Source organism: Acomys minous, assembly GCF_964271855.1.
Source record: "Acomys minous genome assembly, chromosome: 2".
In the NCBI taxonomy this organism is placed as follows: Eukaryota; Metazoa; Chordata; class Mammalia; order Rodentia; family Muridae; genus Acomys; species Acomys minous.
The window spans coordinates 18,743,460-18,986,093 of record NC_140484.1 but is presented as its reverse complement, the minus strand read 5'-3'; the positions used below and the strand labels follow the sequence as shown (position 1 = coordinate 18,986,093).

The window sequence follows — 242,634 nt, the reverse complement described above, 5'->3', positions numbered from 1 at the left end:
AGCACTTGCCACTATGACCCCTGGGCCGGTCCTCGTCAAGTCCCCACCGTCCTCCTCCAACCTTCAAAAAAACCTCGGCCCTCACGTCAAACTTTCCTTCTCTCCCAGCACTCGGGAGGCAGAGTTGGGCGGATCGCTGTGAGTTCGAGGCCAGCCTGGTCTACAAAGTGAGTCCAGAACAGCCAAGGCTACAAAGAGACCCTGACTCGGAAAAACCAAAAAAAAAAAAAAAACTTTCCTTCTCCTCTCCAGGAAGTCCCGCCTCCCACTTTCTGTCCTTCTGCCCAGCTGATTGGCTAAACAGCGCGTTATTGACGGTTGATACATTGACTTAGCGTTCCTCCACAGGGGAGTCGGGGAGGGGTGGGGGTGGGGGGAGGTTGTAGGGGGTTAGGGGTGGGGAGAGGTGGGGGTTGGGGAGTTAGGGGAGTCGGGGAGAGGGTCAGTGTCGGTCCACAGCTTACAGCACATCATGGCACCTGGGGCTTACCTTGTGGTGGCCAGGAAACTGAGGAACAGTGAAGAAAGGGGCTGAGGACAGGCTATCTCTCTCCAGGGCACACTCCTCCAACTACACGCCACCTTCCTTAGCAGTTCTATTTGTCAACTGCCCTACTTTCCCCCTTTCTTTTTAGTTCTTTTATCTTTCTTTCCTATGGATTAGTGCCCTGAGAGATGTGAATGTCATCCACCTGATTTATTCTCAGACCTGGGAATATTTCTCCACTTCCAGCCTGGTTTGTTTGTTTGTTTGTTTGTTTGTTGTTTTTCAAGACAGGGTCTCTGTGGGCTAGACTTGGCTGTCCTCGACTCACTTTGTAGACCAGGCTGGCCTTGAACTCACACTGATCTGCCTGCTTCTGCCTCTGGAGTGCTAGGATTAAAGGCGTGTACTACCATGCCCAGCCAGCCTGCATTTTAGAAGCAAAAGAGTAAGCCATGACACATTTTTGTGTCTTGTGTTCATTAGAGATAAGGAAAAAAAAAAAAGCACTGAGAGAAGATACATGGATTTATTTTTACTTTTCTCTAAGGTTTAAAAAGTCTTCCCAGCACTCAGGAGGCAGAGAGGGTGGATCTTTGAGTTCGAGGCCAGCCTGATCTACAGAGTGAGTTCCAGGACAGCCAAGGCTACACAGAGAGACCCTGTTTCAAAACACCAAATCAAACCAACCAAACAAACAAAAAACAGAAAAAAAAAAAATCTTCCTGATTTGGGGCCAGGACTAAGAGCACTTGCTGTGCCTGTAGAAGACTCCGGTTTACTTCCCAGCACCCACATGGCACCTTATAACCTTCTATAAACCCAGTTCCAGGATATTGAATATCCTTTTCTGGACTCTGGGGGGTACCAGACATGCGTACAGTGTATGCACATACACACAGGCAAAGCATTCATATGTATAAAAAAATAAAAGTAAATAAATCTTTAAAAAAAGAGGCCTCCCTGATGTGATGGGTGTGAGATGCTGTGCTACACACTGAATGGTGGCCATCTCTGCCTAGGAATGCTGCATTCTGGCTGCACAGCCTTTAAAGGACCTTATCATGGGGGCAAAAAAAGTTCCCAGTCCCCTCATTCTGCAGATCTCTCTGGGCACCCAACTGTCACCTGAAACAGCAAGTCCCAAACACAGGTACCTCTCCATGTCACCTCTGACTTCTTACTAATGAAAAGAAGATGTTAAGCCAGGCGTGGTGGCGCACGCCTTTAATCCCAGCACTCGGGAGGCAGAGGCAGGCGGATCGCTGTGAGTTCAAGGCCAGCCTGGTCTACAAAGTGAGTCCAGGATGGCCAAGGCTACACAGAGAGACCCTGTCTCGAAAAACCAAAAAAAAAAAAAAAAAAAAAAAAAAAAAAAAAAAAAGAAAAGAAGAAGAAAGCATTTCTCTGGGGGCTTGCTTACGGTTTCAGAGAGCTAGTCCTGGCTATCATCGTGGCGGGGAGCAGACACACATGGGCTTGAGCAGCTTTACATCCTAATCCACAGGCAGGAGAGAGAGACAGAGACAGAGACAGAGACAGAGACACACAGAGAGACAGAGAGAGACAAAGACACAGAGAGAGACAGAGAAAGAAAAAGAGGGAGACTGGGCCTGGTATGGGCTTTTGAAACGTCAAAGCCCAGCTGGGCGGTAGTGGCGCACAGCAAGCCTTTAATCCCAGTACTTGTGAAGCAGAGGCAGGTGGATCACTGTGAGTTCAAGGCCAGCCTGGTCTACAAAGTGAGTCCAGGAAGGCCAAGGCTACACAGAGAAACCCTGTCTCGAAAAACCAAAAAAAAGAAAGAAACTTCAAAGCCCAATATCAGTGACACACTTCTCTGACAAGGCCACACCTACAGCAACAGGGCCACACCTCCTAATTCTTCTAATTCTTTTCAAAAAGTGTAGGCTTGGTCTTTGATGACTAAGCACTCAAATATATAAACCTGTGAGGGTCATTTTTACTTAAATCACTAATCTGGATTTAGTGGTACATACCTTTAGTCCTAGCACTTGGGAAGCCGAAGCAGGCAGCTCTCTAAGTTCAAGGCCAGGGTAGTGTACATAGCAAGTTCCAGGACAGCCAGGGCTATATGGAGAAACCCCTTTTCAAAACAAAACAAACGTAAAACCCAAAAAAGATGACAAGAAATAAGCAAAAAACAAAACCCCAAACCAAACCCTCTGCCAATCCCAGATACATACAATGCGATGCTGAAACTGAAGGTACTGGGGTTCACCAGAATCACAGGAGGAGGGAGGCTCCACCCAGAGGCTGGCTAGGCAGGCTTCCCCAGCATTGGTGGCACAGACGCCTTTGGCCTACTGCCCAGAGAATTCTAGCTGCCTGAGCCAGAGGAGCCCATGTGTACGGAATCCTGTAATACCAGCTCTCAGGAAGCTCAAGCAGAAGGCTGGGAGTTTAAATCCAGCACAGGCTACACAGCAGGACCATGTCTCCAAAACACACACGGACACTCAGCCACACCCAGACACACACACCCAGACACACACACACACAGACACTCAGCCTCACACCCAGACACACACACACACACACACACACACACACACACACACACACACAGACACTCAGCCACACACAGACACACATGAGAGAACAGACACACATGAGAGAGAGAGAGAGAGAGAGAGAGACAGAGAGAGAGAGAGAGACAGAGAGAGAGACAGAGAGGAGAGAGCTGTTGCTTAGCTTCCATCTCCCTAAAGGGGCTTATCTTCTTCCTAGCATCCTGCTAGAAGGAGGCTCTCAAGTGTTCTCATTAATGTTTTTGTTTTCGTTTTTGTTTTTTCCTGGCCACACTGTTAATAATATTTACCATTTATCTCACTTAGGACCGAATGCTGTAGTCAACACCGAGTCCATCATATGCGTCACCAGGTCATCTCATTTATTTCTCCCCGCAGTGCTATATGCAAGTGACATGTGATTATTCTCTAGTTCCTAGATGAGGAAACCGAAGATGCGAAGGACAGTGACACGTTGTAAGTCCCAGGGTTAACCAAATCAGAGACATATTTGAAAAGAGGCTTCCAAGGGCAGCTTCTCATGCTTCTGTCTTGCTGGGGAACGGAAGATCCTAATTAGGTAAGAGCAGAGAAATCTAGAAATTTTTGAGGCAGGAGGAGAAATTGGTAGGAGCCAAAAAAGGGGACATAGATTAGGGCCAAGACAAAGGAACTAAAGGTCAAGTGTAAAAAGCAACATTTAGAGGAGGCCTGGCATTGGGGGAGGAAGGCTGTGGGCCGGAGCCTCCAGTAATAGGGTGCTGAGTGGTGAGGTGTAGAGGCGGGAGGGCAGGGGATGAGAAATAACAAGACCAATAGCTGGGGCAGCGAGGTCTTGCATAACCTCATGACTTATGCCAAGCTAGTTTACTAAGAAGTATAGCATCAGGCCACGCGTGGTGGTGCCCGCCTTTAATTCCAGCACTCGGGAGGCAGAGGCAGGCAGATCTCTGTGAGTTCCAGGCCAGCTTGGTCTACAGAGAGAGTCCAGGACAGCCAGGGCTACACAGAGAAACCCTGTCTCGACAAAAAAAAAAAACAAAACAAAAAAAACCACAGCATCATATATACTGTCTGGAGGGGAGAAATGGGCCAAGGTCAGCAGAAAGCTAAAACAAGCAATGTTGCCAGGGGGCATAGGATCCCTTAGACACAGCTACCTTAACTGATAACCATAGCCCTTCAGGGGAGAAAGGAGGGTTCCCAGGAACCAAAATCATAACTCCTGGGAGGCCTTGCCAAGTCTGCTCCTGGACATGGACACAGAGCTAATGTTCCCTTTGACTTTTCACTGGGACCTCTGAGAAAGCCTTGGACTGGTCTGGCAACAAGGAACACAGAAGGAAAACTTGCTGAAAGACTTTTGGCTTCCTGCGGAGGCTATGTGCACACTCCCCTTGGGCAATCCTAGCTGTGTAGCTCTGTGAACTCCTGTCTGCAGGTTTGCTCCAAAACTGAATTCCATCTTCTCCCAGTGACAGGCAGGAGGTGGTGGCTACTAGTTAAAGCGCAGGGGAGGCTCCTGAACAGTTTGTGTTTCTGTTCTGGTTTCTCATCTATAGGTTTTGATTTTTTATTTTTTTGTGGGGGTGGGGTGGGGGGAAGACAGGGTATCTTGTAGCCGAAACTGCCCCTGAACTCCTGATCTTCTTGCCTATGCCAGTGGGAGGAGTGCATGCAGGCCTATTATGCTTATCTTGAAGGATAAGGCGGGGAGATTCTGCAGTTCAGCTGAGGACTACAGTAAAAAGTGGAACAGTGGCTCACACCTTTAATCCCAGCACTTGGAAGGCAGGGCCAGGAGGATCTCTATGGATTCAAGGCTGGTCTGGTCTACGTAGTGATTCAAAGGCAAGTTGTGAATCAGATTTTTAACCCCACATTAAGGTCAACAGATGCCTAAGATGCAACATGACTGTGGAAGGCACAGAAAGCATAGGAGCATGGCCTTCAGGCTAGCTGGGTGAGGTTTGGACTCCTGGTCTCTGTAACCTTCGTGGTCTATCCTGTGCTCTCATCTGTGCTGTAAGAGGGGGCAAAGATACCGGCTTCACAGGCTATTTTGAAAATAGAAAAGTTGAGCCTGGTGGCATACATCTTTTTTGTTTGTTTGTTTTGTTTTGTTTTTCGAGACAGGGTTTTTCTGTGTAGCCTTTGCAGTCCTGGACTCACTTTGTAGACCAGGCTGGCCTCGAACTCACAGCGATCCGCCTGCCTCTGCCTCCCAAGTGCTGGGATTAAGGGCATGTGCCACCACCGCCCGGCAGTAGCATACATCTTTAATACCAGTACTTGGGAGGCAGAGGCAGGCAGATCTCTGAGTTTGAGCCTAGCCTGATCTATAGAGTGAGTTCCAGGCCTACACAGAGAAGCTCTGTCTCAAAAAACCAAAAAAAAAAAAAGTGTGTGTGTGTGTGTGTGTGTGTGTGTGTGTGTAAGGACAAAGGGAAAAAAGAATAAAGCAAACAATAAAAGAGTTATTATTTATAAAGCACTAACAAGGCTCCATAGTTTGACGTAGGTACTCAATCACTTCATGTTAAAACTTTTCTTGGCTCTATGACAAAAATACAGAACATGGCTCAGTTGTGTTGTCAGCTGTTTCAATGTGGGTTTTGCTCTCCGACAGGAATTCAGGAGACCAGCTCGATTCTTAGTGATAGGCCACCGCCTGGCTAATGTTTAATGCTCATGAAGAGTTTAAATGGAAATAAACTAAGAGACCACAGCCTGGCCAGGTGTGGTGGCGCATGCCCTTTAACCCCAACACCCGGGAGGCAGAGGCAGGCGGATCACTGTGAGTTCGAGGCCAGCCTGGTCCAGGACAGCCAAGGTAACAGAAAGACCTTGTCTCAAAAAACCAAAAAACCGAACCAACCAACCAACCAAACAAAAAACTACAGCCTAGGAGAATTGGTCCTGTCAAGTGGATACTACTAATCGAGGTGAGGAGGGACAGAAACTAGGATTCATCCCTTTCTGAAATGTTATAAGGGCCTAACCTTTGCTTTTCCTTAGGACAAGCTTCAGGCTTGCACCTGGAGACCTAGAAGGCAGCTTCAACACTGTCGAGGCTGCAGAACCAGCAAGAAAGTTCTTTACGCGAAAAAAGGAATATAGAGAACATTATTCTGACTAGAGTGATGGCGAATGCCTTTAATCCTAGCACTTCGGAGGCAGAGGCAGCCGATCTCTGAGTTCTAGGCCAAATTGGTCTAGTTCCTGGACAGAGAAACTTTGTCTCGAAAACATCAAATAAAGACAGGGAACAGTGTTACACTGAAGGGAAACAGCAGCCACGCATGTTTACGTTCATAGAGCACTTTCTGGCAGACAGGTACCACTTTTACAAGTGATGCTGAGAGGTTCCGTGATCTGCCCGAAGAAGTTAAAATTAAGAGGGAAAGAGTGTACATTCGAATGCGCAGGGATGGGACTGTGGCCTGGCCAAAACAAAGAGCTGTTCAAAGGGTAAGCGACCGTGCCTAAGGAGGAAGCACCGAGCGGCAGGCGTCCTGGGCCTCAAGCTTGCTACCGGGATCCTCCGCCCTCCCTGCTTACGTGCGCTCCGTGACTGCTGCGGCGCACGCGGGTACCGCTACTTACAACGCATGCGCACTGTCGCCCCGGGAGCACTACACCTCCCGCTTCGCGGGCCGCGGAACTTGCTTGAGGCGCATGCGCACACCTGGTGGGCGGAGGTCTGTAGAGCGAGTGGAAAGATTTCGGGAAGAAAGTGCGCGGGAGCTGGGCGGAGGAGCACGAGTGCGCAGGCGCGGCCGGGGGGCGGGCTGCGAGCGGAATCTCAGCGATCCTCAGTTGCTACCGCATCGCCTGCCTGTCGCCATGGCTGCCTACAAGCTGGTGCTGATCCGGCATGGCGAGAGCGCCTGGAACCTGGAGAACCGCTTCAGCGGCTGGTACGACGCCGACCTGAGCCCGGCGGGCCACGAGGAGGCGAAGCGTGGAGGGCAGGCGTTGCGAGGTACGAGTGGGGAAAAGCGCGGTGTCGCGAGCAGGGCCCGCACTCTCCAGGAGGCCGCCTGAGCCCCCGGGCCCTCTCCACAATCGGCCACCTCGGGCGGCCTCTCCAGTTGAGTTTGCAGCTGGGGAGATGAGCGCAGGATGAGGCGCCCGCTTGTCAAGGTCACCCCGGTTGTAGTGTGAGGGGCTGGCCGAAAAGAGGGCGCCGACGCTGCTAGGCGAAATTCTACCTTTCTAGTCTGAGCAGCTCCCACCTGTGGCGTTTAGGACCCTTTAGGGTACCACGAGGACCTAGGGCGGCTGGCGGAGGATGCCCCGTGACATTAGGGGCTGCACCCAAGTTTATCCACGAGGCTCCTGCGGATTATGGCGAAGCGGCAGGCCATGAGCTCGTCCTGTGCAGTGGGGGTGGGGATGAGGATGGGGGTGGTGCTAGGTGGGGATGTCTGGCCTTCGGGATACCTGGAAACCCGGGTGCTACTGAGAGCTTTGTAGCTCAGTAGTATACCACAGTACTGTGTCCAAAACAAATCCAGAGATGTGAGTGGGTGATTTGAGTTGATGCTCTCTACAGCCCTATAAAACAGGCAGGTTTTATTTTCTTCTTTTTCTGTTTTGTTTTGTTTTTCGAGGCAGGGTTTCTCTGTGTACCCTTGGCTGTCCTGGACTCACTTTGTAGACCAGGCTGGCCTCGAACTCACAGTGATCCACCTGCCTCAGCTTCCCGAGTGCTGGGATTAAAGGCGTGCGCCACCACGACCGGCCCTATTTCCTTCCTTTTTCAACTCTATCCCCTTTTTAGAGTTTAGGAAAGTGACTGGAAAGACTTGTCCAAGGTCATACCTACTTAGTTCTAAGCCAGTGTCCTTGCCCCATTTCTGGGTGGAGTAACAAGTGTGAGGAACTGGCAGGCTACTGGCCAAGGACAGAAGCTGGGCAAAGGGTGGACGCTTCCAGGAGATAAGGCTTGCCTTTGCGAATGCGTGCTTAGTGATTTTGGAATGCTAATATGCAAATCCTGCAGCCAGGAGAATCCCTGGGGAGAGGAGGTGCTCCTGGCCATTAGGGCAGATCCTGTCCTGCATCTTTCTAACTTGCTCATAGAAGCAGCCTGGGAAGAGGGTTGCTGATGCCTCCTGGCAGTGATCTTGTGTGTTTTGGTTGCCCCCTTTTCAAATGAAGGGAGATGTGAACAGGAAGTTCTGATGCAAGGAAATGAGGATGCTTTGAGGTGGGTAGCCTATGTGGGAGAGACTACAGAGAGGAAAGTGCTGGTAAAGGAAGCCATTTTCTTTAGCTCTGTGGCGTGAGGTACTATAGAGGCCTGTGGTAGTTTGCTGCTGTCTAGCTCAGGACTGCCTCTTTTCTCGGATGATTGTATGTTGAACTTGTCATCACTGGAAAATAATAAGACCCATTTCAGCCTTAAATATTGTAGCACTAGGTTTTAGAAAATCACACGGGAGACCATACATGGTGCTGCAATACCTGTAATCTTTTCAGCACCCAGGGAGCCGAGAGTGTCTCCCAAAGGTATCACAGATAATTAAAAGATGAAGGAAGGTGCTGGGCGTGGTGGCGCACGTCTTTAATCTCAGCACTCGGGAGGCAGAGGCAGGCAGATCGAAGTGAGTTCGAGGCCAGCCTGGTCTACATATTGAGTCCAGGACAGCCAAGGCTACACAGAGAAAGCCTGTCTCAAAAAACCAAAAAGAAGGGGTGTTCAATTCCCAGCACCCGCATGGCAGCTCACAACTGTCTTTGACTCTAAGATCTGACACCCTCACACCAGCACACATAAATGAAATAAAATATATATTAAAAAAGAAAACCAAAAAAAGCTGAATGAAGACAAGGACCGTGGACGATACAGTAACATGACGGCCTAAGTGTATAGTTTCACCAGTGTTCCTTTTCTTAAGTCTGATTTCAGAAGGAAGCTAGTGAGACTTTCTCCTGGCAGCCTTAGGCCGAGGAAGGAGGGGACCCCCGCAGGGAGAATCCACACGGCATGTCCACGTCTCCTGTACCCCTAGCTATGCTTTGGATTAATGGAAATGTCTTTATGCATCTGATCCTGTGGCATTCTTGCCAGGGTCCTAAGTGGGGACCACTTCAGCCTTAGGGGCTGCTTTTGTGTCTAAAGTGAGACAGGGAGAGGCCGTGTTGCAAGAGGAAGTAATTGCAGTGCAGCAGCCGGTAGCATCATCCTGGGAGCTGAGGCTTCTTCTGTGGGTATTCTCAGTGACTCAGCCTTTTGTTGGGGTGCAATTCTTCATCTTCTGGTTAAGGAGGTGGTAAAGGATGTGATGGGAGTCAGTAGTCCAGAGGCTGGGATGAGACCCGACTTCTCTTGTGGCTGGTGGTGGTTTTCCTGGTACTAATCTTCCCCCCCTCCCCCCAGTAGTTGGTCTCAGTGGCCTCATTGTCAGTTGAATGACTAGCAGGAAACTTGCCTTCACATTTTATTACTGTTGCTGGTCTCAACATGAAGCAATGCCCAGAAAACTTTGTGGTTAATTTTGAAGAGGGCCTTGTGGGCTGGAGAAAACAGCAGTGTGTCTTGGCATAAGAAAAGGGATAGCTCCTTAATTAAAAAAATTTTTTAAAAAATAATTTATTTACATGTGCATTAGTGTTTAGCCAGCATGTATGTCTGTATGAGCGTGTCAGCTGTTGGAGTTACAGTTGTGAGTTGTCAGGTGGGTCCTGGTGGGTCTTGAACCCAAGTCCCCTGGAAGAGCAGTTAGTGCTCTTAACTGCTGAGCCATCTTTCCAGCCCCGTAACTCAAAAATTTAAAGACAAGCATTGAACTGAGACCCCCTTGGCTCTGTCTACTGAGCTGGGAAGCTGTCTCGAAAAACTGAAAACTCGAAAAAGTGTGCCCAGCTGCTGGCTTTATTTTCCTAATCTGGTAAAGATGGGCTGAGAGGATTGTAACTTCATAGGAGTCTAGTGAAGACTGAATCAGTTTGGTGTGGGACCAGGGATGAGCCATCTAGAAAGGTTAGCTATGACTTTACAGCTCCCAAGTTTTTGTGATCTTTTTCAAAAATTTTAAACCAGCTGGGTGGTGCTGGTATACACCTTTAATCCCAGCACTCAGGAGGCAGAGGCAGGCGGATCTCTGAGTTTGAGGCCAGACTGGTCTACAAAGTGAGTCTAGTACAGCCAAGGCTACACCGAGAAACCCTGTCTTGAAAAACCAAAAGTAAAACCAGAAAAAAGATTGAGCTCATTCATTTATTGTGTGTGTGCAAGCACAGGCTTGTACACATGTGCACGCCAAGAGGTGCATGTGTGGAGGTCAGGAGAACTTGTGCTCAGCGCTCTCCTTCCACCATGTGGGTTCTAGGTATTGAACCAATCAAAATGCATTTAGGTGTAACATTCTAGGGGTTAGACTAAGCTGTACAGGCCTTGGGTTAGTTGGTTACAATACAGTTAGGAATTTTTGGAGGTGTACTGTTATCTGTAATAAGTTAACAAAATTTGCCCTCAGGATGCAAGGATAATAAATACTTTGTCAGGTGGGTCCTCTCCGACCCCCCAGACAGGGTCTCACCATCCATGACTGGTCTGGAACTAAGTAGCCTGGGCTGGCCTCCACCTCACAGATCAGCTGCCTTTGCCTTCTTCATACTGGGATTAAAGGTATGTGCCACTACACCTCGCCTGGTTAGTTTCCCCCTGTATAAAACAGTTGTAGCTCAGGTTAGGCCTTGTTAACTTCTCACTTGGCATTTGTTTTTCCTCTTTGAGACAAGGACTCTGTAGCTGGGGCTGTCCTAGAACTCGCTATGTACCTGGCTCACTTGGCACTTCTTAATTTATAGATGCTGGCTATGAATTTGACATCTGCTTCACCTCCGTCCAGAAGAGAGCAATCAGGACCCTCTGGACAGTCCTGGATGCCATTGACCAGATGTGGCTGCCAGTGGTCAGGACCTGGCGCCTCAATGAGCGACACTACGGGGGTCTGACTGGTCTGAACAAAGCAGAAACTGCCGCCAAGCACGGCGAGGCACAGGTGAAGATCTGGAGGCGATCTTACGACGTCCCTCCGCCCCCGATGGAGCCGGATCACCCCTTCTACAGCAACATCAGCAAGGTAGGGTGAAATCGCTTTCCAAATTCATGTGTATAGGTGTTTTCCTGCATATATTTCTGTGTGCCCCACCTGTGCCTGGTGCCTTTGAAAATCAGAACACGGCAGAGCCTCTGGAGCTGGAGCTAGAGGTGGTTGTGAGCCTCCATATGAGTGCTGACAACCAAATCCAGTTCCTCCAGAAGAGCAGCAGGTGCTCTTAACTGCTGAGCCATCTGCAGGCCTCTTACATGTGTCTGCCCACTGTCATAAGCCTTCACTTGTTTTTTTTTTTTTTTAAAGATTTATTTATTTATTATGTATACAGTGTTCTGCCTGCATGTATACCTTCAGGCCAGAAGAGGGCGTCACATCTCATTACATTATAGATGGCTGTGAGCCACCATGTGGTCACTGGGGATCGAACTCAGGACCTTTGGAAGAGCAGGCGGTGCTCTTACTCACTGAGCCATCTCTCCAGCCCAATAGCCTTCACTTGTTACAGCATTTAGCTGGAAGTCAATGTTAGGTATCTGAGAGGCACGCCTTCTTCACATCTTTACTGCCATATTTTCAAAACCATCTCCAGCCTCCTAAACCAACTGCAAACTAAAGTGAATTGGGAAACCTTTGTTAAGCTCCTTCCCCCACTTTCTAAGGTCCTTGTGTTTTGGATTGAGGAATAGGGAATAGGGTTGCAGGATGATGACCACTGAGATGTGTATGTATGTATGTATGTATGTATGTATGTATGTATGTATGCATATGTATATATTTTTTTCCCTTAAGTTCTCAGCTGTATTCTGGACCCTTGAGAGACCTTCATGAATCCCTTAATCCCCAAAGAGCTGAACTAGGCAGAATTGATACACACAGTTCTTTATAGAATCAACTGGGAATAACTGGCAACTTTGAAACAAGTCTTTGTTGCTTAGGATCGTAGGTATGCAGACCTGACTGAGGACCAGCTACCTTCCTGTGAGAGCCTGAAGGACACTATTGCCAGAGCACTGCCTTTCTGGAATGAAGAAATTGTCCCCCAGATCAAGGAGGGGAAAAGGGTCTTGATTGCTGCCCACGGCAACAGCCTTCGGGGCATCGTCAAGCATCTGGAGGGTATGTGCATCTTTTTTTTTTTAAAGAGTTATTTAATATTATGTATATAGTGCTCTGCCTGCATGTACATCTGCAGGCCAGAAGAGGGCATCAGATCACATTATAGATGGTTGTGAGCCACCATGTGGTCGCCGGGAATTGAAGGCGGGACCTCCGGAAGAGCAGTCAGTGGGCTTAACCTTTGAGCCATCTCTCCAGCCCCATGTACATTTTCTTATAGGAGTCCTTAAGGGTGATAAAGCAGTACTGTCACCAATCAGACTGACTTTGCAGCAAGGAGGACTCTGGGAAAAAAATCTGACAAGGCAGATGGACTTAAAGAAAAATGTGTTTCTTCTTCAGAATATGGTCTGCTAGCCTGATGTGCTGGCTTACGTCTCTGACCAGCACCAGGGAGCAAGAGAATCACTTTGAGTTCCAGGCCAGCCAGGGCTATATAGTAAGTGATTCAGAGGTAGCAGGAAGTGGTACAGAACTGTGACAGTGAGCCTCTGACACTGCAGGGCCATACTCAGTTTAGAGCGGTCACGTGCAAGTGATTGGATATACATTAAAGTTGTACATGCCTACCTGCTCTAGGAGGAGCAGCTGAAACTGTGGTCACGGCGTGACTCATCTAAACCTTAGCTGTCACCCATGAAGCCCCAGGTGGCGGGACTTTGGGGTGTCTGAGGAGCACAAGCTGTAGTGTAACTTTTATGGTTTTTTGGTGGCCCACTTAGTCTTGTGTACTTTCTCATGCTCTTCTCCCCACTCCCCCCCTGCCCACCCCCAGACAGGGTTTCTTTATAGCCTTGGCTGTCCCATAGACCAGACTGGCCTTGAACTTATAGTGATCCACCTGCCTCTTGCCTCCCTTGAGTGCTGGGATTAAAGGTGTGCGCCACCATACCTGGCTCTCTTATGCTCTTTTTAAAAACATTTATTTTATGTATTATGAATGCTTTATCTGCATATACGCCTACATGCCAGAAGAGGGCATGAAATCCTTGTATAGATGGTTGTGAGCCACATGTCATTGGTGAGAACTGAACTCAGAACCTCTGGAAGAGCAAACAGGGCTCTTACCCACTGAGTCTTCTCTCCAGCCCCTTTCTTATGCTCTTTAGGGGCTTGAGGAAATGTAATTGGGAGCTGCAACTTGGGAACGGATTCACTTTTACACTGGGTCAGAAAGGACGGTCGTCAGTTCTCACTGACGTGCTTTGCCTGAGGGCGGCATGTGGGCTCTTGTCTTGTGGCTGAACGTGGTGGCTCTTTTAGGTCTCTCGGAAGAGGCCATCATGGAGCTGAACCTGCCGACCGGCATCCCCATCGTCTATGAGCTGGACAAGAACCTGAAGCCCGTCAAGCCCATGCAGTTCCTGGGAGACGAGGAGACCGTGCGCAAAGCCATGGAAGCTGTGGCCGCTCAGGGCAAGGTCAAGAAGTGAGGACGAGCAGGCAGACTCCTCCCCCACGAACACCCTCCCTGCCTGCTCCTGCCTCCTGCACCTTCCCCAACACCTGTTGTACTGACTACATCTTTAGGATCTTAAGTTTAACTTGTAATTGCAGATGGGACCCGTGGCTCCCATTTTCATTTTAGTATTTTATCCCTCGCACCCACTCCCTTCATAGAATCCAGTCAGAGTAGCCCCTCTGGGGTGCAGGTTCTCGGTCCACACCCAGGGACAGCTCCTCTTACCAGGAGAGCTGAGAGGTAGTGGTTCCAGTTTGTCTTAGTCCTCTGTTTACGAAGGGTCTGCTTAGGGAGCGGTCAGAGAGGGACCGTATCGTGATACGACCAACGGTGAGAAGCTGCAGTGATGTCCCCAGAGCCCAGCCTGCGCTTTTCCACAGTTAGGTAACTGGGGGCTCTAGTCATTCCAGTGGAGGGTGAGAGTAACTTCCATGGTGATGTAAAAGATTGCACCTCCTCTCTGACCCTAAAGAAGCTGCCGTCCCCAGAAGGTGGGATCAATCTTGTCAAGTCTATGTGTTACATTTACTTTTACAAAAAAAGGGTACAATATATATATGTACATACATATATATATCAGCACATAAAAGCCCCTCTGAGGTTTCTAGTGTCAGTTGAAACAGTCCTATGTGGTCACTAGAAAATAAGCCATTCCTCATATCAAATGGGATAAACTTGTCCTCAAGGGGCAGGATGCCTCTTGCCGTGTTAGGATCCCGCTGCCTTGTGTAGAGGTGAAGGGCCCCTTGCTCATGTCCGAGTTTTTGTCTTTCACTGTCTGAATCATGTTCCAGCTGCTTGACCCTGCCATGTGGGTTCAGAACTAAATCTTTCCAGATCAGTATAATAAAGGAGTGATGTGCAATATAACTGTCTTGTGTGTTATGCCTGTGATCTGAGGACACCTTAGCATGCATTTGAAGTGCTCACGAAGTTCTTGTTTGAATATTAATAGGTGCTGGAGAGATGGCCCAGCAGACCTGGCTGCCTCCATCTCCCAGGATCTGCCTGCCTTTGCCTCCTGAGTGCTGAGATTGAAGCCTTCCTTATTAACTACTGAGCCTCCAACCCAATTAGCAAGTGTCACCAATGTGGGAAACTAGGTCCAAGGCACAAGAGACCTTTACTTCTAATGCTGGGCTTGACTCCTAGGACTTTGCCAATGTGTTGGGTCAAGCCCAGCTGCAGAGCATGTGCTTACCCTAACTTGACCCTCAGCACAACAAACAACAAACTGCAAGTCCTGGCTAGTTTTATGTCAACTCAACACAAACCAGTTAACCTAAAAGGAGGGAACCACAGTTGAGAAAATGCCTTACCATGATTCAGCTGCAAAGCATTGTTAGTGATCAAAGTGGGAAGGCCCTGTGGGTGGCTGCAACCCTGGGCTGTGGTCCTGGTTTCTGTAAGAGAGCAAGCTGAGCAAGCCAGGAAGCAGCACCTTTCTGTGGCCTCTGCATCACTTAACCCCAGGTTTCTCTGTTTAAGCGCCTGTCCTCATTTTATTCAATGGTGAACAGTGTGTGGAAGTGTAAGCCAAAGAGACCGTTACCTCCCTAACTTGCTTTTGGTCATGGTGTTTTGTCAGCAATAGAAACCCCCCACCACCACCAGCCCCCAAGGCTGACCCTATAGTTAAGGCACTAAAAATATTTTTAAGGATTTTGCTGTTGTAGCCTGGATTGGCCATAACCTATGTTTCTCCTGCCTTAGTCTCCTGAATGTTAGAATTGCAAGTGCCACATTGGGCATAATAGAAATTTCAATGAGGGAAACAAAAGTGGGCTGGTGTCAGCAGGTGAAAATGCCAAATCTGACAACCCAAGTTTTATCCCTGGGGCCCAAAGGAAGGAAGAAACCCACTGACAAGTTGACCTCTGACTTCCACATGCATGTAAACAAAAAAGATCAATATTAGCTTTTTATTTTTTTGGACTCAAGATGGCATGGTGTGTGAAGGCCCTTGCCACGGAAGCATGACTTGAGTTTGGTCCCTGGAGCCCATGTAAAAAGCTGGATGCAGTAGCATCTGTCTGCAATGCCAGCACTCCTACAGTGGGGACTGCCTGGCAGCTCATGGGCTAGCTAGCCTAAGCCCACAATGGAGCAGAAACAGCAAAAAGACTGTACCTCAAACAAGGTGGGGGCCAGTGGGGTGGCTCAGCAGATGGAGGTGTTTGCTGTGGTCTGAGTTTGAATTCTGGAAGCCAGAGAAAGCAGACTCCACAAGATAGTCCTTTGACCTCTATATATACACATGCTGTGTCATGTGCTATATGGCACAAACTTGTGCACATACAAATTTTAAAAAAAATTGGCCATTGTAAAACAAAGCAGGGTTTCTTTGGGTAGCCTTTTGATGTCCTGGACTCACTTTGTGGAGACTGGCCTTGAACTCAGTGATCTGCCTGCCTCTGCCTGGGTGGGATTACAGGCGTGTACCACCTTGCCCAGCTAAATAATATTTTAAAAAAAATTTAACTTACATGTTCTTGCATGCCCCTGTGCAGCAGTCCCTGTGTTAGTTCACAGCGATCCGTCCCTCCTCCCCAAACACACGCATGTGCTAGGGTGTCCTCTGCTTGGAGGGCCTTCACTTCAAACTTACCTACTATCTTTACAATTGCTTTTGGTCTTGTCACCAAGTCCTTCCTTGCCCATCTCAGATGGTAGCCTTCTGTGTCTTCAGCCAATTCAGAGTTAGCAGTTCCTGGGATACCTACTCTGACACAGTAACACTGTTTACCAAACCACTCAGGTGCTATTTGAATCACCCATAGGCCCGAGAGTTTTCACTAAACAACATAATATTAGGGGTTTATATGAAGTGCTTGATCCAGTGGACGAAGCACTTGGGACTTGAAGAGACTGGAGGCAGAGCACGGTGGTGCATGTCTTTAATCCCAGCACTTGGGAAGCAGAGGCAGGTAGATGCCTGGGGAGACTGAGGCCAGCCTCGTCTACAGTGTAGTCAGACATTGTCTCAAAAAACCAAAACAGAGAAGTGGGTGAGATCAGTGGCTGGAGAGATGGCTCAGTGACAAAGAACATGGAGCTCACAACCACTTGGAAATCCAGTTAGGGATTCAGTGCCTTCTTTGGCCTCCAGAGGCAACACACATGCACGTATGCACTCACGCACACACAATGAAATTGGTGATCAGGGCTGGTTGAGTTAATGAATGCCACTAGGCGAGCAAACCCCTGATCCAAAAGCCACGACACTGCTTAGATTCTTCTCACTGCTACAGACAACAGAAGACAATTAAATCCCAGTACTGAGAAAGAAAGGTGGCTGCAAGTCTACCTTCTAAACAGTGAGCTCAGGAGCTGAGGAGAGGGCTGAACAGGTAAGGGTAACTGCTACCCAACCATGGGCACCCGAGTTCAAATTCCAAGCATCCACGAAAAAGCTAGGCCCAGTCTCATGAAAACACACACACACACAGAAATAAGAAAACCATACCATTACCAAAAAAATTTCCAGTCATTGCAAAATACATATATACATATTCATAAAGGCACACGGTATTTCCAATATTACATGATTTTGTTTGCTAAATGCCTTTAAATGAGATTGATTCATGAGCCCAGGGGATAAAAATCCATCTTTTCCTAAGAATTTTGTTTCAGTTAGTGTACATTTTCTTCCTGTCTCAGATGCAGGAGCCTTGGGTGTTCACTACGAGATGAATGTATTTCTGGCACATTTTCCAAGAGGTGGTTGCTAGCACCTCAGTAAAGACATGGATCTTGATGTTCTCTTCCTATGTGCGCTTTTGGAAGTAGTTCCGCCCTTCGGGACAGCGTGCTTAGGTCTGTAAGAACTCAGGCTGCACTCTGGCCACTTTTCGGAATTCTTTCGTGTGGGTCTTAGGGCACTGCATCTCACACCAGCTGATGGGGACCATCTGCACACCTGGAAGGATGAAGACAAAGGGTAATGTGGGAGGCCTGAACTCCAGACACCCTGCTGAGGTCCTTTTCAGCTAGACAGGCCGTGGCTTGCTTAGCATGTGAAAGAGCACAGTGTCACCCCAGCACTAAAGGAGAAGGAAACCTTATTTACTCCATGACATATGGGACATTAACCCATTCCATACTGAGTACGTGCTCTGAGAGATGACTTCTGACACTGGACAAAACCAGCGTGTTCTCACAGATGGCACGACACACAACCACGTCACCAGATGATATTATCTTTTTTCTTTTTTTTAATGGGGAAGATGCTGGGGACTAGACCTAGAGCCTCGTGGACGCTAAGGAAGTGCTCTACCATTGAGCTACATCCTTAGGACCAGGTGTTACAATTGTAGGGGATCCACCACAGAATGTGGCACACACAGTTGATCAAAATATTATTTCCTGGGCTGGAGAGATGGCTCAGCGGTTAAGAGCATTGTCTGTTTTTCCAGGGGTCCTGAGTTCAATTCCCAGCAACCACATGGTGGCTCACAACCATCTATAATGAGATCTGATGCCCTCTTCTGATGTATAGGTGTATAAGGAGGCAGAACACTGTATGTAATAAATAAATAAATATTAAAAAAATATTATTTCCTATACTACATGTAAGTACATGTATCCCTATTGCTTCTCAGGGAAACAGACTCGGGAGCAAGAACAACTTACCGGATTCACTGTGGGCCACCACTACTCCTAACTCGTTTTCAGCAGTGGTCAGCAGGTAATTGGACTGCGCATCACCTAGGGAGATCTAGTCACACCGTCCAGTGAAGGGAAACGAGAGACTTAAAGTGACGTTGCTTCTGCCACTTCACCCCCTTTTTATACATCTTGTTTTTCTGACACGAGGCTTTATGTATCCCAGGCCAGTCTCGAACTCCTGATCCTCCTGCCTTCAGCTCCCAAGTGCTGGGATAACATGATGTGTCATTATGCTTGGTTCCATTTCTTCTTTTGTCAGAGAACCAGAAATCTGGCCAAAGAATACAACTTTGGCCAGACAGTGGTGACACATGCATTTAATTCCAGCACTCAGGAGACAGAGGCAGGTGGATCTCTGAGTTTGAGGCCAGCCTGGTCTACAGAGTGAGTTCCAGAACAACCATGTATACACAGAGAATCTCTCAAAAACCCAACCCAACCCAAACCAAGAAGGATACAACTTTGGCCAATACTATGTCACCTGGACGGAAACTCTTGTAAATTTCAACCTGCAAAAACCAAACGGGTAAAGGTATAGATTCGATCTACTTGACATCATTAAGCCACCCAGAAGACCCAGGCTACTTTCTAATCCCAGGGGGTGGGGGTCATTATTATATCAATTCAAATGTTTATTGTTCCTGTATTATGTCAATAAAAGAATTTGAATTTAGGAACTTGATCAGAGATCTGACAAAAGGAAGTGTAACTGGGCTGAGAAGACTCCAGAGTGTGAGGAGTAATGAATAAATGAGCTTCCAAAGGCCAAGAGCATGTGGTCACGTGCCTGTGAACAGCACAGGGGAGGCAGAGGAGGGAAAGTCAAGTCTGAGGCTAGCCTGGGCAAATCAGCAAGATCCCACCTCAAAGCAATAAACTTTGTGGGGGTGGAGCACATATACTCACGCATGAGGATGCGTATTTGTGTTGAGGTCAGACTGACATCTGGTGTGGTGAGAATTTTGGTTTCTTTTTTGTTTGTTTGTTTTTTGAGACAGGGTTTCTCTGTGTAGCCTTGGCTGTCCTGGACTCCCTTTGTAGACCAAGTTGGCCTCAAACTCACAGCAATCCGCCTGCCTCTGCCTCCTGAGTGCTGGGATTAAAGGCATGCGTCACCACACCTGGCCTAAATCAAGATTTCTAAAGTCATAGAAACACCCTACAAAACCACCACTAATCATCAACCTTGTCTTTTTCAGTTGCTCGGATATCTTCCTTGCTATAAAAAGAAAAAAGAAAAAGTAAAATTAGTTATCCGTGAGAAGGAAAGAATAGTAAACAAATAAAACAGGCCATATTGGGTTCCTAGCTGCTACAAGGATGGAGGGCCATCTTCAGCATGGATGATAAACATTTAGCCTTTATAGACAATATAGAACAATAGTATTTATAACTCTTGACAATGGAAAAGCTTATCAGAAATTCAAGGCTATTCTTGGCTACATATGGAATTTAAGGACAGACTGACTATAGGACTTTTGTCCAAACAAAACAAATCAAGAAAAGCCCACCAACCATCTAGCCTACAATAATTGCACAATCATTTCTCTTCAAAGAAGCCACAAAACAATCTATTTCTCCCACAAATTTTTGCTATTACTTTTTTAAAAAAAGATTTATTTTACTTTATGCGTATGAGTGTTTTTGCCTGTGTCCGTGTATGTGTTTGGTCCCCTGGAACTGAAGTTACTATGTGGGTGCTGGGAATTGAACCCAGGTCCTCTACAAGAGCAACAGGTGCTCTTAACTGCTTAGCTATCTCTCCAGCCCCTCCACAAAATTCTTCTTACAACCTTTGGGTTCAATCAATATAAAGAGTAAGATGTACGTCCGAGTGCACATGGGAGGTAGAGGCAGGCAAATGACTAAGTTCAAGGCCAGCCAGGACTCAATAGCAGGATGCTGTCTTAAACAAACAAAAACATAAAACAAAGAATACAAAGGTAGGCTGGGAGGATGGCTCAGGGGCTAGAGATGCATGTTGGTGACCTCTCTGGAACCAACGTCAAGGTGGAGAGAGAGCTGACTCTGGAAGGTTGTCCTGGCCTTCACATGAGTGCTGAGGTACATACACATACACAGCAGTAATAAAAATATGGGAAGAAGTGAAGAACATAAAAGGCCTTCCGATGAGCCTCTGCTTGTTTGGCTCATCCCGACACTGCTGGTTTACAGCTTCCCTCAGTCCTTACTGATACAGGGTCTCAAGTAGCCCAGGCTGGCCTTGAACTTCTCATGCACCTGCCTCCATCTCTAAGTGCTGTGGCTGCAAGCATTGGAGGGTCAAATCTAGAGCTTCTCCATCAACTGAGATATAGACCACCAGCTGGCCCCCACCCCCTGACAGCCCCACCCCCACCTTTATTTAAAAAGCCTCTTTTATCATTAACATTTTCCTTTCCTCATAGCTCTGGGGCAAGAAGTAAAGCACTAAGGAGAGTGGAAAGCAGGCAGGAGAAGGGACTGTAATTGCTTGACAGATTTCAGTCTTCCCACTACTCCTGTCTCACTCCTGGTGCTGAGGCAAGCGTGAACTCAAGAATACCTCTTACCGGATAGTTCCTCGAAAAGCGTTTTTAAGTGGTGTGGATCCCACATACAGGATGTGGACTTTGGCAAAACGTGAATTGATGCTAGAGACCTAGGAACAGAGAGGAAGGATAAGGTTCAGAGCACCAGCCACTGCTCGCTCTGCAGCAAACCAGGGTAACTCTACTACACAGACTTAAGGGGTTTTGTTCGGTTGTGTTTAGATTTATTCGATCTTGTGTGATAAGTGCTTTGCCTGCATGTATGTATGTATACCACACATGTGCCTGGTGTCCACAAAGGTCAGAAGAGGGGCTTGGATCTCCCGGAACTGGAGTTACACAGACGGTTGATGGTTGTGAACTACCATGTAGGTGCTAGAATCTGAACCCAGGCCCTCTCCAAGAGCAGCAAATGCTCTTAGCTACTAAGCCATCTCTCCAGCCCTTTAGTTCATGTCAAAATTTACATGCGTATGTGTGTCTGTGCACCTGAGTGCAGGTGCCCATGGAGGCTAGAGGTGTTGTATCCATGCCAGGAAACGGGGTCATAGGCAGCTGAGCTGCTCAGAGTGGATGCTGGGAACGGAAAGCAGGCTCTCTGGAGAGGCAGCAAATGCTCTAAACCTGGATCCATCTATCCAGCCATGTCTAAGCCGTGTCTGTGGGCTGGAAGCCACAGTGGCTACCTGATAGTGCTGTTCCGGAAATCCAAGGAGAATATAGAGTATTGACTTTTAAAACTACTCAAACCTAAATAACATTAGGTGTGGTGGTGAATGTCTATAAGACAATTCTAACCACAACAGAGGCTGAAACAGGAAGGTCTCAAGATCGAAACCAACTTGGTCTACACAGCAAGTCTGGGGCAAGCTTCAACAACTCAGCGAGATGATGCTGTCTCAATTTTTTCCCCTCCGAGACAAGGTTTTTTCTGTGTAGCCCCTGAACCTGGAGATCCCCCTGACTCTGCCTCCCAAGTGCTGGGATCTAAGGGCATGGACCACCACTGCCTGGCTCAATATTAACAACAAAAAAGCTCACTAAGCCTTACATAAAAATACAGTGTACGGTAACAAATCTAGGCACTTAACAGTTCTTGTTAAGAAATTAGTCTAGGTGGAATTCAATCGACATTTCAGCTAATTCCTGAAGTTGAGGTCATTGTGATAGTTTCAGGTTTTGTTGTTATTTTTTTGTTTTTTCTGAGACAGGGTCTCTCTGTGTAGCCTTGGCCATCCCAGACTCACTTTGTAGACTAGGCTAGCCTCGAACTCACAATGATCCGCCTGCCTCTTCCCAGCTCATTGTGACAGTTTCAAAACACACTCTTTCCCCCTGTAATAGTTTATAAAGAGAGAGGAATGAAGCTGTGTGAGGTGTGGGGACAGGAATGTGTGAGGCGGACACAAGAGGCTCAGTACATAATAATCATCCTCGGTTACACTGTAGGTCTGAGGCCACCTGGGCTCCATAGGACCCAGGCAGGGGGTATGATCAATGGATAGAAATAGAACTTGTTGAGGATGGGGATGAGTACGGAATAACACCCCGGACATTATAGGCACACAGCACATCTAACGTTAGTTTGCACCTTCTCTCCAATCCTCTGGGGCTGAGGGTGGAACTCAGGTGGCAGAACACTGGACTAGTCTATCGGCAGATTCTTAGCCCAGCATTTCATAACACCAGGCACGGTGCTACGTACCTGTCATCCTAGCATTTTGGAGGTAGAGGACTGATTGCCTCGCCAAGTCTGAGGCCAGCCCAGGGCTACACAGTGAGCTCCATGGCACCCGGGACTACAGAATAAAACTTCCTCAAGGGAAAAGAGGACACCCTTTCCCAGACATAAGCAGAACAGCTCAGAGAGAAGAATAATGAATCTTTTGAGATGATAGAGCCTAGGCTGGCTTCAAACTCAGTACATAGGAGAGGATGGGGCTGAACTTTTGATCCCCTTGCCTCTGCCTCCTGAGCACTGCAATTATAGGTGTACAACAGCACGTCAATTTATGTAGTGCCTACACGTCGAGAGCCCTGTGGCTCATGCATGGTAAGTAAACAATCTACCAAGTTAGGTACAAGCCGGGCAAAAACTAGATGTCTGAATTATCTATATTGAGCCTGGAAAATTTTAGACCAACATAATACAGTGCAACTTTCTTTAAACAAAACCAATAGGGCAAGCCTTTCTTTCTCACTTTTTAGGAACTCTCTATCATCATCATCATCATCATCATCACCATCACCAACATCATCCTAAGTGTGTGCTGGGGGCAGTGAGCGCAGGTTCGCACCCCACAGCATGTGTGGAGGTCTGCTCCAGTTACTGTGTAAATACTTGGTGTAAATACACCAAGACCAAAAGCAATTTGGGGAGGAACTGGCTTACAGAACAGTCCTCTACTAGGAAAAGTCAAGGTAGAAGAAACTTCAGGCAGGAAGCTGGAGTCAGGAACTGAAGGAGAGGCCATGGAGGGGTGCTGCGTACTGGCTTAATGGCTTGCCCAGCCTGCTTTCTTATACAACCCAAGACCACCTTCCTAGTTGTGCCACCACCCACAATGGTCTGGGCCCTGCCACATCGATCATCAATCAAGAAAATGCGCCACAGACAGGCTGAGCTGATGGCTGTGGTTCCTCAGCTGAGGTTCCTTCTTTGCAGGTGACTCTAGTATGTAGTAAGTGGATCAAAACTAACCAGGCAACTCTGTGGAGCTGGTTTTCTCCTGGATCCACACGCTCATGGGTCAGCAGGCTCCCTTGGAAAGGCATCTGAGAGGCTATGACCGACGCACATCTCTCCTCCCCCTTCTCTTCTTCTTTTTTTTTGGAGACAGGATTTCTGTGTAATAGTCCTGGCTGTCCTGGAATTCACAGAGATCCTCCTGCCTCTGCCTCCCGAGTACTGGGATTAAAGGCATGCACCACAAAGCCAGGCTCTTCATTTGTTTTAAGACATGGTGTTACTATGTAGCCCTGCCTGTATTGCCACTTAATTTGTAAGCCAGGCTGGCCTTGAACTCACAGAGATCTTCTTTCTCTCGAGTGCTAGTAGCAAAGGCACAAGCCAAAGTGTCTGTTTCCCTCTACCTCTTCTTTGGGTCAGAGTGTCACCATGAAGCCCAGCTTCGCTTTGAGATCCTCTGCCTCTCAAGCAACATCAGAGGTGTGTGTGTGCTGCTACACCCTGGCAGGAAAACATTCCGGGTTGACAGAAATGTCATTTTTATGAGGCTGGCTCAGCAGTTAAGAGCACTGGCTGCTCCTTCCACAGGACTTGGTTTCAAGAGCCAGCATCCACATGGCAGTTTATAATAATCTGTACTCAAGCCCCAAGGGGTGCAACAGTCCTTCCTAGCCTCGGCGGCACCGGGGACGCACAGAATACAGACAAAGCACCAACACGCATAAGATGACATGAAAGACCAAACCAAACCAAAACTCATTTCCTCCAGCTGAGGATGTAGTTCAGGGGTTCCATCACATCCTCACACAACCCCAAACAAAAGCCATGTGCCAGCCAACATGGCAGTCACTAACCACAATTTGCTACTGAGTACTTAAGCTGTGGATAGTGTTGGGGTTGTGGGGGTCAGGGTCTCACTCTGTAGCCCACACTGGTCTTGAACTGTTCAATTTCCCAAATACTGAGATTATAGATATGCATCATATCTATATTTCAGCCTGGCTGAAGAGAAGTTTTCTTTCTTCTTCTTCTTCTTCTTCTTTTTTTTTTTTTTGAGTCAGGGTTTCTCTATGCAGTCCTGGCTGTCCTGGAACTCACTCTGTAGACCAGGTTGGCCTTGCATATCCTCCTGCCTCTGCCTCCTGAGTGCTGGGGTTAAAGGCATAAGCCACCATACCTATCCCTGAAAATGACCTTTTAACACTTAATAAACTTAAACAGCCCCATACAGCTAGTGACTACTGTATCAAGTAGCAGAACGCAGCAGTTGTAGACTCTTAAGCACAAGATTAGGGCCAGCTCACCTTACAGGTGACCACAGCTCCCACATCTGGAAGAAGCTGGGACTCTGTCTCTCTCATCACAGACACCACGGGAAGCTGTGGAGAGAACATAAAGTCAGTGAAGTGGCTAAGGAAGCCTTGGGCCAAGACAGCTGAGGTTTGAGAAGAATACAGGATTGTCTTCAAACCGTTAGGGGTCACAAGCGCATACTGTAGGTTCATTTATTGCTTATAGCAGAGGACACTAGTGATTTTATGAAATTGGAAAAAAAAATTTCAGCAAATAAAGTGAACAAGAGGCCATTAGAATTAGGCTGCCAGATTTAATATGAACATTTCTTTTCTTTCTTCTTCTTCTTTTTTTTTGGTTTTCTTTGAGACAGGGTTTCTCTGTATAGCCTTGGCTGTCCTAGACTCACTTTGTAGACCAGGCTGGCCTCGAACTCAGTGATCCACCTCCTCTGCCTCCTGAGTGCTGGGATTAGGGTGTGCACCACCACGCCCAGCTTAATATGAATATTTCTGATTAGTTCTAAGTTTTTAAAGGTTCTCTTGGAGTTTCTTGGCATACAATCATATTGCTTATAATTATGAAGATCTTGACTCCTTCGAAGATATACTGCTTTAAAAAAAAATACTGCATAAGGTAGAATTTACAATTAAATGCTATAGAATAGCAATTCTTGTTTTACCCCAGTGGCAATTGGTATATCATCTTCGAGCAAGAAGGCAGGACCTCTCTTGCTTTGTTGTCCCAACTTCCTAGATTGTTCCTGTTTCAAACTGTCTGCTTAACCCATTCTTAACGTCAGAGCCGAATTCTTTCCACTCCTCCACCTCCACTGCTATCTAGAATAACAGACATAAAGCCCGCCACATGTTCTCATTGTACTGCACAATTCTTCTGAACACACACACACCTGTGCATATGTCATGGTTTGTGCCTGCCTCCTCCATAGCAAAAGTTACTTGGCTCATGACTCTATCCCCAGCAGTCAATCAGGGCTGCACTGCGCAGGGCACATGAAAGTGCTCAAGAGAGATCTATAATAGTGATGAAACAGACAAGCTGAGTTTATTTCCAAAACCAATTGACTGCGACCTATTTTTTTTTTTCTCTTTTTACAAATAAGCTGAACCCAAAGCAGAAAGTTTAGGGTTAGCCAGGTCTTACAAGTTTTGACTCTTTTTAATTTTTTCAAGCAGTGCTGGAAATTGAACCTGTGGTCCCAAGCTTGGCATTCTAAGAAAGCACTGTACTGCCAGTCACAAGCCCAGACTAGGCTAAGGTTTTAATTATTACTTTTAAAAAAAGATTTATTTATTATTATGAATACAGTGCTCTGTCTGCATGTATATCTGCAGGACAGAAGAGGGCATCGGATCACATTCTGGATGGTTGTGAGCCACCATATGGTTGCTGGGAATTGACCTCAGGACCTCTGGAGGAGCAGTCAGTGCCCTTGACCTCTGAGCCATCCCTCCAACGCCCCTTAATTCTTAATCTTTAATTGTCTAACGCAGGTCAATCACTGCTTTATCTATGACTTTTAGTACCTGGGAAGGCAGTTGTGTACCACCACCATGCATGGCTACACCTAAACGTCTAGTTGGGCAAGAATCTAGTGGGGTAAATGTAATCAAGAGGTAACAAATTTACATGAGTGCTTGGGAGGAAGATTCTTGGGCATGACAATCCCACTCCCACCAAAACCTCGCTTTCTCAATCAGCGGGTCCAGAAGGTCTTCTCTGGTTAAAAAAAAAAAAAAAAAGCCGATTAACGAAAGGGGCTGGGCAGGAGTGTGTTCCAGATAGAGGCACGTGCATAGGCCGGAGGGCTTAGAGCACTAGGACACTGAAAATCGCCAGTATTACTACACTGGTGTCAATGAGGTGGGACAGTAGAGCCACATGAAGGTAGAGAGGCAGTAGAGACGCACGACGGGAGGAAGCTCTCTGCTGGCTGGGATACTCTGAATTTGCATGCATTCCCCCCACTTCCTTCTATGAGAACATGCACACATCCAATCCAGATTAACCTCACTGGTGTGCAGCGGGTGTGCTTTAGCACAGCGCAGGGGTCAGAGCTGGGAAACCAAGAGACCAAAGCGTCTACTGCTCAGGAACCAAAGACGCGTCCGCAGTGCCTGTGCCCAAGGAAGGACCAGCACTCAACGGCAGCCTGGAAGAGAACGCGCGCTAGGTAGCCGCTTGCTTTACCGCGCCATTATCGCTGGTCTTCGTCAGGCAGCCTGCCAGCGACGAAAAGATGTAGCCGTGCCGGGTGTAGGTGCCGCTGCCGGGGCTGCCTTCTTCCAAGTTACACAGACGTTCGCCTGCAGAAGAAAGGTCGCTTCAGCCATGGGCTCCCAGAAGCTGGTTGCCATGCAGCCTGGGACTGCGTGCCGAGACCGCTCACTTACCGGGAATACAGTATCTCACAGGTGGTGCCATGCTTGCCACTGTCCAAAACCCGGATGAGGACGAAGTCGAGTTGTCATTGGTCAGCTAAAGGTGTAGCCTCGCAGTAACATGTGCATCAATTGGCGCCTTTAACCGCGCAGGGTAATAGTGAGGCCCGACTACATTTCCCAGGCTTCCCCGGCCCAGAGCTCTGGGCGTGTCTTTGCAGGCTCCGGAACTCGCGCCTGCGCAGCTGGGTAATGATGGGCAGGCGGCGGGTCCCGGGCCACTGGCTGTGGGCCATGGTGGGTCGTGCTGATTTCTACCCGGCCCGGGTCCAGAGCTGGAGCCGGAGGCAGTAAGCGGCGGACCTGGCGACTGGGCTGAATCTAGCTGATTGAAAAACTATCATGAAGCAGGTAAGGGCGAAGGTGCGGTGCTTGCTTCCCACCAGAGTCCCGGGTGTCCAGGCCTTTAAGTTCAAGTTCCTGGTCTCTCCACGCCCTGTCCTGCGTGGCTGCGCCCTTCTGAGTCCGAGCGCACCCTTAGCCTCAACCTGCAACCCCAACTTATCCATTTCACGGGTTTAAAGACTCAGACCCAGAGACAAGGTTTGGCTTGTCCAGTCTCAAGATAATTCGAGACATCCCAAACCTAATCCTATTTTTTGACCCGAGCCCATCATAGTTGGACCCGCTGCTCTTGGAGACACAACATTTTTTTCTGGTTTTGTAAACTGACAGTTTCTTCTCTTGCAGGCAGATACTCGAGAGTGTAAGCTCCTTACATGTGAATGAGCAACTCGATTTTAATATTACCACTCCTTTTTTTTTCTTCCTTTGATTTTAGCACGTTAGCCGGGAAAGAAGCCTTCATAAATTGAATATTATGCTTTCTCTTTTTTTTTTTCGAGACAGGGTTTCTCTGTGTAGTCCAGGCTGTCCTGGACTCACTTTGTAGTCCAGGCTGGCCTCACATTCACAGAGATCCACCTGCCACTGCCGCCCGAGTGCTGGGATCACCGGCGTTTGCCACCACGCCAGGCTGAATATTGTGCTTACTGATGTCTGACATCAGCTTGAGGTGGCAAAGGTCACAGGAGCAGCATTTTTGTCCAGATGAAATTTCCCATGACTTTGATCTCGTTTTCATCCGTTGGCTTTGGAATTTATTCCTATCTCCTCCTCCGCCCCTGCCTGTCAGGCTTCTCTGAGGTACAGATGGTGATGTACGGAAGTGCTGGTGCTTTAATCTTTAATCTGCTGGCAGATGGCCACATGGCCTGTGGGCACTACTGAGGGATGGCGTTCCTCAGGGTTTGGAGGAACCGTGTTTGCTTAGTACTCCTCTGTTCACTCACATCATCCTCTTGCCGCACTTAGATTTAAAATAGTTGCTTTTTCTTTATTTCCCCGAGGTAAAACCTCTGTTTCACTCTTGGCCCATGGACAATACATCGTGTCCTAGCCTCGTCATTATCCTCTTATCCTAGCAGGTAAAGTGAGGAGATGGGCCTGGTCTGCTGCTTGGTTCATTCAAATTTCATCAGCACCTACAAGCTTTCAGTTTTACATGTTTGATTTCTAGTTTGCTTTGCCCTCTGAATTATCGTATTTTAATAATGGTCTATTTCTTTGTTCATTAGAAAGAATGAGAGCAGCAAATCCTTTGGTGTTATCACATCAGCGAGCGTGTCCTTGCTGGCTTCTGTAGAGCTGCCAGCCTTTCCAGTCCTGTGTCTCTCCAGGTCATTCATTCAACAAGTTTTTATTGAATACTTCTATGAGCCAGGTATTATGCTGGGTATAAAAAGCCTTTGATTAAAAAAAAAAAAATAAGTGGCCAGGTGGTGGTGGCACATGCCTTTAATTCCAGCACTTGGGAGGCAGAGGCAGGGAGATTGCTGTGAGTTCGAGGCCAGCCTGGTCTACAAAGCAAGACCAGGACAGTCAAGGCTACACATAGAAACCCTATCTTGAAAACAAACAAAACAACAACAACAACAAAAAAGCATTTGATTTAAACCTGGGCCATATGCCTGTGTGTGTATGTGTATATATGCGATATGTTTGCATGTACACATAGACATTAGTATGTATAAAAAATTTAAGATTTAGAGAAAGTTATAAGACTGTTTAGGTAAAGACTTGAACCCTAAATCGGGTATAAATAGATGAGAATTGGTGAGTTCAAGGCCAGCCTGGTCTGGTCTACAAATCGAGTCCAGGACAGCCAAAGCAACAAAGAGAAACCCTGGGGGTGGGGGCCGCAGGTGGGCATGGTGCATGCTTTTAATGAGGTAAAAAAAAGGTGGGTTTCTGTCAGTTTGAGGCTGGTCTACAGAGTGAGTTCCAGGATAGTCAGCTACATAGTATGAGACCCTGTCTAAAATAATAATTAAAAATCCTAAAAACTGAGCATGATGGTGTGTACACCTGGAGGCGAGAGAATCAGAAGGTCAAATCATCCTTGGCCACACAGCTGTGCAGGGGCGTAGTGCTGTGGGGGAGTGTGCAGTGGCACAGTGCTGTGGGGGAGTGTGCAGTGGCACAGTGCTGTGGGGGAGTGTGCAGTGCACAGTGCTGTGGGGGGAGTGTGCAGTGGCACAGTGCTGTGGGGGAGTGTGCAGTGGCACAGTGCTGTGGGGGAGTGTGCAGTGGCACAGTGCTGTGGGGGAGTGTGCAGTGGCACAGTGCTGTGGGGGAGTGTGCAGTGCACAGTGCTGTGGGGGAGTGTGCAGTGGCACAGTGCTGTGGGGGAGTGTGCAGTGGCACAGTGCTGTGGGGGAGTGTGCAGTGCACAGTGCTGTGGGGGAGTGTGCAGTGCACAGTGCTGTGGGGGAGTGTGCAGTGCACAGTGCTGTGGGGGAGTGTGCAGTGAGGCAGTGCTGTGGGGGAGTGTGCAGTGAGGCAGTGCTGTGGGGGAGTGTGCAGTGAGGCAGTGCTGTGGGGGAGTGTGCAGTGAGGCAGTGCTGTGGGGGAGTGTGCAGTGAGGCAGTGCTGTGGGGGAGTGTGCTGTGGCACAGTGCTGTGGGGGAGTGTGCAGTGAGGCGGTGCTGTGGGGGAGTGTGCAGTGAGGCAGTGCTGTGGGGGAGTGTGCAGTGAGGCAGTGCTGTGGGGGAGTGTGCAGTGAGGCAGTGCTCTGGGGGAGTGTGCAGTGAATCATGAATCTGAGTAATAGCAGTCCACTTAAGTGATGGTTAAGCACGATGTTTCTGGTTCTTTTCTTTTGAGACTGGGTTTCTCTGTGTAGCTCTGAGTACACTAGGACTCTCTGTAGGTCAGACTGGCTTCTGCCTCCTCCATGCTGAGATTAAAGGCATGTGCCACCACCGCCCAGCTTCAGGCTTTCTTTTCTACATTTTCTGTGAATTCTTTCAGCTTTATAGGAAGTGATGGGAAAGGCTAGTTTCTCCCCTGGTGCTTTGGCCTCTTCCCTGTTAAGCTTCAATTTTCTTGTAGGCATTTGTTTGTTTGTTTGTTTGTTTTTTCACTTGTGTTTCTAAGCTTGTGGAAGGAGATAATTAACGATTTTCTTTGAAAAGCCTTTTGTGGTGATGAGCCAGGGTGCAAGGAGAGTGCATTACTCCAGTTACTGAGCTGAAACCCATCTCCACAGCAGAGTAACCGCCTCCAGTTTCTGCTGGGTTATGAGCTGCCTGTTAAATAAGTCAGTGGGGTTGCTGAGGACAAAGCAGTATTCCCTGTCCATTGTTAAAGTAGATTATCTTTATGCAGCTACTGAGACTATCATGGAAAGTCTGTTGGCGTCTATTTCATACCTGTGTTCACTGCCTGGGCAGTGAGAATGCAGAGCCGGGGGCACATTAAGAGCAGCTGCGGAGAGTGCAGAGAGCCAGGAGGGTGCCTGCGAAGCTTGAGGTGTCAGTCACGGAGCTGGCACTCAAACCCAGAAGACCTGGAACTGGTCCCTCCCACTGCTGGTCTCATCCTCTGAATGCCTGAAGTTACCTTGGCTGTTATATCCCTGGCTCAGGGCTGGAAATGGAACTGGAGACAAAGTATCTTCTGTCATCCAAGTGGTGGCTGACTGTCCTGACAGGGAACAAAGAGACATGTCATCTGGCTGGCCTGTAACCTCAGCCCACTAGAGTGGGAACACCTGGATAGGACCAGGAGAGTTCTGGTTACAGGATCCTGCGTGCTACATCCTGGCAACCCCCTGCCTCAGTGACACAGTCAGACATAGCAGCAGCCTTATTTATGTTGGTTAAGCTTCGCTCTGGTCTTTGTAGACAGATACCTCCAAAAAACCCTTCAGGGAGCTGAGGAGATGCCTCAGCTGGGAAAGTCCATGCCACAGGCATGATGACCTAAGTTGGATCACACAGAACTCATGTAAAAAGAGAAGCATGTCTGTAATCCTAGTGCTGGTGAGGCAGAGACAGGTGGATTCCTGGAGCTTGTTTAGCTGAACTAGTGAGTTTCAGTTTAGGGTGTGGTGGGGAGCTGAGAGAAGCAGTTAGGAATACTTGCTGTTCTTTAATATTATTAGTTATTACTTTGGTTTTTTGAGATAGTGTTTCACTGTGTAGTCCTGGACCTGTAGACCAGGTTAGTCTTGAACTTGAGACCTGCCTGCCTCTGCCTCCCAAGTGCTGGGGAAGACTCAGCCATCTGTAACTAAAGCTCCATGCAATCAGACAGCCTCCTCATGCCTCTGGACACTAGGTACACACATTCGGGAAAGCATCCATAAAATAAAAATAAATTTAAAAGAAGTATGTGGAGGCCAGGTGGTGCTTGCCTTTAATCCCAGCACTCAGGAGGCAGAGGTGGATCACTGTGAGTTTGAGGCCAGCCTGGTCTACAGAGTGAGTCCAGGACAGCCCAGACTGCTATACAGAGAAACCCTGTCTCAAAAAAACCAGAAAAAAAAAATGTAGTGTGTGGAGAGTGACTGGGGAGGAGATAGCTGGAGTCTTCCTCTGTCCTCCATGTGTGCTACACAGAGAACGCCTCCGACCTTGAGCTGTTTCTCCCTCCACTATAGCCCTTCAGGTGTAGGTTACCTAGGATCTGCTGCATAATCATGCAGTATAATGTAAATACTTTTATAGGCTCAGAACCGTCGGTCCCTACCTCAGTAATATAGTTGGAACAGTGACCCTGGCAAGTGTATAGAAAAGTAAAAAAAATTTTTTTTTTCACAGCCAATAACTGGCTTAATTGAGAAGTCCTCTAAACTGATGCTTTGACCTTTCTCACTGATAGGGTAGGACAGGCCCAGACTGGATGCTTATATTAGTATTCTCTCTTAAGAGCCATGCGGGGCCAGCGGAGTCTGCTGTTGGGCCCAGCCCGCCTCTGCCTACGTCTCCTTCTGCTCCTGGGCTACAGGCGTCGCTGCCCACCTCTGCTCCGTGGCCTGGTACAGCGCTGGCGTTATGGCAAGGTTTGCCTGCGCTCCCTGCTCTACAACTCCTTTGGGGGCAGTGACACTGCTGTGGATGCGGCCTTTGAGCCTATCTACTGGCTGGTAGACAACGTGATCCGCTGGTTCGGAGTGGTAAGTGATGATGCCCAGGGAGCCCAAGAAAAGGGGATGCTTTGGGGGAAGAGGGTGTTTCTGATGGACTCACACTAAGCTTTGGAGCCAACCTACCATGGCCAGGAAGTTCCTGAGTCTTGATGGGTATAGCTCTCTCATGGTTCTTCTTGACCTCACTGGTGTTGGCAGGTGTTTGTGGTGCTGGTGATCGTGCTGACTGGGTCCATTGTGGCCATTGCTTATCTGTGTGTCCTGCCTCTCATCCTCCGAACCTACTCAGTACCACGGCTCTGCTGGCATTTCTTCTATAGTCACTGGAATCTGATCCTCATCGTCTTCCATTACTACCAGGCCATCACCACTCCTCCTGGATACCCACCCCAGGTGGGACCCACAGGGGAATGGGAGGAGCAGAGTTGCACACTATGGTAGCCAGCCTATGAATGGGAGGGGGAGTGGCTTGGAATCTTTAGAAGCATAAGTCTTGTGCCCCTACAATGGTCAAATGTTCTCAATTTGCACAGGGCAGGAATGACATTGCTACCGTCTCCATCTGTAAGAAGTGCATTTACCCTAAGCCAGCACGAACACATCACTGCAGCATCTGTAATAGGTAGGTCCTGGCTTTGCTGTGAACCTCATTCAAGGCCCTTTTGCTGTAACCCTAGGGCAAAACCTGGCCCTGGAGTTAGTTAATTGGGTATCAAAGTACCTATTAAGATCAGGCATGGCTGGGAATAGTGGCACACACCTTTAATCCCAGCACTCAGGAGGCAAAGGCAGGTGGAACTTTTTGAGTTTGAGGGCAGCCTGGTCCACAAAGGGCAAGCCAGGACAGCCAAGGCTACATAGAGAAACTGTCTCCAAACCCCAAAACAAACTAGGTTCTGTGCTTCCCGTTTGCTCACACCTAGTCTTCAATAGGATCCTATGAGTGAGGCATTTTTGTTACCTGTACAAACTGAGGTGACAAGATGTTTCCTTGTCACCTAGCCAATAAACAACAGAACTGGGTTTGAAGGAAGGCCTGGCTGTCTTTGAAGTCTGTGCCCTTTCCACCTCAGCAGGAGCCTGGTCCTAGTAGGAAAGGATTGTCACTGACATCTCAAGCTCCTTGGCCACCATAACAGCCTGTGTCCCTCCCTCACAGGTGTGTGCTGAAGATGGACCATCACTGCCGTATCCTTTTCTGTCTTTACCCTGAGACCCTCAGCTTTACCCTCAGAGCACTGCAAGGGTTCACATCACACGTTCCAGGCTGTCTAACTAGCGTTATTCTCCAGTGAATTCTGGTTCCTGAGAAGTTAGTAGAAGAGGTCCTATGGGGGGCTTGGCATCTTTTGGGGGGAGAGAAACAGAATGTTTACAGACTTTCTAAAATGGATCTTGTAGGAGAAGGGAATTTTCTGGCAGGCCTTTTGTGGAGAAGCCAAGTGTTTGGGCTTCTGTAGCTGGAGGCGCCAGATGAACTGTGGGTCCTGTTTTGTCTTTGCATACAGATGGGTGGTGAACCTAAGTTAGGTTGAATATTTGCAGGTGGTTAAGATTTTCTGCTGGCAGCTGTGCATGGAGGGCAGGGGGGCCGCACGCCTGTAATCCCAACACTCAGGGAGATGGAGGCAGGTAGATCTCTGAGTTGGAGGCCAGCCTGGTCTACAGAGTGAGTCCGGGACAGCCAAGGCTGCACAGAGAAACCCTGTCTCAAAAACCAGCCAAACAAGAAAGATTTCCTGGTGGCATCTGAAAGCTCTGAAAAGCTTAGATACTTTTTACCTTAACCTTGGGAAACTGCCCTGTTTCCTCGCCTTTGTGCTTGGGTGGTGTTGAACTAAGGCTGTGCTGTAGGTGCTTAGCCGCCCCTAAGTACATTTGATCTTGTCCTTAATCATCCCTCCACCAGCCTGGTTAAACAACTGTGTGGGCCACTATAACCACCGCTACTTCTTCTCTTTCTGCTTTTTCATGACTCTGGGCTGTGTCTACTGTAGCTATGGAAGTTGGGACCTTTTCCGGGAGGCTTATGCTGCCATCGAGGTGAGCCCGTGAATAGGAGCAGAGTAACAACAGAGTGGAAACCTTTCCCCAAGGAATGGGTTGGTAGCGCCCTGTCTTAGAAGCCTGAGTATAACCAGCACTATTTTCATCCTCTTAGAAAATGAAACAGCTTGACAAGAACAAACTGCAGGCAATTGCCAACCAGGTGGGCAGTCTCCACCCCACTGCCTCCTGCTGCTCAGGCCTGGGGGTTAAGAGTTACTTAGGTCACTGGGTCTGCTGCTTTAGTTAGACAGGCTGCCTGCCAGACCAGGCCAGCACTTCCCGAGGGTGTGAGGGCTTGCTGGAAGTCTCTGGCATGGAAGCTTTTAGTAGCTTCTTTGGGCTAAGCCTGGACTCTGCCCTCATGATGGCCTGAGCAGCAAGGGGTCTATGTTAGTCTGTGTAATGGGGTTCCAGGGGACAGATACCATGCTGGTCTGGCAGCTTCCGATCATTTCCCCTCCCTGTTCCTATTCCTTTTAGTAACCCCTTATTTTGTGCACATCTTGGACTTGTATACTGTACTCCTGTAGCCTTTTCACAGTCCTCCCCCATTAGTCAGTGCCAGGTATAGCGCTCTCTTGTGGATGTAGCCACACAGTGAAGATGTGGCTGGCTAGAGACTGGTGTGGCTTCCCTGGAGTCCCATTACTGCTGTCAACCTACAAGCTCAGAGTCAGTTCCTTTTGTGCTTTGCTATCCACCCATTGTCTGTCCACGTGATGGTACCACTGGGTTTGGTCCCCCCCATCTGGCTGCTGGTCTGATTTCCTCTGTGGCTTTAATCCCCATTTTTATCTGCCTGGTTTTATATTCCTGCCTTTAGGTGCTTGGGGCTCTGGGGGCAGTTGCTGGAGACTGACAGAGCACGGGAGCCAGGCTTTGCTGTTTTCTTTTTGTAGACTTACCACCAGACTCCACCACCTGCCTTCTCCTTCCGAGAAAGGATAACTCACAAGAGTCTTGTCTACCTCTGGTTCCTGTGCAGGTATTTTATTTAACTCTGTTTTGACGGGTTTTAAAAAATTTTTTTTTGTATATGAGTGGTCTGTATTCACATACACCAGAAGAGGGGATTGGATCCCATTAAAGATGGTTGTGAGCCACCATGTAGTTGCTGGGAATGAACTCAGGGCTCTAGAAGAACAGCCAGTACTTTTAACTGCTGAGCCATCTCTCCAGCCCCAGTTTTGATCGTTTTAAAGGAGGGTAGCATTAAGAAAATTGTTGCTGGGCGTGGTGGCGCATGCCTTTAATCCCAGCACTTGGGAGGCAGAGGCAGGCGGACTGCTGTGAGTTCGAGGCCAGCCTGGTCTACAAAGTGAGTCTTTGACACCCAAGACTACACAGAGAAACCCTGTCTTGAAAAACAAAACAAAAAAAAAATTGTTGTAGGCCTTTTTTCCTCTTTGGCTGTCTGAAGGCAAGATGGGTCCCCAGCAGCTCTACTGGAGTCACGCACGGAAGCTCGGCCAGGGTTCTTGCTCCTGCCACGCTTGCTCTAACCGCCACGGTCTGATCCGGAAATACGGGCTCAACATGTGCGTTCAGTGTTTCTGTCAGTACTCGAAGGACATAGGCTTCATTAAGTTGGACTAAGTGACCTTGAGTGGATTATTCAAGACTGTCTGCCCAGTGAAACGGATCATGCTAGCCTTTGTACATAAAGAATAAAAAAGTGAAGACCTTCAAAAAAAAAAATTGTTGTAGGTGCCCACCCTCAGGGAGGACTCAGATATTCTGAGTCATTGCCATTGTCCTTCTCTAACTGAGGCTGCAAACGGGGCTTCTCTTCACTATGTTGGGGCAGAGAACAGCAAGGATATGGCATTGCTGGTTATTAAGCACCAATAATATGATCATGTCAGTTATGTGCTAAGCTAAGCTAAGCTTTTGCTTTATTACTTCTTAACCAAAAGGTAGGTGACTCCCCATTTACTGAGAAGGGAAATTGGAAACTTAGAGGAAGTAAAGGGGTTTGTTCTGCAATGTACAGCTAGTTGTTGCAGAGTTGGAATATGAATTCTGCCAGCCCAGTCCTGCCCGTCATGCTTGTATGATCCTTCACTACCTTCCAAGCGTGGGCATTGTAGGAAAAGTGACACTTTCCTCAGTAGTAGACTTATTTCCCCATCTTCCCTTCAACATCTATTTATTTATTTATTTTGGTTTTTCGAGACAGGGTTTCTCTGTGTAGCCTTGGCTGTCCTAGACTCACCTTGTAGACCAGGGTGGCCTTGAACTCACAAAGATCTGTCTGCCTCTGCCTCCTGAGTGCTGAGATTAAAGGCGTGCGCCGCCACACCTGGCTTTTTGTTTGTTTTTTGTTTTGATTCCCCACTGTCTATCAGCTTCTAATTTCTATCCATTTCGGCCTCTTTTCCTAGTTCTGTGGCATTGGCCCTGGGTGCCCTCACCATATGGCATGCCGTTCTCATCAGTCGTGGTGAGACTAGCATTGAAAGGCATATCAACAAGAAGGAGAGACGCCGGTTACAGGCCAAGGGCAGAGTGAGTGGGAAAGAGGGGACTTGGGTGAGCAGGTGGGTAACTTATCCTACATCTAATAAACAGGCCATGGTCAGGGCAGACTGGACAAGGGTCCAGTTTTATTTGTTATGTAGTCCTTCTGCATGAGTGTTGGGGGCAAAGGCATGCATTACCACAACCAGCCGGCAGGTGTCTTAAGAAGCTTACAGGAGCTGTATCCTCATGTCTAAGATGAGGAGATGAATGGAAGAGATTTGTAGAAATGTATTTTTCTTATCTCTAGGTATTTAGGAATCCTTATAACTACGGCTGCTTGGACAACTGGAAGGTGTTCCTAGGTGTGGACACAGGAAGGTAAAGTAAGAGAGAGCAGTGCTGTGCAGCAGACCCAAACTCCCATGACAGAGAAAATGACCTACCCACAGGAGCAGGGAATGTGGTAGAGAAGTTTAGAGTTAAGTTTCCTCCTTAGGAGCAGCCACATGTGACCAGCTTTTTGTTATAGACTTTAGACCACCACCACTGTTTTATTTGACCCATTGGGGCCTGAGGTTAAAACTTTTGTTTTCAATTTAAGAAGATATTTGTGGGCTGGGTGTGGTGACCCACACCTTTAATCCTAGCACCTAGGGAGGCAGAGGTAGGCAGATCTCTGGCCAGCCTGGTCTACAAAGAGAGTCCATGGATAGCCAGGGCTACACAGAGAAACCCTGTTTTTTTTATGGGGGGGGGAAGGTATTTGTGAGTATTTTGCACACATACATTTGTATACATCATGTGTATGCCTGGTGCCTGAGGAGGTCAGGAGGGGGCACTGGGTGGATCCCTTGGAACTGGAATTGTAGATGGTTATAAGCTGTCATGTGGGTCCCTGTCTTCTGCAGGACCAGCAAGTACTTTCTGTTCACTTCTTTTTGTTTTGGTTTTTTTTTTGTTGTTGTTTTTTATTTTTTTTTTAAGATTTATTTATTTTATATATATGATTGATCTTATCTGCAGGTACACCTGCAGGCCAGAAGGAGGCATCAGATTCCAGTACAGATGGTTGTGAGCCACCATGTGGCTGCTGGGAATTGAACTCAGGACCTTTGGAAGAGCAGACAGTGCTCTAAACCACTGAGCCATCTCTCCAGCCCTTGTTTTGTTTTTTGAGACAGGGTTTCTCTGTGTCCTGGACCCGCTTTGAAGACCAGGCTGGCCTCCAACTCTCTCAGAGATCCGCCTCCCTCTAACTCCCCAATACTGGGATTAAAGGCTTGTGCCACTATGCTCAGCTGCACCAACCACTCCTAACTGCTAAGCCATCTCTCCAGTCGTTAACACTGTGGTGTAAGAGATGTGGTTCAGCAAGACTACAGAAGAGTACTGAGAAAGCAGTTCTTAAGACAGGCCATGTAGGTAGGATGGATTAGTCACCAACCCTCTTTAAGCTGTATGGAAGCTGAGTTCAAGCAAACAATGTGAGAGACAGAGGTAATATACACATGACAGAAGTCCTACAGCAGTTATGTGAGGCTAGCTCTAGTCATTCTAAGAGGTAAGAGCAAACTGCTTTTCAAATGGCAAATGAGTAGGCTAGGCCCCATTGTGCACATCTGTAATTCCAGCACCTGGAAGTCACAGGCAGAAGATCAAGAGTTTATGGCTTTGCCTCCCCTCAACCCATGCCACCCCTGACAGTTACTGAAAGGGCAACAAGCAGATGAATCTAAGCACTTTTTGCTTTGCCGTGTCCTCATTGCATTCCCACCTACCACTGTGTTTCTAGTGCCACAGCTGTAATTCCAGTACTCAGAAGACCAGGGCAGTAGGGTCAGTAATTCAAGGCCAACCTGGGTTATACAGGACACTCTAACTTGAAACAAAAATAAGTGACTTGAATTGAGAAGCCTACAGGAGTATATGCAAACTGTTGAGCCCCCCACCCACATGCTTTTGTTGTATGCGTAAATGTAATTAAAACTTTCTTATATATAAAAAGAGAGCGCTCAAGATGCCTTCAGAGCCCCAGAGGGTACAGTTCTCAGACAGTGTCAGATAGAGATTAGAATCACATAGTCTTTGAAAGACTATTGTATGCTTGCTGCAGGAAGGACAACCAAGAACTCAGAACTAAACAGAATTTTTTGTCATTCCTCACAGGCATTGGCTGACTCGGGTGCTGTTACCTTCTAGTCACCTACCCCATGGGAATGGTATGAGCTGGGATCCTCCTCCCTGGGTGACTGCTCACTCAGCCTCTGTGATGGCTGTGTGAGCCATGATGCGAACACTGTTGGATGCTTATTGTGTCTCTCGAGAGCTTCCAAGGGCAGCTTTTCTTGGAATCCATGACCATAATGAGCCATTAGGTCCGCACAGGGACAATGAAGAAGAATCTTCTGGCCAACTCAAAACAAGACACGTGGAGAACCCCCAGGACTGATGTCTCTTTACTCAGGCAAATCAGTTTTAGCCCCAGACTAGGGGTCAGGCAACTAGCTACCTTGTCCAGTGCTGACCCTGACATCCTTTAGGTCACAGCGCTGGGGCTGGACACCATCTCTTTCACTTTTGGAAAAGATTCATCAGGTATGTTGAAATTCCGGCTTCTAATGGGACAAAGACTCTGAGCCTATTGCCAAGGTCACTGCCATTTCTCACATGCTATGGAAGGAGCAAAAATAAAGGCATTTGATTTGTAAAGATAACTCTGCCTTGGTGATGGGGGAAGTCAGGATCAAGAAGGCCTACTGAATAGCTCTTATTTTCAAGGGCTGAGAGTTTTCTGAAACATTCTGGCATATGTAGGATAAAGGGAATACATGTCAATCTGCCCATTATTTAAAAAAAAAAAAAAAGACAAATTTTATTTTCTGGCAGGTGCACACACACACACACACACACAACGATCCCTAGCCCTCAAGGTTGCACTCAACTGCATTCACCTTTCAGCAGCACAGCTTCCTTTTCCTGACACAGAACAGCCACAAGGTCTTTTCCTCAAATACAAGTCTCACTCAGTTTCTTCACTAAGTTTGTACAGCCATGCAGAAGCCCAGTATTTGTACTGCATCCATTGATAGACAGGCTGTGGTCTCCTTGTCTGTTGGGATGGCTGATAGTTGCAGGTTAGATTGTCAGAAGGGTCTAGGCCAGGACCAAGGGCTCAGCTCCCTGGACTCCCCAGCAGAAACCTGTAGACACAAAGGATGTTGCAACACTGCTGTGAGGTTCTTGGTGCCATCACTCCCCTCAGCCTACAGCTTACCATTCTCCCCTGGCTGATACTGCTTCCTTGCGTACAAGTCTCTTCTTGTCATCCAGAGGCTTCGCTAAGGCCCGGATCACCTGAGCTTTGTATGGCAGCAGCTGTGAAGTTAGAGGACATCATTTACTCTTGCTGGACTGAGCAGTAGGAAATGGTGCTTCTGACACTAGATAGCTCATACTCTGGAGGAAGTGAGATGTGCCCCACATCTAAGAGTTACCTATTTTATGTGCATGCCTGGTACCTCGAGGCCAGAAAAGGGCATCAGCTTCCCTAGGACTGGCTTTATAGATGGCTGTGAGCTGTCATGTGGTACTGGGAATCAAACCTGGGTCCTCTGGAAGGGCAGGCAGTTCTCTTAAGCAGTGAGCTGTCTCTCCAGCCTCATGTTTCTAATTTAAGGTTTGAACACAGGACCTCATACGTTACACATTTGCAGTGAGACTCAAATGATGGGAAGAGGCAGGATGACCAGTGTCATCAGGTGGTCAGAATTTACTGGAACCATTCTGAGCGCCCAGGGAGTGTGTGTGGTGGGGAGTCTGTGCTTTGCTATGTGTACCATGTATGTAGTTGCTATCTTACCATACTCAGTTGGGTGGCTAATCTCACTTGAGAGAGAAAAAAAAACAACAACAACAGAAAACAACAGCAACAAAAAAACCCAACCAGGTGTGTCAGTTCACACGAGTCAGGCCAGTTTGGACAACAGAGACCACTCTGTCTCAAAGACTTACCACAGGAGTGGGTAGGCGAGTGAGAGCATGCATGCACTGCAGAGCAGCAATCCGGACAGCCTGGAACACAAACGAGGTCAGAGGAGACAAAGGAGAAAGGCACTAAAGGGATATGCTGGGCTCAACGCACCATCGAATGACTGGAGCTGAGGTTCAGGAATTTGGCGACCAGGGTATCAACATGAAGACTCATGACTTGGGGTGCTTCTAGTAGAAGGGGTTGGAGACAGCTGAGAGTGGAAAGCTGGACCACGGAGTCAGGGCAGGACAGTGCCTCCAGCAGCAAGGAAAGGAGCTGAGAGGCAATGGAAAATGGGGTGCACATTATGGTTTGGCTCTCCTCTACCAGCCCTCGCCATGGAGCAGCCCTCTCCCTTGCTGAGGGGTGACTGCACGACTTACTGAGGGCAGCTCTGGTAAAAGCACTGGCTTGGGCAGCCTGTTGAGGACATGAGACAGGCCTTTCAGATAGTTCGGCTTCACATCTGGGAGGAAAAGAGATGCACAGGAGGCAAGATGGGCTAGACAATGAGTTTGAGATTTCAACTCCAATCTCTAACCCATACATCAGACAATTAAAAGGGGTGTGGGGGGTGGGGTGGTCATCCAAAGCCAGCCTGCACTACAGTGTGAGACCTGTGGAAAGATATAGCTCAGGTGGGAAAGTGTTTTCTGTGCAACACGAGTCCCACTGAACCACGTAAATAGCTAAGTGCCGTAGTGCACACCTGCAATCCCAGCCTTGGGGAAGTGGAGATGGAGTGCTTGGGGCTTGGTGACTAGCCAATCCTCACAAAGCAGCAAGCTCTAGGTTCACTGAGAGATCCTGTCTCAAAAACTCAGTAGAAGGGATGGCAAGACAGCTGCTAAGGTAAAGGATCTTGCCTGTATAGCCTAAGCCCCATCCCTAGAATCCACTTGGTACAACTAACTTTTGCAGGCTGTTCTTTGACCTCCAGATGCATGCATCCATACGCATGCACACAAACAATGTGGAGAGCAGTGGAAGACCAGTCAGGCCAGGGAAGTGATCAGCAGGTCAGTGGGTAATGGAACCTGCTGTTAGGCCTGACAGTTTGAGTTCAATCCTTGGGACCTATATGGTGGAAGGAGAGACCTCAACAGGTATATTGTGGCATGCAATTAATTAAAAACATGTAATAAAAATAATGTCTGCATGTACACACACAAACACACACACAGTTTTAACAATAAGCCTCTTGAGCTCTTAATAGCTCAGATGTACCCGTCAAAGGAAAAAGTGGGATGAAGTACAGGTTTGTAGGTGCAGACCACAGTATAGCATCTGGGTTCTAAATTACTGTAGGGACTGTGGCCAAGAGGAGAGCTCCATGCATTTGGAGACCAGCTTTCAGACACCTTGGGGAGCAGCATGGAAGCCTTGGACCAAAGCAGGCACATTGTCTGTGAAGAACCGCTGGCGGAACATAATCCGAACATCAGCATGGCCAGCACGGGTCAGCACATCAGAGCCGTCAGACATGAGCAGAGAGAAGCCATCAGCTGCTGCAGGGCCAAGTACTGGATCACTGAGGAGGCCCATGAGCTGGTGAAAGGAAAAAGAGCCTTTCAAGTGTGCTAGAAGGACAAATTTCTAATACCAATGAGGATGAAAGCCTTGTAAGAATAAGAGACCAGAACCAGGTGTGGCGGCATGCACCTTTAATCCTAGTACTCCGGAGGCAGAGGCAGGTGAATCGCTGTGAGTGTGAGGCTAGCCTGGTCTACAAAGTGGATCCCGGACAGCCAAGGCTACACAGAGAAACCCTGTCTCAAAAAAACAAACAAACAAACAAACAACAAAAAACCAACAACAACAAAAAACAAACAAACAAAAAAGTAAGAGTCCAGGGACTGGAGAGGTTATCTGGTCGTGAGCACATGTCATTCAGAGAACTTGGGTTCAGTTCCCAGCATCCACATGGTGGTTCACAACCGTCTGTAACTCCACTTCCAGGAGATTTGGCAATGTCCTCTGCCTTCCTCGGGCAGCAGACATGCATGTGGCACACATACAAAACACACACATAAATACTTTTTTCCCTTTAGGACAAGGGTCTCTCTCTATAGCTCTGGCTGGCCTGGAACTCTTAAGGTGGACCAGGCTGACATCAAACTCAGAGATCTGCCTATTTTTGCCTGAGTGCTGGGATTAAAAAGCACGCACCACCATACCCAACACAAATAGATCCATCTTCAGAAAAGAACAGTAAGAGGTAATGGGATCTAAGGAAAGTTCCTCTTTAGATCCCAGGTATGTGTCAGGAAGGACTTACCCGGGTGGTAAGACAGGTGCTGAGAGGATGGTACCTGAGGACCAAAGCCTTGGTTACCTGTAACAGGGAAAAGGGTAGTCAGGGTCTGACATTCAAACTCCAGAACCCCAAGATACACCTGCTACATGTGGCTCAGGAGCTTTGGTGACTTGAATGAGATGTCTGTGCCCCAAAAAGCTCAGGCATTTGAGTACTTGGTCCCCAGGTGGTGGCTGTTCAGGGAATACTAGGAGGCATGGCCTTGCTGGAGGAAATGTGTCCTGGGCCTGGGTTCTGTGTTTTAAAAGACTCAAGCCATTCCCAGTGTCTCTCTGTGTCTTCCTATTTTGGCTCAAGAATTGAGTTCTCTGCTGTTTCTGCTGTCACGCCTTCGCTCTACCACTGTGGACTCTGACCTCCTGAGACTGGCCGTATACCCAATTAAATGCTTTCTTTTCTAAGCCATCTTGGTCACAGTGTTTTAACAGGGCAGTAGAAAAGTAACTATTATGGGCAAACAGGTATTTTATTTAGCGACATGATTATCTGTGTCTAGCCAGCATCTATGCTCCCGTCTCACCCAGAGTAGCAGTGTGAAAGCCTGATTACGGGAAGATTCAGAGGCCAGGCCAGCCTCCACTGTGTCCATAGCGAGCTGGAGCAACTCGTCCAACTGCTGCCCTAAAAAGGAAGGAGGACATAATTGTGCAATGGCAATGTGGTCTTTTCCTTTAATGACAAAGAATGCAAGTCATCTAGTGCAGAGCACCTGGGAAGCTGTTAGAAAAGGACAATCAAAATGACAGAATGCCAGCAGGACAGTCTGTACGGCAGAGGCGCAGCACTCTCAGCACAATGCTGGAGACAGAACTGTCTACTCCAATACAGACCTACTCCATGGAGGCTGGGGAGATGGCTCAGCAGTTGAGAGCACTAGCTGCTCTTAAAGAAGACCGGGTTTGGCTCCCACAACCCACGTGTCAGTTCACAAGCACATATAACTCCAGTTCTAGGGGTCTTCCAGCGTCCAAGGACACCAGGCACCCATGTGATGCACACACGTACAGGTAAGCTCTCATATACAAAAGATAAGCATCCTTTAAAAATACTTCTATTATCTTTAAGTATGTCCAGGCATGTGTCTGTGCAGCCATGTACATTTGAGTGCCAATGCTCCAGGAGTCCGGAAGGGCATGACGGCTGGAAATTGCTGTTTAAGCGCAGTACACACTCCTAACCACTGAGCCATCTCTCCAGACCACAAACACATAAATATGTATTTAAAAATTATTCTTCATAGCACCATGATGGAGTAAGCCTGCAAGAGTGAGTTGAACCTGCTCCTTCTACTCTCATCTTGGACCCTGAGATGCTCTGCCAAACGCTATAGTCTCTGATAAGACCATCTGAAGACAGTAGGTAAAGAGTAATCACTATGAGCTTCTTTTTCTTTTTTGTTTTGTTTTTCAAGACAAGGTTTCTCTGTGTAGCCTTGGCTGTCCTGGACTCACTTTGTAGATTAGGGTGTCCTCAAACTCAGATATCTGCCTGCCTCTGCCTCCCAAGTGCTGAGATTACTGGTGTGCACCACTGTACCCAGCTATTATAAGCTTCTTTAAGGAGAACAAGGACTAAAATTGTAGATTTCATCACTAGGTGGCTGAGGGCGGCTCCGGACCCAGGCCCAGCCCAGTACCTTGAGGTTGCTTGTTGAGGAGCCCGGCAAAGCACTTGGCGGCGGCAGTGGACGAGAAGGGGCAGCTGTGGCCGCAACTCTGCTCCAAAAGCTCCCGCATGAGTCGGTTCAGCTGGGGGATTTCCACCTATAGAAAACCTGGCCATGTAATGGACCCAGAAGACACTTGAACTCCAAGAAGCAGTCAGTAGAAAGTGACATCAGAGTTCAGTATGGAAGAGAACGTATTTAAGAGGGGAAGCAAAAGGTAGTTTAGGCTGTGGCCAGCTCAGGCCAGAGGACCTCTGCATCCCAGGGTCTCAATGTGCTGACTTACATTTCGTGGCAGGGAGCAGACGAAAGCTGTAAGCAGTGCAACCAGCCGCCTCTGCCCAGAGGAGCCATCCTGTGATGAAAGAAGAGCTCCTTTGAGCCTGTCCTACTAGCAGTAGACATGTGTGTCCCTCAGCCCATCCCAGAATAGTCCTAAAATTAAGTCTGAAGGATGTGGACTTGAGGCTTACACCATCAGAGGCATCAGACTATTACCTGGAATGGCTGGAACTGGTCTGGAAAGCTGTTTTCAGGTAGAAAAGAGGTGTTGCCATCTAAGAAGAGGGGCACGATGCAGGTGACACTCCGGGCAGCTAGTCTGGAGACAGGGTACCAGGTGTTATCAGGGTGTGTGTCGGTGCCATGGTTAGTCACATATTCAACAAGTTAATTTGGCACAAAAATAGTTTCTGTTTTAGACCTTGATAGTACAGAAATGAACCAATACCAATCAATGTCTATCCTCTTACCATACCGTCTTGTAATTTCAATGCATTGTGTTTTGTTGTTGCTGTGGTTTTTTTAATGTTCATTAATGGAAGGGTGTAAGATCCCCTGCAACTGAAGTTACAGACAGTTGTGAGCTGCCATGTGGGAATTGAACCTGGATCCTTTGGAAGAGCAGCCAGTTAACTACTGAGCCATCTCTCTAGCCCCTCAACGCATAGTTTAAAAACAGTCCACTGGTGATCCCAGGACTGGAAAGATGGCTCAGTGGTTAAGAGCACTTGTTTTTGCAGAGAACCTGACTTTGGTTCCCAGAACCCACATATGCAGGCTAACAATAGTTTTAACTTAGTTCCAGCTGATACCTTCTTCTGTCTGCATAAGGCACTGCATCATGCATTCACATGGTGCACACATGTACATGCAGGCAAAACACCAATACACATGAAAGAATAAACCTACAAATCTCCCAAGAGCCAGGCTCGGTGGTGCACGCTTGTAATCCTAGTACTTGGGAGGAAGAGGCAGGCAGATGTCTGTGAGTTCATGGCCCATCTGATTTACAGAGCAAGTCCAGGACAGCCAAGGCTACACAGAGAAACCCTGCCTCGAAAAACTAAAAAAGCAAAACAACAACAACAACAATAAACCCTAAAAATATAAACCACCACACCACTACCACCACCAACAACAAAAACCCTATTAAGTCCAAGGCTTACCCAATAGTCTATGGTGTTTTTAAAAGTTCTTTCTTTTGTTTCATCAAACTTATAAAACAACTGCCTCCACACTTACATACAGGCGCAAAGGACAACTGGGAAAGCATTATCAGTGGCTTTTGCCTAAGAATGTTCTCTCCTTCCCTGGGGTGCAGGTCACTCAAGTTCATACTCACTCAGGGCTCAGGTGGGTGGTGGCAGTGCCGATGACAGAGGCCAAGGCAGCTAAGACCTCATCCTCCAACAGGACTTTTCTCAGATCTGATGATTCCTTTGCTGAAAAAACAAACAAACAAAACACCCACCTATACATGTACATCCACGCAACCACAAGGCCACTACTGTGGTTCAGAAACCCACATGTGGCTGGCAGTGGTGGTGCACACCTTTAGTCTCAGCACTTGGAAGGCAGAGGTAGGTGGATCTGAGTTCAAGGTCAGCTTGGTTTACAGAGCAAGTTCCTGGATAGTCGGGACTACACAGAGAAACCCTGTCTCCACGAAAAAAAATAAAAAATTAAAAAAAGCACCGCAAATTTGGGTCAAGGCTGCCTACAGTAACAGCCTTGTAAGGAGAACTGTGGACTTGAGGTCAAACCTGGGTTAAATAGTGAGACTAGTAAGTGAAAAGGAGAAAGGAATTCAAAGTAGTTTTTGTCCTTATAACAGGCTAACTCTGAAGCATTTGTACATGTTTTTATTATTTTTAAAATTATGTGTATATGTGTATTGTGTGTGCGTAAGTGGGGCAGTTACTGCACATGAGCGCGGGTGTCCTCAGAGTCCAGAAGAGAGTATGGGATCCCCTGGGGCTAGAGTGGAAGGTGAATGTGGGCCAGCACTGGGAATTGAGTACAGGTTCCCTGGAAAAGCGGCCAGCACCTCTAACTACTGAGCTACCCCTCCAGCCCCTAGCATTTCAGCCTCCCCCACACCCTGCTTTGGAGACAGGGTAACATCGTGTAGTACTAGCTAGCCTAGAACTTGCATTATAGACCAGGCTGGCCTCATACTCACAGAGACCCACTTACCTTTGCCTCTTGAGTGCTGGGATTAAAGGCGTGCACTGCCATCATGGTTTATTTATTTTTAGTTTTTAAACATAGGGTCTCACATAGCCCAGGCTACCCTTGAACTCCTGATCCTCCTAACTCCACTTTCCACTGGGATTATAGCAGTACTCCACCACACTTGGTGAAAGCCAGCAAGTCTACTGTATCCTGCAGAAATGCTGCATCTTAAACCTTAAAGGGAGGCAGAAGCTGCCCAGCTCTGACCCAGGGGCACAGGAGGAGGAACATTGTGCACTGTGCTTACGACAGGCAGCAGTGGCAAATGAGGCTGTCTAATGTGGACAGTCTTGATTGACACTGAAAGTAGAAAGTTGGTCTAATGAAAACATTTAAAGATGTGCTTATCTTCATAGCAACTATCATACAATGAGAACTGTTGTCTCACAGCACCGTTAGTCCTTACACAATGTATGTGATCTTATACACACACACACACACACACACATATCACACAAGATGCTTTATTCTGCACGTTATAGGTGAGGAAGGAACATTCAGACAAGGCATTTTATAAAGTTAGCAAGTGGAAGATGAGACCATACCTGACCTACTGGACTCCAAAGCTCAATCCTAATAAATTAACTGTATAGCAATTAAAATGTGCACTCCTTTGCCTGATGCTATTACCACTGGATTCTGGTCATTACTGTGAAATCCATACTTAACAGGATAACACGCAGTACATGAAATACCCAGGAGGTGGTGCTGTCCAGAGCTATTAGAAAGCCAACTTCGTAGAGGATGGAAACAAAAAATTACCTGGCATGGAAGCCTGCACAGCCAATGCAAACAGGCAGGGTACAGCTGTCTCATGGAAATACCAGTAGCTCTCAGGGTCCTGCTGGCATTTTTCTGCCACCTGCTGGAGACTCTGACAGACAGCAATAACTTCACTGGACTCTGTAATCACATTCCCTGTGTGGAGACAAATTCAGTATGCTCTGTAGGGTTTTCTCTAAAGCATTTTCAGGTATATTTTTTAAATTAAAAAATTGTATGTATGTATGTATGTATGTATGTATGTATGTATGTATTATGTACATACATATGTATGTATATGTAAGTCTGGGTGTTTTGCCTGTATACGTATGTCTGTGTACCACATGCATACTTAATGCATCAAGGCCCCTGTGACAGAGTGACAGGCATTTGAGAGGTGCCAGTAGGTACAGGGAATGCTACATACAACCCTCCCAGAGAACCCTGGTTCATGTATTGTAAGATGACTGTATATTTCTGATATTACTGCTTCCACCTCTGAGTGTTGGTTTACAGGCAGGTAAGATCACGTCCATTTGATGCAGTCCAGGGTTTGAGTCATACTAGTCAAGTGCTCTATGTACTCAGCTACCCGCAGCTCACAGTGCAACTGTCATACAACAGGACCTCTAGCCATAGAGCTGCAAAGACTGCACATGTGCAACCCTGGGAGAGCAGCGCATTCATTCTGAAGACAGAGAGACTTGCGGGGTGGTACTGAGATCCACAGCAGCCTTTCCTTTCTTTCATCCCCCTTTAAAAAAAAGTTTATTTATTTATTATACAGTGTTATGCCTGCATGTAATACCTGCATGCCAGAAATGGGCACCAGATCTCATTATAGATGGTCATGAGTAACCATGTGGTTGCTGGGAATTGACTCAGCACTTTTGGAAGAACAGTCAGTGCTCTTAACCTGTAAGCCATCTCTCCAGGAACCCCCTCCATTTTTTTTTTTTTTACACATTTTTACACATTTTTTACACATCATGTCCACAAGAAAGGAAAATATTTCATGTTTCAAATATTAGTTACCAGAGCCTGGAAAGGAAATGAAAGGGAGAACAGACACTGGGCACCACACTGGATTGGAAGAATAACTTCTGTGGGTGTGCACATGAAGGCTAAGAGTTGATGGCCATAGGTGTCCTTTTTTTTTTTTTTTTTTTTTTTTTTGGAGACAGGGTTTCTCTGTGTAATAGCCTTGGTTGTCCTGAACTCACTTTGCAAACCAGGCTGGCCTCGAACTCACAAAGATCTGGCTGCTTCTGCCTCCTGAGTGCTGGGATCATAGGCGTGCGCTACCACGCCCAGCAGTCATAGGTGTCTTTAATCATGCTCCACCCTATTTTTGAGACCTGGTCTCTCACTGAACCTTGAGCTTGCAGAAATAGCTAGAAGAGCTGACCAGGCAGCTCTGAGGATATAACTATGGATGACAAAGATCCTGAATATTACGAAATACCTAGTAGACATGATTCTGAAAACTCCCAAGATACAAGAAAGGAAGAAATGTGAGTTGATAGATACATTACTTTCTTTCTTCTGATGTATTTGTATTGAAAGGTACTGTACATCAACATACAAATATCTCTTTTTTAAAAGATTTTATTTATTGTATATGAGTACTCTATTCGCATGTACACCTGTATGCCAGAAGAGGGCATTGTATCACATTGTAGGTGGTTGTAAGCCACTATGTGGTTGCCGGGAATTGAACTCAGGACCTCTGGAAGAGCAGACAGCCCCCAAATATCTTTATAAATATATATCCACTTACTACATTAACATTACTATACATACTTTACTAGGTATTGGGGGTTTTTGTTTTTAGGTATTGTTTTTTAAAGAATTACCATGTCACTGCTATGTACAACTACAATTACAGGCCTAGCTCAGGGCTCCATTTAGCCCAGCCCCTTGATGAGTATTACTGGTAGTTACCTTTGTTTGCCTGACAGAGATGCTGCAGCAGCAGAGGCAGTGTCTCCTTGACAATGCTGGGGTGTGTTGAAACAGCCGACAAAGCTTGCAGACAGCGGAAATGCCGGGAATATTTGGTGGGACCAACCTCTCTAGCCACATCTGACTCCCCTGAAAGCAATCAGTGAGGTAAGTTTTCATTGTGTGATCATGTGAAGGAGACCCTTCTCAGAAAGCCTTGCTGGCAAGAACTAGGCCACAGATTAGCACATACCTTTATGCAGCTCCTCAGCAAGCTTGGGTAGCAAGTGGCTGCTGAAGGCCCCAGGATACAGAGTGGTCAGGGTTCCTGATGCCTCCAGTGCTGCCACCCTACTGGGGACACGGAAGAGCATCAGCTGATGCATCAGCTCGGCCCATCACTCTTCCCACTGCCCGAAAGCAGGAGGGTCCAGGATGTGCTAAAGAGCAAGACCCAATCCTACAACACTCAGTTGAACAGGTCTTTTTAAATTTTTGTTTGTTTGTATAGCTTGTGTAGCCCTAGCTGTTCTAGAACTCACTTATGTACACCAGGCTGAGCTCAAACTCACAGAGATCTGCCTGCCTCTGCCTCCTATGTGCTGGTTTTAAAGGGATGCACTATCACTGCCCGACTGGATAGGTTTTCCTAGTACCTAAAAGAGAGAGCAGCTCCACATCTGTCCAACCACTAACCACACAGCAAAAAACTTGGCCCTTGCTCCATCTGCTGCTGCTGATACAAAGGTAGGGAACAATTAACCAGGATACCTCAACTGCTTTAGATGCTTACCAACTCTGGGAATCTTCCTCCAGGAAGCTCAGTCGGTACAGGTGACCTACAGCCAACTCCAAGTCCCCAGAAGATAGTAGATCTGTGGTTAGAAAGAACACAAACTACATCTTTCCCTCCTTGCAGCCACCACCCTTCCAAGAAATCCTATCAGAAATTCACATCACCCAGTGCTGCAGTGATAACAGGGAAATCACTGTCTTCACTTATGACAGGTAAGGGAAGGAGGGATCAATACCAGTTCTCAGCTTTTCTCCTTTGAGATGTACCTGGCTGGGCACCCAAGACTGTGAGTGTCCGGATGCCAACAAGCTGAAGCTGGGTGCTGGGGTCTGTCAGAGCCATGAATACCAATGAGCACAGCTGGTCCTTGAAGCTACTCAGTGGCCTTTCATCTAAAAGAGACAGAGGCCATATCATAAGGGCTTACGCTGATTGTAGTGCTGCAGACAACGTTGGGCAGATTTTAAGAGCTGAAACCCACAGTGTTTCCAGAATGTGCACTGGAAAATGGCAATCCATTAAGTACGGTCTTGTGCTGCAACCTCTGAACAGGCCCACTCTCCTGGACTGCTCTGCCCTGCTACACTACCAGGCTATAGGGCCCAGGAGACCTCAACTGCAAAGTGATCTCACCTTTGTCTTCATAGCTCCATTTCTGCTGTAGCTTTAAGAAACCCAGGATCATTTCAAGGATTGTCCGCCGCTGGTTGCTCTGTAATATTTTAAAAGATTTCGGTTCTGATATAAGAGAAAACCCTGGCTCTATCTGGGCCCAATCACTCCAAGAAAGGACCCAGCACCCAGGTCCCGCCTGCCCCTTACCTGACTGTGCTGATGGAACTGTTCCAGCAGCAAGGGAAGCACACTGTTGGTGATGTGCTCACAGGCCCGGGCAGATGCACCTGCAGCAGCCTGCAACAGCTTGGCGCTAGGCCATACGAGTTTCATGTCTGGTTCACATAGATGGTGCCTGCAGTCTAGAGAGGCAGCCATCACAGACCTGGGGAGTAGGCTGAGTATCGCCTGACTCCCCTTAATCATAGAGGTTGGAGACGACACCTGGAATTGTTTGCTAGCAGTTACCATCTAATTGTCTCCTATACAAGTAGGGCTGCAGTCTCCAAACTACTGGGCACGTGGGAGCCACCCACAGAGGGCCACTAGTCCCAAAGGAATGCTAGCTCTAAGGTGCTCACTCCCCTGCTGGCTGCATGGTCCCATTACCCTGTAGAATGTTGCTGAGGAAGGAGTCCAGGAGGTCCTCAGCATCAGCCCTCAGCACCGAGCAAGACAGACACGCAGTCAGGGAGTGGAGGGCAGCCAGGCCCTCAGCCTCTACTCGCTCACTTGCCGTCTGGAACACCTGTCAGGGAGGGATCCCATGGCTACTGAGGTGAGCTTGAACCACCCACCCACTGTCTTTTTTCTTGGGGTGTGGAAGGATATGTCTTTGAGAATGTTTGGGGGCACAGCAATGAAAATTAAAACGCCAACTTAGTAGTACCTCCTTCATTAGTTAAATGTTCAACAAGTCTTTTGCCCACTAGAAGTGACACATTGTAAGAAACAGGTTACCAATGCTAAACAGAGGTTAGTGACCTTTAAGTCTCTTTCTCTCCCTTTGCATGCAGATGGTCCCAGAGCACCATGACCTATGCTCCTTGCCATGAGAGGACAAGAAGCAGGCGCTGTACAAAGGGGGTCATGACTATCATAAAGCAGTTCCCTCATAAGGAAACTGTCTCCTTTGCCATTCAACTGGAAGTCTATATCTATCCCTTTGCTTGTTCACTGAAAAGACCAACACAGCATCTTGACCCTGGGGGATAGGAAAAAGGACAGGGAGGGAACATGACTCCTCCTCGTGCCTGACACCTAAGAGCAGTGAATTTACCCAACTAACACTCACCTCTCTGCGGATAGAGGCCCAAAGGCTGGGGAGGAAGTCCTTAAGTTCCTTCTGTCCATACACAGCACAGCAGGCGTTCTGCCAGGAGAAGCGCAGGCATCAGCCAGCTCACACTCAAGGTGCTTGAGAATACGTGGGGCTAATGAGGTAAGCTCTCAGTGGAACCCTCTGAGGTGTCCTATCAGTCCGACCCAGGGCAGAGTAAAGCGCTCACCCCGACTCTTATGAAAGCACAGGCTGACAGGTAGCCCAGGGGAAGAGTGCTTACTGAGGATATATGAAGCTTTGGGTTCAGTTCCCAGCATTCAATCTCCCCTAAAACAAAGACTGGGATGGCAACGCACAGGTAATCTCATCACTTGGGAGGTGGAGGTAAAAAGATCAAGAAATCAAGGCCAGCTTGAGCTAATGGACCCTTTCTCAAAACCCAAAAAGGAACATCATGAGCATTGACAAGTTCTTGGTTACATAGAATAAGACAATGCAAATGTGACATGGTGCCCAGATCTATAAAATAAGCCCAGATCCTGGCCCATGGGGTTCATGAACTGACCTCCACTGGCCAAGCAACTGTACTTTAGTACTACTAACCTGTGTAAAGATAGCCAGATCCTACAAGGAGAAACACTCACCAGAGTTTGCAGAGAATCCAGCTTGGCACTTAAAATCTCAGAATCCACTTTCTCAATTAGCAGTGGCAGTAAGAACTGTGGAAAAGAAGGAAAAATTTAGGCTTGAGATAGTGTGTTAGCCATCAGAACTAATACCTAACAGACAGTGTTACATCAAGGAGTGAGACTCTGAGTTACATCTGTAAGCCAATTATCCAGTCACATTGTGGTGCCTGAGAAACAGGCACATTGTCAGAAAAGCTGGTGGATCTCAAGTATACAGAAGAGATTAGTTTTTTAGGGGATGAGATGGTGAAGTTTTCTATACTGAAAGTCTAAAAATATTTGGCAAATAAGACACTTGCAGGATACCAAACCCTAAAATGTGTAAGAGCATTCCTTCTTCTATTGCTTTTACATTAAAAAAAAAAAAATTTCATTTTAGCCAGGCATGGTGGTGCACTCAGGGAGGCAGAAGCAGGTGGATCTCTGTGAGTGTATTTTTGTGCATTGATGCTTTGTCTGCATCTATGTCTATGTGAGAGTGTCAAATCTTGGAGTTACCCATAGTTGTGAGCTGCCAAGTGGGTGCTAAGATTTGAACCTAGGTTCTCTGGAAGAGCAGTCAGTGCCCTTACCGCTGAGCCATCTCTTCAGCCACCATATTGCTCTTTCTTTAGAGCTTTCTCTGGGCAGAAACTATTACCTTAACTTAGACCAGACCCACCTCAGCAAAGCGTGGTGTAGAAGCCAGCACAGCACGAAGACTCAGGATGAGATCATCTCTCTGGATGCCATAGGGATCATTAGGTGGCTGAAAATGGAAAGGAATCATGGCTTTGTGTAATTTTAGGCCACCTTTGGACATAAATCTGAACCTGGCAAGCCTGCAGAGTAGGTGATACTTTGACCCAATCTAGTACAATCATACACCATGAGGCCCCAGCAAGAAGACATGCTCACTCTTAACATATTTTTGTCTTTTAGGTATGTATTTATTTTTCTGTTTGAGACAGGGTCTAAGTAGCCCCAGCTAATCTGTGCTTGAATGCTGGCATTAAAGGTGTACACTGGGTGGTGATACCCAGAAAGGCATTTATTTTTTGCAGTGCTAGAATTAAACTGAGGATTTTGTATACTTCAGGCAAACACTCTACCACTAAGCTACCTTCCTAGCCCCAGGTATATTACATTCCCCCTCCAACTTTATTTTGGTGTCTTTTTGTTTTTTTAAGATGTATTTATCTATTAAGTATACAATGTTTTGCCTGTATGTATGCCTGCAGGCCAGAAGAGGTCACCAGATCTCATTATAGATGGTTGTGAGCCATCATGTGGTTGCTGGGAACTCAGGACCTCTGGAAGAGTAGACAGTGTTCTTAACCTCTGAGCCATCTCTCAAGCTCTATTTTTGTGTTTTGAGATATAATTGCTATGTAGCCTCTCAAATGCTAGTATTAGTAATATGAGCTAAAACACTGAACCCAATCACACATTTTCTTTCTGATCTACTATTTTAACACTTAGAAATAAGCCCCATCATCTGTCAGTTGTACTGCTTCTCTGTATATACATTAAGATTAGTGTGTGTTTGTATGGCTTGTGATCCATTTTTTCAATATCTACATTAAGGGCACCTTTTTAATAAGATAAGATCTCGTGTAGCTCAGGCTACTTGGAGCAATTTAATGTAACCAGTGTGTCTACCTCTCAAGTGTTGGTGTTACAGGTATGCACCACCAAACCTGTTTAGTGCTAGAATCAAACCCAAGATTTTGGGCAAGCACTCTACCACTGAGTTACACTGCCAATTACGTTAAGAACATTTCCTGCCAAGGTTGGTGGCGCATACCTTTAATCCCAGCACTTGGGAGGTAGAGGCAGGAGGATCTCTGAGTTCAAAGCTAGCTTTGTCTAAAGAATGAGTCCAGGACAGCCAAGGTAAAACAGAGAAACCCTGTCTCAAGTAAACAGAATGAAAATAAAAATAAAACATTTTCAAATGGTATTACTTTTCTACAGCATCAGTTTTACTGTGTGACTAAGCCAGTTCATTTAAATAATTTCTCTTTGATGGACATTTCTATTTCTTTTCACTTGTATAAAAAGCAGCAACTATGACAGCATAAAAAGCATTGATAGTTGTTGTGTCAAACTAGCCGACTCAAAATATCAATCAGATTTTTCCTTTTCTCCTTTAGAAACTGCACCAAAATTACAGTAAAGGTTTTTTTTTCTTTTTAATTTTTAAAAAGCCATAAAGCTCAATGTTGAAGAGAACCAGGTAAGAGGTATTTGAAACAAAATTCTGTAACCTGGAAGGTAGATGGTAAGAAGAAAATGACTCAACACATCTAAGATGAAAGAACCCAGGTAGACCTGGGGGATAGCTCAGTGACCACCACTGCACAGCCCCTGGAAGGCTTTGGAAGAGGCAATTCTCAGGGAAGCTGGAATTGCATATGGGGCAGAGAAGCCATCTGAGAACCTCTCTTGTTTTCCTTAGTCAAAGCAGAGTCTTGAAGTTTAATTTTCAAGACTGGGTAACAAGGGTCTTTAGTTTTAGGGGCACAGTAGAGGGGCTCAGTGCTGCACCAGGAGGCCAAAGGGATATGAAACCAGTATTGATGGTCTTAGCCTTCTTCTGCTTGACACATCTCAGGTCTTTTTCTGGAAGAATAGCAAAATAGAAGCTCACACATAACTCCTTCACATGTGCTCAGGGCTTCCTGTCAAAAAACTATGAGGGGATAAAGAACATGAATATATATGTAGATACACATACACACAGAGAGTGGTGGTAGGATTAACGGGGCCAGTGCTGGCTCAGCAGGTAAGGGTCCTTGCTGCGAAAGTCTAGAGATCTGAGTTCAATCCTGAGAACCCATGTAAAAGTGGAAAAGATAACTGACTCCATAAAGTTGTCTTCTGATATCTACCTGTATCCCATGGCACATACGTCATGTGCTTCTCACTACACACACACTCTCAGAAGTAAGACCAGGGCCGGGCGTGGTGGCGTGGTGGTGCATGGCTTTTATCCCAGCACTGGGGAGGCCGAGGAAGTTGGATCACTGAGCGTTTGAGGCCAGCCTGTTCTGCAAAGTGAGTCTAGAATAGCCAAAGCTACAGAGAAACCGTGTTTTGAAAAACAAACAAACAAATGACCCCCCCCAAACAAAACAAAACAAAACAAAAAAGAAAGAAAGAAAAAAGTAAGACCAAAGAGAAGGTTCAGTTGGTAAAGGGCTGCCCCCAAGGCTGACAACCTGAGTTCAATCCCTGGGATCCACATGGCAGAAGGTGAGCCCCAACTCCTGCAAGTTGTTCTCTGACTCTACATGCACCATGCATTGTGTAGCGGTTTCCTCAGACGTTAAAGTCACTCATTTTGGAGAAACTTAAGACATAGGCTATAAATGGGGGAATATTTTAAGATAGGATGTTTACATGGAGATGAAACACTCCATCCTTTAGACAAGCTAATTAAGACAAGAAACAAGGCCGGGCCAGGTGGTGCACGTCTGTAATCCCATCTGTGAGTTTGAGGCAAGCCTGGTCTACAAAGCAAGTCCAGAACAAACACTCAAAATAGCTTGAAATTAGCTGGGTGTGGTGGTGCATGCCTTTAATCCTAGCACATAGGAGGCAGAGGCAGGTGAATTGCTGTGAGTTCAAGGCCATCCTGATCTACAAAGAGAGTTCCAGGGCAGCCAGGGCTACCCTGTCTCGTGAAGGGGGAAAAAAAAAACCAGAAAGAAAGAAAAAGAAGAAAAAAAAAAGGCTTGAAATTGATCAGGTTCAGGTTCACTAGATCTCTCCCTCCACAAGTATACACAGGCAGTAAAAAGTGTTGAGATAATCTCAGAGAAGCCAAGCAGTCTGGAAGAAACAGACCAGCTGAGCCGCCTGAAAGAGGCTCAGAGCAGCCGATACCTGGAAAGGACTCTGCAGCCTGATGGCCTGCACCAGGCCGTGAAGTGTGCACCAGGTTTTTTTGTGAATTGTCTTTGGTGATGCAGCAATCTTTGAGTAATTTCTGTTTCTGTAAGTAACCTTTCACTCATATTCCTATTAGAACCTCAATATAATTAACTGCGTCACCAATTCAGACTTCGGTAGTGTCCACACTTTGTTCTGTTGACAGTTCCCTATCTGGGCTAAGTAGACATTTGTTTACATTTCCAAGGAACAGTGCTTCAGTGTCTGAGTATTCACACAAATGAATGTAACGAATACAAAGATTTAAGGGCTAGAGAGAGATAGATCACCGGGCAAGACCACATAGTGATCTTACAAAACCACACCTGAGTTCAGTTTCTAGCTCCTGTGTCAGCTGTTCACAAGGACTTATAATTGCAGTCCCAAGGAACCTGATACACTCTTTTCGCATATGCAGGCACCTGCACACATGAGACATGGACTCACTTGGACACACACCATAAATATAAAAATCCTTTCAAAAATTTTTAAGGTAACATTATTTTTAAAAAACATATGTAGCCATAAATAAAAACAGAATGCTATAAAGCAAAGAGAAATCAATGATGATAAATAACAACAAGGAAAACTCTCCTAGGAGTGACATAAAGAGTATGTCAAAAGATGTACAAACAGCCAGTAATCACAACACTTAGAGACTAAGCCTTGCCACAAATCCAGGGTCACACCTTTCTCCCTCCGCTGCCAACCCCCGCCCGTCCCACGCACGCGCGCGCACACACACACACACACACACACACACACACACACACACACACACACGCCAGTCTGTCTGTCGAGCTAGTCTTCCAACATTTCAAAGGTGTTTCTTCTGAGTTGTAATGAAGGTTATTGATTATGAAGCAATTTTAGAAAAGAGGTGGTCTAACCGGATGACAATAGAAATAAACTAGTAGGTGATGTCTAGCAAAGGTTAGAAAGAGTCCATATACTCAAGCGTCATTTGGCAGGTGGCAATAGAGTGTTCATTTCTTTCACGCCACTAATACTTTCTGTACACATACCCACACATCCCACACAGCACACTAAATAAGTGTACAGTGTCTCCGTACACCATGTACTCTGAGTACTGATAAAGAATGAAGGTGCTACTTACAGGGGTAAAATCAATTGGGAAGTAACAAGATGTCACTTCAAACAACTCTTCCACAAAAGGTCCTGTGGCAACAGAGAAAGAATGAAGTTGACTTAGGTTCATTATATCTGACCATCTTCAACCAGCCACTTCCCTGCTATGCAAACATACCCAGACTGAAGTCCTTGGAGATGAGGTCATGGACAATGTGGAAAGCCAACAAAAGATTACGAGGATCCTTTTCTCCATCCATCACCTGGATGAAGCCAAATGTGAAGTCAGCTCCTAGGCCCTTCAGCTCTGAGAAGGAAAGAACAAGTCACTGCTGTCCCATGGGACAGAAAGCCTGGTGTCCTCCTGCTGTCACTTGTTCTCCTTTCCTGCCTAGCTCCAAGAACTCACTGCAGATATGTTCAAGTCTGTGTATGCATGCATGTGCATTTACACAAGTCAGGAATTAAAAACCTTCCTACACTGGGAGAAGCCTGGACCCCACAGAGTCCTGCCTGTCTACACATCCCCTAGAGAACAATGTAACGCTCTCAAGGGGAGAGACAGCAACCGCTTGTTTTTCAGACTCCTCAGACAGCCCTGCCTCTTACCTTCTTCTCGAGATCGCATGAAGTTAGTGATGATACTGAATACTGTATGGCGATCCACCTGGAGCAGGGACTTGAGGGTGTAGAAGAAAGGAAGTAAGTGGAAAAAGAGGACAAAAGAATACTTCAAACACAGCAACCATTTCCGGCTTCACAATCTCTATGTGGACAGTCCTTTCCAAAGCATCCTAAGATCACTGTAGAGCAAGGGCTACTGGTCTACCAGCACAACAGTGATGCTAGTAACCAAGACCTGCATCCTGTATGGCTTAGGTTCTCCAGCTCTGAAGACAGGTCAGGCTTAATGTCATTACTTCTCCATTACCCAGTAGAAAGGGAGACCGTATACACAAGGTTACCCGGCCTCAAAGTGTTCAGAGCGTGGAAGACAAAGTGTCTGTCACCGAATTCTAGTTATGTCAAGTACAGGACTAACACCAGCAACAAAGGAAAGCAGCAGTTACTATCACTCACCTGTACATGTACCCCTTGGAAGATGGCTTTAAGCACAGAGACAGCCAGCCCCGGGGGCAGGGCCACAGACAGGCTCTGGGGGAGAAGGAAGATATGAGACCGTTGTCTCTAAAGCATAGCTCTACAGTGTGTCTCATTGGGTAAATGGACACCCCAACATCCCCACGTCAGGAGGAAGCACTCAGTGAGAAACTTCCTCTAGCCAAGAATTTCTCCATAGCTCCTTCCAAAGCAGCCCAATTTCAATTGCCCAACGGTGGGTTTATTTCTTCTACATAACACTATCGTAAAGTGGACCATCTAAAGGGTGCCACTGCCATACAAGGTGACCTGCAGAGCTGGCTGACCATAACTTACTCCTATATTTGGGCCTTTGCCCTTCAGCATGTGAAGGTTCATCCCTAAAAGGCCAGCAGAGAACTGTACAAGGGCTCCCGCAAACACAGTTGTAGTGGAAAGGACTCACAAGCGCCCTCAGGCCCTGCAGGACAGATGGGATCACGAGATGATGGTCCTTCAGCCGGTTCTCATAGAACAGGATCAGGTGCACCACTGTATAAACCAGATGCAGCCGTTAGCCTAGCAACTGCGATGAAGACCCACTCGCTATGTTTCCCGCTTCCTAAGGCCATTTCATTTTGGCTTTCACTGCAAATGTTCTCTGGCATCAGGAAGTGAGTGGCTAGAGAAACAGGCAAGTCTCTTACAATCTCATATAATCTCCTAGAGAGACCCAGCTCCGCCCTCAGAATCGCTTCCTTTATAACTTCCTTAGTCTATGTGGCTGTGGTGGTCTGAGTAAGAATGGCCCGCGCAGGTTCCATATTTGAAGGCTTGGGGGTGGCACTACTTGAGAGGGATCAGGAGCTGAGGCCTTGTTGGAGGAAGTGTGTGTCACTGCAAGTGTTTCAAAAGCCCAAGCCAGGCCCAGTGTCTCTCTTTCCTTGTTCCCTGTGGTTCTAGATGTACAATTCTCAGCTCCTTCTCCATCACCTCTTCTGCTTGTATGCCGCCATGCTCCCTGTCACGATGACAGTGGATTAAACCTCTGAAACTGTAAGCCAGCCCTAACTAATATCTTTCTTTTATCAGAGCTGCCATGGTCATGGTGTCTCTTTGCGGCAATAGAACACCAACACAGTGCAGTTATGCGGCAAGTGGAAAACTTCCAGAAGCCAGTTCTCTCCTCCTACCTTCATGTGAGATAAAACTTAGGTCTCCAGGGTTTTACCTAAAGCGCCCAACACTGATGTATAGAACTTTTCCTCTTTTCCTTTGGTGATGGAGACTGAAAGCTGTTTCATGAGCCCCACCACCACTCAGCTTTCTTTCTGATGTGTTTTGAAGAGGTCTATTTAGGAATAACTTTCAGGAACTTTTCTCTCCTTTTACTGTGGTTTAGGGATCAAGCTCTGGCTGTCAGGCTTGCATAGGAAGCACTTGTACCCACCGAGCTATGACAACAGCTCACCACCTTTCCTTAAAGGGCCAGACAGTAGGTATTATATATGTTTGCAGGATGTAGATACACTGAAAAAAAAAAATCAAAGACTTGAAGTTCAAGTGCTTGCATCTTGCAATTTAATTTTTTTTTTTTTTTTTGGTTTTTCAAGACAGGGTTTCTTTGTGTAACGTTGGCTTTCCTGGACTCACTTTGTAGAGCAGGCTGGCCTCGAACTCACAGCAATCTGCCTGCCTCTGCCTCCTGAGTACTGGGATTAAAGGCATGCGCCACCACGCTCAGTGTGATTTAATTTTAATAACCTTTGCTATATATACCAGTAAGGAATGAAGTGCACTGAGTTAGTTGTTCATAGACACTCCAAAACCCTTGATTTGGGAAGACTTCCTCCTAGTGGTGAAAGTACCTTCCTTCTCCAAGAGCAAGGAGTGACACTGGAGTAGCACCTGTGACAAAAGCTGGATTCCTCGTGCCCGAGTCCTGGGTTCTGGATTCTCCAAAGAGGACCTAGGAAACAGAAAGATAGAGAGCATCTGCCATTCCAGTTCAAATTATAAAGTAACACTAGTTACTGGTCACTAGTCACACTTACTCCCCGGGTAATAAGAGAGCAACAGTATCCTAAAAGAACTTTAAACAAAACAAAAGAGCCCATGAATAGGTCCAGTAAACACTGAAGCCCCAGCCAGGTGGTAGCACACACCGTTAATCCCAGCACTCAGGAGGCGGAGGCAGGCAGATCTCTGAGTTCAAGGTCAGCCTGGTCTACAGATAAGTTTCAGGACAGTTAAGGCTTCACAGAGAAACTCTGTCTTGAAGGGGGTTAAAAAAAAAAAAAAAGACTGAAGTCCAAACCTATTTGTAAAGTCTTGCTAAGGGGACATAAATACGGGGCAGCCAAGGTCCTAGGTGGTGTGCTTGCACACACCTACACCCTTTAATAAACCTAAGGAGGGAATAGCTTCTTCCTTTTTTGGAGACAGTTTCATACAGCCCAGGTTGGCCTCACACCCTCCATAACTGAGCCCTGACCTTATGCTTCAGCTATCACACCCTGAGTAGTGGGCTCCAGGTGTATACTACCTCTAATTTTATGTTGTTCTGGGGACTGAACCAACGGCTTTGCGCATGCTTGACAAGGTTTCTACCAACTGAGCCACACTGCAGCAGTTTTGTTTTGTTTTGCTTTGCTTTCAAGACAGTGCTTCTTTGTGTAGCTCTACCTGAACTAGCTCTGTAGACCAGGCTGGCCTTGAACTCAGAGATCCAGCTGCCTCTGCCTCCCAAGTGCTAGGATTAAAGGCCTGCACCATTACACCCCTCAAACTGCAGCACGAAGGATTACTGATAAGGGAGCAGCTGAACTGAAGGAAAAGAGTATTTATATTCAAAATAGCTCTCCTGAGATCACACTTAAAACTTAACCTGGGCAGGACATAGGTTTTCTGGAAAGCTGATCCCAAGAATTTTAAATTAAACCTTAAAGATAAAGGAACATGCAATGGTGCAGAAATAAAACCACCCTTGACTGCATTCTGAGGACAGGAAGTCATAGAAATGTTTCTGCTTAGCAGGTAGAATATTGTGCATTTGCAGCATTTAAAAGAAGGACCAATGCACACAAATGCTCATAACAGCATTTTTCATAAAGGACAAAAGTGGAAACAATCCAGATGTCCATCACAACTCATGAATAGTTAAATAAAATGCTGGCCATTGGTACAATGAAAGCCTGTTTAATGAGCAAAGAAATGTAGAACTGACATACTCAACACAAACACACCTTGTAAACATGGTGCTATGTTAACACTGGTTATTATCCTGCTGATCTAGATGACCCAAGAGACAAACCTCTACGCCTACTGTGAGGGATGACCTATAGTAAATATTCCTTTTAAGGACTTTCTTATTGAAATTGAGTTGGGAAATATCATTCTCTGGTCTACGATCCTGGATGTAGTGAGAACTCTGCTTCCTGCTTTGAGTAAAATGTGACCGCATTTACGCCTCAAACTCCTACAACTAGCATTTCCACAACACAGTGTTTCACCCTTGAACTGTGAGCCAAAATAAGCCCTTTCTCCCTTAAGTTGCTCTTGTCAGTATTTTATCACAGCAGTAGAAAAAGTAAAATACATGCTCAATGAGAGAAACCAGACACAGAGGGCACACAGCCTGTGGCTCTACATATCAGAAATTTCTACACCAGGTAAATTCATAGATTGTCAGGGGACAGGAGAAAGAGGGACAATGGAATGATGCTGAGGAGCAGGAGTTTCATTTTGGAGTACTAAAGATGTTCAAATGGTGACTGTGGGAAAGAATGCACAGAATCACACACTTTAAAACAGTGAGCCTTGTGATATGTCATATATACATGTGTGTGTGTGTCAGTACAAATATAAACATACATATATGTTTATATATATTCATATACAAATAATCAAAACCAAAAAAACCCCTAAGGTAACAGAAAAGATTTGCTTATTTTTATGTTTATAGATGCTTTGTCTATGTACCATGTGCCTGGTTCCCATGGAAGCCGGAAGAGGGTGCCAGACCCCCCAAGACTGGAGTTCCAGTTGTTAGCTGCCATATGGGTATTGGGAACTGAACTTGGGTCCTCTGGAAGAACAGCCAGTTCTTTTAACTGCTAAGCCAGCTTTCCAGCCCTATGTCAGTTATATTTTCAATAAAATTATTATTAAAAAAAAATCCTGGGGCTAGAAAGATGGCTCAGAGGTTAAGAGCACTGTCTGCTCTTCCAAAGGTCCTGAGTTCAATTCCCAACAACATGGTGGCTCACAACCATCTTTAATATGATATGATGCCCTCTGCTGGCCTGCAGATATACACGCAGGCAGAGCACTGTATACATAATAAATAAATAAATCTTTAAAAAAAAAAATCTTGCACACCTTTAATCCCAGCACTCAGAAAGCAGAAACAGGTGGATTTTTGAGTTCGAGGCCATCCTGGTCTATAGGGCAAGTTCCAGGACAGCCAGGGCTACCTAGAGAAACCCTGCCTCCAAAACAAACAAAGCCAAAAACAAAAAACAAAACAAAAAACCCTAAGATTCCAAGGGAAACAAAAAGCTAAATGATCTGTTCTGTGTAAGATGTGGCAGTTTTTAATCTTCCTTCAATTTTCTAGTTTTTTTCTATATCATAAGACATGATGATATCTTCTGAATAATAACTTATTAATAAGACTTGTTAGGGCTGGAGAGATGGCTCAGAGGTTAAGAGCACTGGCTGTTCTTCCAAAGGTCCTGAGTTCAATTCCCAGCAACCACATGGTGGCTCACAACCATCTGTAATGAGAACTGGTGCCCTCTTCTGGTGTATAGGTGTATAAGGAGGCAGAACACTGTATGTAATAAATAAATAAATCTTAAAAAAAAAAAAGACTTGACAACTTAAGTCGTCGACCAGGTGTATGATCTGGGGAAAGCAAGCCCTAGACTATAGGCATGTATTTAACATGATTTGTAGAAGCCCAGGTTATAATACTGCTCTGGCACAGTCAGTCTCCTAAGCATTCTACAGACAGGGAGACAGGCCTACACTATGTCTGAGCCATGTGGAGCAACTAGACTCCTGAGGGATTAGGTGGCTCTAAGGCAGCACAAAAGGAATTCCAGTTCCAATGAGACACAGCGGAAGGCCTTACTGCCCACTCACCCCATCCCCACAGGCTGAGTCAAAACCTGGTGTACAGGCTTACATTCTGTATCTGTTTAGGGAGAACCACCCAAGACCAGCTTAGACTGAGGTACTGATGTGGACCAGGGGGAAAATCAGGTTCCAGGGAAGCAGTAATGCATGAAAGTATCTAGGCAAGACTGGAGGAATATTCTAGAACAGAGGCACTTACCCAAGGGCTTCTACTACTTGTAACACTGTATAGACACCAGACTTCACATCTAGAAGAAACAAAAGAAATATGGAAAAGTTAAACAGGCTTCAATGGTTAAGTATTTCCTGTTTGCACTAGGCTCTGTGCTAGGAGACCACACTCTGCTGGACAAGATCCCCTCCTAGATAAGAAAGAAGCTTTCACATTTCAAATATGCAGTGTCGAGGATTTAAAAAACAAAAATAATCATTATCATTTGTAACTGCAATTTTGTATATGTAGAAAATCCAAATTAAAAAATAAGCTATGTACAGATTAGTATTACCACATAAAAAATCCTGTGTATACACACACACAATATTCTATAAGACAGCATAAAAAATGAATAGAGACAAATGGTACAAAGGCAAAGAAAAGCCAAAAAACAAAAACAAAAACAAAAACAAAAAAAAACCAGAACCCCTGCACTGAAGGTGCAGCTCGCTTGACTGAGTACTTTCCCAGCATCCACTGAGCACTGAGCTCATCCCTAACACTGAATAAGCAGTGGGCAGCACATCCACTTGTAGAGGAGGGCAGATCAGAAGACCAAGAGAGAAAATACCTAGATACAAATTTAGCACAAATGTACATTTAAAGCCACTGGGTGTTCTGGCTTCCTAGTTGCCAGGATGGTACTTAGAAAACAGACAAGCGACAAGGGCTGGGAAGGACAGAGAGAAGAGGGCATCTGTGTATAAACATCATTGGTGAGAATGTGAACTGGTGTAACTGCTGTGGAAAACAGTATGGAGGTGCCTCATGAAGTAAAAAAGCAATAGTCTACAACCCAGCTGTCACTCCTGGTTTTATATACTAAAGGAAATGGATTAATATCTGAAAAGGTGGTCATACGCCCATGTTCCCTGTAACATTATTCATAATAGCACAGATGTGAAACAAGACCAAAGCAGCTGAGCTGGGGGCTGGGGCATATGCCTGTAATCCCAGCACTATCTCTGTGAGGCTGATCTCTGTGAGTTTGAGGCCAGCTTAGTCTACAAAGTAAATCCAGAAGCACACAACTTTAATCCCAGCATTCGGGAGGCAGAGGCAAGCGGATTGCTGTGAGTTCAAGGCCAGCCTGGGATACAAAGGGAGTACAGGACAGGAAGGTCTGTCTCAAAAAAAAAAAAAAACCTAAAAAAAAAGTAAGTCCAGAACAGCCAAGGCTATACAGAGAAACCCTGTCTCAAAAAACAAAACAACAAAAAAGACTGAAGCAGTTATATATACACTGAAAATTGGACAAGTTCTCAATGTAGAATTTAAACATTAAAAAAAAATTTTTTTAATTAAACATTAAAAAAATAATAACACAACAATATTATGTTATATATAATAATTATAATAATTATTGTTGTTATTATTGTTATTATTCTACTACAAATGTTTTAACTATATAGCCCAGGCTGGTGGATTTCAGAGATTCATTAGCTTCTGCTTCCTGGGTGCTAGGCTTAAAGTCATATACCACCACACCTGGCCTTGGGATAATTTTAGATTAATAGAAAGGTTGCAAAAACAATGCAGTGTTTTCCCTACTTTATAATTTTACATAGTAAATTTATCAAAATATATACAGCTGTTAAAACTAAGAGATTAACATTAACACTTGACTACCTACACTCTAGATGTTATTCAGGTTTCACTATCTTCCCACTAATGCCATGGTTCTGTTACAAGAGCCATTAGTGTCAAGACCTCAATCTCCTCGGTAACTTTCTCAGTTTTCCTTGCTTTTCATGACCTTGATAAAGTTACTTGATAGAATGCCCTTCAAGGTGGGTTTGCCGCTCTCATGTTTAGACTGTGGCTACTAGTTTTAAGAGTATCACAGGTGGTGTCTCCTCACTCTGCAGCAGGGGTTCACGTCATCCACAGCACCTCTCGAGCTCACTGGAGCCTCTGGGATCAGGTGCATCCAGTCTCTGCACTACGTCCGGCTACTTTTGCCTTTTAGGTACCCATGGTCAGCCCCTATTTAAGGAGAACAAAATTAAGTTCTACTTTCTAGAGGAAGGAATATCTATCTAAGTTATTTTAATTTATTTATAAAAAGTTTAGCTATTACTGTGTTAGTATTGACTAGTATATATTTATATACCGTGAGTTACAATCCTAAAAATATATTCCATTTAGTAATACCCAGGAAATAGGTCTATTTTATTGCACCCGTTGCTCCATATTTGGTCACTGAGCTCTGTGTACGTATGACTGAAGGTGTACTTGTACCATAGCATCCAAGTGGAGGCCACAGAATAACCGGTGTCAGCTCTCTCCTCCACGTGGGCTCGGGGGATGGGCTTCAGGTCTGTGGGCTCGGCAGCCTGCTAAATCATCTTACTGGCCCCCACTGAGTTTTGTTTTGTTTTCTAACTTTATTTTTAGCGTTATTTTTAACTTTTTGAGACAGTATCTCACTATGTAACTTTGGCTGTTCTGGTACTGAGTACAGAAACCAGTTTGATCTCAAACTCTCATAGATCTATCTGCTCTCTGCCTGGGTGCCGGGAGTTAAAAGGGAAGTGCCACTATACCCAACCCCCACTTAGCTTTTCTCTGGGAATTGGAGGCTAGCTAGCCTACGTAGAGAGCTCCAGGACAGTCAGAGATACATAGTGAGACCCTATCTCAAAACAAACAAACAAATAAAAGAAACCATGATCTGGGGCATGGGTGTGCTATTAGAATAATACTGCTTCTAGATTCTCTCAGTTGAATGAGCTGGGAAATACGTATGTGTACTAATCCATGTTACACTATTCCTGTATCTACATATGTCAAACTAAACATGAAATCATATTAAAGTCTCTCAGTAAGTCTCAGGGGCTCAAAAGACGGCTCAGTAGTTAAGAGCACTGGCTGCTCTTCCGGAGGACCTGGGTTCTATTCCCAGCACCTACATGTTGGCTTGAGGCTCCAACTCCAGTTCCATGGGATCTGATATCCTCTTTTGACCTGTGAGCACCAGACATGAAAATGGTTCACATCTATACATAGATTAAAAAAAGAAAGTCTGGCAGGGCATGGAGGCACAGGCCTTTAATCCCAGCACTTGGAAGGCAGAGATCTCTGAGTTCAAGCCAGCCTATTCTACAGAGTACGTTCCAGGACAGCCAGTACTACACAAAAAAACCATGTCTGGAAAAACCAGAGGGTGTGTGTGTGTGTGTTACATGGCACAAAAAGCCAAAGAGTTTGTAAATCTAATCCAGTGTTCACTGTAGCCTTTGATTTGTAACTTCTCTGACAATAGGGAACTAGTTCTTTTATTTACAATTACTCATTGGTCATAAGTTGTTTTTTATACATGCACGCTCATATTTGTGTGTGGGTATACGTGTGAGGATGTGAGAATGCATGTGGGGGTCAGAGGACAATCTCAGCTATGGTTCAAGACAGGGCCTTTCAGGGACCCGAATCTACCAGTCTCTACCTGTGATCCTACCATAACCAAGAGTACATGCCTGTGCCGCCATGCCCAGCCTTTTATGAGGATTCTGGGGATCCAAACTCACGCCTTCATGCTTGCAAGCCAAGTGTATTAACAACTGTGCTATCTCTCCAGTCCAATAAAGTATGCTCAGAATCATCAGCCTCCTTGAGAAACAAGCTTATGAGCACAATACAGCATTTTTATAGTTTTATCTTTGGCTGCCTAGTTTCTAGACAGACTTGTTCTCTGAGATCACTTATGCCAGATCTTTCCCCGACCACTTCAGCTGAGACTGTCACACAGTAACAGCAAAGATCATGTCAGAGTTTGCAGTCCACTTGTGGGATGAAGAGGACCTCTCACTGGGCATCCTTTCACACCTCCAGTGTCATATCTGGTAACAACACACGAGTGACAGATCTAACAGAAGCTGCTTCTACACTTTCAAGGGAGAAACAGAGTGACAGGTTACCTCGGAAGGACCAGACATCTCTATGTGCAGAACCTTAACCTCTGCCAACAGCAACAAAGCAGGAAAGGCCTCAGAACACTGTCCTAAACCTCCAGTTCCCCTAGTCGGCTGGACTCACAGCAACAATTTTGAGCTGAGCTGGGCAGAGGCTCTGTCTGATAGTAGAGTAAGGGTCCAGCCAGCCAGAGGAAAGGGGAGCTCTGGTCAGGATTCATAGCTCGTGACTGGCACCATTTAGCCATCAGGCACTCTTGGCTCTACTTGTGTCAGGATGTGGAGGGCCCAGCTGCTGCCTGAGTGCCTGAGACAGAGCCCAGGGGGAAAAAATGATCAAGCTGTATGGTGGGGGCAGGGCAACACGGCAGGCTCACAGGACACACAAAACAAGGAACTCCTACTAGCCAAGTCCCACCAAGAGGTGTCCTTGGATTAGATTTTATAACTGAAAACTACTTCTTCAGCATTCAGAATCCATCAACATGAAGCCGGCTGATCACTACAGCATAGCATCCATGTGCGAGTGCCTCCACAATGCAGGATGCTGGTAGACACCCCTCGCGGAGCCTTGAGTTTGTACAGTTTTCACAGGGACCAGATATTGAATGAAAGCAGCTGAAAAATAGAGATGCATTAAAGCTATCACTACACACTGAATGCAAGTGAGGAAAATGGCTACTAAGGAGGCAAATGCTTGAGTCAATACTCTGAGACTGCTTTCACGTGGCGAGTAAGGTTAGTTAGCATCATATTCCAGCTCTGCTCAGTCTACCTCGGACACGTCTCCATCACGATGCTCCTCCTTCCATACCTTCTAATGACTACTTTTTTTGCTCTCTACTTTTTGGTGTGATAAAAACTGTTGGGAGCTGAGGATGCTCTGTGCGAATGCAAATTACTGGCAAAGACCAGCGCCTTAGACCCATGGGAACTGGCAAAGCCTTCCTTCAGTCTGTGTGTGAATGTTGACACAGTACAAAAAGCAGGAATGTAGCCTGTTTACAGGCTGAGATTGCTCCCCTACAGAGACCTCCCACAGACACTAGCTATCCCCTCTTTCACCAGCTTTAAATAATAAAGGGGTATTTGGTACTTCAGAGCAAGTCAGTACGCCTGTACTTTCTTCTTTCTCTCATTGCTCTCAGTCAGGTTTTCGGGACTAAGTGGTGCTTGGGTGCAGTGGAAAGTATTCCTGAAATTCTTAAAAATGTTTATTACATTTTTGCCTCTTTTGTGTTGGGGGCAGACGTTGTAGGGTGCACATGTACAGCTTAAAGGCAATTTGCAGGAGTTGTGCTTGCATTCCCTGCCTATTCCTGGGATTGAACTCAAAGCCAGGCATGGTGGCGCACGCCTTTAATCCCAGCACTCAGTGAGGCAGAGGCAGGTGCATCACTGTGAGTTCAAAGCCAGCCTGGTCTACAAAGTGAGTCCAGGACAACCAAGGCTGCACAGAGAAACTCTGTCTAAAAAACCAAACAACAACAAAACCCCCAAAACAAAACAAAACAAAAACAGTCTCTAGGCTGTGGGTGGTGACGCACGACTTTAATCTTAGCACTGGAAGGCAGAGGCTGGTGAATCTCTCTGAGTTCAAGGCCAGCATGATTTACAAAGTGAGTCCAGCACAGCCAGGGCTGTTACACAGAGAAATCCTGTCTCAAAAATCCAAAAACAAAAACAAACCAACAGACCAGTTTCCCAGTCTGGTTTGGCAACACATATGCTAAAATTGTTAAGATACAGATTCACATGGCCATCTATGCAAGGATGACATACAAATTCACAAAGCACTCCATACTTCAAAGGCTTTCATTCTGCTAGTCTGAATTATCTTCCTGAAAAACAATTATTTGTTTGCCATCCTCATTTTTCCCTTAAAATTTTTTTTTTTTTTTACGTTTTTCGAGGCAGGGTTTCTCTGTGTAGCTCTGGCTGTCATAGACTCCATTTGTACACCAGGCTGGCCTTGAACTCAGAGATCCACTTGCCTCTGCCTCCCAGGATTAAGGGCGCGTACCACCACCTGGCTCATTTTCTCCTTATTGCCTTGAAATTCTTTCAATTTAGCGCCCCAGCCCTCTAGTCACGCCCTTTGCCAGGATTCCTTTCCTTCAGTCACATGAAATGGGAAGTCCTTGTCCTTCAGTTAGTTTCCAGTCCTTGTCCAAGGAACGTACACACTCAGGTGTCAACACTTAAACACCCCAAACAGAATCATTCTCTTCCTCTTTGGTGTTCCTCACATACTTCTTAAAAGTTGTTTGGCTGGGCATGATGGTACACTTCTTTAATCCCAGCACTTGGGAAGCAAAGGCAAGTGGATCTCTGTGAGTTTCAGGACATCCAGGGGTACACAGAGAAATCCTGTCTTGAAAACCAAAAAAGAAAACCCCTCCCCCCCAAAAAAGTTGTTTTGCTTCAATGTTGTTGTCTGTTTAAGAAATACAAAGAGGGTCTCACTGCATAGCCCTGGCTGGCTTGGAATTCCCTAAGTAGGCAAGGCTGGCCCTGAACCCCAGACATCTGCCTGCCTGCCTCTCCCTCCAAGTACTGAAAGAAGGGTGCCTTCACATCCAGCTAGATGGGGCTTCCCCCCTCCCCTTTTTCCTTTTAGGTTTTTGAGACAGGGTTTCTCTGTGTAACAGCCCTGGCTGTCCTGGACTCTCTTTTTTAGACCAGGCTGGCCTCGAACTCACAGCAATCACCACACCCGGCTTAGCCAGAGATTTCTTTTTTCTTTTTTCTTTTTTGTGGTGGTGGTGGTGGTGGGGTTTCGAGACAGGGTTTCTCTGTGTGGCCTTGGCTGTCCTAGACTCACTTTGTAGACTAGGCTGGTCTCGATCCGCCTGCCTCTGCCTCCCGAATGCTGGGATTAAAGGTGTGCGCCACCAACACCTGGCTCGCCTATTTGGGGCAGAAAGACCACCACTTGGCATCCCCACAATAATATAAACAAGGGTAGCAGAAGGAACACATGTACAGGCTGAGCTATTTATCTCAGACTGGCCTCTATAACTCATGGCATTCTTCCTGGTAAAGGCTCCTAAGAGACGGCACTACACCTTGTGGGCCTGGGCTACAAATTTTAAGTCACTGCAAGTTTCCCAAATGAAAATAGTCAAAATACACAGAAATACTAAATTATGTCTTTGTACTCCTGGGGTAAGAGAACTTATAATAAAGACTTACAATAAAGAGTTATTTTTCCAGGCCGGACAGTGGTGGTGGCCAGAAAAAAAAAAAAGTTCTTTTTCCTATGGGTAGCTTTACTGGTACAAAGGAACAGTATAAGTTCTGTTCCCTTTATATAGGACGCCTAAGTTTTTCCAGTGTATCCAGGATTTTCTGTCTAGTGATGGATTTGCCAGTACTTCCTAACTTCTCGTGCTTTCCTCAGCCAGGTGAGCTCCTGTGGAACATGGAGACGTATCACGTAGTCACTGACCCAGAAGGCACAATCAGATCTGTCTGACGGAGCTGCAGCCCAGGGCTGTGGAGTGGTGTGGGGGAAGCGTAGCAGCAGAATGGAAGGAAGGCCCTCGGGAAGAGGCTCCAGCCAGGCTCGCAGCAAGGCCCCTTCTGGGGCCCGGTCAGGCAAGAGCTCACCTGGTGAAAGAGGCCCTGAGGTCACGTCCAGCACTATATGGCTCGCGCCTATCACCCCAGCACCCGGGTCAGAAGCACAAGCTCACCCTTGGTTACTCAAGCAGCGTGAGGCCAGCCTGCTGACGCCACGAGGCCCTGTCTCACAATCCAAGCACAGCCTTTCTGGTGACACCACACTCATTTCTCCACAACTACTCTTTACTTTTTAACAGTAATTCCACTCGAGGAATAGTGGTTGCTTCTGGCAATCAAAAATGTAGCAAAATACAACAGAAAACCCTAGTGATAGGAGGAAAAGTACCTATATCCATTATCTAAAAATGCAGCATGTCCAAAAATTGCTCCGTCCAAGATCAGCTCCCTTCCCAGCCTGCTTTTGGATAAAGTTACTTCTTTTTCCTGGCCTCAGGCTCAAAACACTGGGTTCATCTAGGACACTCTTCATTTCCCTCAGGTTTTAGAGGTAACTGGGCCTCAAATTCAACAGATTCTTCTCATCTTTTTTTTTTAATTATTTATTTTTACTTTATATGTATCGTTGTTTGCTTGCATGCATATCTGTGTGTGGGGTGTCAGCTTCCTTGGAACTGTAGTTACAGACAGTTGTGAGCTGCCATGTGGGTGCTGGGAGTTGAACCAGGGTCCTCTGGAGGAGCAGCCAAGTGAGTGCTCTTAACCGTTGAGCCATCTCTCCAGCCCCATCTTCCTGCATCTTTAATTCCAGTCACATCCTGTGTATGTGGAGGTCAGAAGACAACTTTCGAGAATCTGTTCTCTCCTTCCACCATGTGTGTGTGTCCAGAGGACTGAACTCGGGATATCAAGCACCGTTTACTCACTCGGCCACCTTACTGGCTCCTAAGTAAGTTTATGATGTATCTACTTCGATAGTTTCAGGGGACTCTGCTGGTAGAAACAGTAGGGTTAGATGCGGGTATGTCCACACACTGGTGAAACAAATCTGCTAGTGAGTGCACGAATGGGTGGGAGGTCCATTACAGAGTGGGAAGTGAGACGCAGTCTAGCCAAGGTCATAAAGGAAATCCTGGAGGAACAGCACTGATTTGGATTAGACGGAGCTAACGGAAGGAAGTGGAAGGAATGCACTCAGGAAGTGGAGAATGAAGGCTGGTGCCGGGAACTAGAGGTCCAAGAGGTCAGCGGTGAGAATGGAGGCTGAGACCACGCACTGGCTGTCTCTGAATGTCTGCTTGAGAGGCCTTCATACACCTGGGCCGGTGTATGCCCCGGCCCTTCATTTCCCTTATAGTACTTGCAAGTTCTTGGGAGCTGACAACTATTTCTACCAGAACCCTCGCCCACCCGGGTGCTAAGCAGAGTTGGCAGTTCCTTTCTGATCACAGGCCCTTCCTCCTGACGTGCTCAGTATGAACACAGATTGACTCAGGATAGAGAAAGGGCATCACATGCTGCAGGTAGCTCAACACCATCCAGTTACCACAGCCTAACGACGAATATGATCCGTAAGACTGAGAATAAATCACAACAGGGTTCACTTACATAGGTGCTGCAGAGTTTATTTTAAACCATACGAAAGCTTAGGCTCCTTTCTTTCTTTTTCTTTTTTAGACAAAGCAAAATGTATTTTACAAAAATATAAGAATGTAGGCAGTTAATTTAAGTCATCTTTTCCAGATGTGTTATGCATCCCCAAAGTCCAAAATTATTGTTCCAAGAATGCACAAATGTGGAAGAACAGTATTGTGTGTGTTTGTGTGTGTATAAATACACATATATACAAAATATATGCCTCTGTACAAAACAAGTTCCTGATATAATTCATTGAATGTAAGTTTTACCTCTAAATAAACCATAAACACTAGTCAATGATGAGTACTCTAAAGTAATTACAGATAAATGTATTGATATCTGCAGTTTAAATGGGTAAGTATGTGATAATTCAAATTACAGAAAAAATGTTAGTGATAGGCTCTAAGTGGTGGGTGTGTGCGCCTTTAAAAATTCTTAAGTTAGGCAGGGGTGGTGCACTCCTTTAATCCCAGCACTAGGGAGGCAGAGGCATTGGGATCTCTAATTCAAAGCCAGTGTGGTCTACAAAGAGAGTATTAGGACAGTCTGGGCTATACAGAGAAAGCTTGTCTCAAAACAAACAAAAACAAAAACAAAAAACCCTGCAAAACAATAAATAAATAAAATTCTTTAGGTTTTGTTAAATGCTAGGAAATTCCCATAGTAAAATACTGGGGAAAATAAATTGATAATACTTCATAACAGACCATACTTGGTAAAGTTGAAAATGTTAGCTTGATACAGAGGCTCACACAGTAGCTGAGGCTGGCCTAGGACTCACTAGCAAACTTGCCAAATCCTGGAACTTAAGGCATGCACTACCAAACTCAGCCAATAGCAGGCACTTTTGCCCCTTGATGCTTCCAAATCATATACTTCCCTCTTACAACACAGTTGCCTCTCTCACTACATTATAATCTTTTGGTGGCCATAGATAGTATTCGATTTGTATTTTTGTTCCAAATTCTTTTCATTCTGGGAGGAAAAAAATATGTGCTCAGTAACAACAGAATGGCAGAATGAAAGTGAAAGACTGCTAAAGACTAGCATGTGTTTCTAGAAGTTCATTTCTCATATATTCCAAAAGTTCAGCTTGCAAACAACACCTTCTCCTCCCAAGCACATAACATTTCCAAAAGTAAATAAAAAAATAATATCTTGTATCTATATCTATTTTGTGTTCCATTTCTTAAATCTGATTCAACATTCGGAATGAATTCCAAGTAGGCTTCCTGGAATTTTATTTGTTCAAATCCTGGATAAACGTGGAACTAAAAGATTCCTGAAACTGGAACTCTGGGGAAGAAGGTTAACAAATGAGATATTAAAGTCATGAGGATAATTTACAAAAAACCCTACTAAGGTGAGTGAAGCCTTAAAAGACACGCCCACTGACCCAGACCCAGACTGGCTCCTCCCCTCCTCCATCCAATTACAACCACTCAGACAGCCGTGGCTCACGCTACTTCGAGGAAGGTAAGAGACAGGAGTGTAACTCTTGGAACCTGCCTTCTCACGTTAACACTCCACGAATAACGCGATCCGGCGGTGCAAGCACCTGGTTTGGACCTGAACACCCGAGTCCAAGTCCCAGCTCCACTTCCGGCCGGTCTATGCCCTAACAAGTCTTACTACTCTCGCGTGGCCTCGGGGGTCCTCATCGGAGAAATGTAATGATTCTCTATGGACTACAGCGAGATGCGGGATGCAAAGGAAGCTTTAGGGAGGGTGCAAGCGACTCTCTTAACTTGTTAGAGCTGTAGCCAGAGGACCAATCACAATCATCTCTCCTTTCACACCCTTCCCGCCGTGCGCTGGTGCTGAGGCCGCTCCCTGAGGTCCGGCCCCTGCAGAAGCCTCGCAGCGCTGCTTGCCATACCTGCAGCCACCTGGTCAGCGGGCCCCTCCTGCTGACCCATGACGAAGTCTTGCACGAGGCCACACAGGGCGCTCATAGGCGCCGCTGCCTCCTCTAGAGCGGTGGCGGCAGCCATGACGCGAGCCAGAGACCGTGGGAGGGGAAGTAGGTGTTGCCACAAGACGCGCCTCTCCGCGCACGCGCCTCCACAGCCAATAGGTGGGCGCAGGCCTCGGGGGCGGGGCACTTCTAGGTCACGTGCCTGCCGGCTCTGGGCCAGGCGGTTCCATGAGGGACCTAACGGCCCCGCCCCAGAGGGCGGGGCCTGGACCGGGGCGCGGCTCGGGGAGGGGAAGCGACTGCTGGGCACGCAGCCGGGGCGGTTGAGGGCGCCTAATTCCCGGCCGCTCTCCCGGGGAGACGGACGGCGGGGCGGGCACCTGGCTGGGTGGGGCCGAGGGGCGGTGCGCACCCTAGGGGAAGCCAATGAGAAAACCAGGCCCGGCCCGAGGGGCGGTGCCGTCGGTCACATGCGCACCTGGGGCGGCTGGAGGCGGTGGCGCGGGCAACCGGAGCGGGAGGAAGGGAGCGGGGCCGGGCCGGGGCGGGGTTAGGCAGGTGAGTGACAGGCTCCGGGGGGCCGGCCCCAGCTGGGAGCCCGGAGTGATCCAGGAGTAGCTGCGGCGGTGTCCGCCCCCTCCCTCCACCCCTCCACCCCTCCACCCGGGCTGCTCTCTGGCCGGTCACTGTCGCGGGCCCCCCTGGCCTGGCCACTTCCCTCTCCCCTGGCCCGCAAAGTTTGTGGTGAAGCCGGCGTCGGACAGAGCGCGCCCCAGGGGAGATCCAGGCGCTCCCGATGTCGGGCTGCGGGAGCCGTTGACCCTGGGACGCCGCCGTTCGGGGCAGCAGCGTGGAGGAGCAGCCGGCCGCCCGCCGTCTCCGGTGCATGGGGACCGGCTGAGAAGCCAGCATGGGCAACTGCGTGGGGAGACAGCGCCGGGAGAGGCCGGCTGCTCCGGGACACCCCCGCAAGCGAGCAGGTAACGCCAGGAAAGGCAACGGGGTCCCGAAGCGCCGCCAGTTGGCCCCTGCCTTGCCCGAACCTTGGGGTTCCTTAGCGACCTCGCTCGGCGCCCGGTGCCTGGGTTCCCCCATGGCTTCTCGGAGCCAGACGGGGCCCTCCCCGGCGCGGGCTGGCTGGAAAGCGAGTTGGGGTAACTGCGAGCGCTGACCCGGCTGAGCGGCCAACTCGCTCACACCGGGAAGCTGGGGGTGGGGGCGGGGGCAGGAAATGTTTCCAGACCTCGGCGAGGCCAGCGGAGGGGGCCAGGCGAGTGCGCCTCTGGTCTGGCAGCCTCAGCCGGGGTCGGGGCGCGGCGTGGGCAGCCGGCGTCCCCAGAAGTCGGAACGAGCGAGGCGAACATAGTCGCTCCTTCACTGTGTCATTATCGGGTTGCGGATCGTGTCTTCGGGAATCCGACTTGCGAAAGCAGTATAGAAACATGGAGTGGAAATCTTTATTTCCACCCAGCCCTCCGCAGGGCTTTTTCGAGTCTCCCGGCCGTCTGGGAGTCTAGGAAAGGTGGGGTGCGGGGTGAGCGTTGCCTTCCGTGTTTGTTAGGAACCTTCTCATCCCTTGGAATGGGATCCCTCTCAGCCATGAGAGTGGGTTCTGCTCTCTGGCAGTCTGCGAAGCTCCAACAGCGCGTCACTCTCTTACTTTCTTGGTACACCCCTCCTGTCCTGGCGCTGCGGCTGAGGGTCATTTCCCTGGGTCTTGTACTCCTTTCTCTGAGGGTGTTGCAAGGAACTTATGCAAATAATAAACTGTGGAGCACAAAGGGCCCTTCAAGACTGGTCCGAATTTCCAGAGCTGCCTCCCTTCTATGTAAAAAACGCAGATCCAGAGAGGTTGGGCAGCTTCTCCTAAGTCACACAGCTAGTTAGAAGTGCAACTGGGTCTGGAATCCCTTCTCTTCCTCCTTGTTACCACATACCTCTTTTATGTAAGAGGAGCCACAGGCGCAGTTGTTAATGAAGTGGAAACTCTAGTTGGAGTTTCCTGTCTGCTTTGACACTGAAGGTGTGTTGTTTTGCTTGGGGAAACTGGGAAGGAGGAGGGGGAGAGCCATGGGGGCAGCATGTCTGTGTGGTGGGCAGGATGACTCGTGCAAGCAAAAACAATTTCATAGGAGGATGGGGTAAAACCTACCAAAAATCCTCTTGAAAGCAACCCTGGCCATTCTTCTGACCAAAGCCTTTTGTTTGTTCATTCATTCATTCATTCATTCATTCAACAGATACTTCATATATGTATGTGTGTGTGTGTGTATATGCACTGTCCTTGATTTTGCAGCATGTTTTCATGGTTGACTACCCTTTCCTACCTCAAACCTCCTCCACACTGCTTCCTTTCTCTGCTGTCTTTATCCTGGCTTCCTTCCTTTCTCATTTTTTCTTGTAGTGTTGAGAGTCAGGAGTTTGCTGAAGCATTCCACCACTGAGTTGGTAGGCTATCACTCTAGCCTCCAGTTGTCCTTTCTGATTATTCTTGCCCACCCTCAGCCTGTTAGATACCTGTGGATCAATTTGACATTCTGGGTTTTCGCATTACACTCCCTCCAAGAGATAGTTTACTTTGTTGCACAACTCTTTGTCCCTGAAAAAGACCCCTGTCTCCTAGTGACCGGCTTGATTCCCAGACCCCCATGTCTAGGTAGACATAGGTGCTGTGGTTATCCTCAGGCCCAGCCCCTCTACAGCAAGCGCTGCACTTCTTTACTTGCCTCTCCTTTACTCCGCTGACTTGTCCGCATCTTTCTGACAGCGAGTCACAGGGCTGCTAGGTTCTCCATCAGCAGATCTTACAAACATGCTCCTTCTCACTTGCTTCCTTCGCTCGCAGCCATCTCAAACCCATCTACTCCCCCAGGCTGCAGCGAGCGCTCTCCATCAGTTACTTGCTCTTCTAATACTGCACACAGTCAGTGTTCCTCTAGAAGCCACCGTGTGTCTAGACTGAAAATTTTATGTTCAAAAGTTTTTCTGTACCTTCTATCTCTGTACAAGTCTGGCCTGGTCCTTTCAGAACTGATTCCTTCCTCTTCCCTGACATTAAGGCCAGCAATGTTAGCATAAACCATTTCCCTTTTATGAGAGCCTTTCTTCAGAGTATACCTCAAAATCCCAAATTCATCCATCCATCTATCTCCTTTGTTTTCATTTCTTTTTTTCTGAGATGTAGCCTCACAATATAGTGCAAGCAGACTGGCCTGAAATTCCCTATGTACCTAGTGTGGCCATGTAGCCTAGGCTGGTTTTGAATTCTCCAGTTTCCAGAGTGTTGCAATTACAGGAGTCTACTACCATATCCCACCTTTAATTTTTTTAAATTAGCATACAAAACAATAGGTTAAAATTTTGACATTTTCATACGTGAGTATCACATCCTCTGCTCATATCCACATCCCCTGAAGCACCTGGCCTGGAAGCCCCCCATCCCCTCAGAATGATTGCTTCTGAGAACTACAGATACTTACCTGTGCCACTTTCTCAACAATTACCTGCTCTATGTTATTAGTCATGCCTTTGAAGTTCACAGTCCTCCATCAGCAGCCACCACTTTAAGCCTGGAGACCTGGGGTCTATCTTTTGCTGTGTGCCGGTCTGTTTCTGTCACTCACTCACACAACCATGTGTACACAGAGTCAGCACTTAGCACAGTGGCTCCTACAGAGGAAGCACTCAGTGTCTATTACTGTAGAAAGCTAACCTCACTTCATCCTGCCACTTTAATCTTTTATGCAAACATTTTGCTGAAGTATATCTCTACTTTTTTTTTTTTTTACCTGCTAGTGAATGGTTCTTTTAATTCTGTGGACCCTGCTATGAATAGCTTTATTCATAGTCCAAAGCCGAGGGCTACCCTGGAGGATGACAGATTTGATACAAGGGAAGGAATCCCTCTTAATGTCACAGTGTGTACTTGGCATCCTGTAACATCTGTGGCTTACCTTTTAACAGGGACATAGGTTCATGTTGTAAGACTAATGCCTAGAACTGCAGGGTGGCTCAGACTTAGAACCCTGGCTTATAATGTGAAGGACCCTCCACTGAATCCCCAGCAGAGGGTGCAGGGTGTGCCTGACCCTTCCCTGTAACTGAACCATAACTTTCACTTTCCTTTGTTCTGAATAGAGAGAGAGACAGGGAACCAAAGGCAGTAAGATGGCTCAGCAGGTAAAGGCATTTGGTACCAAGCCTGACCACCCAATTTTAATCCTTGAGATCTACATGATAGAAGAAGATAACTTTCTTTCTTTTATTTTTTTAATATGTGTTTGTTTATTATGTATATAGTGCACATCAGATCACATTATAGATGGTTGTGAGCCACCATGTGATTGCTGGGAATTGAACTCAGGACCTCTGGAAGAGCAGTTGGTGCTCTTAGCTGCTGAGCCATCTCTCTAGCCCCCAGGAAGACAACTTTCTGAACCTTTTTCTCTGATTTCCACACTCATGTCCAGAACAATGTATACATGTGTATATGTGCGTGCACACTCACAAATACATGCAAAACATTTGTTAAGAACTTTACTTTTTTTTTTTTGAGACAGGGTTTCTCTGTGTAATAGCCCTGGCTGTCCTAGACTTGCTTTGTAGACCAGGCTTGCCTCCAACTCACAGAGATCTGCCTTCCTCTGCCTCCCAAATGCTGTGATTACAGGTGTACACCATCACACCCAGCTAAAGCATTTTTTAAAGGAGAAAGGGAGGAGTCACTGTGCAGTAGCACATGTCTGTAATCCCAGCACTGGGGGAGGCAGAGGAAGGTGGATCTTTGTGAGTTTGAGGCCAGCCTGGTCTACAAAGTGAGTCCAGGACAGCCAAGACTACACAGAGAAACCCTGTCTGGAAAAATCAAAAACCAAACCAAAAAACCAAAGAGAGAGAGAGGGAGGCGGGGGATCAGACATGACGGCACACCTGTTGAGTCCCAGCACTCTGCATGCTTAGGCAGGAGAATCTGAGTTTGAGGCCAGACTTGTCTACATCCTAAGTTTTGGGCCAACCAGGGCTACTGGTGAGACCCTGTCTCAAAACACAAAACAACCTCAACAAATCAAGAGGAAGAACCTGAAGTGTGGCCCTGGGCCTCTGACCTGGGCATGTCAGCAAGCACCTCTGAGCCACATATCTAATTTGTCAGAGGGGACAAAGTTATTCAAGGACATTTGTGCTGTTTTATCATATTCCTAAAGGTGATCGTTCCAAACGGGAGTTATTAAAGTGAAGTGCACCTTATAGTGCTACCCTTGGTCCTTAATTCTGTCTTCTCCGTCATTTGACAAGTGAAACAGGCTCAATGCCCCTGGTCAAGGAGTCTTGGTCAGAGGACATTTGCTGGAGTCAGTTCTCTCTGGGTACCATATAGTCTGTGGCAGTCAAACACTGGTGCTTGGTAGTGATGGCAAGATCCTTCACTTCCTGAGCCATCTTGCTGGCCTGATTGTTACTGTTTTGTTTTTAAATAGAAATAAATTATTGTTTATGTGTATTGTGCTTGTGACTATAGGTCCTCACAGAAGCAAGAAGAGTGTTGGCTCTCCTAGAGCTAGAGTTACCAACGGTTGTGAACCATCCAGTGTGGGTGCTAGGCACTGAACTCAGGTTCTCTGGGACAGCAGCAAGTGCTCTGGACTGCTGAGCGAGCGATGTCTCTGGCCCCAAAATAAGTGTTGTTTACTAGCCACATTTGTTTCAGTTTCTACGTGGAATTCATTCGAATACTAGTGATTGGGAAAAGGAATAGCATGCGTTTATTGTACTCTTGACTGTTTAGTGACATCTGACAACTATAGATGTCAAAGAAACGAATGTATTTTTAAATACATTCATTGAGACATAGTCCTTAATTTTTCTTACTATGTAGCCCCTTTAAAGATATATTTTTATTGTTGCTCTGAATACATCCCTAGTAGGCTCATGTTCCCTTTTTCTAGATACTGACTTGCCTAGATGCTTCCAAGACTACTTGAGGATTTACTCCTGGGGAGGGTACTTCCCACACAGTACCTCAGGTACACCCAAGTCAGCAACTGGGTCCCCAGTCATGGCAAGAGAAATCGAGGTGGTGGAACAGGCCAGTCTATTGCATGGCCCCACCCTTTGAGAATGTGGCAGGGCTGAAACCCAAATGACTGACCCTGTGATGTGCCAGGTGGATCCACTTACATTCTGGACGCCCAAGCTCAGGGGGCAGAGCCCCGGGCCCTGATTCAGCCTGGCTGGGCTTAGCTCTGTGGTTGCAGGGAGTCTGCTTCTTGTGGGGGCTGTGGCTAGTCTCAAAGGACTAATTGAGCAGCTTCTCCATTTGCTCAGTAAATATTTACTGAGCGGCAGGCACCTTGCTGGCTGTGGACAGGCACGGTCCTTAGCCACACAGAGCTTACAGTCTTGGAGGTACAGACAATAAACACAAGAAAGTTGCATATTGTTACCATGTGATGATGCTTATAGCTATTACATATTATATATGCCAGTGACGTCCACGTTTATAATTGACCCATCCTCTCCAACTCTAGCCTTGAAGATTTGTTCTATACCTCTACATCCCAATGGTTTCCCACATTTACTCATCCAAGTCAGGCCAAATCCCCACTTCTGTTACCCTGCCCCCCAGGGTTATTTTTGTCTCAGTTATTGGTGACTTCATTTTTCAGTTTCTCAGGCCCCCAAAACTCTCAAGTTTCCCTTGTTGTCTCATGTTCCATATCCATTTAATCAATAAATCCTGTTGGCTTTGCCCTCCATGTATTCTGAACCTGACTCTCTCCCTTCCGTACTGACTTCACCCTGGCTAAATGAGCCATCATGGGCCTCTCAACTGACCTCCTGCTTCCTCCTTTGTCTCTTAACAGACAGATTCTCCCTCAGCAGCCAGAGTGATGCTGTGAACTGTAAGTCAGAGTTTACTACTCTCTTGCTCAGCCCTTCCCGTGACTCCTCAGCTTATCCCGTGTCTGTGTCGGGGCCTACAAGGCACCCATTTACTTTTTGTTAGGCATCTCTTCTCTTCATTTCCCCCTTCCAGCCCCTTGAAATCTGAAATGGTCCATCCTCTCCTTTGCCCTCCCAGGCCATCCTTTTGGAAAATCGTTCCTCCTCCCTTTGCTCCTGGCATTATCTGTTTCCCTTCCCTGTTCTGTTTTCCTTCATAATCTATATCATCACTCCATATTGACTGCATCCTCTTCCTCTGTGTAGTCAGAGATTTGGTCTTGAGTGCCAAGAGCAATGCTTAACATGGTAGGTGCCTAGTATTTCTTGGATGAGTTAGCGTGTAGCAGAGTTAGTGGAATCTGCAGAGGATCTAAATGAGCCTGCCTGTGTTAGAGCAGGTATTCTGAGGAAGGGACCTTGGCTACAACCTCAGAGGGCCTAGGACCAGCATGCCCCTTACCCAGGAATGGATATGCCTTCTAGTGCCTGGGGTGTGATTCTCAGTTGGAGCGTCCTGCTGGGAGACGTAGAGCACCTTTTAGAGCGCCGCCACTGTGAAGGTCCTAACTAGCCAGGAGCACTGTTGTTTGATGTGTGCAGGCTCCCTCGGTGTTCATAGTCCATAACTCACAGGGTAGGGAAGAGGTGGCCCCATAGGATGTGAGGCAGGAAGTCAAGCAATGTGGATTCCAGGTCTTGTCACCATTGATTTGTTAGAGCATTTTTAGAATCATAGGATTTTAGAGCTGAAAAGAAACCTAGAGATTTCTTAAACCTCTTTTTTTTTTCTTATCCAGCTATTAAAAAGGAGAACAAAGATGTATCTGCTCCCTACCTAGTTCACAGAGATACGTGGCATCTTGTATCAAAACTGTGTGGGCTCTGTCAAGTATTGATCCTGTTTGAGGTCAAGAAGTGCAGGAGTAGTCAAGGTCAAATGTGTTCAGAAAGGGGGAGCAGGTAGTCTGCTACACTCATCATTGGGTTTGTAGGGCAGGTCATTTGCTTTATGCTTTATTTATCCTCTCTGTGTAGATGTATATATAAGCTGTACACACACATGTATGTACATATATGACCATTACACAGATGTATATACATATATGACCATATTTGTAATTTACTGCAACAAGAAATTATGAGGATACGGTTAGCTAAATAATTTTAAATTCTTTCCATGGTCTCAATCCAGGTTTTCATCTGACATTGGTAGGAAAAGCTTTGGATCTATTCGCCATGCTAGTTTGTGTGGCTTTGAATGAGCCTCAGTTTCCCTGTTAGTATAATGGAGAGACTGTCTCTCTGTTGACCTCGCAGACTCTGGATGAAAAGGAGCCTTTGTGAACTTAGACGGTTTCTGTTCAGAGCTACAGGATTTTACAAAGACATATCCACTGACTCTTTCTAAGGTGCACAACTATAAAAGGTCCAGTTTAAAACCTGTTATGGACGGGAATCACTGAAGTGATTGCTACTCTCCTGAGTAAGATAGAAGCAGCATAAAGATCCTTTTGTAACTTTGCCTTGTAAAGCACCTGCTTGGTGGGAGTGGGAACTGCAACAGGTCTGCTCAAAAGCTTTGTATCAACAAGAAGAGAGTTCTGGGTGGTGAGAAAGTGATGGGGCAGAGCCGGGTGGCACATGCCTGTAATCCTAGCACCCTGGGAGGCAGAGCCAGGAGGATTTCTGTGAATTTGAGGCCTGCCTAGTCTACAAAGGGAGTCCAGAACAGCCAAGACTACAAAGAGAAACCCTGTCCTGAAAAACCAACGAATCAAAACTGACAGGGCAGAACTGAGCTGTCCTTCCTGTAACTGTGTCTAACAGTGTGAGTACCTCTGAGGCCCAGGGCTGAGGATTCCCACCCGAGTGCTCCCACTGCTGGGCTGTTAGGGTGATTCTACCTATGAACCTTGCTTATTAGTCTTCTTCCTGAAAGTTAGTGGCCACTTTCCCCTCCTTAATAAACAACCTAGTTAATATGCACGCCTCAGGAAGTGGAGGCACAGGAATCAGGAGTTCGAGGTCAGTTTAGGGTACATAGCAAGTCTGAGGCCAGCATGGGCTGCGCTGAAACCCCGTGTCAACTAACCATACCCATAAGATGTACTTTAGTTCTTAATAGGACCAAGGATGGCATCTAGGACTGTACACATGCTCGCCAAGTGCCGTACCACTTAGCTGTGACCCATTTGGTTTTTAGAGGTGGTCTCACTCTATAGCTCAGAGTGGCCTAAAACTTGTAGTCCTATAGCTCAGACTGGCCTAAAACTTGTAGTCCAGGCTGGCTGTGAACTCGTATTTGTTAAGTACCTTGCCTCTGCCTTCTGAGTGCTGGGATTACAGGAGTGTGGCACCATGCCGATCTAGCATATTTTTAGTATTTATCCATATTGTAGCATGTGTCAAAGTGTCCTTTCAAAAAGAGAAATGATACCTTATTGTTCTGCTATTCTGTTTCTGTATCTTTATCCACACTAATGGTTTCTTCTTAAGTGGTGGACATTTCTGTTGGGCTCATAAAGTTTTCTGCAGTTTCCCAGGGAAACAGAGTTTCTTAGGTCTAGAGAAAGGGTAGTAGATCCAAACTTGAAGCCTGAGAAGTATTCCAGAGGGTAAAATACACAAGCTTGGGTGTCGGCCAGAATCTCCTTTGGTCAGAAATCTGCCTTGCTTCTGGGTTTCTAACTCCATGGCTGGTGGTTGGGAAAGATACATTACTGTGTTCTAATAATTCGTCTGGCTTCTAAATGTCACTTTACATCAGGCCTAGAGAGCCACTTGTCTTCTGCTCCTTTTGCAAACAAGAAGGGTAGACCTATAGTTCCCACGGGGGAAGGTAGGGTGAGTCCCAAGGCCATGTGTGCACTCTTCTTTTTTTTCCCTCCCTCTCAGCCTGCAAAGATAGTGTCTCCCTTGCTTTCAAAGTGTTCAAAAGGGAGACTGAGCTGTGTGTGCACCATATTTGCTCCAACCTCAACCCTGTTTTATTGCCCTCAAGACAGTCTATCAGGAAAGGGCCGGAGCCTCTGTGGTACTGTGCCATGGAATGGCTCCTCACTTGTCCCTGTTTGTTCTGAGAGGCTGGTTCTAGGAGTCTAGAGTGAAGAGTGTATTATTTCCAGAGCCCAAGCCTAGGTGCCTGAGGGTCAGCAAGCAGCCTGTGACTGACAGGTGAGCCAGCCCACAGGCTTTGGGTTATTTTTGAGGACTCAGAGATGCAACTAGCATCAGGTGCAGGATCCAGGTGAGTCCTAATAGCCAAAGGCTGCTGTCATCATCTTTTAAATAGGGAAAGAAACAGTGCCAGAGAGAGAGCTTCTCCATCCAGGGCCACACAGCTTGTCGTACCACTACACTGAAACCCTGATGAGCTCAGAGCTCAGAGCCCTCACTTGTGTCCTCCTGCTCCTCCCTTCTTCCCTCCCTCTTTCACCCTATTCCCCTCCCCTAGGTCTTTGACAGAAGGGGACATCCTCCCCCACCATATGGTCACAGCCTATCAAGTCTCATCCTGGTAGCCTGCTTATCCTTTCAGTTGGTCCTGACGCTTAATTCCATGCCACAGCATGTGTGTTGCTGTAGTCCCGCCCTGTCCATGGGAAGTACCCAGGATGACAGCTGTGAGGTCTACAACTCTTTGTTGGAGAGCTTTCCTCTTCCCTCTACCTTGTCTAGTTTTCCTCCCCAGACCACACCTTCAGAGGCAGCAAAAGCCCAGCCTGCATCCACTTGGCACATAGTAGGTACTTGATAGACGTGCCTGGGTTGCTGTTTGAGGGCTTAATGCTGGAGGCAATGGAATCCCAGCCAAGATCTTGATCCTAAAGAGAGAGAGGAAAAACAAAAACAAAACAACAACAAAAAACCCATGCCAGTAGAATGTAAATGCTGTTATTTCCTCTGCCTTCTCCCAGAGTGAACCCCCGTTTCCCAACTCCCATGTGCCAGGGATTTGAAGAAAGGAGTTGCCCACGCTTTGTAGCCTTTGAATTATTCTTAAACTCCCAAGGGAAGGAAGCAAGGGAGTCACGTTAGTCAAGTGCTTGCAGAATCAGGCGTCACTCTTTGTGATTAGTAAGATGAATGATCCCTTGCTTTGCTCAGCATTTTGTAGTTCTCAAAGTGCTTTCTCAACCACTGTGTACTGCTTGGTCCCCACAGCCTCCTGGCAGAAGGCTGAGCGGGAATCACTTTTCTCTTCCAGGCACCGAGACTTGATAAGGGTCCTGAGCTGCCCTAGGTTATTTACTAGCAAACAGCAGAAGCCTGTGCATGTGCGGTGTGTATGTGCTCGCACACTTTTTGCCTGCATTTGTGTTTGTGAACTGGTGTTCAGGGAGGCCAGAAGAGGGTATAGGATCCCCTGGAGCTGGAGTAACAGACTGTTTGTGAGCTGTTATGTGGGTGCTGGGAATTGAACCTGGAGCCTCTGGAAGAGCAGCCAGTGCTCTTCTGCTGCACTGTCTCTCCAGCCCCTCCATTGCTTCATTGCTGTGTGTGAAATCCTCAGGGCAGAGCTTCTGCTTCTGCATCAGTGGAGATCGGAGTGACTATTTAGAGTACTCGGTTAAGTATGATAGTGAGTGGGAGTGATGGGCTGAGTGCCCACACCCGTGTTAGACAATGGTGCTAGGTTTTTACTGCCGATAATCCAAGGCAGAGCGTCTGGTGCTTTGAAGGCTGTCTATCTTTCCCAGGGTTGAGAGGAACAGAGGTAGCTCCTTCTCTTAACTTGGGAGGTCTGCTGTGCTTACCCTCTGACTCCCTGCATTGAGAGCATAGTAGGACTGACCATGGGTTTTCTTTAACCCACAAATGTAGAGTTCTTTTAGAGGAAGATATGACAGTGGAAGACTTGGTGACAGTATGGTAATTACAGTAAAAATGTTATTCCTTTGGTGTCTATTACCCCAGATCTTCTACCTTATTAACTATGTAATTTAAAAGATTTTATTTATTATTTATACAGTACCCTGCCCGCATGTGTGCCTGCATGCCAGAAGAGGGCACCAGATCTCATTACAGATGGTTGTGAGCCACCATGTGGTTGCTGGGAATTGAACTCAGGACCTTTGGAAGAACAGCCAGTGCTCTTAACCTCTGAGCCATCTCTCCAGCCCAGTTATTTTGTTATTATTTACTATTACTTGTGTATTTGGTGGCTGTCCTCCATCTGCCCCTTACCCAGTTAAGATAACCAACTGATGTTCAAATGCAAGACCGGAATCCTCAGTTATTCCCTAAGTTAACTACCTCCCTCGCCGACACCCCCAGACAGGGTTTCTCTGTGTAGCCCTGGCTGTCCTAGAACTCACCCTGTTCACCAGGCTGGCCTCGAACTTACAGAGATCACCTGCCTCTGCCTCCTGAGTGCTGGAGTTAAAGGCGAGCTCCACCACCGCTTGGCTAGCTACCATTCTTTCTAGTTCCATTTATTCAGGAAGGCAAGTTGTAAGCAAGTTGCCAGACAGTGATGTTATTATGGAGATAGCCTTGAAATCAGCCTCATTTTTGAAAATGTGAATCATTCACAAAAACTTGAGAACTTCAGCTCTCATTAGTAGCAAATCATTGGCAGTGCTCCCAGCTGGCCACCCTTGCTGGTGATTTCAGCAGCAGCCAGTGGCTGCTCTAGGCTGTCTCCAAACAGACTTCGACATTTCTTGTTCAGTAGGTCAAAGCTGGGGAGTGCAGTCAGTTTACTGGGACCTACCTCCAGCTTGACTCAACTCCTTTCTGAGACTCTTTGGGGCTTCCTTCTTGGAGCTTTGCTCATTTGTCTGATGTGGGTCAGCTGCAGTCACACATTGTCACCAGAACCTCTCCATACCTGATAAGCAGCACGTGGACTGAGGCTCCCCTCCTGTTGGTGTACGTGTAGTAAGTACTTACACCTGTCTGTCAGCCTGTGGCAGTGCCCCTCCCCCTCGGCTGAGTTTTCCTCACTTTGTGTTAGTAACTACTATGTGAGACATGGGGGGGGTTCACACAGTACGGATGGAATGGAAGAATTTGGGCTCTAGACCATTTTTTCCTGATCCTTTCAGCCTTGGGTTCCTTCTCTGCCCTACCTGCCTACCTTCATTTCAGCTAAGGGCTCACTGGTCTCTGAACAGGTATAGCTGGTTTACTGACGTCATTGCCACTCGTGACTAACAGTACCCTACTTCTGCCAGTTCTTGTGCTGTGTCTCCTGAATGTTCCAGAGAGTGCATTTGTAACAATGTTCATGAGTCCATGTTCCCACCACCAGGGCCCCAGCATCTGGGGAAGGCCAAGCGTAGCTCTGTAATAAGGAGTGTTACATACAATGTTGTTTTGTTTTGTTTTTCCTAGCAAAAGCACCCTTTCTCTGGTGACAGACTCACACACTTTAATTTCCCAAGCTCTGTCCCATGCTGCAGGAATCGTCTCTGAAGTCAGTACAATTGATTACTTTTCTACCACATTTATGATAAGCCCCTTTTCTTTTTCTTTTTTTTTTTTTTTCTTTTTTTTTTGGTTTTTGAGACAGGATTTCTCTCTGTAGCCTTGGCTGTTCTGGACTCACTTTGTAGACCAGGCTGGCCTCGAACTCACAGTGATCTGCCTGCCTCTGCCTCCCGAGTGCTGGGATCACGCTTGGCCTGATAAGCCCCTTTTCAAGTGTTTAACATTCACAGTCTTTAGTTTTCACGTTGGTCTTGTAGTATAGGCCCTGTCACTTCCACTTAACAGGGGCCTAACAGATGAGGAAACCAAGACTTTGGAGGATTGGGACCGAGCCAGGCTTTGTGCTTGTTGGGCAGACACTCGCTAGTGAGTTATATCCCAGCCAGTGGGAGAGCTGCTGTGCAACAACAGTGCCTAACTGCTTTGCTAAACCGCTCCTCTATAAACTCTGCCGGAAGTGAGGGGCGCACAGTACACAGGGTTAGCTCCAGTTCCTTAAGGAGGCTGAATAATGCTGAGCTCCTGTGACTTGTTTTTTTAAATCAATTTTCTCCTACCCACATCTACCCCTCCAGGCCAGTGCCAGGTCTCCAGAGGGACCTAGGAGGCAGTACCCGAGGGAGCCCATGGTGCTCTGCACAGCCAGTTTATGCCCCAGGCCTGCTTCTGTTTATGTTCTGTCCTCTGAACTCTCATGCCTCGTCCACAGAACCCAGAGTTCACCTGGGTCCTGCTCTCTGTGATATTCCTGGCATGACCTGGTTCAGGTCTGGTTGCTGAGGAGATAGGAGACATTCTTTGCCTAGAAACTTACTACTATTGTAAATTTTTTCATGGTCTACCAGACTTCTTTAAAAATTTCCTCTTATTCACCCTGTTTTTTGGGGGTCTTTCCCTAGGGGTCAGGCTGGGCTAGCCTTGGATGCAAAAGGCCACATTCTCTGGGGAAATGCCTGTAACCTGGAGCCAACCCTTTCTGTTAAGCTGAGCCCAGCTTTGTCCTACTGTTGAAGGTGCCCAGTTGAAAGACGCAGGGCCTGCCCAGCAGGTTCTTGACCATCAGGCACTTCTCCTGAAGGCCTGGGCTAAGAACTCAGCCTGCTGCAGTTGATGGCACCTTTCCTTTGGCATGAGGGCCATGGCCTTAGGCCATAGTCTTTTGTTGTGGTTGTTTTTCAAGACAGGGTTCTCTCCTCCCCACCTCACCCCCAGGGCTGTCCTGGACTCACTTTGTAGACCAGTCTGACCTCGAATTTACAGAGATTGGCCTGCCTCTGCCTCCGGGGTTCTGGGATTAAAGGCGTGCGCCACCACGCCCAGCTTTGGGCCACATTCATGTGTCTGCCCACCATACTATGCTATCTGGGTATAATAGATAGTCTCAGTTTTAGAGATGAAGTGGTAGTTTTCCAAAACCTGTGAGGTCGACAGGCTTGTCCAGATGCATCCACTGAGGGGAAAGGGACTGGCATTGTCGGGGAATCAGTGAGAATAACTTACGGGCCTAGAGGGTCAAGACACTGATCAGTACAGATGTGTGAATTGGATGCATCTGGCACCTGATAGGAAACATGACCTGCTTCCTGTGTTCTTTGTGATGGTTCATCCTGCTTCACAAACATGTGTACATGGCATACTTGTCATGTCATCATCTGTAATGGCTTACGGACTACCTAGAGGAGGAAACAAAGGCAAAGACAGGGTAGCATTTCAAACAACAGCTGTGTGAGCAGTGTTGACTGACACAGTATAGACAAGTTGAAACAAAGGCAATGTGTAGACATTGAAGAAGAAGTTGAGGTCAGGGAGGTCCCTGTAGACTCAAGGTATTATGGGAAGGCCTCCAAAGGAAGCAACTAATTTGCTCCTTACAAGGCAGGAGTTGAGGCAGGATTAGAATAAGAGCAGAGAGTGGGCATAAATGGGGATAGTTTATAGAAAGGTTGGTGACTTGGAAAGAGGGTGCGGGTGGCAAAGGAAACAAACAATAAAATTTGCTTTATTGTAAAAGCAGGGTGCACTCATAAAAATGCAAATTACAATGCTAGAAGACCAAAGAAGAAATCTTTGTATTGCCATCACTTGCAGAGTCTCCACTCTTGATGTTCACCTCGCTTCTTACCACCACCCCTTTCTCTGCTCTTCTACACCAAGATTATAGATGCTCTTGCATAGTGGTCAGGGTATTTGGATAAATGGGAGCCCCAGTGCTTGTGCAAGGGAAGCAGACACATGAAGTGACTTGGGAAGAGTCACCTGGCATTGTGAGTGAGCAGGATTGGAACCTGTCGTACACGGTGGTTTTACCATTTAAGATTTGGGACTTGGGACGGCTCAGTGGTGAAGAGCACTTACTGTTCTTGCAGAGGACCTGGAGTCTTGCAGATTCCCAGTACCCACACAGCAGCTCAAAGCCATCCATAACTCCAGTTTTAATGTCCTCTTTTGACCTTCGAGGGCGTTAGGCACGCTTGTGGTGCACAGACATACAGATGAGCAAAACACTCACACACATAAAATAAGTAAATCTTTAAAAAGTTTTAAAAAGGATATAGGGCTCATTTAAACACTCATCAACCTCATAAGTGTCAGGTTGATACCTCCCATACCCCTGGTTCAAGGACAAGACTTTGACCAGAGTTGTCTGAAACAGTGCCAGCTCCTGCACCTTCTCTTCCCAAGGACTCTTCCTCTTCCCATTTGCCACGTACTTTTCTCCCACAATCCTCCTCTGGGCTCATAGACACAGCCAGTTTTGCCACACCACAGACCTTTCTACTGTGTGAGGTCATTTCGGGGGAGAAACTATATATAGCAGAGGACCAGCATCAGGACAGGCCTGCATTGTCAGGCTCTTCAGCATCACCCTTCTGCTGATACTGGCAGGGTCACCTCAGAGTGAGCTGTTCAGTGGGGTGGGGTATGATAGGAGCATCCTAGGGCCAGTCCCCTGTGTCCTCCACATAAGGCATTGAGTCTGACTCTCCTCTGAGTGATGGAGTTGGTCTGGACCAGGATTCTTAAAACATTTTTAACTACTGAAACTCTTGCAGATGTAATTCACTAGAGGCTCAATAAATACAACCAAATGGACACTGCACTGAGAGAAGCCAGGGAGAATGGCCTCCAAAGCTTACACTTAGGCCTTTGGGTTCTACAAAGGGCACATTTTGAAAACTGCTAGACAAAATGCTCCTGAGGTGTCTTCCAGCTTTAGAATTCTTAGGTCCAGCCTTGTATGTGGTCTCTGGGATTAATGACACATTAACATTGTTCTTAGCTTTGTGACCTGGTAGAGGCTGATGGTCGTCCTGGGCCGGTTAGGGGTGTGGCAGAAGGCAGAGATCTCAGGGCAGGACAGTCAGAGGATGGCACAATTTGCAGCTTCAGTCTGCCCTGTGCTTTGAAGGCCTGTTATTTCTGGCCTGCTCCTGCCTGCCTTTCCTTTTAGTGATGATTTGCCCCAAAGAAGAGATGAAAATGAGGATGGGATGCATTTTAGGCAAGGAAAGTGCATTAATTTGAGCAGCCTGGGGCTGAGTTCCTCACTTTATGGAGTGTCTTTGTGGAGTACGACGGTGCCCTTGGCAGAAATAGGAAAGCCCAAATCTAGGACCAGCTTCCCTTCATTCAGCAAGCATTGTGGAGCACCTGCTTTGAATTCTTGGGAAAGCTTGAAAGGGAGACCCCAGCTGGATTAGGACCCCCAAGATAGTAAGTCATGCAAACCACCTGAATTTAGCTTAGTTTGGCAGGAAGGGCCATAGGCAGGATTGGTGCGCTGGGAAGTCCCCCTCTGCTGCTCAGCTCTTGGTTGGCTTCTCTCTGTGCGCGCTGGCTGCTCTGGCCAAGGCTCACAGGTCCTGTGTGTTGCTGCTCAGATGGACTGAGGTCTTTCCACGCCCAAGTCTGCATTCCTAGAGCGTTAGTCTTCCTAACTCTAGTCAGGATGCAGTCACATAAGACAAGTCTGGCGGAGGCCAGTCCAAACATTGTGCATATTGGGGACAGTCCCAGTAAAGGTGAACTGGGAGCTGCCCAGCTCTAAAGCTCTATGCTCCTGCAGGCCTTCTGGAGAATTCTGGTTCCAGGAAGGAAACCAAGTGTGTGTGGAACATGTCATAGCCACACACAGGGGGCAGTGAAACAGTTCCCTTGGCAGTGCTTGCTTATTGCCTAGTAGAAGGCTTGCCCAGGGAGGGAGGACCCTGAGGCTACTGGCCCCTAGAACAGGCCTGAAGATGTTCAGGAATGGAGGTAGTTCTGTCTTTGGGACCTGTAACATTTCTTTTTTTCTAAACATCTGCTCTTGACTTCCCCTTGGTAGTCCCAGCCTCCTTTTCCTCCTCTTTTATTTATTTATTTGTTTGTTTGCTTGCTTGTTTGTTTATTTTTGGTTTTTTGAGGCAGGGTTTCCCTGTGTAGCCTTCGTTGTCCTGGACTCGTTTTTGTAGACCAGGCTGGCTTCGAACTCACAGCGATCCACTGGCCTCTGCCTCCCTAGTGCTGAGATTACATGCATGTGCCACCATGCCCAGCCAGTCCCTACCTTCTTACTCATCAACCTGCTTCATGACCTAGCTAGCATACCAGTACCAACATCCTCAGGATCCCAGCGGGCCCAGGCAGTGAACTCATGTGCGGCCTTGGGCAGGACAGGCAGGAGGGAAGTCAGGTCCTCACATCTCCAGTCAGAATGCTGTGTGCCTGCTAGAGAATGGAACCTTTTGTGGAGGAACTGAGAGAAGGGCTAGGAAGGAAGAGCACACTGAGCAGGGGTAGAGGGAGGAGCTGGCAGGTGTGTGTTTTGACGAGGGACACTGACAGATAAGGCCTGAAGGGCACTTTGACTGTTGAACTTAGGGGCGGAGTGCGGACACTATGGCCAGCCAGATGTCAGGGCACTTCTGGGAAGAAATGAAAAGGAAGGGATAGAGAAAGATGGAGGTCACTTAGAAGAACAGAGCGTGCCAGGCAGAGGGGGGTGGGTTGGGAGCAAAAGTGCAAAAGGTGTAGAAGCCCATTGAAAAAGTCTGTGGTACCCAATGGCAGGTTAGCTGCAGCAGTGTGAGGGGGAGAGTTGTGGGAGAAGATGGTAGGAGACTTGGGGAGGGTTAGTCTCAAATGGTATGAGTGAGTGTGTGTGTGTGTGTGTGTGTGTGTGTGTGTGTGTGTGTGTGTGTGTGTTGGCGCGCGTGCATGTAGCACTGGAGCTGGAACCTGTGCACTAAGCAGGTGTTCTGCCCTGAGCTACATCCCAAGCCCTGATTGTCCCTCTGAGGAGCAGGAGCCCTGCCTGAAAGTTTGGAGTTTCTGGCTTACAGTCCAGAGACATTATTGTCTTCAAAGCAGAAAAGGAAGTTCTGGGGTAAAGGGGGAGATTGCTGGGGAGCAGATCTTGCCATCCACTAGCTCTACTTCTTAGGAAGTGTGACCTCGGCCAAGTGGCCCCAGCTTCCTCTTAAAAATGGGAACAATATCTGCCCAGTCCCACACAGAGTTGGGGAGAGTCAAAGGTTCTGTAAGTGACAAAGCTTTGTTCATGGCAAGCCCTATAGGTATAGGCATCTTGTTAGCATGGCCTTTGATGTGACACTGCTACACAGTGACCCCCTGCAGTGACCTAAGATGTGACTTGATACTGGATCCACCCACGCTCCCCCATGCTCCCATTCAGATGACATAGTGCTGTGTGTTGCATGGGTGTGGTGTGGAGGCCTGGCTGAGTGACCTTTTAGGTCTTCATTCCAGGCGACTTCTATTGGTCTCCCATGACTGCTCTCGGTGAGTGTAGTCAGGGTGGCACTGGGTCAGGGGGGAAAGGCAGTGCAGAAGAACCTGTGGGTAGGCAAGCTTCCCCTTAACGTCCTGCTGTGGAGCTGAGGGGCCACTCCTCTGCCCAGCTACGCTGGCCTTCATGGCCTGCTCCCCATTACGAAAACCATGGTGCTCATGTCCCCAAGATGCCAGGAAAGGGTAATGATAAAATGCCGTTGCATCTGGTTATGCCACCAGCCTAGGAAGAGGGCCCAGATGGAGACGGTGAGTGGGGGTAGTGACGGGATACTGGCCTGTTGGTCTGGGGCCCGTTGAGGTAGAAAAGGCTGAAAGGAAAGACCCAGAGTCAGGGAAAGGGGAGGCTGTGGTCTCCTTCCCGCCCTGCCCTCTCTGTGCATGCAGAATTGTTCTTCCCAGCTCCCTCTTCTCTCAATCTCCTGCTCTTCCTCTTTGCCAGGAAAGCCTGGCTTTCAGTGCCCCACACTTCCTTCAGTGTGTGTTTTCCTCACCCTGTAGCTTCTTTGGCTATTTCTGTTTGTTTTCCCCTCCCAGAGCCTCTTTGGGAGCTGCTTGTTCCCACCCCTGACCACCCCCCTAGGCCAGAGTTTGAATTCCTGTGCCAGCCCGTTCCCAAACTAGGCCCCTTGGCGTGTTACTTTTCCTAAAACGCAGCTGCTGTGTGTTCCCCTGACCTGCCCAGCTGTTCGTGTCCTCAACCAGAGTCCGTCACTTGTGACAATAAATAGGAAATGAAAGGCAGAGGGCTGCCAGGTGCCTGTTGACTGCCCTTCCAGCTGCCCAAATTCCTCCTGGGAAACGACCGTAGTATTAGACATAATAAAGCTAACACTCATACTTCCTAGGTTACTTAGAATCTTTCAGGCATGGTACAAAACATTTTACATGTATTGTTTTATCTCCTTGTAAGCCACTGAGCTAAGGGCATATATCCATCCTCTAATAGGTGAGGGAGACTAAAGTTCAGAGATGTTTAATTTCACCAGCACCATTAATAAGTTAAATCAGACTAGAAACCTTTATTGGTCTGACTTCCATGGCTGTTGTCTTAGCCTTGGCCGTGTCCTTGCCTCGCATTGGAGGATGAGAGGTGAAGGAGGGCGAGGCAGGTTTCTCCAAAGCCCATTTCAACCTTGGTCTCCTGTTCCCCATTTGGCTGTCACAAATTGTTGCTAGCACAGCTAAGGAAACCCCACAGTGTCGTTCTCAGAGTTGAACACTGTGTTCTCCATACCCTAAGCAACACAGAGAACAGTTGGGTGGGAGTGGTAGGAGTATTTTCTTCCCTGTGGATTCCCCTACTCCAGCGGCCCTTTCACAGGAAACTGCCTTCCTGGGGCCCTAGCCCAGTGCTCCTCACCTTCCTGCTGCACCGCCCTTTGATATGGTTCATAAAGTTGTGCTGACCCCCAGCCATAAAATTATGTTGTTGTAATTTCACTACTGTTGTGATTTGTAAATATCAGATATGCAGGATATCTGATATGCAAACCCCAAGGGGTCACTACCCATAGGTTGAGAACCACAGCCCTGGGCTGTTATTTGGTGCTGTCCTGACAAAGGGGCTTCCAAAAGAGAAACAGCTGTTGAATGCCTTAACTTCCCTCCGCAGCAGTCTTCCCACTTAAATTCTGGTGCCATCTTCTCTGCACACTCTGTACTGACTTGGGCTGTTTCTGCTCTGAGAAGAAGGCCCTGTATTATCTGTGAGTGGTGACTGTCAGTGGAGAGAAAGAATAAATTGTGATCTCTGGGGACTGTGGCAAATGTGACATTTGAAAAACATATTCAATATCATAATTACATTTTAGGTTTTGAGAATATATTGTTTTAGAAATAGAACTATCGAAAGTAGAGTTTGCTAAAAATCTTGCCTAATATAGCATTACTTCTCAAATGAAACATGGCTAGGTATCAGGGTGTGTGTGTGTCTGTCTGTCTGTCTGTCTGTCTGTCTGTGTGCGGGCGTGCACACACGTGTGTGTCTACATACTATCAGAAAGAAATATGTACTCTGAAACTTTGTCTTTCATCTCATGCAGCCCTGAAGGGATGCACTGAAGGTCTTTGGGGATGGTGCCCATCTTGGGAGCTTAAGAGAAGAACTTAAACAGGTGCAGTGAACACTGGCTTGCCAGCCATGATCAGGCTACAAAGGGAAACCTTGCAGCTTAGTGGCTAGGAACACAGATGTAGGTCAAACTAAGCACAATTTAAATCCAAAGTATAGTACTTGTATTGCTTAACTTCTGTGTCATTGTTCTAGACAGGGTCTTAGAATGTGCAGCCCAGGCTAAAAACTGCATAACCCAGGTTGACCTTGAATCCTCTTGCCTTAGCCTCTCAGGTTCTGGGACTGTACTAAGATTGTAGTTGTAGAATATTTGTGCCCAACTTGTATTCCTTAACTCTACCCCCCTTCCAATGAGACAGGATTTCTTTGTGTAACCCTGGGTGTCCTGGAACTTCCTCTGCCGACCAGCCTGGCCTCAAACTCAAAGACATTCACCTGCCTCTACTTCCTAAGTGCTGAAATTAGACACGTGTGCTACCACTGCCTGTGACATATTCCTTAACTCTTAATGCCTCAGGTTTTTTTAAAATATTTTAAATGATGGTGACTGGCACCGAGCTCATAGCATAGCTGTGAGGGATAAGTGGAGTAATCCCACTGCTGGGCACGTAACTTTACTCAGTCACTTGCCCACAGTAGACACAGTTCTTCTGTACCCTGCCTGTCTTGTCTCCATTGGATCAAATGCCCTATGCCCTTGGTGGCCAGCCAGTGGTTTGCGGCTCTTTGCCATGTGTGGATGAAGGCAGCATCTGCTCCTGTCTGAAGCATATACAGGTGTTCCTAACTCACACTGAGGCTGTGTCCTGATAAACACCCCCCATACTGAAAATATTATTAGGTCAAACACTCTCAACTAAGCCCAGCTTGGTGGTAGTTCTGTAGTCTCAGCTTCTCAAAAAGCCTCTTAATTCTGGAGGCTTGCTTGAGCCCAAAAGTTCTAGACCATCTGGGAAGCATAGTGAGAGCCCCCATCTCAAATGTATAAGTTAATTACATATTAATCTAGTAACATTTGTTATATATCTGTTATGGTTTTCTACCATAAATATACTCAGAACTCTTACATTAATCTATAGTTTAGCCAAATAACCTAAAAAAGCCTATTTTCTAATGAATGAATAATTGTATCATCTGTTGACTGTTGAATTGAAAGTGGAAAAAAAAGTTGTGTGGCTGTGCCTTTGTACTCCTGGCAAATGGAAGCTTCCTCAGCCAGGGACCCAGATGTTCATTGCATTGTACATGTTGGACCAAGTACTTGACCCTGGGCTTGCCGTGAAAGAAGATAAATAGGGTTCTACCCTCAGAGGACCCACAAAATAGTGGGGAAACATGATATTCAAATAATTAAAATTAACAAATGCCACCATGTGAAAGTAGGGGACATCTGGACAGAGTATAAGATCAGAGAAATTAGAGTGAATGGTTCGAAAGCCTTCCCTGAAGAGACACACAGCTAAGCGGACTCGTGAAGATTGACACTGATAGAGCCTTGTTATCCTTGTGGCCCCATCCCTGTTGAGGATTATCTGTGAGTGAATTAAAAAAAAAAAATCCTCCTCAGGGCTGGAGCATCTCTGCCAGAGCCAGAGCTGCAGTCGAGCATGTGTTGTATCTCTGCTTCTGCTGGACAGTCCAGTTCTTGGTGATGACATAAGCACGCGAAGGTGGGATCTGAGCAGGGAACTACAAGAGGAAGGCTCTTGGATAGTAGCAATCTTGGCATCTAGTAGGGAAGAAGTGAGTGGCTGTGTCAGCTTTTACTCTTTTTTTTTTTTAAATCAACCTATTTATTATGTATACAGGATTCTGCTTCCATGTACCCCTGCAGGCCAGAAGACGGCATCAGATCTCATTATAGATGGTTGTGAGCCACCGTGTGGTTGCTGGGAATTAAACTCAGGACCTTTGGAAGAACAGCCAGTGCTCTTAACCTCTGAGCCATCTCTCCAGCCCCCAGCTTTTACCCTCTTAGTGAGAATGTTTCTTCAGAGAACTGGAGGGAAGCTGTGTTCAGAGTACTTCCCAGTGCCACTGGGCTGGCCAGCAAGCACCTGGAGGCTGGCTTCTTTGGGTCTGTAGTTGGTGACTGTCTCCCCTGTTTTCCCCATGGCAGATGTCTCTTCCATAGTGTCCTACAGAAAAAGGCCATTACGCAGAAGCAGAAGGACTTTTATACTTCAGGAGACTGACCAGATTCAGAGGTCCAGAGCCTGCACCAGTCTTCCCTGAGGACAGGTGTCTCCCTTGAGTTTTGTGTTAAGTCTTGTTATTTGATCTGGAATATCTTGACCTGTCTTAGAGTTTCTGTTTCTGTGATTTAAAAAAACAAACAAACAAACAAACAAACAAAAAAAAACACCATGACCAAAAACCAAGTTGGGGAGGAAAGAGGTTTTTTTGGCTTACATTTACACATTATAGTCCATCACTGAAGGAATCGAGGAATTAAAATGGGGCAGGAACTTGGAGGCAGGAGCGGATGCAGAAGTCATGGAAAGATGCAGCTTACTGGCTTGCTTATGCTACTTTTAAATCTAGGACCACTAGCCCAGGATGGCACCACCCACAAAAGGCCGGATCTTCCTCCATTAATCTCTAATTAAGAAAATGCCTACAGCCTGATCTTGTGGAGGCATTTTCTTAATTGAGGTTTCCTCTGCTCAGATGACTAGCTTGTGTCAAGGTGACATAAAATTGTGCAGCACATGGCCCATCTTACTTTTTCTCTTGTCTTCTCACCTGAAGCATACACTCCATAGGAAGAGACTGTGGACTCAAAGGCAAGTGATGGTTTCGGGTCAGTCTGTGGGTGCCTGAACCCCAGAGCCTCCATGGGGAGTTCACCATAGCACAGGTTTATGGAGGAGCTAGGACTCTAAACCATTGGAGGGAAGGGACCCGGTGGGTTTCGGTGTGGTACCTGGCTTATCGGAGGTGCTTAGTGCTACTGAGAGCAAAGAGATCCCCTCTGGCACCTTACCAGATAGATGTGGACAAAGTCTAGCACAGGTTTTTGGCTCCTTTCCCAAGACCTGGTATTTATACACTAGCTACCTCGTGATAGCAATGAAGGGATGTTTAAGGAACTTGAAATTATGCCATTAAGAACTGGGGGACTGCTTAGCAAGAAAACACAAAGGCATAGGGCGATTGAAAAGCTCTCTTAACTCCCCCCTGAACCGTCATCATGGCTGTCTTACCACATAGTGCATGTAGCACCATGTCCATGCTGTGTACACCCTCCCATGGAACTCCCATGTTAACCCATGAGATGGATTATCATCTCGCTTCAGTCAAGGGAGGAAATCAGGGCTTGGGCAAAGTGTTCTACCCTTTGTGTCAAGCAGGTCTGTCTGACTCCGGGGCCCACAGTTACTGAGTGATCTGAACCTACATAGGGCTTCCTGCCTGGGGATTGGTTGTCTGATTTTTGTAGATAAAGTCCCATGGATGGAACATCCTGGAGGTTTAAGTTTTCTGTTTCCCATAAGAGAGATCTTTAAAAAGTCTAAAGTAGGAACCAAGTGCTTCTGGGAGCCCTGTTCCCCCTGGAGAGCTCAGGTCTACTTGAGGACATGCTTGCATCAGCTGGGCCATCTAGGACCTCTCCAGATAAGCCCTGGTGCATGGCCTGGCAGAGGCTCTTTCTGAATGGTAAAAGGAGGGTCATCCCCAGCCAGGCATGAGCAATAGGCCCCAGACTTCCTTGCAGAGGCTCATTCGGGATTTCTGGTTCTCTCTCTTCTTTGAGGATTGGTCCAGGTCCCCTCCAACAGGAGCTAGGCATCATTGTGTACCCACACCCGTTGGGAATGAGTTGTACAACCACCTGGCCAGGTGTCTAGGCTTGGCGTAGAAACTGGCCCTGGGATGGGTCTAGGAGCAGGCCACATACCTGCTGTTGCTAATCAGCTAGTCCTGGGACTTGTGGGGCTTCAGACTTTGCATAACTGAGCTGGTTACCCTTTGACCTTTGCTCAGCCTCGTTGACTTTCTGTGGGTACATCATCGGTTTGGGGTGCAGAAGGGTATGGTGTGATTCCAGAGAGCCTCTCAAAGCACCGCATGGGTAGGAGTGCTCTGTAAACCTCAGACGCCGCAGGAGGAGTATATCTGGCAGTGATGGGTATTGACCCTGCTTGATGCAGATGAGTCTGCCTCTTCAGTGCCAGGATACCAGGGTGAGAAAAACCCTGTAGGTCATTCTGCCCAGCTGTCTACCCAGTGTGCACTTGCTCTACTTAGTGGCCTGGCTGGGTCAGCCAGACTTTCCTCGAGCGAGGCTAGATCTTGAATGTGCTAGCGAATAACCAAGCCTTTGTTTAGGTTAGCTTGTGCCTCTACAGGAATGGTTCTCAGCCAATGGGTCTGTGTTGAGACCCTTTTGGGGGTGTCAGATGACCCTTTTACAGGGGTCTCATCAGATTTCCTACATATCAGATATTGTGATATTATGATTCATAACAGCAAAATTACAGTTATGAAGTAACAGTGTAAGTAATTTTATGGTTGGGTGTCACTATGACGAATTTCATTAAAGGGTTGCAGCATGGGAAGGCTGAGAACCACTGTTCTACACAGTTTTGATGCTACTGTATTGCTCAGGGCTGTGTCCTTGTGAGGACAGTCCGTGTTATTCAGTGGATTTTTCATGAGCCTGAGTGTGCCTGCCTTGTGTGTTCCATGTGCTGGATCTGTATGATGGGTCAGTTCTGTTTGTTGGTCCTAAGATTGTAGGTTTGGTATGGGTAGACACTAGTAGTCTTTCTTAGAGTGTGGTAGCAATCAAAGAGATGCCGAATGATTTGCTTAAGTCACCCCAGAACACTTGATCTTGTCTCTTTGCTGCCCAGGCACATTCTGCCTTCTTTTCTGACCCACAGTATTTTTATTGCAGGAGTTGAAGAGTCTTTCTGCAAGGTGAAGCTAGAGCTTTTAGTTAATCTTCTTTAGAATGTACTTGGCCTCCCCTCCCCTCCCCTTCCCTCCTCTTCCCTCCCCTCCCCTTCCCTCCTCTTCCCTCCCCTCCCCTCCCTTTTCTTCCCTTCCTTCCCCTCCCCTCCCCTTCATGGTAGTGATTGAACCTAGGGCCCTGTGTGTGCCAGGCAAGGGCTCTTCCACTGAGTCACAGTTCTGTTTCCCCAGCTCTCCTGTGGAGGTCTTTTACCCTCCTGTCCTGTTTCTTGGCTGCCTCCCTCCAGTTCCTTCTGATGAGGCATCCCTTCTAGCTACTGTAGCATGTCTTGTCTGCCCACCTGGCTATCTAGAAATCTTGAGATTTAGCCTCCTTGACACATTATACTTCTATGAACTGTTTCCCTCCTGGGTCTGCTGCCACCTACCCTTTCAGAGCGCCCTGTTCATGCCTGGGAACTGTAACCTCAGACCCTCAGCCACACATTCACTCACCTGCTGTCCTGCCAGACACGACTGTCTTGTGTAAGACACCGTCTTAACCCTCAGGGACAAGTTTGATGGTGGGAATTTCATGGATGGTGGCAAGATGACGAGAGGATGACACTTGGGAGCAGTAAAAGGAAGTGAACATTTATGGAGTACCATGTAGGCACAGGCACATTGTTTTATCTAACACTGAGAGGTGCCATCACTATCTCTGTCTCACAGACCAAGTACTAAAGCTTGCTTAGGACCACAGAGCCAGTGAAAGGGTGGGATCCAGATGCGGATTTTGTTCTGCTTGGCTCCCCTTGGTCTGTGGCACGTTTCAGCCACATAGTTCAAGGAGCACTCTTGAGCTATTAGTGAGCCAGATGGTTAGGCATATGGGGCTGAGGAGGGGAGTGTCCAGAAGTGGGGTGAAAACAATGGTACCAGGTGTAGTGGACCCAGAATTGTCTCTTGGAGGACAGTAAGCACATACTATTTTCTGAGTCATCAGTGACAGGAGGTTGTGTCCCCTCCTGAGCCAGACCCTTCCCTAAGACAGCCATGGGTGTGAGGAAGACCAAAAGCAGGATTAGCATAAGTCTTTGTGTGTATTGGCTTTTTCCTTAGCCCTTTGTGATAGCTAGTTTGCTATTATTATAACAAAATACACAAGATAATTACCTTAAAATGAAAAAACAGTTTGATTTGGCTCACAGTTTCAGAGGTTTCAGCTCATGTTCTTTTGGCTCTGTCACTTTCGGCCTATCAAAGCGTAGTGCCTTGTGGTAGAAGCCCACGGCAGAGGAGGCCTTTTCATGGCAGCCAGGAAACAGGAACAAGAAGAGCGGGATTTGAGTACTTATTTCCTCCAGTCAGGTTCTACCTCTTAAAGGTTCTAGCAAACCCCAGGAGTGCCACAGGCTGGTGACCACACCTGTAACACAGGAATCATTGGGATTTACTTCAGATCTAAAGTAGCACATTTTTCTCACCACCGTGAGTCAGCCTTGAACCCCTCACAGCCTCTGATGCTGCCCTTCCCACCTCTGCCCTGGCCTCTTTGAGTTCATCTGGGGCCTTTGCCATGGCTTGGCCTGCCTCTTCTCCTGACCCTTCTAAATCTTAGTGAAATGCCTGGAAATCAAGACTCATTGTTCCCCCAAGTTAGGCACTAAGAAAAGGTTTTATTTGTTTATTTTTGGATTTTTGAAACAGGGTTTCTCTGTGTAGCCTTGGCTGTCCTAGACTCAGTTTCTAGAACAGGCTGGCCTCGAACTTAGAGATCTGTCTGCCTCTGCCTCTCTGAATGATGGGATTACAGGTTTGTGTCACCTTGCCTGGCTTTTTTTTTTTAGTAAAGGTTTTGGTGGTGGTGGTGGTGGTGGTGTGTGTGTGTGTGTGTGTGTGTGTGTGTGTGTGTGTGTATGTGTGTGTGCATGTGAGTACCCTTGGAGGTCAGAAAAGGGCATTGGATCCTGAAGAGTTGGGGTCATAGGTGGTTGTGAGCCAGTTGTGTGGTTGGTGCTGGGAACCAAACTTGACCTTTTGTAAGGTAGCAAGTGTTCTTTATCATTGAGCCATCTCTCTGGTGCACTAAGAGAGGCTTATGAGGGCAGTGGTGACTTCAGGTCTTCAGCCCATTCTGTGAAGGCAGATGTGTCCATTAGTGTACAGCCCCAATTGCCCTGTCACAGAGGCCCAAGGACATGGTGGCTTAGTGGAAGGGAAACCTGTTTTTTGTCTCCTGTAATGTCCTGACATGAACACACCAGAAGGGGACCTCAGCTGCTGGTGGTCATCTCAGGACCCAGTAATGTACCTACTTCTCTTCAACAAACTTGCACATACCCTTGGTGAACATCTGTGTGCCAGACTGTGCCACATAGACTGTGCCACAAAACTTTGTGAACCAGAGACTGACTAAAGTACTTCTGCCCTGTGTGGAAGCAGTCTATTGTGGAGACTCCTCTCTCGTGTGTTAATCAGTGCGGGCACAATGTATAGACGGTATGTGCGTAGGTCTGTAGACTACAAGAGGATGTGAAGTGCTGGGAACAGATTTGTTAAAAGATGGGGGCTGGGCGTGGTGGCACATGCCTTTAATCCCAGCACTTGGGAGGCAGAGGCAGGCGGATCGCTGAGTTTGAGGCCAGCCTGGTCTACAAAGAGAGTTTCAGTTACACAGAGAAGCCCTGTCTTGAAAAACCAAAAAAGAAAAAAGAAGGAGCAGCCAGGGATGGTGGTGGTGCAGGCCTTTTATCCCAGCGCTGTGGAGGCAGAAGTAGGAGGATCTCTGTGAATTAAAGGCTAGCCTGGTCTACAGGGCAAATTCCAAGACAGCCACAAAGAGCAACCCTGTCTCAAGGAAAAAAAAGTGAATGAACTGTATTGAAGTACATATTTTTGGGATATGAGCTCCATAATAGGGAGTTCAGCTTTCTTTCTTTCTTTCTTTCTTTCTTCCTTTTTTTAGGATTTAAAAAAAATTAGTCTGTCTGTAATTGTACACCATGGTGTGTGTGTGTGTGTGTGTGTGTGTGTGTGTGTGTGTGTGTGTGTGTACACGTACCTGTGGAAGGCACTGGATCCCATAGAGCTGGAGTTACAGATGCCTGTGACCTGCCTGAAGTGGATGCTGGGATCCTAGCTTGGGTCTTCAGGAAGAGGGCAGTTGTACTCTTTAACCACTGAGCTGTCTCTCCAGCCTCTGGCTTGTGCCTTAAGGGCATCAGAGCCCTGGAATGCAATGTGTCTGAGCAAGTGAGTGACATATCACTTAATAAGGAAGATGGGTTAGAGAAAGGAGAGTGCTGCTTCTCTGGCCCAGCCTAGTTGCGGAGCCTCTAGCTCGTTAGCCCCCAGGACTACTGGTACTCTTTCCTGGAAACCATCGTCCATTCAGAATCATGAAGGTGCTTCCTGAGTGTTTTGTCCTAACAGTGGAGGAACAGGAGCTGGGCCTCTTGTCGATTGTTGGCCTGAGCATTTTTGGGCACTACTGGCAGAAATTGGAATTCAGAGTCTTTCTGGAAAGCGGTCTGGCAAAAAGACCAAGAACCCTAAAAATATCCCTGCTCTTTGACCTAGAAATTCCCCAGTGAGGATTTTATCATAGGGAACCAAGTCGAAATGCGCCCAGAGCTCTGTGTGTGAGGACTTTCATCTCAGTGGAAGACATTAGAAACATGCCAAGGTAAAGCTTAGTGACCTGGTATGTGCCGCCCTTGGTTATCTCCCCTGCCCTGGTTTTAGAAATTGAGTTACTTAATATGTATTTCAAGCATCCCCCAGATCCAGTCACTCCATCCCCATCTTCACACAAATAGCCTGTGGCAGAGACCTTAGTACACTCCCAGGCCAGACAAGGCTCCTTGTCCATCCCAGCAGCTCAGAACCCCTGTACCGTACCCTCCACATGGGGCCCAGGCTGAGCCACCGGAACGTGTGTGTCCTCTGCTTCACCTTCTCAGAGGTCTTCCATCTCTTGGGGATAGCGTCTAAGCGGTGTTGCTGGCCCAGCAGTCCTCCCTGCCCTGGAGATGTGCACCACTACTCTCTGCACTTGGAACTTGATCTCTCATTGTCCTTTCACATGCCAGTTTCCCTGACTAGCTCTGACCTTGAATTCTTTCACTCGGACCCTACTCCCCAGCCTGGGGCCTAATGTATAGTCAGTGCAGTTGGTGAGTGAAGGAAGGAAGGACGGAAGGACGGATATTGTAAGGCTTTGAGGAACTGCATTCAGTGCAGTGCCCAGCACATAGCATGTTGTACATAACTGCTTACTGGATGAGTCGGTGTGAAATAAAAACAGCAGGCTATTTTATTTTATTTATAATAGATCTCATTTGCTTCCTGAGTCCAGGCAGAACCAACCAGGTACCTGAGTTTGTATTGAGCTGCCATAGGTGAATCTGACTAGCAGCAAGGGGTTGCAACTCACTCTGAGCCAGAAGCTGGCATCAGAGTGGGGCTATTATAATGCTACAAGTTTCAGTTGTGCACACCATATGATCCCAGCAGTATGCATGTGAATTGAGAAGAGAAAGAAAATACCTCAGTGTGGTTTTGCTAGTTATTTTTAGGTGATAGGATATGGGTGACTTACACTTTTTTCTTTTTATGTTTCTATTATGTAATTTCTCAGTGTGTGGCATATGTCATCTTTTAAATGTTAAAAAAAAGTTAGGGATGTGCTTGGGTGAGAGGTTCCCGGTTGTCCTTGGCACTGCCGGTTGAGGATGTGTCTCCATTCTGTAGCTTCTGCCAGCTCCAGGCTGCTCCCGGGCACATATAACTCATCTGGAAGGTAAAGAGATGTTCCTAGTCCCAGAGCACATTGTCTGTGGCTTGAGGGTCCAAAACGAAGGATGGGGCGTGGGGAATGTGGCAGACCCCGGTGTGATGGGCTTTTGTTTTAAAATTTGCTGGCTCCCTGATTAAGAGCACTCCTGCTGTTGTGCAGGGTCCGAGTTTGATTGTCAGCACCATATGGTGGCTCACAACCACCTGCAGCTCTAGTTCGATGTCCACAGGCAGCAGGCACACCCATGTGCATAGACATACACATAGGCAAAACAGACAAAGAAAAACCATAAAGAATTCACCAGTGAAAAAGCCTTCAGTAAGCCGGGCGTGGTGGCGCACGCCTTTAATCCCAGCACTTGGGAGGCAGAGGCAGGTGGATCTCTGTGAGGTTGAGGACAGCCCGGTCTACAAAGAGAGTTCCAGGATGGCCAGGGCTGTTACACAGAGAAACCCTATCTAGATGGGGGCCTAAGCAGCAGAGATTTGTGATGCTGGGGTCTAGATAGTGGGCTGGCGTAGCAGGCAGTTGGAGGCAGGTCAGCCACATGGGACACCGTTATTAGAAAGGTGAGATAGTTGAAGGACAGATCGCTTGGAGAAAGCAACCAGCTAGGGGGAGCCTCCAAACCAAGGTGTTCTCATCTCTGCTTTGGAGCAGAGCAAGCAGGTGAAAGCTGCCTGCCTGTGGGGTGTGTTGTTTTTTATCTAATGCCACCCTCTTCTGTATTTTCCCCTGACATACTCTCTCTCTTAAAGTCCTGTGTGTCTTTCTTTCTGCCTCCTCCAGCTTTCTGTGCCCTTGCTTCTGGAGGGGCAAGATGGAGCCATGTACATCTTTGAGCCCTGCATAGGACCGTGTGGCTCCCACCCCTAGTTCATCCATTGACAAGGAGTGCTTTGCATGTATCCACTTCCCCAGCTGGAAATGTCAAGGCCCAGTGTGGCACAGAGGACTCTGCTCTGGCTTTGTGACTGGCTCCTGCCTTGTGCTTCCCTGGGTCACCAAGGCGACAGTATGCTCACTTGCAAGCAAATAGCATCCCCCTCGTCAGGGCTGCCAGCTTTAGCAGTCCTTGACCTCCAGCTGAGCTAACCTAGAGGGCGCCTTTCCCTCTAGTCCCGAGCTGCACCCACAGGGCTCTCTCTGCCTGTTTGGTGGCTGTACTGAAAGCAGATAGCTCCTGCTGCCTAGTGCTGTCAGCACCACCTCCTCCTCCTTTCCGCCTCACTCTAGAACCTGTCTGGCATCTATGGCAGTGAGGAGGTTTGAGACAGGTGGTCTAGTGCAGATACCAGCTGCAGCCTGTCTGCAGAGGCACCTACTTACTTCTAGGGGGCCTGGCTCTCTCCTTGGGGGCCTCATTTTCTCCTAAGTTTGATAGAGAGGTTGCTTGTCTTCTAAGCCACCGCCACAGGGGAGAGGTACAATGAAACTGCTTCTGGCCAGTGTAGGACTAGTGGAGCACTCACTCTTGAGAGAATGAGGCCTGACCTGCCTGACCCGCCCCTGCAGAGCCCCACCCCCTCACAAAACTGACTCAGCTCTCCTTGACACAGATCTTAAGCCCTTGTCAGACAAGTCTCAGAAAGGACCCTGATACGGGGCCATGACCAGCAGTCCCAAGCCAGGCAGGCTCTACAGCCTGCTACTCCATGAAACCTTACAGGCAGGAGCCGCTGTGACTGCTCTGGGCACCTTAGAAGGTGTCAGCCTACTTTCTACTAAGAACTGATTCTACCAGTCCAGAGTTCTCTGCCATTGGCAGGCCCTCTCTGTTGTTCTTTCCCCACTCTCATCACCGCCTTTCCCAGGAGACCTGAACTCTCACCTCCCCTGTGTGAGCCGCTCTCTTCTGGTTCATTCTCTTAACTCCCTGAGCACCCACACGTGCCAACTGCTCCTGCAGTGGGAAACCCAGGCCTGCCCCAAACCCCATTTTCATTTTGATTTGATTTGTTGTTTAGCTTTTGAGACAGAGTCTTGCTGTGTTGCTTGGCTGGCTTGCTAGTTATTGCAGGGCTCAAGCGACCCTCCTGCCTCAGCTTACAGGTGTGTGTTGCTGCACCCACTCTCCTCATAGCTGATTTGAGGCACGACTTACGAGAGCAGCTCAAACGGAAGCTTGAGTTAATCCAAGATGGTCAGTAAAGTTTTCCTTAGAAGTAGAAGGCTACCAACGTCCCAGCTGGGCTCTCAGCCTTGTCGCAACAGAGTTCTCTCTTGCCCCACACGTCTTCAGATTCTCTACCAAACTACATGTAGATGAATGGTAAAGCCCCATGCACACCCAGGTGCATTACTCTTTTAAAAGCCCACGTGTGCACAGCCATGCTTCCTACAGAAGACAGGGCCTGCCTCCAGCCCTCAGCTGGGAAGGTTGGTGTGCATCCATCTGGATTTCCTTCTTCACAAACATCAAACCTAAGTTCATGTGGAGTTGCCAGTTTTCTAGGGAAGCACACAGGCCTACCAGGACCACTAACTGACCCCTGGCAATTACTCCATCTCTGATTTCTGCCAAGTGGAGGTAGTGTCAGACTCAGTTCTTGCCCATAGTGATGCCATATCACTCCATGTCAGTGCCATAATACCTTGGTTGGCAAAGGTATGACCACCTCCCTTTAAGGATGACTCAAACGGAGACCTCAGGGACAGCTCCCAGAACCTGTGAGCTTCTGGGTTTTCTGTCCTTTCTCTCTCGCCTCTTCTGCTCCTGCCCCATCTCTGTCCTCAAGACACCACCAGGTCAGGTACATCCATCCTTTTGGATTTGGCTCCTATCAGTTCTTCATGGCATATGCTGGCCCAAAGTTTTGGTTGACAGACATGCTAGACTTTCCATCGTGAAAAAGTTAGCCTGTAAGCTGGGGGTAGTAGTAACTCACACCTGGAATCCCAGCTCTCAGGAGGCTGAGGCAGGAGGAGCGCAAGTTCTAGACCAGCCTAGGCTACAATGAGTGTTCCTCCTCAGTCTGGGATACACAGTGAGACTCTGTCACAAAACAGAGCAGCCAGCAGCTTACCATGTTATCTGAAGTGGAGATATCTGCTTTTAAGACCGGGGTGAGAGGCAATAAGAGCTTTGTCTTTGTCGACAGAGTTGGCAGTTTCCCTTAGTTCCCCATTGTGGAATAGCCAGTTAGGACTAGAGCTGATCAGGAGGGGCACAGAGATTGAAAACAAACAAGCAAGCAAAAGACCAGGGCAGTCCAGTGAGTGCCATAACAGAGCGCAGTTTGGAAATGACCCCAATTACCATACCACAGGCATGTGTTTGAATAGTTATGAAGTCCTCATTTATCCATGAAGAGCAGAGTAAGTAGGAGGACCGTGGGATGGGGGCAGGGCACCCATTAGACCTTACAAGGTCCAGGTCAACCCGTCAGATGCCCAGCAGGTCCTGCTGGCTGCACTGGCTATCCCACCTTGGCTTCTCCCATACCTGCCACTTGAAATACTTCTTTCAAAGCCAAGGTCACGAGGTCTTGTCTCCTCCAGGAAGTCTTCCCAGATATTCCCCATTTCCTCCACAGCCTTTTGAGTGTCCTTTATGCCACCCACTGCTTGTTTGATGGGCTAGCCAGCCGTCTGTCTATCCATCCATCCATCATCTACCCACCCACCCACCCAAGGAATACTGAAAACTCATTCTGTGCCAAGGACCTAGATAACGATGAAGGAGACAGGTCCTGCCCTAGAGAGGCTCCTTGCAGTAGTCCAGGAGAGGGAGATGGGATCCGGGTGGTGAGTCAGGAGTGGCTGAATGCGAAGAGCTTAGGGAGGGAGTAGGAGTCTCTCACTTTGCCAGGTTGGAAGGGAGGCCCTCTCTGAGGAGGCAGTCCTTAGGCTTTGGATATTCTTGAGGTAATTAAAATATCAACTTCATTTCCTCAGGCTCTTAGGAGCCTGGCAGGGTGGGCTTCAACCCAGCGGGTGCTCAGGGATCAGATGCTGAAATTAATCTGGGCCATGACCCTTTTGTCTGGGCCTGCACATCCTAGCAGCCAGTAACCATCGGAAGCCCAGGCCTTAGGCCTCCTGGCTCCACCCCCAGTTGTTATTTGAGCACAGAGAGTTGGGTTACCTTGAGGGTGGGGTAGCAGGGTCCAAAGAACTAGAGTGAGGCCTGGCTCGGAGCTCAAGGCTAACCCTATCAGCACCAGAAGAGGACAGCTGCAGAACAGACAGTGCCGCCCACAGGCGTCTGTGGCTTTCATAGAATTGGTCTTTCACACAGGTTCTTTGATCAGACTTCTCTCTGTGTTACTACCATTGCTCCTAAGGGAAACTGAGGCCCAGCGCTTGCTCTGCTAGTAGCAGCAGAGGCCAAAGTAGAGCGGCCTGCTGTGTGGTGAGGAGGGTGAAATGAGTCTGAAGTGCAGGCGTAGGCATGAGGCTGATTTCCACCCAGGTCCTCCCTGTCAGAGCCTTTGTCCTACACAGGGTCTGATTTTGAGGCCTCAGAGACAGCAGCCCTGGGCTCCAGCCACTGCTTTGGCAGATGTGGAGGAGGCACTGTGTCAGGGTGTGTGTGCTTCCTGCAGACTGACTGCATGCCTCCACTCTCCTACCTACCAATTTGGTTGCTTGTTTCAGTTTTGAATTTACATAGTTATTTACTGTGTTTGTATATTTTAAAATATGTGCCAGTGCACACATTCCAAGGATTTCCTAAATTATTCAGATATTTTCATAATAACGAGCATGAACGTACTGTATCACAAAACCAAAAAACACTGTGCGTCACTCATGTGATTCAGTCTCACCTGAGACAGGAGGTGAGCTTGTCTGATCAGAGACTTTTTCTCTTCTAGGCATCACTGTGCCTGGCCCCACCAGACCAGTGAGTGTTCATGAAGGACCGTGAGCTATCTGAGCGGTTTTGTTTTGGCACATACACCATCTTCTCCACCCCCCACCCCGTGTGTGTGTGTGTGTGTGTGTGTGTGTGTGTGTGTGTGTGTACACGCGTGCATGTACACATTACAGCACAGATGGCTTGCCTTGTGGCTTGGGCTGTGTTTGGAGTGCCAGGAGTCCTCTTGGGCTTTCCAGTGAGTGCATTGGAGCTGGGTGGAAAGCTAGAAGCAGCTCTGTGAACTGTAGGGCCCAGGGACCCAGCTAAGGCTCCCGAGCAGCTCTGTCCCAAAGCACTTGATGCAGGAAGAGCCTGCCAGGAGATCTCCTTCACACTGAGAGCATCTCAGCTGAGATGGCCCAGTTCACATGGATTAAATGATGCCCAGGTGAAGGACTTCCTGCTCCACCAACGGCTCCCATTGAGAAACCCAGGGTACCTATCGGCAGTGGGAGCTGAGGCTCCTGTGTCCTCCGCAGCCTGCAGTCTTCAAGGAGATATCAGGAGGAATGGTGAATGCACTCCAACCCTTTCCCCAAACTCGCTGCACTTTGCCTGCCTCAGAGAATAGGTTCTTTGAAAGCTTCTAGTACCTTCTGGGGACGAGGATGACAAGAGTTTGATGTTTTTGTTTTTGTTTTGTTTTTTGTTTTGAGTTTGATGTTTTTAAAAAGCAAGGAAACCAAAGCTCAGTCCCAGACTTTTTCTTACACCAGCCCACTCTATCAACCCAGTCGTTCTGAAGGGAAAGGAGATGAAGGCCTGAGCAGGAGGGCCGTGGAGACCTCCCCGTGGTTCAGCGTGGGGGTCTTGCTTTGTAGCCTGGCTAGAGGCCTGGGATATGCTTTGTGGGAATACTGGGGGCCCTCCTGGGGACATATGCCACTGTTGGCTCCCTGTTTTCCAAGACCGCTTCTTTAGGCATTGCCAAAATAAATACCTTAGGATACCTCGGCAGCCTCTCAGGCATTTCTACAGCCAGCACCTCTGCCCTTACCACTTACTGAGGAGCTGCTACCACCCCTCTGAAGACAGTGGACGTGGTGGTGCTACCAGGCCTGGGGCTGTTGTCTCACCCAGGATCTGGATCCTTTTATCCTCCCGTGAAAGGAGTAAAAGACTCTGCTCACTGAGGCCCTGGATTTTGTTGTTTCTGATTGTTTGTTGTTGTTGCTGCTGCTGCTGCTGCTGTGTTGTTGTTGTAGGCCAGGCTGGCTGTCCTTATAGTCAAGATGCCCTGCCCCTGGCTTCCAAGTGCTTGTGTTATAGGGCTGTACCACCACACTCTTTATCATTCCTAATTTATGGATGCGCAGATCGAAGTCCAGAGGTTTGGCTGCGCAGGGTCACATCTGTGAAGGCAGACATGAAACTCAGGTCCTCTGATTTCAACGCTGCCTTTTGATGTTCCAAACCCTTTAGTTTTTTTGTCCTCCTAGCCCAGCTAGTGACTTACTGAGCCAGCCCCTGAAGCCTGTGGCCATTGCCCACCCCCACAGCTGAGCTAGGTGGACTTGCCAGAACAGCCACCCAGGCCTAGCAGCTCTTGTGGCCGGACGTGTCCCGGAAGAGCCAGGGGTTTAAAAGGATGGCCTTTATTTGTGCACATTTCCAGTTGGGAGCCCCCTGTGGACTGCCCACCCAATTCTGGCAAGTACATTGCCTGCCTGTGAGTCACACAGACACTAATGAGTCAGGTTTTTCCCTTCTTCATTCTAAAGCAGCTGGAGAGGAGTGGGGTTTTCTTAGGAAACAGATCCCTCTCTCTGCTCTCCTGCTCATCCCCCTGTCTCAGAGCAGATTGCTTTCTATGCACACAGCCACAACTTGGCCTTGGAAGAAGAGTCCTTTGTATCCCCACAGGAGAAGGAATCTTAGCTCTGGCCACATGGGTCAGAACTCAGGCCTCAGGCTGAGTGGAGTCAGGAGGAGGGAGAGGTGAAAGGGCCTGCCAGCCTTGTTAGTACAGAACACAGAAAGCCAGTCCAGGGCTGTCTGCCTGCAGAGCTGTGCACCTGGGCTGGGGCTTGGTCTGCTCTTTTATCTGCACAGAGGTGACTGCCCTCTGGACAGATGTGCTTCAGGGTTCCCCCAAACACAGGGTCTCCCCTGAGCTATCCCTTAGTGCTGATGGCCAGCCTGGCTGTCCAGATGGCCAGCCTCAAGCAAGCTTGGGTTCTCCCAGGACACTTCTTGCCAGGCCCTCGCAGAGGCCTGATTAAACACAGAGAAGCAGGCAGCTTGGCTAGGCAGCAAGTTCCTGATCAGTGCTTCTTGGCATGGCTGTCTATTGGAACCATCTGGAGAGCTTCTGAACCCCTGTGGTGCTGAGAGCGAGGAGCCGACTCCCGGGCAATTAAGTCAGAACTGCCCTCCAAAAGGAGGGGTGTGTGTGCATGTTTCTGGTGGACCATGCTGTATTGGTTCTCAGGAGCCTGTCCTCCAGTAGTTAACAGCGGGTATCTGCTAGGACAGCACAGCAAGGGCATGTCCTGGTGTGTAACCCAGAGGTGGTGTTGGGGCTCAGGCCTGTCAGGAGAAAGGCTTTTCAGTCCAGGATCATGATGGATGGAGGCTAGAAGTCTGGACCCCTTAGTGCTAAGGAGGGAAGCAGGGGGACTGGGTCTGCCAGGCCTGGTGAGTCACAACTGTAGAGGAGGGAAGGGGAAGGGATGAGTCAGGCACAGCTGCCTGCAAGGCCCAAACTTGGCTTTGGAGCATGAGTGTGCTCAGTGAGTTCTGTCAATCTACAAACTAAATGTTGTGTGTCCCAAGCTGTGCGATGATCTCCTCAGGCATTTCATTTCTTCCAGTCCAGGTAAGTTGTATGTGTCTCTGCACTTACCTGATTCAGCATCTTAAATGTTGAAGATGGGAGAAGCAGTAGCAGGAAGTGGGGGTTGTCAGTGTGGAGAAGAGTGAAATGCAGGGAGCCCCGCTAATGTGTATTAATGATCTAGAGAACGGAGTAGGGGAGGGGCAGGTTCAAATAACGGTGTTGATGACAGGAACCGAGAGATGGCTCTGAAGTTGAGAATATTTATGCTCTTCTAGAGGATCCAAGTTTGCTTCTTTGTACCCACTCCAGGTGGCTCACAACCTACCTAAACTCCAGCTCCACGGGATCTCCACAGGCGTGTGATAATGGCAGAAACCAACACTGATACATTAATCAGTGCTTCCCACTGGAGCAAATGTGTGGCATATTTGTGTATATACATACACATTAAGGAAGCAAGAGCCTGTGAGCCTGAGTGTTTTAGAAACCTCTTGTGGGTTTGTATACACACATACATACAGCTGGCTTCACACAGTCTTCCCACTTGCCTCAGAAAGTGAGAAGATGCCCACTTAGGTAGTAAGTCATGGGTCTCATGTTCAATCTCATTTCTGCCTTGGCTCCAGAACCTATGAGGATGACTCCCTACCCCAGTGGTTTGACTTCACTTTGGCTTCACAGTGGCATAAAAGCATCTTCTCTGTCTGTTCTGCTCTTTGCCTTCTGTATGGTACTCGGTTACTAACATGAGATACTCAACACTTTATTTTGAAATAGGCTTGTGGTAGATAACTTTGCTCATCTGTAGGCTGATATAAGTTCTGAGCATTGTACAGTGGGTAGTGTGGTATGGGTGTGCTGTGTTTGACAGCTCAGGCAAGGCTTGATACCAGTGTAATGGTTTTGAGACGTGGTAGGGCCTTTAGGGATCTGTCTAATGAGTGGCTTGATATTTTCTTCGATGTTTGGACTTTCAGAACTGTGGGCTAAAACAGGCCTCTTTTCTTCCTAAATGACCCACTGATCTTCTCTTATAGCAACAGAAACTGCACCAAGACAGTAGGCCAGGCTAAGCTGTGGTGTTCAGCAAATTAGGAGTAGTAAATGCATTTTTATTTTATGTGTTCAGCTTACAGGGAGCTTATCAATCCTCAGTCGGTGCATCTGTGTTCCGTTCCTGCCCAGTGAAGAGTAACTAGAATTCGTGTTTGCTTTCTGCCTCCAGTTGCCTCCAGCAGTGGAAGTAGGCTTCCTCAGGGTGTAGCGGTTGCCCCAAGCAGGGCTGTTGTGTGACATGAGAGACTGGGCTCTACTACTGAGCCCTAAGCCTGCTGTGCTTAGTTGGGGTCTAGCTGGTTACTGAATCTGTGTTTCTTGAAGCCTGCGAAGCCCATGGGCACCCAGTCCTCCAGGTGGGCTAGGATCCAGGATTTAGAAGGCTGGGCTGGGCCTCTAGCTCCTGTCCTCTGGCTCATATACTGTTTTACTCACTGCCTTTTCCATGATAACCACTGTGTTCAGCTCCAGATGTTGTCGTGTTCTAGTTAGAACTTAGCTTGGTCTGTGTGTTACTGGGCTAGTTTAACGGAAGAACTTTATGCCACACACACTTGCGAAGCAGAATGGGGTCCAGGACAAGTGACCTTTCCTCTTAACCTCCATTTCCTCATCAGTAAAACAAAGTGCTAAGGCTATATGTCGTTAAGGTGTCACTCTCAGCTTCGAGATTCTGCCCTGCCTTCAGCACTGTGTGCTGATAGACACCAGGGAATATGGAGTCTGGCCGGTACCCACTCACTGGGCTTTTCCCTTTGGCAGCAGAGACATCTGGGCTACCTATGTGGAAACCAGTGGGAGCGAGCTCTTCCTCTTTCCTCCTCCCCTCTGTACAATCCCAAGGTAGCAAAGGGAGCGGCAAATCCAGGAGACCTTTCTAGCAACCCCCGAGGAGCTGCTGATTTATTTATTAGCTGCCATCTCCCTCTTCTACCCTAGGAAAAATGCTGACCCTGTGCCATGAGGCCTGCTCAGGAATGCAGCATCCATCAAGTCTGTTCTTTGTCCCTGTTAAACTTAACCTCATTTAACCCCTGCGTTCTCCTGCACTTGAAAGTAAAGAGTAAGAATTTTCAAGTTTTTTGAAATCACAGCATCTTCACAAAGAAGATGCTGACCTCTAACTGCATTGTGGTACTGTACAGTATTGACTGGCTTGATTGCCAGAGTCTCTCATTTAAGCACTAGGCAGAGTAGGTACACTTAGCCATTACCGCAGCCCCACCTAATGGTCTTTCTGCATATGGGAACAACAGGCATAGGATGGTGCCGCATTCACGCAGAGAGCCTCCACTGGCCATCTCTGAAGGCCCTGGGGAATAACCAGAAATCAGAAAGGCTGATGGGGGTTGGGGGGGGCTCCTTACCCGGTTATCTGTGGCCAGAGATTCATGTTAGGTCAGGATGGTGGTTGCACTTGGAAAAAACGTCAGTACAAGGTTAGAAGGAGAATGTAGTCACTACAAGGAAAGAGCAGCTGCAATTGTAAAAGTTCACATGGACTTAAGTGGGGGGGGGGGGCTTTTTCTCTCTCTTTTTTTGGGGGGGGCTTTCTCAACACCCATTTCTAACTGCATTTGTATCCTGTTCCTTCCAGACTAGCCTCAGCTAAGGGAGTTGTTGGCCATATGGCAGTTAGACCACCCTCCTGAGATACAAGGGTTCTGTCTGTGCTCAAGCTCACACCGGCCAGTTTTCTTCAGGGAGTGGGCCAGCGTGATTGGTTAGTGCCCTCTCTCGGGTAGTACTGGATTCTCCAAGGCCTGGGCTGGGGGCTCAGTCCAGGGGGCAAATAATGACCTCTTTCCTAGTATATGTAGGGTGGTCTGCCTATGAATGTGTATGTTGTGTCAGAGTAGTGAAAACACAGGCTGTCTGTACTCTTGTGAGACCCCTTGTCCTTTTCCATAGCTGCCTCTGAGACTTCTGGGTAAGGCTGTTTCTCTTGGCTACACTTGGAGCTCCTTTCACCGCAGAGGTTCCGGCCCTCTCTGGGCTTGGTCTCTGGCATCCAGTGCCTTGTCCTTCTGCCGTCTCCTAGCTGAGCGCTATGTGACTGGCTTTGGCCCCTCAGGCCCTCCTCTGTCCTCCTCCCTGTCTTCTTACTCACAAAACAGTCCTCTCTTCCCCATTTGCAGGGCTCTCTTCCCAGTGATTCCGCCTTTTCCCATATTGTCTGCTCACTTCATTTGCACCAGATGCTGAGCCAGCCCCTGGGATCAGGAAGATAAACTTCAGGGCCTCTTAGCATCAGGCCACTGAAAACGATGGTGGCGGAGAAGTACAGTGTTCTGGGCCCAGATACAGGGTCCTGGAGGACAGGAGCCTTCCTGCCTTGATCCTTCTGCCCTGCTCAGGACCACTTGAGACCCTCTGTATCCCAGGAGGAGATACAGTTTAGGATGTCTGGCTTGTCACTTAGCAACCAGCTCCACCCTTTTCCCTCCCTAAGCTCTAGAGATGGGCCCCAGGGAATGGGGAGGCAAGGCCCACAGGCCTATGGAGAGTCCCAGATGAGTAGAGCTGGCCCGATACAGGCCTCTCTCTCCTTTCCCATCGAAGGTTACCCAAGCTCTGAGGGTCATCTCAGGCTGTGTCTGCCTATAAATAGTGTTTCCTGAGGGATTACCTGGGCTCTTCTGGCTACACCCTCTTAGGCTGGGCTGATCCTTCTGGGGCCAGTGGTTCTTTCTGACCTCTTTCCCCTTAGCCAGGTGGGTCACTGCGGACTTCTGCATTCAGCTGTGACTACTGGGGACAAAGGGATTCAAGAATTTGTCCTAGCCTAATGGCCCTTGCAGGCCAGAGTGCTGGGACCAAGTGACTCCAATTCTTACTTTCTTCTGTGTGGAGCTTCCTCTCTTTTCAGCTAGCACAAGCCCAGGCTTGTCTGTAATCAGTACTTAAGGGCAGGACACTTTTGGCCCCATCCCTGGAGCCAGGCCTGGGGTGGAGCCTGGTAACTGAGCATGGAAATAGCTGAGGGATTTCTGCAGGCATAAATAGGGCCAGCTCGCAGCTTAGGCAGATTGGCTTGGGAAGTGTCTGCTCCCTTTTGCAGGTCTCCAGCTCAGGATCGCATCTCAGGGGCTCAGTTACTCTAGTCCCTGAGCCATAGGAAGAATCTCCTGGGGTCTGAAATCAAGAAGCAAAGGGAAGGCAGGTGTGGTGGCACACTCCTGGAAGAAGCTGAAGCAGAAATCCATGAGGTATAGGCAGCCTGGGCTAAAAAACCAAGACCCTGCTTACACACAAGCACGCATGCACGCACACACAGGCATGCGCTCCCATCTGCTGTCAGTTCATTCACAATTCAGCAGATATTTTTGAGAATCTACATTGTGCTTGACACCCTCAAGGCACTGGATTATTGAGAGCAAAGCCAGGAAGTCTGTGCCTTGTCCTTCCTGTGTTTCTGAGAACTGTTGTTCCACATAGTCATTCTGACTTAAGCAGTCTTAGTCAGGTGTTGGGAGTGACCACACACACACCACACACACACACACACACACGCACACGCGCACGCGCACACACACACGCACAGGCACACACTCATTCACACACTCTCACTACCGCCACCACTAGGCAAGTTGGGAAGGACCTGTAGTGTTCTTTCCTGCCCCCTCTCACTGCCCTCCCTGGGGGGTGGGGCCAGACACTGCTCATTATCCAGGCCAAGCCGCAGCAGCCTCCATCATTACCCTCCCCCAGCCCAGACACTGCGCCCTCCCGCTTTCTTCTTCCCGCCCCAGGCCAGCTGGGCAGCTGCTTCGGAGACCGTGGTGCTGAGTTAATTCATGTTAAGCTGTGCATTATCACAGCATTTCCACTTATTCTGCTGGGTTTTGGGGTTTTGGGTTTTGAGGCAGGGTTTCATATAGTCTGGGCTGGCTTTGAACTCTATATGCAGCTGAGAATGATCCTGAGCTCTAGCTCATCCTGTCTCTAACTCCAAGTTTTAGGTTTACAGGTGTGTGCCCCATACATGGGTACAAATAGGGATTTTTGGTTTCCCATGCTGAAGGTTGAGCCAGGGCCTTGTATTGGTCACCTAGGCATTAGGGAGGCAAGCACTCTGCCTCTGAGCTGTACTCCCTGGCCTGTGACCCACGCTCACACACATCATGCCTACACACACACTTGGGGTTCGGGGATCAGACTCAAGACTGGTACAGCAAGTGGACCAGCTGGACCACCTGAGCTTTGCCGGCACCCCAGGAAACTATACAGATACTGTGAGGAGGCTCTGCCGCTCCAGTCACACACATACCTTCTGCCCAGTCACAAGTATCTTTTGCTATTACCTGCCCACCTCCGTCCTAGGAACCTAGGACCTTTTAGATGTTTCTTCTGTCTCCTCCCATGGGGATGCTCTGACCACTAATTATTGTGTTTGTGATCTTTTGTGGGCTGTATCCATAGCAGGGAGCATTTCCTTTGCCTCAGCTCTGACTGGAGCTTACATAGGACAAGTGGGTCCTAAGTAGTGGCCACTGGATGCTTTTGCTGTTGAACCCTGCAGAGCCTGCCCTGATCCTGCACAAACACACGCTGCTGCCCACACTGAGACTCCTTTTGCCTCATCACCGTCCTCAGCCCCACTCACTGGCAACCCGAGTTCTTCCAACTCTTTTCTGGCTGCTCCCCAAAACACCATGTGTCCTCTGTGCTTATTAACAACTTTCGTGATCATCTTTTTACAAAAGCAATTAATTCTTTTTTTAAAAAAATATTTTATTTAGTTTTAATCTATGTGCATTGGTGTGAAAGTGTCAGGTCTTGGAGTTATAGACAGTTGTGAGCTGCCATGTGGGTGCTGGACTTGAACCCAGGTCCTTTGGAAGAGCAGGCAGTGCTCTTAATCACTGAGCTATCTCTCCAGCCCCAAGCAATTAATTCTTACTGTAGAAAACGTGAGAATATAACAAACAAATAAACAAAAATCCATGGGTAACTGCCGTTCAGTGTGGCCACTATTCACATTTCAGTATAAATTCTTCTGTCTTGTTTATTAGTTTTTGTTTTTCAAAACAGGGTTTTTCTGTGAAGCCCTGGCTGTCCTGGACTCGCTTTGTAGACCAGGCTGCTCTTGAACTCACAGAGATCCACCTCTTCCTGTCTAATATTTATATAATTATGCACACTTTTTAGAAGCAAAATCTGGGACACAGAGCACTTCTATTCTAGAACCTTTCCTCATTGTCACAAAGTGATTGTACCTGGGTACAGCACAAGTTTTATTTCCTTTTTCTGGTAGTATATATTTCAGCTGTCCCAGCATTCCCTGCTAACAACCATGCTGAGTTAAACAGTTTGTCTTGGTGTTATTTTCTTAGGTAAATTCCTAGAAAGCCCAACTTCATAGTTTTTAAAGATATCATATCAAATAAGTGGGCTTAGTAGACTTAAAACAATATGTGTGGTACCGGGCGCTGTGGCGCATGCCTGTAGTCCCAGCTACTCGGGAGGCTGAGATAGGAGCATCGCTTGAGCCAGGAGTTCTGGGCTGTAGTGCACTGTGCTGATCAGGTGTCCGCTCTAAGTTCAGCATCAATATGGTGACCTCCTGGGAGTGGGGGACCACTAGGTTGCCTAAGGAGGGGTGAACCGGCCCAGGTCAGAAATGGAGCAGGTTAAAACGATGTATGTGGCCCAGCGTGGTGGCGCACGCCTTTAATCCCAGCACTCAGGAGGCAGAGGCTGGTGGATCTCTGTGAGTTCAAGGCCAACCTGGTCTACATAGTGAGTCCAGGACAGGCAAGGCTGCACAGAAAAACCCTGTCTCGGAGAGAAAAAAAAATGTATGTGGCATATGAATGTTCTTGTCCTTTTGAGACAAAGTCTCATGTAGCCAAGGGTGGCCTCATATTCACTCTATAGACAAGAATGACCTTCAACTTCCGGTCTTTCTGTCTCCATCTCATGAATCTTGGGATTATAGGCCTGTGTCTAATTTATGTGATACCAAGAATCAAACCAGGGCTTTGTGCATTGCTGCATGCTGGGCAAGAACTACCAACGTTTTTGTTGTTATTGTTGAATACAGCGTCTCACAATGTAGGCCAAGCCAGCCTTGTATTTGCTTTAGTACAGGCTGGTCTCAAACTCCTGGCAGTCCTTTTGCCTCAGTCTGCTGAGTAATACAACTACAGGCAACTGCCCAGTTTGATTTCAAAGTGTGTCTGTGTAAGCGTGCATGTATGTGCATGTGCATTTACACATGCCAGAGTACTCTAATAGAAGTCATAAGATAGCACCAAGTTGTCACCCTCACCTTCCACAGGGATTACAGACAGGCACTGACTGCCTGGCTTTTACATGGGTTTGGGGATTTGAACTGAGAACCTCACCTTTTTGTTTGTTTGTTTCATCTTTTGTTTTTTGAGACAGGGTTTCTTTGTGTAGCCCTGGCTGCCCTAGAACTCGCTCTGTAGACCAGGCTGGCCTTGAACTCAGAGATCCATCTGCCTCTGCCTCCCTAGTGCTAAGATTAAAGATGTGCACCGACACCGATGCCACCACCACCTGGGTGAGGTCCTTACATTTCTGTACCAAGTGTTTTACTAAGTCACTTCCCTGAGCCTGTTTGGTTTTTGTTTTGTTCAATTCAACTATCTACAAAATATCTTGAAAGGGAAAAAGGCCATCATCAATTAACTTACATGCTTGGCTGAAAAGCTTCCTTTTCTGTTTCTTCTGGATTTAGTCTGGTTGTACACACCCGTATGTAGGGCTCAGACATCCAGACATGTGTCCTGTGCCTGCTCACGTTTGTGCCTGGGTAGCTGATATTATGTTGTGATTGACCCACTGATGCAGGAGCCAAGGTGGCCCAGAGGTGCTGCCACTGCCCTCTGCTGCCTCAGAGAGGAACAACACTGAAAGCTGACTGGCCAGGCTCCTGCTTCTCTGATGTTAACTCTGCCTCACCACTCCGAGCTTCTGGCTCATGTCAAGGAGACCTTCCATGGATGAGGGAGCTTGTAAAGCCTGTGTCCGGTCACTGTGGTGCTGCTGATACTTGGAGAGGCTCATGTGTAGTGAACAAATGACATTTTAGAGAGTTAGCTGCCATGTGGCTGGAGGAGGGAGAACCCCAGAGGGTGCTTTGAAAGAGTTTATGAACTGCCAGGTGCGCTTCAATCCCAGCCCTCAGGAGGCGGAGGCAGGCGGATCGCTGTGAGTTCAAGGCCTGTCTGGTCTACAAAGAGAGTTCCAGGACAGGCAAGACTGTTACACAGAGAAACCTTACCTTGAAAAACAAAACAAAACAAGCAAACAAACAAAAAGTATTTCCAGAGAGGCTATGAACAAAAACAGCCTCCAGGTACTTGTGTGGGCTTCCAAAGAGATGTAGAAGCAGCCACATGACAAGCACCATACTGCCACACCCTGCTTTATGTGATTTCTAGAGATTTGAACTCAGGTCTTCACAGTTGCACAGCAAACCACGACAGGGATGTTATTTCAGAGATACGTCCTTTACACGGACGGTACCCATGAGAGGGGCACGTGTACATAGTTACTGCTCACATGTCCTTAGGGTCACAACTAGGTAACCTCAGTTGTCAGGCACAGCTGAGTAACACTGGAAAAGTCCCCAAGCTTACCTGCAGCTTAGGAAGCTGTGCTTAGCAGAGCATGAGGGCAAGGCACGCTCCTGTACACTAACATGGGAAGCTTAGGGCAGGAGGGTTAGGAGGGCGGGGCCAGATTCTCATCTACATTGCAAATTCAAGACCATCCTGGACTGCCTGTCTACAGAAAGGGAAACAAGTCGGTGCTGACACTCAGTTGTATCCCTTTGCTCAGTCCTCAGCAGACAGGTTAGGAGTTGCCCTGCACAATGCTGACCTCTGCCTGAGCGAGGGGCAGCAGACAGAAAGACTAGAAAGAAATACATTTAGCAACAAAGGAGGCAGAGAAACCACAGAACGCCTCCAGAAGCCAACGAGCACTGAGCAGAGGGCAGAAGCTCATGCTCCTGGGGTCCCCAAGGTCATCCCTGCTACTAGCCAGGGCTCCTGCTGGATCACAGCTCTAATCAAAGAGTAATCACCACCAAAGACCCAAAGAGGGGCTGGAGAGATGGCTGCTCTTCCAGAGTTCCAGGCAATCACATGGTGGCCCACAACCATCTATAATGTGATCTGTGCCTTCTTCTAGCATGCAGGTGTACATGCAGGCAGAGCACTGTATACATAATAAATAAATAAATCTTAAAAAAAAAAACCCAAAGAGATAGGAACAAAGGGTGTAGTGTAGAAACCACAAGGAGGAGCTGGGTGTGGTGGCACACGCCTTTAATCCCAGCGCTCTGGAGTTTGAGGCCAGTCTGGTCTACAAAGTGAGTCTAGGACAGCCAAGGCTAACACAGACCCTGTCTCAAAAAAAAAAAAGAAAGAAAGAAAAAGAAGAAACCACAAGGAGAGCCATGTCCTTGCTCAAGGCAAATGTGTCTTCAAAGTTCACCCCAAAAATGTGTTTCCAAAATGGGTTCCTGTTTCCTCAGCACCTTACTGATCTTGGGTTGTGGTGGTAGTGATGTTTTTTGCTTTTCTTTGTGTGTTGAGGGTTAGCAAGGGGTATAGGGATTCTGTTTTGCTTTTCTGTATGGAAAACCTGTAACTCCAACACCATTACCAAATAACCACCTTCTGCCTCTGTCCCCATCAGCAGTATTCTTTCTTGCTGTAAGCAAGGTTACGGTATCCTTGCTTGCCTGGTCCCTTTCTGGGTTCTCTCTTCCATTCTTTTATTTTTTTTTCTCTCTCTCTTCCATTCTTATGGCCTGCTTGTCCATTTGTGGTGGCTGTAGCACTGGGTAGTGCAGGCTAACCCACTGTATTCTTGTGCAAAAGTAGCTTTGTTCTTCTACACAAATCTTCCTTCCATCCTTCCTTCCTTGTTTTCTTCCTGCCTTCCTCCCCCTTTCTTGTTTTATGTGTGTAGAACTGTGTATGTGAGATACGTGTGTGTGGCCATGCTCAGGCCCACCAAAGGACACTGTCAGGCATCCTCCTGTCGCCCTCCACCTTCTTCCCTTTGGACAGGGTCTCTCATTGAGCCTGAGGAGATGAGCTGATGGCCAACCAGCCCCAGTGATTCTCCCGTCGCCTCTGCCGTACCATGCCAAGCTTATAGGCTCTCTCTCATGCACCTCTTTGTACATGAGGCTGAGCACCCAAACTCAAGTCTTCATGCTTGCCCAGCGCACCGCTGCCCCCTGAGCCATTTCTCCAGCCTTTCTGTAAGAATTTTAGAATTAGCTTCACATGTCCTTGGGAGAAAACGCCCAGGTAAGAACTTTATTGGGGACTGGAGAGATGGCTCAGAGGTTAAGAGCACTGACTGCTCTTCCAGAGGTCCTGAGTTCAATTCCCAGCAACCACATGGTGGCTCATAACCATCCATAATGTGATCTGATGTCCTTTTCTGGCCTGCAGATGTACATGCAGGCAGAGCGCTGTGCACATAGTAAATAAATAAATAAATAAATAAATAAATAAATAAAATAAGTGGTTTTTTTGTTTGTTTGTTTGTTTTTTTTAAGGAACTTTACTGGAGGGCTGGAGAAATAGCTATGTGGTTAAAAACCACGTGCTGCTTTAACAGCAGATTTGAGCTAGGCTCCCAGCACCCACACGTGGTAAGCTCACAGCTGTCTGAAAATGATTTTTATTTCCTGATAAAGTCCAATTTTCAGTTTCTTTTTGCATTCTTTCATTTTGTTAAAAGCAAAGCTAACTGTTCCTCGGACTCTGACCTATGTTCATTTTGTCTAGTCTGGGAATGACGAAGTTTGTAAGTCTCCACATCAATGCAGCCATGCAAGGCCAGTCGTAGAGGTTATTCTCCTTAAGGTGTTTCTTGGTAAGACCTTTCAAACACCTTTTAGAGAACTGCTTCTCAGACACAACTGTGATTTTATCCAAGTGTTCCATATGAACAACATTTCCACTGACTTTAACCTTCTCCCGTAGAAACGATTCAACATTTCCAGAATCAAAAATTCCATCTTCTGCCAGGTGTGGTGGTGCACACCTGTAACTCCAGCATTCTGGGAGGCAGAGGCAGGTGGATTTCTGTGAGTTCAAAGCCAGCCTGGTCTACAAAATAAGTCAAGGACAGCCAGGACTACAAAAGAAATTCTGTCTCACATTTTTAAAAGTTACCAAAAAAAAAAAAAATCCATCTTTCCCTGGATAAGTAAGATCCGAATGAAACCTCCAGGCTGACTTCTGAGGCTGCTTGTCTTTCTGTGGCGACATATTGAGTAGCAGCCATGGAGAGAGCAAAAATAAGTCTTTTCAAAAACAAAGCTAAGCCACGTGTGGTGGCGCATGCCTTTAATCCCAGCACTCAGGAGGCAGAGGCAGGAGGATTTCTGTAAGTTTGAGACCAGCCTGGTCTACAGAGTAAGTCCAGAACAGCCAAGACTACACAGAGAAAACTCTGTCTCGAAAAACCAAAAAATAAAAAAATTTAAAAAAGAAAAAAGAAAGCTCAAGGCGACTTCATGGCACTCCTTATGATCCGAGCCACACTGGAATTCTCAGAAAAACTCGACTTTTCGATTTTCATTCAGGTCCTAGCAAGGACGTAAATATGCTTTTCTGATATGTTGGGCTACCTTACTCTTTCTCTAAAAACCCCATCCCTGGCTTGGAGAAATGATTCAGTGGTTAAGAATACTAACCTGTCTTCCAAAGGATCCTGGTTCGATTCCTAGCACCCACATGGCAGCTCACAACTGTAACTCCAAGATCTGACACACTTGCATGACATACATGCAGGCAAAACACCAATGCACATAAAATAAAATAAAAATTTTTTAAAAAGGCCCCATCCCTGCCATTTTGCTTCCTGCTGCCATGTGGGGGACTTCCATGCTGCGGGACCTCCATGCAAGTAACTCAAACAGTGTGGCCTTTTCCTCCCCCTTCCCTCCATCCCCAGGCAGCTACTGAGATGTCTAGCTTGCCTGCCCTGGGGCCATTCCCTTCTCACCACTAATAAACTTCATTAGAGTTGAACTAAATGTATAGGTCAGGTCAGGACATGCATGTAGAGGACATGTGCCTGTGCAGTGCACATGTGTGTGCTGGCCTCTGCTCCTGACGTCTGCATGGGTGCTGGGACCTGAACTCAGGCCCTCATGCTTGCACGGAGAGAGCTTTGCCCACTGAGCCATTCCCCAGTTCCTGGATAAGTTCCTTAATGCTTGCATCTTCCCCATCATTACCTTCCACAAGTTCTGATGTGAAATACCTCATGACTGTATTTTACCTCTAGAAAGTCTATAATGACTCCTTTAAATTCTGCAAAGGTTGTTTGTTTGTTTTGTTTTGTTTTGTGTTTTCAAGACAAGGTTTCTCTGTATATCTCTGGCTGTCTTGGAACTCTATAGTCCAGGCTGGCCTTGAACTCATAGAGATCCAATTGCCTTAGCCTCCTAAGTGTTGGGGTTAAAGGTGTGCGCTACAACTGCCCTCCTGTAAGGTCTTTATAATCTCCTTTTTCTGGGAATTCCAAGTGTTTTAAAAACTTATTTCTTAGCTTTGCTATTTGATAATCTGCTGTAAATCCCAGTCTGAAATAACTGGTAAGCCTGATTCTTGCGCTGGTAAGCCTGATTCTTGCGCTGGTAAGCCTGATTCTTGGATACTGCTTGCTGGCTCTGACTCCTGCTACATTTTTTAAAATTGCATCTTGTGACCTTTATTGTTTTCTGTTTTTGTTTGCTTGGTTTTTTTTGTTGTTGTTGTTTTATTTTTTTTTAGATAAGGTTTCACTGGGTAACCTAGGTTGGCATAAAACTCACTGTGTAACACATGCCAGTTTCAAGCCTGTGATCTTCTGAGTAGTGGAGCTGTAGGCATGGGTACCACTCTAGCCGTGTTGGGTCTCTTCTCCCCACCCTTCCCCCCCCCCCCCCCCAACAAGCCAGGGTCTTACTGTGTAGCTCTGGCTGTCCTGGAACTCACTCTATAGACCAAACTGGCTCACAGCGATCTGCCTGCCTGTCCCCCCTCCCCCAAGTGCTGGGATTAAAGATGTGTACTACTACACCTGGCCTCTGTTGGATGTTGTCAAGGCCGAGCTTTATGTTGTTTTCTTCCAGCCAGGATTTGTGTTTCCCAGGAACACTTTGCACTGAATGTTGGCCATGGTTCTCCACTCACTGTATATTTGAAGTGCAAGCCACAGGATATAGTAAAACCTCTCATTTTGCTCTCAGGCAGGCCATTTAATCTCTCTGCATCTGCCCTGTCATCTGTGAAATCGCATCCTGGTACCCACTGCCTGAGGCGGCAAGGCTGGAATGGGATAGTGTGTGTAAATAGACATCAGTGGTGGCCAGTGAGGAGCAAGCCAGGCCAGCTGCAGCCATGGCACCAGCATGACCCTGTTGCAGATCGGCCTCGAATTTGCTATGCAGTCAAGGTGAATTTTAGTGTGCCTCGGCTTTGAGATGGCTGAGCCTTCAGATGTCTGCGAGACAGAGGCCTCTGCCCTCAGTCTTGATGATGGGCTGGAATTGTCTTGGAGATCGTTTGGAACTGGGTACCAAGAAAAATGATACCTAGCAGAAATAATTTTCTTCAGATCCTATAGAAAATGGTTGCTTATGGTTTTTTTAATTATTAGATCATGATAAACCTCAGGAAAACCAATTATTTATATGTACATATGCTACCCAAAAAAGTTCATTATAATTACATGGTAGAGTAACAAGATGTTAGTGATTTCATGTGTGTGATTGTTTTGCCTGCATGTAAGTCTGTGAACTACATGTTTGGTACTTACGGGGGCCAGAACAGGGCTGTGGGTCCCTGGATCTGGAGTTGTAGACAGTTACGTGCCAACACGTGGGAGCTGGGACGCAAACAGGCTTGTCTGGAAGTACAGCTAGTGCTCTTGACTGCTGAGTCAGCTCTCTAGCCTCAAATCGTTCATAATTTTTAGTCATGTGGAAAGTTGTCAGTAATATAAAGGAAAAGGAAAATTGAAATTGTATATTGGCATGAAAATGTCTTAACTCCTTTCAGCAAAAAAAGAGTGTAATGAAATGCATTTAGTACCCTGACCCTAGTGCAGAATAGAGGGGAGTAGTGCAGGTTTTTGTTTGTTTGTTTGTGTGGGTTGTGTTTTTGTTTGTTTTGTTTTGTCTTTTTCTTTTTTAAGATTTATTTATTACATATACAGTGCTCTGCCTGCATGTCAGAAGAGGGCACCTGATCTCATTATAGATGGTTGTGAGCCACCATGTGGTTGCTGGGAATTGAACTCAGGACCTTTAGAAAAACAGCCAGTGCTCTTAACTGCTGAGCCATCTCTCCAGCCCTTTTGTTTTGTTTTTGACACAGGGTTTTTCTATGTAGCCCTGGCTGGCCTAGAACTCACAGACCCACCCGCCCCTGACTCAGTGCTGGGGTTAAAGGCGTGGCCACCAACTGCCTCGCCAGTCGTTCCTTTTGAATAGTGGAATTTTAAGTAATTTTCTCCCAATGGCAACATAGTGCAGTGGTCAGAGTCTGGGCTTGGAGTCAGAAGGTCATGCGTTTAGTATCTGTTTGGCTTTTGACAAAAGACAAAGTCTTGGTCTTTCCATCTGTTGGGTGGTTTTGAGGTGTAGCTCTATAGCAGGGGGCTCGCCTAGCTTGCAGAAAGCTATTATTTAAAGGAAAGAAAGATCTTGAGTCCTAAGAACTTCCCTGTGTTTGGCCTACTTGGCTATAAGTGGTTGGTGTTACTGGGTTTCTCCTTGGTTTGAAGTTTATTTCAAAAAAACAAAGGGGGGCCAGTGGCAGCCTATTGGGTTCTGCTTTGTAGACTTTTAAGGCATTGCTTTGGTGACCCCCTTTTCCCTCCCAAATCATGGGGGCTAGATTTCTTCCTAGTAAGGTAATGATTTGCATGATCCTCTTGAAAAGTTTAAAAGAGGGGCCATAATCACATTTGAATGTGTTATAATGAAGCTGGGCTCCTCTGAGGATACAGAGCCATCATAAGTGCACAAGGTGACAACTGGAAAAGTCCAGTGGTACCACACACAGTTTCTGAATACAGTGGGAAGAGCCTAACTAACTGCCCCTTCAAAGATGTTCAACCACAAAGGGCACCCTGGCCATCAGGGGACACAGCTACCAGCACAGAGCTATGCTTTCCTTGTAACCCAGCCAGTCTAACTGCCTTATTTTGTTATTCTTAGCCTGTCTGTATTGATCCCAGATTTCCTTTATGCTAAACATATACTTCTTTATAATCAAGATTAAAATGTCCAGTAACAAGTTGGAGACAACAGTACATGTTTATACTCTCAGAGCTCAGAAAGCTGAGGCAGGAAGATTGTGAGCTCCAGGTCAGCCTTGAGAATTTCATAAAACAGAACAGTTATCTGTTAACAACAAGAAAGCTTGTGCAGACAGTCCCTAACTTAAGATCCTTTCACTATCTTTCCCTCCCTCCCTCCCTCCCTCCCTCCCTCCCTCCCTTCTAAATACACGCACACACACATCCATGTGAGGTCAGAGGACAGTTTGTAGGAGTTGGTGTTCTTCCACCATGTGGAGCCCAGGGAGGAAACTCAGGCCGCGAGCTTGGCAGCAGTTGCCTCTACTCACCCAGTCCTTTCATCAGCCCACGATCTTTTGATTTTAGAAGATGCAGAAGTGACAGTCGGTAGAAACCACACCTCATCTTTGAGTTTTGCTCGTTCCCTCTGCTAGCAATGTAGTGGGACACCCTCCCCGTGCTGGGTAGCAGCTGTCTCCACCACTTGTGGGCAGCTGACACTCAGCCTGAACTTTGTTGCCAAGCTGCAATGATCTGTATATTACAGACACTGTGTGCGCTTTTGTATCTAAATATTTTCAATTTGTGATGGATTTAGTGGTACATTGTAAGATGAGTACATCTGTATAGGACATGCTTGGCTCAGGGGCTGGAGGGATGGCTCAGTGGTTAAGAGCACTTGCTGCTCTTACAGAAGACCCAGGTTCAGGTCCAGCTCCTGTGTGGCAGCTCACCTCCAACCACAGCTCCCGCTCCAGGAGATCTAACACCTGCTGCTGGTTTCGTTGGATACCAAATAAATAAAAGAGACAAGAACACACTTGCCTGAAAAATTTATTTCGTGTCCATCACTTGGGTTTCCACACTCTGCTGTTCAGAAAGTGTCCCAGTGCCCTAAATACAAAGGGGCCAGTGCAGTAAAGTGCCTGATAGGCTGGGGCCAGAGAGAGGGCAAATTACAGCTTATGTGGCTTCAGAGACACTGAGCCTCTGCATCTGTCTTGCCCAGGTCGCAATGAGCCCTTGAAGAAGGAGAGACTCAAGTGGAAGAGTGACTACCCCATGACTGACGGGCAGCTGCGGAGTAAGAGAGATGAGTTCTGGGACACAGCACCTGCCTTCGAGGGCCGCAAGGAGATCTGGGATGCCCTCAAGGCCGCCGCCTATGCTGCTGAAGCTAATGACCATGAGCTGGCTCAGGCCATCCTGGATGGAGCCAGCATCACCCTGCCTCATGGTGAGCAGGCAGGGCCTGGGCTCAGTCCTCACAGCGACTGAACATGGGGGTTTCATTAGTACAGAGGAAAGCCACTCACATGTCAGTAGTTTCTGTTTAAGCTGGTGGAGATGGGGGAGTATGCTGTCTCATTCCTTTAAACAATTCTTCCTAGCACCAACAAAGAAACAAAATCAAGTGTGGTGACACATGCTTGTGATCCCAGCACATGGGAGATAGGACACAAGGGTATCTGAAGTTCAGGTTCAAGGCCAGCCTGTCAAGGAAGGAGTGGGGTGGAAGAGTAGGAGGGAAGGGCAGGATCCCCCTTTGCCTAATGAGAAGACAGAACCAATAAAATGTACACGCTAAAGGCTTGCTGGAGGCACTCAGGGTCTCAGAGCATTTGAGGCACTGATCTGGAGCCTTCTGCCACATTGTCTCATTTTAGTTCCTAGCACCCTCATTAGACTGAAAGGAAAGTAGTAGAACTTGAGTCACAGACCTGGGTCTTGCCTGTGTTCCTGTCTTAGCTTGTGAGCTTTCCTTAGCTGTGTGGCCCAGAGCAGGGGAAGTCTCACACCGGCGCCCGAGTTCCTTGCAACTACAAAGGATTAATTAGGGTGTGCATAAGACCACCTAGTCCAGTACCAGAGCTTAGGGGATGCTGAAGCCTAAGCAAATGGATTCCCCCCTGCATTGTATTACACCAGTAAGGAAACTGGGGCCCAGCCCAGCACCTAGCATGTGTACTCACCAAAAGGTTGAATAAACAAATAGAAAGTGGTATGCCATGGCTGATGGCGCCAGAACCTGATGGACCAGGAAGTTAGCTCCGTGTTGTTCTGGTCATAAGGGGGTCCCAGAGAGTCCTGACTCTGGGGTAAGACTGTGAGGTAGCTATAGTGTGTGAGTTAATCAGTTTACACTGCTGTGACAAAGTACCACAGGTGAATTCCTTAAACACTAGAAATTTGTTTCTCAACATTCTAGATGCTGGAAAGTCTAAGGTCAAAGGGCCAGCTGTTTAGTTTGGGTAATGATTCTTGCCTCTTTGCTGTTTTTACATGGTAGGCAGGCAGGAAGAGAGAGATTGGGGAGGAGTCTCTCGGTTCTTTCCTTGTAGGGACACCTGTCATATCCAACCGAGTCCTTATAATTTACTCATGTAACCTTATCTCTTCCAAATATGCTTCAGCAGGAGTCTGGGGGACATGGCATTGAGTGCAGGACAGCAGGTCCCCAGACCACTCTGACAGCTCTGCCTTTCCCACAGGGACCCTTTGTGAATGCTATGACGAGCTGGGCAATCGCTACCAACTGCCCATCTACTGCCTGTCGCCGCCCGTGAACCTGCTGCTGGAGCACATGGAGGAGGAGAGCCTGGAGCCTCCTGAGCCCACCCCGAGTGTGCGCCGTGAATTCCCGCTCAAAGTGCGCCTCTCCACAGGCAAGGACGTGAGGCTCAGTGCCAGCCTGCCTGACACAGTGGGGCAACTCAAGAGGCAGCTGCACAGCCAGGAGGGCATCGAGCCATCCTGGCAGAGATGGTTCTTCTCTGGGAAGCTGCTCACAGACCGCACACGGCTCCAGGAAACCAAGATTCAAAAAGACTTTGTCATCCAGGTCATCATCAACCAGCCCCCACCCCCCCAGGACTGACAGGCAGCTAACTCCTGGGGAGAGAGGCCATGGAGGTCCCCTGCAGGCTGTGGGGCCCTCAGCCTGTTGCTGCCCTCCAGTGCTGTTGTCTTCTTCAGGGGCGCCTCCCGCTACCCTGCTGTATGGCTCTTAGTGAGCTGTGAAGGGACTTGCCTTCCAGGGCACTGGATCCACCAGTGCTCAGCACCCAGGGAGCAGTGCTACCTGCTACACACAGGCCTTGCCAGCCTTGTTGGAGAAAAGGCACCAGGCGCTCTCCACCACAGGTTGGAGCCATGGGGACAGGCCTGCAGACCTGGAACCCAGATCTGTCATCTGGTACCACCACTGTGCTCACTCCAGTTTTCTGCTCAGGGTTGGAAGCAATTGCTGTCTCCCTCTTTATCCCTCACCATGACTCTGCCCTGGGCACAGTGCCAGTCCCCTGGAGGGGAGGGAATCACCAGTGAGCCCCAGGGCTTGGGGAGCTTGAGGCAGGCCTCTCTGCCTCTCCCTGCACCCAGCACAATCGGCAGAGGTGTGGCAGGTGGTCATATAGCTGGCTTTATGGCAGGGGTCTGCACAGGGCCATCCCTAACTGTAACCCAGGCAGGGTGGGGTCTGCAGCCTGGTCATGGCCCCAGCAGGGCCCTGTGTATAGACACATCTGCATTTTATCAATAAAGCCTTTTGCTCCTCTCTTGCCTAGCACTTGCCTTTGTGGTTCACAGCATGGAGGAACCCAGAACTCCTGCTGGTTTGGCTACAGATGGGCGCAGTAGAGCATCCAACCTGAGCTGCTGCTCTTGTGGGCCCTAATCTCCAACCGCTCTGTGATCCTGTGGGTCCTGAAAAAAGCCATATCACCTCCGAACGCGCTTTGCTTTTTCTTGAAAGCAGAGATGGCTGCCTCCTATGGCAGCTGCTGGGACAATTAGTGGGAGGCAGATGTGAAGGGAGCACCCACAGAAGGTTGCGTGAGCTGGGCGCCAGCCACCCCACAGAGCTGGCTTGCCCATGCTGCATCAGAGATGATGAGCTTTCAGAAATGTGTGAGCCATAGATGGGCAGGCTGCTTCTTCATGCTTCTTCTGGGGGAACTGTGCACATGACCAGGGGGGACACTAAGGGGTGTCACTTGCAGTTGTAGATGTACAGAGCTAGGCATTTTTAGCCCACTGGCAGGTTAACTGGGTCATAATGACCCAGGGTTCCAGGCTGCGAGTCCCATGTGTGGAGCTCAGCCAGTACAGGTTTGCCTTTACTCTGTGTACTCTGTTCTCGGGAGGGGGGGGGCAGCTCTGCTCACGGCAGTCTGACAGTGCCTAGTGCTCCTTTTCAGATGGCCTTGGCTCTGCACTCTGACTTCCCGAGACTCCTAAAACAACACTGTAAGTTCTGCTGAGGGCCCTGGGAAGACAAGAGAGAAACAGATGGACAGGGTCTGTTCTCGGCTAACGGACATGCCCTGTAGCACCATGCTTCATGAAGGTGTGCTGCGGGACCCAGGAGCTGCCACCAGAGGGCAGCAGCTGCTCCAGCTGATGCCTAAAGAAGGTCTCAAATTCCCACAGGTCTATTGGGGCTCATACTTGTATTTTTCAGGCCCCCTGGCTGGCACTGCCTAGACAGCATTTCTTGGCATCCAGCAGGTGACACTGCCATCCAGGCCAATGGCAGCATGTGGGTCCTTTGAGCAGCCCATTCACCCTGGCTAAGATGTACCCAGTTCCCAGCACTGAGGACACATTGGACAGGCCCCTTCCTGCAGCTGTCCTTTTGGGGCACTGTGCCTCCTGGCATTGGGTAGGCCAGAGGTTAGGGGAGGGGCAGCTTCCTTCTCCTGGGCAGTGGCTTCCCATGCTCCCTGGGGCTGTCCGAGGTGAAGGTGACAGGTGGGGGAGGCAGGTGGAGAATTAAGGCCGTGAGCTCATGTCAAAGACGCCCAGTGGGTGGGGTCGGTACTCTGGCCTATAAAGACCCCATGCCCAGTGGCTTGGTGAGACAGTCATGGAGAGCGCCATGGAGGGTCCCGAGGCAGTGCAGAGAGCCACCGAGCTCATCGAGCAGCGGCTTGCCCAGGAGGAAGAGACTGAGGTGAGAGCCAGGGTGAAGGGTGTCGGGAAGGCAGGGTTCCAGGTTAAGGAGTACATCTGTGCCGCCGTGGGAAAGGAAAGACATGCTGCCTGGGTAAGGTGACACGCTTCTTCCCAGGGTCCAGCCAGGCCCATTTCCACACCAGGATGTTCCTGACAGGGTTGTGGGTGGTGAGAGATGGGGCTTCAGCCCCTCCAACAGGCACTTGGAGGGGGCAGGCCTTCCCGAGGCCCTGCCCACTCATCTGGGCTTCAGGGGATAGACTGGACTGTTCAGGGAAGAAAGATGAGACCTCTGAGAAAGTCAGGAAGGTATACGCCCGTGTGCGCGCGCGCGCGCGCGCGCACACACACACACACACACACACACAGTCTTCTGGATGCCAGGGCAGGTACAGCTCCATGGTTTGGTGGCTTGGTTGCTGCAGGAGAATACACTGATAAGAGTGGGGAAGGAAGATGGAGAAGAGCAGCTAGCACGTCCCCAGGACTGTGGGCAGTGCTTACAGAGGCCTAAGGCACAACCAGGAGCATTTTCTCCTGGATTAGTAAGTGGGACTGAAGGACTGACTTGTCCTGCTTTAAATTCACAGTCTCAGAGGTGGAGCCAGCCTGGGCTACGTGGTGAAATTACAAAAAAAAAAAACAAAAAACAAAAAACAAAAAAAGGGCCTAGAGTCCAATGCATAGGGGACAGTGGGCACTGATTTTAACCAACACCTTTTTTTTTTTTTTTTTGCATAGCCAGCTAAGAAGAAGGCAGAGGGCAGCAATGGCCAAATAGAAAATGGACAGAAGTGATGAGCAGGGCGGGTGGGTCACTGCGGTCCTCTGGGACTACTCAGGATGATAGAAGAGCTGAGCCTTCAGGAGCAGGCAGTGGAGTCAGGACAAGAAAGAACAGGAGCTAAAGTCTTGCTGGTGGAGGGGGATAGCGGTGATGCAAATGTGTGATAGTAAGTGCTAGGGCTGGAAAGGGAGGCCAAGGACCAACTAGAAGAGGCCAGGTAAGAGGTGCAAGTCTGTGGGCTGTGAGGCGCCACTAAAAGTTAGTGTGGGGAGAGCTGTGCCATCTGGTCTGTTTTCTAGACGGTTCTGATGTCGCTAAAAGGAATGTGTTGGCTGGGGGTGGGAGGAGCCTACAGGAAGTCAGCTTAAAAGCATTCACCAGTTAAGAGAAGAGATGAGCTCAGATTTACCAAAGGGGGGTGTGGACAGCACCTGGGCATCCCTGGGCCGCCAGGAATCTGGCTCCACCCCCGTCCCACCCAGCGTGTGCACTTGGCTGTTGCTGCTGGACGGGAGGTTCATGTTGTTGTGTCATTTCTGAAGTGTTGCCACAGATGCTGGAACCATCTACGAGGGGACACAGAGCAGTCCCCTTCCATTCATTCATCCAACAAATATAGCCACAGGGTTGCAAGGACACAGGTGCCCACACAGCCAGCCTTTTCACCCAGCTCCGCTGCATACCAGCCTCTGGGCTGAGCACTTTACCAGCATTCTCTCTAGTCTGAAGTTCGGTCTGCGGACTCAGACTGGAGTTTTGTTTTGATTCACAAGTCTGCATCCAATTTCATAATCCTCCCCCCCCCCTTTTTTTTTTTTTTTTTGGCTTTTCGAGACAGGGTTTCTCTGTGTAGTCATGGCTATACTGGACTCACTTTGTAGACTAGGCACCCCTTGAACTCACAGCGACCCACCTGCCTCTGCCTCCTAAGTGCTGGGATTAAAGGCGTGTGCCACCATGCCTGGCTCATAAACACTTCTTGAGGGCAGATTCTGCCACCCCACGAATGCAAATATAAAAAGGGCCTGAGTAAGAAATGGTGGCAGTAGAGTTTGTTAATATTCCCTCTTGCCTCACAGTGGTCTCTCCGGGAGCCTCCAGCATCCTGTGGCCTCTCCTCAGGTTGGAAGTACTAGAGGGCATGGAGGCCACCTTAGGGTCTGCAGCCTACCAGTGCATCTTTAAGCAAGAACTACAGGAGGAGCCAGGTGTGGTGGCGCATGCCTTTAATCCCAGTACTCGAGAGGCAGAGGCAGGCAGATCGCTGTGAGTTCGAGGCCAGCCTGGTCTACAAAACGAGTCCAGGACGCCAAGGCTACACAGAGAAACCCTTTCTTGAAAAGCAAAAAACAAACAAACAAAAAACTACAGGAGGAGCCAGGTGTGGTGGCGCATGCCTTTAATCCCAGTACTCGAGAGGCAGAGGCAGGCAGATCGCTGTGAGTTCGAGGCCAGCCTGGTCTACAAAACGAGTCCAGGACAGCCAAGGCTACACAGAGAAACCCTTTCTTGAAAAACAAAAAACTACAGGAGGAGACCAGGTGCAGTGGCGCACACCTTTAATCCCAGCACTCATGAGGCAGAGGCAGGCAGACTGGTGTGAGTTTGAGGCCAGCCTCATCAACAAAGAAATTTCCAGGACAGCCAGGGCTATTACACAAAGAAACCCTGTCTTGGGGAAAAAAGAACTACAGGATGGGCAGAGATGCCAACTCCGTATGCCATTGCTTATTCACTCATTCATCATTTGTTCACTTGGTTAACAAGTATTAGATGAGCAACTACTACATGACAGGCCTTGTCACGGTAAATGTGGGTGACAGTAGCCCAAAGTCTGCCCTCTGGGGGCTTCCTGAATAATCCAGTCAGAGCCCCACAAGCAACAGCAGTTGTAGCCCAAGTCCATTTTCTTTCTTTCTTTCTTTCTTTCTTTCTTTCTTTCTTTCTTTCTTTCTTTCTTTTTTTGAAGAAGACACATGAGACCCCAACTCATACATCAAGAAAGATGGTCAAGCAAGGTGACTGTCAAAGTGAACATAGGAAGAGGGGTGCGGCTCAGTTCGTAGAGCACTTGACTGTCATGTGATGCCCTGAGGTCTACTTTCAGCACTACAAAAAAAGGGGGGGGGGAGCATCAGAAATAAAATGCAGACCCTTTCCTGAGAGAGGCTAACGCCAGAGCTCAGTGGGAAATGAGCAAGGTCGGGAGGTCAAGTTCTCCCCCGCTGCCCTCCTGCCTTGTTATCCTCAACCTGGGCACACATGTCTACCCAAGCTGCTTGGGAGACTCTGGGGAAGGGGTGCCAGACCTCACTAAGAGTGGAGAGGCAGTCTTGGAAAAAACCAGAGCTTCAAATGGAGAGAGGAGGTGCATCATACCAAGACCACGTGACCACGAACAAATGGAGGGAGGAGACACGTCATTCCAGGACCATGTGACCACAAAAACTGGAAACTGCTGTTTCATCCAAGCTCTAGATATGACCAGGCAGAACATTTCTGAGAAAATACAGTCAGTGTCTGGCATAGAACTGACAATTTTTAAAATTTTGGTTTTTGGTTTTTGGTTTTTGGTTTTTTGAGACAGGGTCTCTCTGTGTAGCCTTGACTGTCCTGGACTCACTTTGTATATCAGGCTGGCCTCGAACTCATAGTGATCCGCCAGCCTCGGCCTCCCAATTAGGATTAAAGGCATGCGCCACCACTGCCTGGCCTAGAACTGACAATTTTTATATTGCCAAGAGGGCTGTTGTAAGGGGGGAAAGCTGATGGGGCTGGGGCTGCAGCTCAGCGGTCTCTTATCTAGTCTCTCTGTAAGGCCTTGCCTCAATACCTGGGGGTTCGGGGAGACCGAGAGCAAAAACTATGATCTCTGATCACTATTACCTCATCAAAATGATTCCCCCCAATTAGACCCCTGTATCCTTGGGGTCTGCCTCTATGGACTCAGCCAACCACAAAATGGAAGCTTTCTTGAATTTTTAACTATTTTAGATGTGTGACTATTTGTCTGCATGTACGTCTTGTACCACATGCATGTCTGGTGCCTACAGAGGCCAGAAGAGGGAGTTGTATCCCTGGAACTGGAGTCACAGATGGTTGTGAGCTGCCTTGTGGATGGCAGCACCCAGACCCCTGGCCTCTGGAAGAGCAGCCAGTGCTTTCTTTACCCCTGAGCCATCTCTCCAAACCTTGGGAAAAGTTTTAATTTTGTATTGGTAATGAATATGACCAGACTTTCCTCCTTGTATTCATCCCCTAAACAATAAGAACACTTATATGACAGCCACAGTGTATTAGTCACTCTATATAATATTGAGGTTAAAAATATATAGGACTATGGTGTATAGGTTTATAACGACATATGACATCTTATTAAAAAGGACTTATGTATGCTAGAATTTGATGTAGTGTTTTTTTGTCATTTTGGGTTTTGAGACAGGGCCTCACTATGTAGCTCCAGCTGGCCTCAAACTTCCTATGTGGACTAGATTGGCCCTCCAAAGCAGTAATTCTCCTGTTTCAGTCTCTTGAGTGCTGAAATCGTAGGTGTGAACTACCACACCCAGATTTAAAAAAAAAAAAACAAAACAAAACCCAAAAAACACTTACATTCTTTCATTTAGCTGAGAACCACACCAATCACCAAATAACCTTAAGTAACATTCGGTGGCTTTCCAGAAACTTCGAAGAGCCGCTCCGGGAAAGCTGTCCATGGACATGCTAGTGCTGGAGGAAGAGAAGCGCCTCGGTGTTCAGAGTCCAGCTTTACAAAAGGTTAAGGTAAGTGTCGCGCTAAGAGTCGCGCCCAGGAGACAGGACAGCTAGACTCGCTGCCTGCCTCACCCTGCTGCCAGCTCAGCCCCTGTCTCATCCCACGCTCTGCCACAGTGTGGAGGTGATAGGCCGTCCTTACACAGGGCCAAGAGCGCGTGCGCAAGACGTCTCTGGACCTGCGGCGTGAGATCATTGATGTGGGTGGGATCCAGAACCTCATAGAACTGAGGAAAAAACGCAAGCAGAAGAAGCGAGATGCACTGGCTGCGGCCCAGGAGCCACCTCCAGAACCGGAGGAGATCGTAAGGGCCCTGGTTTGGACAGATGTGGGCGGGGGAGCCTGGGAGGCCCCGAAGCACTCTTCTATTCTCTACCGGTGACTGCTCTCTCTGCAGACTGGCCCTGTGGATGAGGAGACATTCCTGAAAGCTGCAGTGGAGGGGAAAATGAAAGTCATTGACAAGTACCTGGCAGATGGAGGTTCAGCGGACACCTGTGATGAGGTGATGGCCACCTCCCATTGTACCTGCTTCCCTTTGAGGACCACCATTATAACTGATCAGATCCGGGATCAGCTCCACTTGTGGGCTAGTTTGAGAACATACAGATGTTCTTAGGGTGGCTTAGACAGCCCCCTAGTGGGCTTCCTTCCTTCCTCACTCCACAATTTCCCCAAATCCTTTCTAGACCTTTCCCCAGCTCAGACCACTCCATAGCAAATGCCACATGTTTCTGTACGGGAGATGAGGGAAAGGAATCCAATGAAGAGAGTTCTGGAGATTTGGGCCGAAATCCTACATCTCCACTCCCTAGCTGTGGGGCCTGTGGCTGGGCTGTTGCCTCTCCGGGACCCAGAGTCTGCTAGTGTGAACATGGCCCACTGCCTTCTCAGTGTGTTACGATCAAATGGACCACAAGTGCCTCAATACGTATTGAGTGGCTAGAAAGATTATAGGCACAGGCTGAGATGAGACGCTTTCTCAGGGTGCACATTCATGCTTCTTTTTACTATTATGTTCATTTTGGGACAAGGTCTCACTGTGTAGCTCTGGCTGTCTGTGAGTGCTCAGCGAAATCGTGGCATGCACCATAGCATGTGAGGGCAGACTCGCGATGCCCAGCAGTGGAGCCAGCTGTGCCAAGCTGTGCCAGCTGTACAAAGGCACAGCTGGCTGCAAGGGGAAGAGTGAAGAGGCTGGAGTCTCAGGGCAGGGCTCCGGGGCTCCGGCTGGACACAGAACACATGGGCCCAGGCCTCGGTTTGGTGGGATAGGTTCAGGCCTGGGACTCAGGCCTGACAGTCTCTCTGGGGGCAGTTCCGTCGGACAGCGCTGCATCGTGCCTCCCTGGAGGGCCACATAGAGATATTGGAGAAACTTCTGGAGAATGGGGCCACCGTGGACTTCCAGGATCGGGTGAGAGGGCTGGTATCGGGTGGGAGGTAAGAATTAGATCGAGTGTCAATAGAATTCAACTTCTTGTCAAACGTGTGCCAGTAGGCTGCCAGGAGGGGGAGGTCCTGTGACTTTGGGTAAGCCCCATTGCCCCCTGAGTTGCCTCCAGACTCTCACTTGGACTAGTTGGGCCCTGGGTTGTTTGTCCTACTCCGACCCCTACCCCCATATCTTTCTTTTGTTTGTCTCTCCGCCTTCTTGGCTTCAATCCTTTCCCCCAGGGAACTCCCTTCCGTACGGCGCTGCCACTAACTCTCACCCATCCCTCACAGTTGGACTGCACAGCTATGCACTGGGCCTGCCGTGGAGGCCACCTGGAGGTGGTGAAACTCCTGCAAAGCCGAGGGGCCAACACCAACGTGAGAGATAAGGTGACACAGCTGTTCTCGGTGCAGTCCACATTGGGGTGCTACAGGGAGGATGGGGCGGCAAGTAAGCTGAAATGATAGGCAAGTAGTGGACCAGCCTGGTTTCTGGACCAGAGAGGCTCCGGGCCCTCGTGGGAGCGAAAAAGCACTGAGAAGAGAGAAAGACAAAAGACCTACTCTCTTGGAGGTGTGGTCCACTGAGAGGATGCAGGGTTTGTATATCCTTCACCACCCACCTGCCCATTCATCAGTTTATCCATTTACTTATTAATCTATTATCCTGCTATCCTTCCACTTCTTTCTTTCTTTCTTGTGGTTTTTTTTTTTTCCTCCCTAAGACAGGGTTTCTCTCTGTAGCCTTGGCTGTCATGGACTTGCTTTGTAGACCAGGCTGGCCTCGAACTCACAGTGATCTGCCCGCCTCTGCCTCCATCCATTTCTTTTACATAAAACATTGAGCAAGTACTTTGGCTTCTGAGATACAGATCCTCAGCTGTAAACTTGCAGTGTTCTTATGTAGATTAGGAGGGAAATGTTTGCAAATGAATTACTTTTGTCATACCTATCACAGTCATTTCTCAACTGATGGCATCTAATAGAAGTATTCAAAAAAGCTGGAGCTGGGCAGTAGTGGGGCACACCATTAATGCCAGCACTCAGGAGGCAGAGGCAGGTGATTTCTAAGTTCAAGGCCAGCCTGGTCTACACAGTGAGGCTTTGTCTCATTAAAAAAAACAAATTACTAGAAAAGAATGGGCTGGGGCAGTGTGTGAGTCCATAGCAACATACTTGCTTAGCATGTGCAAGTCTGTGGGCTCAATCCCTAGCATCTCAATGAATAAACATGTTGATTAATTAAAGGAGAACCTAGGCATGGTAGGCACCTCTGCAATCCCAGCACTTGGGAGGCAGAGGCAGGAGAATTGAAAGTTGGCAGCTACCTGGGCAACATAGTGAGGCCCTGACTTTTTTGGGGGGGGGGTGGTTTGAGACAGGGTTTCTCTGTGTAGCCATGGCTGTCCTGGACTCACTTTGTAGACCGGGCTGGCCTCGAACTCACAAGGATCCTCCTGCCTCTGCCCCCCGAGTGCTGGGATTACAGGTGTGTGAGGCCTTGACTTTTTAAAAAAGGAGTGGACAGTAGCTCACAGCTGGGCAAGAGAGGTAGCATGCTAGGCTAGCCAGAGGAGGCGACACTTAAAGCTGGGAAGGATAGGGGCACGTACTGTTCTCTCCTGTCTACAGCTCAGGCCTCGGCACTCAGCCGGGAGTAGGATTACACTGGAGATCGGGTAGCTCCTCCACACCAGGCCCACTGTCCAGGCCCGTGGACCAACAGTCCTGCTTCCTCCCACACAGCTACTGAGCACTCCCCTGCACGTGGCCGTCCGCACTGGACACGTGGAGATCGTGGAACACTTTCTTTCCCTGGGCTTGGATATCAATGCCAAAGACAGAGTGAGTGTTTCTTCCTCCCCTGCTCAGCCAACGTGGGTGTAAGAGCAGCTCACGGGCTGCCCAGGGCAAGTGATCCTTCCTTATAGGACCCTGGGGTGGGGGGTGGGAGGGGTGGGGCTCAGCTTCCGGGCATGGCCTCCAGCCCGTCTCCTGCCACTCTACGCACTCACTGACCTCGAGGGTTGGTTACGCTAGCTGTGTGCCACACCTTCTCTAGGAAGGGGACAGTGCCCTACACGATGCCGTGAGACTCAACCGCTACAGAATCATCAAGCTGCTGCTCTTGCACGGGGCTGACATGATGGCTAAGAACCTGGTGAGTTTCAGTTCTCTGGCGTGGTGGAAGGGTGAGCCCGTGCAGAGCAGACAGTCTGCAGAGGACACGGTGCAGTCGCAGCCTGGGTACACGTGTCATTGGCTCTTGGCCTTCCCACCCTAATCACCTGCCTTCCTAAATCTGGACCAGATGTGTCAAGGTCCAGAGCACAAGTTCAGAGAAACCATTGGAGAGGTGGTAAGGGACTTCCCCCAAGGTCCCCAGGGATGGCAAAGGGATCCCAGTGTTTAGGCCCAATCATAGAGAAACAGCTAGAACAAAATCAAAGGACTCGGTTGACATGACCACTCTAGCACGGCGGGCTGGCTCTTGGTGCTCCTCGGGTTTCCTGAGAATAGATGGTCCTCTGGTCCAAGCTTATCTTTTGGCCCACAGATCAATCACAAAAGAGGAACATGGAAAGGTTCTTCTGCACCAGAAAGGCTGAGGGGACACTGAGGAAAGCAGGGACATACGGAGGGGGTTGTAGATGGGCTCGGCTTCAGCACTGCAGGCATTGGGGCTGGATGATTCATAACGAACGGATGTGCACTGTAGGATGGTTATGCAGCATCCACGGCCTCCGCCCACTAGATACCAGGAGCACCCACAACCTCTAGTTGTGGAATGCAAGAGTGTCTTTACCCCTGGGCATTTGTCTGCAGTTGAGAACTACTGAGGTAACTCCAGCAATCTGCTGAAGTCTGAATGCATCTTCTGTTCTCTCCAGGCAGGAAAGACCCCTACGGAACTGGTCCAGCTATGGCAAGCAGACACCCGGCATGCCCTGGAGCATCCTGAGCCAGAATCAGACCAGAACGGACTGGAGAGGCCTGGGAGTGGGCGTGAGACACCCCAGCCTGTCCCAGCCCAGTAAATACTTACCCAGAGCTGGGCATGCGTCCCCTGCTGTGAGCTGCCTGCAGCTAGTTCTAGCAGGAACACTCCCCAGACTCAACACGATAAAGTGCTGGCTTTGCTATTTGCAGTGTTTGTATCCATTTGCGCTCCAACCATGTGAGAACAAAGCCTGGGTGTTAATGAGTGAACTTGGGAAAGAGGACAATATGGAGTCCCTTGGGGCCGGAGTTCGCAAGTCTTCCTACTCTGGTCTGGCTTCTGCTTTTCTTCCCTAATCCCTAGGGCCAGGATTGTGATATATTTCACTCTGGTGTACTCATCCACACCCCACCCCACCCCACCCCCGCGTGTCCCTCCACCACCACCACCCCGCGCCCCCAGCCACGTTCCACCGTCTCCAAGACTGTCCCATAGAGCTGTGTGTCTGTGCGTGGCCAGCAGGGGGCTAACACCTGTTGGCCTTGGCGGAAGCCTGGTAGACAGGAGAAGTGTTTTTTTTTTTTTTTCACAACAGCTTCAGGAACGGCAAGTGGGTGGCTACGGTAGGGCAGGGCCAGGGCAGCTCAGCCAATCAGCTCCGTCAGGTTCAGCCCAGCCTAGAGACTGAGATCGCGTGTGGCGGGGTAGGGGTTAGGGGGTAGTTCCTGGCTTTGGGGCTGTGGGTTGAGAGCCCAAGCCCTGTCAGAGACACTTTTTGGTGTTGAGACCCCAGGAGCCAGCTCCTTCAGGCCAGAGTTGTGGCATTTCTCCAGCTACTTCCCAGTAGGGAAGAAAGCCGGCCTGGGGACTCTAGGCCCGCCCCTGACCCTGGGACTGGCAGTGCAAAGGTGCACGTGCCCGCCCCCAACCCCTCATACCCACAAATTGTTGGGTGCGAGCACAAAATTGAACTGGGTACGTTGATCATTAACAGTGGGGGAAAAGAGTCCAAACTCAGCTCCCCTGTGGTCACAGACAGTTGGGCCTCAAGGCCTCCTGTAGAAATGTTGGGCCCTCGAATCTGGGCCTCCATGAGGCAGGGGCTGAGCAGGGGCTTGTCTAGGACGGTGAAGGGGAAGAAGGCAGTAGACATTGCCGGCATCTACCCACCCGTGACCACCCCCTTCACTGCCACCGCGGAGGTGGATTATGGGAAACTGGAAGAGAACCTGAGCAAACTGGGCACCTTCCCCTTTCGAGGTAAGAGGGCAGCTGGGGAGCCCGATCCAGGGCGTTGGGGGTGGGGTGGGGTGCGTTGGGGGTGGGGTGGGGGTGGGAAACACCAGCTCTGGCATCTTGGACAGACCCTTATCTGCTTTTGATTTTCCAACTGTGGAGGGTTAAGGTACCGTCTTAGCTCCCAGGGTTATTGTGGTAAAAGACACGGTACAGTGGATGAGGACAACCTTGTCTCCCAGCCCTCTGCTGGAGAGACTGCACCAGCCAGGTCACATAGCAGTGCAGCCAGTATCAGCCTCCGGTTGTTTTTGTTTTTTGTTTTTTGTTTTTTTTTTTAACCTCCTGAGCCTGCCCGGTAGAACTACTTCTCAGTGTGCGGGCTTCTCTCATTCACCTCTTGCTTTACACGTGGGTCCCCTCTCTGAGGCCACAGACCAGATGCTATTTGTGAGATTCGGTCTACCTCACAGCCACATGTATATTAAAAGAAGGTAGTAGAAAAGGACAGTCCCCTGCGCTGCTCCGCCCTCCTCCATCCACCCAGGGCAACTCCTGGTCAGTGCTGTCAGTGGCACCAGCTCCTACATGGGCTCTATCTGAGGGCTGTGGTCGCTGTCCGAGGCCACTCCGCTAATGCATAACTACTGAGCTGAGATTTCAAGCTGCTGATGACAAGCTCCGTTCTGCCCATTGATTTTTTGTTGTTGTTGTTTTAAGATTTATTTGCTTATTATGTATAGTGTTTTTACCTGCCTGTCCCCCTGCAGGCCAGCAGAGGGCACCAGATCTCATTCTAGATGGTTGTGAGCCACCATGTGGTTGCTGGGAATTGAACTCAGGACCTCTAGGAGGAGCAGACAGTGGTCTTAACCTCTGAGCCATCTCCCCAGCCCCTGCCCACTGATTCTAACACCTCCTTCTAGGTTGCCAGATCCCTTCTAAGACTATCCCAACAAATGGTGTTTGGTGGGTACCAGTTTCGAGAATGCCGTGGCCCTGACTGAGGAGGTACAGGCTAGCAGCAAGGATAGCGGACTCTAGTTTCCAATTACAGTGCCCCCAGTGGTCTTACTCTACCGAATACCCACATGACTCGTGGGAGTGATAATGCTCTTACAGTGGGACAGGCAGAAGAGGAATCTACCAGACCATGAGGGAGAACATGATAAATATTCTAGAGTGCTATACCTCTGAAGATATTGATCCCTGCGATGATAATTATTAAAAGTCCAAGTGACATCTGTGAAGTCTCAAAGCCTGGGACAAATGGCTGAGGTGTCTACTTGGCATGTCAAAGCGGAACTGGCTGCCAGGTTCTCCCACCATTCCTCAGTCCTTACCTGTTGTAGATTATGGCTGGAATGCCCTGCCCTCTACCGCCTCCTCCAACTCTCTAGAAGCAGGGGGTGGGGGTGGGGAGGCTGGGCAGTCCTTCCCCCAGAGGCTCTTCCCCATATTGTCCAGCAAGTTTGGTCACTCACCCCTTCGTTCACCTCTTGGCTGCTACACCCGGTTTCCTTCTCCTCAGAGAAAAGGAGGGGAAGAGAGAGGGTCAGGGTCGTATCTACTGCGGACTCTCCCATATGTCTCTGCCTCTGCCTCTGCTCTCCCCTTTATCTACAATAAACTTTCTCTTCCACCATACCTAGGAGCAGTCATGTTCTTTCTCTTCATCTTTCTGTCTTTCTTCTCATTCAACATTGAAGCAAGCTAGCTTTGTGCTTTGTGACAGTGACTACTGGCCCCATTGAGCCCCCTTCATACCTCAGTACCCAGGTGATATGAGTGTTATCAAGGGACAAGTGGCCTAAGGGTGCACACACTGAGGAGGGGCAGTGTGTCTATGAGAGCTTGCTTATGGTGGCCTGAGTGGAATGGAGCTGAGCCCTGATTTCCTTGAAGCAAAGCACGAGAATCCTTGGCTTCAAATAGAACACTCTGAGCCCGGTGTGGTGGCGCATGCCTTTAATCCCAGCCCTTGGGAGGCAGAGGCAGGCGGATTGCTGTGAGTTGGAGGCCAGCCTGGTCTACTAAGTGGGTCTAGGACAGCCAGGGCTAACAGAGAAACCCTGTATTGGGGGGGGGGGCACAAAAACAAAAACAAACAAACAAAAACCAGTAACAAACAGAACACTACTTTGGCTTAAGGACCAAGGACACTAATGCAGGGACCAGAAGACTGGCTTTCATATCCATTGTGTTTCTGAAATCCTGTGTTCAGGATTTCATAGAGACTTCCAGAATTGTCTTTGGACCTTCTCTTTTGTTTCCCCAACTCCTGCAACCAGCATGGGGTACCCTGGACAGTTTGGGGGGGATTTGGCTCATGGGTTCTTGATGGTCTCTGATTCCTCCATTTCCTACAGACCAGGAAGTTGGGGGCTGTGGGAGGAAGAACCCACTGTCTGGAGGTAGGAGACTCCTGGTCTGGCTATTATAACTGAGAAATCACAGTCCCTCTGTAATCCAATTTCCTTGGGTGAGAACGGGAGCTGAGCCCTCAGGCTCTTAGCCACGGGCTCAACAGAACCCCCCCCCCCAAGATGGCCAACCATGCAGAGGCATAGAGGACATAGAGTGAGGGGGAGCCTGTCACAGTTCCAACATGTAGCCTAACGCTGAATCTGTTTCTCTTGCCTTCTGGAATAGACTGTGAAGTCCAACACTCAGGGGCAGATGGAGACAGCTATCACATGCCACTTTGCATCAGTGTGGGCAGCAAGCCCCCCAAAGAGGAGGTGGGAACCTACCCCAAGTGCTTCAGTGACCACAGAGAGTATTCTTGAAGGCGTGGTCTGAAGCTGTATGGTTCTTTTTGTTTTGAGACAGGGTTTCTCTGTGTAGCCCTGGCTGTCCTGGACCTTGCTCTGTAGACCAGGCTGGCCTCGAACTCACAGAGCATCTCCTGCCTCTGCCTCTGCCTCTGCCTCTGCCTCCCTGAGTGCTGGGGTTAAAGGCATGGGCCATGTGAAGGGGCTGGTGAGGGGACACGTTGGGGAAGGGCTCTTGCTGCTGAAGTGCAGTCTCTAGAGCCTGTGTAAGGTGGAAGAGGAGACCAACTCCTGGAAGCCATCCTCCTCCTGTGGCTGTGCTCCCATGCCCTGACACATGTGCTCCCCCTCCCCGAAACAATATAAATGAATGCAAAGGGCTTTCTATTTTTTTAGGCATATTAACTAATACCTTATCAGATATCATATAAAAACCCACAATAAGTAATGAACCGAGTATGCCGAACCTTTAGCCTCTGTTTGCAATGTAGGAAATACATGTCAGTCCTGGGTCACGATAGTTCCATTAAAATACAAAGAACAAATCATAAGGAAGAATTCCAAGATAATGCAGTGGCTGCTTTTACTGCTTTTACTACAAGAAGCCAACCACCATTAGCTATTTTGGGAAGTGAAAGTGGGTCTTAATTTGTAGATAAAGGATGTCTGCGGTGAACAAGAAAAAGATAAACTCGGCCAAGGCTTGTCAATCATACACAGAAGCAGCTCGCTGAGACCAAGAAAGCCAGATATGGTGACAGTACCCTAGCAAGTACAGGGTCTGCTCTTCAGTTTTCCTAGCTCATGCAGGATGCAGACATGAGTGTTGTGCACAACATTTTATGGTTATAAAAATGGGCATGGTGGTGCATGCCTTTAATCCCAGCACTTGGGAGGCAGAGACAGGCGGATCTTCTTTGTGAGTTTGAGTGTCTCAAAAACAGAACAAAAAACAAACAAACAAACAAACAAAAAGGACCTTAAATAAAGTTCTTGGTAATCTTTAAACCTTTTTTTGGTTTTGGTTTTGGTTTTTGGTTTTTTGAGACAGGGTTTCTCTGTGTAGCCTTGGCTGTCCTAGATTTACTTTGTAGACCAGGCTGGCCTTGAATTTATAGCAATCCACCTGCCTCTGCCTCCCAAGTGCTGGAATTAGTGGCGTGGGCCACCATGCCCGGCTCCAGTCTTCAAAACTTGTAAAAGTAAAATCAAAATTATAACCCAATATGGCATGCCTAAACAAGACCGGAACAATGACAGTATTGATAGACACGCTAACTTGGAAGGCAGAATTCTCACAAGGTCCTACCCCTAGACAGAGAACTGCAGTTAACTACTGACTGCTGAGAAAGGGAGAGTTAGTCTCTCCCAGGATGAACCCTAGTTAGTCATCCACTGCAAAGTCGTCAGCCCTGAAATCACATGCACATAATCTGCAGGTTGTACTTATCAAATTTATGCACATGTATGTAACAATAAAGAAAAAGGGGACTTCAATTTGGAAAGGAGTGAAGGGGGAGACTTGGGAAAGCTTGGAGGGAGGAAAGGGAAGTATGCAATTATGTGAATTAAAAAAAAAATTTTTTTTTTTTTTGAGACAGGGTTTCTCTGTGTAGTGTTGGCTGTCCTGGCCTCCTTTGTAGACCAGGCTGGCCTTGAACTCATGATGATCCGCCTGCCTCTGCCTCCCGAGTGCTGGGATTAAAGGCATGTGCCACCATGCCCGGCTTAATTTTTTTAAAAAGATTTTTATTTATTATTTACACAGTATTCTGCCCACACATGTGCCTGCCCACCACAAGAAGGCACCAGCTCTCATTACAGGTGGTTGTGAGCCACCATGTGGTTGCTGGGAACTGAACTCGGGACCTTCAGAAGAGTAGACGGTGCTCTTAACCTCTAAACCATCTCTCCTCCAGCCCCAATATTTTTAAAAATAAAAATAAAACCTTAAAAAATTATAACCAAGGACTGGAGGGAGAGCTTTTTCAGCAGGGCCACTGGCCCTGGACTCACTCCTGTCAACGGCCTTAGAAGTGGACTTTGAGTTGTTGTTTTCAGCGAGGTTAGCGGATAGTCACAGCATGCCTGGAGAGGTGAGGGCCCCTACGCTTTTAGCTGTGCCCTATTCCTTCACACGCACACACAGTGGACCACAGCTGCTTCTGAAAGAGAAGAAATTTTTGTATATATAAAAATTATTACTTGGTTAAAGAAAATATTTCAAATGACAATTTTTTGAGTGTAGGGGGTAAGAGGTTGAGACAGAGACTCTACATAGCCCTGACTGTCCTGGAACTCACTTTGTAGACTCGGCTGGCCTTGAACCCACAGAAATCTGCCTACCTTTGCCTTCTGAGTGCTGGGATTAAAGGCATGTACCACTGAGTCTGGCAACAACGTTTTCTTTTTAGTTTTTGTGTGTGTGTGTGTGTGTGTGTGTGTGTGTGTGTGTGTGTCTGCACATGGCTACTGGGACAGATGCATATGAGGACAAGTATCCCAGAAGACCAGAGGTGGCAGATCCATTGGGACAGGAGCTACAGAAGCCTGAACTTCCCGAGTGCTAGGGACTGAACTTGGGTCCTCTAGAAGAATAGCAAGTGTGCTTGACCCATCTCTTCAGCCCCTCAACTATTACAACTTTTGAAAAAATCTATTTAGCCGGGTGATGGTGGCACATGCTTTTAATCTCAGTACTGGGGAGGCAGAGGCAGGTGGATCTCTATGAGTTTGAGACCAGCCTGGTCTACAGAGTAAGTTCCAGGACAGCCAAGCTACACAGAGAAACCCTGTCCCTGGGGAAAAAAAATTATGTATATGAGCACTCTGCATGTGTGCCTGGATGCCAAAGATGACATCAGGTCCCATTGTAGATACTAGTGAGTTGTCATGTGGTTGCTGGGAATTGAACTCAAGGCCTCTGGAAGAGCAGCCAGTGCTCTTAACTGCAGATCTAACTTTCCAGCTCCAAATAACACAACTTTTACATGGACTGTTTGGGCATTTTTAAGTATGCTACTTGCCTTGAAGGAAACAGTAGCCCAGGCCTTTTTCTAGCTCCAAATACATAGGAATTACTCAGGGTTGTACAGGCGTTGGTGGCAAGCCTGGCTAGCCAGCCCATGTGTTTCATTGTGTTTATTTACTGGGGGCAAATTCTGGGTTTGCAGGATACATCTCAGGCAAGACGTAGCTTTCCCTCGCATGGCCCTGAAGTCGGGGCCCCATCTGCTCTGCCCTTTGAGCCCACTTTTGTCTGTCCTCAATTGTGACATCATACTGTTCCAGAATCAGCTGCTTGCTTGGCTCTTTTCCTCTGGACTCTTCCCTGTAACAGCTAGGGATGTAGGAGACAGTATATATTGTGCTAACAGCAGTGATGGCCCCTGGGTAGAGAGTGCTACAGTGATTGGCCAGGAATGGGTGCCAGTCCAGCTAAGGGGGGGGGGTCCAGTTTGTCGTGGCCAAACTGACTCAGTGTTCTCTGTCCCGTGGGGGCCATTAGATCAGTAGAATGCATCACAAGCAGAAAGCAGACTAGCCTCATAGGTAAACAGTGCCGTCTTTCTACCACAGGCAGGAGACAAGACCCCAGTCCCCCCCCCCTTTTTTTGTTTTTTGTTTTTGTTTTTTTTTTTGTTTTTCAAGACAGGGTCTCTCTGTGTTGCCTTGGCTTTCCTCGACTCACTTTGTAGACCAGGCTAGCCTTGAACTCACATCGACCCACCAGCCTCCGCCTCCCAAGTACTGTGATTAAAGGTGTGCGCCCTGCAAGACCTCAGTCCTTACACAAGGCTTGTCAGACCAGGTCTGAGAGATGGGGTGGCCTTGCCTCACCCCACCTCTAGCTGCCTTCCTCACAATGGGGCTCATTGCTGAGGTGTCAGAGGGCATCTTAAGGGAGGGTGAGTCACGGGCCTGCCTGCCAGACACCCGCAGGGCTCCGGCCCTTTCAAGCATGAACCATACCATCTGGGCTCCACCACTCCCCGTGTGCTCTTAGCTCTGCGTAAGGCCTAGGGCCCTGGAGGGCTTCTTCGATTTCCTCCAGCAACCTTCATGCAAGGTGGTGCTGGGGACTGCCCTCTTGCTAGGAGGCGGAGGCCTCGTGCTGTGGGCTCAGAGGAAGAAAAAGAAGGCGGCCTCAGAGTCTCCAGAATCCCACAGAGCAAATGACAGCTGGATCAAATCTCACTTTAGCCGACTCTCAGAAGAGAAGTTGCCCACCTCCTGCTATGTCAGCAACAATGGTCCTCCATTGGCAAGTAGGCATGGGGAGGCCAACACCTCTGTCCACATGGATACCCTCACCTCCACACATGGAGAAGGGGGCACAGCTCTGCGCCGAGATTCCTTTGCCAGCAAGCAGAAGGTATCTGGGACCTCAGTGACCAAAGAGACTCAGAGGGAGTCAGGGAAGTCATCCTGGGAGGATGAGACATGGGCTGCTGTGGCGGCTTGCGCCAAGGAGATTGACGCCAAGGGGCATCGGGTGGCTAATTCCATGCTGCAACGTTCCACCCCGACCTACCAGCGCACAGGCCATTCTGAGTCCAGGGACATCAGCCCAGATGAGCTGAAGGCTCTGGAGGAAGTGGAGATAAAGCTGAAAGGGAATTTCCTCACTCAGCGGGAAACCACCTTAGCTGGTGCCAACCAAACACACACCATCTATAGCCAGAGTCGCCAAGGCCACCATCCAACCTACCAGAGCAGCCAGAGTCATCCTGTTTACCCCAGCCACCAGGGTCATCATTCAAGTCATTTGAGCCACCAGGGTTATCCAAGTAACTCAAGCCATCAGAGTCATCTGGGCCACTCAAACCACCAGGGTCATCAAGTCCACTCAAGACATCAGAGCCATAGTCTGCCTAACCGCAGCCACCAAAACTATGCCTCTTGAAGCCTCTTAACCATGTGTCCCCTCCCCCCGCAGGGCTGGCTCACATGCACAGGCCTGTTTTCTATAGGGAAACCTATGCGGTCAGGGTGAGAGACTGCCACCCAAATCCCTACTTCTTCTGACCCATCAGAGGTCATGAGGGAGGGAGGGAGGAACGCAGCTCCAACAGCCCAAGGGCCCTGAAGACCCATCAGAGAAGACACGAGGCAGATTACAGGAGCAGCCACAAGCCCCACCCTGACTCCTCATGCCTGGCCGGAGCCAATAAAACCCTGCATGCCCTCATTCTGTGTCCAGGGGCTCTGTGGCCAGCTGAGTTCTGGGCAGGCTTGGAGGAGAGGGTGTGTCCCCAGCGGTTCTGTAAGTGGGTCTTGGCTTGGGCGGCTTTCTCGTTGTACTAGACTTAAGACCAGAGCAGCTCCCCCCTGGCCTCTGGTGCTAGGGTTAAGGTACTGCTGGGGGCCTCACCCACCTGCCTAGTATTGCTGGAGCAGGATGCAGTTCGGTGCTGGGGACGAAGGGGCCAGGGACAGGCTTTTGGCAGAGAGTAAGCCAGCCAAGGGTGGGAGGAGACCTCGGGCCCCATCTTCTTGGTGCCATCTCAAGTCTCTGGGGTCCATGAGGATCCATGTGTCCACAGCTATAAGGCTGTGTGAGACACATCTGGGTCATGTCACCATTGAGTTGTGACTATAGATACTAAAGCTGCTACCAATGATCAGACTACTTGAAGCTTCCACGGATGTTTTTTTGTTTTTGAAAGAGGCTCTCACCATGTAGCTCAGGCTGTCTTGGAACTCACCAGGTAGATAAGGCTGGCCTTGAACACACAGAGATACACTTGCCTCTGCCTCCTGAGTCCCCTGCTGTGCTTTGCTTTTTTAAGTAGGTATCTGTATGTGTGTGTGTTAAGCCACAGCCATAGGAGTATATTCTCTTTATAAATAAGGTCCCCAAGTTTCAGAGATAAAACTCCAAGGTAACATAGTAAGATCCAGCTTAGATCTTAAGTCTCTGGGGTTCCCCATGAACCCTAGACTTAGATCCAGCTTGTCCCACAATCCCACATAGTCCCCTGATCTCTGCCCAGTGCTTTTCCACTCACATAACGCTACCTGTCAGCTCATCCCTGGTCCTCACACACCGTGTCTCCTCTGCCCTCCCACAAGCCTGGCATTCTCCCTGTGTCTGCCTCGTGGGCCTCAAGGAGTAAGAAGTGACCCTCTCCTCCCAAATCAGGCAGCCACTTCTGTCACTCTTTAGCCGGGTCCACAAGTCACTGCCTAATACCAAGTAAATCTTTGATATAGACCTGAATCTGTTTCAGGTTTCCTGGGGGTCACCAGTTGGTGGGCTTAGGCCTCTGGGGGTGAACCACTGAGGACAGCCTAAGTTCATAAAACACCTTCACTGTGGTCAGTCGGCTTTGTGGAGTTGAGGTGGGAAGAAGATTTTCTGGATGTTACTAGTGTGAATTTGTATGGGCAGATAATTAAATTTTAAGTTTTTAAAAATTACTGTTGGCATGATATGAATGTGTGGAGATCAGAGGTCAGTTTTATGGAGTCGTTTCTTTCTTCCCACCTTTACACCGGCTCCAGGAACGTAACCCAGCCCATCAGGCTTTCACCATCAAGGTGGCAGGAGCTTTTTAACCACCGAACCATCTCACTGCCCCAAATGTATATGAATTTTTATTTACATAATTTTCAGCAAAATAAATGGAAACTTAGGAAAACTAAAAAGAATTCTTTCAAGTGGGAGGGGTTCCATGGGAGGAATGCACTATAATTGCATATTTTAAATATTTCATAAAACTTTGTAGTGAGGAGGCAGAGACAGGTGGACCCCCTGGGGCTTTCTGGCCAGTTAGCTTAACTTAGTATGTTCCGGGCCAGCGAAAGGCTGTCTGAAAAATAGGGTGGTCAGAAACAACTGAGATTGTCCTCTGGCCTCTGCATGGACACACATAAAAGCCTACACCCTGCCCCCCCCCACATGTGCACCTGCACATACACAGACACCCACAGACACAAATTTAATTGATTTGAAAAGAAAAATAGGGTTAGCCGGGCGTGGTAGCGGATGCCTTTAATCCCAGCACTCGAGAGGCAGAGGCAGGCAGATTGCTGTAAGTTTGAGGCCAGCCTGGTCTACAAATCGAGTCCAGGACAGCCAAGGCTACACAGAGAAACCCTGTCTCAAAAAGCCAAAAAGAAAACAAAAAAGGTCCATCACAGGGGAAAATGTTGGAGGCTGAAAACTTGTATAAAAAGCAGGAAGGTGGTGAGTCTGGCATCTGAAGTAGACTAAAAATGCATGCACAGGACTGGAGATATAGTTTAATGATAAAGCCACTGGCTGCTATGTTCAGGGCCATGGGTTTGTTTGTTCCACTGCCCAGAAAAGATAAGGAAGCCTACATCTAGGTCACCTTATATATTGTACTCAAAGGCTTACATAAAATTTCAAATTAGCTCACAATTTTGGAATAATTTTGAAAAAGTTTCAGCAAGGCACAGTGGTGCACAAATGTAATCTCAGCATGTCAGAGATGGTGAGGCAGAAGGATCAGGAGGTCAAGGTCATCCTCACCTTCATAGTTTGAGGCCAGCCTGGGCAACAAGAGACCCTGCATTAAAAAAAAAGTTGAGGGGGCTGGAGAGATGGCTCAGTGGTTAAGAGCACAGTCTGTTCTTCCAGAGGTCCTGAGTTCAACTCCCAGCAACCACATGGTGGCTCACAACCATCTATACCCTCTAATGCCCTCTTCTGGTATACAAGTGTACATGTTGCTAGAGCACTCATACATAAAATAACATTTTTTAAAAAATTAAAAATAAATTTGAGCTGGGCACAGTGGTGCACACCAGTAATCCCAGAACTCAGGGAGGCAGAAGCAGGTAGATCTCTGTGAGTTTGAGGCCAATCTGGTCTACAAATAAGTCCAGGACAGTCAAGGCTATACAGAGAAACCCTGTCTCTAGAAAAACCCTAATAATAATAATAATAATAATAATAATAATAATAATAATAATAATAATAAAAAATTTGAAAATATTTCAAGTTGAGTAAATTAAGCATTCAGCAAGCAACCATAGTAATTCTTGGTTGGCTCTGTTTCTATAGGGAAGATGTTATTGGCATTCCTCATAATTCATTTTCATCTTCAAACATCAAAGCTGAAACACTTGCACACAATCTATGAGTACATGTCAAAGTGTTTTTTTCTTTTCTTGTCTTTTTTCTTTTTTCTTTCTTTTTTTTTTGTTTTTTGTTTTTGGTTTTTTTTCATGACAGGATTTCCCTGGGTAGCCTTGGCTGTCCTGGACTCACTCTGTAGACCAAACTGACCTCACACCCACAGAGATCTACCTGCCTCTGCCTCCTGAGTGCTGGAATTAAAGGTGTGTGCCACCACACCCGGCTGCATGTCAACATTTTATTACAGTCCTGTTGTAAGCAAAATGGCCAGACTCTTGGTGAGGACATTTTATTAGGGGTGGGCGAGGTAGGGGGGGACAATCAGATGACTGTTAGGGCTAGACACAGAGAGAACTAAACAGCCACTAGACTCTGGCGCAAGTCAGCTGGGCGGTGGCTGACTTCCCAGATCCAGGCCTAATTCCATTAAAGTTCACTGGAAATTGCCTAAGCATTTGTCAGGCTTTTTTCCCCCAGAGGGAGGTTATAAATTAGATCATGTTTAAAACAAAACAAAACAAAACAAAAACCACAAAAGCAAAAACAAAAACAAAACCCCTCTGTCTCAGGCCTGCATGTTTAGAGTGGTTATTTTTGTTTGTTTGACGGGGTTTCTCTGTGTAGCCCTGGCTGTTCTAGCACTTGCACTGTGTAGTAGGCTAGCCTCAAACTCAGATATAGGATGGTTATTTTATGCAGCAAATTATCAATACCAACTTCAGTGAGTCTGTGTCGACCATCATGAACAGGGCCACTGTCCCTGACTATATGATTCTAGGCCAAGCAAGAAGAGCACACAGTAGGGCAGCAAGATGCTGTGGCCTGCACGGTCCAGAGGGACAGGGATTTGAGACACCTGATATCTCTCAGATTTTGAGGGATCTCTGCTGGGGTCGAGGTACAACGTCATGCCATGAACAACTAACTGTGCAGGGGCAGGAGAATGGCCGTGTGCTGTGGGTGGGGAGAACCCTGACAGATTTACTTTTGTAGTTCTTAGGAATCTAACTAGGGCCTTGCACAAACCAAGCAAGTGGTCTCCAAGACACACCCCCAGTCTGGATGGGTGGGGAAGGTTAAGAGAGCTATGGAGGCTAAGGGGAAAGCCGGAATAATAGCTGTGCAATTTAGAGTGAAGGAGGGTTTTGAAGGTCATCTGCTCTCAGTTCCCGTCCTGTAGGAGAGGCCAGGGTGAGAAGGCTTGCCTGGTCCCTTGGTATGATCGAAGGGCTCTAAGCACCTCTTTACATGTGAGCGCACAACAAGGAACTTATAAAGAAGGAACAAGGAAGCCAGGTGGTGGTGGCTCACGCCTGTAATCCCAGCACTCGGGAGGCAGAGGCAGGCGGATCTCTGTGAGTTCGAGGACAGCCTGGACTACAAAGTGAGTCCAGGACAGCCAGGGCTACACAGAGAAACTCTGTCTTGAAAAACAAAAGAACAGAACAGGGAAGGGATGCTCAGTGGGGAAAGGCTCAGAGGCCAGAGGACCCACAGAGGGACCCTTGCGTGGCACTTTAGAGAAAGAAGTGATGAGGCACCAAGGGCTGTATCAGTAACCAGGAAGGTCCCTCCCATGAGACACAGTAAATCGCTGTGTCTCCTGTGCAGCCCTGGCCCCACTCAGCACACTTCTCAGGCCTGAGCAGCTTCCAGAGAGAGGGACTCCAGGCCAGGATGGGAGGTGAGAGGAGCTCCCCTCCAACCAGTCACACTTGTGCTTTCAGGTGAGCTGTAAAGGTGCAGAAGGATTGCACCTAACACCCTTGAATCACGAGGCACTAGTTACAGATACTTCCAATGAGCATCTCATTGTAATGTCACTAAGAAAAATACCATTGCATTTTTTCAGTTAAGGAAGCTAAGGTTTGGTTGAGCCATTTTATTTGTCTCTACTTATTTGGTTTGGTTGGTTGGTTTGTTTATTGGCTGGCCTGGAACTCAGTGATCCACCTGCCTCTGCCTCCCTGGGTTCTAGGAATGTGTGCCTGCGCCGATCTGTTCCCTCCCACCCTGTGTGTGTGTGTGTGTGTGTGTGTGTGTGTGTGTGTGTGTGTGTGTGAAGACCAGTAGAGGCCACTGGATTCCCCCAGAGGTGGAGTCACAGGCAGATATGTACTGGCCCCACTTGGGACCTGGGAACTGAACTTGGGTCCTCAAGAAGAGCAGCAAGTGTTCTTAACCACTGAGCCATCTGTCCAACCTCCCTCCCCCTTCCCCCTTTTCCTTGTAAATTATTATTTTGAGATAAAGTCTCCCTATGTACCTCCAGACTGGCCTTGTATTCACTCCTGCCTTGGTCTCCTGAGAGCAAGGGTTACAGGTATGTCCCTCCACACCTGTTGGTTAAGCCATTTTCTCAAGACCTCAGCTGGTAAGAGGGCCACCACACTGAGAGCTGGCCCTGGTGTTTCTGACTTAGAGCCTGTGCCCCAACAATCCTACCTACTGCTCTGCCACTACTACTCACCCCTGGTGCCTAGGGTCTTTTTTTTCTGAGCCTCTCTAGCTTGATTCAGATGTATCAGGCCTGCGCTTGGACATGCAGCCAGGGTGGAGTGTGTGTGTGTGTGTGGGGGGGGGGGGTTCTCCGCAGCACCAGATCCCAGACATCAAAGTGCTTTCTGGAACAGTTTCCTAGCTGAGCCTTTATGACAACTCTGTAAGGTAGGGTTGAAATGACTTGTCATTTCATAGAAAAGGAAATGGAGACTCGGAGGTCTAGGGCCTGATTCCCCATGCAGCAGGGTGAGAGTGGGAGGCTGTGCCACAGGAAGCTGGAGTACGGGGTCTGCTGCTGTCTCCCAGGGCGTCAGTCGGTCTTACAGTCCTGCTTTGAGATGCACCTATGGAGCCCAGGGACTTCTGAAACTGACTCCCAGAGGAAGAGTGACTTGCGAGTGACTGTGGCTGGGTTAGGGACCATAGCATAAGCCTGTCCCAGCTTGAGGTAGCGGATAACTATGGCAACTAAATACAAGTGGCGAGATGGCAGTCTTGGAATAGCTGAGGGGTTGGTTCAGTGTTGGCTGGAGCCCTCCCCAGGCCAATGCAGCCCAGTCCCGAGGAGCTGAGCTCAGGATGTGATCTAGCTGAAGCCAAGCGCTATTTGTTTCACGATGTTCCCTGTAGTATGACAAAGGAAATGATAAAGCTAGCTAACACCCGGTGAGAAGGCTCCTGGCAGCCCTCCCAGTGGAGCCTAACGCCTGGGGAACAACATGGAAAAGGTGTGTGGCATGAAGTTGACATCACGCCATGTCCCCTGAAGGCTGACTCACAGGAACACTTTCTCTTGGTCTCGGTGCCAGGAAACTGTTTCTCTGAGGCAGCTGCTTTGCTCTTACTATCAGGTTCTGCGGATCTGTTAGTGAGTACATTTCCCTTTTAGCAGTGACTGCTCGGAAGTGCCCATTACATTTAGGGCCTATCACACAGCTGTATGGCATGGATTTGGCATGCTAATACTGCTTCCAGCTTTATTGTCATTTCCCTCTGCCAAATACCTAATTATTTAAAATCCCAGTGTACAGCTGGGCGTGGTGGTGCATGCCTTTAATCCCAGCACTCAGGAGGCAGAGGCAGAGGCAGGCGGATCGCTGTAAGTTTGAGGACAGGCTGGTCTACAAAGCAAGTCCAGGACAGTCAGGACTACAAGAGAAACCCTGTCTCGAAAAAAAAATCATAAAAAATAAATAGATAAAATCCTAGTGTGCTGTTCCCTGTAATTGTATACTGCTTACGATTTTTATTGTTTGAGACAAGGGTCTCTCTTAGGCTGGCCTTGAACTGTTGATTCTATACTTTGCATCCCCCAAGTGCTAAGATTACAGATGAGGTAGGGTTTTTGTTTTGGAGGGTTTTTGTTTTGTTTTGATAAAATACCCTGACTGAATAAGAGAGAGAGAGAAAGAGAGACAGAGAGAGAGAGACAGAAATAGAGAGACAGAGAGAGACAGACAGAGAGACAGAAAGAGAGAGAGACAGAGACAGACAGAGAGTGCTCCTGGGTATGGTGGAGAAGAAAGTTTATTGTAAATAAACAGGAGAGCACAGCCAGAGGCAGAGACATCTGGGAGAGTCCAGAGTGACCATGCCATGTGAGGAGAAGTGGGAGGGGGTGGAAGAGGGGAGAGAGGGAACCAGATGCAGTAGCCAAGAAGGCAAAAAGGTAAGAGGGGCAGGAAACCAAAATGGCTGGATTATATAAGGAAGAACCTCTGGAGGAAGGGCAGCCCAATCCCTGGGCTAAAGAGTTGTGGGGGGTAGGGGTGGGGGTTGCAAGATATGGTAGCTGTACCCTGTAACAGGCAGGGACTGAGGGGTGCTGGGAGAACCTGGCAGCCAGGACCACTTTGATATGTTAAATAGGCACCTCAGCGGTTTGTCCTGGATTTGAGACTTAATGCTGACAAAAGCAACCTAACGGAGAAATGGTTGGTTTTGTCTCAATATTTGAGGTTAAACTCCATCCTGGAGGGGTGAGCATCACGGGAAGCAGGAACTTGAGTCAGGCGGTCTCATTGCACCCACAGTCAAAAAGCAGAGAGCAGTGTGTGTTCAACTCACATTCTTCTCTTTATACAGTCTGGAGTCCTAACCAAGGGAATGGAACTGCCCACAGTGGGCTGTCATCTCCCTTCAAATAACCTAACCGAAATAATTCCCCAGAGGCATGTCTTTTGGGTGATTCTAGATCTCACTAAATTGACAACTGAGATTAGCCATCTCCGGCACGGAGAAGAGAAAGAAAAGGAAAAGAAAGTGAATGCAAAAATGCTAGAGGAAATGATTCTGCTAACACCCATTCCTCTCGGGTTCTGCCAAGAGTATCAGTTCTGCTTGGCTTTCAAAGAAATAAAAATGCTGATACCTGTAACTGGTATGTGTTAGGAACCTCTCAACCAAATGGTTGATAAAACTGGAGGGTGAGCTGAGCGTGGTAGCACACCCCTTAATACCAGCACTCCAGAGGCAGATGGGTCTTTATGAGTTCCAGGCCAGCCAGGGCTACATAGTGAGACCCTGTCTCAAACCAAACCAAATCAGGAGGGTGACAAAAAAGAGGGGGGCGGGGAAAGCAATGAGATGCCACCCTTGACACAGAAAATTGGCAAAAGTTTCTTCTGCGGATGGCCAGAGTTGGCATGGGTTAACACTAGCAGTTAGCCTTTGCTGTAGGGTGTGTGTTGACTATCGGGGAGCATGGCGCCCAGGAAGCCGCACACACACATGCCTACCACACACCCCACTTTGGGAACCTGAAAGGAATTCCTAGACATAAGCAGAGATCTTTCCAGAAAATGTTCGTTTCTGCATCATATAAAGTAGCAAAAAAGGAGGCAAGCCTAAATGTCTCAAGGAGAGAAGGTAACGAACATCATACAGAAACATGGCGAACGAATCAGAGCTCTGCGTGTTACTGCAGACAGACTCAGTGCTAAGCAAAACAGAAAACTGCAGACGGCTACAAGAGCCTGGCTCCATTTCTCGGAAGTATAAGTTATCTTATTCACGGATCCTGATATATGTTGCAAGTGGAAAAAGACATGAACAAGAACAGTAAGTTGGGGCAGAGAGGCCAAGTGGAAGGAAATGGGGAGGGTTGTCGTGGGCTCTGGGACCACGGGTGATGGGCTGTTGTTTCAGGTACAGTTAAAATGCTTCACTCACAGGAAAATGGTGGGTACACTGCATCTGTTGAGAGCCTTCTGTTTATGGCAGGACAGGGGTGGGAAGGGTGGGTGGTGGGAAGTAAGCTGGAGACTGTGCAGTGTCAGCATCCTGATGTTCCTGGGACGGTGGGGATGCGTGGGCTGCAGTGATGGGGCTCTGTTGTAGGCTTCGTGGTCCAGGGTTCTACCGGAGAGTTTCCATTCCTGACCAGCCTGGAGCGCCTGGAGGTGGTGAGCCGTGTGCGCCAGGCCATACCCAAGGACAAGCTCTTGCTAGCCGGCTCTGGCTGCGAATGTGAGAACAGGGTGCCTTGGGACCTGGGGTTGATGGGCTGTGGGGGACCCAAGCTCCTCGGCCATGGCGGGGGGGGGGGGGGGGGAGGACTGGGAGCGAGGGGGCGGGGTATCTATTGTTTGGCTCTGCTGGGGATGCACTGAGAACCACTTTGCTTGCTTTCTCCGCTTTCCTTTCCTGCAGCCACTCAAGCCACGGTAGAGATGACTGTCAGCATGGCACAGGTCGGTGCTGATGCTGCTATGGTGGTGACTCCTTGTTACTATCGTGGCCGCATGAGCAGCGCTGCCCTCATTCACCACTACACCAAGGTAGGTGGGAGAGGGGGGCGCGTGGATTAGAGGCCTGAGACCAAGAGGAGGTTGACAGAGATGGAGGCCGTGCTAGCAACCACATGCAACTCCAATTCCAGGCATTAAACACCTCTGACTTCTGACCTCTGACCTCTGATGGCACCAGCACTCTGTGCGTATGCCCACCCACATACACATGAGTAAAAATAATACAATAAATATTTGCACTCAGGGAGGCAGAGGCAGGAAGATCCCTGTGAGTTTGAGGCCAGCCTGATCTACATAGTGGGTCCAGGACAGCCAAGGCTACAGCGAAACCCTGTCATGAAAGAACAAAAATTAAAAAATAAAACAGGGAGAATTTTGGCACCTGCCTCGTGTGCTTCTTCAGGGTTCCATGAGATCTGCAGCGCACACAGCTTTGAGCTGCGCCTGGTGTGCAGACTCCACTCAGCAACGTCCCATCGTTGCTACCCGTACTTGAGGAAGCAGCCCCGTCCCTTAGCCCTGCACTGTGACACAGTCCAGGGCCTGTGCGGGTAAGCCTCCAGCCCTTCAGACCCAGGCACTTGGCTTCTCCTCCTTTTCTCTGTGCCCACAGGTTGCTGATCTTTCTCCAATCCCTGTGGTGTTGTATAGTGTCCCAGCCAACACAGGACTAGACCTGCCTGTGGACGCGGTGGTTACGTTGTCTCAGCACCCGAATATCATTGGCATGAAGGACAGCGGTGGGGATGTGAGTGACAGCAGCTCCCAGACTGGGACGCCTCCTCTTCCTCTGTTTCCAGCATGGTAGCTTCCAATCCGGAGCAGCTCGGGAACCTATGGCATTCCCAGGCTCCAGCTTGTTGTGTGGGCTCCCTGAGGCACCTCCTGAGCTTGGGAGAATCTCTCTGGGTACTTGGCTCTGTTTTGACAGCACATGCCCGGCTCATCCGGGCCGGTAGTTCTGGCCGCAGCTCTCACGCCTTGTTTATTGCTACAGGTGACCAGGATCGGACTGATCATTCACAAGACCAGCAAGCAGGATTTCCAGGTGTTGGCTGGGTCAGTTGGCTTCCTCCTGGCCAGCTATGCTGTGGGTAAGCCTCCTGCTGCTCTCCGACTGTCCTGATCAATCAAGATGCACCCAGGCATCTGCAGGAAGCTGTCCTCTCAACTCTAGGAGATTGGGCTTGACCCTTTTGGGGAGGGGAGGGTGTATGCGTACTGTGCTGGCCGGAAGAGGTTGCCTGCAGGTGGTAAAGTTCCAAATTCCATGCTTAGAGGGCAGATTGGCTCCTCTAATCTGTAAATCATTCTGTGGGAGCCGAGGTCTCAGGCCTCTGTTCTGGGCCAGGAGTCCGCTTTCTTCTGCCTCTGTCCACGGGACGGAATGAACTGTCGGGCCTGGGGGTTGGGATGGCATCTCTAGCTGTCTGATCAGATCCTCTTCCGGACCAGCCTCCTAGCACTGTCACTTAGGCCAGCTGCTCTTGTTTGTTTTGAGAGCGGGTCTCTGGGCTCAAGCGGAGTTCAGCCCCGGTGGGTGCGGCAGAGAGACAGGAACATCAGCAGGCTGAGATCTAAGTAGACTTTTCAACACCGTGGGGGACACTGTGGGAGACGCTTGTGATTTCCGTTCCCTCCAAGCTCTGTAGACTTTGTCTTTGGTCAAGGTCCCTTTAGCACCCCACACTCTCTAAAGTGCAAGGGGGCGGGGCACGTGTAGCTCTTTCCTGAGGTTACCGATGAGGAAGGCACGGGCTGGGCAGGTGGAGGCAACTGAACTACAGTTTCAACCATGACACTTACCCAAGTCAAGGCCCCAGCCCTCACTGGGCCAACCCTTTTACCCTAAAAGGTGAAGTGGTCTTGTGACAGTGAGAGGGCCTGCTCTATCTGCCGCGGTGCCCAGCACATCATACGTATTTTTGTTTTGTTTGGAGACCGGATCTCTCTATGTAGTCCTGGTTATCCTAGAACTTGCTATGTAGTCCGGGCTGGAGACCCACCTGCCTCTGCTTCCTAAGTGCTAAGATTAAAGGGGTATACCACTATGCCTGCCTACGAATATCTTTTGTTTTTAAAATAATTTCTTCTTGTTAATTTTTAAAAGTTACATCTTATTTCTTTTGTATGCATGCGTGTGTGTGTGTGTGTGTGTGTGTGTGTGTGTGTGTGTGTGTGTGTAGTGCACATGTTTGACTCCACATCTGTGTAGGTCAAAGGACACCTTTGGAAGTCCTGGGGGATTGAACTTGGGCCGTCAGGCTTAACTGTAAGCACCTTTTGTCCACTGAGCCATCTCACTGGCCCCATAGTAGGTATCTTACAGCTAGCAAACATACTGGCCCATTTCAAACTGTCTTTCTTTCAGTCTTGAGCCACTAATGCTTAGGGTCACTCCTAACTCCTCTTAGAATCACAAGCAAAGGCTGAATTTCACATCATGAAGCAAAGGAGAGGAACTGCCCAAGCTCTTGGTCCCATTCCACAGCGCTTTCCTGCTCCCCATCAGTAGTGGCTCAGTTACTGGTAACTGGAGAAATCAGATCTCGGAGCTCTAGTTACTATTTCCTCAGCTTAAAGACATCAGGATCCGAGCCGTGCGTGGTGGCACACACCTTTAATCCCAGTACTCGGAAGGCAGGTGGATCGCCGTGAGTTCAAGGCCAGCCTGGTCTACAAAGCAAGTCCAGGACAGCCAAGGCCACATAGAGAAACCCTGTCTCGAAAAACAAACAAACAAAAAAAGACACCAAGATTCTGTTGGGGAAACATGGGTGGGAGGCAGGGAAAGGGCTGTCCTTCAGGCTGTGCTCCCTGCCCTGCCTCTGGCTCTGAGTAGCAACAGGCATGCAGACTTCTCTTTTTGAACATACAGGCAGCCTTTGCCTCTGCAAGTACATACCATGAACACACAGAGCTTTCCTGTGACATGGCCCAAGGAAAATAGGAATCTACATCTTGTGTCCCCAAAATGAAAAGTACGGGCCCCACAGTTTGAGATTCTCTGTAGTAAATGGTCCTAACCAATGTTCTGTGTCTCTGAACAGGAGCTGTTGGAGGCATATGTGGCCTGGCCAATGTCTTGGGGGCCCAAGTGTGCCAGCTGGAGAGACTCTGCCTCACTGGGCAGTGGGAAGCTGCCCAGAAACTGCAGCACCGCCTCATCGAGCCCAACACTGCGGTGAGCTGCCAGCCTGCACTGGCACGGGGTCCCTGCTCAATCTCTCCCTTTCAGAATGTCTGTTTAGAGAATTGTCCCAGTGTGGGAACCCCTAATGCCTTGCCCAGGAAACCCTGGTTGCAGAGAGAGAGAGAGTGAGCCCTGTCAGGTCTGTGAACATGCGTTGGAACAAGTGTCCTGAGTGATGGCAGCATCAGTAACTCTGGGACTATATACCTAGAGGTCCAAAGCCCAGAGACAGAGCAACATGGCCTTGACGACAGCCTGACAGGGTACCATAACGAAAGTCAGAGTGATGGGCAGGGGAGAACGGGAGATGTTTTGATTTTCTAGAATTGTCAGAATGATGTGCTCTGAAGTTCAGATTGTGTGTTCCAATTCTTTTGGGGCCAGGTCAAGGAAGACTTTACAGGGAATGTCAAAGCTGACGTTGATATCTGCCGCAAATTGAAAACTGTACATCGTTGGGTTTTGTTTGTTTATTTTTGTTTTGTTTTGAGACAGGGTTTCTCTTATAGTCCTGGCTGTCCTGGAACTTGCTTTGTAGACCAGGCTGTCCTCGAACTTATGGAGGTCCAACTGGCTCTGCTTCCCCAGTGACGGTATTAAAGGTGTATGCCACCATGCCTGGCATGAAAAATGTACATCCTTGTTTTATTTGCTTTGAAATGGAATCACACTGTGTAGCCCGGGCTGATCTGAACTAGTTGGCTCTTGAGACCCCCCTGCCTCAGCCTCCTGAGTAGCTGGACTGTCTAATGTGAATGTGTGTGACCACCCTCTCTGCATCCAGCAGCATGCATGCTGTTCTGTCTTGTTTCAGCTCTTTTGATAGCTGGGCAGTAACATGTGGCTGAGGACACGGAACATCTCTCCATGCCTTATCACTCAAATATCTGTTTCTCTCTTATGCCTGCTTTGTTTTTACTTTCTGGTCCTGGAGATTGTGCCCAAGCCTCACATAAGCCAGATATGTGCAAGTGCAAGCCTGCCTCTGCCCAAGTGCAGCCCTGACTGGTCTCTTGACCATTTCTTTCTTTCTTCTTATTCATTCATTCATTCATTCATTCATTCATTCCATTCCCTCTTTTCCTCCCAGTCCCTTCCTCTCATTTCCCTTCCCCTCCCCTGGCACCTCTTCCCTTTCTTCTCAGGGAAGGGGTAACCTCCCATGGGTATCAACCTGCCTTGGCATACCAAGTAGGACTGGGCACATCTTCTTCTATTGGGGCGAGACAAGCTGTCCAGTTCAGGAAAAGGGATCTAAAGGCAGACCACAGAGTCAGAGTCAGCCCCTGCCCCTGCTGTTAAAGGTCCCTCATGAGGACCAAGCTGCACACCTGTTCCATATGTGTGGGGGCCTAGAACCATCCGATGGATGCCCTCTGGTTCGGTGGTTCAGTCTCTGTGAGCCTCTATGGGCCCAGGTTGATTTTGTAGGTTCGCTTGTGGTGCCCTTGACATCTCTGGCTCTTTCAATCCTTCCTCCCCCTCTTCTGCAACATCCCCCCTAATGTTTGGCTGTGGGTAAAGCCACTCAGATGACAGTTATGGTAGCCTCCTGTCTACAAGAATAGCAGAGTATCACTAATAGTGTCAGTGGTGGGTTCTCTCTTGTGGCATGTGACTCAAGTTGGGCCAGTCATTGATTGGCTGGGTCCAAGGTTTTGTGTGAGGGTTGGTTTCCCCCTCCCTCCACTGGAAATGTATTTACTTTACATTCAGATCACAGTTTCCCCTCCCTCCCCTCTTCCCTCTTTCCCTCCTCCTCCCTTTCTCTTCCGAAAAGAGGAAGCCTCCCATGGATATCACCCGGCCTTGGCATATCAAGTTGTAGTAAGACTAGGGAAATCTCCTCCTGTTGAGACTAGTCAAGGCAGCCCCGTAGGAGGAAAGGGTCCCATAGGCAGACAGCAGAGTCAGAGACAGCCCCTGCTCTGCCTTGTTAGTAGTCCTACACAAAGACCAAGCCGCACGACTGTAACATACATGCTAAGGGCCTAGCTCAGTCCCTTGATGAATCAAGCTTTAAATTTATCAGTGTTTTCTGTTTTGGTTTTTTTGAGACAGGGTCTCTCTGTGTATCCTTGGCTGTCCTGGACTCACTTTGTGGACCAGGCTGGCCTTGAACTCAAGCAATCCCCCTGCCTCTGCCTCCTGAGTGCTGGGATTAAAGGTGTGCACCACCACTGCCTGGCTAATGTTTTCTTTCTTTCTTCATTTTTTGGTTTTGTTTTTTTTTTTTTTTTTTAAACAAGGTTCTCTGTGTAACAGCTCTGGCTGTCCTGGAACTCACACTGTAGACCAGGCTGGCCTCGAACTTACAGAGATCCACCTTCCTCTGCCTCCCAAGTGCTGGGGTTAAAGGCGTGCACCACCACTACCCAGCCAATGTTTTCTTTCTTGATCATACTACAAATGTCAAGTCTAGGAAGGCTTTGTTCAGCTCTAGTTACCAAATATATTCTACTTTGTTTTATAAAGTTTTATGGTTATGTCGTTGTGAAAGTTTGTGACCCATTTTGAGTTAATTTTTGTGTAAAGCCTGAGACTTTGGTCAAGGTTTCTCCTTTTTTTTTTTTTTAAGCCATTTGTTGAAAAAGTTCTCTTTCCTCCATTGAACTGCCTTTCTGCCTTTGTAAAAAATCAGCGGGGCAGATTTGTGAGAGTCTATTTCTGGGTTCTCCTTTCTCTCCATTGAGCTGGGAGTCTGTACCTGCACTGTGCCACAGCCTGGACTGCGCAGCTGCAGAGGAGGGAGGGCTCATGCGTCTTTTAACCGCTATTTCCTCCTATTTGGTTCTTTTTTCACAATTGCTTTCTGTACCTGATTCCTTTGTCTTTCCAAAATAATTTTAGAATAAACTTGTCTATATCTACAAAAAGCAAAGCTTACTAGGAATTTTGCTACTCTGTAGACCAGTCTGGGAAGGCACTGTCCTCTCTGTGTCATCTTTTGATCTGTAAACATGGCACATTCTCTGCTTATTTGGATCTTCTTTGTTTATTCAGTATTTTGTAGTTTTCTTCGAAGAAGTTCTATACATAGTTTGAAAAACATATACCCATGTTTCACTACAAAGCCCTAGCTGGCCTGGAACTCACAGAGATCTGTCTATTTCTGTCTTCTAAGTGCTGGGATTAAAGGTGTGCATAACACATCCAACTACTTCGTGTTTGTGGGGCAAGTGAAAATGGTATTTTAATTTCACAATCTACATTCATTGCTAGTATGCTAGTATTTAGAAACATCTCTCTCTCTCTCTCTCTCTCTCTCTCTCTCTCTCTCTGTGTGTGTGTGTGTGTGTGTGTGTGTGTGTGTGTGATGAAAATGAAACCCAAGGCTTCAAGCATGCTAGGAAAATTGCCATACCACTGAACTACATTCCCAGCCCTACAGTAAATATTTTCCATCTGTGACCTTGCTGAGCTCACTCAGTAGTTCTAGGAGGGGTTTCTTGTTTGTAGACTGCTGGGATTCTCCAGACAGACATCCTGTCATCTGCACGTGTGGAGAGTGAGTGGCCAGTTCTCCACACAGACACATGTCATCTGCACGTGTGGACAGTGAGCGGCCAGTTCTCCACACAGACATCCTGTCATCTGCACGTGTGGACAGTGAGCAGCCAGTTCTCCACACAGACACATGTCATCTGCACGTGTGGACAGTGAGTGGCCAGTTTTCTACACAGACACATGTCATCTGTATGTGTGGAGAGTGAGTGGCCAGTTCTCCACACAGACACATGTCATCTGCACATGTGGACAGTGAGCGGCCAGTTCTCCACACAGACTTCATGTCATCTGCACGTGTGGAGAGTTAATTGTGTCCATCTTGATCCACGTCTTCTATTTACCTTTCCTACCTTTCTGCACTGACTAGGACTTCCTGTACCAGGTTGAATATATTTCCTGGTTCTTGATCTTAAAGAGAAAGCGCTTAGCCTTTCACCACAAGTATAACGCTTGCTCTGGGATTTTTTGTTTGTTTGTTTGTTTGTTTTTAGTTTTGGTTTTTGGTTTTTTGGTTTTTCAAGACAGGGTTTCTCTGTTATCTTAGCTATCCTGGACTTGCTTTGTAGACCAGGCTGGCCTCGAACTCACAGCAATCCTCCTGCCTCTACCTCCCGAGTGCTGGAATTAAAGGCATGCGCTACCATACCTGGCTTTGCTCTGGGCTTTTGTAAATGCTTTTTATAAATTGAGAATACCACTCTCTATTCCAATTTTCCTATGAATTTTTACAAATCATTAACGAGTGCTGAGTTTTTCAAACATTTTTTCACAGTGACTTATATGATCATACGACTGTATGTTTAGCCTGTGGACTATATAATCATTTTTAAAAAGATGTATTTTTATTTTAATGTGTGTAGGTATTTTGCCTACATGTGTGTACGTGCACCATGCACATGTTTTGTGGCCATGGAGACCAACTGAAGTTACAGATGGTTCTGAGCTACCCATGTGGGTGCTGAGAACTGAACCTGGATCTCTGGGAGAGCAGCAAGTGCTCTTAACTGTTGTTCCATCCCTGCACCCCCCAAATCACTTTTTGTTTTGTTTTGCTTTTTGAGGCAGAGTCTCTCTGCATAGCCCTGTGTGTCCTGGAATTACTCTGTAGAGCAGGCTGGCTTCAAACTCACAGAGGTCCGCCTGCCTCTGCCTCCCGAGCGCTGGGATTAAAGTCGTGCATCTGGCTAACCACTTTTCAAATACTGACACAGGTGTGTGCATTCCTGGCACAAGCCTCATTTAGTCAGAGCATTATTTATTTTCATATATTGCTAAAATTTCACTTATCAATATTTTGCTAAGAATTTTTATGTCTAGGCCAGGCATGGTGGTGCACACCTTTAATCCCAGTACTCAGGAGGCAGAGGCAGGCGGATCTCTGTGAGTTCGAGGCCAGCCTGGTCTACAAAGCAAGTCCAGGACAGCCAAGGCTACACAGAGAAACCCTGTCTCAAAAAACAAAAAACAAAAACCAACAACAACAAAAAAGAATTTTTATGTCTATATTCATGAGGCATAGGAATACTGGTCTATTTTTTCTTCCTCTCTCTCTCCCTCCTCCCCTCGCTCCTTCCTCCCCTCGCTCCTTCCTCCCATTCTTTCTTCTTTCCCCACTGAGTCTGGTTTAACTTCATCAAATAAACTCAGGAAGTGGCCCTCGGTCTTCTGCTCCCTGGTAGTGGTGATATAGAATTGAAGTTAAATCTTCAAACATCTCGTGGAATTTTCCAGTTGAAACCATGTGGCCATGGTGATTTAATGGGAGCTCTGGACTAGTTATAGATGGTTGTGAGCTGCCAAGTGGGTACTGCGTGCAGCTGGTCTTTGCTGCTTTGCGGGTTCTTCTTTCTCCCACCCTTCTCTACCCCCTTTCTTCCTTCCTTCCTTTCTTTCTTTCTTTCTTTCAGAGCTATTTATTTAATTTATGTATACGAGTATACTGTCTTCATGCACACCAGGAGAGGGCACCAGATCTCATTCTAGATGATTGTGAGCCACCATGTGGTTGCTGGGAATTGAACTCAGGACCTTTGGAAGAGCAGACAGTGCTCTTAACCACTGAGCCACCTCTCCAGCTCCTTCTTATATGTTTTTTTTTGAGACTGGCTTTCTCTGTGTAGCTCTGACTGGCCTGGAACTCACAGAGAGCCATCTGCCTCTGCCTCCCAAGTGCTAGGATTAAAGCCATGCGACCCACACCCTGGACAGGTTCTGCTTCCTGTTTTCTGTAATATCCAGAGTGTCTATCCGTGGCCATTGGAAAGAATAAGCACAAATAGCTCTATCTTCTTCAGTGTGAACATTTAAGTAATTTCCCAAGTGTGACCCCTCCTGCCCTGAACACTCAAGTGGTTGAAAACAATATATAGTAAAGTGGACATATAAAACAGAGACTGTTACTTACTTTAGGTTTAAATATCTTAAATGTAACTAAACATTATCATTCTGCTTTGCTGGCTTTCATGGGAACAAACTCACTAAAATATTTTTTCCCCTAAACCTATTTCTAGAAACAAAATCAAACTAACAAACACAGCATTGCCCAGGCTGCCCTTGAACTTCTCTATAACCCAGGTTGGCCATGGAGTTGTGATCCTCCTGCCTCAGCCTCCTGAGTTGCTGGTATGATCAGCCTGTACTTCTAAGGCTTACCTTGATTTTGTTTTTGCTTTTAAGTCCTGATTCAGAGTCAAGTATTCAAGCTATCTGTCCACTGTGCAGCCATGGATACTTTGTAGCAAGCCCCAGAGCCAAGATTTCAAGCTATCTCTCCAATACACTGCCAGGGACACTTTGTAGCAAGCAGTGGAAATGTTCCCGGTCTCCTTCCAGCTTGAGTCCTCTCCTTACTTTTAGAGGAAGGGCTGCTGAGAAGAAAAGCTGGCTTCTCTCTGGGTGTGGAGCTTCCCCCGGGAGTGGCTCTGTCGATAGCTTCTAAGAACTTGCAAGAAATGAAGCCTTCTAGCTAAGCTAGGCCCAGGCTGCCCTGAACACTCTGGCCATCCCACTGGGGAGAAGGCTTGGCCTACTCACATGAGAGAAGGACCCCCCCTCACTCTCCCTCACCGCCTCCCTCCGCCCCCTCCCCCAAAGATGGGAAGCCCAGCTGCCATTAAAGCTGAGGTCATCTCACCCTATCCTGCCCCACCCTTCAGGCTTTGCCCTCCTGTGCCAGGCCTGGGCACACACTCAGGAATGCCTGGAACATCTTGCTGCTGCTGCTGCCTGAGCTGTAGGCTCAGACACTCCAACAGCAGCCTGATGTCACTGTCCTTGTCCAAGGGGATGTCCTTCTGCCTTCCCACCTAGTCAGCCTTCTGCCCCAGGCTATATTTAGGATTTTTTAAGGTCTTTGCCACCCAAACAGCTAGCCCTTTCTCCAGAAGTGCAGTGGCTATCTCCAGAAATACGTGGTAGGAACAAGGTTTCGTCCAGGTTCTTCATGGTTTCATTTTCTGGAGGTTTTTGACACCTACAAAGCTTCGGGGCTTTTAAAAGCCAGCCTATTAAGACATCACGGGTGGGAAAGCATGTTTGCTGACGATGGCTACCCTCTAGTGGTGGATAGTTGTAAGGCAGGTATCCATCATCCATCCCTACCCTTTGCGAAGCCTGTACGGCTAATGTTTCCCTTCCCTCCAAATGGAACCTTATTAAGTAATGAATTCTTTCCTAGCTTTTAGGCCATCAAAGATTCAATCCCATATATCCGATCAATTTCTATATCAAAAGGAAAGAAACTGGATGCCTCATTTAGTCTGTAAAAGTCCCTGTATGATTTTTTGGTTTGTTTGTTTGTTTGCTTGTTTGTTTGTTTCGAGACAGGGTTTCTCTGTGTAGCCTTGGCTGTCCTGGACTCACTTTGTAGACCAGGCTGGCCTCGAACTCACAGCGATCCACCTGCCTCTGCCTCCCGAGTGCTGGGATTAAAGGCGTGCGCCACCACGCCCGGCTCCCTGTATGATTTAAAACTGTGACAGTAGCTGCTGGTGTCCCACTGTAATACACAAACCTTTAGCGATCATGTTGTTCAGCCCCTTCATGTTTCTAGGGAATATAAGTTGCTCATGTAATAATACAGTTATATAAAAGACCTCCTTTGGCTAATGATATATTATTTTCTGTGAAAGCATTTAAATAAGGCCAGGCATTGCGGGGAGACCTTGATGCTGAGGGCTAAGGGTCTGGGGTACTCTCCCACAGAAGGCTATCACAGAGCCATCTCCTCCTTTGCTAGCCAGGTCTGCTGTGGAGCAGCGATCTGGCACAGGTGGTGCTCTGGTCCTCAGCCTTGCTGCCGCCTTCCAGACCAGCCTTGTAGCCCAGCATGAGGGCTGAATGCCCCTCTTCTTGCTGGAATTTTTCTCCTAAAAGCCCAAAGGAATATTCTTTACTAAGTCTCTCTGTAACCAGCCTGCTTCTGGTGTCCAAATCTGGGTTCTCAATGCACCCTGGACACTACAAATTAGAGTTCCTTACAGGAGGGTGGGAACTCCCACTTTATGAAAGGACAGATGTCAAAGTCTGGGTAGGTGTGTGTCAGAGGTGAGGGTGGGGGGGCTCTGCAGTCTTTTCTTTTTTTCTTTCTCAAGACTTTTCTAACAAGCGTTTCTTCTCAGGTGACCCGGCGCTTCGGAATACCAGGGCTGAAGAAAACCATGGACTGGTTTGGCTACTATGGAGGCCCCTGCCGTGCCCCCTTGCAGGTGCTGAGCCCCACTGAGGAGGAGGCACTGCGCTTGGATTTCAGCAACAATGGTTGGCTTTGATGACAAGCAGGAAGACACACCTGGCTTGAGCTGTCTGGGACTCCTCTTCCTACTGCCTGAAGAGGGGCGGGGCATTAGAAATTAGGATTTATCGTAGTCTGTGTTCTACTGCTGTGAAGAGACACCGTGACCTTGGCAACTCTTATAAAAGAAAGTGTTTAATTGTGGCTTGCTTACGATTTCAGAGGTTTAGTCCGTTATCATCATGGTAGGGAGCATGGCAGCGTGCAGGCACACATGGTGCTGGAGAGGGAGCTGAAAGTCCTACATCCAGATCCATAGGCACAGGACAAGAAAGCTCCTGGGCGTGGCTTGGGCTTTTGAAGACCTCAAAGTCCACCTCCGGTGACACACACTCTCTCTAGTAAAGCCACACCTCCTAATCCTTTCAAATAGCATCATTCCCTAAAAATGTAAATATATGAGCCTGGCGGGCCATTATTACTCAAACCATCGCATTCCACTCCCTGGCCCACATAGGATTGTAGCCATATTATAATGAGTTCCCAGTCTTTTTGTTAGTATGTTTGTTTTTCCAGACAGGGCTTCTCTGTGTAGCCCTGGCTGTCCTGGAACTCTCTTTGTAGACCAGGCTGCCTTGAATCACAGAAATCTGTAAGTTCTGCCTGCCTCTGCCCTGCCTGGTTGAGTTCTCTGTCTTAAGACTGCTTAAAAGCCCAAAGTTCAAAATCTCTTTTGAGACTCACTGTAAAAAAACAAAACAAAACAAAACCAAAAACCAAACAAAAAACAGATCAAGGCTGGGCGGTGGTGGCGCATGCCTTTAATCCTAGCACTTGAGAGGCAGAGGCTGATGGATCACTGTGAGTTCAAGGCCAGCCTGGACTACAAAGTGAGTCTAGGACAGCTAAGGCTACACAGAGAAACCCAGTCTTGAAAAACAAACAAACAAACAAAAAACAACCCCCCCCCCAAAAAACCAGATCAGATATTTTCAAGAAGCTGGGCAGTGGGGCACACCTGTAATCCCAGCAATCTGGCAGGCAGAGGCAGGTAGATTTCTGTGAGTTCAAGCCCAGCCTGGTCTACAAAGTGAATCCAGGACGGCCAAGGCTACACAGAGAAACCCTGTCTCAAAAAACCAAACCAAACCAAAACCAAACCCTGAAACAGATACTACCAACATATGATGGCACAGAATATACCATTCCAAAAGAGAAATCTATAGAAAATACTGGATCAAAGCAAGGCCAGAAACAAGCTGGGCAAACTCCAAACTCTGCCTCTCTGTCTACTGTCTACTGTCAAAGTGTTCTACAGATCTCCAACTCCCTTCAACTTTGTTGACTGCAACACACTTTTCTCTCCTGGGTTGGTTCCACACCCTGTTAGCAGCTCTCCTTTGCAGGTATCCCATGACTCTGCCATCTCCAACATCTTGAGGTCTCCACTGAAAGCCAGGTTTTACTCTTATGGCCTCTTCCGGCTCCATGCAGGGACATTCATGACGCACATCTGGTCTTAGCAGCTTTTCCTTACTCATGGAGGGAGATTCCACAACCCCTTCCTTGTGTCCTTGACTGTAAAAGTAACTTTTATTCTCTTGATTAACCATTGTCTCAGAGGCTTACTGCCTCTGCTAACCTTGGCCCAGTCCTGGAAGCTTCTAGCCTCCATACAATCTAATCTAGGCCTAGAATGTTTTCAGCCTCTGAGACTTACTGTTGAATAAGCTCACCCTTTCTAGAGTTTCTGAGCTCTGGGCTGGATGATTCAATTAATCTGTTCTGGCTTAAAGCGTCTCTCCAAGATGACTGATTCAAGCTGCCTTCTCTTAGCTTCTGAGTTGAATCGCTCTGCTTGGCCTTATACTAACTTTGGTAATATGTTCTAATCTTCTGGCTCCTCATTCGCTGGCTCATTCTGTCTTCAACAGTGCCTACCTTGATCTCTGTAAAACTCTCCCAATAAAACTGCCTCCTCCCTCTGTGATGTTCTCCTGAGTCCTCTTTTTCCTGTCTGTTCTGGTGCGAGTTGGGTGTATCCTGTTCTGACTCATGTCCAGTCTTTCTCTGATTGATTACTTTGTCTGCCTCTCAATTAGATGTCACTTTTAAACATGGCTGCTTCTTTCTACAAACTATCTTTTCCTTCATTGTTTGGGAAGGTGTGTACTAAGGGCATGTGAGTATTCCAGCCAAGGTAGCCATGTTGCTGAATTAAACTTCCTCTACACTTGACTCTAAAGCTGAAGCTGCCAAGTTCTGCTGCTCACTGGAGCTAGAACTTGGTCCCCTCATTCAAATAAATTTTCATTAGCTTTCATTTTTCCACAGTTTCCTTTACCGTGTAAGCTTTTCCTTAATTCTGTTTCACAAGTTGAAAGTTTAGCTAAGCCAGGTGGTAGTGGTGCATGCCTTTAGTCCCAGCACTTGGGAGACAGATGCAGGTGGATCTTTGTGAGTTCCAGGCCAGCCTGGTCTACAAAGAGAGTCCAGGACAGCCTGGGCTACACAGAGAAACCTTGTCTAGAAAAGCAATCAAAAGTGTAGCTGGGAGGAGTCTGGTCTCAAAGTCATCACTCCCTTTATTCCATTTAGTTCTAGGCTTTTCTTTAAACTTCTTTTTAATCTCCTTGAGCCCTCAACTTAGTTCCATTCCACTTCCTGGTGCTCTTTTTCTCAAACTTTTATATTTTCTATATTTTATATTTTCTCCTGTCACATTTGCTAAATTTCATTATAGATCTGCATAAGACTGGCCACTAGGACTGGAGAGGTAGCTCAGAGGATAAGAGCAGTGGCTGCTCTTCCAAAGGACCCAGGTTCAATTCCCAGCACCCACATGGCAGCTCACAACTCTCTAGGATCTGACACATTCACACAGACATACATGCAGGCAAAACATCAGTGCAAGTTAAAAAAAAAAAAAAAAAGACTGGCCACTACTAGCATATGACACAGTCAATACTAGGCTGTCTTGAAATCTCTGCAATGCCATTAATCCAACCTCAGGCAGATTTTTTGGACAGGGCAAAAAGCAGCCACATTTTTCTACAAAATATTATAAGAACAGTCTCTAGGCCACTTAATAATATTGCTTTCCTCTGAAACCTCTTGAGCCTAGCCATCCTAATCTACATTGCTGTCAGCACCACTGCCTCCCATGCTCCTAACCAGGATGGCCCGTTAAACTCCACTTAGAGCATCACACTGCTTTTCTAGTCCTAAATCCCAAAGTCCACATTCTGCAACCAGGAAGCACAGCCAGGCCTGTTCCTGCAGTACCCCGCTCCCTAGGGCCAACTTCTGTCCTAGTTCTCTTGCCGTGAGGAGCCCCTATGGCCATGGCAGCCCTTGTAAAGAAGAGCATTTAATTGGGACTTACAGTTTCAGGGGGTTAAGTCATTATTGTTATGGTGGGAAGCATCGGGGCACACGGGCAGACACGGTGCTAGAGAGGTAGCTGAGAGTTCTATAGGATCTAATGGAAGCAGGAAAAGAAAGCCACTGGGACTGGCTTGAATGCTGCAAAGCCCATCTCCAGTGACGCTTCCGCCAGTAAGGCCACGCCTCCTAATCCTTTCAAATGGTACTGCCCCCTAAGCGCTTACATATGTGAGCCTGTGGGGGCCTTTCTTATTCTACCGCTACGCTTTCCCGTAAGCTCCTCTTTCACAGCCTGTGGCTTCTCACACATGCACTCCACATAGAGTCCCTAGAGACCTTATACCAGGAAGGAACAGTTTCTTACTTGTCTCTACTGTGGGTACTTTCTTCTGAGCTAAGGGTGAACCAGGGAACCTAGCGAAAGGATAGGGGTTGCAGCTGGAAGCCAGGGAAGCTGGTTACTGAGGGGACTGTTACTTCTAACTTGAAGCTAGAAATCCTTTTTTTGTTGTTGTTGCTTTGTTTTTCGAGACAGGTTCTCTCTGGGTAGCCTTGGCTGCCCTGGACTCGCTTTGTAGACCAGGCTGACTTCGAACTCACAGCAATCCGCCTGCCTCTGCCTCCCGAGTGCTGGGATTAAAGGCGTGCGCCACCACGCCCAGCCCGAAGCTAGAAATCTTAATAGTGAGTGCATGATGTGGCTGGAAAGTCAGACTGTGTCCCTTGTTCTTGAAAGGCATCCAAGCTGCATTCCAGCCACAACACCCTTTCCCAACGCTTTCCTGTCATAGTCTTGTCTCTAACTCTGATCCCCACTATTGAATGACCAAGGCAGCCTGGGGCCTTGTCACGTTAGTAAATCATGACACCTAGTGGCTAGACACTGGATGTACACTCTAGAAGACTTGTGGCCAGCTTAGGCATGAAGATTGGGACTGAGGTAGGACCAGCCTTTCTCTGAAGGCACTCTAATTTTTTTGGCACTATAATAAGCAATACCAAGTGAAACTTGAATTCCTGTATAGTAGATTTCCTGGCCAGATGCCAAGGACTTCCCTAAAGGTGGTGGAGCCTGCATGGCTCGCCTGAGAGACGCCTTAATAATTTCAAGCAGACAGCCCAATATTAGAGAGGTAGCCTAGGACATCTTAGGAAATTATTTTTGTCAATGGGTATCTGCATTTACTAATGCAACGTGCAATTACTCATGCAGGTAATGTGGGGACAGTGATGTCAGGGTGTTCTCCCCTGTCACGGGATCTGGAGTTTGTCATTTTGGTGATACTGGTGTCTGAGATGTGCCTGATTCTATTTCCCAGTGCTGGGATTACAGGCATGCACTGCTACACTTGGCTTTTTTTTTTTATGTGTGGGTGCTGGGGACCCAAACCCAGGCCCTCATGTTTGTGCAGCAAACACTTTGCTTACTGAGCCATTTGCCCAGCTTTCCCATTGGTTTTGAACGGCAGACAGCGAGAGGCAAAAGGTCTCGGCTGAGATAGTTAGAAACACTTGATACAGGAATCAAAAAGACGCGCTGCCTTCTCCAAAGCGGTCATCCCATTTTGGTGGTAATACAGGGCCAGCGGCAGAAAAGCCAAGACAAGCGTTTTAAATTACTCCTTAAATAGATCATAGGTCCCTGCTTGGGGCAGAGGCTAGAGAAGACTTAGAAATGATAATCACCAACTGCGAGTCAGGCATCTGGTGGCATCAAAGCTTAGGGCTCACTTCACAGTCACCTTCCAGAGCAGTGAGGCTTACAGAATTAGGGCTGATGGGAAAAATCTGGGGCTAGGAGAGGCAGCCATAAAGCTGGCTGAAGAGCTCAGCCTCAGGCCTTCAACAGCCCCGGGACACTTGGTGTCTCTGAGGCCTTGGGGTAGCTCCCTAATTTCCCCAAATCTTAGCTGTAATATACCTTTCTGCCTGTGCTGTAGGGAAGTCTGAGGTAAGAAGTGTAAATAAGTGAGCTAGTGCAGTGGGGGTGTTCCACCTCCAGTGCAGGAAAAAAAAAAAAGAAAAAGAAAAGGGAAACATGGGACGAGTTGACTTGCTTAAGGTCACCTAGTGGGTCTGGCAATAGCTGGTCTTGGGGCTTGTATACATTGATGTTCAAGGTGAAAGGAATCCAGCGGAGGGAGCTGGAATCAAAGTGTAGGATAGAAATCCCATCCAGCCCTGCCTTTTACTAGCCCTGACAACCTGAGCCTGTTGGTTTTAAAAACCTCAGGCCTTCCACCTCACAGAGGATGTATGTGTAGCCATAGGCCAACCTCAGGACCATCCATTTTGGTACCTGGGCCTGGTAACTAGACTAAGCTAGGCTGGCTGGGCAGTCTTGAATGCCTAGACCTGGAAGTCTAGGCGTTTTACACAGCTGCTGAGGATCGAACTCAGGTCCCATGCTTTGCACAGCAAGCACTTCTCCGACTGGCCTCTCTCTCCAGCTCCCCACAGGGGTTCTGAGAAACATGACATGATGTAGCGAAGTGTTCAGTATTAGCTCCAAGCACCTCTCTGGTTTCCACAAATAGCAAACAGGTTGCTATTCATGAGGCCCCCCCAAGCCCCAGAAAGTCCCGAACACTGAGTGTAGGCAGTTCTGGTGATCGCTTTATTCCTATACACTTGTCCTACAGTACAGTTCAGAGACTAAAGAGAGGCACACAGCTATAATTTCCACCACAGTCTGCTGATGAGGGAGATTTGAGGATGGGACCTGGGGCTGGGACCTAGGCTACCTGGGGACCTTGTGATGATTTTGGCAGGAAGATCTGTCCCAGGCCTGAGGGTGGGACTCTTGCTTGAAGAGTCACAAGTCAAACAGAGGCGCCAATGCCAGACAGTTCACACTAGGATGGACCCAAGTCTATCAGTACCCAAGGGTCAGCGAGTGTGATCCAGTGGTGCACGGGGAAGGAACTCTCAGTGCAAGCCTTCCCTGGGATTCAGGTCATCCCAGACGAGGCCTGGGCAGGTCTGCCCTTTGCCCTGAAGCGAGTAGTGAATACAGTCACAGTTACTTTATCACTAGTTTCTTATTGGCTGTTCTATAAAGGGATCCTGTCTGACATCTAAGAGAAGCAAGAGGCACAGACCGGGATGGGGCTGTCGGCTGTAACCCAGGTGAGGAAGACAGTTGACTGTAAAGCTGGAGGGAGAAGAAATCCACTCTCTTACATTGAGGAGAAATATGACACAGAGGCCGGCGTGGAGCCAGACCTCCAAATGCAGTGAATGAGGCGGGTAGCACACAGAAAAGCTCTGGCCTGGACTTAACAGAGCTGCTGTGGTCTAAGTGACCCCTGTCTTTTTCCTGATTTCTCCATGGTAGCACACAGGACTGGCTGGGGTCATCTGTGTAGGGGTGGGTGAGATGGGGTTAGTCTGTATGGAGACAGGGCCACAGCATTGGCCTTCGGTCGTAGGGAGTAACCGCAAGGAAGAAAGGGCAGCCCCTGTTCTGAGCACATAAGGGCCAGGGAAGGACAGAACTGCTGCAAGGTCTTGGGGCCAGAATCCTCCACGCTTTTCTGCGACTGCGCAGGTCCTGATTGGCAGGTGACAGAGCAGCTCACAGGCTGTGGCGCCACGGTCATTCTCATATCTGGTTCGTTTGTTCACCTCGCACGCTTTACAAGGGATGTCACTTTACAGATAACTTCTCCAGCTGTGCCCAACGCTCTGTCAGGCAGTGAGATTCCTGGCTGACTTGGAGGCGCTCTGAGCGCGCTGAACCACAGCGGAGCACTTCTCACGCCGCAGCAGCTTGTTGTTTTCAAACAGCCCTTCGTTGCGGGGTATCCCATGAGAACCGTCAGGGAAAGTCAGCAAGCCTTTGAGGGGGACAGAGAGGAGCCATTAATTGACGTTTCAGGTCAGCTTGATGTGCAGGGGCTGAAGAAAAAGTTATGGACGCGTCCTGGAGAGTCACAGATAAAATAAAGAAGTCCCCAAAGCCTGTGATTTCAGCACTGTGGGAGGCAGAGGCAGGCGATTGGTGTGAGTTCGAGGCCAGCCTGGTTTACGAAGTGAGTCCAGAACAGCCAAGGCTACACAGAGAAACCCTCTCTTGGGGGGGGGCGGCGAGGGGGGGAAGAGTACCTGAGTTACACTTGCCTAAATTACCATCCTACTGAGCAGACACTTACCAAAACCATCTACTCTGCCGTTTTTAAATTCCCCCTCAAAGGTCATGTTGTCATATCGAATGAAGACTCCGACACCATTAAACTTGCCCTGGGAAAATTCCCCCTCATACCTGCAGAGACACAAGATGTTGGTTAGCATTTAGTGGGTGGATTAACTGTCCAGGGTAACTGAGGCAAGCAGTTGCTAATGTGTGCATTAGTCAAGGCACAGAACAAAGCTCTGGCCATCTCAGAGCTCTAACAGTGCCACCTGCACCATTCCCCAGCAGCAAAGAAGGGTCAGAGGACAAGAGGAGAGGGTCTCTCGCCTCTTGTCATTTCCAATTTCACAACTACTTAATTTGATATATTTGTTTTATTTAGGGACAAAGTCTTGCTATGTAGCCCAGGTTAGCCTCACACTCAAGATACTTTTGCCTCTGCCTCCCCAGTGCTGGGATGACAGATGCCACCATGCCTGCCTCTTACATCTATTTTAAAATAATAAGGGCTGGCAAGATGGCTTAGTAGACAAAGGAAACTGTCTCCATGCCTGATGACCTGAGTTAAATCCTGGGGGCCCACATGGTGGAAGGGAAGAACTGACTCCTCTGACCTTCACATGTGCTCTGGTGCACCCTCCACCAGTAAATAACAGACAAATAAATACAAGTTAATTTAAAACAGCAATCAATAAAAGAGCTTCTCATCCTTTGTCTGTTTTCTTTAAGGCCTGGACAAGGTCAGGGTTGAACAGTTCGCCAGGTCCCCAAGTTGTTTTTGTTGTTGTTTGTTTTTTTTGAGACAGGGTTTCTCTGCGTCACCCTGGCTGTCCTGGACTTAAACCAGGCTGGTCTCGAACTCACAGCGATCCTCTTGCCTCGGCCTCCCAAGTGCTGGGATTAAAGGCACCTGGCTCCCAAGTTTTTATCAGAGTCTCATTCGTTCAAAGACTGAGAAAGGAATGAACTAACTTACCTTGAGCCATCTGAGAAGGTCAGTACACCAAAACCGTTAAACAGCCCATTCTCAAAGTGACCCAGGTAGGTGCCACCATCTGCAAACATCAGTTGACCAAAGCCATGTCTCCGGCCTGAGCAAAGATAAGGACCAGGTTGGGACGGGGCAGCTTCAGTGTCCCTTCTCATTGGCTCAGCAGCCCACATGTTGTACAACCTTACACACATGCACACACACAGACACACAGACACACACAGACACACACACACACACACACACACAAACCAACCAACCAACCAAAATCCAAAAAACCTTCCCTTCCCCCTGTGTAAGTGGAAAGGCCAGTTTCGGGGTTCACTAGGACTGAACCTTTGAGATGCAAGTGGCCAAGTTGGGTTTCCAAACTGAACCCTTAAAGTGCTCATAATACAGTTTCTACTTTAAAATACAGTGTATATTTTAATATATACTCCAAGGAAGTTTGTTGTTCCTAATAGTAGATTACTTTCAACTGTAAAAAGGAATGGCACTTATTCTTCAGGTTCTTTATTTATTTCCGGATCTTCCTTAACATCTGAAGATTCACTGCAATGGATTCATTGAACTGAACTCTTCAAGGACTGAACTCTCTAATCTGCACCCAGAAGAATTCCTTTTCCAGAGCTGGAGAGATGGCTCAGAGGTTAAAAGCGCTGTCTGTTCTTCCAAAGGTCCTGAGTTCAATTCCCAGCAACCACATGGTGGTTCACAACCACCTATAATGAGATCTGGTGCAGGCACACATGTGGATGGAATACTGTATAAATAATAAACAAATAAATTGTACATCCACATTTAAGACAACAGACTATGTTAAAGCACTGTAAATCCAGAAGTGATGAGCCAGGTGTGGTAACACATGCCTTTAATCCCAGCACTCGGGAGGCAGAGGAAGGCGGATCTCTGTGAGTTGGAGGCCAGCCTAGTCTACATAGTGAGTCCAGGACAGCCAAGGCTCCACAGAGAAACCCTGTCGTGGAAAACAAAACCAACCAACCAACCAACCGACAAAAACAATAAACAAAAGCAAAAGCAAAACACAACAAAAATCCGGAAGTAGGAAGATTGAACTCATTTCTAGTTCCTCCATTAAAAGCCCCGACATAAAGGCAAGGCTGTACGTGGGACTGAGTCCTGCCGGAGAATGAAGATCTTCAGAAGGAGCTGGCTGCCCCCGGGGTCTTTCTCACCCTCCTTCCACTCGCCGCGGTATTCCTCCCCGCTGGAGTAGGTAAAGGAACCTTTTGTCAGGGTCATGGTGGCAGCTTACAGAAGGAAAGGATGACAACTATAAGAAACAGAGAAACCAGTGTCACAGGGAGGGCTAGAGGCTGTGCTCTGCTAAGTGTGCACATACTACCTCAGGTCACTTCACAAGTCACCCTCTTCACCACCACCACCTCCCTCCCCCCTACTTCTGTTAAAAGTGTTCAGCCAAGACCTTTAATCCCAGCACTCAGGAGGCAGAGGCAGGCAGATATCTGTGAGTTCGAGGCCAGCCTGGTCTACAAAGAGGGTTTATAGACAGCCAGGGATGTTACACAGAGAAACCATGTCTCAAAAGCAAAACAACAAAACAAAAAAAGTTTTCAGCCGGCTTCTGTTTCCTGTGACTTGGGATGGAAATGGAAGCTAAATCTGCAAATATCTACTTGATGCATACTATGTGCTTAGCAGATGTATAAAACAGTCTCCCCTCAATGAAGTCTGTGTCAACCCAGAAGGCAGAAATCAGCAAGCGCAGGGGTGATCAGGCCTCAGCACAGCCAAGGTACATGCCTGTAAATCTCAGTGCTTGGAAAGCACAGGCAGGCAGATCATGTGTTCAAAGTCATCCTCAGCTGCATGAAACTGTCTCAAAATAAGTAAATAGGAAAAAGAATGAAACAAAAATAAGCAGCAAATAAGGTAAAAAAGCAACCGAAACACAAGTTATCCAGAGGAAAACCAGGAAGTTGGTCTGGCTAGAGAAGACGGCGGATTGAGGGGGTGATGGATCTATGGAGAACCTCCCAGATGTAAACAGACTCCTTCATGTTACAGATGAGAAAACAGATGCTCAGAGTGGTTGAAAAGTTTTCTGGTGGTGCTGGGAAGATGACTCAGTGGTTAAGAGCACTTGTTGCAGGCCAGGCATGGGGGCGCATGCCTTTAATCCCAGCACTTGGAAGGCAGAGGCAGGCGGATCGCTGTGAGATCGAGGCCAGCCTGGTCCACAAAGTGAGTTCAGGACAGCCAAGGCTACACAGAGAAACTCTGTCTCAAAAAACCAAAAATAAATAAATAAATAAATAAATAAATAAAAATAGCACCATGGCAAGGATTGTAATCTTTGTCATAGGTGAAAGCACTCTTGGCGGGCTTTGCCCTTGGACACAGCATGGATACTCCCTGAGATTAACCTTGAGATAGACTAGATGGAGCCATCCTGGGCCTGGAATTCAGGAAGGGGACTGAGGGACTCCACTTGGACTATTGTGTTTCTAATTGGCCCTCCATGGGAGGAGGAGACCAGCCCTTGCTCGTGAGAGACAGGCAGGTGGAGAGGTCAGTGAGGAGCAGCAGGTTCAGATTGGGCTTGAGCGAACAGGCCAGACCAGGGCGCAGGCCAGAGGCACCTAGGGACCCGTCCCATGGAATGGACACCAGAAGGTTCACTCTTTTTTCCCTTTAACCTTTTTCCCCCCTTGTGTAAGCTAGTTGGGTTGTATAATAAAGTTTAATTGTTAAGAAACAGAGAGCCAACCGAGCACTGTTGCTCCTGCAGAAGAGCCAGGTTTTATTCCCTGCCTCACATGTGTTTCCAACCATCTGAGCTCCGATTCCAGGGGAATCCAAGACCTCCTCCTGATGTCAGTAGGTGCCAGGCAAGCACACAGTGCTCATACAAACCCACAGGCAAAAATATTCATACACACATGAAAAGAAACTAAACAAAAAAACCACTCATAACAAAAATTTTGTTGGTGGCAGAGCCGGGACAAGCACAACCCTACCTGACTATGTTGGCCCCTCCTTCCTTCATGCTGACCGGCTCTGGCTTTAGGTCGGACCAGTTTATAGCACTCTCTGAATAATGGGGCAGAAGAGACTGTAGCAGCTAACTTAGGGGAGATGGAGTATGCAGAGGCCGGGATGGGGATGGGCTTGTGAAAGGACTGTAAGGATGAAAGCAGTGGTCAAGGGAAATGAATGTGACAACAAAGGGGTTGGGGGCTGGAGCAGCAGAGTCCAGTCAGAGAAGCTTGCAAGGAAGAGGTACCCTCCTACCAAGAGCCAGAATTGGCTTAGTCTGGGTTGACTATGTGCATTACTTGGTGGAGTATTACCAAGGGTGAGAATGCAGACACATAAACGCAGAGATTTGAGAAGCGCCGGGCTTGCCTAGCGTTGCGCTTAGACCTGTTCTGCTTCCAATGCATGAGTCCAGACTAATGCTCTAGATGAGGAGAGATCACGTGGAGTAACCGTCTCAGCTGCCCACAGAACCATGAACTCAGCAAGACCTACAGGGCTGCCCTCGGAGCCTAGACCCACACTAATGACTCGCTGGTCACTGGACAAAGAAATAATAGTTGTCTCAAGCCACTGTGTCTTAGAGGTGTGTGGCATCACCCAGTAAGAACTGGCACATTCCTAAGAGTGGATAGTGGTGGCGACAAAATATAGCGAGAGCAGAAAGTAAGCTAAGTCGATCATAGAAAAAGAAGCATACCAGTAGCTTTGGGGACTAGTGTTTTTTGTTGTTACTGTTGTTGTTTCAGAGACAAGGTCTCTCTGTGTAGCCTTGGCTATCCTGGACTTGGTTTGTAGACCAGGCTAGCCTCGAACTCATAATGATCTGCCTGCCTCTGCCTCCCGAGTGCTGGGATTAAAGGCGTGTGCCACCACCGCCCAGCTCTGAAAGAATTTGGTATTCAAGGATATCCCAAAGAAAGGAGATAGATATTTAAGATACCATTAAGTATAAACAGAGGCAAACAGAATCAATAAGTAGAGGTGTTTTTTTTTTCAATTTTCTAGATATTTTTATTCACCCCTTTCATCTTTTCTATAGTTTAGCAATACGATGTTTTCTCAAGTGATAAAGTGCAGATTCATAGGCCCCAGGTCAAACCTGTTGAGTCACATTCTGTGTAGCTGGAGCTTGGGAAGCTGTAGTTTTAATGAGCACATCATTAGATTCCCACTTGAAAGCCAGTGGACTATGGCCATAGGGAGACACTGAGCATTACAACTTAAAGATCTCCACGATGAATAATTAACCCAAAGGCTCACTCACAGGCACCTGACTGATGCCAACAGGACAAATGCATCTTTCCTTCTGACTACAGGGCCTAGGTCTAGTGTATGGAACCGGAGATAATCCTTAAATACTTGTGGGCCTGATGCCAGCAACCAGTTTCCTTTCCTTTCAAGCTGCACAGAAACGGAAACTCTTTTATCACCAGTCGCGCATCAGAGCAGGCTCGGGACGAGGTCAATGTGGCTCCTCAGCAAATACAACATTAATTAGAGAAAGATAAGACATTTTCCATGAGAACTTCAAGAGAAAACTACAGTGGAGTTAAGGTACTCTGATAGCTACAGGCCATTTTTAGCTCTTTCTAAAACTGAATGAGTTCATGGCACTCAAAGTCAAACGATGATACAAACTGCAAACATGCTGGGCATGGTGTCATGATGTCTTTAATCCTAGCACTCTGGAGGCACAGGCAGGCCGACCTCTTATAGTTCCAGACCAGCCAGGGCTACAGATGAGACCTTGTCTCAAGAAACAAAATAAAAAACCCATTGCCACCTAACTATTCAAAACACACCCACCTGTACATGAATGAGTGTGTGTGTGTATGTCTGTTTGTGAGGGTGTGCATGTATGAGTGTGTATGTCTATGTTTATGTGTGTGTATGTATGAGTGAGTGCGTATGTATGTGAGTGTATGTGAGTGTGTGTGTGTGTGTGTGTGTGTGTGTGTGTGTGTGTGTTTGATGTTTTGAGACAGGGTCTCTCTGGCTGGCCTTTAGCTTGCTAGGTAGACCAGAATGGCCTTGCATTCACAGAGATTCCCCTGCCTCTGTCTCCTGAGTACAGGGCTTATGGCATGCACCGCCATGCTTGGCTGAAGGGCTACATCTTTGGCTACATTTTGTAACTGTACGGTCACGATGAAGTCTGTCACTAGACTTAGAAGATAGTAAGATAAGGGCATTTTCTTTAAGTGTTTGGTGGTGGTTAGCCAATTTCTCTTCACTCAGCCTTTGGTGGGTTACTGCAGTGAGGTTTAAGGAGCGGATACACAGGGCTTCAGGGAGACAATACTTTTGTACCTATTTACTTTTCATGAAGGCTACATGGAACTTCCAGAGTGGCATCTCACCGTGTTCCATAGACACAGGGGTGGGGTGGGGTGAGGAACTGTTTGAGGATTATCGATGGGCAAAATACTAGCCCTGCTGTTAAGTTATAAATCTATCCTTTTTTGTTGTTACGCTGTCAGCTCTTGACCCAATATCTTAAATATTTGAAGGAAAGTGATGAAGTTTGAATTTTTATTTAATTCTTTAAAAGGTAGATTTATTGATTTTAATGTATCAGTGCTCTATCCACATATTTGCCTGCATGCCAGGGAGAGGGCATCTGATCCCATTCTAGATGGTTGTGAGCCATCACGTGGTGGGTGGGAATTGAACTCCAGACTTCTGGAAGAGCAGCCAGTGCTCTTAACTGCTGAGGCATCTCTCTGGCCCCTAAAAATTTGGTTTTTTTTTAATTACCAAATGCGGTAGACTACATTTTCTAAAGATGTTTGCAATGTCTCCCTAAATCTGACCAGACTTGGACTGCTTCAGGTACAGCACCATGGGAGTGATGTTCATCACAAACATTCATGCTGCTCCTTGCTACATCCATAGCCTGAGACCTGAGCAACACCTAAGGTCACCTGACTGGGACAGTGAGATGGCTCAGCAGGGAAAGGTGCCTGCCCCTGGACCCATATGGTGGGAGGAGAAAACTGACTCCAGCAAGCTGTCCTCTGGCTTCTACAAGCATACCACGGCAAGTACACACACACACACACACACACACACACACACACACACACACACGAGTAAAGATGCAGATAAAATGTTATTTATAGAATATACTATCTGGAGGCTCCCAAGTAACAAGGCAGCCAAGGCAGGACATGTGTTATTGCTCCAGCTAGCATTCCCATTTTTTGTGGTGGGGAGGTTTGAGACAGGGTTTCTCCTGGCCAGGAGTCCTGGATGTCCTGGAACTTGATCTGTAGATCAGGCTGGCCTCGAATTCAGAGAGATCCACCTGCCTTCTGAGTGCTGGGATTAAAGGTGTGCACCACCAACACCCAGCATTCTCATTTTTTTCTTTTTTCTTTTTTTCGAGACAAGGTTTCTCTGTGTGATAAGCCCTGGTTGTCCTGGACTCTCTTTGGAGACCAGACCAGGCTGGCCTGGAACTCATAGAGATCCACCTGCCTCTGCCTCCCAAGTGCCAGAATTACATGCGCGCCTAGGGGCATTCTCATCTTTTAATCATTTTAGCTCAGACAGGACCAGGCATCAGTGAAGGTGTCACTGAGTCCAGCTCCAAACACTGATCCCACCCACCTGAGAGATATGGAATAAAGAGAAGCCACCACCACAATGTCAGGTCTAGGTTCCTGGCCCACAGGAGCTGGGAGCATCATGGGGTAGTTTTAAGCTGCTAAGTGTTTGGGTTAGTTTGTTGTTTAGAGATAATAAACAGAACATCATCTGTCAACCTACTACTGACACCATTCTGCGCTGCTTTTCAAGAGTACATACAACAAATTTCTATTCCTTTTTGATCTGGAAAGATATAGTAAACTCAGATGTTGTTTGCCAAGACCATGTCCAGTCTCAACACTGAAGTCAGAAATGCTAATTAAAAGGAATGTATGTAGAACTCAAGGGTCTCAGGCTACAGCTGAATACATTTGTCTAGAAACTGCTACATGTATCCGAATAGCTGATATTGCCACTACCTGGCACAGTGTTTGAACGTTACCCTAGGAGTCTTGTAACTATCGGTGATAATTAATCGCTGCGCAGGCGTGAGGCCAGGAGGGAATTTCACCAGTAACCATGATAATTCACAGTTAGCGGAGACAAATATATTTAATAAAGTGCATCCAGTATGAACGAAGATGGGAAAGCCAGTACTTTAATGAGGGACACAAGTCAGCGTTTACGATACTTGCTTATATAATCTTGTTGAAGAAAACTGATGCCCTAGGTTCTGGATATACACATGGCATCCAGTCACAAGCCAAGATGATACAGACGCCCATAGACACCCACCCTTTCTGCACTCCTGATGGACAAGCTGCAAAAGATCAGTCCAAAACATAAAACCGAAATTGCTATTTTTATCTCTGTAATCCATCATCCTATTGCTCAGCAAAAGAGACCGTAGCCTTTGTTGTCTTAATGTTTTTCTTCCAAACAGAATTCTAAGACAGTGTTGAGAAGTTGTTTTCATTTTTTTCCGAGAGTGCTTTAATTGATCGTGCATATGTGTGACCCTGCATGAGTGTACATACACTACGTGTGTGCAAGGGCCCATGGAAGACAAAGATGACTTTAGATCCCCTGGATGCGGAGTTATAGGGGGCTGCGAGCCACCCCTGTGGGTGCTGGGAACTGAATCCTGGCCCCTGTGTGAGAGCAGCAAACACCATTGCTAAGCCATCTCTCCAGGCTCTTGTTTCTCTCCTTTTTAGAAATCAAGTTTACTGAAGAACATTTGTGCATTCACGGTAACTTTTGTCTAAATTAAGAAGCTTTTGTTTGTTTGCTTTTTTGAAAGAGGGTCTTTCCTGGTAGTCTTGGCTGTCCTGGAACTCACTTTGTGACCAGGCTGGCCTTGAACTCAAGAGAAATCCACCTGCCTCTGCCTCCTGAGGTGCCACCACGTCCTGCTCAAATTAAGTTTTAAAACAAAATACCAAAAATCTTTCCCCCAACCTAAGGATAATTATACCCCAGTAACTATCCACACTTGTCCCCAAACTGTCCCCAAAGCCACCTTTCTTGGGAAAGCAGTCTAACAAAAGGTCTTTTAGTTATAAAGGAAGCAACCATGGGTTTTTGGAGGAGAAAGTGAACAAGGAGTAGAAAACTGGGAATACTGTTGTTTGGTTGGTTGGTTCTTTTTGAGACAGGATTTCTCTGTGTAAACAGCCCTGACTCACTTTGTAGACCAGGCTGGCTTGGAACTCACAGTGATCTACCTGCCTCTGCTTCCCTGAGTGCTGAGATTAAAGGCGTGGCTGGGAAATGTTTTGTTGTTTTATTTTTCAAGACAGGTTTTCTCTGTGTAGCCCTGGCTGTCCTAGATTTGCTTTGTAGACTAGGCTGGCCTCGAACTCACAGAGATCCGCCTGCCTCTGCCTCTCAAGTGCTGGCATTAAAGGCGTGCCCACCATTGCCTGGCTAGGTTTTTAAATTTTTAACTCTAATCCCTCTTCAATCTGAAAAGTAAACAATGGTACTGTTATAAGCATCTCTTATTTAGGAAGAATGTGGGATAATTAGAATCAAGACGGTGAAAAGAGAACAATCAAGACGGTGAAAAGAGAACACTGGTTCCAAAATGAAGGTTTAAAAAAAGACAACGACACGAGGGTGACAGGCTCTCAGGAGTGTTATTGTAAGGACACTATTTTATGCTAAAGGAAAGGAGAATGCCTGTGCAAGGCTATGGTATAGCGAAGTTACTTTGGTTAGTACCTAAGCAGTTCATGGATACTGGATTGCAGAGATGACATCCACCAAGTAACTGAAACAACCCGTTCGCCAAGCCTCAGTATGTGGCACGTGTCCCTACCTGTGGCACAGACGCGTCCCAGATCAAACAAAGCCTTAGACCTTCATCAGACAACCGACCTCCCTCTGCACTTTTCATTCTAGCCTGGCTCTGTCCTTTTTGGGGGTTTGCTCCCACCCCACAGGTTCTTTATTTCCCACAGGTCTGGCGTTCCCTCCAGACACAACCAGGCACACCCCTCTCGATAGCCAGTGCCCTGTGTTCTCCGGGGCTACGATCTCGGAATCGAAACTCCAAACCCAATTTTGGGATCCCACTCGCTGCCACCTTCTTCATAGCTACCACCTCCTGGTCAGTACAGCCGGGACAGAGGCTCGCTCCCCAGACTGGGTCACCTGCTTGACGCCTCAGTCCCCACCTGGTGGCCCACACTCCCGTGTCCTCCTCTCACCTGCGCCGCGGGCCAACCTGAGCTCGGCCTCTGGGGGACGACCGTCACGCCCCGACTCGACGTGGGGCTCCAGCGGCCAGGAATTTTGCTCTTCTCAGCTCCCCAGTGCCACCTTCCCCTCCGCCACCTTTACCCGCCCGAGCCCCACTGGACGCCGCCATCCCTAGCGGCCGCACTGGGCACAATTCCCGCTGTTCATTGGCTGTTACCTAGGCAACCGCGAGCAACGCCACTCCCCATTGGTCCAGCCCTCTTCCGTGCCATCTTTGTAAGGGGCCCAGTGTTTTGGGAGCCTGGGCCAAAGATCTAAAAGAGGGGTGGGGCTGAGCCTACTGCCCCATTTCAATAACCTCAACAGAAGAGGAGGACCCAGGTTTCACCTCTCCAGAGACCTCCAGACTCAGACTTTAATCCTAAATAAGGCGGAACGTGTGTTCAAAGTGGCCACCAGCTCAAGAGGTTGTGATTTTTGGATTCATCAGCAGCTCACCGCTAAGTATGAAGAGAACCTAAATCCCGCTTTAGAGCTTGGTTTTACAAAGAGTGAGGCGCTGCACTTTTGCACTCATAGGCACTGGTTATGTCCCACATTCTTTGTATTTAAAGTACAGGTGCCATTATTGGAGCAAATCTTTCCAAATGCTGTTCCCAAATATCCCAAACGTGTAACCATACGTTTGTTTACGGAACTGTGAACGGGCAGCGCGACGGCAAGTTCTTCCAGGCTTGGAAAGCCATGGTCGTTGTTGCTTCTCCCATGGGACTTATTTCATGCCGGAGGTACGGAGAGACAAAACAGATTGCTTCAAACTGTTTTTGGTTTTTGGAATTGGGATTTCTTCAGTCACAGGTTAGAAAACGATAATGATGACAATAATAATGGTTTATTAGGATTTATATGAGAGCACAACGCAAAAGGAATGGTAGTTTGAAGTATTTTTAAAATATTTGTATTCTGTGTTCAAATCCTATCTCTGTTATTGTGTATGTTTTAAAGTAATTTATTAAGCTCTCTAGCCTGTAAAATGAAATCGGACTGACAGATTCAATATGGTGCTAACAGTCGCTAAATTGTAGATTGTACATTAAAGTGCAGCCATTGAGAAAGAATGGAGTGTAAGAAAATGGATCTTATTAGAATTCATGTTAAGAAATATAAAGAGGGCTGGAGAGATGGATGGCTCAGAGCTTGAGAGCGTTGACTGCTCTTCCAGAGGTCCAGAGTTCAATTCCCAGCAACCACATGGTGGCTCATAACCACCCATGATGTGATCTGATGCCTTTTTCTGGCATGCACGAGTACATTCAGGCAGAATACTGTATTAATAATAAATAAATCTTTTTTTTTAAAAAGGAGGCCAAATCATGGAAAAAACTGTAAATTAGCAAGAAGTTCCCAAAATGAAGTTTCTTTGGCCAGTAAACTGGCTTGTTAGGCAAAATCAAAATACCATGTCTCCTTAGGATGCAGTGTCCAACATCACAGGAGATATAATGGCAGTTAAAGGGCTAATCCATGTAATGCTCAAAACTTAGTTAGCACTGGGCAAGTGCTAGCTCTTCATATATATTACGACATGTTTTGACATGCCAAAATAAAAGGGAAACCAAGTTCTAAATGGTAAATGCAGAAATAAAGTCTGAGGGGATTTCTATAGGGAAAACTCATAACTTTAGAGAGAATTCTGAATCCCGGACCTTTCTTTTTCTTTTTTTCTTTTTTAATTTTTGTTTTTTGAGACAGAGTTTTTTGGTTTTTTTTTAATGTGTAATAGACCTGGCTGTCCTGGAACTGTCTTTGTGGACCAGGCTGGCCTCAAACTTAGCCAACCCACCTGCCTCTGCCTCTCCAGTACTGGCATTAAAGGCATGTGCCACTCACGCCCAGCATTTTAGGGCACTAGATCTCAGTTATAGATGGTTGTGAGCCACCATGTGGTTGCTGGGAACTGAACTCAGGACCTTTGGAAGAACAGCCAGTGCTCTTAACCTCTGAGCTATCTCTCCAGCTCCTCCTGGACTTTTCCTTGACCATAATTTTAAGTTCATAAGCTAAATGGTTTCAAATATCATTTCCATGATTTTGAGGACTCATGAGGCAGACACCACTGCATTAGTTGTGCCTGAAAGACCAACTGGACTTTATAAGATCTTTGTCTGGGATGGTTTATTTAATTTTTTCTTGTCCTGGAGATTGGACACAGGCTCTTCTAAATGGTAAGCAAACACTCTACCACCGAGCTACCCTCAGACCCTAGAGGGATTTATTTGAGGAGAAAGTGCTCAAGATATTCTCACACATACAGCCAAGCAGTAACTCTTTCAATCCAATACTTCTAGTGAGTTGGAGAAATAATTTGACTCAAGGTAGTAGAATCATGGTGAGATGGCTCAGCAGGTGGGCACTTGCCACCAGGTGTACCAACCTGAGTTTGATTCCCAGAACTCAGCTAATAGAAAGTGAGAACCAGTTACCACCCACTGACCTCTGAACATTCATATACATGTAACACACACACACACACACACACACACACACTAAATCAGTGTAAAACACTAAGGTGTAATTATAAAATACTGGAGATTATGCAGCTGTCATCTTTGTGAAAACTCTTTGTTCTACCTGCTGGTGGCTCTGAGAAGAAAAACAAAAATATATTCAACAGTAATCTCAGCAGGGAACGTTTGTGGAGGGCTTTTTATGTCTAGTACAATGCTAAGTGCTTTACTTATAGAATCTCTTTTCAATCAAGCGAGATAAGGGTGCTTATTCCTATTTTATAGGTGAGGAACTTGAGAAATTTTAGAAGATTTAAAAATATGAATCATTTATTGAACAGAGTTTAACCTCAAATGTCTCTCATCTCCAAGCCCATGTCTCTTATGTATTACATTCTACACTTTATTATTACTACACCATCACTACTATTTTGTGGGAGAGGGGGAGGGGAAGGGGAGGGAGGGAGAGAGACAGAGAGAGAGAGAAAGAGAGAGAGATCCTGAAGAGGGTATCAGATCCACTGGCGCTGGAGTTCTAAGTGGCTGTGAGCCACCTAACGGGAGTGTTGGGAACTGAATTCGGCTCCTCTTCAAGAGCAATAAGCGCTCTTAACTGTAGCTCCATCCTTGCAACCCCCATCCCTTTCTCTCCATTCTCCGCTCAGGTGTGGCTTTGGGGTGGAAGTGTTCCGTCTCATACTTCTGCTCCTAACAAGTTCTTTCCTCTGGGTACCTGTCACATGCCCTCTGCTGGTTCACTAAGGCGTTGGCATTTAGCTCGGCTTCCCTTCCGCCAAGCAGGCTGTCCTAAATAGGCTTTAGCCTTCTTCCTCTTTCTCTTGGGCTCGAAGCCTTCCGTGCGTTTTCTTTCCTTCTCCCTTGTGATTCAGTTACTTCCTTTAGGAATTAGCTTAGTACAGGCTCTGCACACAGCTTTTGCTCACTCTCTAACCTATTCTCAAGTCTATGAACTATTGTAGACTTTCAGCTAAGATTATTAGCTCTTTATCTCCTACTGTCTCTGGACGATGTTTATCTAGAGTGAGGGCAGAGGTCCATTTTCTTCTTCCTTTTCCTAATGAAAACGAGGACTAACTGTGTCTAGACATTTAACTGAATAAAGTCACGGGCTTTATATTCTCGAGGGACCAAAGCTTTCCTCAACGATCACATAAAGCGTTGAGTCATTTGCTCATACAATATGTAAACTGAATGAGGACTTGGATTTTTAAGTTAATTGAGATAGCATGGGGTGACCGGGGCATATTTACTTCTTTGCTGTCTCTTCAATGCTTTGAACATAATAGGTGCCTAGTGACACAAAAATGACATTTTTGCAGTCTCACGGTCAGCTCAAGGTAGGCAGTCAATTAACAAGTGACTATGAAGGCTGCTATTCGGAAAGCGTCTGAAGACTGCTCTGCCAATAGGAAGCGTGGGCGGGGCTAAGGTGGAGGGCGTGTCTGAGTCTGGTTTGTCTTGTGGAGCATGCGCAGTCCTCACAGAAGATGACGCTAAAGCTGTGGAGGTCGCGATGGCGTAGGTGCAGGTTCTGATTGGCTACTGTTAGAGCGCGAGGGGCCGTGCCTACGCGTCGCCAAGTAAACAGGGCAGGCTGGGGGCGGAGCTACGGAAGCCCCGCGCCCTGGTTGGCCAAGCCGGAGGTGGGGAGTGCCGCGGATTGGTCGCGACCGCGAGCTCGCTGGTGTGGAGCGCGCCGGGTCCCCGAGCCGGCGGCCTGAGGGATGGACGAGACGAGCCCGCTAGTGTCCCCCGAGCGGGCCCAACCCCCGGAGTACACCTTCCCGTCGAGCTCAGGAGCTCACTTTCCGCAGGTGCCGGGGGGCGCGGTCCGCGTGGCGGTGGCCGTCTCCGGCCCGTCTCCGCCGTGCTCGCCCGGCCACGACCGGGAGCGGCAGCCCCTGCTGGACCGGGCCCGGTGCGCGGCGGCGCAGGGCCAGACCCACACGGTGGCGGCGCAGGCCCAGGCTCTGGCCGCCCAGGCAGCCGCGGCGGCTCACGCCGTTCAGACCCACCGCGAGCGGAACGACTTCCCGGAGGACCCCGAGTTCGAAGTGGTGGTGCGGCAGGCCGAGGTGGCCATCGAGTGCTGCATCTATCCCGAGCGCATCTACCAGGGCTCCAGCGGAAGCTACTTCGTCAAGGACTCTCAGGGGGTGAGCGCGGGGGCGGCGCCCCGGGACCGAGGAAAGAGGGAATCGAAAGGGTACAGAAGAGAAACTTAAGCGCCAGCCCCCGGCGGGATTGGGGATGCATCTTGGGCACTGGGGATGGGGAAACCTCGCGGGATGAAGAAATCAATCAGAACCTTTTTGTTGGGGGAAGCGAGAGCGGAAAGCGAAAAGAGGAAATTGACGAGATACGAGGCAGAGAAGTGCTGACCGATGCTGCTTTCCAAGTCGGTCCCTTAGCTTCAAACTACTGGGACAAGTACCGGGTCATTGCCTCCAGATTCCGGTCTTTAGGCCTATTCGCTTTCACCTTTTATTTATTTATTTTAGTTTGGCCCAAAGCCGGGTGTCCCTATTCTGTGGGTCAGTTGACCCATCACGGGCTCTGAGGATTTAATTCCATCCTCTGTGTGGAGGGGTTGTGTCTTCGGGGCTCCTAGGTTTCTTTTCTTTTCTTTTTGGTTTTTCAAGACAGGGGTTTCTTTGTGTAGCCCTGGCTGTCCCGGACTCACTTTGTAGACCAGGCTGGCCTCGAACTCACACTCACAGTGGTGATCCACCGGCCTCTGCCTCCCAAATGCTGGGATTTAAGGCCTGCGCCATCACGCCCGGCTTTCTTGTTAACAGTCATTGGTGACAGCGTGGGTGGACTCACCTGTGTCATCTGCCCTGATTATTGCTCACTCCTGTGGAAAGGTTCACATCGTAGCTTCTTGTTCCTCAGTTTAGGACATGGAGCTTTAAAAACACGAGACTGTCTCCTGCCCTTTAATTTCTCCCTCCAGCTTATCAGCAGTTTACTTAGCTAAGGCAGAGTTTTGCTGACCTTAATTTTGTCCCTTGCTTCCATGGGGGGGGGGCGGGAGAGTGTGGAAGTAGGATAGTATGGGGCAGGAGGTGACCAGGGCAGCTTTTGAGACCTTGGTAAAAACTTAAAACGTTGAACATAAATCAGACCAGAGATATTATTAGAGAAATAGTAGGTCAAGATGTGTCAGCTCTTTCCTGTTGACGTTTTTCAGATATGACAAAATGGTTCATTTCTTTAAAAAGTAATATGTTATATGTATTAAAATAATAGGTGTTAAAGTTATCTCAAAATTCCCTTGCATCCCCTTCCCCTACCCCCAGGGTTTCACTATGTAGCCCTGGCTGTCCCTGGAACTCACTTGTAGACCAGCCTGGCCTTGATCAGCCTGCCTTGCCTTCCCAGAGCTGGGATTAAAGGCGTGTGCCACCACTGTGCAGCTTGTCCCTTGCATTTTTTTTTGTGTAAATTATTTTTAAAAAATTCTTAACTTTTAAAAAGTAGGCAGGCGTGGTGCAAGCCCTTAATCCCAGCATCCGGGAGGCAGAAGCAGGAAGATCTTTATGAGTTGGAAGCCAGCCTGATGTACAAAATGAGATCCAGGATAACCAGGGTTACATAGGCAGTCTCTCTATCTCAAAAAAAAAAAAAAAAAATTTAAAAAATTCACCATGGAGCTCAGGCTGGACTCCGACTTACATTCCTCCTGCCTGAACCTCCAACATCCTATGTGGACTTAATAATTTAAAAAAATTTTTTATGTGTATTGATGTTGTCTTTGTGTGCATCATGTGCATGTCTGATGCCCAAGTAGGCCAGAAGAGGGTGTTGGGTCCCCTAGAACTGGGCTTAGGTGGTTGTGAGCCGCCATGTGGATGCTTAAAAGTGAACCCTGGGTCCGCTAGAAGAGCAGCCAGTGCTCTAATGTAAAAGGAACCTTTGTTCGCTTCATGTAATTTGTCTTGGAGACTTACTGCCTTCATTGCTAACCTCGGCCTAGTTCTGGAAACTTCTAGCCTCTGTACAGTCTAACCTAGGCCTAGAACATCTTTAGCTTCTGAGACTTACTGCTGCATAAGTTCACCCTTTCTAGTTCTTTCTGAGCTCTGGCTGACTGGTTCAACTCCGCTGTTCTGGCTCAAACTTCTCTCCAAGCTGACTGATTTAATCTGGCGTCTCTCAGTTTCTCACTGAATTGCTTTGCTTGGTCTCAAACTAACTCCAGCAATCTGTCTAATCTTCTGGTTCTTTTTCATTCTCTGCCTTGTTCTGTCCTCACCTGTGTCTGGCTTGTTCTCTATTCAGTCTGTCTCTGTAAAACTCTCCCAGTAACACTGCCTCTGAATTCCATGAACTGATCGGCCATGAACTCAACTCGCCTGCACTGCCTCTCCACTCACGGACTCCACGGAACTGACTGCACAGCATGCACTAGAGCCCAGAGATCTACATGCCTCTGTCTCCTGAGTTCTGGGATTATTGACTGGACATAAGTTTTTCTTTACCTGAATCTTGCTCTATACCAGGCTAGCCTTGAACTCAGAGATCTACTTGACTCTGTCTCCTGGAATTAAAGTCGTGACTGCATTCCAGCCAGAGTAGCCATGTTCTGAATTAAAATTCCTCTACACTCTTAGCTTCTGGGCTTTCTCTCCAGCCCCTATGTGTGCTTTTTAGATGGGTTGCATGCTGTTGTGTTTAGGTGGCCAGGGTGGGTTATTATTTGTAGCTCTTGATAGAGTTCATTGAGTAATCCATCCACCCAGAGAATGGATTACCAAAACCAGAGAGCAGTTCGGTCAACTGTGTTTGTATGAACTGGACCAGAGAAGGCTTTGAGACTATGCACAGGGCCCCTGATCAGCAAAACAAGCCGCAAGATTTTATCTTTTTTTATTCGGAAACAGAATGGGATTAAAGGTAGGAGTTGTGTTTTGTGGGGTGATAGGTTAATGGTTAGCATGTTGGTTGGATCTTTCTTTTTTCTTTTGTTTTTTTGAGGCAGGCTTTCTCTATTTTGCCTTGGTTGTACTGGACTCACTTTGTAGACCAGGCTGTCCTTGAACTCACAGAGATCCACCTGCTTCTGCCTCCTGAGTGCTGGGATTAAATGCATGTTCCACCATGCCTTGGCTTCTGGATCTTTCAATAGCCACAGGAAGATTATTTGTTTGTTTGTTTTTTCTCTTTTAGAAATACGTCAGAAGCTGGGTGTGGTGGTGCATGCCTTTAATTCCAGCACTCAGGAGGCAATGGCAGGAGGCTCTCTATAAGTCTGAGGACAGCCTGGTCTACAGAGCAAGTTCTAGGACAGCCAAGGCTACACAGAGAAACCTTGTTTCAGAGAGGGGTGGGAGTGGGGGAGTATGTCAGGTCACCTGGGAATGATCTGGTGCTCTGATAGGTGGAATCTGTCACTTCTGTCACCTCAGTACATATTCAGAGGCCTGACCATGGGCCAGTGGGGTTCTGATACTGTTGCTCTGTGTGTGGTGGTGTTAAGGATCTCAGTCTCTAGAGGTAAAATCTACATACAGATTTCAAGAAGAAATTATTAATACGATTGCCCTGCTCCCACTGAAAACGTGGTTTAGGACAGAGGACCACATCCTAAATGCTGTGTAGGGTTAGACAGGCCCACAAACATACTGTATCTATGTCACTTAGAATCTACACCAAATGCATTTATTTTATTTATTGCTCAAGTAGTGCATGCTTTGTGCCAATACTTTAAAAAAGTGCTTTATGAGTATTAACACTTAATCTCCATAACCACCTTAGGGGTTGGTACTGTTTTATCTCCACGGGTGACACTGGGTGCAGTGTAACCGATTTACACCAGGTCCCTCCCCTAGTAAGGCAGTCAGGCCTTTGAATTCACAGTTTCTCTTTCAGCTCTGGTGTTGGTTAGTATTGAACTTGCCTGTGTATGACAGGTATTTTTAAATAGTAAGGACAAAAAAACATTTATCTCAGATATAAGGGGAGTCTGTAGGCTTCTCAGAACTAGCATAGCTTCAGTCCCAGACTTACCTGTCCTTAGTGTGTGGCCTATACTTCGTCTTCTGAGATGGTTGCTAAAGCTTACTTGTTTGTCAGCTATTGAAAGACGGGAGAGGAAGACTGTGTCTCCACCCTTTTGGGCCCTTCCTAGAATTGCTTCAGATTTTTCTGCTTACATCTTATTGTCCAGAACATGGTTGTAGTAGTGTGTGTTTGGGAGCTGTAGTTTTTTTAAATCTTGTCTACAAGATAAATTAGATGTCTTAGTCAGACAAGAAGGGGAAACAAGAGGAACCAGTAGTTTGTGTAATAACTATTTTTGGACAGTCTAAAAGATTCTTTTAATTTTTTAAGATTAATTTTTTTGTGTTTTGAAACAAAGTCTCACTATGTAGATCATGTTGGCCTTGAAACTCACAGAGGTTCCCGTGCCTCTGCCTGGTTATGGCTATGATTAAAGATGTGCAGCACTACCCCCAGCTTACTTTAATTTTAATATTTCATTTATGAGTGTGTCTGCTTATACTGCTTGTATATGGGTGCCCTCAGAAGTCAGCAGTGACTGAGTATCAGACCCCGTGGAGCCACCTAACATGGGTGCAGGAACCTGCTCAGGCCTCTGGAAGAGCAAGAGTCCTCCAGCTCATTCTGAAAGATTCTTGACTATGACAGCCGTGATTCCACTTCCCAGTTTATGGCAGTTTCTGCCACAGGATGATCAAGTAAGAACCTGGAACAGTAAAATGGAAAATGCTAGATTAGAAGTTGTCATGGTGATAAGCGCTCACGTTGCCGCTCCTTACTTACAGCTTTGCTGCTTCAGATCTCATGTTCACTCAGCTACAGATGGATTTCCTTAGCATTTACTCTTACGATGTTCATAGTTCCAGGAGTTGCAGAGCATGTGATCTGACTAGTGTGAGAAGATTAGTGAGGCAGCCAGGCATGGTGGTGCAGGATCTAACCCCAGCCCTCAGGAGACGGAGGCAGGAGCAGCTCAGGGAGTTTGAGATCAGCCTGATTTACAGAGTGCAGTCCAGGCAGCCAAGTTTACATAGTAAAATAAGACCTTGTTCCAAAAAGGTAGCGGTGGGATTAGACCACACATGACAGCCCTGGGCCGGTGCTTAGCAGGTGTACAGGCACGGGGGGGGGGGGGGGGGGGGGGCTCATTTTGCCCCTTGGGTTTTGTTTCTCTTTTTAAACAAGGTCTCAGTTAGCCTAGACTGGCCTCAGTCTAACTTGGTGAAGAATTACTTGGTACTCTTTTGCTGTTGTTGTTGTTTGTTTTGTTTTGTTTTTCGAGACAGGGTTTTTCTTGTACTCCTGGCTGTCCTGGACTTACTTTGTAGACCAGGCTGGCCTCCAACTCAAAGAGAGCTACCTGCCTCTGCCTCCTGAGTGCTGGTGTTATGGGTGTGAGGTGTGCCCTACCACACCTTCACTTTCTATTTTATTTTTGTTTTTGTCTTGTTTTGTTTTGTTTCAAGACAGAGTTTCTCTGTGTAGCCTTAGCTGTCCTGGATTCACTTTGTAGTCCAGGCTGGCCTTGAACTTAAAGCAGTCTGCCTGCCTCTGCCTCACCCCAAGATTAAAGGCGTGTGCCACCACACCCGGTGTACACCAAGTGTATAGCTTTACCCACGAAAATTAAAGCTTTTGGAGGAATCTTATTATTGATTTTATGTGTGTGAAAGTTTTGTCTGCATGTATGTATGTCTGCTGTCTGCAGTGGTCAGAAGATTGGGTCAGATCCTCTGAACCTGGAGTTATAGATGACTGTCAACCACCCTTTGGGTGCTGGAAAATGAATCTGGGTCTTTAGCAAGAGTAACAAGTGTTCTTACCACTGAGCCATCTCTCCAGCCCCAGAATCTCTTAAAAAATATTTCAATTCTTTAAAAATTTCAGAGTGTATTTTGATCATATTCACACTCCCAATTCCTTTTAGGTCCACCCTCGTCTCCCTTGGAGTTTTTAAATTATTTTAGTCTAATCTGTGTTGCCTGCTACTCTCGGGAGTATAGGGCCTGCCCTAGAGTGTGGTTGACCTACAGGTATCATACGGTTAAGGAGACTGACTCCCTCTTTCTTTTAGGGGAAATCTTAATAATTTTTAACACTTTCAGAGAATACTTGTACTGTGCTACTGTGCTGTCTTGAATAAATCTTGAGAGGAAAAAGTTAAAGAACCTTCCACTTCATGTGTACCAAACATAAAATGTATTTGGAATGTTTGCACACATGTACCACATGCAGTTAAGGGGCCAGAAGATAGCTTGTGAGGTCAGTTGTCTGCTTCAACCTTGTAGATTTAGGGATTGAATTCAGGTTGTCAGACTTGATGGCAAGCACGTTTTAACCTGCTGAGCACTCTGGCTAGCCCTAAATGTGAAAGAAAAACAAAACTTTTAGATAAAACTCACTTCTGTATATATCATTGTGCACAAGTGATTTACTTGAACTAAAGTTTTAAGTTCTTGGAAAAAAGAGCTACTTCTTTCTTTCCTTTTTGTTTTTTTTCTTTTTAATAGAGTCTTATTCCTGTGTAGCCCAGGCTGGCTTTGTTTGTGATCTGCTGTATCCCAGGTGTGCACTACCACACACCTGCATAGTTTGGTTTCCTCAGCATTGTTTCCCAGCTGGCCTGTCCCCCTGGACTTCAGTAGATCTTCAGTCTTCCTGGTGGGTAGCTGGGCTGCAAGTGTATCATATTTCACCTTTTCAGAGGTCTCTTTATCGTACCTTCATGCTGGTCACTGCAGGTTAACGGTAGGACACTTAGGTTCCATGATTGATTGTGGGTTCTGACATCAGCTAGTGAGAAGGCACTTGTTTCCTGGTACAGTTCTGTTTTTATTTGTGAACTACTACTACCTTAGGTATCTATACATTATTCTATGGTTTTCCCTCCTTTGGTTTTTTGAAACAGGGTCTCTCTGTGTAGCCCTGGCTGTCCTTGAACTTACAGAAACCCACCTGCCTCTGCTTTTAAAATCAGCACCAAATGGATAGTCTCCTGAATATAGCAGGAATTGACTATCAAGGAAGAGAAGATGGTGAGGAAAATCAGTCATTTTCTTTCCTAGCTGAATACTGGTATTTTCCTAATTTGAGTGGTTTTAGAGTTCATCCTTTATGGAAGAGAAGAATATTTTTGTCAGCAGCATAGTCTACTATATGGAATCAACATGGCTTTGAAAATTAGGGCAGAGGCTGCTTTGTGTCTGTTGAGGAAACTACCACATGCTTACACAAACTAGGTCCTGATCAAATTTTAGCAGAACTGAGTTGCACTGAGATCTATTCTTAGTCCTGAAAGGCATGTGTCTCCTTCTCTCTGAATGCTCTCCTAGGTCTCCAGTCTCCCTCCCTGTCATTCCCTGAACTATTTAATCCAGACAGTATTCTTCAGTGAAGCCCTTGTGTGACTGAGATAACCATATTATTCATTTGAAGAGCCAATTAATGCTTTCCTCATGGTGGGAGGAAATTAAGAAGCTGGAGGCCAGCACATAAGTGACGGTTGTCTGCAGTTTAGCTCAAGTTCTGTTTTCTTTACATGGAAGAGTTATATTTATTCCTTGGTACTTTTCAGCCCGCTCTTCATTGCTCTTTCACTGGAGGCTGCATGCTACACAGGTCTCACCAGTCCTGCACTCAGCTGAGAGCCTGAGGCTGCATCTTCGGTTTTCAGAGACTGGTTCCAGATGAGGACAGAGGCTTCTACATGCCAAAGGCTTCTTACTAGCCAGCCACTTTGGATAAGAAAGTAATTCTGTGGCAGGGTGTGGTGGCACACACCTTTAATCCTAGCACTGGGGAGGCAGAGGCAGGCAGATTTCTATGACTTCAACTAGCCTGGTTTATATAACAAGTTTCGGGCCAACAAGGCTACATAGTGAGACCATGTCTTTAAATAAAAAGTAATTACAAAAACTTATGGTTCATATTTTACTTTCTCCAATAAATAAACTTGACCGTAAGAATAAGGTCATGCTTTTAATCCCAGTGGATCTCTGAGTTCGAGGCCAGCCTGGTCTACAAAGCGAGTCTAGGACAGCTAGGGCTCTAGGACAGCTAGGGCTATTACACAGAGAAACCCTGTCTCAAAAAAACAAAAAACAAAAAACAAAAAACAAACAAACAAAAAAAAAAACCAAAAGAAAACAAACAAACAAAAAGAATAAATTGATTGTTTTTGGAAAAGAAAAGAAAAGAGAGTTTTGGGTTTCTCTTGCCTTTTCAAATCCTTGTGAGGAGTTCTTGAAGGATCTGGCCTCAAGATTTAGCTAGTTATTAGTGATGGGGCGAGTCAGTTCAGTAGTACTTATTTGATGGAGGCAGATGGGTACGTGTTGTCTGCCATGATCCACCCTAACTTAGGAAGTGATACAAAAAGTGCTTTATGACACAGATAGCCTTAAGGAAAGAATGAGAAGAGTCATAAGGTGAATCATTTGGTTAGCGTATCTGCTCTTCTTCCTTTAAATTACTACTTTGCGGACTGGAAGGAATGTGCTAAATGTAGAACAAGTTCAGAGAGCCTAAGGTTCTGTGGAAGAAAACATTCAGTGCCTAGGCTTGATAGAGTACGCCTTTAATCCCAGTGTTCAGGAGGTAGAGGAGGTGGTGGGTCTCTGAGTTTGAGGTCAAGAGAGTCTACACAGCTAAGTTCTGATCCAGCCAGGAATATACAGTAAGACCCTGTCTCCACAAACAAAATCAGAGAAACAGATTCAGTGATAGGCTAGAGAAAATGAATTGTGGGTTCTCTTCTCCTGAACCTTTGCCGATCAGAATTTTCCCTCCCTCCTTCCTTTCCCTTCCCTTCCCTTCCCTTCCCTTCCCTTCCCTTCCCTTCCCTTCCCTTCCCTTCCCTTCCCTTCCCTTTCCTTCCCTTCTTTCCTTTCGAAGTTTTTTCAAGACAAGGTTTCTCTGTGTAACAGTCCTGGGTGTCCTGGAATCGCTTTTGTAGACCAGGCTGGCCTTGAACTCACAGTGATCCACCTGCCTCTGCCTCCCGAGTGCTGGGATTAAAGGCGTGTGCCACCATGTCCAGCCTTAGAATTTCTTAAGAGCACCCCAGTCCTAACCATGTAGCACATTGTTTTTCTTGTTACGACTTTTATTTCCTCTTTGGTTGCTTTGTTATTATTGTCTTAACTCCCAACCAAAACCCTCCACCTCCCCACCCCACCTCCCAGCCAGGCACAGGGCTTTAATCCCAGCACTTGGGAAGCAGAGGCAAGCAGATGAATCTCTGTGAGTTTGTGGCCAGCCTGGTCTATAAAGCAAGTTTCAGGACTGCCAAAACTATACAGAGAAACCCTGTCTCAGAAATGTCTTCCCTCCCCCAAATAAAAAGATGTCTTACCAAGTTGACTTCTGGGTCTTCTAGAAGCATACAAACTCCATTTACTTTGAAGCACAGAGTTAATCAGAGAAGAAGCAAGGAAGAATGAGGAGTCTTAGTATCTTTGGCCATAACTCTTTTTAGCAGCCTATCTCCTGCTGAATTAAGGGCCTCATAAATGCTAAGAACGTGATCTACTACTGAGTTACTCCCAGACTTCTAAGTCACCTTCCCTTTCCTCTTTTGTCTATAGAAGATCGTTGCTGTCTTCAAACCCAAGAATGAAGAGCCATACGGGCACCTTAATCCTAAGTGGACCAAATGGCTACAGAAGTTGTGTTGTCCCTGCTGCTTTGGCCGTGACTGCCTTGTCCTCAACCAGGGCTATCTCTCAGAGGCAGGGGCTAGCCTGGTGGACCAGAAACTGGAACTCAACATTGTACCCCGTACAAAGGTCAGTGGCCTATTTCTGGGGAGCCTTAGTGCTTTGCTATGGGTTTGCTGCCCCGATGGGCTCTATTAGGGAACAGAGGGTCCAGGGAAGGCTTGTTTTAACCTGAGATGCTGAGTGTTTGGGAGGTGGTGGTAAGGATAACTTTACACTTTTTCTGATAAAAGCTGCTCTCAGAAGGACACAGATGAATTCTATATACAATCTTAGGACTCTCACAAGTGCCTCCTATACATTTATGGGCTTCCTTAGTCTTTGTATCCAGGCAGGTGCAAGCTGGTTATAAACCTGGATGCGTTTACTGCTCATTCTTGAAGACTTCTGGATCAAGATTTACATACACAGTTTCTTTCTTCCCTCTCCTCCTGCTCCTCCTTTTGTTTTTTTTGAGACAGGGTTTCTTTGTGTAGCTGTCCTGGGACTCTCATCAGACTCAAACTCAATAGGTATCTGCTCGCCTCTGCCTCCCGAGTGCTGAGATTAAAGGCATGCATTACTATGCCTGGCTTTTTTTTTTTTTTAATTAAAAAAAAAGTTATGTGTGTATGTGCTCATGTGTGCAGGTGCCAACTAAGGCCAGAAGAAGGCATTGTCACTCTCCTCATGTGGGTGCTAGGAACTGAACTCATGCAAGAGCAGCAATTGCTCTTTTTTTTAAAGATATATTTATTTATTATGTATACAGTGCTCTGCCTGCAGGCCAGAAGAGGCACCAGATTCATTAGAGATGGTTGTGAACCATCATGTAGTTGTTGGGAATTGAACTCAGGACCTTTGGAAGAACAGCCAGTGTTCTTAACCTCTGAGCCATCTCTCTAGCCCTCAGCAATTAATTGCTTTTAACCACTAAGCCATGTCTCTCTCCTTAAGAGACCAGGAAGGTCTCTTCATATTGCTCAAATGAGTTCTAAACACAATATGCTCCAGTGATCCACCTGTTTCAACTTCTCAAGGACCTGAGTCTGTAGAGGGTGCCACCATGCTTGCCTTTAGATACAAATTAGCCGATGTCAGCTAAACCTTATGCAAGGTTTGGTAAAGAGAAGTTAGTTGTGCTGAGAATGAGAATAAAATGTGTGTTTCAACTCTCTGTGCAAAGGACTGACAAGGAATTTCCCTCACCTACCTCCATGTTGTGGCAAATTCACATATTGAGTGGATTTACACATCTCTTGTATGTGTTTTGACTTGTTGAGATTCTGATAAAGAGTTGGGCCCATGCTCCCCTTCACCCTTTGAGACAGTGCTGGAATATGTACTTGATTCATATGACTTCAGGAATTTTACTAACACTAGTTTAAGAACATCTTTTATGATAATTATTGCTTCAGAGTCTGGTCCCTAACCTGAAATCCTAGATCAGGCCCCTCCTATACTCTAGAAGTCCTTTCAGTACCCCCTGCTCAATGACCTATAATTTCCTTTGCGAGGCAAACAGCACAGAGCCACAACCATTTCCTGCTTGCTCTCTGAATGGTTCTGTGGCTCAGTGCCTAAGGGTCTGAGACTTGAGCTTGAATTCTACTCAGTAGCTTTTTTTCTTGTTGGAGATAAGAGTATTGTTATGTAGTCCAGGCTAGCCTTAAACTTGTGATCTTCCTGCCTTAGCCTCCTGAGTGCTGGGATCACAGTAGGCCTCTGTGGCTGTGTTACCCATGACCAAATCAGTGAATCCCCTAGTGTATGTTTAGCATCCTCCCTGAAAGAATAGAGATAGAAATAGTTATTATTTAGTAGAGTGACTTTCAAGATTTTATGAGATAATCCACATAAAACATATACCCTAGTGCCTGGCATAATGTAAATACTCTATACATTTTGTGATTTTTTTTTTTCAAAAAAACTACCTTTAGGTTTTTGAGAATTACATCATTCTCATATCTCCCTTCCCTCTAAACCCTCCCATGTACACCTCTCTTTGTTCTCTTTCAAGTTTATGACCTTTTTGTCTTTCTTTGTGTGTGTGTGTGTCTGTCCATCTGCCTCTCTCTCTGTGTGTACACATAAAACATGCTCAGTCTGTATGATAGTTTAAATATGTAATCAGGGCTGTCCATATGCTCTTCCCTGGGAAAGGCTATTTCTCCTGCTCTCAGCATTTCTTAGTTGCCTATTCTTCTTTGTCTAGAGTTGAGGACTTAATACCTTCCTCCTTTCGCGTCAGCATGTCTATTTGTGGTGGTCCCATTCAGCTCATGTTTTAGGCAGCCAAGCTGGTGAGACTTCACAGATGTAGCTTCTGACAGTCTTACAGCAAGTTCCCTGTTCCTCTGACTCATTCAGTCTTTCTGTCCCTCTTCCACAGTGATCTCTGAGCCTTGGGTGTAAGAGTCTTGAGTGTAGGTATGTCGGTTGAGATTGTACTTCACAACTCAGCATTTTGATCAGTGATGGTTTTCTTTAATGGTTTCTGTCTCTGGCCAAGAGAAGTTTGCTTGATGAGGGGTCTCGTGTTTTAATCACTGACAGCACTCTACAGCTCCCTTGGTAGAGAACAGTAAGGAATGCCGAGGGTCTCTTGCATCAGAGTCAACAATACAAGAACACTTATGGTGGTGCACACCTTTAATCGCAGAGGCAGAAGCAGCAGGATTTCTGAGTTGGAGGCCAGCCTGGTCTACAGATCAAGTTCCAGGACAACCAGGGCTACACAGAGAAACTCTGTCTCTCAGAAAACAAACGACCACATGAAGCTGAGGTGAGGCAGAACAGTTTAAGTTCAGCTGCTGGAGAATATAAGAGGAGTCGATTCTCCCTTCACTGCCTGCCCTACCCTTGTGACATTCTCTCCAGTTGATCAGAGCACTTGTCACTATGGAAACAGGGATCACATTGTGAAAGTGCTTGAAATAGTAAAGTTCTGGTTCTCACTGGCTCTTTTCCTTCCTGTGAGGTAGTGACAGTTTTGTTAGTCATACAGGGCAGAGTGGTGTGCTGAGAATAGTTGCAAATAAACCTGATACAGGGAAAAGATGCTTTATAGCTTGAACAAGCCAGGGTTTTCAAGTGGGAACTGGAAAAATGGGCTTGAGAAAGCATGTCCCCCCTTTCTTTCTACATTTATTTTATAGGTATAGTAGAGAGCACATATGCCAAGACTCACATATGGAAGTTAGGGAGTTAATTAATTCTCTCTTTCCACAGTTACAGGTTCTGGGGGCCAGATTCAGGTCATCAGGCTTGGTGGCAAGTGCCCTTACCCAGGGGACCATCTCGCCAGCCCGTTTTCTTTGTTGCTTTTTTCTCCCCTCTGCCCTCCTTTTTCCTTTTTCCCCTTTTCTTCTCTTTCCTCATTTGAGACCAGGTCTCACTCTATAGCGCGTTCTGGCCAGGAGCTGACCATGTAGATGAGGATGGCCTTAGCCTTGTGTGGATCCCCCTGCCTTCGCCTGTGAATGCTGAGATCACAGACATGGATTCCCGTGCCCAAGTCATTCCTATCACAAGGACTATGGGATCAGTAGATGGTGTGGCTCTGTCATCTCAGAGCCCTGCATTTACAGCGTCACAGATTAGAATATATGAACTAAGAATTGTGGAAGATTTTAAAGGCCAGGCCAGGTTTCCACCATTTTATCAATATTCTATTATGTCGAAGACCAACTCCAATAGTGTGTTCAGCAGTCCAAGGCAGTATGAAAATCACAATGTGCCCCTACCCAGATCTAGCCAATGGACAGAACACTCTCCACAGTAGAGTGGAGAGTGGGATATTACTTTCTCACATACTCTGGTGCCTCACCTTTGACCATGTCCCCTGGAGGGGGAGACCTGGTGGCACTCGGAGGAAGGACAGCAGGTTACCAAGAAGAGACTTGATACCCTATGAGCATATACAGGGGAGGTAATCCCCCTCAGGAACAGTCACAGGGGAGGGGAATAAGGGGAGAATGGGAGGGAGGGAAGAATGGGAGGATACAAGGGATGGGATAACCATTGAGATGTAACAAGAATAAATTAATAAAGGAAAAAAAAAGAAAAAAAAAGAAAATGACAATGTGGTTGCATTCTATTTTTCTTTAAGTTAATGATTACAGTGAATATACATAGAAAAGCATGTTCCCCAATGCCCTCACATGTTCAAATGTTTTACATATTATGGGTGAAAAACGAATGTTAAGAACAGTTTATTCCTAAGAATCCACATTTAACTGAGTAACTTGTTATAGGTTAACAAAGTGTAAAAAAGCAAGGTAATTTTCTCAGCCAGTTTCTCCTTACTGGCAGGCTGCAATTTGTGATTACAAAGAAAGGATCAATTATCTTATTTTATTATTTTTTTTCTTACTATTTATCTTAAAGAGTAATCTAATAAAAATCTTAAAAGAATCACAAATCTAAACGTTTATTTTTTTTAAAAAATCAGTCATTTCTACTTTAAATCCTCAAGGTGCACATCTACTCATTAACAATTTTTTATCAAATTGTATGAGGAAGCTGAGGGCAAAGCCATCACCCTGATCACCAGCCTAGCTTTAGCAAGAAAGAGGCACATCAGATAGTACCAGTCAGGCTGCTGCTGTTCTTGTTCTCGAAAAAATCTCTGGCTCAACTATTAAGAGTATGTCTTTATGAACTTCAAATTGTTCCCTAAGATTTTCTATATCAAAGTCACCAGTAAAAGCATCTTAACCTAACTTTACCACCAATCTAATTCTCCCAATTCATTCTAAGGGTGGTGGACATTGCTAACAATCTACATCTCTAAGTCCTATCTGAGGGTGGTGGATGAGTCATTAATCTGCTCCAGCAGCAATGGTTGAAAACAATCATCACTATTTTAAGTGCCAGTGACACTGCCTAGTGATGGACTGGAAGCCCCCTTAGACTGTTTATATAGCTCACAGATTGTGAAAGCAGCAAGCAGAGTGATGCTTTCTAACGGCATGGAGTGCTCAGGACATGTAGAACTTGGGCTCTGCCTTTCTGAGGCATACCCATCATGGTTGTGCTAACTATGGGCCACATTCCATGAGTTTTAATGCTGTTTTACTGTTTCTACTGCACGGCCTCAACACTATAATCCAAAATTAGCCATATTGACTGCCCTGGACCATGAGACTGAGAAATGCTTTCTCTTTCCCTGAAGAGGAACACTATTACGGATCATCTAGCTGTTCTCTGCCACAGTGGTCTCCTTTCTTAACTTTAACTCTAACCTAAGTATCTTTTCTCTTTCTCCTGTAGGTAGTATACCTGGCCAGTGAAACCTTCAACTACAGTGCCATTGACCGAGTAAAGTCCAGGGGCAAGCGGCTTGCACTAGAGAAAGTGCCAAAAGTTGGGCAGCGGTTTAACCGTATCGGACTACCACCTAAGGTATAGATTGTATGTTTGTGGCTTAACAAAGTTGATGGCTTATGGTGGCATAGTCACTCAAGGGGGGAAGCAAGATACCTATACACTTGAACTGTGCGTGTAAATGACCTGCCCTGAGTTCATGACTTTCTCCCTTCTGTCAGAGATCACAGGGCCAGGAAATAGCTCTCCGGGGAATACAGTCCTCTAGACTATTTGAATAGGCTTCTTCAACTTGGGGGGACGAATCTCTCCCACCCCCTTTCTCCTGTACTTAGAAGGAAATAAAGGCATAAAAACGCTCCTTTTCTCTGATGTGAACTCCGTGGGCCCCTGATGTGAACTCTGTGGGCCCTCTGGGTCTCTGGCTAACTTCTGAGGTCTTTACCTTGGCCTCTACAGAAATAATTTTGTTCCTTCTTCTTGGTTGTAGGTCGGGTCATTTCAGCTCTTTGTTGAAGGCTACAAAGATGCCGACTATTGGCTACGGCGTTTTGAAGCAGAACCTCTCCCTGAGAACACTAACCGACAACTACTGCTGCAGTTTGAGCGGTTAGTGGTGCTGGACTACATCATCCGCAACACTGGTGAGCAGCCAGGAGCTCCTGTGCTCTGTGCCAGGCTTGTGAGGGTTGAGGCAGGCCTGGGACTCTGCACGGACTGGAGTCGGTACCTTGTGAGGATGGTGTTTTCTTGTGTGAGTGGGTATGCGTGTTTAGAGGGACCTGGCAGACCAAGTTTTTAGGTTAAATTTTGTCCAGATAGAGCATCTGTAAGTTACTAGAGATAGTGAGGCCTGAGTTGGGATGGACCTGGCTCTTGCAAAACACTATGAAGAGTACATTTGTTCTTGATTCCTAGTCATTCTTAGAGATTGAATAAGGCAATATTTATCTTGTATTTATTTATTTTTCAGTATTTGACTTTTTATAACTTTTTGAAGTAGATTTTTGAAACAGGGTTTCTTTATCCTGGGACTCTCTGTATGGACCAGGATGGCCTTGAACTCGCCAAGATCCACCTACCTTTGTCCTCCAAGTGCTGGGATTAAGTGGGCCAGTTTGCCTGGCATGATTTTTTTTTTAAGATTTATTTATTTATTTTATGTATATGAGTGCTCTATATGCATGTACACCTGCGTGCCAGAAGAGGTTGTGAGCCACCATGTGGTTGCTGGGAATTGAACTCGGGACCTCTGGAATAGCAGACAATGCTCTTAACCACTTAGCCATCTCTTTAGCCACTGATTTTTTTTTTTTAATATACTGTCGAACTTGAATTCATCTGCTCTAACCACATCTAGACAAAAGCTTTCGATTCATACCTTCTTAGCAGGACGTTTTTGATGACAAATCAATCTCCTTAGGAGATTTTATGATTCTTTGTGGTCTAGTCATGGCAGGTTTTATCTGTTGAGTTTCTCCATTTCATCTAAGTCATTGTGTTTGTTGGCATAAGATTGTTTTTAGTGTTCAGTTCTTTTTATTTTTATAGAATTGTTGGTAATAATGTGTTGGTAACAGTTTCCTCCTTATTTTATCTAGCTAAAGGTTTATCCCTGTTGTTAACCTTTGCTTATTTCTGTGTTTTGGGTTTTTGAGATAAGGTTTCACCATGTGACTCTGGTTTCAAATTCACAAAGATCCTCTGCATCTGCCTCCCAAGTGCCATAACTAAAGGCACATGTTGCCATAGATTCCTTGTGTCTTTTTTGTAAATTTTTAAGTTTTTCTTCTTTTATTTTTTGAGAATGGTTGCACCTGGTAGCCCAGGCTATTCTGGAACTTGCTGTGTAGCTCAGGCTGATCTAGAACTCATTGTACTATTCCTGGTTCTCATAATGCAGGCCTGGGCTCCTGTACCCAAGTTTTGCAATTTTCTATTTGCTATTGCCTGATAACTAAACTTTTTTCATAGTCTTCCCTTATTTATAGTTTTGCTTCCTGTTACCTGTTGTTCCTCTTACCTGTGGTTAAATTAACTGTGGCCTGAAAATACTAAATAGGAAGGTCCAGAAATAAATAATGCATAAGTTTTATATAACTTTAAAAAATTATTACATTCTGAGTAGCTTAAAGTTTCTTGCTGTGTCACCCAGGACATGAGTCATCCCTTTGTCTAGCATATCTGTGTGTTTGTCAGTCAGGGTTAGTGATCTGAGCTAGTCCCTCAGCTGTTGCCATAGGAATCCCTTACTTTGCTGAGTAGTAGATTCTAAATACAAGATTGTTAATACTAGCAATTGGGAAACATCAAAGAAAAGCATTTCCTTTAAGTGAAAAGATAACTATCAGAGTATATATGTAAGGGAAGTAAGAAAATAGTTGATATGTAGTTTGGTACTGTAGTTTTAGGCGTCCATTGGGAGTCTTGGAACATACCCTTTTGGGTAAGAGGGAACTGTACTTTGACTGTTAACTATTTTTTCCGAATCTATTGACAGTCTGTGGCTTCATACCTGATCATCCTGGAAAATGTCTCATGTACAGTGAGAAGCAAGTGCGAGGAGAAGTAAAGAATGCTGTGTACACATGTGGCTGCTAGACCTTGCCTAACAGGCTGGACTGTCCCTGTGCACATTCCTTTGAACAATTAAGGAAGCCAGAGCGCAAGGGACATGAGCAAATGCTGAAGGTAGAAAATCAGGCAGAGGCTCACACCTTTACTCCCAGCACTTGAGGGGCAGAGATAGGCGATCTCTGAGTTCAAGGCCAGCCTGGTCTATAGAGCGAGTTCCAGGAGAGCCAGGGCTACACAGAAAACCTGTCTCAAAACAAACAAACAAATAAAAATCAAGCAGATCTTTGTCTCTCTGTAGTTACTGTGCTGTGCTGTTTTAAATAAAACCACAGGACAGTATCCTATAAAACACTATTCAAATATCATTTTACCCAAATTGTCTCCTAGAAAAAGTAGTTTTAGTTTTGTTTTGAAACAGGATCTCACTGTGCAGATCAGGCTGGCCTCAAACTAGATCTGCCTGCCTCTTCCTCCTGAGTGTTGGGGCTAACGGTGTGCACCGTTGCACCTCACAACAGTGGTTTTTACAGTTAAACAAGGTCCACATACTACATTTGGTTAATGCATTCTGCAGTACCTTTAATTCTGAAAAAGTCCCACCAAGGCCTCATTTTAATTTATTGAAGTAACTGGCTGTTTGTTCTGTAGAATTTTCATTTTGATAGATTGAGTAGCCTCCGTTCCCCATGTTTCTTTCATATTGATGCTTGGTAAAATTCAGGTTTGAGGTTTTTTTTTTTTTGTTTGTTTGTTTGTTTGTTGCTTGGTTTTGGTTTTTCAGAACAGGGTTTCTCTGTGTAGCCCTGGCTGTCCTGGAACTCACTCTGTAGACCAGGTTGGCCTTGAACTCAGGTGTGAGCCACCACTGCCTGGTTTCAGGTTTGGGTTTTTAATAAACTTTATTTTGTCATAAAGGTAACAGAAATACTGCAAAGATGGTATTCAAAAATTCCTAGGAAACTGAATATGGTGGTGCAACCCTCTAATCAGCTTTTGGAAGGCTGAGGCAGGAAGACTGCACAGTCAAGGCTAGCTAGCATAGGTGGTATAGGACGCTGTCTTAAAAAAAAAATTCCTCGGCTAATAAGATGACTCAGTGGATAAAGGCACTTTCTTCTAAGTATGACAACTTGAGTTTGATCCCCAGGACCTATGTGATAAAAGGAGGAATTGAGTCCTGCAAGTTATCCTATGACCTCCATGCATGCGCCATAGCACATGACCCCCTTCCTTAATTTTAAAAATATAAGTTAAAAAAACTCCCCATGCAGCCTTGTCTTGTGAGAGCTTGCCTGCTATGTAGACCAGGCTGGTCTTGAACTCACAGAGATTTGCCTGCCGCTGTCCCCAGGTGCTGAGTTTCCTGTGGGGTTTGAAATACAGCTTTTAAGTCAGTGGCATAATATTTGTTTAGCATACACAGGGCCCCAGGTTCATTACCCAGCAGAAGAACTCTTGTCCCTGCTTCCTACAAACCCAAAGGTAACAGGGCTGGTGACAGTGGGCTGAAACTATGAAACTAAATGTTTCCTCCTTATAAGCTTATTTCTTTCTCAAGTACTTTGCCACAGCAATGGGACACAAACACATAGACTTTGTTTGTTTGTTGAGATAGGAGCTCTTTATATATAGCCTTGGCTGTCCTGGAACTCAGTACATGAGGCTGGTCTTGAACTCACAGTGGTCTACCTCTCTTTGCTGCCTGAATGCTAGGACTGAAGGTGTGTACCACCTAGCCACACAATTTTTATTTAATACATTTATTCATCTTCTGTCCTTATTTATTTTAATGCTCAAATTGTCCCTAATTACTCCAGTGCTCCTGTGCTCTTTGGATGTGTATGTGTTATAAGCACTTCCTTCATTTCTGGCACAAGATGTTCTGGGCTTATCTTCTGGTCTAAAGCTGGAATTGCCACTTCTCTAAGCTTCCTCTTTTGGAAGAGGGTATATTTACAGCTATGAGATTTTATAAGTTCTTACGAATACCTCCCTTTTCATTCAGACATAGGTTCATTTTAGTCTTCTTTGATTTTTAATTCCTTTCTGGATATGGTCAAACCTAGCTCCCATTACAACTATTTACAATACAATAAATTAAAAAATATGATAAATTTACTTATTTGTTATTCCTGGACATCACAGAAAGTAGATTCAGAATTGCTAAAGGGAGGGAAAAAATGCTAGATAGATTTGAAATTTTGTAAAGCCATTAACCTTTTCCCAAATAGAATTATCTACTGTTGTTTCCTCATCCACCTTTCTCCTGCCTCTTTGCCTTCTTTTCTACTTCCTCCCCAAATCCATTCTTCCTTCTACTCTGCCCTTTTCTTTGGAGATAGCCTGTAGCCTGTACTGGCCATCAGTGTTTGATCTTCCTGTATCAAGCCTCACTGATGTCAGGTTTATAGGCATGTCACACTATACCAAACTACAAGAATACTTTCTCCACCTGAAAGGATATTTTATTCATAATGTACATTCATCTTTTTAAAAAAATGGCTTACCAGACAGGCAGTGGTGGCACACGCTTTTAATCCCAGCACTCGGGAGACAGAGGCAGGCAGATCTCTGTGACTTTGAGGCCAGCCTGGTCTACAGAGAGTCCAGGAAAGCTAAGGCTACACAGAGAAACCTTGTCTCGAAAAACAAAACAAAACAAACAAACAAAAATTATGGCTTACCAGATGCAATTCTTTTCATTTTGACCACAATCTTTTTGTTGTTTGTTTTGGGGGTAGGGTTGTGGGGTTTGGGGTTTGTGTGGCCCAGTTTAGTTTGGTACGAACTCATGATCCTTCTGCCTCTTGCGTGACCCCTTCTTCCTTTTTTTCTGTTGTTACTGTTTTGAGACAGGGTCTCACTTTGTAGCCCTGACTGTCCTGGCCTTGCTAAGTAGACTACTCTGGCCTTGAACTCACTGAGATCTCCGAGTCCCAAGTGATGGGACTAAAGGTGTGCTCTACTAACCCATATGGCTTGAGTGCCAATTTCCATGATTGTGGGTTTTTTTGTTTTGTTTTGTTTTTCAGTTCTAGAATTGCTACTTGGTTCTTTTTTATTTTTTCTTGTTTTCTGCTGACATTTCAGTCATGCCTTTACTTTTGGTTTTTTCCATGATGTTTTGAGACCTTGAGACCAGGTTGACCTTGAACTTCTAGTTGTCCTGCCATCACCTCAGAGTGCTGGCATTATAGTTCTGTATTACCACTCCAGGCTGTACCTTTTATCTTCTTGAAGATATTAAATACTTTACTTGGCCATTTAAAAGTCTATATAAGATATCTTCCTTGTTTGGAGGTGCTACAGGTCTATTCTCATAGTCTCATTTCTGTTCTTATTGTGTCGTTTCTGTCTCTCTGTGCTTGGTTAGTTTATTGTGTCCTTTATGTCTCTGTGTGCTTGATTAGTTTGGTGTCAGATACTTTTTATCAGAAACTGTAGAGATGTTTGAAAGTCTGAGGTGCTGGTGTAGGTCTTCTCTGGGTTGTAAAGTTTATGAAGGGTCAGCACCCAAGTCACCAGTAGCCCAGGAGCATGTTACGTCAAGTATTGGGGAGGAGCTTGGTTTGCTTCCAAGAGGGGTTCCAAGTTTTCTTTCTCAAGAGCCACCTCTTCCCAAACCAGTCAGTGCTGCAGTAGAGGGGAGAAACCGTAAGTGTGGGTCCTTTCTGTGTGCGCTCTTTCTCTCCTGGATCCAGCTCTTAGACTCTTTTCTTCCTCATTCCTTCTTTTCCTTCCTTCCAAGACAGTCTTGTGGTAAATAAACTAGGTTTGTCTTAAATTTATGATCTTCCTGCCTCAGCCTTCTGATGCTGGGATTTTGACTCAAATTTTTATAATCTTGTTAAAATCACCAATGCCTTCCAGAGATTTTGAAGTATTTTATCCTGCCTTGGAGTTGTTCTCAGTTGGAGGGGTGGTCCAAGTATATCAAAATGCTTACTCCATCATTTCTGAAATCAGGTTATTTCTGCTATGTTTCTGTTTGCAGACCGAGGCAATGACAACTGGCTGATCAAATATGACTGTCCAATGGATAATGCTAGCTGTCGGGTAAGAGGCTGGTCTACATCTCAAAGAGTGGGATGGGAGGAGTAACCCTTAAACTATAGATACACAAAAAAAGAGATTTAAGTCACAAAAGTTCAGAAGAGTCAGAGAAACACGAGAGTTTGAAGTTAAGTCAGTAACTGGCATAGTTTTTTCAATGTGTATTTTAAGGAACATCCTGTTGAGTGCTATTAATTGCAATAGCAATAAGAAAAGGAGTAAGTCTGGAGCACACTCATGCTCCATCTTTCCTTTGAACTTTATGGTACACCATTGTACAGTAAAGGTCTGAATTCAGTGACTCTGTCTAATACTGTTTATCCCAGTGGTTTCTACCCTTTTAAGCCTTTTTTTTTTTAAATAGAGGACTCAAACTCCATAGGTTTATAAAAAGCATCAATGCCTTTTTTAAAAGTTTTTTTTTTCTTTTAAGATTGATTTTGCCTGTGCATATGTGGACCATATATGTGCCAGGTGCCTGTAGAGTCCAGAAGAGTGGATCTGAACTACAGATGGCTGTGTGCCACCACCTGGGTGCTGGGAATCAAACCTATGTCTTTTGGAAGAGCAGCCAGTACTCTTAATCTCCAGCTGCAGTTCCTGTTGCTGTGGTGGCATCAGCGAGCCTGAAGAAATCATGGAATTGCATAGGCATAGTGTCCCTGGTGTAGCTTGCCAAGGCCGCTCATTCTTTCTACTTAGTTCCTGTCCCTGTCCTTTTCTTTTTTTGTTTGTTTGGTTTTGGTTTTTTGTTTTCTTTTTGTTTTTGTTTTGAGGCTAAGTTTCTCCTTGTAGCCTTGTCTGTCCTGGAACTAGTTCTATAGACTAGGCTGACCGTGAACTCACAGAGGTCCACCTGCCGCTGTTCCCCAAGCGCCAGGCTTGTTGTTTTCATCTTTATGTATCCCTGAGGCATGATGAAATCATCCACCTGTCATTTGACTCTGTTTTCTCATTGGAAGATGGGACATTGCCATCTTAGCAGTGAAGTCATGGCTGAACTAAGGTCCACACTAAAAGACCTTGGCTTGCTGATATAGATTTTTCTTTCCTTCTATTCTCAAGTTTCTTACTGTTTTAACCTTAGAATAATTTACAATCTCTTTGTTTTTATCATTATCCTTCTCACTAAGGACTCAGGCAAGTCCTAGGTAAATAAATGTATACGGTACACACTTGTAACACCAATAACACCAACATTCAGGAGGTGGAGACCAGCCTGAGCAACACAGTAAGACTGGTGTCTCTGGGATGGTGGAGTACGGGGGAAATGTCAGAGAACCCTGACCAGACTGTACATGAAGCAGATGCCGCTAAAACCAGGTCTGGAAAATGAGATCTAAAAAAGCCAGTAGAGGTTAGATCTAGGGGCGCTGAAGGAGGAGGGGCTGAGATGAGGTGTCTTGTTGCTTGCTTATCTATCTATCTATCATCTATCATCTATCTATCTATCTATCTATCTGTATCTATCTACCTACCTACCTGGTTTTTTAAGTCAGGGTCCCTCTGTGTAGCGCTGGCTGGCCTGGTATGTAGACCAGGTTTATCTACTCTCACTCCCCCTTCTTGCTGCTACTCTAAAAGGCCTGAGAAAGTCTCTCATTGTTCTACAGGACACAGACTGGGTGGTGGTGAAGGAGCCTGTTATCAAAGTGGCTGCCATCGACAATGGCCTGGCTTTCCCACTGAAGCATCCTGACTCCTGGAGGGCATGTGAGTCTAAGAGCACAGGGTTTTGCTCTGTTCATTGCTGAAGTAGGATTGGCCTAAGAGTTAATGAAACACTGTGGTTTCAGGCTTTTTACACAGTGGCCAGCAGTATATGGCACCTATTCCATACTATAATCTATTTTAATTTTTACCACTTGTTTCCACAAGAGGCATATGGGTAATGGGAGAGTAGAAGCATACAGCTGGGTGCGTAGCATGTATAAGGCCCCCAATTCTGCATAGTAATTATGTCAGTATTAAGATGACTTTGCTCATTTTTACTTTGCATTCTTCTCACACTCATCTTTTCGTATTTTATTTCACTTGGGTCTCTGCAGATAAATTGTTGTTGTGTCCTGTCTTCCTTATTGTACTCCAAACCCCATTATAACTGAGAATTTGTGGAAAGAAAAGGAAGTACCAGTAGAGAGTCACTAGTCCCCTTTGGAGCACCAGCCTTCACTTGCAGGACCATCTGAAAGTCTAGCAAGCAGTTATATCTGGATAGACATGTCTGTGGGAGATCACGCGTCACCTAGAAAGAGCTCTGAGACTGGGCAGCTCTGTGTGTGATGCCTGAGTCCTGTGTTTGCTAGTCATGCAGTCTGAGCTCCTAGAAGTGGGTTCTGTTGATGATGTTGGTTTTCTTTTGTGCCAGGAAAGAGTTGTTTTCTTTTGGAAAGAACCCCATTAGGAGACCCAGGTTGGGGAGTTTTCCAGTACCAGCTTTGCTGTGAGCCTTTTCTCTTTTCAGATCCTTTTTACTGGGCCTGGTTGCCTCAGGCGAAAGTCCCATTCTCTCAGGAGATCAAAGATTTGATTCTTCCAAAGATTTCAGACCCTAACTTCGTCAAGGACTTGGAGGAGGACCTATATGAACTCTTCAAGGTCAGCCCTTGAAAAAGGCATTCTTCATGGTTTTTCTAGTTAGTCCTGACACAAGCCAAGAAGGATTTTGTCTTACACCCATCTGACTTGAGTTAGCCAGAAGAGCAAGTTTACTGCATACCAGCAGAAGCTGGTTTGAGGGGATTGAAAGAAATGGCTGCCTTAGTGCTAGGATGATGTAACTCAGTTTGCAGGGTGCTTACTTAGCATACAGAGTCCTGAGTTCCATCTCTAGTACCACATGAATCCTGTGTGCTGCAGCACTCAGCTGGAGGAGGCAGGAGGGCAGAAGCTCAGCATTCCAAGTGGGGCAGGAAATAGTCTACTTACTTCCCTGTCCATTGCTTCCTTGCCACATACTTAGTGAACTACTCTTAAAAACTTGAGTGGGGGCCTGGCATGATGGCGCATACCTTTAATCAGGAGGTAGAGGCAGGTGGATCGCCTGCCTCAGGAGTTCGAGGCCAGCCTGGTCTACAAAGTGAGTTCAGGCCAGCCAAAGCTACACAGAGAAACCCTGTCTCGAAAAACAAACAAACAAAAAACTTGAGTGGGAGGCTGGGTGGTGGTGGTGGTGTGTGCCTTTAATCCCAGCATTCAGGAGACAGAGGCAGGTGGGATCTCTGTGAGTTCGATGCCAGCCTTGTCTACAAAGTGAGTCCAGGAAAGTCAAGGCTACGAAGAGAAACCCTGTCTTGAGAAACAAAACAAAACAAAAAGCTTAAATGGGGAGAAGAAAATGGGTTCCTGAGAGGCATTCACACAGGTTCCATCATTTCCCTTCTGCCCTTCTCTTGCAGAAAGATCCTGGTTTCGACAGGGGCCAGTTCCATAAGCAGATTGCTGTCATGAGAGGCCAGGTAAGCCTGGCACATCCTCCACTGTCCTTTCCTCTCTGGAAGGGTTATATGCTCAGGTTGAGCAGTTTGTGACAGGACTGTGTTTGAGACCTTTTAACTGTGCCATATATATTTGTGACTCTGCCCTAAAATATAGAAGAGGAAAGGTAGCCTGCAATCTCCTACCTCTTCCATAGTACTGAAGCATTCATTGAGTGTTTAGCCCTGTACCAGTTGCCATGTACATTATTGGTAAATAAACCATGCTTAAGGCTGCATGCCTTAGTGGCTGAGAACTGGGCTCTGAGCCAGATCCTACAGCGGTTACATGTTCTATGATGCTGGGCAGGAGTCCGACTTTCCTGTTTGTAAAGTAGGGTAGTTACTCTACCTTGCTCTGTTGTGGACAAGTGCAAAAGAGGATTCATGGTAAGCATTAAGTGGTAATACTGCTTGGCACATGGTGAGCATGCGGATACTCATTGGAGTTAGAATTTTGTTTGTTGAGTTACAAGTTGTATTCTTCTTCCTTTCTATTTCACCATCAGAGGAAACTACAGAAACTTGTCAGAACTCTGTGGGCCCAAGCATGATGGTGCTTATCTTTAGTTCCAGCACTCAGGAGACAGAAGTGGGTGGATCTGTGTGAATTTGAGATCAGCCTGTTCTACACAGTGAGCTCCAGGGTAGCCAGAGCTATGTAGTTAGACCCTATCTCAAAAACAAAACTGTAGGATATTGATGTCATAAGTATCAAAGAGAGCTAAGCAGTGAAGGCTACAAACTGATTGGAGTACCTGGCTCTCCCATTTACTACCTGTGAGATCTACTAAACCTTTCCTTCATTTTTTTCTCATGTACTTGCTTCATGGGGTTATAATTAGGTAAATTGTTTGAAATAGTTGGAGTGCCTGATGTAGGAAAGTACTCAGCACATGCAGCTAATAACAACTTTGTAAATAGAAAAGTCAGCTTCCTGAAGTAAAAAAAAAACTTTTTTAGATGGAGAAGTTTATTAAATGAGCATGGGGAGAGAAGGTAAGGGGGCAGGGGTACCCCAGAGAGAAATAGAGAGACAGAGATAAGGAGCGAGAGGAAGAGAGCTAAGAGAGGTCCTGAATCTTTTTTTTTTTTTTCTCCAAGACAGGATTTCTCTGTATAACAGTCCTGGCTGTCCTGAAACTCACTTAATAGGCCAGGCTGGCCTCAGGCTCACAGAGCTCCACCTGCCTCAGTCTCTTGAGTGCTGGGGCTAAAGGCATGTGCCATCATACCTGACTTCTTGAACCTTTTTTTTCTTTGATATGGGTTATTGTATAGCCCAGGCTGGACCTAAAGTTACTATGTAGTCCAAAGCTCTTAAGCATCCTACCTCCATTTCCCAAGCTAGGATTACAGGCATGTGGCTATAATTATCTTACTAATTTGAATCTTCAAAGAATATTAGTCTTTCTACAACAAGTATGTATTTACTTCTTCCTACCATTTAGTTAAAGCTCCCAAAGAGCACTTTTGTATTTGCTGAGCACATTTTTCTTGGAAATGGAACAATCAAAAGGTTTTAAGAGTTGCTGTCTTTTTTTTTTTTTTTTTTTTTTTGGTTTTTCGAGACAGGGTTTCTCTGTGTAGCCTTGACTGTCCTGGACTCACTTTGTAGACCAGGTTGGCCTCGAACTCACAGCAATCCGCCTGCCTCTGCCTCCCGAGTGCTGGGATTAAAGGCGTGCGCCACCACGCCCGGCCAAGAGTTGCTGTCTTATTAGTTGTCTGAATACAAATATTCTGCCTTTCCCAAGTGAAGCAAGGTCCCAGCGAGGCTGGCATAATTTTTTGGAAAGCTACATTGTAGACTCTGCTATCACAGGCCTCAGCATAAAGAAACGGGCTCGCTTCTTAAGATAGTACAGGTAGCGCCTCATCCACATCATACCCTCTCTCCAACCACTTCTCATCTCAGTCCCTTGGCAACACTGTAGCAGTCTTCCCATTACACCTAATTAGGCTCATCATCTAGATAGGGGAGAAGCAGGTAGGATTTTATCTTTCTCTCTACTTTGTGTTCTTAATGTCTTTGGAACAGCTTTTGCAGTAGGCCGTGATAATAGCAAAGGAAGCATTGGTTTGAGCATAGGAATTACAATTTGATTGCATACAGTGTGTTCTGGCAAAGGACAGTTAGGGGAAACTTGCAAGGAACCCAGCAGAGAAGTAATCTGATCTTGTGTCACTTGTTTTGAAACTTTCTGGATCAGTTGATGGGCCTGTGGATAAATAATCATAGGGTAGGGCTATGTTGTGGCCTCATGACTCAGAGAATCAGTTTGCGTAGTCACACACACTCAGCCAATTTAACCTACTCTTCAAAATGGCAGGGCCAGGCATGGTGATGCTCTCACCCTTTGGGAGGCTGAGGTAGGAAGGGCTTAGTTGAAGAGGCTCTGCCTGGTGTGTATGAAGCTCTGGAGTTGGTCCCAGCACCATATATTTTAAAAAAGGAGAGGAGATTACCAGGTTGAAGGGGATTTTCTTTTCAGTTTTCCCTTATGATTATTCATATTCCAGCCCCACAGCCATGCAGCCTATTTCTTTGACCTCTCTCCACCTCTCAGGTCATATTTTCTATTTTTGTGGTCTTTCACTTGGGGGTGCACTTTTCCTCTTTGTTTGCTCTCAAGGCAGGGTCTTCCCAGGCTGCCTAGATTGTCTCAGATTCCTGGTCCTCAGGCTACCTCCCTGCCTTACACAGGCAGACACACTTCCATGCAGTGCCTGTTCATATTCCTACTTTAAAAATTAAAAAGGTTAGGCCGGGCATGGTGGCACACGCCTTTAATCCTAGCACTCGGGAGGCAGAGGCAGGTGGATCTCTGTGAGTTTGATGCCAGCCTGGTCTACAAAGAGAGTCCAGGACAGCCAGGGTTCTGTATAACAGAAACTCTGTCTTGAAAAACCAAAAAGAAAAAAAAAGGGTTAGGATTATTTTTACTTTATTGTATGGGTGTTTTGCTTGTATGCTGTATTTGCACCCTGCTTGCATGAATGGTGCCCATAAAGGCTGGGAGCAGGGGTCAGATCCCTTGGAGCTGGAATAACAGATGATTGTGAGCAACTATGTATAGGTGCTAGGAATTGAATCCAGATCCTATGGAAGAGCAGCCATTGTCTTTTAACTATGAGCCATCTCTCCAGTCCCCACATTTTCAAATTTTCATTTAAAATTATGTGTCTATATCTGTGTGTATTTGTGCATGCAAGTGTGGTGCCTTTGTAGTACAGAAAAGGGCCTCAGATGCCCTGGAGCTGGAGTTACCGGCAGCTGTGAGCCACCTGACAAGGGTGCTAGGAACTGAACTAGGGTCCTCTGCAAGAGCAGTACATACCCTTAGCCACTGAGCTAGCTACCTCTCCAGCCCTCGATTGCTACTTTGGCAAATAGCCTACTTCCATGGTATTTCCGTTGGTATTTATGTTTGACTTTCAGGAAGGTACTCTTTGTAGAGGCAGGCTTAGAATACTAAGTCTTTCTCTCACCCACCTCTTTCTTTTTTTTCACTACAGATCCTAAATTTGACCCAAGCCCTAAAAGACAGTAAGAGTCCGCTGCACCTCGTCCAGATGCCACCGGTGATTGTTGAGACGGCCCGCTCTCATCAGCGGTCTGCAAGCGAATCCTACACACAGAGCTTTCAGAGTCGGAAGCCCTTCTTTTCATGGTGGTAGCCCTAGAGGCAGGCAGAAGAAATCTGTAGGTGACAGGCTGGGAGGAAGCCTGGAGACCCAGGTTCGAGGAAGCGAGAGAAGCTGGTCCACAGCAGAGCCTTTCTGAGCCCTTCCTCTCTGCTTGCCGCCTCCCTCAGGGCTTTCCTACCCACAGGGAGAAGCACAATCAGGGACAAGAGTGCTCCTGGACCTTCAGGGTGTTGGGAAAGCTGGTGTCCAGGCAAGGAGCCCAGGTGGCTGAGGGGGAGCAACTCCCTCCCAGCATCTGGAGGCAGGTTGGGAAAGTCCCATCTCCCTGACAACCCTCTACATCCAGTTCCCTATTATATTCTGCATCAGAAAGAAACAAAACAAAAACATCAGAAACAAATTGAAACGCTTATAGGAAAACCCAGATTAGATCCTCTTACATCAGAACCCTTAATCTAGAACCTAAATTTACTAGACCCAGACGCTCTGATGCCTAGCAGTTTACTCCCATGAACCTAGCTGTGTCTGAGGCCCATCACTGGCCTGTGGACAGAAGCCATTCCTTTGTTTTGCCAAACTGATTCTCCTCTTGCCATACTGTGGGACTGACTTCTTGTGGCAATGAGTAGGCTTTTGCTCTGCATCTCTCAGAGGCACTGCACACAATCTTTCTGTTCGCTGCCCTGCTGCAGCTTGCCCGGCACTCGGCTGAAGCAGGAGAGGCTGGCCTTGGCAGTGCTGTTCTGCTAGGACGTGTAGCATGTGGAGGTGATCGACTTAGCCTAAGTGCATGCTGGGTGCTAGGAGTGTTCCACGGGGAGCCTGGCACAGCCTCACTCCTGGGCCCTTAGTCTGCATCCTTTTCTACATGGTTTCTTTTGTTTTCACTATCTTCCCCTCACCACTACCCCCCCCCCCGTCCCCAGCCTTTTCTTAGCCTCTCAAGACAGGGCTTCTTTTGTGTAGCCTTGGCTGTCCTGGACTCACTTGTACACCAGGCTGGCCTCAAACTCATAGAGATCCGCCTGCCTCTGCCTCCTAAGTGCTGGGATTAAAGGTGTATGCCACCACACCTGGCTATTTTTCCCAGTTTTTTAAATGAGGAGTTCAGTTTAGGTTCTGGGGTGGCTCTCAGCAGGGCTTGTAGGCCAGTCAGTTCATGAGTGGCCAGGACAGCGTCTTTGTTCCTCATGTGTTACCACTGCTGCCTGGAAAGCAACAGGACCTGTGTTCTGCCTCCTAACTGGCAGTGCTGCTTGGTTCCCTGCCTTCTTGTCTGGGGCTGGTTTCTCCTCAGCTTCTTGAAGAGAGGCCCTCAAACAGTCCCCCAGTGCCTGCTCATCAGCTCAGTGTGCATCTTCCTGCTTCCATGGGTCTTCTCCCTTGCCAGGTGTTTGAACCCTTTCTACACCAAAGCAAAAGAATTAGCTACAGGAGGGAGTAAAAGGGGGGCCACCTGTGGCTGAGAGGCAGCAGTGTTCACACCCTGTGCTAGGGACCCTTGAGGGTTCTCACACTCTACAATTGGTCAGTCAGCCTTCGAAAGAAATTGTCTTGAAGGCTTAAAACAAAAACAAAAAACAAACAAACAAAAAAACCAAAGAAAGGGAATGAGGACCACAGCTGTGTGTCTTATCTGCCTGCCTGGCTCCCACCATCCAGGAGGCAGGACAGAGGCACACAGCCCTCCCATCAGCTAGAGCAGGCTGCTCCCCGTCCATTCCAACCCAGGAGCCAGCTTGTTAGGGGCTTCCACTCAGCCAACACTGGATATGCATGCCTGTGGACAAAGGCACTATTGTTGGTCCCATCCTGACAATCCCATCCAGCCCACTTGGACTCTGGCCTCAGAACCATGTTTGGGAGAATTCCTGCCTCCTCATCACAGGAGTCAGAAGGGGTCCAGGTATGTGACATCCTTCACAAACATCTTCATACCAGCCTGTTGGTGAGATTCCCCACTGGGGTGCTGGAGGGCCAGCAGTGCCTGGAGAGAAGCAGGTACTTCACCAGACTCTTGTGCACTGTCCTGCTCCAGATCAGCTCTGCCATGAGGAGGAAATTGGGTCCAATGTAAGAGGGAGCCAGTGCCAGGCCTGGTGGGCAAGGGTGCAGGCGTCCTTCCCTGCCTCTTTCCCTTGAAGCCTGTACTCAGGTTGCCTTGAATGTGGGCTTTGGGAGTGCCAGGAGCCCAGAAAGTCAGGCACTCCAGAACAGCATCTGCCAGCCGTAGGCCTGTCCCCTTTGTCTCGGAGTGGAAGCTGGTTGGTGAGCGCTGCTGCCCCATTCTTCTAATGCACTGTAGAAATTGTATGTATTGTATTTAAATCAATGCAAATGTATGAATAACAAATCCAGTTCTGACCTTTTTGTCCAGTTTTCTTTGGAGAAGAAAGACAAGGTAAATGCAGTTTTAAGGGTAAAGAGACGTGTCCATGGAGTTACAGAGACTTGGCTCCTAACCCCTGAGGGGGTTGTTGAATGACCTTTTCACAGGGGTCTCCTAAGACCTTTGGAGAACACAGATGTTTACATTATGATCCATGGCAGTAGCAAAATTACAGCTATGAAGTAGCAACAAAATAATTTTACGGTTGGGGTCACCATAACATGACGAACTGTATTGAAGGGTGGCAGCATTAGGAAGGCTAATTTAGAAGAGGTTGGCTCTTCTCCTTGGTCAGCAGAGGGCTGTCCCTTGGGGTTGGGGACTGGCGGGGAGAGGAGAGTGCTACTGAGCACATAGTCTGGAGTAGTGAAAAGAGCCCCTCACCTCTAGGTTACCAGGCCATGGTGTGTGGCATGTAAGAGTGATTGATTGTCCTGTGCCACGCCACCTGATGGTGCCTTCTGAGAGATGGTGCTCCCAACAACTGTAGCCTTTACCAAGGACCCAGTCCCCAAGTGCCTGCTGTGTGGGGTTTATGTAACAGCCTTAACCCTGGCCTGCTTCTTTGGACCAGGCCTACCTGCAGAGCCCTCATTCACCTTTGAAAAAGGAAGCTGTAGTAAGTATCAGGATCTGCAGGGCTTGGAATTGAGAAAGCACAGCATCTGGCCCAGGGGGAATATCCTGTCCTTCTCCATAACAGAATCACACACTTATTGATGTAAATGTTTTTATTTTCTACTTTAACAAAGTTTTCCCTCTGCACTGACTGTGGCACAGGGTGTGAGACAGCTGGCTGCTGGGAGATGACAGTCCTGGCAGTTAGTGGCAGAAATGGTGAGATGCTGCATCTAAGCGCATACTACTTTTATCCCAGGGGAATGCCAGGCAGCTCATTTACACTGTTAGGTCAAACAGGCTGAGGCACGAGCAGCCTTGGTATCACCTCGCTTGGTAAGAACAGGTCCACATAGTGTAGAGTCCAGCGAATGCAGCTTCTGAGCTGAACTGAGAAGGACATTCTTACCACCACTTTCATCACCTAGACAGGGCTCTGCTCAGGTCTGCTTTTGTAACGCCATAAGCCCTTTGGCAAAAGTCCCTGCAATGTTGGGAGGAGCTCCCCACCCCTTCACTGGGTCAGTGTCTGATCTGGTGGAGGTAACCTGTGGGGCCTGGCTTGTTCCAGTTTCGGTGGACTCTGGCACTTGTCCTCCTTGAGTTTCCAAACTGCTCGCTGGGGGCCATGTCAGTGGTGCTGTCCTGTGGGTCAGCCACTGCAGAACTAGGCTCTGGCGCTCTGTTGGGAATAAGGGTGTGATAAGCCAACATCACATGAAGAGTAGGGTGCAGACTGAAGAGCTGTGTCACTATAAAGCTGCTCAGGATAAAAGGAGACTTTGTCCAGAACTATATGACAAAGTGAGCCTCTCCAACTTTCTCCATTATGAGGCTGGGGCTGGATGGAGGAATAGAACACTCAGAAGCCTCCCCCATCCCCCTCCCCCACACAGGATTTCTCGTGTAGCCCTGGCTATCCTGGAATTCACTCTGTAGGCCAGGCCAGCCTCGAACTCACAGAGATCTACCTGCCTCAGCCTCCTGAGTGCTGGGATTAAAGGCAGGTGCCATCATGCCAGCTTCTCCCTACTTTCTTTGCCTCTCATTCATGGCACCATAAGTCAGGCATAAATAATAACAGCTAATAAAAGCTGTGAAGACTCACTTGCCATCTCAGACCCAAGCATCTGCTCAGTCTCTGCTGTTTAAACTGAGGGAGGATCCTAAAGGGAAACTTGTGTTGATGGGTTTAAAGGCCAGGTAGTTTACCTAGGTCCTCTGAGGCTCAGGACTCCTGGGCTGCAGTGACATGGGCAGAGGTAGGTGGCCAGAGAAAAATCTCTACTGTTTGTCACTGTAGGACCTGCATAGACCATATCTCTGTAGCCTTCCGTAAGGCTTTAACCAGGCTTGCCTTTGAATTCTACTACTGGCAATTTTTCTTTTCTTTCCAAACAATACTTTGCTTCTACCTGGTCAAGAGTCACTGTGAAATATGGCAGTTCTGCTTTGACTGGGCTTTTTCCCCTTCCTATAGGGATTACAGGGTCATGTGACTCCAACAGTAATAGTGCTTGAGGTACCAGCACCACTGCAGTACAAACATGAACAGTGAAGGCAAGTCACTGGCCCCAGGTCACACAGCCAGAGCAGTGGAGGAGGCAGCCCTTCCCTCAGCCCTCCAGTCCCAAGCACCTACCCGAGCCGGCTGCAATGGTTCTGCCTCGGGGGCCTTTTCCTGCGTAGCCTCCTCAGGGCTTCGGCTACACGGTGATCCCCTGCACATTCCCAGATGATCTGGGCCCGCTCCTCAGCCAGCTGGTCCCCACTGCGCTGGAACAGGCCCTGGATCTGCACCAGCTCAGCATCCTGGAAGATGTTAGCAGAGGCCTGTTTGCGGCCCCGGGCCTCAGTTGAAACCTGCCACAGGGGTGGCTCACTCACCACAGAGGCTGGAGTCCCCATCACTGGTGCTCTGAGGATGAAAGAGGTAGAGACATAAGCAGTCCTGACTGGCGCTGGCCACAAGCTGAACAGGGAAAGTTAAAATATATTCACAGATATGTAAATATTTGCTATAAAATAGGCGAAGAGAGGATTGGGGGCTGGGAATGTAGCCCATTAATTTCATAGGGTGTTTTCAAAGCATGCGTGTAAGCACTGGGTTCGAGCCCCAGCCGCACATAAACTGGGTATAGTAAGTAGTACATGACTGTAATCAGTATTTGGGAGATGGGGCCCGGAGGACTGAAGTATCAATCAGGACTGGAGAGATGGCTCGGCAGTTAAGAGCACTGGCTGTTCTCACAGAGGATGAAGTTCAGTTCATCTTCAGTTCCAGGGAGCCTGATGCCCTTTTCTGGCCTCTGTAGGTCCCAAGCATGTACATGGACATGGGTATACATGCAGTCAAACACTTAGACACACGAAATAAAAACAAATCTTAAAATAATCCAAAGTCATCCTCAGGTATCTAGTGAGTGTAAGGACAGCCTGGATTACATGATGCCATCTTTTAAAAAAAGTGACACAAATACAAGCATTTCCAGTTGCTTCTCTGTGCTTACAGCACTAGCCCTCACCCTCACCTGCTGATCTTTTCTTCTTTGGAAGAGTCTGAGTCATCACCCCATTCAGAACTACTACCCCCTCCCTTGCTCTGGCCTTCCATCCACTTCAACACACTATTCCAGTAGTTTCCACACTCACACTGTCCTAATTTCTGTCCTAAGAAGCCTACTCTCTTTTCAAGACTTAATACCTAAGATAAACCCACAGAAGACATCCAGACAAAATCATAAAAGTTGTATTTGTACTTGGAAAATAGGACTAAGAAAACCTGTCTCTCAGACACTGTTACAGAACCCAGTTAAATCCTGTGTGGTAACTAACCCTCAGGAACTGGTGGGTCTACACACTTAGAACAAAAGTGAGCAAGGCACACTTTCAGGCCAATGAGAAAGAAAAGGCAAGCGAGGGTGTTGACTGCACTGGCTGAGGTGCATGACATCATTAACCCTCTACCCTAGAAGATAATATTGTTGCCACTGTCCCCCTGCAAGAGAAGCAAGAGCTGGGGCCCAAGTTGGACCTTATCCTTTGACTGTGGCCCACAGTTTAAACCACTGGGCCACATGGTTTCCAGGGTATCCACTTTACATTTCCATGAGTAAAGGACATCAGTTATCCCACAGGACAACATGTGTGCAGTGTTCAGTCACAAGAACCAAGGTTGCTGACTAGGTGACAGCATCCTCAGCTTTGAACCAGTGGCTCTTTTCAGAATAAAACCTCCAGCTCCGACTAGTGAAATCTAGGACTGCAGCCCAGTCCAGTGCACAGGGCGCTGGCATGTGAATCAGACCCAGCTTTCTAGCCTCGGTTCTGCCGCTCACTAGCTGATAGGCTTTCTAGCCTCGGTTCTGCCGCTCACTAGCTGATAGGCTTCCAGAATGCCCCATCCTCTCTGGGAGGATTCTGTCTGCTGCTTGGAGAGCAGGTTGACACTGGTGGTCTCAGAGGCCTTGCACTAGTCAACAATGCTATGACAAGGACAGGTCTATACTGAAGGATAACACTGCTTGCCTGTTCCTTGTTGGCTGGGAGCTGCATGTGTAGACAGGTCTAACTAATTAGCTGCCAGAAAACGCCTCAACTGAGTAGTTACCTTCTCCCCCCTCCAAACACCCGCCACACTGAAGGACAGACACATTTTTGCTACAGTGGGTAGAGGGGCCAGAATCTGGCAGAAGCAGAACACTGCTAAGTGGGCAAGCCCTAGGTAGACTGTCAGGCTGGTCTGGAACGGTAGAAGGGGTGATGACTCTCTTTCAGACTCAGCAATGCCATGTTCTCCGTAGAGGAAAAACGGACTGAGGATTAAGGAGCCCTTGTTTGGCAGGAGAAAATGGCTGCCCACTTAGTTCCAGCAACTTTCACAGGGCTGCAAGGCTTTTTACTGGTCAGCCCCAGTGACCTGAGTAACACCCAAGCAAGAAACCACCCTGCAGTCCAGTCTTCAACCTCAACCATAGCCCCTAGGAGCCCTGGGAAGCCTTGGCACCTCCAGATTTTGAGGCTCTTCACTCGTGGGAGCTGGACCCTGGGATTCAGACAGCAGAGTAAAGCTAGGATTCCAGGTAGGTGAGATGGTAAACATTAGGAAAACTGATAAAGTGGGGGTCAGAACACTTCCTGTCTCATTCAGTGTGTTTAGTCATTACTCTCCCTAATTTCCGGGACAAGACCTTATACCAGGAAGCTCAGTGTACACTTGAACAATGGTACTTTGAAAAACTGGAAAACGAAAGCATGGGGCTATTGAAAGATTACAGACGGAGCTTTCATTCCAAAGCTCACACAGAAGATAAGCACGGGCCTGTGCACAGACGACTAAGGACTAATTGCAAAACACTTCAAATGGACACAGCAGCTTAAGAATGAACCCCCAAAGTAAATGCTGAATGCTGAGAATGACAAAGCTCAACTTTATTTTGAGCCCGGCATTAAAGGAAGAACTATAGAGCTCCTAACAAAGGTTTAGGACACACCTCACCCAGCCAGTGGACTGGCAGCACAGACGGTGTTCAATGGGGCATTCTCTGTAGCATGTGACATCGGGTCCCACTGCTGCCCCATCAGTTCTCATCCCACGACCCCATCTCAGGGAGGTGCAGGTAACGTTGGAGACAGAGCACACCTAGGTGGGGAGGCAGTTCCTGCTCCCGACTCAGGCTGCCACCTTTGGATAACCCTGGATGACAATTTTCTGTATAATCCAGGGCCAAGAGACTCTTAGAAAACAATAAAGGCTGTAGCCCAAGTCCACACTTGTGCCCCTAGCTGGCTACTCTGGAGAGATACTTCTGGACAGCAGCGAAATTCTGTTGCTGCTCAAGTGGGAATGACCCCATGGTCCATATACTGCTGACTTTCTAAATCTATGCTCCAGAAGTGAAGAAAGAAACAGGGCCCTTATTCCAAACCCGTTTTCAGGCATGACCTGAAAGATAAACTAGTAGAGCAAGGGATAGCTCCTTTTGAAAGAATTCAGGACCCCCTAGGTACTGGCTGTGGTGAGGGGGCGGGAACCTTATTGGGTACAGAGATGAAATGTACCTGGCATACTATGAACACTCTACATTGCATATTGGTTGAATGAAAAACGATTTCAAGGGGAGGCTATTAACAGGACTATGTAGAACCATAGTTATGGTTATCACTGGCATTTGTAAAAACTACCCAGGGGGCTTCCAAGAGCATTTTAAAACCATGGTTTTATGACTAACTAAATTCATAGAAGGAAGCGTTCTGTGTCAAGCACAGAACAATACTTTTGGTCCTCATGTGAGGTGGCATCCTAACGCCCCCTGTTAGCGGGCACTATTGTTAGACTCATTTTCCAGATGAAAAAGCTGAGCACCTGAAATAGTAAATTGCTCAACCCCACGAGGCTGGTATGTGATCTTAGGCTACTAACCAGGTTGTCTGATCTAGGCGCCTACCAGTGTTATTTTCATTCTTGACGGATGTCTGAAAAGGTGTTCAAAAGAAACCAAGGGCAGAAGGTTCTGAAATCTCTGAGAGCCTGCTATCTGCGTCTGAGGGTTTTGTTGGTCGCCACCACTCCACAGACAGGGTTCCCACGCTAGCCTCTGCGCTGGAGTTAGAGCGAGCGAAGCTAGAGCAGAGCCCCATGGGAAGTTAGATTAGTGTCGTGTCAACCTATAGCCAGTTCCAGCAGACCCCAAATCAGGAAACTAAGACGCCCATTCTAACCTTTCTCCGGCTTTCTGAAAGGGCGGGCGCACCTCTGGGCTTCCTGCCCTGAAGGAGATCTCAAAGGCCAAGCGTAGGTGACTGGCTGGCTAAGAACTTGGGTGAGGGTATCTTAGCCGAAGTTACAGGGCGACGTACAGTGGGCCCCAGGGCTCAAAAGTGGTGACTGACGGAGAAACCCCCATATGGATCTAGGGTGTGCGATCCCGCGGATTCCTAGCTGCGATCGTCCGCCCGCGCGCAGAGCTGAGCCAGACCGTGGCCTACCTACCTGGTTGCCTTGGCTGCCCGAGGCGGGCGGAACGCAGCCCAGAGCCTGGCCGGGCCACCTGGATTACAGCCACAGTTCTTCCGAGTAGGCTGCGGGCTCCTCTACAGCCAATCCTCAGCTACAGCCTTGCTGCGAGCAACTAAGCCAACCTTCCCGAATAGAACGCCGTGACTCCACCGGCCAATCAGTCGCTGCGGAGGGGGGGAAGGGCGTGTCTTAACCCGCCCCTTTCCAGTGCCCGCCTCCAAATCGAGTGCGGAGATTCCTTGAGTCCAATCAACCGCAGAGTATTGGTGAGGGGCGTGTCATCTGCCCCGCCCCCCAATACGCCCGCCCTCTCCATATCCAGAGGCTCCCCCTTGGTTGACGTCAGTCCAGGGGGCCTGCTCAGTTTTGCCCGCACGCTAGGCGGGGCTGGGTCGCATTCCTGCCGCCGGGTGCGGCGGAGGTGGCGCGCCCTGCAGGGTACACGTGACAAATGCCCCCTTTTCTGGGCCGAGTCCAGAGCCCGTGGCGGCGAGTTCCGGTGTTAAAATCCTCGTATCCTACAGCTCTTAAAACTCATCTCACCTTCCGGCCCACCTGGGTCTGTGTTCCGAATGATCTACTTCAATCTTGTGTTCGGGCCAGTTACCTAAAGGAGGAAGTACTCTCCTTTCCAGTTCATTTTCTTTGATGGGCAGTAACAGAACTGCAGCTGTTGGCTTGAGGGTACTTAACAGCCTAGCAAGAGAGGCTAACGCTGACCTTAGTGTGAACCTAGTATGTGAACACATGAATCATGAACACATGAAGCTGGAAGAGGGTAAAGAGGAGGCATCTTTGGGAGGTCTTGGACGCCACAAAAAGGAACATAATCAGTGAAAGGCAAGAGCAGAAGTTTATAGAACAAGGAAGAGTGGATCTGGGAAGAATAAAGGTAGAGGAAAGAAAGCATGCTGGAGCCAGGGTAGAACTTTTCTCCGAAGATGAAATGAGGTTTGGAGATTCGCTATAAATAGCAAGGTAACCATAACGGGAAGCAGAAGGGTGGGCAGGCGGTGGCGGTGGAGCTCGTGCTTGCCCCTCCGAGGGTCTCTAGGCAAGGAACTAGTGTGCTTTGCGCTTATGAATAGGCACTCTGCGGCCCTTATCGAGCGCCAGGAATGCAGTCAGCACTTCACAAGTGTTAGCTCATTTCCGCCTGGTGTTAAATTGGCAGTTTTAGAAGGTCTCACCAATTCCAAGGAAGCTGGATTGGAAAGGACAGAAATGATCGCCGGGGATCCAGGAGGCTCTTTTTTTTCCTCTTTACTACAAGACATGTATGTGGTCCTCATACATGCAAAGCAAATACTCTGCCACTGAACTACTCTGTGCCCAGCTCTAGTTTGTCTGTCTGTCTGTCGCTTTGAGATAGTGTTTTACTCTGTAGTTCAGACTGCCCTGGAATCTCCATCCTCCTGACACAGCCTCTTAAGTTCAGGGATATTAGGCATGAACCACACCCGGCCCAGCTCCTTTCGGCTCTGGAGAAATGCTTGTTTCCTTCACTGAGGGGCCTTTGTGCTCTTGTCTGGGAATGTCAGGGAGACTGCCTGGGCAGCAGCTGTGGCCAGCAAATTTCCCTGACTTTTCGCACCTCAAAGCTGACATTCTAAGTGTAATTTCTCTTCTGTAAAAGTTCCAGGTGGGGAGGAGATGAAGAGGGCTGGAGAGATGGCTCAGTGGGTACTTTTGCAGAGGACCAGAGTTCAAGTCCTGGCACCCACGTGGCAGCTCACAACCATCTGTAACTGCAGTTTCAGAGGATCTGACCACCCTTTTCTGTCTCTGAGGGCGCCAAGCACAGACCTGGTGCGTACATACTTGAGAAAAACACTTGTACACATAAAAAAAAAAAAATTAACAGACGTGCCACTAGCTGGGCATCTTTTTTTGCAAGGTGAAGGGGAATTTGGTTTCTGTTCTCTCATCCCAGTCTCTAGCTCCTCCTTGCCCCTCTGCACAAACCAACAAGAGGATGTTTTTAAGGGTGGCTTCTCTGCTTTTCTTGAAGTCATGGGGAAACAAAGAGAGATAAAGAGATAGGTAAAAAGAGATAATAGATTCAAGAGCAAGATCCTGAAGGAGAAATTAGCAGCGCGCTTTCCGCTCAGTGTCTGCTTCAAAGTGCAGGGCTGAGGAGGGACCACGCTGGGCTTCAGACCCAGGAACCCCCTCCTCCTTACCCATTCAACACCCTGAGAAAGCCAGACTCTCAGCATGCCCATGGTTAAAGGACCCGGGAACTCTGATGCCACCAGCACACACCACTGCAGGAACTGGGAGCTTGTGGCGTCTGGGTCAGATGTGACTAAGGCTAGGTGGAGAAGAACGTCTGCTGCTTCCAGTTTTGCAGGCGTGTACTGGTGCTTGCCACAGGTTTATGATTCAGTATTTCTGACGAGTGGACTGACACTCCCCTAGTCATGTGGGCTACGAGAAACCTCACCAGAAATGGGGATATTTGAGACTCACAGAATCGTGGTGGAAACAGTAACCACCAACAAAAAGGGCCCTGTTTGTTTGCTTGTTTGTTTTGAGCCAGGGTCTCTTTGGTAGCTCAGTCCGGCTTTAGATTCCAGATTCTTCTGCTTCAGCCTCCTGGGTTCTGGGATTACAAATGTGGGTCACCATACCATAGCTTTATGGGGCCCTCTTTAGAGGAAGTTGGCACGAGGAGTGTCCCCTAGTGTCATTAAGGCAAAGGCTTGTTTTCCTCCAGGGCCTAGATTAAGATGGTATGAATGGGTCTGGTGAGGTGGCTCAGTGGGCAAAGGCATTGCCACCAAGCTTGAGAGCCTGCGTTTGAGCCAGGACCAGCATGATGGAAGGAGAAAACTGACTCCTGCAAGTTATCCTCTGACCTTTCCACACGTCCTTGACACTGGTATGATGGATGGACACACACACACACACACACACACACACACACACACACACTATATATATATAAATAATAAATAAAATATAATAAAAATTAAGGTGAGAACAATGAAGAAATCTTCTGGACTGCAAACTTAATAGAATATATATATGTATGTATATATATGTGTATATATATATATATCTGTGTGTGTGTGTGTGTGTGTGTGTGTGTGTGTGTGTATATATATATATATATATATATATATATATATATATATATATATATATAAAACCTCAGTAATTAAGATAGATAACATCTCTTTGGGGACATCAAAACAGATGCCAAAAATCCGAGATGAACAAAATATGAAAAAAAAAATTTAAAGGTTTATTTATTCATTGTGTATACAGTGCTCTGCCTGCATGTACACCTGCAGGCCGGAAGAAGGCATCAGATCACATTATAGATGGTTGTGAGCCACCATGTGGTTGCTGAGAATTGAACTCAGGACCTCTGGAAGAGCAGTCAGTGCTTTTAACCTCTGAGCCATCTCTCCAGTCCCAAAATATGAAATTTTAAAACAAAGACAGGCCTTTGTTTGTTGTCTTGGCTCTGATTTATTTTGCAAGTGTAAAGGGGACACTCATTTCCCAGCAGCCCTCAGTCTCCAGTCATGTGGAGTGGCTTCATGAAGAACGCTGGTCACATGACACCATGTTGGGCAGCTCTGGTTTTAGTTAGTTTTGGTTGGGGCCTTTTCCCACTTTTCCACCCAGTTCGGGACCTGGAAAGATAGTTGCATAAGGGCATATGGGAAACATATTTACCCTTTGGATTCATGTTGTTTTAAAAATTGAAAATCCCGCCGGGCGGTGGTGGCGCATGCCTTTAGTCCCAGCACTTGGGAGGCAGAGGCAGGTGGATCACTGTGAGTTCGAGGCCAGCCTGGTCTACAAAGTGAGTCCAGAACAGCCAGGGCTACACAGAGAAACCCTGTCTCAAACAACAACAACAAATGAAAATCCCAGACATTTGATTTTACCAATAAAGAATCATGAGCCAGATGCTGGGGTGAAAACCTGCTCACTCAGAGAGGCAGAGAAAGCACCCAGCTGGCCTTCCTACTCAGCTCATGTCCTGATGAAAAAGGTTTAAAAGGCTCACCAGCTCAAATGACAGCCCAGAAGGAAAAGGCCAAAAAACCCAAGGGCCAAAGTCTTCCTATCTCAAAGCCCAAAAACCCTTCTTCTTATCCACAGTATTAAATACCCTTTAACTCAAAGTTCCTGCTACTCTTTTTTATTTTTTATTTTTGAGACAAAGTTTCTCTGTGTAGCCTTGGCTGTCCTAGACTCAAGTTGTAGACCAGGCTGGCCTCGAACTCACAGGGATCCACCTGCCTCTGCCTCCCTAGTGCTGGGATTAAGGTGTGCGCCACCACCCAGTTTTCCTCCTACTCTTTAATCCCTGTCATCTGGTTACTTGCTCCACCCTTTGACCTAGGATTAACTTTTCACATCCTGTGTACAAAAAACTCTTAGATTAAAGATGTGCGCTAGGGCTTGCTGAACCACACCATAATCACCCATTTACAATAAACAGAAAGCTCTTGGATTAAAGGTGTGTGCTAGTGCTGAGCCACACCAAACAAGAAACAGGTTTTTACAGTTCACAATCTCGGGCTTCACAATGAGATCAAATATCCTGCAACAGATTCATGTCCAATATGGTTCAACCTGGTGCTGTTTTTACCTCCGAGGAAAGTCTAGGAAAGAGTTTCTGCTTGTTCTTCCTCAAGGAAGTGATTGATTCTTTCTGCACCTCAGCTTTCTTGTCTTTAAAACCCTGTCTCAAAAAAACAAAAACAAAAAGCAAAGAGAGAAAGAAAGAAAGATAGGGGCTGGAGAGATGGCTCAGCGGTTAAGAGCACTGGCTGTTCTTCCAGGGGTCCTGAGTTCAAATCCCAGCAACCACATGGTGGCTCACAACCATCTATAATGAGATCTGGTGGCCTCTTCTGGTGTGCACGAAGACAATGTACTCATATACATAAAATAAATAAGTAAATAAATAGCAAAAAGAAAAAGAAAAAAAGGAAAAATTTACTATGGGTGTTACCGTGACGGTAGAAGGAAACCTTGCAGGCTGAGTGCTTCAAACAGCCACAGGCTATATTTTATTTTCCCAATTGTTTATCTATGTATTTATTTACTTGTTTGTTTAGAATGTCTCATGTAGCCCAGGCTGGCCTTTTAATTTGATGTGGAGGCAAGGATGTCCTTGAACTCCCAATCCTCTTTCCACACTTCTGTGGTACTGTGGATTGAACCAGATCTGAATCCCCAGCCCTTAGACTGAGAAGATTTGAAAAACAAATGAGGTACAGGTGAGTGGTAGAGGACTTACCTGCATATGCAAGGCCTTGTGTTTAATTCCTGGGGTTTCAGTTAAATCAAATAAAAATAATTTGGGGGCTGGAGAGATGGCTCAGCAGTTAAGAGCACTGACTGCTCTTGCAGAGGACCCGGGTTCAATTCCCAGCACCCACATGGCGACTCACAATTGTCTGTAACTCCAAGATCTGCCACCCACAGACATACATGAAGGCAAAACACGATGCACATCAAATAAAAATAAATAAATTATTAAAAAATAATTTTATGGCTCACGCCTTTAATCCTAGCACTTGGGAGGCAGAGGCAGGCAGATCGCTGTGCGTTCGGGGCTAGCCTGGTCTACATAAGCGAGTCTAGGACAGCCAAGGCTACAAAGGGAAACCCTGTCTCAAAAAAACCAAAAGAAATGTATTTTGAGAGAGAAAAAGTATGAAAACTAGTATGTTGTATAAACATGTATAGGTGTGTGTGTGTGTGTGTGTGTGTGTGTGTGTTATTCTATGCTGGGATCAAACCCAGGGCCTTATACATGCTATTCCTGTGCTCTACTCTCGAGCCACACTTCAGCACAAATAGCATCTACACATTACTGTATTTATGGGGGCTATTCTCACTCCCATCCCTCCCAGCCTGGGAGATCCCTGGGGATCAAAGGTGTGGGCCACAATGCCCGGCTGACTCAGTTTTCCTTCATTCATGATCATGGCCAGGTTGTTGCTGTGGTTTGAACCTAAAATGTCTCCCACAGGCTCGTGTTTTGAATGCTAGGTACCCGGCTTGTGGTGCTACTTTGAAGGCGCAGGGCCTTTAGGAGGCAGGGCCTGGCTGGTGGAAGTGGTTCACTAGAGGCAGGCCTTTCAGGGCCGCCCTTTGGAAGGTTCCACCCTCACCTCTTCCTGCCTGTTCTCTGTGTCCTGCTGGACAGCTCCGCTCTTCCTGCCAGGCCTTCCCCCCACCCCTCCCCCACCCCTCCACCTCATCGCCCACCCCTCGTCGTGATGGACTGAAATCTGTCTAGGACCACAAACCATGAAAAGCCTCTCCCCGCCTGAGATGGTTTCTGTCAAGTGTTTTGTCACAATGATATTTAGAAAGTAACTAATACGCTACTATAACAAGATACCAAAGACAGGATGGCCTAACAAGAGAAATGAATTCTCACTCCTTTCTGTGTGTTTGTGTGGGTGTGAATGCTCAGATGTGTCTGTGTGTGTGTGTATTGAGGGGTGGACCTCAGACGTCCTTCTGAAGGCGCTGCCCATTTTTCTGTTGTTTTTTCTTGGAGACAGGGTCTCTCATTGGCCTGAAAGTTGCCTTCCCTAGTAGGCTAGGCTTGCTGGCCAGGAAGCCTCAACGACCCTATCTCTACCTTCCAAGCACTAGGATTACAAGTGCATACAAGCAAAGCTTTTTCATATAGTCCTTAAGCTTGCAAGGCAAGCGCTTTACCATCTGAGCCACCATCCAATCTGAGAAATTGATTTCCTCCGGGTCTTGAGACTGAGCCATTCAAGTTTAAGATACCAAGTGAGGGGCTGGAGAGATGGCTCAGAGGTTAAGAGCACTGTCAGTACTTCCAGAGGTCCTGAGTTCAATTCCCAGAAACCACGTGGTGGCTCACAGCTGTCTGTAATGAGATCTGATGCCCTCTTCTGGCCTGCAGGTGTGCATGCAAATAGAACACTCATACAAAAAGAGAAAAAAAGAGAAAAAAAGATACCACGTGAATCTGTGGTGCTGGTGGTAGACGGATGGCTCAGTAATAAAGAGCACTTCCTGTTCTTGCAGAGGATTTAAGTTCAATTTCTACAACTGCCTGTAACTCTAGTTCCAGGGGATCCAATGTCTCTTAATTCCATAGGCCCTGCACTCAGCTACATATAACCTGGCACACATATACACATGCATGACATTTAAAAATAATAAACTAAATGCTTAAAACAAGAGGTAAGGGCTTTGTTGGTTCCTTCTTTGTAGATGGTGACCATCATGGGGGGAGAGGGGAAAGGGGGGGGAGGGGGGAAGGGCGGGGAACCTAGTAAGCAAGGCTCTGGCAGGGAACATTTCATGACCTATTTCTCTTCCTCTTGTTTCTTGTGGGCAAATCTTACCAGTGAATTCTAGTTGAAAGCTGAAGAGGGAAAGGAGCCCTCTGATGTGGTTGGAGAGGTTGCCCCCTACCCCCAAGAGGCCAAGTGCAGAGAGGGAAATGGTGGAGAGGCATCAGGAGAGAACAGAGAAAATGGCAGAGCCACTGCGTGGTTGATGTGATTGTTGACTCACCTAGGAGACTAGCCAACAGGCATGTCTGTGAGGTAGTTTCTAGAGTGGGTTAATTGAGGTTGGAAACACGCCCCACCCTACGTGTGGATGGTACCATTCCATAGCCGAGGGTCCTGAACTACAGAAAAAGAATGTGACCTGAATATGGGCATTTGTTGCTCTCTGCTTCCTGATTGCAGACCAACATGGCCACCTGCCTCAGGCTCCTGTCACCAGGACTCCCTGCCCTGATGGACTGTGTGCCCTCAAACTGGGAGCCACAATAAACCCTTTTTCCCTTAAGTTGCTTTTGCCAGGTATGTTGTCATAGCTAGGAAAGTAAGTGACATAACCAGTTAATGACATAAGCAAATATAGGTTTGTTCTCTCTCACCACCAGAGGTCCAGAGGCAAGGAAGCTTCTGGAATGACCTGCTCAGTGGACAACAGAATCCTTCATTCTGCTGTATCCTGTCTGCGCACTGGCAACACTGACTTCCATATAAACCCATGTGTTCGCAGAAGCTTTATGGACAACATTCGATCAGGGCTCTGTTTCTTCCCAAGCATCACAGGTTTTATTTCATTGTTTGTACTGTTTTCTTTTTATTTGTGTGTTTGTTTTTTTAAATTCTTTTGAGACAAGATCTTGCTGTGTAACCTGGGACTGCTCTGGAACTTGAGATTCTCCTGTTCCGAATTACGAGTGTGCGCCACCATGCCTAGCCTGGGTCTTTTTGATGTATTGCCTTATTCAAGAGCGGTTTCAGTTCACAGTCAAATTAAACACATAATCTAGTGAACTCCTAGCTTACAACTCATGCCTGCGTAGGCTTCCCCATCCCACCATCCTGTACCAGAAAGACGTCTTTGCCGTAATCACCAAGGCTGCACTGGCACCACATTGCTGCCCTTTACTTTGCTGGGCTTTGTCACCTGTATCAGTGACCTGTAGCCACCATGGTGATTCCATTCAGTAGTTTCACTCTTCCAACCATCCATTTTGTCATTTCTAGAGTCAATATACATAGAATCGTGCAAAACATAGCTT

General features: G+C 47.4%; 12 protein-coding genes across 23 annotated transcripts; 8 read left to right on the top strand and 4 right to left on the bottom strand.

The window, feature by feature from the left end:
* The first annotated feature begins 6,774 nt into the window (after window positions 1-6,774).
* Window positions 6,775-14,535, top strand: PGAM1 (phosphoglycerate mutase 1). Its single transcript, XM_084754855.1, has 4 exons — window positions 6,775-7,000; window positions 10,837-11,111; window positions 12,023-12,203; window positions 13,467-14,535. The coding sequence occupies exons 1-4, from the start codon at window positions 6,862-6,864 to the stop codon at window positions 13,634-13,636; spliced, it is 765 nt and encodes a 254-aa protein (XP_084610981.1). The 5' UTR covers window positions 6,775-6,861; the 3' UTR covers window positions 13,637-14,535.
* A 2,013-nt stretch (window positions 14,536-16,548) lies between these two features.
* On the bottom strand, window positions 16,549-27,408 carry EXOSC1 (exosome component 1). The gene is made up of 8 exons (XM_084749530.1): window positions 27,261-27,408; window positions 27,058-27,173; window positions 24,858-24,932; window positions 20,886-20,974; window positions 19,519-19,552; window positions 18,792-18,842; window positions 18,298-18,382; window positions 16,549-17,584 (listed from the first exon to the last, which is right to left on the bottom strand). Exons 1-8 carry the CDS (start codon window positions 27,289-27,291, stop codon window positions 17,478-17,480), a joined length of 588 nt encoding a protein of 195 aa, XP_084605656.1. The 5' UTR covers window positions 27,292-27,408; the 3' UTR covers window positions 16,549-17,477.
* Window positions 27,409-27,466: 58 nt separating this feature from the next.
* On the top strand, window positions 27,467-39,968 carry ZDHHC16 (zDHHC palmitoyltransferase 16). 8 transcript variants are annotated; one of them, XM_084749457.1, is made up of 12 exons: window positions 27,468-27,659; window positions 28,886-28,987; window positions 32,523-32,769; window positions 32,941-33,135; window positions 33,276-33,364; window positions 33,902-33,930; window positions 34,652-34,785; window positions 34,904-34,951; window positions 35,691-35,776; window positions 37,176-37,299; window positions 37,562-37,632; window positions 39,421-39,968. In XM_084749457.1, exons 3-12 carry the CDS (start codon window positions 32,527-32,529, stop codon window positions 39,533-39,535), a joined length of 1,134 nt encoding a protein of 377 aa, XP_084605583.1. In that variant the 5' UTR covers window positions 27,468-27,659; window positions 28,886-28,987; window positions 32,523-32,526; the 3' UTR covers window positions 39,536-39,968. The 8 variants fall into 8 exon arrangements, with proteins under 8 accessions (XP_084605586.1, XP_084605587.1, XP_084605583.1 ...); XM_084749456.1 differs by having other exon boundaries at window positions 32,475-32,769; XM_084749454.1 differs by having other exon boundaries at window positions 28,886-29,031.
* On the top strand, window positions 35,785-36,489 carry LOC311579240 (small ribosomal subunit protein uS14-like). The gene has a single exon (XM_084749604.1). The coding sequence runs from the start codon at window positions 36,217-36,219 to the stop codon at window positions 36,385-36,387; it is 171 nt and encodes a 56-aa protein (XP_084605730.1). The 5' UTR covers window positions 35,785-36,216; the 3' UTR covers window positions 36,388-36,489.
* Window positions 39,969-40,100: 132 nt separating the features above from the next.
* Window positions 40,101-76,435, bottom strand: MMS19 (MMS19 homolog, cytosolic iron-sulfur assembly component). 3 transcript variants are annotated; one of them, XM_084749418.1, is made up of 31 exons: window positions 76,266-76,435; window positions 65,298-65,346; window positions 61,825-61,925; window positions 60,423-60,508; window positions 59,957-60,031; window positions 59,486-59,555; window positions 59,055-59,183; window positions 58,905-58,966; window positions 54,534-54,620; window positions 53,828-53,902; window positions 53,196-53,273; window positions 52,511-52,649; window positions 52,109-52,263; window positions 51,920-51,998; window positions 51,553-51,678; window positions 51,284-51,365; window positions 50,744-50,844; window positions 50,491-50,640; window positions 48,547-48,702; window positions 46,892-46,991; window positions 45,766-45,868; window positions 45,554-45,622; window positions 45,238-45,364; window positions 44,122-44,222; window positions 43,563-43,619; window positions 42,646-42,832; window positions 41,668-41,750; window positions 41,396-41,560; window positions 41,266-41,325; window positions 40,529-40,629; window positions 40,101-40,454 (listed from the first exon to the last, which is right to left on the bottom strand). In XM_084749418.1, exons 1-31 carry the CDS (start codon window positions 76,378-76,380, stop codon window positions 40,427-40,429), a joined length of 3,096 nt encoding a protein of 1,031 aa, XP_084605544.1. In that variant the 5' UTR covers window positions 76,381-76,435; the 3' UTR covers window positions 40,101-40,426. The 3 variants fall into 3 exon arrangements, with proteins under 3 accessions (XP_084605544.1, XP_084605545.1, XP_084605546.1); XM_084749419.1 differs by having other exon boundaries at window positions 50,744-50,841; XM_084749420.1 differs by lacking the exon at window positions 76,266-76,435 and having other exon boundaries at window positions 61,865-61,925; window positions 65,298-65,342.
* Window positions 76,436-76,570: 135 nt separating this feature from the next.
* On the top strand, window positions 76,571-133,804 carry UBTD1 (ubiquitin domain containing 1). Its single transcript, XM_084749518.1, has 3 exons — window positions 76,571-77,284; window positions 131,258-131,485; window positions 132,741-133,804. The coding sequence occupies exons 1-3, from the start codon at window positions 77,215-77,217 to the stop codon at window positions 133,124-133,126; spliced, it is 684 nt and encodes a 227-aa protein (XP_084605644.1). The 5' UTR covers window positions 76,571-77,214; the 3' UTR covers window positions 133,127-133,804.
* Window positions 133,805-135,065: 1,261 nt separating this feature from the next.
* Window positions 135,066-144,348, top strand: ANKRD2 (ankyrin repeat domain 2). Its single transcript, XM_084753995.1, has 9 exons — window positions 135,066-135,202; window positions 139,673-139,774; window positions 139,912-140,070; window positions 140,164-140,271; window positions 141,085-141,183; window positions 141,495-141,593; window positions 142,950-143,048; window positions 143,266-143,364; window positions 144,095-144,348. Exons 1-9 carry the CDS (start codon window positions 135,116-135,118, stop codon window positions 144,239-144,241), a joined length of 999 nt encoding a protein of 332 aa, XP_084610121.1. The 5' UTR covers window positions 135,066-135,115; the 3' UTR covers window positions 144,242-144,348.
* Window positions 144,349-145,118: 770 nt separating this feature from the next.
* HOGA1 (4-hydroxy-2-oxoglutarate aldolase 1) lies at window positions 145,119-174,151 on the top strand. The gene is made up of 7 exons (XM_084774066.1): window positions 145,119-145,404; window positions 162,106-162,234; window positions 162,418-162,545; window positions 163,129-163,263; window positions 163,513-163,609; window positions 165,566-165,699; window positions 173,835-174,151. The coding sequence occupies exons 1-7, from the start codon at window positions 145,209-145,211 to the stop codon at window positions 173,982-173,984; spliced, it is 969 nt and encodes a 322-aa protein (XP_084630192.1). The 5' UTR covers window positions 145,119-145,208; the 3' UTR covers window positions 173,985-174,151.
* LOC311590335 (uncharacterized protein C10orf62 homolog) lies at window positions 150,239-153,345 on the top strand (the record flags this gene model as incomplete). Its single annotated transcript, XM_084769223.1, has 2 exons — window positions 150,239-150,250; window positions 152,161-153,345. 2 exons carry the CDS (start codon window positions 150,239-150,241, stop codon window positions 153,058-153,060), a joined length of 912 nt encoding a protein of 303 aa, XP_084625349.1. The 3' UTR covers window positions 153,061-153,345.
* Window positions 174,152-179,930: 5,779 nt separating the features above from the next.
* On the bottom strand, window positions 179,931-191,930 carry MORN4 (MORN repeat containing 4). 2 transcript variants are annotated; one of them, XM_084749581.1, is made up of 5 exons: window positions 191,730-191,930; window positions 183,588-183,754; window positions 182,446-182,560; window positions 181,489-181,598; window positions 179,931-181,173 (listed from the first exon to the last, which is right to left on the bottom strand). In XM_084749581.1, exons 2-5 carry the CDS (start codon window positions 183,721-183,723, stop codon window positions 181,025-181,027), a joined length of 510 nt encoding a protein of 169 aa, XP_084605707.1. In that variant the 5' UTR covers window positions 183,724-183,754; window positions 191,730-191,930; the 3' UTR covers window positions 179,931-181,024. The 2 variants fall into 2 exon arrangements, with proteins under 2 accessions (XP_084605707.1, XP_084605708.1); XM_084749582.1 differs by having other exon boundaries at window positions 183,657-183,754; window positions 191,730-191,925.
* A 3,923-nt stretch (window positions 191,931-195,853) lies between these two features.
* Window positions 195,854-227,400, top strand: PI4K2A (phosphatidylinositol 4-kinase type 2 alpha). Its single transcript, XM_084749439.1, has 9 exons — window positions 195,854-196,405; window positions 205,841-206,041; window positions 211,226-211,357; window positions 211,770-211,923; window positions 217,851-217,912; window positions 219,523-219,622; window positions 220,374-220,507; window positions 221,308-221,367; window positions 224,905-227,400. Exons 1-9 carry the CDS (start codon window positions 195,974-195,976, stop codon window positions 225,064-225,066), a joined length of 1,437 nt encoding a protein of 478 aa, XP_084605565.1. The 5' UTR covers window positions 195,854-195,973; the 3' UTR covers window positions 225,067-227,400.
* Window positions 227,401-228,138: 738 nt separating this feature from the next.
* AVPI1 (arginine vasopressin induced 1) lies at window positions 228,139-234,225 on the bottom strand. 2 transcript variants are annotated; one of them, XM_084749545.1, is made up of 3 exons: window positions 234,036-234,225; window positions 229,686-229,961; window positions 228,139-228,725 (listed from the first exon to the last, which is right to left on the bottom strand). In XM_084749545.1, the coding sequence occupies exons 2-3, from the start codon at window positions 229,949-229,951 to the stop codon at window positions 228,566-228,568; spliced, it is 426 nt and encodes a 141-aa protein (XP_084605671.1). In that variant the 5' UTR covers window positions 229,952-229,961; window positions 234,036-234,225; the 3' UTR covers window positions 228,139-228,565. The 2 variants fall into 2 exon arrangements, with proteins under 2 accessions (XP_084605671.1, XP_084605670.1); XM_084749544.1 differs by lacking the exon at window positions 234,036-234,225 and adding an exon at window positions 232,537-232,679.
* Between the last annotated feature and the right edge of the window lie 8,409 nt (window positions 234,226-242,634).

Excerpts from the sequence above, each read along its gene's own strand:
- PGAM1 (XM_084754855.1), top strand. The coding sequence starts at position 6,862 with ATGGCTGCCTACAAGCTGGTGCTGATCCGGCATGGCGAGAGCGCCTGG. Across the intron at positions 7,001-10,836 it reads TGGAGGGCAGGCGTTGCGAG|ATGCTGGCTATGAATTTGAC; the intron begins GTACGAGTGGGG and ends CTTAATTTATAG. Across the intron at positions 11,112-12,022 it reads TCTACAGCAACATCAGCAAG|GATCGTAGGTATGCAGACCT; the intron begins GTAGGGTGAAAT and ends TTTGTTGCTTAG.
- EXOSC1 (XM_084749530.1), bottom strand. The coding sequence starts at position 27,291 with ATGGCACCACCTGTGAGATACTGTATTCCCG. Across the intron at positions 19,553-20,885 it reads GCTTTTCGAGGAACTATCCG|CAAGGAAGATATCCGAGCAA; the intron begins GTAAGAGGTATT and ends TTCTTTTTATAG. Across the intron at positions 18,843-19,518 it reads GAGCAACTGAAAAAGACAAG|GTTGAAATTTACAAGAGTTT; the intron begins GTTGATGATTAG and ends TGGTTTTTGCAG.
- ZDHHC16 (XM_084749458.1), top strand. The coding sequence starts at position 32,527 with ATGCGGGGCCAGCGGAGTCTGCTGTTGGGCCCAGCCCGCCTCTGCCTA. Across the intron at positions 33,931-34,651 it reads GAAGATGGACCATCACTGCC|CCTGGTTAAACAACTGTGTG; the intron begins GTATCCTTTTCT and ends TCCCTCCACCAG. Across the intron at positions 34,952-35,690 it reads TGCAGGCAATTGCCAACCAG|ACTTACCACCAGACTCCACC; the intron begins GTGGGCAGTCTC and ends TTCTTTTTGTAG.
- LOC311579240 (XM_084749604.1), top strand. The coding sequence starts at position 36,217 with ATGGGTCCCCAGCAGCTCTACTGGAGTCACGCACGGAAGCTCGGCCAG.
- MMS19 (XM_084749418.1), bottom strand. The coding sequence starts at position 76,380 with ATGGCTGCCGCCACCGCTCTAGAGGAGGCAGCGGCGCCTATGAGCGCC. Across the intron at positions 53,903-54,533 it reads CTACACCACGCTTTGCTGAG|TTCTTACTGCCACTGCTAAT; the intron begins GTGGGTCTGGTC and ends TCTTTTCCACAG. Across the intron at positions 45,869-46,891 it reads ACCACCCACCTGAGCCCTGA|ACTAGCTGCCCGGAGTGTCA; the intron begins GTGAGTATGAAC and ends CCCTGTCTCCAG.
- UBTD1 (XM_084749518.1), top strand. The coding sequence starts at position 77,215 with ATGGGCAACTGCGTGGGGAGACAGCGCCGGGAGAGGCCGGCTGCTCCG. Across the intron at positions 77,285-131,257 it reads ACACCCCCGCAAGCGAGCAG|GTCGCAATGAGCCCTTGAAG; the intron begins GTAACGCCAGGA and ends TGTCTTGCCCAG. Across the intron at positions 131,486-132,740 it reads CAGCATCACCCTGCCTCATG|GGACCCTTTGTGAATGCTAT; the intron begins GTGAGCAGGCAG and ends CCTTTCCCACAG.
- ANKRD2 (XM_084753995.1), top strand. The coding sequence starts at position 135,116 with ATGGAGAGCGCCATGGAGGGTCCCGAGGCAGTGCAGAGAGCCACCGAG. Across the intron at positions 139,775-139,911 it reads CAGCTTTACAAAAGGTTAAG|GGCCAAGAGCGCGTGCGCAA; the intron begins GTAAGTGTCGCG and ends GTCCTTACACAG. Across the intron at positions 141,184-141,494 it reads CCGTGGACTTCCAGGATCGG|TTGGACTGCACAGCTATGCA; the intron begins GTGAGAGGGCTG and ends CATCCCTCACAG.
- HOGA1 (XM_084774066.1), top strand. The coding sequence starts at position 145,209 with ATGTTGGGCCCTCGAATCTGGGCCTCCATGAGGCAGGGGCTGAGCAGG. Across the intron at positions 162,546-163,128 it reads TCATTCACCACTACACCAAG|GTTGCTGATCTTTCTCCAAT; the intron begins GTAGGTGGGAGA and ends CTGTGCCCACAG. Across the intron at positions 163,264-163,512 it reads TGAAGGACAGCGGTGGGGAT|GTGACCAGGATCGGACTGAT; the intron begins GTGAGTGACAGC and ends TTATTGCTACAG.
- MORN4 (XM_084749581.1), bottom strand. The coding sequence starts at position 183,723 with ATGACCCTGACAAAAGGTTCCTTTACCTACTCCAGCGGGGAGGAATAC. Across the intron at positions 182,561-183,587 it reads CCGGCAGGACTCAGTCCCAC|GCCGGAGACATGGCTTTGGT; the intron begins GTACAGCCTTGC and ends ATCTTTGCTCAG. Across the intron at positions 181,599-182,445 it reads ACCTTCTCAGATGGCTCAAG|GTATGAGGGGGAATTTTCCC; the intron begins GTAAGTTAGTTC and ends GTGTCTCTGCAG.
- PI4K2A (XM_084749439.1), top strand. The coding sequence starts at position 195,974 with ATGGACGAGACGAGCCCGCTAGTGTCCCCCGAGCGGGCCCAACCCCCG. Across the intron at positions 211,924-217,850 it reads CTACATCATCCGCAACACTG|ACCGAGGCAATGACAACTGG; the intron begins GTGAGCAGCCAG and ends TTCTGTTTGCAG. Across the intron at positions 221,368-224,904 it reads TTGCTGTCATGAGAGGCCAG|ATCCTAAATTTGACCCAAGC; the intron begins GTAAGCCTGGCA and ends TTTTCACTACAG.
- AVPI1 (XM_084749544.1), bottom strand. The coding sequence starts at position 232,634 with ATGAGAACTGATGGGGCAGCAGTGGGACCCGATGTCACATGCTACAGA. Across the intron at positions 229,962-232,536 it reads CAGTCCACTGGCTGGGTGAG|AGCACCAGTGATGGGGACTC; the intron begins GTGTGTCCTAAA and ends TTTCATCCTCAG. Across the intron at positions 228,726-229,685 it reads AACCATTGCAGCCGGCTCGG|AGCGCCAGAGCCTAGTTCTG; the intron begins GTAGGTGCTTGG and ends TATTCCCAACAG.